Below are 280,189 nucleotides of genomic sequence, written 5' to 3'. Positions count from 1 at the left end.
TCTAAGGCCACACAGCTAAGCAAGGAGTAGAATGCGGATTGATGCTGTTAAATTTTTTTGAGAAATTTGTCCCCACCTGGCTTGGACTCACAGAAGTGGCAAGATTGCACCGATGTGCTGCTGGGTTAAGACCCTCCAGAGGACCTCCTTGTGCCCACTACTCTGTCTGCAGACCTGCTTCATTCATGATGGGCAGACCCAAACCCATACCAGGTACTTAGAGAGCTGGCTTTTAAAGAAGTAGCTTCTGTGAGCTAATGGGCTTTTTCCAAAAGCTAGTTATACTGTGTAATTCTGTTATTTTATAAATCTCATGTTTATTTTATATATATATATATAAAGATTCTTTTTATGTATTTGAGAGAGCGAGTACACTAGTATGGGAGAGAAGCAGGCTCCCTGCTGAGGAGGGAGATGGACGTAGGGCTCAGTCTCAGGACCCTGGGATCATGACCTGATCTGAAGGCAGATGCTTAACCAGCTGAGCCACCCAGGTGCCCCAGTTTATTTCTTGTGACGAGGACTTCCAGGTCTGCTGTCCACAGCTTCCAAATACACAATGCTTTAGTCACCGTGCTGTACATTATCTCACAGGACTTGATGTATAACTGGGAGTTTGTACCTTTTCACCATCTTCACCTATCTCTCCTACTTGCTATCCCATAGCTTTTCTTTGTATTGTGAAAATTTTGTCTTTTTATTTTTAAGATTTTATTTATTTGTTTGACAGAGATCACAAATAGGCAGAGAGGCAGGCAGAGAGGCAGGCAGAGAGAGAGGAGGAAGCAGGTTCCCTGCTGAGCAGTGAGCCCTATGCTGGCCTCCATCCCAGGACCCCGGGATCATGACCTGAGCTGAAGGCAGAGGCTTTAACCCACTGAGCCACCCAGGTGCCCTTGTCTTTCTTTTTAATCGCTACACCCAACTTGGGGCTCAAACTCCGCAACCCTGAGATCAAGAGCTGTGTGTTCTGCCTGAGCCAGCCAGGTGCCTCTGCTCCAATTTTGTCTTTTAAAATACATACAAGGACTTACTGATTATTGTAGAGAGGGTGATACAAGTCCTTCCGTGTTGAATCAGTTAGAAGTGTTGTGTAAATTTATTTGCATGGAGAGTTAGGCTCCCTAGAAAAATCTGGGGCCAGAAGAGGGAAATAGAAAATGAGAAGATGTGCCAACTAAGGGATTTTTAAAGTTTTTATTAGCTTTGTTTCTACACTTTTTTTTTTTTAAAGATTTAATTTATTTGACAGATCACAAGTAGGCAGAGAGGCAGAGAGAGAGGGTGAAGCAGGCTCCCCACTGAGCAGAGAGCATGATGTGGGGCTCAATCCTAGGACCCTCAGGGGCTCTTGGGTAGCTCAGTGGGTTAAAGCCTCTGCCTTCGGCTCAGGTCATGAACCTGGGGTCTGGCATCGGGCCCTGTGTTGGGCTCTCTGCTCAGCGGGGAGCCTGCTTCCTCCTCTCTCTCTGCCTGTCTCTCTGCCTACTTGTGATCTCTCTCTCTCTCAAATAAATAAATAAAATCTTTAAAAAAAAAAAAAATCCTAGGATCCTCAGATCATGACCTGAGCCAAAGGCAGAGGTTTTCACCCGCCGAGCACCCAGGTGTCCCCCAACTAAGGGATTTTCAAGACATCTAAGGAGACGGATGAAATGTAAGGTTAGTAGGCCAGCCTGGGACATATGAGTGCTACAGTGACTAAAGGGGAAGGCAAGGGATAAATACCAAAAAGAGTAGTAAGCCCAGAAACTATTCTACATTCACATGGGAACCTTTTAAAGGAGATGGGGTTGGGACATACGTGTCACTACAGGTGTTAAAGTTAATTTTCTTTTCTTTTTTTTTTTTAAAGGTTGGTTGATTTATTTGAGAGTGCACCCCAGTGAGAGCTAGATCTCAGGAGTAGGGGGAGGAGCAGAGGAAGAGGGAGAAGCAGTCGACTCATGGAGCAGGGTCAGGAGCAGGGACCCTCACCCCTGGGGATGCAGACGCTTGACTGACAGAGCCACCCAGGGGCCGCAGGTGTTTGGCTTTCTTCATAGGGAAATATACTACCATATATAAGTAATTTTATTTAAAAGATTTATTCATTTATTAGAGCATGAGCAGGGTGAGAGGCAGAGGGCAGAGGTAGACTCCCCACTGAGTGAGGAGCCTTATGCCAGACTTGTTCTCAGGACCCTGGGCTTAACGGACTGAGCCACCCAGGTGCCACTATAAGTAACTTCAGAGTGACAGAACTTAAATGGCTGTTTTCAAAGGAAGAAATATTTCTAGGACAGCATCTGACTGTAAAAGTAACCGTTCACTCATAAGCTACCTTTCTGAGAGCCCTGACTTTTTAACAGTTCCAGAAAGAAACGCTGGGGGAACATGGCTTAATGCATATGTTAACATTAACAACTGAGATTGTGTTACTGTCCAGACTTCACTTGGCATAGCTTCATCTCCTAGTTGGTACCTCGTGACATTGTCTCTGACTAGCAGCGCGGTACAGCTGTATGGGATTTAGCCGGTTGCCTTTGCTGGTGCTGTGTTTGCAGATTTTGCCATGATAAATAGGACCGCGGTGACCATCCTTGCACATAGGTCTTGGTGAGAGCTTTGGGCTGGGTCGATGGCTAGCAGTAGCAGCCTATGTGACAGGATACGGACATGTGGCATTTTGGATCCTATTGTCTGTTTGCCATCTTAAAGGCTGCATCTCTGTCCCCACTGCCTCTGGGTGCAGACAGTTGAGATTTAAGGCGTTGGCTGTGACAACAGGAGTAGCCTACTGTGAGGGGCAGCACCAAGGCGGGGACTTTACAGAATACTGGTCTTGTCTTCCCTTAACCCCCTAAGGGAGAGGGCACAGGGCTCTGGCTCCAGCCTTCTAAGGGACACATGGCCACGGGGGTGGGTATGGTATCTCTGAATCCTCAGCTCCTTATGCTGCCCCACCCATGATTGAGTCAGCGGTGGTTTCCTCTGCACATTTGCACATCACTCCCAAGTTTCCCGGAGAACCATAGGGGAAGGGGGCTGAGTGCATTAGTTTATAGGGCAAAAAGCTTGATTGTAAACTTGCTGTGTCTTGTCAGATCTTTAATGTATATTCCTAGTTTTTTCTGTTAAGATTTTATTTTTCAGGAATCTGTGCCTAAAATAGGGCTCAACCCTGAGATCAAGAGTTGCAGCTGAGCCAGCCAGGCACCTCGGTTTTTCTCTCTGAATTAGCTAAAGGATGCTTTTATCCAGTCCACTGCAGAACATGTAGGTGTTCTGTTAGCTTAATGGTAATAGGAGCAATGCTATAAGGATCAGGTTCCTATGGCTAGTATTTTATGCGTGTCTGATTTGACCCCTGAGAGGATCAGTTGTTTTGGTAATTTCTGATCATTATACCAAAGCCCAGTTTCTACTGTACAGCGACAGTGGTGCAAGCAGCCATGGCCTGGAGGCACTGAGCAATCCACATTCCCTTTTGAATCACCCACGATGAAGGGATGCTTCCCTTGGTGAGGCAGAGCTGGGAAATCTGGCAAGATGGCACACGAAAATGTGGACGCCCCAGCTTCTCAGGGTTGTGTCCTCTCCTGTGGGATTCCTAACGCCAGCCACCCAGGGAATTAGGTGGGGTCATTTCATTTCACAAATGGTTAAGACTGGGTTTTGAGAAAGGCATTGAAGGCATTTTCATTCCAGCTTGTCTGTAAATCTGGCTATTCCCAGAATTGAGCAAAGATTCCTAAAGATGAGGCAAAGGCCCCGAACTCTGGGAACCTCTGCCCTGCCACCAGCTAGGTGGGCAGCCTCTCTCCAGCCCCCTTAACCTTTTGTGTTTACTGTTTTCCACTTCCTGGGTTACCCTCCTTTCTCTCTTTACCTGGGTGAAGTGTCCCTCCCCAGGCTTTACTATAATACTGTACTTAGCATATTAGTTTTGAAATGTCTTTAAGGTCTGGCTCATGGGTTAGGCCTAAATCTCCATGACTTAGTCGTCCTGCAAGCCTGGGCAAGGAGCTGCCCATTTGCTTTCTCAGGCTTCACTTTACTTACCTGCAAAATGGGGAATCCTGAGCGTAAGCTCTGGCCTTGCATGAGATGCATAGTAATTGCTCAATCACAACTATTTCAGAATCTTGGACAATGGAACAGACCTGAGTGGTTGGGGTGGGGAGGATTCAGTAGCCTAGGTATCCCTCCCACAGGCTGTAGAGAAGGACTTTCTTGTTTTTTATTTTTTTAAGTTTTTATTTATTTATTTGACAGACACAGCAAGAGAGGGAACACAAACTGGGGGAGTGGTAGAGGGAGAAAACCGGTTTCCTGCTGAGCAAGGAGCCTGATGTGGGGCTCGAACCCTGGACCCTGGAATCCTGACCTGAGCCACCCAGGTGCCCCTAGGAGGACTTTTTAAAATAAGGGTGGTGGGAATATCTTTCAACCTCTTGTTCTACTGCACTAAACCTCTATGCCCTGGGGGACTCAGGGTGGGGCTGGGATGACCATGTGGCCCCCTTTACCCACTTTCCCATCATGCCAACCATTCCCCCTTCCTGTATTGTGCATTTAATTAATGCAATTACCATTTACAAGGTGCTGCTGGTGCCCTCCTGGAGGAAATGAATGACCTCAATTCTCCGCTTTATAGCTGCATTGGGGTGAGGGGGTCGAGTCCCTGGGCCTCCTCCCTGAGTCTAATTGGGGGTGCCACCCATCCTTCTGTCTGCCACATTGCATTTGGACACGTCTGACCTGGTTCAGTTGGGACACAGGCACCCTGCACTAATGAGGCAGTGCCTTGCAGGGAGAACCTCACGGGTGAGCCCACCCCACACTGCTGCATTCCCCTAAATCCTGTGCTTGACCCTGGCCTCTGGGAAAGGGTCAGAGTTCACCTCGCATCACAAGGTTAGACCATAACCTCTGGGGAAGGTAAACACCCAGCTGTTTGGTCCTGTCCCTCAGTCCTGAAGTTCTTGTAGCCCCTGGGATGGGTGATGCATTGTTCTTTTTTTTTTTTTTTTTTAAAAGATTTTATTTATTTATTTGACAGATCACAAATAGGCAAAGAAGCAGGCAGAGAGAGAGGAGGAAGCAGGCTCCCCACTGAGCAGAGAGCCTGATGTGGGGCTCGATCCCAGGACCCTGGGATTACGACCTGAGCCAAAGGCAGAGGCTTTAACCCACTGAGCCACCCAGGCGCCCCTGCATTGTTCTTAACTAGAAATCGCGGCTGCCTTGTCTCCGGTACAGCGGTTACACCACGTGCCCTGGACTGCCTAGGCATGAGTCTTGGCACTGCCACCCTATTGGGCAGCTTCATTAATTCATCTGAGCCTGTTGAAAGCAGATTGATAACAGGACCTGCTTCAGGATCGGGCGGGGGTTAAGAGTGGTTTGTACTGTGTGGAGTGAATGGTAGGGACCTGGGAACTATTAATGGCCATGGGTTGGGGAGGCACAGTTCTTAAGCTAGCACAGCGATGACCACTCTGGAAAAATCCCTCTGGAAGGTGCCGCCTCTTTCCAGGGAGGTAACCAAGGCTGCTTAGCCTCCAGCGCTGAAAGATCACACTAGAGAAAGCAGTTGGCCTGTCTTGGGGTCTGTGTTATCCAGGGAGTGATGGGAAGAGGTGAGGGTGATTGCTGTCCACCATCACATACAGATTTCTGGTGCTAATTTTCTCCTGTTGCCAGGAGTATGTAAGTTGATGTGTTCTTAGCTTTTTCGGGATTTGAACACTTGAGGAAGCCACATTGTTCCAGTGTGTATTGTGCCGTTAATTTCTCTGCCTCAGTTTGTGCATCTGTAAAACAGGGACCACATGTTCTGCATTTCAAGATAAGTAAGTTAATACAGGTAAAGCACAGAAGTGTTGCATATAGAATAGTAAACACTGAAAAAGATTACTGTATCATTAGGCAAGAGGGTTTGTGTAACTATGTGGTTATTTATTTTTTTTTTTAAAAGATTTTGTTTGTTTATTTGACAGAGATCCAAGTAGAGAGAGAGAGGTGGAAGCAGGCTCCAAGGGGAGCCTGATGTGGGGCTCGATCCCAGGACTCCAGGATCATGACCTGAGCCGAAAGCAGAGGCTTTTACCCACTGAGCCACCCAGGCACCCTTAACTGTGGTTCTTAATTTTAGAGGAGTGTTTTGGGAGGAGCCTTCCTGACTTTGACCATGTGGTTTTAAAGTCTGAGTAACCAGGAGGTGTATGGCAGGGGTGGGGAGGGCTTCCAGGCAGAGGAGGGCAGCAGCAGCCCATGCTAGGAGGCGGCTTTATTCATCCTCTGTGTAGAGAGTGGTCGAGGTAGAAGGGTCAGGTTGGGAGAGGAACTGCACTGCGTATCAGTGGGCACAGGCTCCAGACAGAGGTGTTGCAGGAAGGCTGCAAGGGAAGGTACTGTCTGTGCAAACCCCAGGGGATGAAGGCTACAGAGAAGGAATTTGTGTGAACTCCACGATCAAATTATACAATTTGAAGGTGGTTATTTTTGCTGCCCAGGTAGCCCAGGACACTTAGAGTTGGCTGGTTTCCTTGCCTGAATCTTCCTCCAGTGCCCATGGGTGCAGTTCCTAGAGGTAGGAGATTTTTCGTGAATGTTGACCTCTGGCTTTGAGAAGGAGCTCTGCTCACAGGTCTGTCTGGTAGACCGCGGAGGGGCTGGCACTGCTGAGGCCCTAGGGTAAGGCCTGAGGTGGTTAATCATTGTCTACTCTGGGCTGCAGGCTCCTCCTGGGCCTGTCTAGGAGGGAGGCTCCTGACTGACAAAGTTAAGGGCTGTCTGAGAGAATCCTGGGCCCTGGAGGAGTGGGAAGTAATGGCCCTCCATTTCAGCCTCTGACCTGCTTGCTATCAGCTTCTGAGGAGAAACCCTGGCTTGCCTGTTCTACCCTTAAGCTTTTGGGGGGATCCTTGGAATCCTGCACAGTGACCCACCCTCCCACCCTGTGTTAGGCCAGCAGGGTTACTTAGTTCACTGATTTGCCCTGGGGCAGGACACTGGGAATTAATTATTACTTTGAAGCAGTTTTCCTGGGATTTTGGCTGCTTGGCCTCACAGGATCTGGTCATAGGTCAGCCAGTCTGTTCTTCTGGGTCAGGGCTTGGCCAGTGAAAGGGGCTGAGATGCAGCCGATTGGGCTAGGTCAGGTATTCCTCTTTTCCCTGGGGCTGGTGAGATTCCTTTACATGTATTGAGAGAGAACAGACCAGGAAGTGTGAGCCTGCACACCCTGGGCCATGTGAGGGAAAAGACCACACTGGGCTATGGATAAGAATGCATTTAGAACCAGCACAGTGCTCTTTCAACTTGAATATAATCACACAGGGATCTTTGGAAATGTTGGTGTTGACATAGGTCTAGGGCCATGCCTGCGGTTTTGTAGCTCTTACCATCTCCCAGGTTGGTCCCTGGGTCTTCTGGGAAATAGGGCAGAAGTCTAGCAGCCCCACTAGCAGGCCTGGGTGAGGGACAGGTGCAGAGGAAGGAATTGGGACCCCAGGTGACATCGCATATCCACTTGGGGGCGCAGCACTGAAATTCAGACAGAGCCCCACATCGCCCCCTGGTGGACGTGGTGCTATATCACCTGGCAGTCGGCCACCCTGTAGCCTTGACGATTATTCTAGAAGGTACCCTGGGTCGCTAGTGCGGGTCATCTGGTACTGTGTGGTGAGTCCCAAGATGGGGTGTAGGGCTGGGAGTGCTCAGTGCTGATAAGCAGCTCTTCACTGGGAGAGCTTTTTGTCCGGAACAGTAGGGTGCGGTGCCAAGTAGCTCTGGAGCAGTTTGGGGGAAACTAAGGGGTGAGAATCTGGGGGCCTTACCCTGTACCTAGGCTCCTTTTTTACCTTGGCCTCACCACTGGATGTGAATTCTTGACCTGGGAGACTAACCTGGTATGTCTGTCAGTTTTCTTTTTCTATAAAACGTGCCTACGATCACATTTTGAGGAGGAATAAATGAAAGGTGCAGGTTCTTGCAGCCAACATATGTTGCAGGCCAGGTCAAAGGTCACAGGGCCCTTGAACCCATCAGTGAAGACCTGGCCTGACCTGGTGGTCTTAGCCGAATAGCCTGGAGATGATGCAGTTACCAGGAGGGGCAGCAGTGGGGAGATGACAGCCCAGAGGTGGGGCGAGGCTGGAGCAGGTAGGGAGCATTCCCCTTGTTAACTGCCCCAGTCTTTTGCCTGTGTTCCTCCATCCTTTCCCTTCTTGGGAACTTGGGACTCTGAGCCCCAGCTGGTGAGGGAGGAGGGGAGTGAGCGACAGGCCAGCAGACCAATGGGCCCCTGAGGTTGGGGTGGGGCGGGGCTTGTGCTGCCATGGAGAGGAGAGAAGCTGTTCTGTGGGGGAGGAGGGGGCGGGTGGGAAGAGGACCTGGAGATTGAGGGGAAAGGAGAGAGCAAACAAAGGGGTCAGGAGGGAAAATAATGCACTGGCTTCCTGAGGCCCTGCGGAGGCTGGGCAGGGAGAGGGGGCCAGGGGTAAAGGGGACCAAGGCTGGCGGCAGGCAGGCAGGGGCAGGCGGGTCCTAAATGGCATTGTTTGAAGTGGCCGGCTAATTGCACAGAAAAGCATAAGCCTCAGACCACAGCCCAGCCCCCTCCTCTGTCCTGGGTGCTGGTATCTGAGCCTTCGGGCCGCCTGGCCACATGGAACCAAGTCCTGAGCCTCCGAGTTTGGTGAGGGGGGCAGGTTCTGGGGGGCAGTCTGGGTGGGGTCCTTGGGCAGGAGTATCACCCGGAGAAGATGTCAAGGGGCCTCTGTTGGCCTGAAGACATAGAGCCACTGGCGGGAGGTTTGGGGTGTGCTGCCCCCTTGTGCCCTTGCTTCCCTGCTACCCTGCCCATTCTGGCCCTCCTGCAGGAAACAATGAAGGGAGACACCAGACAACTCAACAGAGAGGAGGACGCCAGCGGGAGGGAAGACTCCATCATCACTAATGGGGGCTGCAGCGACCAGTCTTCTGACTCCAAGGATGCGCCCTCACCCCCCATCCTGGAGGCTATCAGCACCCCGGAGATCAGAGGTGGCCGGGCCAGTGGGGAGGAGGGGTGTGGGACAGGCACTGCAGAGAGCGGCTGGGACGTGAGAGTCTCAGTGGGCTCAGGGCAGGTTGTGGGGAGAGGGTCTGGTCTCTGAGATGCTCCACCACCTCCTGGGGAAGGAAGCCCACTTCTCGTCCCTGCCCTTGGGTCCTTCCCTGCCCCCCCCACCTGTCCATACTTCAGCTGGGTCACTGGGGAGGTAACCCCAAGGTGATGACCCCCGTCTTTTCCCAGCCGTGGCTGGGGTGCTCGCAGCATAGGCTGGGATCTTTGGTCCTTTTGCAATGGGACCCTTCTCCCCTGTAGCTAAGATTGTGATTATGTGGGTAGATGACACTCGGGAGGGTCTGAGACTTGTTTCCTTTCCCCTCCTTCCCTTCCCCACCCCTCCCCTGCATAGTTCAGGATCACATCACCTGGGGTCCTCCACACTGAGATTTTCTGACCCAGCTGTTTTCAGAAAACCCTGTATTGTCCCATCTGCTGTTGAAATCCCCTGGAGCTGTGCTGTCCAATAGAAGTTTCTGTGTGAGGGTGAAAGTGTTCTGTTTTCTGCATTGTTCGCTATAATAGCCGCTAACCACATGTGAGCTCTTGAAATGTGACTGATACGCCAGGCACTCGATTGTTCATTAATTGTAGTTTGGTGGCCACAAATCTGGAAGGAATTTGATGCCTTCCCTCACGAGTACCTCCAGTATTGTTTTCGATCATATTATGTGCCTGGCTCTGTGCCCTGTTGCTTTATGAATACATTTGACTGGTCCCCAGATCCTGAGGGGCTAGGAGTTAACCCCTGAGGATGCCAGTGGGTTTAAGAGAGGAGACACCAGGGACAGCACTGCAGGTCAGCAAGACGTTGCCTGTTCCCCAGCTTGGGAGCCTGCCCCTTTCTCCAAACAGACTCTGGTTCTTTATTTCAGGTCGCAGATCAAGCTCTCGGCTGTCAAAGAGGGAGGTCTCCAGTCTGCTAAGTTATACTCAGGTATACGTTTTACTTGTTCTTTCTTCAGGGTTCCAGGGGAATTCCTCTTGAGCTTGCATTAAATGGGAACTTGGAGGCTCCTCCAAACTTGAACCCAATATATTTGTTAAATGGTGAAATTCCAGCACTCCAGAGCACACAGAGGCCTTCGAACAACCTCATGAATGATGGCAATTTTTGTTAAGTGCCAAGTCTTTTTTAAAATCATAAATATTTATTTTACTGAATTACAAATTTTTTTCAATAACTGCTTATTGAGCATATTTTTTGAAATTCTCTTCTCAGTGGATGATTAGTTATATTGATAAATTTCTAATGTAGTAAACCATTCTTTTTTTCCTGGAGTGAGCCCAACTTGGTTGTGGTGTTTTGTTAATTTTTTTAAAGATTTTGCTTATTTATTTGAGGGAGAGACCGTGAGAGCATGAGAGGGGAGAAGGTCAGAGAGAGAAACTCCCCATGGAGCTCCATCCCAGGACTCCATCCCAGGACTCTGGGATCATGACTTGAGTGATGAAGGTAGTCACTTAACCCACTGAGCTACCCAGACTCCCGGTTATGGTGTGCTTTGAATTTGATTTACTTCAGCATCTTCATGAATAAAATGGGTGTATGATTTTATCAGAATATATTTGTGTCTGGTTTTGATAATCAGGGTTATGTGGCCTCATGGAAGTTTGTGTTTTTTCCCAAGATGGAAAGAACTTGCCAGGCATCTTGTAGGGGATTTTAAACAATCGTTGCAAGATCTTTGAATACTTGCCGCAGAGCTTCTAGTGTTGAGTTTTTTTCCAAGTTGTGGTTTTTCATAATTTTTTTTTTTTCACCCTCACACAGAAAAAGATTTCATTTATTTGACAGAGACAGTGAGAGAGGGGGAATACAAGCAGGGGCAGTGGGAGAGAGAGAAGCAGGCTCCCCGCCAAGCAGGGAGCCTGACAGACTTGATCCCAGGACCCTGGGACTGTGACCTGAGCTGAAGGTAGAGGCTTAATGACTGAGCCACCCAGGTGCCCCATCATGTTCTTTTATTCCTGACGTCATTTCTGCCTCCTGTGTTCTTTTTAATCATAGTAGAGTTTTTTCACTTGGGTTATTGGTTTTTTTTTTTTTTTTTGAAGAACCAGTGTCACGCGCTGGGGACAGAGTTACAGACAAATAAAAATTCACATTTGCACAGCTTCTGTTTTGCTGGAGAGCAATCAGTGGGGACACAGATGGGTAGGGGAAGAGCTGTGGATATTTGGGACCATGTGGTCCAGACAGCCATCTGAGTTCGGGTGGACTGTTACCAGTAGTGGGAATGGAACCTCCCGTCTGAGCATCCTCTGAGCCTGGCCTTGGGCGAGGCTTGCATCTTCCATTCTCATTATCACTCTGTTGTGCTAAAAGGGAATTACTGTTCGAGTTTTAAAGAGGAATGAATGGACTCAGTCAAGGCCACAAGATGGGCAAGTGAGAAATCCAGTTCTTAACTCAGGATCTGGGCCCGGGGCTGTTCACAAGCTGTCCGGTTTTTGTGCCCAGGTTTGGGTTTTGCTCTGGGGATGGGACACGCATTAGGGGTTCTTCATGACTTGACACAGAATTGGTGCCCCTTCTTCTTGGTCGCGGTATCAGGAAACCTCTTTCTTGAACCTCCGATTTCTTTTTAATTTTTTTTTTTTAAAGATTTTATTTATTTATTTGACAGAGATTACAAGTAGGCAGAGAGGTAGTCAGAGAGAGGAGGTAGCAGGCTCCCCGCTGAGTAGAGAGCCCGATGTGGGGCTCGATCCCAGGATCCTGGGATCATGACCTGAGCAGAAGGCAGAGGCTTTAACCCACTGAGCCACCCAGATGCCCCGAATCTCCGATTTCTTGAAGATACTTAGTTGTGCAGGCTGACCTGCTCTCCCTGCGGGGCGCAGCAGAATCTCTCCTGGGGGGAGGGGTGGGGTACGGACAGGAGTCCTGACGACGCATATTGCTTTCATACCCTATCTTGGGATTTTACTGGGATTTTATTTTTCTGTCATGTCTTGAGTTAGCGATCCCCATGGCAAGCCCTTGTAAAGTATTTTTTGAACAAAATGTGATAGTCAAATACTTTGAGGTCACTTGGGTCAAAATGATGGACTCTTCATTCTCACACTGTTTCAGTTATGTGACCTTTTAATGACCTTTACAATTCCTAATGCTTCATTTCTAAAGGATCTGACAGGTGACGGAGATGGCGAGGGGGAAGATGGAGATGGCTCTGACACCCCGGTGATGCCCAAACTCTTCCGAGAAACCAGGACGCGGTCTGAGAGCCCAGCTGTAAGTCGCCTGCCCCTCCGCCCTTCTGACCACATGTAGGCCTGCATGGAAGAAAACTGTCTTGATCCTCCTTTCTCCATGGAGGTTTAGAGAGCGAGGTGAACAAATGGTTAGAAATTGGAAAATGACCGCAAGGTTTGCGAACTATCTTTGTAAAGGCTTGCTTTCACAGGGCAGGTTTTCAGCTCTTTGGGCACTTTTGGCTTTAAGTGCCCGAGAAAGTTTGTAGCTGGATGGCTCAACCAGTGATTGCCTTTGGGAGTTCTTTCTGCAAGTAGATTCTGTGACTTACAGTGTGAGGCCTAGAAAGGCAGTCCTTGCTAATGACACCCATCCTGTTGGAGAGTGGGAGTGGGGGGTTCACTTGGTGAGCACTATAGGTCTAGTTTATAATCTCACCCAACATGCGATGTATGTCATGCTCTTCTTATAGACTAGAAGATTCCAGTAACTTACCAAAGTTAAACAGTAATTCTTTTTAAGAATCTTTGAAATTTTATTTTGGGATTGGTTGATTGGTTTTAGAGAGAGAATGAGCAAACAGGGTGGGGGACAGGGGGTGACAGAATCCTGAAGCAGACTGACTCCCTGTTGAATGTGGAGCCCAGTGTGGGGCTTAATCCCAGGACCCTAAGATCATGACCTGAGTGGAAAAATGAGAGTCAGCCGTTAACCGCCTGAGCCCAGGTGCCTCATGAACAGTCATCGTCACGTGTAGGATTTGAATAGAGACGTTGCAGGTTCATGTTCAAGGGCTTTCCTCTTGATGTTCCAGGACCTTCCTGAAGAAGGCAACAAATTATTCCAACGCTTTTGGGGGAAAGTGTTTGGTTTGCATTTTAGTCTTCATTCAGTCTGCAGTTGCCTGCTGTCTTGGTTGGGCAGCCTGGGATCTGCCGCGAGCTGCTGGCAGGCCTGGGGACACCCGACCCCCCTCTCCCACTAACGGGAGTTTCAGGGAAGGGGGGAACGTGGCCAGTCCAAAACTCTTCCCTAACTTAACCACCTTGTTGCACTTCTGTTGATGTGAGGTGACCTTTCCAGTCGGGTCCTCTTGGCCCCCTGTCCGGAACTCCATGCCTTTAGTCATCAGCAGCCTCGTGCTTATCCTCTCTTGCTTCCAGGTCCGAACTCGAAATAACACCAGTGCCTCCAGCCGGGAGCGGCCCCGGCCCTCCCCACGTTCCACCCGAGGCCGGCAGGGCCGCAATCACGTGGATGAGTCCCCCGTGGAGTTTTCAGCTACCAGGGTTGGTTCCCCCAGATAACCCCCGTCTCTTTAAGGGGAAGATCTGCCTCTCACTGGGCCACCCAGAGTGGCTGGTGTGTAACCTACATCCGTTCTCCATTCTTACAACCTTTTCAGGGTCTTACCTTTCCTTTCTTTCCTGGTTGCTGGGTAAGCTTCTCTTAAGCCCGATGACTTCTCTCCTGGCCTGATCTGGATGGAACTCGGGTGGCAATGTGCAAATTCCCCTACTGACCGGGTTCTTGCTCCTCCTCCGGAATGAGCTTGAAACTCCTTACTCCAGAACTGTTTTGTCTCCCTGGTATCATCTTTGACTGTCTTGAGGCAACCCCAGTGGTTACTGCAATTCTCCACTCCTGGTTCAAGGCTGAGGAAACCAGCGGCCCTCTCTCAGCTTGGCTCCCAGAGGCTCTCGGCATCCCTCATAATCATTCTGCCTTTGTCCTTGATTCTGTCTCTCTCCTGAAGGAGGTTTTTTCCCACCACTTGAGGAGTAATGGTTCCTGGGAAACTGTCCTTGGTGGTCTTTGTTCCCTTCAGCTTACATCCTACCTTCACTGTTTCTGCTCATTTGGGAAGCAACTGGGGTTCCACTGATCTCTGGTCACCTACCTGGTTTGCTGTGGCCCAAGTTTCATGTCCTTCTGTCCACAGTCCCTGAGGAGGCGGACAGTATCCTTGGCAGGCACACCGTGGCCGTCCCCAGCCAGCCCCTACCTCACCATTGACCTCACGGATGATGACGTCGTGCCCCAGAGCAGCAGTACCCCCTACGCCCGCCTGGCCCAGGACAGTCAGCAGGATGGCCCTGAGTCCCCACAGGTGGACCTGGAGGCTAGAGATGCTGACAGCGCTGAGTATCAGGTACCACAAGGATGGGCTAAATAATAGGAAAGAATACGCTTACCCATAGGCGTTATTCCTACCTTTTTTGTGGGGGAGGGCTCACATCTGTTGTAATACTTGAATTTGTTTAGCCTACAGATTTTCCATATGCAATGTCTACTTTATCCTGCTGTTCTGCCAGTAGTAATTCAAGCACCTGATGAATGAATTTGATTGTCCCATATTTGTACCATCAAATACATGTGCCTTGTTTGTATATGTAACATGTGGTGTGATTCTGTTCATGTTTTATGTACAGTTGTAGCCTAGTTACTTTGTTAGGAGCTGGAGTCGCCTCTCTCAGGTCTGTGGTCCCCTGTATTCTGTAATCCGTCTTGTGTATTGTCCATGATTAGCTGGTGGGCGGGGTTCATTCCACGGCCGGGTTCATACCGTGTGTGGACATCTGTTGCAGAGAAGTCTTGTTTCTTATGTTTATCAGATTGTAGTTCTGTTTGAGTAACTTTTTTCTCATGGGCATTTCACATTTCATGGTGAAATGTGTGCAAGTGTCTACACTTGTGTAAGTGTGCAAGTGTCTACAATTTGCTTTTTTTTTTTTTTTTTAAAGATTTTATTTATTTATTTGACAGACAGAGATCAGAAGTAGGCAGAGAGGCAGGCAGAGAGAGAGGAGGAAGCAGGCTCCCAGCTGATCAGAGAGCCCGATGCGGGGCTCGATCCCAGGACCCTGGGATCATGACCTGGGCTGAAGGCAGAGACTTTAACCCACTGAGCTACCCAGGTGCCCCTACAATTTGCTTTTTAATGGCTTTGGGATAGCCTGTTAGAACCTCGGTGGAAAAACCCAGGTGATTGTCATGACTTAACTCTAGTCTTACTTTCCTGTGTTTTGAGTTGACATCTTTGATTCCCAAATATGATAAAGTTGACATCTTTAATTCCCAAATTAAAGGTGAAATTTCACAAATTTTAATAAATCCCACATTCCTGTCAAAAAACCAAACTGACCCCTTACATATATATTCAAGGCGTTCTCGCTCATATTTCTTACTTTTTCAAAGTAATGCTCCAAGTTGGCCCAAGGGGCAGTGGCCTTTGGGGTTAGTGAGGTGGGAAAGATTTTTTCCTTGGCCCAGGTGATCTGTCTCATTGGGATTCCTTCATGTGTTTTTTTTTTTCCAGGATGGGAAGGAGTTCGGGATAGGGGATCTAGTGTGGGGAAAGATCAAGGGCTTCTCCTGGTGGCCTGCCATGGTGGTGTCCTGGAAGGCCACTTCCAAGCGCCAGGCCATGTCCGGCATGCGGTGGGTCCAGTGGTTTGGTGATGGCAAGTTCTCTGAGGTGAGTCGGGCCAGGCAGGCTCTCATGGGCCACAGACCCATTTCCTTAGTTTCCTTTATTTCCTTGTATACTTGACTTTAAGATGCGTGGCTTGTGACTGTTTCTTCAGATGGGTGAGACTCTTTGACTCTTTGTGTCTAGGAAGGACAAAAATTTCCTGTTAACTGACATAAAGGACACATAGGGTCTCTCACACCCAGAGCTTAGTCTGTCTACACTTAACAGGAGATGAAGAGCTGGAAAGTATTCTGAAGCCACTTGTGCTCTGTTGGTTTTTATTTATTTCTCAGGGCAGAGTCACCAGGATAGATTCCTGGGCAGACACTCAAAGATTCCTTTTGGGAAAAGCCTGGAAGAGACAGGAAGGTGGTCTGTTCTGAGAGGTGCTGGGAGGGGCATGGGAGGAGAGGCGGGCCTAGGGGCATGGAAGACAACTGATTTTAGGGTTTATTGATTATTGGTATTAAGCTTTTTTCTTCTTTAAAGATTTATTTGGGAGGGAATGTGGGGGTTGGGGGGACAAGAGCGGAGCACAAAACGGGACCATGGCTTGATCTCATGACTCTTGAGATCATGATCTGAGCCGAAACCAAGAGTCAGATGTGTAACCGACCACACCACTTAGGTGTCCTAAACTTTGTAGTTTTTTTGTTTGTTTTTGTTAAACATTTTAAGTTCCTTCTTGATGAAAGTCTGTGGGGTAAGAGCTTTGTTTGTTGGACATGAATCTGGCAGTTCCTTATACCTTGTCAAAGGCACATTCTGAGATCTTGGGTTGTGATGAGAACAGCGCAGGCAATGCTTAGCCTGTGATGATGGTCTCTCTTCGAAATGTTAGTCCTACCTTCATATCCGAAGGTTTGAGCAAGCTGGGTTAGGATGGAGGCAGATGTGGAAATAGAGAACCATCCCAGTACATCTGTGGGATTCAGGAACCTCAAATTGAGGTTCTTTTTCCACCATGATTTGGATTTGCTGTAAACACACTGACACTCCCAGAGGGCATGGAGTCTTCGCTGGCAGGTAGAATGCATGTGGATACTTTGCCTGGCCAGCAGAGGGAGCAGGATGACATGTCTTGGGCCTTTGCTCTCCCTGAAGCATCTAACTGCAGAGATGTGGGCCATGAGTTCTGTGAAATGGAGAGAGACATGGATTGTTCGTAATTGCTTTGGCCCAATGAGACCTATAATGAGCTTTGCAAGACAGGGTCTGATGCTAATAGGATGACTTGTGTGGCTGCTAGCATAATAGTACAGGATTGCCACACAGGTCCTGGTGCTTGGGCTACTGTCCTAGAGTAGTTTAGCGCTTGGAACAGCACCTGCATTCTGATTCTTAGGTTCTTTTCCTTTTTTTTAATGGTTTTATTTATTTATTTGACAGAGATCACAAGCAGGCAGAGAGGCAGGCGTGTAGAGGGGGAGAAGCAGACTCCCTGCTGAGCAGAGAGCCCAATGCAGGGCTTGATCCCAGGACTCTTGAGATCGTGACCTGAGCCGAAGGCAGCGGCTTAACCCACTGAGCCACCCAGGCACCCCTGATCCCTAGGTTCTTATAAATGGTGGCAATAGCCCCTTGTGGGAGGTCAAGGTGAGAGATGTAAAAAAAAAAATCAGAGGTTGGCATGAGAATAAGCAAGCCCTCAGGGGATTGGTAGGTCACATGGCTTTCAGGGCTGATCAGTGTCCCTGAACACCAGTTTTGTCTTGTCCCATCTGCAACCTAACGTGTTTGTGCAGTCGGGTATGAGCCTTGTGGACTAGGGATATTTAGCCCCAGTGGAAGGCACATAGCAACAAATCATAGTAACTAAAAGCTGCTCACTCTGTGCCAGCAGTGTTCTCAAAATATGTGTATTAAATAAATTCTGTTAATAAAAGCCTACATCACAGCTGTTTATCGTGCTCTGGAAGGAAGGAAGAACACGTGCAAAGGCACCAATGTCGGGGCATCCATGGTTAATGTCAAGACTGAGAGGGGCCTATATCAACAACCCTGTGGGTCCGTGGATCTTAGAATATATACAAATAAAGGGCACGTTTGATCGTATCCCTTGGGAGAATCCTACTTTCTCCCACTTGGAGTGTCATGTTCGCCATGCTTCTGGCTATAGGGTATGTTAAAGGCTGTGCTCCTGTTTGTTTTCTGCTTTTCTTTCTAGTCTATAGCTTGATCTGCAGGAATAAAGCTGCGAGAGACACAGGACGCTTCAGACCCAGGCTGTACATGGATATTGATGATGGCTTTCTTTTCTAGGTGTCTGCAGATAAGCTAGTGGCCCTGGGGCTGTTCAGCCAGCACTTCAACCTGGCGACCTTCAATAAGCTGGTCTCTTACAGGAAGGCCATGTACCATGCATTGGAGGTAACATGGTAGTGGGTGATGAGAGCCTGACCCTGAGAACAGAGGTAAAGTGAGAGACTTCAGAAAGCCACCTCAGGCCCCAGTGTGCCCAGTGGTAGTGGGGGGGCAGAGCCACCAAGGAGAAAGTGTATGACAGGAGCTCATTGACTAAGAAGGAAAGGAAGGGATTTGAGACTTACCGTGAGTTCCCAGCACTACCCCCAGCTTCCGTGCTTGCTGACGGAGGGAAGAGGAACCCTCTGGGGCAGGAGACAATATTCCTATCTCTGAATAAGCTTTTCCAGGGCCTCAAAGCCTCCTTCCTTTGAGTGGTGTGGTTCGAGGTCAAGACTAGAGAGCAGCTGAGGCCAGCTGCTTCCTCTCCTTGACCTCAGGCCTGTCATTCACTCCCTCTGCCTCGATTTGGAAATGTAATGGTCCGTGGCCTTGGTCCAGCATTCATGAGCTCTCTATGGTTAATTAGACATGTAAAACTTTGGTGTCTCTGAAATAGGACTTAATACTTGAGGCCTCCCCAGCTTCATTAGTTGGGGAAATAAAACCAGAAATCTGAAACTTCTCAGAGATGGTGAGACATGCTGGCTGGTACTTCTCCTATTGCTGACCTTCTGCCCTTGAGAGGGAACTGAGCACTCACAGCCCTATGGGGAAGAGATCATGTTTGGTATCTACATGGAGAGACTTAATTCCCCCTCCATGGCCTCCTGCCTGTCTCCCTAAACAGGACCCTCCTCCCTGTCACATACCACAGCTCAGGACAGCTGCTGGGCTATGAAAGGGACCAGTGTGAAGAGGAATGCAGGCCTCCGTTGGGGGAGTCCCTGGGTTTGGCCTGGCTAGGACCCACCCCCCTGTTCATCAGATCCTCTTTATCTCCGCAGAAAGCCAGGGTGCGGGCTGGCAAAACTTTCCCCAGCAATCCTGGAGACTCCTTGGATGATCAGCTGAAGCCCATGTTAGAGTGGGCCCATGGGGGCTTTAAACCCACTGGGATCGAGGGCCTCAAACCAAACAACAAGCAACCAGGTGGGACTGGGTCCCTGGGCAGCACCCACTGTCTGCTGCTGGTGGGGACCCTCCTGGGAGATGCAGGCATCCCCTGCTGCCACCTACCCTCCTGTCAGCCCTAGGCGTCTGTCACTCTGAACCCCCAGGGAAGCTGGGAAAGCAAATAGCCCAGCCTTTTTCAGCTTCCCTAGTCACTTTTTTCCTGCTGAAGGTCAAGTACACGTAATTAGGTTGAATCTGCTCTGAAAACTTGAGTAAACAGAAGGCCAAAATGGAACCTTCATTGGTGCTTTTTAAAAAAATTTTAAGATTTTATTTATTTACCCAACAGAGATCATAAGTAGGCAGAGAGGCAGGCAGAGAGAGAGAAGCAGGCTCCCTGCCAAGCATAGAGCCCGATGTGGGGCCTGATCCCAGGACCCTGAGACCATGACCTGAGCTGAAGGCAGAGGCCCAACCTACTGAGCCACCCAGGCACCCTGATGTATTTTTTTTTTTTTTTAAAGGAAAAGTTAGTAAGCTGTGCTCACTGGAGAAAACATGGAAGTGTTAACCCGTTCCCCCCCCCCCAACCCCGTAAGCCATCTCCATTCAGAAAGAGGTATCTCCCATCCTAAGGGTTTGACCAGTACCATATTTCCTCTAATGAAAGAAGTCGCTCCAGATATCCCAGATGCCTGAAATCCAGAATTTGTCTTAAAAATCCATACATTTAACATAGTATTTTCTGTTTTGTTTTGTTTCCCTCCCCCCAACATATAAGTGGTTAATAAGTCGAAGGTGCGTCGTGCAGGCAGTGGGAACTTAGAATCAAGGAAATACGGTATTCCCTTCCCATATTTTGACTATGCACTGTTTTCTCTGTACTTTCTTTCGATTTCTTGGATATACAGTGGTCACTGGGAAAGAATCCAATCTGTTAAGTCAATCTGAGCCCTCACCCATCCCTTCACTCCCAACCCTCCTCACAACTGCCCTCCAGGTTAACGTTGGGTGTGCACACCTTCCAGCTTTTTCTGTACACTAGTTGGATTCCTGCTTTCCCTTTGTTTTGCAATTCTAATAGTGAATGCACTGTCAAATGTAATTTTGTCACTGAAGTGTCTTTATGATCTCTAATGTCTACATGATTTCCTTTAACCATGTTCCTCATAGGTGGCATTTATAGACTGAATGAAAATGTAATGGGAACTTAAAGAAATACATACACCTTGGCCACATAATAGTCTTTTGTCTAGTAACAACATTGCAAAAAGTACCAAAAAAGGGTGAAATTAATATAAATCCAGTATTTCCAGCATTTTATTATTTCTAACAATCTGTACAAAAGTTAGAATTGGAAGTTAAAATTTATAGAGCTGTTTTCAAAATCTATTATTTTGAGGCCTTAGGGATCGCTTAGTTTTTACGCTGTTTTCATTAGAAATACTAGATGATCTATTTTTATGGATGACCCAAGTTACCGATGAACCAGTTGATGGGCTCCGCTTCTGGTTTTTTAGCGTATTTCCAGATTAAAGGTGAAGTGGAGTCACTCAGGTACACAAGTCATATCTAGTGCTGAGTCAGTACCTGTGGCTGTTACTCTTTTGGCATCAGAGACGAAGCTGGGTCTCATTTTCCTTGTGTTGGATCTGGCGCCCATTTCTGTTTTTCTGGCACCCATTGCTGTTTAAACCCCTATAAAAACGTAGCGAGGAATTCTGAATTCTGTTCTCATCCGAGTTGCCCACAAAGGGGCTGTAGGACACGCAGTGTGGACCCATGTCATGGCCCAGATGCCGGTGGGCACCCAGGCATGGCGTGGTTCTATCCCAGTCCCCTGATTCCCGGTCCCCCTCCCCCCGCCCCGTACTGCACCGCTGCCCTGGCTGCCATCTCTTTACCTTTCACAGAGAATAAGACCAGAAGACGCACAGCTGATGACTCTGCTGCCTCTGACTACTGCCCCCCACCCAAACGCCTAAAGACCAACTGCTACAACAATGGCAAAGACCGAGGAGACGAGGACCAGAGTCGAGGTAACCATGGACCAGTGAGGAGGCTGGCGGGGTCGATCTCCCTTCCAGTCAGGGTGGACGTCAGGAAGGGCCATTCAGCATGGGGGTGTGCCTGGGTGATGGAGAAAGCAGCTCCCTGACTCCGGGCCACATCTGCTCTTTTCTCAACAGAACAAATGGCTTTGGATGTTAGCAACAACAAGAGTAACCTGGAAGGTAAGGGGCTCTCCCCTTGGTGATCTCTCCTTCACGCCCTGGGTAGTGCCCAGGGTTGATCTTAGCCTTAGCCTGCTTGCCTGTCCTGCTGGAGTCTAAGCCAGAGCTGTGCCTTGGCCTCAGGTTGGGGTGGGTTCATCTTTGTTGCTGCATTTAATGGAATGCGTTGCCTGATTCTGCCCCTGTGAGTGAGCAAGGCAGTGGGGTTGGGGTAGTTTGGCCCAGAGAACCCCAAACCTGAAACCAGTATCTGTGGCATCTTGGGTCTTCCCAAACAAGAACTGGAGCAGGCTTTGAGGCTCAAGGTAGACACATTTCACCATGGTCAGTTTCTCAAGCCAACTCCGGTCTGTTTGTCCTAGCTGGGAGTTAGCCACTGGAATTGAAACACTGCCCAGAATGTATCAAACTGAATTCAGAATGTGTGAGAACACATGGACTCTCCCTTGCTTCCGTAGACTGATGTCCTTTCGTTAAGGAATATTTATTGAGTGGTTATCTCAACTCTGGGTAGGAAGACAACACAGCTACTGATCCAGAATACCCTGGGGAAAGCTCGCATTTGGAGCAGTTCCTGTTGATTCTGGAAACCTTGACACATAATCCTTCCATTCCTCAAGACTCATCACCTATTTGTGCTGACTGGCTGGGGGTGCTTGGTTTCAGGCATTTTTTTTTTTTTTTTAAAGATTGATTTATTTTAGAGAGCCAGAGTGTAGGTAGGAGGAATCTCAAGAAGACTCTGCTGAGAGCGGAACCCAGGGCATGGCTCAGTCCCCTAACTAAAGAGATGACTGCCTGAGCCAAAACCAAGAGTCCATGCTTAACCCGACTCTACCACCCAGGCACCCAGGTCTCAGGCATTATAATGGCCCTGCCCACATGACCAGTGATGTCAGTCAATCCTGGCCTGCTGGTGTGAGGGCAGGCTCGATGTCCCAATAGGAAGGGGAACCCTTGTTCTGAGTTACACCCGTGGCTGTGTATGGAGCTCGTTCTAGGCAATTAAAGACAAAAGCAAATTGGCCTTACCGTAAATTTCCCAGATTTGTCTTTAAAGAATCTCAAAAGAGTTTCATACCAGGTCCTCCCAAGCAAGTCTCTGTGCTATCATGGCCTTGGCTCTGAGTCCTGCCCCAGGTCTTCCAACATGCCCAGCCCTCTGCCTGTGTTTGGGACCTCCTGCTTGGGGCTCCTGTTTCCTGTTTCGGCCTCTTCCCATCTCTGGAAGGAGGCTGGCAGCTTTGAAGCAGTGCTGAAGGGAGCAGAGCATGAGGAACCCTTGTGAGTTTGCTCGCTTGGAGTAACTGTTCAGAGTTAGACTCCAGGCTTCAGCCCTGGTGTTGGGGCTGTAAGTGCTGCCAGCTGCATCCCTGTCTTTCCTGCAGATAGCTGTCTCTCCTGTGGTCGGAAAAACCCCGTGTCCTTCCATCCTCTCTTTGAGGGGGGGCTCTGCCAGACGTGCCGGGTAAGTGTAGCCTGATTCTGGGCTTTCCGGCTCCTTCCCTCAGCTCTGCTGTACTTTCCCAGGAAAAAGGACTTGTGTGTCGCTGTAGGGAAGGCCCTAAGGAAGCTGTCCCCTCCCAAGGGCTGGCTGCTGCAGCAGCGAAGCCGTCCTGCAGGGCTTGCAGACCCCAGCTGTTGGCCCTGGAAAAGGGTGCCAGAGCCACCCTGTGATTTGTTCCGCGGCTGCGTGCTAGGGCCTCAGCCAATGAACAAGTGGGGCCTGGAGGTCCTTGGCCCCCACTCTCACAGGCGCTTCTCTCTGGCTGCCAGGACCGCTTCCTCGAGCTCTTCTACATGTACGACGACGACGGCTACCAGTCCTATTGCACGGTGTGCTGTGAGGGCCGCGAGCTGCTGCTCTGTAGCAACACGAGCTGCTGCCGGTGAGTAGGGCGGGGCGGGGCCTGCAGCCCCGAGGGATCCCTGATAAGATGGCTGGGCCCTGACGAGGGGTCCTCAAGGCCATGCTCTTTGTGTCCTTGACAGAATTGGGGAGCACGGCTGGGCTAAGAGTGGTGGTCCCTGAGGGTGGGGAAGGCTTAATGGAGGTAGGCCGACTCATGGGTGTGCCGGGGAGCTTTTCTGTGCACCAGCCTGTGGGTTGTGTATTCACGCATTGGTCCTCAAGGGACAGGTTGATGGAGACTGATTCCCGACTCTGTGCCTTCCAGCCCATGGAGAAGAGCACAAGGGGCCCAAGAAGGTTCCAGGCTGCCTGTTGCCATCTTCAGGGGGACTGTGGGGGGGCAGCAGATGATCTGCCTACTGACGGGGGTGTCCTCCTCCCTTGCTGGCGGGCGCAGGTGCTTCTGCGTGGAGTGCCTGGAGGTGCTGGTGGGCACAGGCACCGCGGAGGACGCCAAGCTGCAGGAGCCGTGGAGCTGCTTCATGTGCCTCCCGCAGCGCTGTCACGGTGTCCTGCGCCGCCGCAAGGACTGGAACGTGCGCCTACAGGCCTTCTTCACCAGCGACCCGGGCCTTGAATACGTAAGCCACATGGAACCCCTGCACCACCCCACGCCCAGAGCTTCAGGGGTCTGGAGCACTCTGCAAGTCTGTTGGCAAGAGTTAATGGGAAAGATCCCTTGTACAGACGAGCATCCGAGAGCCGCAGACCTGGTCCCCTGTCTAGCTGTCAGACTTCTGCAGTGTTCCTCCTCTCTTCGTTCACGCCCTCTCACTATGTGGATGTTCCCAGGCCTGCTGAAGAAGTGATTACAGAACTAACCAAGCCTTAGTCTTAGCGGAGCTGAAGAGGGAAGGGGAGCCTGAGACATAACACTGAAATCATGGTGGGAGTGGATTTTCCTGGGCTCCTGCCTGCAGTTCTCGGAGGGAGGCTCCAGGTCATTTCTGTGTAGGGCATCGTGTTTTTGTGTGTGTGCATCTGTATCAAAGTCGCAGTCTATGTCCATGTCTGAGGGAAGGATGGCCATTCAGGCCCAGAGCTCTCTAGGGGATCCCAGCTAGGAAGTTGCAGAGCCACAGGGTTTGTGACTCAGAGGAAGGTCAGCCCTGCCCTCCCAGAGGCTGAGTCTCACCCCCTCTACCGTGACTTCCATGACCTCCTTCTTTAACCTGGCAGGAAGCCCCCAAGTTATACCCTGCGATTCCCGCAGCCCGAAGGCGGCCCATTCGAGTCTTGTCCCTGTTTGATGGAATTGCAACAGGTGAGTTTGGAGTTTATCTAGGGACGCTCACCTGCTCCAGGTGTCCTGTCATCAGTGCCAAGAAAGACCCCTGGGATGACCTGTTGGTCACTTCGAGAAAACCACGGGCTCCTTGTTTCTCTCCTCAAACCTCTCTACCATTTCACCTACTGGGCCTCCGTTGGGCCTTTTTAAGGGCAGGTATATCTTAGCCGTGTTGGCATTATCTATTATGTGCAGGTATCTTAGAAAATGATTTTCCTGTTCCATAAGGTTAACATCTGATGGAGCTGAATTGGGCAGATCCTCATACCTCCTCTCTTGGTTCTCTCCCATTTCTCTCAGCTTGCCCAGGGCCCGAGGAAGCATGGCAGGCCAGCACATCCGCTGCCTCTGGGGGACGTGTCTGATCAAATTCCATGAATCCAAAAAGCTGCCCTATGATGTATTGTCAGTAACATCTCTATGCCCATAGCAGGGAGCGGTAGAAATGAGCTGTTCGCATCATTTGTACTTAATGTGTGTACTTTGGTGTCCAGAATCTGAAATCATTGACAGCTTTTAATGATTCCCTTAGGTCATTACTTTGTGGTCCCCAACTCTTCTTGGGTCTTCAAGACTATCTGTATTGGTGCAGATCATGCCTAGTGGAACTGGGCCTGGCCTCTGCCACCAGGCCTTGAGGTGTTTTCTAAACATGGTTTTGGTGCAGATTCCTGTCTGTGTGTCTGTGTTTGACTGTGCTAGGTGGTAGATTCTGGGGCCCCGGTTATGTGCCTGTCCATTTCAGTAGGTCCTATGGTGGGCTGTGCCACTTACCTAAGTATTTCATATTCATGAAAGTCACCATCCAGGGAGATTGGTATAGCCAGCGTGCGGTCTCTGTGGCATCCGCGTGGGTTCCCTCAAGGACCATCGTGTCCTTGCTGGAGATGGTTTAGAATCCCTGGAAGGAGGGTGCCCGGGCAGGAAAACCCTGATGCACTTCCTGTCCCCTGACACCCTATAGGGTACTTGGTCCTCAAAGAACTGGGCATCAAAGTGGAGAAGTACGTCGCCTCTGAGGTGTGCGAAGAATCCATTGCTGTTGGAACTGTGAAGCATGAGGGGAACATCAAATATGTGAATGACGTCAGGAACATCACGAAGAGAAATGTGAGGACAGCCTGCACCCCTGTTGGGCTCTGCCCTACCCACCCCTTCTTCCTCCTTCATGCCGTCAGCCTCACACATCCTCATGCCCATGTGGCCCCCTTCCCAGGGCCCAGGGCCCAGGGTCCTGGTAGAAGAGCGAACCAGGGATTGCATCGAATTGTGGTGCCAAGACCCATAAGTTGGCAAATCATGCAAAATGATTTAGGTCTTTGGAAATCTGGGGCATTGGGTTGTCTTGGGTGAGAAGTGGATTTGGGAAACTTAACTGACGAAGTGAGGTTCTAGAAGTGTTCCTTTTTTCTTTGCAGTAGGGTTCATACCAGACATGGATATTGAACCCATAACCCTGAGATTTAAAGTTGTGTGCTCAACCAACTGAACCAGCCACGCAACCTAGAAAACCCTAGGGTTTTCTCATCCCCACCTACCACTGAGAGTGACTATTTTTCTCTCACAGATTGAAGAATGGGGACCCTTTGACTTGGTGATTGGTGGAAGCCCATGCAATGATCTCTCCAATGTGAACCCTGCCAGGAAAGGCCTGTATGGTGAGCATCCCTAAAAGACGTCCCTCTGTCACCTCAATGCTGACTGAGAAGGACTGGTCTCAGGAGGAACTATTGTCTGGCCAACCTTATGTACGTTGTATGTCCTCTCCTCAGAGATAGTATAGTAATGAATTACTGCCCTGCTGATGCCTGTGTCTTTAGTCCTTCCAGAGGAGTGCAGGTAGAAGGGGGCTGTATGGTGTTGGCTGTAGTCAGGCAATCACTGGGAACCCACTGGTGTCCATATGGATGGGTGGGCTGAGGAATTTGAACCTCCCTCTGCCATCTTCTTTTGTGGCTTAGAGGGCACAGGCCGCCTCTTCTTTGAGTTCTACCACCTGCTGAACTACACACGTCCCAAGGAGGGGGACGACCGGCCCTTCTTCTGGATGTTTGAGAACGTGGTAGCCATGAAGGTTGGCGACAAGAGGGACATCTCTCGTTTCCTGGAGGTGAGGGCATCTTGGGTCTGGATTGTTGAGACAACATGGAGGGAACACCCTGTTGGCATTGGGGATTGGTTGGGTGTTTCTGCTCTTGGGAGCAATCGTGGGTTCCTAGTAGAGGAAACAGCGAAATCCAAAACTAAGGGAGTCTTGTGGATGATTTTTTTTTTTAGTGCATGGAAAATATTTGATCTCTAACCTCACCTAGAACCCCTGAAGTCAGATGATGACATCATCTACTTTGGGGGCTTCAGGAGATTTGACTGAACTGTTTACTCCAGGGAGTTTTTTCTCATCCCTGTTCTGAGAACTGCTACTTTAGGGCTACAGTCGCTTCATTATGAAACATTATCATCAAGCATTCTAGTAAATGCTTTTTATTTATCAGAGAGAGAGAGGGGGAGAGAGCGAGCACAGGCAGACAGAATGACAGGCAGAGGCAGAGGGAGAAGCAGGCTCCCCGCCGAGCAAGGAGCCTGATGTGGGACTCGATCCCAGCACGCTGGGATCATGACCTGAGCCGAAGGCAGCTGCTTAACCAACTGAGCCACCCAGGCGTCCCTAGTAAATGCTTTTTATACACTTCATTTTATTCAAAACTCTGCCGCCTACATTCTGTAGGAGAGGTTATAGAACTGGCCAGTTTCCTCATGCTTTGTGAACCTGGCAGAATGGTGACAAAAGTTGTGTTTTGGTAGCTCTGCATTCCTGCAGCCAGGAACCCCCAGCTTGGCAGATGCCAATTTTGAGCTGCCTTTCCTGCCAGAGTTCTTGTTGGGGAATTGGTCTGTCTGCTGGCTGGCAGGAACCATGCTCCTTCTATAGCTGGGGTGGTGGTGGTGAGGGGCCTGTCACCTACCCAGGTCAGATCCCACTCCAGCTGGCTTCCACTTGAGTTGTGATATGGGCTCCGAGCGGCTGTCCCCCCTCTCTCTGCAGTGTAACCCAGTGATGATTGATGCCATCAAAGTGTCTGCTGCTCACAGGGCCCGCTACTTTTGGGGCAACCTGCCTGGAATGAACAGGTAACAAGGGGCTCAAGGTGGGACAGGTAACAGCCAAGTTAAGTATAACTAATGAGTGAGACCGAACTGTGAACTCTTGTGATTCAGAGACCCATTTAAACCTTTTGGAAAGCACTGGCTCTGCTGAGAAGTGCCCCCACCTGGGATTCAGACCAATCCCTGGTGCCATGTTTGAAGCCTTTTTGGGAAGCGTGGCACCGACCTAGAAATCTGAGGCTGGGATTAGTCTCCTGACTTATTTCCACTCTGCTTGTGGCACAGGTTCTTAAAAAGGGCCTGGTGCTGAAACAGTGCAGACAGAGTGCTGATGCTTTTGTATCCTACCTCTTCAGTTACTATCGTGTTGGGAGATGCAATTCCGTGTGGTTAGACCATGTGAGCCCTGGTGATGAGCCCCATGGGGACCAAACCAATGGCAGAGCTGAGATAACCTGTCCCCCTTGGATTTCCTTAACCGGGAGCTTTTCCCAACTTTATTAGTCTTTTCATGTTGAAAGCCACAGAGTAAGTGGCTTTGCTGAAGATTCATTATCTCCTCCATGTGGTTTCCAGGGGAACAACCTGCTAATTAAGATAGAAAATATGATGGTAACATGACATCCAAGACTTGCAAATTGCGAGTTAAGCTTAAAAAATTTTTTTTTCTTTAGAAGAAAGTGCTGGAAGCATAATAACTTTCAGGCATTTAGCAAAGTGTGAACAGAGGGGAGAAGTTGCTAGAATAGATAGTAGGATTTCTGTTGGGTATGTTGCATTTTTATTTGGCTAATTAGCCAGTGAAATGGAAAATGTTCATGTCAGGATGAAGAGGGCTCTTCGCTCAGCAGTCGAGCTCTCCCACTGTGCCAGGCATTGCTGTATGTGCTGCCAGTTTAGTGCTGAACACATTAGATGTCAGTCTTGGCTCTGGAGTTGACGTGCTAATGGGGGATGGGTAGCAAAGACGGTACACTTCATGGTCCTGGCTGGAGGTGGGGGCATTGCATTGGAGGAATTGATGGGGAACTTGCTTATTCTGGCAGGGCCTTTAAGGGAAGGAATGGAGCCATGCAGTTGACTGAGGGAAGAATGAACATTCCAGCAGAAGGAATAGGGAAAGGGTCGATGGTGAACAGTGAATTGGAAGAGCAGCTCAGAGAATGGTGTTGCAGAGTGGCCCAGAGTGGCAGGGACAATAAGGCAGAGGCCTTGAGTATGGGCCAAATTGTGTGGCACTTGAGAGTCATTGCATGGGAATGCATGAGATACATCTCAGGTTCGTGTTAATTGTTCATAGGAGGATAGACAACAGCAGGATGAGGGCAGCAGTGGGGAGACCAGCGAGGGTGGGTTTTCAGAGGAGGACCCCAGAAGGCACCATACATAACATTCATACTCAGCACAATGCAAGCGTGGTTCCCTAGGGGCTTGGTAGCTAATGAATTCTGTGGAACTTAGCAGGAGGGATCAGATTGTAGGTAATGTCAGGGTAGGAGTAACAGGATTTGCTGAGGTCTTGAATGTAGAGTATCTGATGAAAGTCATCAGCATCGCCTCCAGAGCATTCTGCCTGAGTTATTAGGAGCTATATAGCTGGGTGCTGCAGGCTCGAGGATGGGGACCCAACCATCACGGGGTCACAGACCTAAATACGGCTGTCTGACCCAGTGCCTAGGTTGTGTATATCTCAGTCCTACAGTCAGCACACTTAGGGCTGTGCTCGGTCCCCCAGCTCCTTTGGGTTCATGGAAGAGTCAAGATTGGGGATAGGTAGGCATTTAGTCTGGAAGGTAAGGTCAGGAAAATCTCATAGAATCTAGGGAAATGGTTTGGGTGATTCAGTGGCCTCTCTTTTGGGCATCATTAGTTCTTAATCTAATTTCCCTTTGGCCTTGAAGTTCTTACACAGGGGTTTCTGTGGTGGTCATCATCTCAATACATTCAGACTTTTTGCTGACTTTTCTCCTCTGGAACGCTTAACCACTCAAGTTCTAGCCCTTTGCCTTCTCAGGCATCTGTCTGCTTCTCTGCATTTGCAGGTTTCAATAGTGAAAGTGATAAGGATTATTGTTATCATCAACCATCTCCTGTCCTTACCTGTACCTCTGGTCAACCCTTAAACTGCCCAGAGGCTGCCTCACCAGCCATATGCCACCAGATCATGGATTTCATGTGCTGGTAGCAGCAGGTAGATCGCAAAGACCTAATCCAAGCTCCTGAGGCCCAGAGAGGCAGCCTGGCATGCTTGGGTCACTCAGCCAGTGAGCAGTGGGGCCAGACTGGTAGGGACTCCGGACTAGGAGTGTGCTTTCCTTCACCCTATTCTCTTTGCAAGAAGGTTCTGAGTAATTGTAAAATTTGAGAAGGGGGAGCTTTTCCTCCTGGACATTGGGCTGCCCCCTCAAGGGGCTAGTCTGTCCCTGGCTTTGGTACATAGTCTTGTGTTCTTGCCAGGCTCATTTCTTACCAGGTAATTCTAACAAGATCACTGCCAGAACACATTTTGCAGTCTTTGTCCCTCACTCGTTCCCACCTTGGGAAGTGCTTAGCCGAGGCCTCTTTATAGTTGGTAGAAGAAAGTAACGGGTTTTGGATGTCCCCAGGCCCGTGATAGCATCAAAGAATGATAAACTCGAGCTACAGGACTGCTTGGAATTCAATAGGACAGCAAAGGTAAGATGTGCTAACAAATGGTCTCTGGATATGCACTTGGTGACCTCCAAGCAAGGACTTGACCTTGGTGTCCAGTTTGTTCCTACCCCACCTCCCCACAATTCCCTGGTGTTGGGCCTCTTTCCCCACTTAATTGTTCTGTCCCATCTTAAAGCAAAGGCACAGAGTAGGAGAGGTTCTTGTTACACAAATAAGCACTATGAGAAAAGGTGACTAGACTTTCCAGTTGCAGATGCAGAACTTCATAGAGACACAGATAACTGCAACTCCTCTTCCCAGTAACAAATGAGTAATTTTACTTCGGCCACAAAAGTTATGTACTATTAAAATTATATGAAGACCTCCATAAACTTACGTTTATATCAGGCTAGGTTCCATTCATTCAAAATCCAGGGGCCATCCTCACAGTCTGGGTGGATTTTTAACTTTTGTTTAATCCTGCCCGATGAATAACTTGTGTATTCTTGGCCCCATGTGATTCATTTATGGTCACTTTTTTATCTGTTGTTCTCTGTGAGGCTGGTCCTTTCCTGTTCATGAACTTCTTGGTGTTCGTGGGAAGCACAAAATGTTCTCGCTTCCAGCTCTCCTTTTCTCATTACCTCTGTGAGCCTGCCTCCCTTTCTTCCCCCGCCTGCCCTCCCTCCTCCATCTTCCCTAGGTGCTTAAGAGCTTTGACTTGACCTAGACCCTCCAACCCGTGCTCACTCCATGATGTCGTTTTGTTCTCCAGTTAAAGAAAGTACAGACAATAACCACCAAGTCGAACTCGATCAGACAGGGGAAAAATCAACTTTTCCCTGTTGTCATGAATGGCAAAGAAGATGTTTTGTGGTGCACTGAGCTAGAAAGGTGAGCAGGGCTGCACGTGAAGAGGGAAATCTCACAGGCAGAGAGAAAGGGGAAGAACTTGCGGTGAAGGCACACAGCATAAATGGGCAGGTGTTAGCCTTAATTCTGCATGGTCTCACTGACCTATGTTAGTGGGGCTGGGAGTAATACTTTTTCAGACTTAGTGCTGAGTTTCCTGATAGAAATGGCAGAAGGGTGGTGGTGGTGAGCTGTCTGAAACATGAGGTCATTAGACCACACCATCTCTGTTTCTGCTGTGCTGCCCTGGCATTTTATGTGCCCTAGCCTGCTGGGCCTCCAGGGCATATGAGGAACCAGGTAAAGAAAACCCCACTGACTTTCCCATTGGCCTTTTCTCAGGAGATTCCCTCTGCCACGTTGCTGGTATAAAGCTGGTTCCTACTTAGCCAAAAAGCCTGTTGTCTTCTTCCATTTATTGGCTAAGTTGGTAGTTAATTGTTTTGCCTCAGAACCAGCTGTTGGATTTCAGTTCTTTTTTCCTTACTGTTTTCTTATTGTTAGAAATGAAGAGAGGGCTATGAATATTCCGCTTTACATTTTTGGCTGCGTCTGAAAGGATTTGATAGAGTACTTTCATTCCAGATACTTCAGTCCTGCAACTGGTTTTATATCTTTAACAATAGTTATCTTAGTCTGAAAATTAACTTCTGACCCATTGAAAGAAGCTGTTGGATAACCTTGCACATTCATCTTATGGGTTATTCTGTATATTGAGACCTAAGCCTTACATGCTGGGCTGGCCCTGTGATACTAGGTGAGTGCCTAGTGGAGTGGGTGCCCACTTAGAGGCACTGTATAGGCCCAAGTTGTTCCATCTTTGGCACGTTTCTTAGCACCCATTCAGCCATTGGCCCATTGGTGTACTTTTTAGTATTAGATTGTAACCCCAGGAAAGACTGAGGTTTTCCCTCAGACTGGTATATCTTAACAGGCCTGGTAGAATCCCATAGAGGAAGCTTTTGGTATATTTAGTTGCCATCTGCCATTAAGTCCAGCTTGGCCCTTGATCTAACAACTGGCTTTTAAGAGGGAAAGAAAACGCAAGACATTTCGGTGTTCCTAGGTTAATTATCTGAGCATCTGATGATCCATTTCTGCCAGTGTCCTTATTTCTCAAGGAAATTCCCTTTCCTCCTCTTGCGGTTTGAAGGCAGGTACATGTCTGTCTGCTTGCTGTCTGGCTTCCTTGGCATTCATTCATTCACTCACTTAGTCACATGGGCAAGGTCCACTGAGCACCAGCTATGTGTCAGGAGCGCAATGCTAGTGCTTGGGGATGCACGCAGCAGACGTCCTCCTAGAGGAACCGTGCCGTCTGTGAGGGCACCGTTATTCGTGTTCTGAAGAACCGGTTGATCTGACCTTGAGGGTGGACGAGGGCTCATGTGAAGGCCTGGTTGGCCTGATGGAAAGTATGGGACACAGGGCAGAAAGAGCAGTGCCATGCTGTTCATGTGAGACTCTCCCTGAGGCAGTAAGCATGCTGGAAGGGGTGCTTCTGACTTCCTATCTTTTTATTGTGCCCATCCCCCACCCACCCACCAGGATCTTCGGCTTTCCTGTACACTACACGGATGTGTCCAACATGGGCCGTGGTGCCCGCCAGAAGCTGCTTGGGAGGTCCTGGAGTGTGCCTGTCATCCGACACCTCTTCGCCCCCCTGAAGGACTACTTTGCCTGTGAATAGCCCTCCCAGGCACCCTGAGCCCAGGAGCACTGGGGCTTGTGGGGTAGAGCCAGCACCCAGTAGGTACAGCCCACGCTCTACCCTTCCCCTGCTCAGCATTGTGGGGTCACGCCACACAACCTTGGCAGGAGCAGAGCCACGTGACCCCCTCCTGGCAAGGGGAGCCTGAGGTGCTGCCACCTCCTTCTGCACAATTCAGATCCAGCCGCTAGGAGCGGCCAAACACGGTGCTCATTTTGTCTTCTCTGAAAACTTTTTTAAAACTTGAAGTGTAGGTAGTAAGATGGCTTTTTTTTCCCTCCTGGGTTTACTGCTCAGAGAAACAATGGCTAAAGTACCAAAACCACAGTGCCGACAGCTCTCCAATACTCAGGTTAATGCTGAAAAATCACCCGAGACAGTTACTGGTAAGGCTTTGATACATTTTTTTTTTTTTTTAAATCATATGTAGCTCCTTATTTCCAGGAGCACGCAGTGGTAGACATGTAGCTGAGGGACATTTTAAGGGCCCTGGGTGTGTTTTTTCTCTAGGGCTAGCAGAAGAGGAAAGGATGCCTGTCTGTCTTGAATTTTACCCAGCACATTCCCTTGGCCTCAGTGTAAAGGGCTGGGACCATGTAGGGTCAGGGTCCATGTAGAGTATTTTCCACAATGATGATGATGTCAGCAGGGATGACCTCATCATCACATTCAGGGCTATTCCCTGCCCACCCCCCCACCCCCCAACAACAAACCCAAGGGGACAGCCACCCTTCACTAAATCCCCTCCAGGTGACTGCAATAGAACCCTCCAGGTTGCTCAGGAAGGGGTGGGCTGGGTTATCTGCTGCTGTGTACCATGCAGACAGGTATGGCTTTGTTCCTCTCCCTCTGTCTGCCCCGTGTGAAGGGAGCAGAGGAGGCTTAGGGAAGGCATCCCCTTACCCCCAGAATGCACCCTCCGGACTACTCTGCAGGCACAGGTTCCCAAATGAGAAGTAGAATGCCCCGAAACCTCAGCCTTTTCCTAAACTGAGCAGCGGTGACAGCTGGGGCAGAAGCACATTCCCCATCCTTTCCCCTCATCTCAGAGATTGCAGGGGGAAAACTGCAATAAAAAAGCTCAATCTTCCCTCCAGAGATTTTAAAGTCCTTTTGTATCCCATGAGAAGTTTTTAGTGGGGGACGGGAGGTCGGGCAAACTGCATTTCAGAAATGCTGTCGTAATGGTTTTTAACAACTTTTACTCTTCTTACTGGTGCTATTTTGTAGAATCAGGAACAACATTGACAGGTTTTGGTGGGAATTTTTTATACACTTTTTTTTAAAAATCACAGACTTATATTTTTATGTTTTTAACATTTTCATAAATTTTTTTTTTTGTAACTGGAGCCACATAACAAGTATGGGGGAAAATTGTGCCTTGTTTCAACAGTTTTGCTAATTTTTAGGCTGAAAGATGACAGATGCCTAGAGTTTACCTTATGTTGAATTAAAATCAGTATTTCTCTAACAGTCTGGTGTCCCTTCTTTCCGGGTCAGATGGTTGGGATGTTGGGGAGGGCCTGGTGAAGTGGAAAGGTGGGAGTTCAAGTTGCTCATTGGTTCATGCAGCAAGCACACAGTGCAGGAAATATCGGTGTGATTCGTGGAGTGGTCTAGAACACTGGTCCCCAAACTCCGGTGTACCAGCTTCCTCTGTGAGGCTCATTAAAGTGGAGGTTTCTGGACCCCAACTTGAGTTTCTGATTGATTCATTACCTCGTGTAAAACCCAAGATTTCTGTGCTGCTGGGCTAGTGAGTCGGTTTCTAAACCTTGGTTCTCAAGACAAGGGACTGGAGCTTTTCAGTTCATATAAAGGTGTAAGGTTTGGGACAGCCACCTGACAATGCTCTTGGGGAGCTCATCCAGATCGTTGATGACTCAAGAATCCCAGGGCTGTTTTCCCCAGTTCTTCATGCCTGTGGATGCCCTTGCATCTGGTTGCCTTGCTCCCAAGTTGTCCTGTCTCTGTCCAGCAACTGGACTGGCTGGGGTGGGCCCCATGATTCCAGCCTAGCTGCTTGTGGCCACAGCTCTTTGGAGTGTGTACCCATTGCTCTGCAGTTTACCTGGTCCGTTTAGCCTTGTGTCCCAATCCCCCCCAGCCCATCCTGCCATAGTCCCATCACTGGATCTAGCTTTTGGTCAGGGACCAGGAGCCAGTGACGATTCCCATGTGTCTCCCCTCATTTTGGTCACCTGGAGCCTCTCAGTCCCTTTAAATGAAAGAAAGGCTCTCATCCTGGCCACTGCCACGGCACTAGTTATGTGGCTTACTAAGGTAAATGTTGGAGAGGTGGATGAGAAGTGTTGCGTGTGAGTCACCATGGTGAGACCTTCAGCAATTATCAAGTGGCCTGACACTTCTCTGAGGTGTTGGGGCCCCAGGGGCCTCTGCTGCCCTATTAAGCCACCTTGTATACAGTGCTGCACAGAATACCAGCACAGGATGAGACAAAATAAACAGCCCCGACCTCGAAACCCCAAGGGCGCAGGTGGACTGCCCCTGCAGGTGAGGGGCTCTTGGGTTGGCCCAGTCTGTCTAGACAGCCTGCCTGTGGCAGGGTGGGGGCGGGCTTTGGAGGGGCAGCTGTTTATGCAAGATGGGGGTTCTGTTTGCATCTGCATGATCTCAGGCACAATGGCAAGAACGTTCTGATTTTGGGTTTGGAGTTAGACCTTGTGTCGGTCATGTGTTGGCCCTTTTTGAAGCAGTCTTCAGTTGCCTGGGGCTCTAGCCAGGAAGATTGCATCTCTAACAGGTAAGGACCATAAATCTTATTTTCCCCCTAGGGCTGCTGTGAAGGTTCAAGGGCATGATGTGCGAATGCGGTAAGCCCTTACAGGACCTGGATGGCATTGTGATAACAAAAGTCATTATTAGTCAATACAGTGTTAATGCCTGGGTGTTGGTAGTGGTGGTGACATCCAATAATTATTTGTATTTAATAAAACCTTAAACCTTATTTGTATTTAATAAAACCTAACCTCCCAGGTGTTTCCCAGAAGCTAGGCTGATGACGCTAGCTGTAGTGACAATAGTATTTGGTGTGTTCCTCACTGCCTGCCCACAACATCGTCTTGTGGTCCCCTGGTCCTTGTTAGGGAGAGAAGATGGGGGTGGTTTTGGCATCTGCCATCCCAAAGACCTGCTGAAGGATCTTGCAGGGACTGGTTCACAGCTGTTTGGTGGCGGGGTAAGTGCCCACTAGACAGGATCCCTTACCTGACCTCAGTCCCTTGGGTTTTCCAGGCAACTGCTGCTTGAATGAGAACTGTTCAATCCCTGCACGTGGTCCTTGATGACTGCAGTGTGACCAGGTGTCTACCCTGTCTTCGTGCACTCCTAACTTGTGACCTTGGGGTTGCTCCGTGTACTCCCGAGTGCCTTAGTTTGACAAAGTGTGAAATGGGTGATGATAACCTTGCAGGGTTGATTGTGGATCGAATGATCAAGGCATGTGAGGCATATGGGAGAGTGCTTGTGGGTAGGAAGCATTGGGTAAAGGGCAGCTGCTTTGTTACGGTTGGAGAAGCTTCCTAGCAACCTCAAAGTGAGGCCTTGATTGCTCTGATTACCCGGAAGGGAACTAAGACTCAGAGAGGTCCCATAACTGACCCAAGGCCACACAACCAGAGGCGATGGAGTTGGAGTCTGTTCTGTGAAGCCACAGTGGCCTGCTATTTCTTCTTGGTCCCACCGGCACCTGTTTATTTTTGGTGTGTGTGTTTTGTTTGTTTTGCTGGAGTTCGAAATTATCTGCTATGCTTGGCAGCCCGGAGTACAATTTGCCCACCTTCCTTGCTTCTTTCCCTGATTACCTTCTTCCAGCCTACCTCCTCTAACCCTTTCTTCCCTCCTATCTGCTTTTGCTCCTGTCTTCCTTCTTTCTGTTTAACTGTACTGATCCCTTTAAATTTTGCGTAAAATTTCAGATATACAGAAAAGTTGCAAGAAAAGTACAAAGAATTCCTAAATACCTATCATCCAGATTCCTCAAATGCTGTTTTGCCACGTGTGTTTTGTCATCCTCTCTACATTGTTTTTGTCTGAATCATTCAAGAGTAAGTTGCAGAGATGATATCTCTTTACCCTTAAATCCTTCAGTGTGTATTTCCTAAAAAAACAGAACATTTTCTTACATAATCACAGAGCATTTTTTCAGTATCCGGAAATGAACAGTCACTTACTTCCTTACCTAATCTATAGGCCTTATTTAGATTTTGCCAGTTGCTGCAAAACTCTGGTCTGGTATCCATTCCAGAACCACACACTTCACTTGTTATTTTTTATTTTTAAAACTTAGTTGTGGGGGGTGCCTGGGTGGCTCAGAGGGTTAAGCCTCTGCTTTCAGCGCAGGTCGTGATCTCAGGGTCCTGGGATTGAGCCCCGCATCGGGCTCTCTGCTCGGTGAGAGTCTGCTTCCTCCTCTCTCTCTCTCTGCCTACTTGTGATCTCTATCAAATAAATAAAATCTTAAAAAAAAATAAAACTTAGTTGTGAAACATACAAACAGAGCTGTGCATAGATCTTGGTATTTCAGACCTTATAAGCACCTGTGCTCTGTGAGCTTGGGTTCATCCTGCGGTCTCAGCATTGCAGAAAGGAAACAGAAGCTGGTATTACTGGAGCTGGTGATTGCTTACTCTGAGTCTTTGCCCATGCTCTTCTCTGCCTGGAACAGCCTCCTCGCCAGACTTCAGTTCTCGCCTCTTCCAGGAAAGCCTTCTTTGCCTCTAGGCAGGATTAGGAGCCATTCCCTAATCTGAGTCCCCCTTCCCTGTGCATATTTGAGTACAAAACACTCTGTATTAAAATTTATTTTTATAGTTCTCTTCCCCTTAAGCTTGTGAGGTCCCTAAGGCACCTGAGACCTCCCAATACCATTTTTTCGTTCAGTAAACTTGTCATGCATTTGCAAAACCTAGGCCTGGAAGTCCTAGTATTTGTTTTGTTTTTGGAGAGGGGATTCACAATGTCTACCTATGTTAATGATACCACGTCCATGTTAACACAGTTGGTTAAAAGACACTATTGAAGTCCCCATAGCTCTTTGTCTTTCTGGGTAGATACTTTTTTTTTCTTATCACTCTCTGGCCTTTTGCAGTCAAGGCTGAATCTGACCCAGATAATCTTGACTACTCCCCTCCTGAGGGAGGAAAGTAGACTTTAAGCAGGTCACATGCCCCTTTCTTATCTCTTTGGGAGCAGATCCTGAGAGGGAAATGAGTTTTCTTTTGGAGGTGGTTGCTCAGAATACTTTGGTAATGACCTGTGTTCCCAGAATCGGGTCCAAACTCGAGCCTGTCAGTTGAGGCCCTTCTTGACTTGTCTCATCCTCCACATTAATGCCCTCCACCAACCAAAGTCGCCTTTAGGTAATTAAATTCATGAAATACTAACAATCAGAAGAGACTCAGGAACCACTGACATTTACTGAGAGCATCTACAGTGTGCTAGAAGTCATCTAAGATGATTATACACATCTCGTGATTCTCTTAGCAGGGTCAGAATTTGAACCCAGACCTGCTGGCTTTGTTACTTATGAAATTCACTTAGCCTGCCAGAAACTTCATGTCTTTGTGCTTAAAATGGAGGTAATTCACGTTGCTCCACAGCACTTGTGAATGTTTTTACTCAATTACCCATGCTTCCTGTCAGTACCCTATGATGCCAGCATTACCATTATTAGGCTACTGGACTCTTTGCTGTATCCTCTGGTTTGCCCTTTCCTATTCCAAACCTTTTTTTTTTTTTTTTTTTTTTTAAGATTTTATTTGTCAGGACACAACTGGGGGGCAGTGGCAGGCAGAGGGAGAAGCATGCTCCCCACTGAGCAAGGAGTCCCATGCAAACTTGATCCCAGTACCCTAGGAGCATGATCTGAGCCAAAGGCAGACAGTTAACTGACTCAGTCACCCAGGCGTCCCTCCTACTTCCAATCTTTTGCTAGGTTAACATTTCATCTTTAGAGCAAGTATCACCTCTAGGAGCCTTCCCAAACTGCTTGGGTAAGGTCAGTGTCCTTGTGATGTACTCTTGGAGTGCTGAATTTCGGGAAGACAACTGGTAGTTCTGGTGGTTAAAAAATTGAAATGCCTTCAGACCAGTCGATAAAACAGCTCTTGCCCCAGCTCCCTGCAGGTTTTGGCGATTAATTGGTAAGACTTGACCCAGAAGGAGGTTTCCAGGACCCTACTTCATTCAGTGTTAGGTGCTGTCACCTTTGCCACACATAGCTCCTGACTAGCACCAAGTCTGGTTTGTGATTAAACAGTGATTTGAGCCATTGGTCTTGTCCTCTGCCTCCCCTCCCAGATAGGAAACTTATTTATTTTTAATTATTATTATTATTATCTTAAAGAATTTTTTATTTAATTTTCATGAATAAATGATATCTAGACAAAAACCCAGCTCAAAACAATCGGTCATCTTCTGTGATGCTGTCAACTGACCTCTTTGAGCCTCAGCTTCCTTTTCTGTAAAGTAGGTTTAATTCATTCTTTCAGCAAGTCAGGCACTGGGACACTGGACTTCGAAGATCCTTGCTTCTGTGGAACTTAAGGAAAGGCAGACAGTAAAGGCATAAATGAACAAACAAGATTTCACAAGTACTAAGGAAAATAAACGGATGACGCGATTACAGGGTCAGTACAGACTGGTCACAGAATATATCTCTGAGGTGACTTTTAAGCCGTTCCTCAGAGTGCCTATCAATTATCTTTATTATCAGATAACCTACTTTAAAAAAAATTTATTTATTTATTTATTTGACACAGAGAGAGAGATCATAAGTAGGCAGAAAGGCAGGCAGAGAGAGAGGGGGAAGCAGGCTCCCCGCTGAGCAGAGAGCCCGATGTGGGGCTCGATCCCACGACCCCGAGACCATGACCTGAGCCCAAGTTAGAGGCTTAACCCTCTGAGCTACCCAGGCGCCCCAGATAACCCACTTTTGTAGAAATTCATTGGAAAACCAATTCTTGAAGCTCCTGAGGTGGAAGATCCAAACTGGATCCCGCCATCTAGGCGGAGTCACACCCGGTCTGGGGCGGGATCTCATTGGCTTTGTCAGACCACGTGGTTGGGTGCTTTGGCGGCCGGCGCCCCGCCCCTTGGGCGCCTTAGCCGTCGATCACTGACCGGGCCCCGCCCCCGGCGCGCGCCTGAGTCCCTCTCTATAAAAGGAGCCGGCGCGCAATGACGAGACTGTACGTCGGTGCGTAACGGGGGGGTGCGTGTGAGGTCATCGCGCGGGCGGGCGGGCGGGGTCGGGCGGTTTGAACGAGACGAAGACGGAACCGAAGCCGGGCACGGGCAGTGGACGCGGTCCTGCCGAGAGCCGGTGAGCCAGCTAGCGGGCACGGGGCGGCGGCCGGGGGACTATCGGGTGGGCCTCGGGACCGGCAGGCGCCGGCGGGCCCTGCGAGCGGTGCCTGGACGGCTCTCCACAGCAGTGCATATCGGGCCGGGTGGGGGGAAGGGCGGGGCCGTGACCCGACGCGCGGGCTGGGCTGGGGGCGCGCGCTCAGCTCTGCCAGGGGCGGGGCCTCGGGCCGGAAGTGGGGGCTTCCCCTCGAGGGCGTGGGGGCTTCTGGGCCGCGGCCTAGGTGTGGGACTCGGACAGCGGTGGTGAGAGGTTCCGGGTTAGTTGGGCCGGGGTAGGGTGTGTGTGTGGTTCTAGTGAGTCCTTTTGGGAGCTCTGGCGACCCCCACTGTAGGAGGCGGTGTCGCCTGATGGTCAAGAGTTCGGTTTGGAATTCAGACCGTGGTTCCATTCCCTGCTGTGCGACCTTGGGCAGGTGCTGAACCTCTCAGCCTCAGTTTCCTCATCTGTAAGACGGGGACAACGATAAGACTGCGGAAAGCTCTTGTCACAGCACGTGGCAAAAAGTAAGAGCTCAATGGTCTCCTTCCTTTCTTCACTGGGCATCTGTTGGGCGCTGTGCTGAGCAAAGGCCTGTTCTCCAGGCGTCTGCATTGTGGTGGGGAGACAGATAGGAACTAAGGAAATGAATACATGAACAGGATAATTTCGTATAATTACTATGAAGAGAGTGTAACAGGGTGATATGAACAGTGCTTTTTCAGTCCCTGCTTCACAGCTGCCCTGAGGTGCTTAAACAGTTTGGCCTCTCCCCCATTTTGAGGATGAGCATCCTGAGGCCTGTTGAAGGGAAGGTACACCAGGCCTAGCACTCACTTACCTGTTGGGGTGTTGTAAGATAATAATAGCAGCTCTTGGCTAATTGGGCACTTGCAATGTGCCAAGCATTGTGTTAAGTGCTTGATGTGGCATTGTATCATTTAATACCACACTATCTCAGATTCTATCTTCATTTTACAATTAAGGGATTGAGACTTGGAAAATTCAAGTGATTTACTTCATGCTGTCCAGCAGTTGGCTGAAGCCACATCTGTGATCATGAGTCCAGGCTTTCATCCTCTATATTATGCTGTCTCCCAGAGAGCTAGTGTGTTTCCTACCAGTGTGCCATTGGTGGTGCTGTGTCAGAGTGCCCAGCATGGTTTCTGGCACAAAGAGAAGCTTAAGACTTGATGTGCTTTTCACTGAAGTGTTTTCGCTTAAATTCTCATTTAATTCTCACCACCCCTTTGTGCAGAATATGTTGTTCATCTTTTACAGGTGAGCCATTTGTGATCCAGAAAGGTGAGGTGTTTACTCAGGGTCACGTGGTTGTCTTCTGGCAGTACCTACCTCCTTCCCTCCCTCCCTCTCTTTCCATAGGGCTCAGTAGGATGCCTTGAACGTAATAGGGTGTCCCTCAGCCAGCATCCAGTCAGAATGGGTTTGAGAACATGGTAGGAGAACTGCTGAAGGAGGAGAAATACCTGGGGAGGAGGTAAGAGAGCTTTTTCAAGGCAGTTGAACCCTGGATCATGGAGCCTTTTAAAGGTGAGGCTTGAACAGTGGTTGTGGGGTTTCCATTGAGGCCAAGCAATGAAATCCTTAAGGAGGAAGAGTAAGCTGTAGCTAGCTGTAGCCATAGCTCTGAGGACTAGACTGTTTTGACTGCCTGGAAGAGCCAATTAATTGGTTGAGTCGGTAGATGTTTATTGCATATCCACAGGGTGCCTAACCTCATGTATTTAGTGGCTGCAGAGTTTGTGGAGCACATGGGACCAGGTATTAAGGTACTGCAAATGAAAGAGTTTTAAATTATATGATGATGAAAGGCCATTAACATTTTCTGAGCTGGGGTGTGGTCAGGAGACACACGTGGCTGAACCAGCTGCTTAATTTTATGGTAGCATGACTTATACAATAGTCAGTGTATGTATGAATGTCACCAAAATAGTTTACAAGTACTTAGCCTGGGACAATTTTTTGTTTGGATGTGTCTCTCCTTGGTTCTTGATAATAGTATTTTGCATACAGTATGCATTTCATTTATCCATTCATTTTGGATTTTCAGTCGGGGAGACACTTGATCTGATTTGTGATTCAGGAAATTTGCTGTGGTTGCTGTGTAGGGACAGATTAAAGTGGTGAGACTAACATGAATGCTGCTGCAGTGGATCTGGATGAGAGATGGTGGCAGGTCTTGGGCACTGTTTTTGGCACTGGAGGCAGGAGGATGAGTGGGACTAGGTCCCTTCCTACCCTGGATCTTGTTTGTTTCATACCTATTGTGTGTCACATACCATGCCAAGTATTTTATGTACCTTATCTCATTTAAACCTCACCTCGTAGTTTTTAGATAGGTGGCATTAACTCATAAGATAACTAAGGTGTACTGAAGTTGAGTAACTTGCCCAGAGTCATACAGCAAAAGAGTGACAGCTTCACACTCAAACCGAGGTCTTCTTGGCTTGAAATCCTCAGGTCTTTCCATAGAGCAGATTGCCTCCTGGCTCAAATCTAGTCTGGGAATGATTCAGAAATGAGAGATAATGACAGTCCAGTGTGATAATGCCAATTGTAGAGGTTTGTATGAAGTGCTGTGGGAACTGGAATTAATTTCCCAGTGGAGTCAGAAACGAAATTGTGTTGGGTTTCTTGTATAAAATGGTTTTATCGGGGCACCTGGGTGGCTCAGTGGGTTAAGCCTCTGCCTTCGGCTCAGGTCATGATCTCAGGGTCCTGGGATCGAGCTCCACATAGGGCTCTCTGCTCAGTTGGGAGCCTGCTTCCCCCTCCCCCTCTCTCTGCCTCTCTGCCTACTTGTGACTTCTCTGTCAAATAAATAAATAAAATCTTTAAAGAAAAATGGTTTTATCATTGGAGTTTAAAAATATAAGAGTGTTGATGGTTTACTTTCTGAAAAAAGCTTATATAGATACAGTTTTCTGTCTTTGATAGTGTCCTGCCAACCTGAAAACAAATAGCATTTACTGAGTGCTCACTGTGCGAGGAACTGTGCCAAGTGATGGGCAAATATGGGATGTGAGGGCACAGACCTGGTAAGTTATTTATCTTGCCAGCTCTCAGTCACCCCGCTTATAAAAAGGGGATTGGTTGGGTAGATCTCTGTCTCTTCCAGCCCTCACATTCTTTAACTATATGACTCAATGAGACATGCAGGAGACTGGTATGGGAAGATCAGTTCATACTCTAGGCACTAGGTGGATGGAAAGAAGTGCCACAGGAGAGCATGGGCTCTCATGATGGCTCCAAGTTTGCTCTTGAGTTTCTTTTTTTTTTTTAATTTTTATTTATTTATTTATTTTTAAGATTTTATTTAATTATTTGACAGGCAGAGATTACAAGTAGGCAGAGAGACAGGCAGAAAGAGAGAGGAGGAAGCAAGCTCGCCACTGAGCAGAGAGCCCGACGTGGGGCTCGATCCCAGGACCATGGGATCATGACCTGAGCCGAAGGCAGAGGCTTTAACCCACTGAGCCACCCAGGTGCCCCTGCTCTTGAGTTTTTACCTCCCGCCTCCACTGGTAATATTGGTGTCTCAGGAAATGAGGGAAATTGTTAAGTGTCAAGGTCACTATGAAATCTGGTGTTTTTATAGTTAGTTGTTTGTCCTCATGGTAACTGACCAGGGATTTCATTAAGTCTGAATCAACCTGCCCCTCCGTCATTGCTTGAGTTTTCCTTTCCCACTGTGCTCTACCAGCAGTTGGGGTGCTTTTTCAAATATATTTGAGCAAGAATTCCCATCTGCTCCAAGGTTCTTCTAGCTGCACTGAGAATCGAATTGACATGAGACAGATTGACAGGAGAAAATAAAACTTAATAGGTGTATGTACAGAGAATGCCAAAGACAGGCAAAATGAGGTCTGTATGTTACTCTCAGAAGAAGCAGGTAGGGGTCTGGAATTTCAGAGGAAAGGAAAGCATTTCACAGTGATAAGAGTAGGTGTTTGGCAGTTAGATGTTTGCCCTCCCATACGATGGATCACTTAGATAAAATTTAACTGGGAAAGACCCCCAGTTGATTCTTCTATGTGGTTACCAGAGGGACAAAAATTTTTTGGCTAAACAGGGTCTCCAGTGCCTTCAGCTCAAAATAATCCACTTGCCAAAGTGGCATGTTCGGGTGTGGGGGCTGGGTGTCCTGCACTCCTTCATAGACTTAAAGGAGAGTGAATTCTCCCCTCTTTAAATCCCCACAATGGGTTTCTTAACAATTACAGAATAAAATTGAAACTCCTTACAATGGCTGGCCAAGTCCTAACATGATCTGGCTTTTTCTTTTCCCACTTCTGTTCCTCCTTCTGTGCCTCCCTCTTGCTTATTGGGTTACAACCACCTTTCACATCTCCATGTGGCTGCTTCCTTCTGATTGTTAAGCTCAAACGTCAATTCAGAGAGACTTTTCCCTGACCACATTACCCACCACCCCCATTTTCTAAATGGTCGATAGGAAATGACATTTGTTGGTGTATTTGGTCCGTGTCAGACTTTAGTACTAGAACATGAACTACCTGTGGACAGGCAACTTAACTTGTCCCTCTTGCTTATGTGTTTCCTTGGCTCTTGAACAGTGCTTTGTAAACGTTTGTTGACTGAATGAGGATGATGGTGGCATAAACATTTAATAGCATTTTAAGTTATTATGTTTCTGTGTGTTTGTTGTTTTGAATTTGAAAGCCTGTGGGGCGCCTGGGTGGCTCAGTGTTAGGTGTCTGCCTTCAGCTCAGGTCATGATCCCAGGGTCCTGGGATCCAGCGTGCTCCCCGGTGGGAGGCCTGTTCTCCCTCTTCCACTCCCCCGCTTGTGTTTCCTCTCTCGCTGTGTCTCTCTCTGTCAAATAAATAAATAAAATCTTTAAAAAAAAAAAAAAACAAGCCTAGCAGAACAGTGAGGGGCAGCATTTGCTAGTGGCAGGGAAAGAATGTGTCTTGCAGGGCTGGGCAGGTTTGGCTGCCAGTTCCCAGGGCTTCTAGGTTGAGCCTCTCTTTCCTCATATGTAAAGTGAGGAGAACGAGATGAGCCTTGTGGGGAGTTGGCAGAGTAAATGACAAGTATCTGTGAAGCTCCTCAGGCATCTTGTCCCCAGGTGGTTCAGGAGAGTGTTGGGACCAAGGAGCCTTCACTGTAAGGTCATTTCCCACCACGTTTGTAGTACACAGGTTTTTGAAAAGTTTATTTACTGTTTTGCTTATGAAAAGTGGATATTTAAAGTCTTTAAAGAAAAGTTGGAACATAACGAAAAGTATGAAGAGGAATTAATAAAGGCCCACCATCTGAAGGAAACTGCTGTGAATATTTTGATACTAATCGATAAGTTTTCTGAACAGAGAGCGTTGTTTGTGCATCAGCTTCCTTCATAGGGCATTTTTTTTTTAAGGTTTTTTTTATGAGTGCAAGAGAGAGTGTGCATGAGAGAGTGAGAGAGAGCATGAGCTGGGGGGAGGGTCAGAGGGAGAATCAGGATCTCTGCTAAGCAAGGAGCCCTATATGGGGCTCCATTCATCCCAGGGTGACCTGAGCCGAAGACAGGTGCCTAACCAGCTGAGCCACCCAGCACCCCCTTCACTGAGCATTCAGTCAGTCATCTCTTTACTTAGTGTTTCTGGTTCCTTAAAATTTAATACTAATGATATTAGAATGGGGCCTAACTTTTAGGTTGGTAGGGGTTGGGCAGTTCATTTAGGGTTATGCCTGTGTGTGGCAGTCCAAGTTCATGGCTGGAATCCTAGTGTCTGATTTGGTCTCTTGGGGAAGAATGCGAGGCTTAAAAATTTGAGTCTACTACAGGTCTGCTCTGGGTGACTGACTCTTCAGGAAATGCTTGCTCTCCCTTGTGTACCTAATAACGTAAGCCCTCCTCTTTTCCTCTCGTGCTGTAGAAGATGGCAGTGAACGTATATTCAACATCAGTCACCAGTGATAACCTAAGTCGACATGACATGCTGGCCTGGATCAATGAGTCTCTGCAGCTGAATCTGACGAAGATCGAACAGTTGTGCTCAGGTAAGAGAAATCCACTAGACTATTTCTCCAGGAAAGCCTGCAGGTCCTTCAGGAATGTACAGGCCTGTATCTGACCTCAGAGGCCACAGGTTCAGGTTCTGTGTCCGGGCTGCCCTGTTTCTTCCTTTTAGCCCTGCCCCAGTTCCACTTCTAGAAGGAGCTGTGCTGAGGGAGAGTGTGCTTCTTTGCCACCATTTTGACATTCTGAGGCCTGTCGCTTAGCCCAGCTTCTCCATCTGCACTCTTGGGCATCCAGATTTGAAATGTTTCCTTCAAAGATGACATTTGTAACTGTTCTAGTTTATATTAGTTTTATCAGTAGCATGTCTTATTCCCAAGTAGTACAACACAAAGTCAGGCAAATGCCATTTCAGCCACAATTTTATTAAACTGTTGCTTAACGAGGATATTACAGAGAGGTAATGATTTAAGACAAGAGTAGAAACTTTTTTTCCTCCCCCGTGTATACTTTTTTTTAAAAGAATTTATTTATTTATTTGACAGAGACACAGCGAGAGAGGGAACACAAGCCCGGGGAGTGGGAGAGGGAGAAGCAGGCTTCTGGCTGAGCAGGGAGCCCTACACGGGCTCTATCCCAGGACCGTGGGATCATGACATGAGCTGACGGTAGAGGCTTAACGACTGAGCCACCCAGGCACCCCTCCTGTGTATGCTAATTGACATTGAAAAAACTAGAAGAAAATAAAAAATGCCGTTAGTTCCATTATTCAGAGACAACTGCTGTTGGGCTGTTTTCTTTAACTTTTCTATGCACGTTTATATATTTGTGTATTTTCCAGGTTTTTTCACTTGACTCTATTGTGGATATTCTCTAGTGTTATTCACTATCATAAAAATAAGTTGTTTTTAATGACCTTGTGCTATTTCTATGGTATTCTGGAATTAATATGTTTCTGATTTGGGAACATTTAGGTGACTTCTAATTTTACCATAGTGATTTCTAGAAATAGAATTACTAGATCAGAGGGTATGAACTCTAGGCTCTTGGTAATTATTTTTCGTGAAGATGTTATTGGTTTCTACTTCCTCTAAAGACTTCCTGTCTCATCTTTGGGGGTTCTTCTGACTGCCCTGGACTGTCTCACATGATAAGGATTGTGTTGGAATTACCCAAACTGGGTCTACCAGATAGAGGTGGGGTTAAGAGTATGCCAGAAGGATGAGATGTATATGTTGCTGCTACTTCAATTCTTACCGTATTTGTGGGAGAGAATTAGAATTATTATTGGGTGTAACAGTAGTCATTTGATTGAACACTTATGTGCCAGGGTCATGTAAATGCTTTCCCAATATCTCTTCATGCAGTTTTCACTATATCTCCCATGAGGTGGAGATGTTTATTAACCCCAGTTTACAGATGAGGCACTGGGCTTAGAAAACTGAGTAACAAGTCCTGAGTTATAGAACCGAGAACAGAATTGAGACTCGAACCTTTGTTCAAATCAGGAGCCGGGGTTCTTCAATCCCCATGCCCTGCTCGGCAGGGGCTCAGACTTTTCCTTTACTGGTGCCATTTGGATTTATGTATGTATTTATGAATGATTTTATTTATGATTTTATTTTTAATTAATCTCTGTATCCATCGTGGGGCTTGAACTTTCAATCCCATGATCACGAGTGCATCCTCCACCAACTGAGCCAACCGGGTGCCCCCATTGCTTTTAGGGTGTCTGGGTGGCTCAGTTGTTGCGTGTCTGACTCATAATTTCATCTCAGGTCATGATCTCAGGGTCATGGGAGGTGCCGAGGGGGGAGTCTGCTTGAGAGTGTCTCTCTCTCTCCTGCCCTTCCCCTGCTCGTGTGTGCTTGCTTGCTCTCAAATTAATAAATACAGTTAACTGCTTTCATTTATATTAAATAAAATGAATTCAGTTCTGTTCTTCCTTATTTTATAGCTGGATCCTAGTCTTGCTCTTAGTTTCATTTGCTCATCTTGTTCCATCCTCTGTGAAGGTTAATCTCCATTTTGCAGATGGTTGGGGAGAGGCTCTTTAGGAAGTTGTGTAGTGAAAAGATGGTGTGCATGAGTCATGCTAGTCTCTTACTCGTTACTTTAGTTGTGGCAGGCACAGGTTAGCGTAGGCCCAGGTTGTTAGCCTTAGACCCGTGCTGTCTTCCCCCCCAGTTTCTGTTTCCTCAGTCCCATCACCACATCCTCATTTGTTTGAGGCTCTTAAAGCACTTGCTTGTCCCGTGTTTTCTGACTAATGTGGGGATGAGGTCATCCCAGTTTTCATCAGGGCCAACTTTTTCACCAGGAATTTCTCCCTAAAATTTACCTGTTTCCTTAAATATACTTTGAAATATATTTTTCTTAATTTAGATTTCTTCTTTTAAAGATTTATTTATTCTCAGAGAGAGAAAGGGAGAGAGCATGTAGGTGTGGGTGGGGGAGGGGCAGAAGGGGAGAGAGAATCTTGATCAGATTCCTTGCGGGGCTCGATCTCACAGTACTGAGATCGTGACCTAAGTGGAAATCAGGAGTTGGATGCTACCGACTGAGCCACCTAGGTGCCGCTAGATGTCTTTTCATGTGTAGGTAAGTGGAACACATATGCTCTGGCTCCAGATTTAACCTCATTCAGAGAGGGAGCTGTTGTGGGTAGTTAGAACTGTGTGTGAAGAGGCTTCAGTGTGCTCTGAGCTGTGTGATTTTGGACAACTCCTTTAATGTTCTAGTTCCTCATTTTAAACTGGGGTAGTTGAACCAGGCCCACCTGTAAAAATAGCTCTCAGATACGGAGTCTGTGCCAGACCCTGGATGTGAGTGTAGATCTCTCAAGGGAGTGTGCATATGCTCATCTTACATACAAGGAGACTGCCTGTGGGGCACAGCTTATGCATTGCAGAGCCTGGTTTTGAACCCAGATCTTTCTCACCACAGAATATACACTCTTTTGGCTGCATACATATCTTTTTTTTTCAAGTTGTATCTTTTTAAAAGAAGCATTTGGAAGAGAGTTAGACAAATGGCAATTACATATAATTATTGCAATGATATTGTCTCATTGAAAATCCCTGTGAAGAATTTCAGCTTTGCAACCTACCTGCCATTTTTCTTACCCTGGATAAAGTGCTTTTCCATAGCAGAGAGCGCTAAGTGCAGGACACTTAACTATGATTTGTAAGCAAACTTTATTCATTCATAGCTAGTTTTCCTCTGAGAGGTATATACGACTTCTCTCCAAGTATGTAGATGGTTGCATGGTGTTTCACTTTGATATTTAGAAAACGAGGACTCAGTTTTCAGTGTGAGGCCAAACAGGATGAGCTGCAGACACGATGTCCCTGTGGAAGGCCTGCCTGCCGCTGGGGCATCGGAGTTCTGGAGTAAGTGAGGTTCCTGAGACCCTTGTGTTTTCTGAGGCCTAAGCAGAATCCCAGTAGCCTTTAACGCTGCTGGTCCCTCCTAGTCTTATCTCTGATGAGCCGAGGATAGAGCTGACTAGAATTTTCTACGAAACCCAAGCCTTGAAGGGTAGGAATAAGTTTTTCTCTTGGGAGCACAAAGCTCTGAGGTCCTACACCATTAATGTGCTGGTTGCCTCTGAAATGGCTGAGGTTTGTCAGCATTGTGACCCCACCCTGCCCCGCCCCACCTGCCCCAACAGTGAAACAAGTCTTTGCTTGGCTCTTGTTAGGTAAGGTGAGGATAACTTTCTGTCATAGTTGGTAGGTTGTTTAGAGATTCATTTCTACTCCATAGTCTGGATAACTTTCTGTCATAGTTGGTAGGTTGTTTAGAGATTCATTTCCACTCCATAGTCTCCTTGTGTTTGCGAGCTAGTCATCAAGTATTTTGGAAAGATAGTCATCAAGGAAAGAATGATTTGGATGAGGGATTACTTGTATCAGAAAGGGGGGATGCTGGTTGTTTTTTGTCAGCCAGTCCTCTGTTCCCTCACTTCCATTCCATGTTCAGGACCTTTGCATGTTTCCAAGGGCCCAGCACAGTTCTTTGAACCTGTAGAGTGACCCTCACTGAGTGTTTTCGACTCCCCCTTCTCTTGTCTTCTCTGCTCTAGCCTGGCCTCCATAGTTCCTATGCTGCATGGATTAGGAGACATGCATGGTGTGCAGACACTCCGTGGCATATGCTAGATTTCCTTATTTCTCAGGCAGCTGGTGTGCTGATTGATCGCTTCTACTATTGGATATAAAGGTTGTTTCTGTTTCTTACTCCTGTGAATAAAGTTAGCATAGCCAGTTTCATAAGTGAATCCTTGCCCTATTCTTTTTAAATTACTTTCTTAGACTGAATCCCCCTGCCCATGTGTTTATCGGCCATTTATACTTCTTTTGTGAATTGTCCCACTTGCTTTGTCCATTTTTAATGAGGTCTTAGTTTTTCCTTCGGTATCATCTGTTTCAGCAAGTTGCAACGTGGCATTTATTTTCCCCCATCAAGGAGATGCTTCTTTATTCAGCTGGAGGGTATTGTAAGAGGATGTCGTGACACTGTGGAAAAGAGCAGTAGATAGGGAGGGCAGGATACCTGGGATCTGGTCCTAAGCTTTAGTCTCTGGCCCTGTGATCTTGGGCCACAGTTTTTTGTCCTCCATTTTTAAATTATAATGGCTCTAAGGATTCTTCCAGCTCTAAAATAAAGAACTATGATAGTTCTTCAAGCAAATTTTTTTCTTTTTAAAATATTTTATTTATTTGATAGAGAGGGAGGAAGAGCAGGGGGAAGAGGGAGAAGCAGACTCCTGACTGAGCAGGGAGCCCATCAAGGGACTTGATCCCAGGACTACAGGATTGTGACCCAAGCGAAAGGCAGACATCCAACCAGCTGAGCCACCCAGGCGCCCCAAGGAGGTTTTTTGTGAGAAGCAGATGACCATTGCTTTCAAGTGGTTTGGTTGACTTTAGTGGGAAGTCAGTGGCTGGCCTGAAAATAGTGTGTATTTAGTAAATGCATATTACTTTGCTGTTTCAGAAAAATACCTTTCACGTATAACACAGTGCTGTGGATATAGATGCCTAGTAGATTATTGTGTGTGCATGCATGCGTGTGTTTTGAGTTGATTTGTATGCATCAGGATCCAAACAAGATCTGTATATTGCAGTTGGTAAATTATGACTTTAAAATCTCTTTTAAAATATAACAGGGGCACCTGTGTGGTTCAGGTGGTTAAGTGGCCAACTCTTGATCTCAGCTCAAGTTTTTGATCTCAGGGTCGTGAGTTCAAGCCCTGTGTTGGGCCCTATGCCAGGAGTAGGGCCTACTTAAAAAAAAAAAAAAAAAAAAAAAAAAAGTAACATATTACCCTTCTTTATACTATTAGTTTGTTAAACTGGGTCATTGTCCTCTAGCATTTAGGAAGCTATTTGTGTCCCTATTTTAAAAATATAAATATTGCTAATTCAGTGCCTGGTATATAGAATTCCTTCAGTATATTTTTATTAGATCCGGAAGTAAATTTGGCACCTCGAAAACCAGGCTTTCACTTTTTTTTTTTTTTTTTTTTAAGATTTTGTTTATTTATTTATTTGACAGACAGAGATCACAAGTAGGCAGAGAGGCAGGCAGAGAGAGAGGAGGAAGCAGGCTCTCTGCCGAGCAGAGAGCCCGATGTGGGGCTCGATCCCAGGACTCCGGGATCATGACCTGAGCCGAAGGCAGAGGCTTTAACCCACTGAGCCACCCAGGCGCCCCAGGCTTTCACTTTTTGATGCTTTTTTTCTACTCAGAATGTCACTTTGGTCATGGAGGTGCTTCTGCTCTTTGCATCTTCTTTTCAAAAATAATGATGGTGGCACTGTTTATGCCAGAACTGGCAGGGAACCAGATTGATCTGATTTAAAGTAAGTTGAATATGCATATGATGGTAGTCTCATTCTGCAGAACACGTTTTGCTTAGTCACCGGATTTTTTGCCTCTTTCCCTGGCTGTTTCCTTTGGCACATCAGCCCTGCAAGGGCACTAAGTGCACAGTGAAGCCTGCACTATCTTAGGAGAGTGCAGTTCGGTAGGCATTAGAGAAATTACATTCATGGGAATTCTAAGCCCCAAGAAAATACTTTTGGGGAGGCTGATGGGAAAAAATGAGCAAGTGGGGGAAGGAATGGAATTGGAAAGAAATGGGATGAAATATATGTAGTTGTTTTCTATAGTTGCTTTTAAAATAAAAAAAATTAACTTTGTTTATAAACTGACAGGCTAAGTTTATTTAGAGATGTAAAACCTCAGGGAGACAGACATCTTAGAAAAACATTTATTTAACCTAGGTCAGGGGATGACTCTTTGAAATACTTGGGAAATCCCTCCTCCTGGCGGTCGGGAGGAGGGTGTATCCTTGCAAAACAGCAGACAGAATCACCTCTTTTTCCCTTCGTTCTCTTCTAGGGGTTCATTTTTCCTTGTAGTAGTCATTTTATTGTCGTATTTGTTTCTTTTTTTTTTTTTAAAGATTTTATTTATTTATTTGACAGAGTTCACAAGTAGGCAGAGAGGCAGGCAGAGAGAGGAAGAAGCAGGCTCCCTGCTGAGCAGAGAGCCTGATGTGGGACTTGATCCCAGGACCCTGAGATCATGACCTGAGCCAAAGGCAGAGGCTTAACCCACTGAGCCACCCAGGTGCCCCTGTCGTATTTGTTTCTTACAAAGTTTTAACATTTCATAGGAACATTTCTTCTCTCCTTATCACAGGCTTCCGGATTGCAAGTATGTTAGAACTTAGGTGAAACCAGTCTTGTTATAGATTTTGAGAAATTGACTCTGACGTCAAGTGGTATTGAAGTTTTTGGGTTTTGTGGTTCACTTTTTTTTTTCTTTTAAGTTGTTGTAAGTAAACTGCCCACAACATGGCTTGAACTCTCAACACCAAGATCAAGAGTCACATGCTTTACCGATTGAGCCAGCCAGGCACCCTATTATAGGTCTACTTTACAACTTTTTAAATTGTATGTGGGTTAAGTAGGTTTGGGTAAAAGTTCATGCTGCTTCTTTGTTTATTTATTTTAAATATTTATTTATTTATTCTAGGGAGCACATGGGGTGGGGTTGGGGGAAGCGGGAAAGCCTCAGAGGGAGAGAGAGAACTCCCCACTGAGTCTGGAGCCCAACCTGGGGTTGGGAGGGGGGTGCTCAATCTCACGACACTGAGATCCTGACCTGAGCTGAAATCAAGAGTCAGATGCTCAACCAACTGAACCACCCAGGCACCCCAGTTCATCCTGCTGCTGTTTTTTTTGTTTGTTTTGTTTTTTAAGATTTTATTTGTTAGAGAGTGAGAAAGCACAAGCAGGGGGAGGGACAGAGGGAGAGGGAGAAGCAGGCTCCCCACTGAGCAGGGAGCCTGATGTGGGGCTCAGTCCCAGGACCCTGAGATCATGACCCCAGCTAAAGGCAGACTCTTAACCGATTAAGCCCCAAGGCACCCGATCCTGCTTCTTTAATCGTAGTATTTAATGACCTAAGTGTGTATATTAATCTTCTGTTTTTCGTTCAGGTGCTGCCTATTGTCAATTTATGGACATGCTGTTCCCTGGCTCGATTGCCTTGAAGAAAGTAAAATTCCAGGCTAAGTTAGAACATGAATACATCCAGAACTTCAAAATACTACAAGCAGGTTTTAAGAGAATGGGTGTTGACAAAGTAAGTAAATTTTACTTTCATTTGGGTGTTTCTTAATTAGAAACTGTTACTAAGGATGTAGATGTTGGCCTGTAACTTTGGACATTTTCTACCCGCCTCCCTCAGTTTATATAATTAAATTTTCTCCAGCTAAAATAGGATTTATTGGGAGCAGCATTTCTTTGTACCCTTCTACCCCAGTTCCCTGTTGTCCTCTCCTTTATTTTGAAGTTACTGGTGTCTGGAGGAATCTGCCTGTAAATCTGTATTCACGGTTTTTAAAAAAATAATACTGTTTAATCTTTATTAGTCTGAGATTTAATCCTTTTATCTCTGGATTTACTTCTATAAAGCATACCATATGATAGAATAAGTAGTTCTAAGAGAAGAATCTAGAATTATTGCTTTTTATAGTAGGGTACAAGGAAGATCTTTTATGTGTGCTGACAACTTCCCTTTTGCCCCTAAGGATATTTGAAAGTAACAGAAACATAGTCTACCAGGCTTCATTAGGACAAATATTATCTCTGTTTTAGTAGATAATGTATTACACAAAATTAAGTAACCTCTCCCCCCCACCATTTTTCTTTCTTTTTTTTTAAGATTTTATTTATTAGAATGTGAAAGGAGGGAGGAGCAGAGGGGGAGAGACAGAATCTCAGACTCCATACCAACCATAGAGCCTGATGGGACTCAGTCTCATGGCCCCGAGATCATGGCCTGAGCTGAAATCAAGAGTTGATACTTAACTGACTGAGCCACCCAGGTGCCCCAGAATAGTTTATTCTTTTAAGCCATTTTATGAGGAAATGTTTTTTTTTTTTTTTTTTTTAAAGATTTTATTTATTTATTTGTCAGAGAGAGAGCGAGCGAGAGCGAGCACAGGCAGACAGAGTGGCAGGCAGAGTCAGAGGGAGAAGCAGGCTCCCTGCGGAGCAAGGAGCCCGATGTGGGACTCGATCCCAGGACGCTGGGATCATGACCTGAGCCGAAGGCAGCTGCTTAACCAACTGAGCCACCCAGGCGTCCCGAGGAAATGTTTTTTAATAAAGTTTGTAGTCATACCTTAATTATCTTGCTGGTGTATCTGGTCTGTATTTACTTAAAAATCAGTCTTTCTATAATATATGAAATATGTATTTGTATTGAATGAATATCATTTAGCTACCCGGCATAGTTTGGTGTAGCTTATATGCAGTAATTTTTCTTTTTATAGAATCGCTACTTTATTTTTTTGAACAAGGAAACATTTTTTTTTCCTCTCAAGGATTTTATGTATTTATTTGAGAGAGAGAGAGAGAGAGGGAGAGAGACAGCAAGAGACGGAACACAAGCAGAGAGAGTGGGAGAGGGAGAAGCAGGTTTCCCGCTGTGCAGGGAGCCCAATGTGGGCCTTGATCCCAGGACCCTGGGATCATGACCTGAGCCCAAGGCAACCGCTTAACGACTGAGCCATCCAGGCGCCCCATGCATGAACAAGGAAAATTTCTAAAGCATACAAAAGTAGAGGGAATAGTGTGATGATCTCTCATGTATGTCACCAGTTATCAAATGATGGCCAGTTTGTTTCAGATATCCCTTTACCCCACCTGCTGTACTCACAGATTATTGAGAATGAGTTCCAGATAACACTTCGTTTATAAATGTTTCAGTATCATACAGAGTAATTTCTTAAAATTCTATTTATTTGCTCAGAGAGGTGGATATAGTTCAAAATATTACGTACATTCATTTTTTTGTTTGTTTGTTTTATTTATTTATTTGATAGAGAGAGGGGGAACACAAGCAGGGGGAGTGGGAGAGGGAGAAGCAGGCCTCCCGCCGAGCAGGGAGCCCGATGTGGGCCTCGATCCCACCTTGACCGAACCACGGAGGTGCCCACATACATTCATTTTTATAAAAGTATCATTGCAACTGGAATCCTTGATGAGTTAAAAGATAGTTAAACTCTGGCCGACAGTCCAATAATTTGAAGTAATACCTGATAACAGGTATTTTGTACAATAAAAATGTTTACAGGATTATATTTTAATAGGTTTGGAATTACTTGAAAAACATACCAGGGCACCTGGGTGGCTCAGTCAGTTAAGCGTCTGCCTTTGGCTCAGGTCATGATTCCAAGGTCTGGGATCAAGCCCCCACATTGGACTTCCTGCTCAGCGGGGAGCCTGCCCCTCTCGCTCCCTCTGCTGCTCCTGCTGCCTGTGCTTATGTGCACTCGCTGCCTTTCTCTCTGTCAAACAAATAAAATCTTAAAAAAAAAAAAATAGAAAAACACACCATTTTGTAGAAATCTGATCTGGGACAGATTATTACCTTCACCTATTTTTTTAAAGATTTTATTTATTTATTTGACAGAGACAGCGAGAGAAGGAATACAAGCAGGGGGAGTGGGAGAGGGAGAAGCAGGCATCCTGTGGAGCAGGGAACCTGATGCGGGACTTGATCCTAGGACCCTAGGATTATGACCTGAGCCACCTTGGCGCCCCACCTTCACCTGTTTTTAAGACAGAAATTTACCCCCCCTGCCCATCTTTTTTCTTGATGAAAATTTTTTCCAGCTTTTTTGAGATATGATTGACAAGACAGAATTTTCTTTAACACAGTTCACTGTAGGTACCTGTGGTTGGTTTGTGCTCTGGGTTTCCTACTTGGTGATGGGCACTGTGGCCATGCAAGTTGCCTGGGAGATTTACTCTTCAGTGGAATGAATGTCTTATGATGTGCTTGGAATGTGTGTATGTGATTAATGTATAATATGTGTTCTTTTGCATTTCTGATTCCTTTTGATGGGGGGGTTGGCAGGTCTAAGTACTTTGTGGAAGGCAAACTGTTTGAAACTTGCTCTATAAACTTTCAGGGGCTTACTTAGCACCAAGTTCTTGCCTCTAAACATTTTTTTTTTCTCCTTTTGGTAGAGCTTTATACTGATTTGATGCATGGACACGTTTGATGCTTGCCAAAGACCTCTTGCTTTGGGCTAAATAGTCTTGGTATTTTTCTGCAGATAATTCCTGTGGACAAATTAGTAAAAGGAAAGTTTCAGGACAATTTTGAATTTGTTCAGTGGTTCAAGAAGTTTTTTGATGCTAACTATGATGGAAAAGACTATGACCCTGTAGCTGCCAGACAAGGTCAAGAAACTGCAGTGGCTCCCTCCCTTGTTGCTCCAGCTCTGAACAAACCGAAGAAACCTCTCAGCTCTAGCAGTGCAGGTAAAACTACAAAACAAAAACACCATTTCCGCACAAGAGTATTCCAAGTATTCGTTAATCATCTGTTCATTCAGCCTTCAGCCAGAGGGTTTTGAGCCCCATAAACTTAGGGAGATTAAGGAGCATAATCCCAGCCTTGTGGCAGGATTATGATTGTGGCATCAGGCAGACCTCTGTTTGTTCCTAGGTCTCTCTAGCCCTGTTTAAGCCACTTTATCTCTTACCCACAGTTTCTTCCTCTGTAAAATGGGAATTTTGGTATTTGCCCCAGAGGGTTGTTCTTGAGGTTTTGAATGAATTACTTTATGTAATGTTGCCAGTAGTCTTTAGTTGTATGGGCTAGAAATTCCTCAGGTTAGCTCACAAAAGGGAGCCTTAGTTTGGACACAAGGCCTTTTCACAGGGCCCTGAGATGGGAAGTTACAACCAGACTGCAATACCCAGGAACTGACGGAGATTTCTAGGTCTCTTAGGAACTGTGCTTGGCTCTCTGCATCATCATTCTGTCTGCAGACCAGCTTCCTGTGCTTATTGTGGGCTTCCCTGGCCTCTCTAGAATTTGAGCTGCTAAGTGGCTTTGGCTTGCTATGATGCCAGCAGAATCTGGGAGGCAGTTTTTAGAGACCTTCTCTAAAAGGTTTTGGCTTGGTAGGTTTCCCAAAACCTCTTTGCAGTTGCGTATTCGTGGAACATTTGTATACCTAGGGACAGGGCAGATGTTCTTCAGATGCTAACTTCTCCTTTTCCAGAAGAGGAAAGAATATTACTTAATGAGAGAGAGTCTGAACTATCTGATAAGTAGAGAGGGGCATTGTGTACTTTCTAATTTTTATAGCTTTATTGAGATATAACTCACTTGCCATACAGTTCACTCATTTAAAATGTACATTTGCATTCTTTTTAGTGTATTCGCAGATATGTTCAGCTATCGCCACAACCAATTTTAGTACGTTTTTGTTACTCCCTAAAAGAAACCTTGTTTGTGTCCCATAGCAGTCACTTCCCATTTTCCCTTAGCTCTTCCCTCCCCCACTCAACCCCAGGCAACCACTAATCCACTTTGTGGATTTACCTGTTCTGAATGTTTCACACAAATGGGGTCATACAATATTGGTCTTTGTGTCTGGCTTTTTAAATTTAGCATTATGTTTTCAAGGTTCATCCGTGTCATAGCACCTGTCAGTACTTCATTATTTTTAGTGGTTGAACGATACTGCATTGTATGACTATATCACATTTTACCTTTTTATTTTAATTTTTTTTGGGAAACAGAGGGAGAGAGAAAGAATCTTCAGCAGACTCCATGCCCAGTGCGGAGCCTGATGTGGGGCTTGTTCTCATAAGAGAACGAGAGAACACTGAGATCATGACCTGAGCTGAAATCAAGAGTCAGACGCTTAACTGGCTGAGCCGCCCGGGGGCCCCCACATTTTATTTATTCTTTAGCTGCTGATCATTTGGGTTGTTCCCCCCCCTTGAACTGTTAGGAATAGTGCTGCTTTGAACATTCCTATACAAGTTTCTGTGTGGGCCTATGTTTTCATTTCTCTTGGGTATAAATCTGAAGATATCTACTTATGGAGCACAATTTTTTGGTCATATGGTTCCTCTGTTTAACCTTTTACAGAACTACCTGAGTCTTTTCCAAAGTGGCTGCACTGATTTATATTCCCATCAGTAGAGTGTGAGGGTTCTGATTTCTCCAGATACTTAGTGCTTAGCTTGCTAGAATGGGGATCTGCATAGATGCTGGGAACAGGCAAGTGGAGATTTGCAGTAAGCATTTAATCTTGGGGATAAAGATATACTAGAGATCACCCAGAGGAAGTGCCTGTATCTGCAGGTGAAAGCCTTACAGTTATTGAACATTTTGGGGTGTCAGGAAGATCAGATATTTCTAAGCCTGGCATCATGTACAGCTTTACAGAATAATTGCTAAAGAAATGATTAAAATCACGAACCATAAATTTACCTCAAGGTATCCTGTTCTTGATTATTCTTGATTGTTTTAACCACACTACTCTTTCCTTACTTTGTCAGCTTTTGGTTCTATTCACAGAGAAGTCTGTAAGTCCTAGTCAGGGCACTGCTTTCCTCTCCTAACCCTCCCAACCTCCTTTTACAAGGTGAGCAAGATGCAGGTTTTGAGGTAACAAGTGATAAGATCAGTCTGCCACCCTTCTCTTCCCAAGCCAAGGAGTTTGAGGTTCTAAGATGGGGGACATCTTATTTTCCAGATGGGAGACGTTGGGCACCTGGCAGCAGCTGGGACTGTGAGCCCACTCCTGGCATGAAGTTTGTCTTTGCTCCACGAAGTTACCCTCTGTGTGGATTTGGTTGGAGCTAGGTTAAGGTAGATTGTTGGTGTGTGCCAGAAGGACTGTGTTGCTTTCAGATGATAGTGCTCTTTACCCCAGCAGAAAAAAAAAGACCTCACAGAGGGACTCCTTCCCAGCACAAAAGATGGTGGCTAAAATTGGTACTTAACTCTGCTGCCATAGAAACCGTTCTGGGCAAACACGGGAGTGTGGTCTTGCATGCTGGGCTCTCTACATTGGGTCCCTGCACAGCACAGCTGTGGAGGGCCGTTGGTCACAGGCTCCTCTTGTCTGGTGGGTTTTTTATCTTGAAGTTTCTCTTCTTAAAAAAAGCTCTGCTGCTCTCTCAGCTCCACAGAGGCCCATTGCAACACACAGAACTACTGCAACCCCTAAGACTGGCCCGGGTGTGGTGCGAAAGAACCCTGGTGTGGGCAACGGGGATGACGAAGCAGCCGAACTGATGCAGCAGGTAGGCACCGCCTCTGTCCGAGACAGGAGTCGCTTCAGGAGAAAAGGTGCTGGGCAGCCCTGACCAGGGGGAGGCGTGTCTGTGTTCTTGGAGGAAGGCCTGCCTTGTCCCCCTGCTGAAGCAGTCCTCGGCGTGAGTTGTGAGCACTTTGGGTGCTGTGTGGGAACTGGGAGTGTGGGGGTGTGGGTGGAAGAGTGGGATTGGGCGTGTCTAAGATGTGTTAGTGTGACAGAAGCCGGTGTCTTTGGAAACCCGCCTGTACAGTAGAACCGTGTCGAAGATCTCCGGAACACCTCTCAGCGTTCTGTGGGATACACAGAGTGTCTCTTGAATTTTGGCTCTGACAGAAGATAAAGGAGAGTTTCTTTCTAAATAGTAAAAAAGATTCTGCGGTGTCTGTGCTGAAATCCTGGGTCACTAGAGATCTAAGTTAGAGTAGAACTGGTGTGGAAAACTCTTCTGTTCTTATTTGTTCTGTGATTTGGAATGTATGCTTCAGGATTAAATATCCTGAAGGTACTTAGCAGAGGTCTCTGGATCTGAACAAAATTTAGACATTTTTTCACCAACCCTTATAGTTTTGTTTGTTTGCTTTTGGGTGATTTTCTTCATTAATTCCAGTTTTAAAATCAAGGTTGCTCTATGATTCCTGTGTGTTTGGAATTGAATCCTTTCACTTTCCTGAAAGCCAAGTCTTAAAACCTAGGGGCAGTGGCCTCACTTGAACCTGGAACCTCTCATGACCCTAGCCCTGCTCCTAGGAGATCAGGACCTAAGAGCCTGCCCAGAGATGATATTTGTTTGTTTCTTTTTTGTTGTAGTTGTTGTTTCTTTGTTTGTTTTAAAGATTTATTTATTTGACAGACAGAGACCATAAGCGGGGGGCGGGGGTAGCGGGGGGAGCTGGATCCCTGCTGAGCAGAGAGCCCGATGCAGGATTCCATCCCAGAACCCTGAGACCATGACCTGAGCTGAAGGCAGAGGCTTAACCCACTGAACCATCCAGGCGCCCCTGTGTTTTTTTTGTTTTTTTCAGTCTTTTTTTTTTTTTTTTTTTTAAAGATTTTTTATTTCTTTATTTGACAGACAAAGATCACAAGTAGGCAGAGAGGCAGGCAGAAAGAGAGGAGGAAGCAGGCTCCCCGCCAAGCAGAGAGCCCGACGGCGGGGCTCGATCCCAGGACCCTGGGATCATGACCCGAGCTGAAGGCAGAAGCCCTAACCCACCGAGCCACCCAGGCGCCCCTTTTTTCAGTCTTTTGATTTGTGTGTGCCCTGTGCTTCTAGGTGCTGATGTTAAGGTACCTTATCTGGGCCACCATCCCCATTAGTGTGGCTGCCTTGAGTACCCTCTGGGGACTGTCACTGTGAAGTACAGAAATCCTGGAGAGTAAGGAGACTGCACTGTAACTGTCGGTTTCTAGGCAAGGATGTGCACAGGAAGCATAGGGAAGAACAATGCCAAGGCTGGGTGGCCAGCCCGGGCTTCTTGTACTCTCTAGGAGAAGATGCAGCGGATTCTGTGGGACTGCTGCTCTTGGCACAGCTAATGTCCTGTGTGGTGGGGCACAGGTTTTGGGTTGTATAGATTTGGGGATTTTTCTGGCTCTGTTGCTTCTACTTGGGGCAAGTCAGTTAACCTCTCTGAACTTACTGTGTTGTGTTGCGACTTACTTTTCTCATAGTAGTTGAGCTGATGTTATGTCAGGTCCCTGGAATGGCATCTGGGATAAAAGAGGAAAATGGCTGTGGATAAAAAAACAGTTGTGATTATTATGGTTCTTGTCCATGGTCTTGATAGAGCAGAATAGATTCTGGAGTGTCTTTTTTAAAAAGTTCACGTGAGTCAGATTGTCTTCACAAATGTTAATAATAAAAACAAAAATAATGGACATTTTTAGAGTGGTTTGCCCTTGTTCTAGTGAGTATTTCACTTCTGCATTAGCCCTGTGAGGTCTCACAGATAGGGACAATGTGCCTGGGGAGGTTAAAATGACTTACCCGGAGGGTGGAGTCAGCTGCCCAAGCCCTGTCTCCAGAGTACTGAGGCTTGTGTTTTTTTGTTTTTTGTTTTTTGTTAATATGAAGGTTTTTTTTTTTTTTTTTTTTTTTTTTTAGGTTTTCTCCAGGCTGCCGGGGTCCTTATCTGTAACACCCTGTTACTAACTCCCTTGGCTCTTTTACCTGGTCTGTCTGGCCTCTTGGAAGTATTTGAATTTGTGGCCTTTGACAGAGGTGTGGAGGTCTGGGAGACGTAAATGATGTGGGAAATAGAGCCAGACCAGCTTCTTAGGGCAAGAGGACAGCGGTGTATTCTACATGGATTACCTCATGCAGCAGCTCTGCATTCTTAAGGCATCCTGGAGTTTACTTTGAGTTGATTTGAGTCCAGAGCAGTACTGTTCAAGAGAAATAGAATGCAAACCAGAAATGTGAGGCTCATACGTAATTTTAAAATTTCTAGTAGCCACGTTTAAAAAAAGGGAAAAGAAAAACATGAAATTTCTTCTAATAACCCATTACCCAATGTATCCAAAGTATTACCATTTTAACATGTAACCAATACAAGTAATCGTCAGTGAGATACTTTATGCTTGAAGACCGTACTAGGTTTTTGAAATCCAGTGTGTATTTGTGTGTATTTAATATTTGCCGCCTGTCTCAGTTGCATTGGCCACATTTCAAGTACCCAGATAGCCACTTGAGGCTCCTAGCTACTCTGTTGGCCTGTGCAGGTCCAAAGCATTCTCCTTAGGTTTTCTAGGTTATAGCTATTACTTTACTACAAGAGAAGGTTTAAGAGTGGCATTGATTACTAGCCACAGAGTTTTAACAATCTCCTAGGTAAGCATTTAAAGGAATGGGCAGCGAAAGCCAGTGACTTTCAGTGTATACTCTCTGTTTCTTGTGGAGATATATATATATATATATTTTTTTTTTTAGATTTTTATTTATTTATTTGACAGAGATCACAAGTAGGCAGAGAGGCAGGCAGAGAGAGAGGAGGGGAAGCAGGCTCCCTGCTGAGCAGAGAGCCCGATGCGGGGCCTCGATCCCAGGACCCTGAGATCATGACCTGAGCTGAAGGCAGAGGCTTAACCCACTGAGCCACCCAGGTGCCCCTCTTGTGGATATATCTAATTGAATGATATCATGGAGGAAGCCTGCTTTGGCCCCTCAGTGGAGCCCAGAAGGCTGAGTTCTGGTGCCCTTGATGATGTGTAGGCCAAGGAAATTGGAGTGGGTTTGTGAGGAAGGCACTAGTGAACCTTGAGTGATGGACTCCAAAGTGTAGCATACCTTTTGACTTCCCTTTACTCCCAAGTCACTAATGTGATTAGTAGGCCTCTTCCCTGGCTCTTGGTTCTTAGATCTCAAGATTTAAGGCAGATTCCTATTGCTGGGGTTGGTCAGCTCTCTCCCTCCTCCCCCTTTTTAAAAGATTAATTTATTTTAGGGTGAGCTCGGGGAGGGGCAGAGGGAGAAAGAGGATCTGAAGTGGTTTCCTCGCAGAGCCTGATGCAGGGCTCGATCTCACCCTGAGACCATGACCTGAGCTGAAATCAAGAGTCTGACTCTTAAACTGACTGAGCCACCCAGGTGCTCCAGTCTTGCCCTTCTATCTTTTATCCTGTCTCATACTCCACTTTGTGGCTGATAGTTTATTTCTATACATGGTTGTTTAATTATTTATATTATATTAATTTCATTGAAATTCTCAGGTTTTTTCTTTTTTAAAGATTTTATCCATTCATTTGACAGAGAGAGCGAGAGAGGGAACACAAGCAGGGGGGGAGTGGGAGAGGGAGAAGCACACTTACTGCCGAGCAGGGAGCCCGATGGGGGGCTTGATCCCGGGACCCCAGGACCCGAACTGAAGGCAGACGCTTAATGACTGAGCCACCCAGGTGCCCCTGAAAGTCTGTTCAGAACCTTGATTCTGGTTTGGTCTCTTCAGGCCTTTGATGATGAACATTGAAATTAAGTAATTGACAGAATGGTCCTGGTGGTTCTGAACACCATCTCTGGATACTTCTTGACTGCAGCTTATGAAGAGGAGTTTTCTTCCACCCTCCGATGGGACTTGATCCCTTTGGCTATCTCTGGCTTCCTTGTGAGGCCATGGAGGAGCTAAAGCAGCTGTTCGCTTCAGTTTTTGCAGCTGGTTCAGAAGGTTGGACTAGATGATGATGTCTGTGGTGCCCTTCTGGCTCTCAAAATTCCCTGCTGCCTGAATTGCGCTCAGTATCTGCACCTTCGTTTTCCTAGCTCGGCCTTCCCTGTGGCCCCAACCTGTACTTGAGCAGTACTGTTCAAGAGGAATAGAACGTAAACCAGAAATGTGAGGCACATACTTAATTTAAAATTTTCTAGTAGCCACGTTTAAAAAAAGGGAAAAGAAAACCATGAAATTTCTTCTAATAACCTGTTACCCAATGTATCCAAATTGATACTAAACCGAAGTGGGTTTTGATCCATGTTAGTGTGATGGAAGACCACGTCTTCGTTTGGCTTAGTGGTTTGTCTGATATGTTATTGGTATGTAAATGCTGAGTATCTCACCCTTTCCAATGTCTTATGCAGGTCAACGTATTGAAACTTACTGTCGAAGACTTGGAGAAAGAAAGAGATTTCTACTTTGGAAAGCTAAGGAACATTGAATTGATTTGCCAGGAGAACGAGGGGGAGAACAACCCTGTATTGCAGAGGATCGTGGACATTCTCTATGCCACAGATGTACGTGTTGACACCAGGATTTTTTCTTGCCATTTTTCCAGACAAAGTTAATTTTATCTGGTTGTTTTCAGCAAACTCAGTGCTAGTGCTTGTCCTGTTTCAGGATAGCAATTCATCAAAAGACTTTGACCTCTCAGAGTCATTCAGAGGTCATCTCTGCTCAGCCTCAGCCTCTGCTTTGAGGTCTGTGAGCCTTTGAGGCAGGAATAGGACAAGGAGATGGCTGGCTTGCCCAGATTCTGTGGTTTATGGCCGCTGATTGGTGATGAGTGCCACAAAATGCTCTTAACCCCACCATCCCCACTCCACCCCCTGCAACTTAGACCTCTCAGCTCCATTTTATCAGGCCCCCTGGCATGACCTGGGAACCACGCTCATGGCCTTTTTTGATGTCCCCTGCCCTTAGTTGTCGGATTGTGTCTTTGTTCCTCCTGCCCTGGAGTGTGCTGGTTCCCATTTCCTCTCAGTACTTTATGGTCTTGGGATCCATGTGTATTATTACACAGCTGAATCTGCTGATATTAATCATGACATGCTAGCTGATCAGGGAAGACTGATTTTTCCCTACATTTAGGATTTGGTATCTTGCTATGCCCATTGTTTAGTGGCTTTGCTTATTTATAAATCTGCACACCTAGTAAGGTCTATAGGATCAAGTTACAGTGTATAAGTGTTTTATAGTATGCTTGACAGTATGCAAATATAAGGAAATATTGATATTGTCATTAACACTGTTCTCTAAATATGCCAATGAATTTCGGGGGATGAAGACAGATGACTGAAAAGATGGTACTTTGTTCAGTAAATCCTTATTCTGGGCTTGCTCTTTGCCAGCTTCAGTGAAACAAAGATGATGAAGATATAGGGGTCCTTGGTCTAGTCTGAGTATTATTTTAGTGGCGTTCTATCTTAAGTAAATTCAGCTGTAGAGATTTAGTTGAAGAAAAAAACCGTGGTGGTCAAAGGGGAATTCTGATTTTTATGATGCTGTAGCCGTTATCACATGCCAGAATGCCCTAGAGTGTGTGTGAGGTGGAAGCTGCAAATCGGCTGTGTCCTGTACCATTAATGTTGGATCAGTGTTGGCAACTACTGTGGGATTATGAGTGTTTTGGGTAAACCCACAATACCCACAGTGGCATGCATGGTCCTTAAGTGCCATCAGAGGAAGGTGTAAAGAAAAGTTGGCTCTGTAGACAGCTTATTGCAAGGAGATTGTGTGGTACGAAACTTTTGTGATGACTTCAGGGGTTTTTGAAGGTTTATTTTCTTTTTTAAAACAACCTTATTGATTGACATAATGATGTAATGAACTGTACCTATTTAAGTACAACTTGATGTGTGAAATCATCACCATAATCGACATAATTAAGAAATCCACTTTTGAAGATAAGTTTATGCTTAGTTTTTGCCTTTTGTGAGATGTGTTTCCACTGTCTAATAAAGTGGTGGTCACGTGGCCTTGTGCTAGTAAATGTCAAATGTGCGGTAGAGATAGGAAGAGCAGTTGACTTTGAGAGGCTGTAAATACGAGGAAAGTGGCCCTACGGTAGAAACTGATCCTTCATTTGGTACTGAGTAATAGCTTTTCCCTCTCATTTTCCCATTTTAGGAAGGCTTTGTGATACCTGATGAAGGGGGCCCACAGGAGGAACAAGAAGAGTACTAACAGCCTGGACCAGCAGAGCAACATCCGAATTCTTCACTCCAAATCATGTGCTTAACTGTAAAATACCCCCTTTTATTATTCTTAGAGGACTCACTGGTTTCTTTTCATGAGCAAACAGTACCTCTTCTTAAAGTGCACTTTGCAGAAGTTTCACCCCATTTCCAATGAGTTTGAGTTAGGAGCTTTTACCCTGTAGCAGAGCAGTATTAACATCTAGTTGGGTCACCTGGGGAACAAAGAGGCTGACCATGGGGCTCACCGAGTGGACGCTGGTAACACTGATTGCTGGAGAAGGTGTTTTTATGTGATACACTGAGGTGGAGACCTCAGAGAAATGTAAAGACTGATTTGAATTTTAAGCTAATGTGAAATCTTGGCAGAGAACGTTTTAATAAATAAATGCCTTAAGAGTATTTAAAATATGCTTCCATATTTCAAAATAGAAAATGTAACATGACAGGACATTTTCGTGTTTGACATTGTGTCTGGGAAGGAAGGGCCAGACCTCTGGACCTTTGGAATCTGCTGTTCATAGGCCTTGCAGGGTTGCTTGAATCCTCAAAGGCCTAGACCTTGGCCCAAAAGGAGAGTTTAAAAAGTTGCTCTGTAAAGCCATTTGGTGTCCTTGACCAGTAGTATCCCTGCTCTAAGAAGCAAGAGGCATTGTTGCCTGGATGAATAGAGGGTGTGTTTCAGCCCTGAGATGTTTGAGTCGAAGAGCTTGAATTTCATTGAACATTTCTCTGACGATTTTTCCAGTTACCCCTGAAATTTCTATGTATTGTGTTTTTTGGGAGATGAGGTGTGTCCAGTTTTTAAATCTAACAACTACTTTTGGGGACTTGCCCACATCTCTGGGATTTGAATGCGGGTCGTGTCCCATTTTACTGTCTTTTAAGTTTACATTGAACATGTTTCTCTTCTCTGCTCCCCTTGCCCACTGGGGACTCCTCTTTGGCTCCTTAAAGTTTGCTGCTTAGAGTGTAAGTTCAGCAGGCAAGTGGTCACACTGCAAGTTCTTTCTGGACCTCTGGCAAAGGGAGTGACCAGTGAAGGCCATCGCTACCTTGGGATCTGCAAGGCTGGGTGTTCTCGGTACCTGCTGTCCACCGCCCTCCACTGTTATCGGAATACTTTGCCAGTGCACTAATCTCTTTGGAGATAAAATTCGTTAGTGTGTTACTAAATGTTAATTTTCTTTTGCAGAAGATACAGTACCGTGTCTGAATTAATTATTAATATTTAAAATATTTCATTCCTTAACTCTTCCTCATTTGCTTTGCCCCTGGCCTATTCAGTTCCTTTGTTTGGCAGAATTCTGCAAAATGTGTGTCACCCACTACTGAGATTGTTCAGCCCCTGATGTATTTGTATTGATTTGTTCCTGGTGGTAGCTTGTCCTAAAATGTGTGTAGAAAGCAGATATTTTATGATAAAATTGTTGTGTAGTGCATGCTCTGTGTGGAATTCAGAGGAAAACCCAGATTCAGTGATTAACAATGCCAAAAAAATGCAAGTAACTAGCCATTGTTCAAATAACAGTGGTGCTATTTCTCTTTTGTGGCCTTTTAGACTTTTGTTGCCCTAAAATTCCATTTTATTGGGAACCCATTTTCCACCTGGTCTTTCTTGACAGGGTTTTTTTCTACTTTAAACAGTTTCTAAATAAAATTCTGTATTTCAAGAGTGTCATGTCTTCTGAAATTTGTCTTGCCCTGAGTATATTCTTTTAGGTTCAAATGGTAAGATACCGATTCTTCTTTCTTAAATTCAGAGTGATCTTTTCAATCTTTCACTGTTTTTTCAAATGTACTTATTTCTAAGCGTGTTCCTTTTTTCTCCGTTCTTCACATTACATTTCTCAGCCTCCTGCAGTTAGACATTTTTATGCTACTGTGAGAGGTCTTTGAGAAGTCCAAGGCTTGGCCCTGAAGCCTTGAAGCCTTTTCAGGTGGATTCCTCCTGAGAACTACAGCAGGACAGTGCTTGCTGGATGCCATGGGGAGATACTTTCTTCCCCCCAGAAAGTATGTTTCAAAGGCAGTGAACACAGTCTGAATCCATGAAATAACCTGAAATTGTCATTTTCCCCTCCCTTTTAAAATTCTATGCCATAAGAAATGAGTTCAAAAGGAGACTTGCTGCCATTTTCAGTATGAAATAAAGATAAGGGGTAGGAGGTAGTTTCTCTATGATTTTTAGGGTTCTTGCCACAATTATGGATGCTCTGTAAACCCAACTTTATGATTTTGCCTAGGGTTAAATCCATATTACTTCCTCTAGAAATTAATGGCACGATACCTTCCTTGAAATGTTGTGTACTTTCAAAAGGAATTTGACACCCCATGTGTTGGCAGTCTATGAGAAGATGCCTCCAGGTGTGCGTGAAGTTGGTGAAGATACTATGGGGTGATGCCAATTGAGAAGTTACTTTGGAAGGAGTGAAGCTGATCTGTATGTACCTGACCTAAGTCTGACGACCTTGTTCTTTAGGCTGATACCTATAAAATCTTGGTAGGAATAGTTCAGGTTAGGTCATTGGTGCAGTTAACTTGAATAAGCTGTTTGGTTTGCTTGGCGAGTTCTCTGTTGCTTGAGGAGAGGTAAACGCATGGGTCCTCTGGCTGGATTGGGATTTAAGATTCACTCAGGCTGGTAGTCCTCAAACTAATGGGCTTCAGAATCACCTGGGGAACTTGACTCTGACAAAATTCTAAAGTCCCATCTCCAGAAATTCTAAGAAGATTAAAAACCTGCATTTTACTGTGTCCCTTACTGTGTCCCAGGCAACCGGGGCTTGACGTAGCCCTCAGATTTGTACTTTGGCCTGCAAGTTCAAGTGTGAATCTGACAGGGGAACATCAGATTTGAGTCCTTGCAGGTCTCTCCTAACTTTGTGATTTCTGAGCTAATTGATCTCTCTCGTCTGACCGCAAAATGGGGATGATGATGTTGGCTGAAGTGCCTTGCTCACTGGGTGCTGCTAGTTGGGATCAGAATGAGCTGCTAGAAAAAGCAGCCGCAACGTTAGATGGCCCCGTATGGGTGCTTCAGGTCAGCTGACTTTCTCTAGAAGTTCTAGATCTTTGAAAAGTTCAGGACAGAATTTTTGTATCCTGAAAATTCAGGAGGGCACTGCTTAAGATAGGCTTCAGGTACTTTGTGAAATAAGTAACACGTTCCTTTATTGTTTCCTCTTCAGCTAGGTGGTGGTCTAGAGGAGTCCAGCTCCTTTAGGTTTTCACACTATGATTTTCATCCTGTTTTTCCTGAGGGAAATTGAAGTCTAACCACACATTTCACCATTTTCCTTGAAATGAAGGTTCTGTTTTGATTCAGTAATTCAGATTCATTGATTTAAAAACTTGTTTTTATTTCAAGGTGTACTCTGTAGAATGTAATGTGGTAGACAGGAAGCAGTTTTGCTATAACCGAAGTGACTCCAGAGAAGTTTTTCTTTAAGGAATATTTTACAAGGTTTGGCATAAGGAACTCCTTTTGTGGTGTTTACCACAGTTCACCACGGTCCACAAACACAACCCAGGCTTTAAGTCTGATGAACCTAATGAGGTTAGTGCAGGTGACCTACATCTGGCTGGTGTCAACAGAGAGTGTGGCAGTAGAAATAATCATCCTGAACCACATGGAACCCGAGCCTGTGGTCAGTGCTGATGTAAAATTTAGGACGATGTCCTACTTTTGAGTTCACACGATGCAGGTCAGCTACCAAAGCCTAGAACTTTGTAGATGGTATCGAGAGAGATTTATAGTTGCAGAGTGATCTGTCAGCAGTTGGCAGTTCCATCACATCTTACCTTAAAAATTAAAAAGAAAAAAAGGCTCCTTTTTCCTGGTTTATTTGGAGTGTTTTCCCCAGTCTGCAGGCATTGTTGGTGGGGAGAAGCTGGGTGCAGGCATGAGGAAGAGGAGGAAGAGGAATTCATTCTTTTTACTGAGGTCTTCCAACTTTCAGTTCTGGTTGTAGAATGAGATTTGGGAAGTTGGTAGGTGTGATTCAGCCCATCTGGGTAAGTCTTAACAGAGCTGGCTTTATGGGTTCTTCCTAGTTTTCCAGTGGGAGCAGTTGAGTTTCTAAGATTCAGCCTTAATGTGTGACTCAAAAAATTGCAATGTAGACTCTTAAATTAAGTCCAGGGTTAAACTATATAAGTGTGCAGACTGAATATATAAAAGGAGCGTGTGGCTAGAGTCCTCTGATCTTTACCAAAATGAATGAGGGAGTCAGTGCTGTGGTTGGGAGGCCAGGGACCAGCGATTGAGACCGTGGTCCTCCAGGCCTGTATCCCGGGTCTCCAGAGCACAGCTTTTCATTGGCTCAGTGGGGCTCAGTGGCTCAAGGGTGGTTTCGCTCAAGATCTTTTTTGGACCAGAGAGAATTACTTAGGTTTATAAAAAGCTGATAGGATACTGGAGCAGAAAAGAATGGAGGAGTGCCTAGTTCTGGCAAATGATGCCCCAGGGCTTAGTTTTCATCAGGAGAGGGACAGCTTTGGCTCAGAGAAAAGCACAATGTTGTTGCTGTTGTTGTTTTTGCACAATGTTTCTCAGCATCAGCTACATACACTTTGAAAGTTTGAGAAAATTCTCACAATGAAATTGTGAAGTACAACTTCTGTGTGTGTGTGTGTGTGTGTGTAAAGATTTTATTTATTTGACAGGGAACACAAGCAGGGGGCATTGAAGAGGGAGAAGCAGGCTCCTCGTGGAGCAGGGAGCCCCGATATGGGGCTTGATCCCAGGACCCTGAGATCATGACCTGAGTGGAAGGCAGACACTTAATGACTGAGCCACCCAGACGCCCAACTTCTGTGTTTTAATTAATGTTTTGGCTCTAGGGTTGCCTGGGTAGTTCATTTGGTTAAGCATCTGACTCCTGATTTCAGCTCAGGTCGTTTTTTTGTTTGTTTGTTTAAGAGAGGGAGAGAAAGGTAGGAAGGGGCAGAGGGAGAGGGAGAGAATCCCAAGCAGGCTCCATGCCCAGTGTAGAGCCTGATACGGAGCCCAACGCGGAGGCTCCATCTCTCCCAACCCTGAGATCATGACCTGAACTGAGACTAAGAATTGGTCACCTAACCGACTGGGCCACCCAGGTGCCCCTCAGTTCAGGTCTTGATCTCAAGAGTTCTGAGTTCAAACTCTGCATCGAGCTCCATGCTGGGCATGGAGCCTCCATTAAAAAACAAAACAAAAAAGTTTGACTCTGAAAGAAGCAACTTTGATAGAAGTCACAAATGGTTCAACGTGTGTTTGGCTGCAGGCTGCGGGGAGAGCTTTGCTCATACAGCAGTCCCACCTTATCTGCAGGAGACACATTTCCAGGACCCCCAGTGGATGCCTGCAACTGCAGCTTGTACTGATCCCTTCATACACTACCTTTTTTTCCCTATACGGACCTATTTATGATAAAATAATTTATAAATTAGGCACAGTAAGAGATTAGCAACAACAGAGCAAGTGGAACACTGTTCTGTTCCGTGAATGTGGTCTCAGGATGTCAGCATCCCATCCTCCCCCCTTCTTGTGATGATTTGAGATGATGCAACCCCTGCATGTAGATGCGAAGTCAGATGAATGACACAGGCACTCTGACATAGTTAGGCTACTGTATGCTTAGGTCAGGAGGAGGAGCATCTGCTTCCTGCTCAGTGGGCTACGGGTGTCAGAGACTGCAGAGAGTGAATCCATGGGGCAAGGGGCCTATCCTGCGCCCATCCCCGAATCGCTGTGCAGTACAAGACTCTACACGAGCTGCGCTGGGATCTGTCATGGGTTATCCTAATCAGGCTTGAGTGCCCTGCAGGTTCCTTTCCTCCCTTGCTTGCTCACCAGTAGTTTTATTACATTTGTATTAATAGTTCTCATAATGGGGCCCTGTTGATATATTTTGAAGTAGTTCCAGTGATTTTAAGGTCATACCTCATGGTCATCCGGATTTTAGCATTCCAGAGATTTCTAACCCAGTACCACTTTTTTTTCCTTGATATATGTTTTTCTATAAAATGATGCAAGAGTTAAACGTATAATTACATATGATTGCTGTTTTTAGTTTAAAATTTAAATTCTGCATGATTGAATGGAATAAATTATTTGTGTTTTTTACAGGTAGCTGTAGGCTATCCCAGCTTGCCTCTGTGTGCACCACCCTCCCTATTAATTATTTAAAGGCTGAGAGAAGAAATAATTCAATGTTGAATGAAATAAAAATAATTAAAAACATTTCCTAAGAATTTCTAATTCTGTGATTTAATATTTTCCCCCCAGTCTTTAAGAAGAGTTTTTCTTTTGGGGGGAGGAGGTGGGTAAGTAGTTACCGAACCACACTGAGAAGCTGTCTTTTTTCTTGAATCATGGTATTTTGAAATCTTTGGCATTTGAACCTGCGTTAAAGATTTATTTTATAGAATGTGGGGTGGGGGGAGCAGCAGGACAGAATCCCAAGCAGACTCCCTACTGAGCATGGGGCTCAACATGGGGGCTCTACCCCATGGCCCATGAGATCATGACCTGAGCTGAAATCAACAGTCAGATGCTTAACTGATCAAGCCACCCATGTGCCCAGGAAGAACATTGTTCTAAGCGTCATGTGGGTTGGTGGAGTAGTTGACATCAACTAAAGGTGTGATCTTGATCTTGATATTAATCTTCAGGGTCCTCTCCAGTTCCATAGTCACTGACTTACCTCTTCTTTCTTCATGTTTGAAAAGGAAATGCCTCTTTTCTTGGCAGTCAAGTTGCATCTGAAAATTGTTGACAAAATTACATTAATCTGAGAAGGATACAAGTTTTGATGTTTTAAAGCCCACCGTGGTAGAGCTGGAGAGGACACTGTTGACCTCTCTGCTGAGAGGAGTGGAGATGCCATCCTGGAGCACTTTCTTGATCTGTCACTGCAGCCCTGGCTCCTGGCAGCAGCCCTGGCATCTCTGCTGTTAGGGACCAGTATCTCCTTGGGCTTGGCAGGGGATGCTCGAACTGGTCTCAGGTAGGACTTTGAGCTTTTTTCCAGAATTACTTTTGTGCAGAGGTGCAGAGGTTGATCTAGGAGATGTTACTTACTTAATTTTTTCTTTTTTAAGATTTTAGGAGGAGAGAACATGAGTGGAGGGGGAGGGGCTGCGGGAGAGGGAAAAGCAGGCTCAGCAGGGAGCCTGACTCGGGGCTGGATCCCAGGACCCAGAGATCATGACCTGAGACCAAGGTGGATGCTTAACTGACTGAGCCACCCAGGCGCCCTTAGGATATTTGACTTCTGAACATCTTCCTTCCCACTTCTATTTTTAGTTTTTTGGGTTTTGTTTTGTTTTGCTTTGTGTTTTGGTCTTTTAACCTGAGTTATTGAGGGTCGCATTTTTATTCTTTTTAGGTGAGAGTTTTCTGAACTTCTTTACCTAAAGAGTGGAATGCATCTTACTATTTCCCTTTTTTTCTCATGTTTCTTCTCAGGGAAGGATAAATATATTCATTATGACAATTTAATATATTTTAGGCTCATATTGAAATATTGACAAGCGCAGGAACTCTCGTATGTAGAAATAGTAACATTGGCCTGGAAAACGAAAAAAAGAGCGGGAAACAGTCAAATGTGGAGCCATCAGCCTTTTTTTTTTTCAGCATATCCTTCTAGTGTTAATACCTAGTTTAATAAAACTAATTTAAGTACTTGTACCTTTTATGACATTTCATTGGACTACTCTTAATCTACAGTGTGACAAAATTATATCTCCATTATTGACGAAATGGGAGCAGACTTTTTTTTTTTTTTTTTTTGTATGTTGGTGTTGTCTTCGTGGTATAGATCTGGGGAGAATGTCTTGTTTAACAAAATTAACATTTTGGTTAACAGCTAGGTCACAAAATATGATTTAACCTGGGTATCTTTAACCTGGAATCCACATCCCTGGTTGAAATCCTCCCAACAGATTTACCTTTGACCAGGTCACCCTCTTGTGTTGTGCCATGGGCCAAGGTTGAACAATGCTGCGTCTGGTCCAGGCCTCTCTGAGATTAGATTGAAGGACTCCCATCCACTATGCTCTTGTAGCCTTCCTCTTTTCAAAGAACTGGAGCTCATGAAGAGGACAGTGTAGAGAGCTGCTGTGCCTTCCATGTCACAACTGTGGGGGCCAGTTGGCCTTCTGATTTTGGCCAATCCTGCTTTATCATAAGGCCCCCTGGCCTTTTCCACAGTTTCTGTGAGAGGTGGACACTGTGCTGTATACCCGTCATGGGCTGTGTCGTACTCCTACTGTCCTGTCTGAGCGTGCTGTAGCTCCTGTCGTTGCTGTAAGTTCGACTTTACCAATAAAGAGAATGTCTCACAATGGATGAAAGATGGCTGTGTGGTACGGTTTGTGGGATGGGTTCTGATGTTCCATTTGGTGTTCTGCACGTGGAAATGTCTCATTTTCCCAGTTCTTAACGTGGCCAGCTGACTCTGTGGTCTGGCGGAAGCCCTCGGAGTTCCGAAGTGACTTCATAGAGGAGCTCCTTGGGACCCAGGGACAGCGCCGAGATGTCTCAGTTGAGATGGAAGTCAAAAACCGATTTACCTCTGTCAAACAAAGCCAGCAAGGTTACCTGGGAAGAACCTGGTTCAGGGTGAGTGAGGGTTTGGGGTTAAAGTGGTCTCCCAAAGATTGGACACGTGGGTCCTAATATGCATTTGCCTGCAACCAGAGGCTGAATAGGAGGGCATCTCGTAGCTGTTTCCAGGACAGCCGTAACTACCTTTGGCTTTAAGTCATCTGCCGCTATGAATTCTTACACACTAATTCCACAAACCAATGATTCTCTTCCCATCCTAGCATGCTCCCCTACTGGCCGTTTCTAGGTTTGTGGTGTGCCCCACTCTGCTGCGCCCCTAGAGCCGGGAAGTGTGAGGGAGTAGATGGAGGCCAGTGGGGATGGTTTCTCCTGATTTTAAAGTGTTCTCTAATTCTAGACAGACATTTAATTATTTTTTCTAAGATTTTATTTATTCATGAGAGAGCACAAGCAAGGGGAGTGGGAGAGGGAGAAGCAGGCTCCCCACTGAGCAGGGAGCCCAAAGCAGGGCTTGATCCCAGGATGCTGGGATCATGACCCGAGCCAAAGGCAGACACAACCATCTGAGCCACCCAGGTGCCCCTAGACTTCTCAGTAGAGGACTGGTGGTTCTCTCTGCTTCTTATTCTTAACTCTTACCTTTTCTCTTGGGTGTCTCTTGCCCTCAACCAATACTTTTCCACTTGTTTTGGTCCATGAACATACACAGGTGTGTTTTGGTGAGACACATCACTCGTGAAAATTTTAGTAATTTGAAATAAAAATATTTAAATAGTTTTAAGAGTGGTATAAAGAACTCCCATTTGTCCAGGTTGACTAATTGTGAAAATTTTGCTTTATCATTATATTTGTTGAATATTTGAGAATAAGTTACATTGCACCCTTTTTGGCCTTAAATACTTGTGTGTATTTCCTAAAGACAAAGATTTTTTAAAGAGATTCTATTTATTTATTTGAGAGAGAGCACAAGTAGAGTGGAGGGGCAGAGGGAGAGGGAGAAGCAGACTCCCCACCAAGCAGGGAGCCTAGTGCAGGCCTTGATCCTAGGACCCTGGGCTATACTCTGAGCCAAAGGCAGACACTTAATGGACTGAGCCACTCAGGCGCCCCAAGGACATTCTCTCTTATAACCACAGGAAACAACATTAATTTGATTGTTATGTAAGTGTCCATGTTCAAATTTCACCAGTCGTCCTACTAAGGCCCTTAGAGGCACCCTCCCCCGACCCCCACAACTCTAAATACTGGAGTCCCTGCCCAAAGTGCCTTGAATCTGATTCTTTGTGGGCCTGTTGTCCAGTACATCATTTTTGAGGGCAGCCCCCTAGGTGTAAGGTGGCCGGGGAGCAGTGAAGGTGAGGTGTGGCCTGCATGTGGGCTGAGTTGTCACTGACCTGCCCCCATCCACAAGCCCCTTAACCAGGACAGGTAGAGTGTGGTGGGTTGAACAGAGGACTTAGAGGCTGGTTCTGTCCCCGGACAGCCAAATTCTGGCACTTAGCTGAAGAGTTCTAGAATTGTAAATTTGAATCTGGTTTTCCAGGTTAGTGGAAAGTATTTGTCAAGGTAGGAGAATAGAATGTTTTATTTCATAGTATCTTAACTTGATTTCTAAGTACTTAAAACGACTCACTTTGTGGACCTATATTTGTTCTCTTGTTCTTGGCCCCGTAATTTTTAAGGGTAGTCCTGTTTATAAATTTGTGTATGTATGTGTGTATGTACACTCATGTTCTTATATGTATAAATCATACCTGTTTGTCATTCTTGTATAAAAATTGGCATCATCTCTGCATTCTTTTTTGGATCTTTTCTTACTTATTAGGACCTCATGAAAATCCCTGATGGTCACCTGCTATAGGCCACATTCATCCTTTTGCAGGCTGGGGGGCATGTTTTGAGTGCAGGTGCATTGGTTCACCCTGCTGCTCCTCTTCTACAGCCACTTGCCTTAGTTGTTACCTCTGCGAACGATGCTGTAGCGACCACTCCCAGCCAGTGGTCCTTCATAGAAGAATCATGTAGATCGCTACCCACCACCCAACCTGTGACACTGGAAGAAGTCCTAAAGATGGGGCACCTGGGTGGCTCAGTGGGTTAAGCATCTGCCTTCGGCTCAGGTCATGATCCCGGGGGTCCTGGGATCAAGCCCCATGTCGGGCTCCCTGCTCTTCAGGGACCCTGCTTCTCCCTCTCCCCTCTGCAAATAAATAAAATAAATAAATAAAATATTTAAAAAGAAAAAAAAAATCCTAAAGATTGCCATGAATGTTTTTTGACTTAAAAATGAAGAACAGCATGATTTAGGCTATAGACATCCTCCATAATATCACCTGGCAGAGATAACCACCATTAAATATGGAGTATATTTTTCCTGGCTCTGTTTCTGTGCATGTGCCAACATATCCATACATAATATTCTTTTTTTCTTTAACAATTTCATCTATTCACCTGACAGCACAAGCAGGGGGGGTGGCAGGCAGAGAAGCAGGGTCCCTGCTGAACAGAGAGCCCAACATGGGGCTTGACCCCAGATCTGGGGATCATGACCTGAGCCAAAGGCAGATGTTCCACCGACTGAACCACTCAGGTGCCCCCATACATGATACTCTTAACAGAAGTGAACCTATTAATCTGGTCCCGTAGCTTTTTTTCCTCAGTGACCTTTAATGGCTGTGTTCAGTGGTTGTGTCTTTTTTCTTCTCTCTTGGTCTACTCTGAGGCTCCCTTCCTCCTGTCTTTTGTGTGTCTCCCTTACTCTTTCTTTCCCTGAAAGGTACCCAGTCATCAGTTTCAGGCCCATATTTCCAGGTATTTGTTTTGCATTTCTAGTTGGACAGCCCAGCATCACATGCATGAAGCCACTTTCTTTCCTTACTGCCTTTTCCTGGAAACTTTCCTGGCATTTCCCTCAGTTACCCTGGTTCTTGGCTTCCAAATCTCCTTTCCTTTGGCTCTTTTCTCTCCTTTTGTTTTTACGTCTGAGCTGCTGCCAAGACAGTTTGGGTTGGGACACTGTTGGCCAGTCTTCAATCTTCCCTCCACTTATGCTGATGAGTTTCCATAATTGCCCTTCATCCTGCTCAGACTCCCTGGCAAAATACTGGAGCTTCTACATTCTGCTTCTGTTTCTCTCTCGTCTCTTCTCTCCTATGATTCCTCCCCTCCCCGCACCCACAGGAGCCCTTTGTCAAGCCAGGCTGGCTCATTAACTCTGTCCCTTGAGCCTATCTGGGGCTTGACTCCTGGCCATTCCCCTGCCCTCCTAAAAAGCTCTTTGGATTCTTTCTGGTGAGACAGACTGACACTCCCAATAATCCTAATAAAGTGCGGTCTTTCATCTTCATGGAGAAGCCACTGACACAGTAGAAACAAGTCCTTTCTATTCTCTGAGTAGAACTCTGTGGACCCGGCCTCTCCCATACTCACATGATCCCATGTTGCAGTGAGGAGGATTCTGTCCTCCTTCCAAAGAAGTCCTGCCTCTAGGCACATTGGAGGGCAGGGGGAGGAAGTAGAAAGCAGGGCCATCCTACCCCACCTCCGGACCATGTGTTTGACCCTTTGGACATGTGCCCGCCACTGGACATTATTTTCCTGGTGTGTGAATTATATACTTGTTCTCCTAACTGCATGGCCTCCTAAGCCCTTTCTAATTCTATAGAAAGTGTGGCCCGCTTTAGGAAGCCTCTAGCATTCACTTGAGAAGCCCCAGGACTTCAGTAGAACAACTCATTCCCACTGGGGGAAAGAAGGCTCACAGGGATAGGCTTGAAAAAAGCTTCCTGCTGGAGGAGCTCCTAGGGGAAAAGGGATACTCATTACATGTGTGCTGGAGTTGTCTGGGTACAGGGATGCACCCCTCCACCCCTTGCTCTGACTTCTTTTCCAGTCTCTTGTGACCTAGCTAGGCTAGCCTCCCACACAGTCTTAGAAAGTTAGAGTAAAGTGACCATGATTCCCTATTCTAGGTCAAGACCAGTGTCTTCCGAGGACTTAAGAGAGAACCCTGAGTCTCAAAAGGTAAGAAAATCATTAGAGGTTGGTACAGGGGAGGGGCGTTCCTGAGCTACCCCGATGTCGCTCATCAGCTCAGAAGTCCGTCTTTTATCCATCTCTGCGCCAGGGTGGCAAACCCAGATACTCACAAGGCCAGGTAGGTAAGCTACCTGTGCATGGCAGCAGGCTGGTTTTCCCTTTGAAAGCACAATATTGGCCCAATGCAACGAATCAGAGGCTACCAATTTGCAGTCTGTACAGGGTCCCTCCTTAATTTTGTCCAGCCATGTTGCGGCTGTGGTGGGAAAGGCTATACAAATTACCCTCAAGCCCAAGTATTTTGTGTCTGTTGTATGCTTGGGGCTGGGGACTAGAGAGATCATTAGTATAAGTCAAATGAAGATCAAATTAAGATAAACTAAATATGCCCTTGCCTTCAGAGAGCTCACTAGGAGACAGGAGTAATGACAGGATCTATCATTCATTGTGTAACTAGTCTGCTGAGCCTGCCAGCATGTCCGGGGGCCAGGTAGGTACTACTACAACCCTGCAAGGTGGATAAATTAGCTTGGAAGTAAGGAGCCAGGCAGAATTCTAGCCAAGAGCTCTGGGACTCCACAGCTGTGTGTTTCCCATCACGCCTCGCTATCCACACGTATGGACATGCACAGTATTCTGCATGCATGGCAGATAGGAACAGAGTCTGGGAGCGTGGATTTGGCAGGGATGACTGTCATCTGAAAGTCATAGAAAAGCTCCTGGGAGGAGGTGTCATTTGAGCCAGGCTTTAAAGAGGGGGTAGGAGTTTGCGTCTAGGGCAGATGGTCTGTGCTGCATAGAGGGAATATGTGGTGAAAGTGGAATGCTTGCTGTGTTTGGAGATGGTGGAGAGCCATTGGTGTGCCCAGACTGTGGCATGGGCATTGAAACTAGAAAGACAGGTCCGGGCTACAGGGTCAAGGGCTTTGAATGCCGCACTCAGGAGTGGGCCGGGGGGTGGTAGTAGTAGTGGTAAGTAGCCTAGGAAATATCTGAGCTGAGGTAAAGTTATCATTAGATTTGTCTTCCAGAAAGGTGACTGATCCCAATGTGGAGAGCTGGAGGGGAAAGGAAAGCTAAAACTCTGGTCCCAGTGCGGGGACATCCTTGTACTTGTCCCCGCACAAGGCCAGTGTTTGGGGTGGACCAGGGATGCAGGGGAGCAGGGGTTAGGTGTAGGAGAAGGATCACAGGAAGAATGAGCAGGAGGTATGGTAAGAATACATAGGTATGGTAAGAATACATCTTTGGCGTAGATGTATGGTGCTGAGATGTCTGATCCGGGGCCCGCGTGGCTGTGGGAGTAGTAGCTAGCTCATCTGTTGGGCTCCAGGAAGGCTCCACTTCACTGTGCTCACTCGTGTACCCACAGTGCCTGGTGCTCAACAAATGTATATAGACCATGAGGGAATGAACAAAAGTTCACAGGAGGATGAGCACGTCTACTCATTTGATGGGGTTGGGGTGGGGAGAGTGAGCCATCCAACTTCCACCTTGGTCTTCTGGCTTTTTGAACCAAAATCTTGAATGCCCAAGACCCAAGGGCAGTGCATTTCAGTTAGCAACAAGCACTTGGTAGTTATCTCATGGTTCATTCCTGGCATCCTTTGAGGGAAGCAGCCTTTGATGACCTGAGCCTTTTGTGACCCGAAGCATTGGGCTAAGTGTGTGTAGTGGCTACAGAGAGGAGGTGTTCATTGTTGAGGGCCGGATAGGCAGGATAGGCTGTGTGGGGGCGTGGGGAGACAATGGGAGGAGGAAGCGGGAAGCCCCTGTCAGGGGTGCGGGAGCTTTGGTGTGTGTGACGATCTGATCTGACCCTGACCCAGGCGGGGGTCTGGGAGGTTCCTTCAGGGAAGATGGAGCTGGATTCCTTGGGGTCTCGAATTCTGAGCACCGAAGATTGAAACTGAACGGAAGCTCCTCATAAACTGGGGTCCGGGTTTGTGGGAGGTGAGACCTTGGCTGTGTCCGCCAACCTTGTTGAGCCTCAGTCACGGCATCTGCAAATGGAGAACAGTTGTGAACTCCCCAAAGTCAGGAGAGATGGTCTAGATCTTTCTTGGTCTCTCTAAGTCCAAAAGTGGTTAAGATTTATTCATTTGCCTCATTGTAACCCTCCATACCCTGTCCTCCCCTCAAAGAGTCTTTATTTCAGTAAGATGTGCTTAGAAATGTTGAGCTCAGGAAATCGACCCTCTCACTGCCCGGTTCTTACAGTCTTCTTCGTCTTAGATCACCATCCCAGGTGGATTCCACAAGAACGAGGAGCTTCTTAGCTCCCCAGCATCATCCGTCACCCTCAGCCAACATGAGTCTCAACTGTTTACCCCGCTACGCATGGCCAAGGTGAAGAAGATGTTTGAGGATGACGTTGCCTCGGCGGGAGGTAAAGCCTCCTTGTGGCTGCGTTTTTCCGGTTGCCGCACAGGGTGGGAGCCATCCCTGGGTGTGTGCAGGGTTTAAGATTTGACAAGCAGTTTTTCATCTTTAAACTTTCAAAACTTTTTCTGTCATTATATAAATCTTATAAGCCTATCGGAGGCTCTTTCATATCAGAAAAACAATACTAATCCTAATCCAAGCCCCCAGATGTAACCTCTGTCAGCATTTCGGTATATCTTCTTCCAAACATTGTCCTGCATGTGGTATGACAATATTCTTGCACACTAAGTGGCTTAAACCACACCTTCATTGTCTCACGGTTTCCGTGGGCCTGGCGTTGGGCATGGCTTAGGTGGCTTCTCTGCTCAGGGTCTTGCTAGGCCGGGGCTGCGGTATCTCCTAGGGCTTGCCAGGGAAAGGGTCCATTTCCAAGTCCACTCAAGGTTGTTGGCAGGACTCAGTTCCTTGCCCCTGCAGGACTGAAGCCTTCCGTTTCCTCCTGGCTGTTGGCAGGTGACTGCTTTCAGCTCCTTCAGCTGCCCACGGTTCCTGGCCACGTGGGACTCCCCAACACGGTGGATTTCAAGGCTCAGGGTAGCTGGGGAGATCGCCACTCCAGCGCGATGTGTGCTGCAATCTTGTCAGCAGGCAGTCATGTCCACATGACTCCATTTCCTGTCTCCTCTGCCATATTCTCTCGGTTAGAAGCAAGTCATGGGTTCTGTCCCACTCACGAGGAGGGATAGTGGGAGGGCATGCACACGGGAGGCGGGCATCCTGGGGCCACAGTCAGCTATGTGTGTTTTCATGAGTCTGTAATTGTATTACATATGTGATTTCAGACCCTTCTTTTCCTCTGGATGTATAACAACTTAAGGACTTACATATCATGTGTAGTCTTCCAAACCATTGTTACTCACGAATACAAGTGTTCTACTGGTGGACTATGCCATTCCCCCATAGCTGGATATTTAGTTTTAGTTTGTTTTTTATTTTTTAAAGATTTTATTTATTTATGTGACAGATAGAGATCACAAGTAGGCAGAGAGGCAGGCAGAGAGAGGAAGAAGCAGGCTCCATGCTGAGCAGAGAGCCTGATGTGGGGCTCAATCCCAGGACCCTGGGATCATGACCTGAGCCATAGGCAGAGGCTTTAACTCACTGAGCCACCCAGGCGCCCCTGGATATTTGGGTTTTATTGAGTTTAAAGAACATTGTGAAGGACAGCCTTTGTACATCAAACTTTTTTTTTTTTAAGATTTTATTTATTTATTTGACAGACAGAGATCATAAGTAGGGAGAGAGGCAGGCAGAGAGGGGGGATGCAGGCTCCCCGCTGAGCAGAGAGATCCCAGGACCCTGAGATCATGACCTGAGCCGAAGGCAGAGGCTTAATCCACTGAGGTGCCCCTTTTTCTGTCTTTAGAGCTAAATTTTTCTCCTGGGGTGGGTGATATACATAAAGGCAAGTAATAGGAATACTTAAAGACCTCTTTGTTTATGTTCCCTAAACTCTGAATACCAGCTCTGGGGAAATAGCTCCTGGGCCCATTAATATGAGTTTTACAGCCATGCTGTGATGTGGGCAGGAAAGGATACGAAATCCCCAGCTCACGGATGGAAGAAGTGAGGGCAGGGATGCTTGGCGTGTGTCTGACCCAGAGACGAGATGGCTCCTAACTGGAGTGATTTGGTGCCAGTGTTTGGCTGCTGGGAGTCGCCACCACTGTGTCTTGAAGGCCAACCTTGACCACAGTTTTATCGTGTCTGTGTTTGTTTTGAGTAAGCAGTGTATTCAGGCAGTTCAAAAGTCAAAAGGTACTTTCTCCATGATAACCTTTTTGGCATGCAGAGAAAACATCTCCGTCAGCCCAGACTGGAGCTGCCCAGTTCCGCTCCTTCAGGCCATGACTGCTTTCAGTCTCCTGTGACCTGGAGAAGCTCAGGAGTGACATGGTCACGTCCGCCTTTTGTATGCGGTGGCAGCCTGTCATCCATGCTGTTCTATGCCTTGCTTTCTTTCCTTCAGCTTTACCGAGCTATAACTGACAAACTCGTAGCGTATTTGAAGTGTACACCATGCTGATTTCATATCCATAGACATCGAGAAAGGATCCCCACAATCGTCTACTCCTGCCTTTTTTTAATAAAGATTTTATTTATTTGACAGACAGAGTTCACAACTAGGCAGAGAGGCAGGCAGAGAGAGAGGGGGAAGAGGGCTCCCCGCTGAGCAGAGAGCCCGATGCAGGGCTCTATTCCAGGACACTGGGATCATGACCTGAGCTGAAGGCAGAGGCTTTAACCCACTGAGCCACCCAGGCACCCCTCAGAAGGTCTTTTAAAGAGGTAGATCATGGGGGCACATGCGTGGTGGAGTTGGTTAAACATGCAGCTCCTGATTTTGGCTCAGGTCATGATCTCAGGGTCATGGGATCGGGCTCTGCATCAGGCTCCGTGCTCAGCCTGACATCCGCTTGAGATTCTCCCTCTCTGTCTGATCCCCCTTCTTGTGCTCTTTCTCGCTCTCTCTGTCTAAAATCCATCAATCAATAATGAATCTGGGCTCCATAACATTTCTTGAAAACCCTGACCTGACCATCACTGCCTGTCTCAGAGGAAGAAAGGGAGATGCCTGGGTTCTCCTGTCTATTCTGCAAGTTCCCTTTCAGGGCCTTAGTTTCTTTATTTGTTGATTGGAGGTCTTTAAGGAGGGTCCATGGTTCTTTGTTGTTTTTGTTTTTTTTTAAGATTTAATTTTTAAGTGATCTCCACACCCACCGCGGGGCTCCTACAACCCTGAAATCAAGCATGCTCCATTGGCTGAGCCAGCCAGGGGCCCTGAGGGTCGGTCTCTCTCTTTTAAAGATTATTTGTTTATTTATTTATTTGCATGAGAGTAAGAGAGTGTGGGGGCAGGGGCAGATGGAGAGGGAGATTGAGTCCTAAGCAGACTCTGTGCCAAGTGTGGAGTTGGACATTGGGCTTGATCTCCCAACACTGAGATCACTACCTGAGTTGAAACCAAGAGTTGGAAGTTCAATCAGCTATGTCATCCAGGTGCCCCTGGTCTGTGGTTCTTTTTGTTGTTGTTGTTGTTGTTATTATTATTTTTTAAAGATTGGTTGATTCATACAGAGAGAGAGAGAGCACTGTCAGGGGAGCAGCAGGCAGAGGGAGAAGTGGGCTCCCCACCAAGTAAGGAGCCTGATTCGGAACTCAATCCTAGGATGCTGGGATCATGACCTGAGCCAAAGGCAGACGCTTAACCGACTGAGCCACTGAGGCGCCTGGGTCTGTGGTTCTTAGTAGGGGGGTGCCCATGTATCTCCTAGGAGGTCTTAAAAATATCCACGTGCCCTTGGCCCCTGCCTTTGGGGCCTGCCTGGGAGCACTTGCAGGCTGCTGGGGTGGAGATCAAGGGAGAAGCAGTAATCTGGAGGACCTGCAGCCCCAAGCCTGCAAGCCAGTGTAGCACTGACCTTCTGCACAGGAGCTCCTGAGGGGATATGGGGGCGCACGCACCGAGTTTGCCCCCAGTTTTGCCAGCTGACATTTCATCAAGCACTGCCAGGCATGATAAGAATCAGCGTAGGTATGGAGCTTCCTGGGTTACCAAGCCCTCTTTCAGATTTGATTCAGCTGTCACGGAACCCTGTGGCTTTGTCACCTTATGTAGGAGGGGCCAGGCACTAACTAACAACAGGCCCAAATGTAGTGGCCTGGGTGCCCTGACATGGACACCTGTGGGCACCCCACACTGAGTGTAGCACTTCCGATCCAAAGTAAATGAAAAGAAGGCCCCTTCTGGGAGAGCCAAGGGCATAACCATGCAGTGCTCGTACTTGGTGACTGTGCCCTAGGAAGGCAAGCACTGTGGGGCACACACATACCCCTCCACCCCTCCCCCCACCAATGGCAGAGGGAAGGCTAGGAAACATTTTCTTCTTCTTCTTTTTTTTTTTTTAAAGATTTTATTTATTTATTTGAGAGAGAGTAAGAACAAGAGAGATCAGAGAGAGAGAGAGGAGTAGAGGGAGAAGCAGACTCCCCACTGAGCAGGGAGTCTGATGCAGGGCTCGATCCAGGACCCTGGGATCATGACCTGAGCCAAAGATAGACACTTAACCGACTGAGCCACCCTGGTGTCCTGGAAAACATTTTCTTCTTATATATTTTAAATATTGCATTAATTTAAAAAAGTTTATAAGTATCTAAAAAAATAGAGGTAAATACTCCATAATCCTACATCTTAGCTTTACAAAGAAAGAGAAAGGTGAAGTGGGAGTTTCCCAGGAGAAGGTGGGGAGGGCAGAGAATGGCAGAGGAGAGGTGCAGGGGTGTTGCTGTGCTGGGGCAGGGCTGGGAGGGAGGCAACCACAGAGGATGTGGGTGCACCTGAGCCCTGGCAGCAGGTCTGACAGGGAGGAGACTCTCTAGAGCTGCTGGAGAAAGTGTCTTGGCCAGAAGGGGATTGGCTTCTCACGTGACCACTTACAGCAAGCGTGGTAGACATTATAATGGAGACAAGGGAAAGCTTCTGGTTTCAAATCCTCCTGGTGCCATTTTGTGTTCTTGGGCAAACTCCGAACCTCCCTGTGCCTCTGAGTCCTCATCTGTAGAATGGAGAGAATAACAGTACCTATCTTCTAGGTACTGTTTTTTTTTTTTTTTTTAAAGATTTTATTTATTTATTTATTTATTTATTTATTTATTTATTTATTTATTTGATACAGAGCATGCACAAGCAGGGGGAGTGTCAGGCAGAGGCAGAGGGAGAAGCAGGTTCCCCACTGAGCAGGGAGCTGGACATGGGGCTCGATCCCAGGACCCTGATATGACCTGAGCTGAAGGCAGATACTTAACTGCTTAACTGAATGAACCACCCAGGTGCCCCTGGACCACAGGATTCTTGTGAGGTTTCAGGAGGGAGGTCACTGGAAAGCCCTCTCAGGTCTTCAGCTGTGGAGGTAACACCATTAGGAGAGATGCTGGACACAGGAAAGGCCAGTGTCTAGTGGAATAAAGATAATAAACTGGATTTTAAGGATGCTGAGTTGAAAGGGCAAGGGGAACACTTGGGAACAGTCAGAGATATGGGAGACACATTCTCTCCTGAGATGCAGAGATGGGTGAATAGGTGAGACCACTAAGGAGAGTGTCAGAAAAGCAAGGGACAGTGATGAGAAGAGCTGAGGCACATGCCTGCTGAATGACAGGGCAGGGCAGGGCAGGCAGCAGAAGCTGGAGGAGACCAGAGGGACCAGTGGGGTCACTGCTTGAAGGCAGGAGACCCCAAAGGCAAGGAAGGGCACCATTGGGTGTGGTCTGAGGTCTCTGGTGGCTGAGGTGAGAGGTGTCAGGGAGTGGTGGGCAGAAGGATGTCCAGTGCTGGGGGGCAGAGGGAACGTGCCAGCAGGGTGCAGGCAGAAGAGAGGAGGGTGGCCATTAGGGCGGGCCTTCGTCCCCTGAGGAAAGGGCCCAGGACTACCCAGGCTGGGGAGGAGACGGCTGTCAGAACACCCCTCTAGTCTTCTGAGCTGGAGGGGGCGACAGTCAAGGTTCGTGAGATCGGGCCCCCCATTGAGCTCTGCGCTGGGTGTGGAGCCTGCTTAAGAACCTCTCTGCACACGCCCCTCTCCCACTCCTGTTTGCCCTCTCTTAAAAAAAAAAAAAAAGAAAAAAAGAGGTAGAACAGCTGGCTGAGCTCAGAGGCAGGGAAAGGCGGTTAGAGAGTTAATCCTGAGAGCAATTCAGATGTAAAATAATATGCATCTTTACACCAAGACATCATTTACCTCCCACAAAATGCATGGGTTTTGGGGTCCTGCTCGAGGAATCTATCACATGCGTGCATTCATGTAACTGCCGCCCAGATCAAGTTATAGAACCCTTCTTGCTCCCCAGAAGGTGTCCCCCTGCCTGATCCTGGTGGTGACCCCCTCCCTAAGGAAGTGATATTTCCACATGCAAGGTTTTTTTTTTTTTGAAGATTTTATGTATTTATTTGACAGAGATCACAAGTAGGCAGAGAGGCAGGCAGAGAGAGAGGACGAAGCAGGCTCCCTGCTGAGCAGACAGCCCGACTGGGGGCTCGATCCCAGGACCCTGAGATCATGACCAAAGGCAGAGGCTTTAACCCACCGAGCCACCCAGGTACCCCACATGCAAGTTTTTGAGTGATCAATTAACCATTTGGCTTGAGGCGGGTGAGAGCTGCTTTTCTGAGGGGCAAGGGGCCCTGCCTGGATGCCACAGTGTATCTTTCCTTTCCCAAATACCTTTGTGTCTATTCTCTTGTTATTTCCAGAGAAGTGTTTGGCAAACTGTTGGTAAGAAGTGTATTGACACAGCATGCTGGTGAACAGTTTCTACGGCTTCTTAGACACCTGTGCAAAGAGCGAGGTGTTCGCTGTAGTGCTCTAGAGAGGGATTTGTTAACTCCTCTCATACATGGGAGGGCCAGATTGCCAGGGTCAGTCTCGGGTGCCACCCTGTGACCTTGGGCGCATGACCTCACCTCTGTGCCCTGCAGTTTCCTCATAAGTCCCTTTCATTAAATGGCCAGTGTGAATAAACACGGAGAAGCACCCGATATCATCACGCCTACATCCTAGTGCCAACAGTAGCACTCGGGGAACAAGCATGTGCCGTGTGCCAAGGACCCAGTGATGGAGGGCACGGGCTCACCCTGCACTCGCAGAGCTCACTGGCTAGAGCGGTGACGAGGAAGGTCAGGGGCAGCAATGGAGCCGGCTGGTGTGGGTAGAGGGCCTCCCTAGATAGTCCTCGGGAAGGCTTCCCTGCGGAAGGGACCAGATGGTGCAAAGGTCTTGAGGAGGGAGTGTGCTTGGTGGTGTGAGAAACAGCGTGGGGACATTATGGCTGGAGCTGGGAAAGAGGGGGATGGCGGTGGGAGGTGAGGTCTGAGAAGAGCCAGAAAACGCACAGCCTTTAGATTGTGCAAACGATTCCAGATATGTGGAGGGGACTTTAGAAGCACTTTTTATAGACTGGGATCATAAAAAAAAAAAATCTAGGTGGGGATATTGGCCCATTGGCAGACAGATTCCCTCATAGTCACGAGCCCAGCTTGGGGAAAGTATTTTCTCCCGACCTCTGCTCTTCTCCCCTCCCAACATTCCTTCCAGCCAATGCTGGCCTTTTAATTGCCTTTATTTTTTAATTTTTAAAAATATTTTATTTATTTATTTGAGAGGGAGAGTGAGAGCAAGAGAGTGAGAGCAAGAGAGTGAGCAAGAGAGGGAAAGGGAGAAGCAGACTTTCCCTGAACAGGGGACCTAACGCGAGGCTCGATCCCAGGACTCCAGGATCGTGACCCGACTGAAGGCAGATGCTTAACTGACCGAACCACCCAAACCCTTCGCTGCCTTTAAAAGCCACAAGTCACCTCTCTCTCTGTGTATTTGAACTAATCTGTCTCTCTGTTAAAATTATTAGCCTTCCCTTTCGTTTTCCCTCTTTCCCTACCTGCCTTCCTTTTTTTTTGAGTTTTCATTGTCTCAGTGCCTGTTTTATTTGTTCAGAAATGGGCTCTGATCTTCCTCAGTATCCCCGCACCGAGCAGTGCTGTGGGGCCACCGCAGTGCTCCAGGCGTGGAAGGTGTGCGGCAAGTACCTGTGGGCTGACTGAACGCCACACAGAGAGAGGGGATTCAAGGGACAACCCAGCCAACACGGTTCTCTGGGTGCCCTCCCTCAGCACTGAGACACCCAAGAATACCGTGGCTGCTGATAGGACCCAGTGACTTCCCATGACGTGGATGATGTTCTTTCTTCTCTTTTGAAGCCATGGACATGAAGGCGTTCGTGAAGGCCATGAAGAAGATTCTGAGCAATATGTCAGATGAGATCCTAGAGGTGCTGTTTCTGAAGGTGGACACAGACTGTAATGGCTCCATCACCTGGGTGAGGAGGGTGCCCTGCTGCCTCAGGAAGCTGGAGGGAGGCTGAGGGGTCCAGGTGTGGCTGATCCATAGAGTGTGGAAGGTTGAAGATGGGGAAGTAGTCAGGGCATCAGACAGCTTCTTGTGGATTCTGGGATACTTAGTGGGTAGAGGGAACCCTCCTGAGACTTCAGTAAGCAAGCTCATTGGAGCTCATTCTTCTCCTGGGGGATAGGAGAGTATATGACAAATGTCATATATGAGACCTCCCAGGGTGCAGCCATGAGCCGTAAGGGCACCGCCCACCTGTCAGCTGACTCTCCTGCACACCAGGCCTCCCATTCAGTCCCAGCAGGTGCCACGACCATCTCATGGCCCTTTCTGGTCGCTCAGCCAACAGACAGACCAGTGGTTATTCAATCCAAAAATGCCGGGGTTTTAGAGCAGATTATTTTTCCTGATTCTGTATGTTTTACAATGAGCAGACTTACCATTTAAGAATATAGAATACAGAAGGACACAGAAAAGTACAAAACAATAGTCTGATGTGTTGACGTAGCAATGCCAACAATGATAATAACTAGCCTTTAACCAGGCATTGTGTTCTAAGCACTTTATGTACCATTTTACTTAAACGTCACAGGAATCCTACGGAGTAGGTGTTCTTACTTACTTTAATTTTACAGATTGGGAAACTGAGGCATGGAGAAGTTAAGAAACTTGCCCAGACTTACAGAGCTTGTTAGCAGCTGAGCCAGTCTTCAGACCTGGGGAGTTTGCCCCAGGAGCCTGTGTGTTAAAAGTACTCTGTCATTCCTCCCCTCGGCTTAGGCATATATTCTGTTTTGTTTTTTCTTTCATTTCTCCTAATATTCTACAATAAACATATTTCCAGAATGCTCTGCTCTCTACACAGTGAGCTTTTTTTTTTTTTTTTTTAAAGATTTTATTTATTTGACAGACAGAGATCACAGGCAGGCAGAGAGGGGAGGGGGGAAGCAGGCTCCCCACCGAGCAGAGAGCCTGATGCGGGGCTTGATCCAAGACCCTGGGATCATGACCTGAGCTAAAGTCAGAGGCTTTAACCCATTGAGCTACCCAGGAACCCCTCTACGCAGTGATCTTAATAACTCCCTCTATCTTTATAGGTTCATAGGGTGGCCTGTTTTGGCCTTCATGAGGCGTCAGTAGACTCTAGAGTTGCCCTCTGGCCTGGCTTCTGGGTCTTCCCTTGCTGTTAACTTGCTAGATGAGCTGGAACAACTCATCTCTACTTTTATGGTCCTCAGTCTTATTATCCATAAAGTAGGGTGGATAAAGAGATTTGAACAAGATGTGGTGGTGATTCAGAGAGGTACTTAGCATTACAGAACGGCATGAAAGAGGGGGTGTTGCTATCTACTGCTGGTAGGCCCTTTTCACATCCCAGATGTGTAAAGGGGCTTGGCTGCTCCCCTGGGCTGGCCCCAGGACACAGCTTCCAGAGAGTCCCTTGGAAGGGGCTGGGAAAGATGGGGGAGGGCCTGGAAGCCAGGCGTGGGTTCCCCAAGCCCAGGGCTCTGACAGCTTGGCCAATGCTGACCTGCCTGGCGTTTCTTCCCGAGGCAGCAGAAGTATGTGGATTACATGATGCGGGAGTTCCAGAGAAAGGAAAAGATGCAAGCAAGCCAGTACCGCCTGCGCTTCCACCTTCCCATGAGGATCATCCCCCTGTAAGGAGCCTCACCCCGGCCGGCCGGAAGGGGGAGGTGTGTGAGCATGGTGGGGCTGACCCTGGAGCGAGTGCCCCTCCTTAAGTCACTCCTTGTGGGGCCACCAGGACTGTAGGCAAGCCTGAGCATTAATGGGGGGTGATGTGTCTCCACTCTATAGAAAAGGAAGCAGAGGTTCAGAGAAGTCAAATGAGAGCGGTCGGGTTGCCCTGTTTTGACCCTCCCTGCCGCATGCGCTGCTCCTCCTGCTTCTTCCCACTGTGGGTGCTGAGTGGGCCTGGGGCATAGATCACCGGGCACAGATGGCTCACATGGTGGGGAGTAACAGCCATTATGGGGAGCTGCTCCTGGAGGCCCCACCAGGCCTCAGTCGCACATGGCTGCCAGTCATTCCTGGAGCATGTGGCTCTGTCCCTGCCTTGACTCCCTCCCGACTCTGCCTGTTTGCTCCTCCTCATGGCTCCTCCCCACCGTGCCCTCTGGACCTTCACCTCATCTTTCTGTGCGGTGCTCTGCGTGCTCCCGCCCCTCTGAGCTCCCTAAAAACCAGAAACCCTCCAGGGGGTCCAGCCAATGGCCCAGGCCTCTTCCTGGAGTCCCTTTCCCGGAGGCCATGTGGGGGTTTGTGCACCTCTTGCCCAGAGCAGAGAGCTCGTCCTGTCATCCAGCGCTTGATGGCTGGCATTTGTGGCGTGGTTAGGAGCGGCTATGGCTGGGTCTGTCCTCGGACCACCCCCAGAGCAGGCTATGAGGAAGACCATGAACCAGAAGTGGTCTCTGCCTTGGAGCATCTGGAGATTCAGAGAGATGGTGTAATGAAAACCAGGAAAGGGCTGGTCTAAAAGAATTTTGGTCAAGATTCAATTGAGGGATAGCCAGTAAATATGGACGGTGAAGGATTTTATAACATACATTATGATCTGAAAATTCTGCTTGATGTGGCCAAGCCTTCGCGGGTCTTTATTTCCTTAGGACATTCAGATTTCCAAGGCTGTTTCAAGGACCAGAACCAAAAATGTCAAGAAGCCTGTCTCTATTTTCCCCTATTTGTTTGCTCAGCCTTCAAGTCCAGAGAGCATTTCCAGCTTGGCAGAGAAAATAACCATGTACTATTTAATTACCTTCATGAAAGCATCATCTTTTAAGTTGGCCCCCCTTTCCTGAACCTGGGCCAGGATCACTGAACTCCCCCTCCGGGGTACTGCTGCGGTCTTGGCAGGTGGAGGTGCTGTCCCAGTCCCTGTAGGGTAACACCTCCAGAGGGCTCCTCTCACTTCCCCTGGCTCTCACCTGTCATGTAGACCCCTCAGGGTCACATGGCCCTGATGTGACAGGTGGCCCTGGGAGTGATGCTTGAGGGCAGACCAGGCAGCACTGTGGGCTGCAGGGGTGAGGGGCGGGGATGGTAGTGGTGGTGGGTGAGAAAGGAGCTGTGTCCAGACACACCTTCACTCTCTCGAACTGCTTTGGTGGTGGAATTTCACAGCAGTGTGGGGTAGCCTTCAGCCGCACGTCACATGGTGTCCACAAGGACATTTGGAAAGGGCTCTGGCTAGAGTAGGGATGGAGGTGCCTAGGTTCTAGTTTGAATTCTGCACAGAGTCAGGACAAAACTCCAGGCAAAATCTTATTCCCTGGGTCCCTTTGAGGTGAGTAGCATTATCTGCCTGCTGGGGCTTGGAGATGTGGGAACACCAGGTGGGTGAGTGCATGCTGTGCTGTGTCCGGGGGTCAAAATGAAGCTCCTGTCAGTGTCCAGCTAAGCCTGCCAGCTTAGCCAGCCTGGGGCAGGAAAGACGACATCCCTGTAGCCTGCTGGAGGGCTGGGTGGTGGCATCCCGTGAGGCCAGGCCTGCCATGGGAGCCCTTTGCTGGGCTCGGGTCCTGGCCTTGGAGAGGAGGAGTCAGGTACACAGGGTTCTGTGGGATACATTGTCCCTTGTCCACTTTTATCTCGTGCTTGGGCTATACTCCCTTCTCTACCCCGAGTTGCCAGAACCTGTTATGAAAGTTTCAGGGGCAAGATCCCCTCCACTCGCCTCCTGTAGACCATTTTTCTCAAAAAAGAAGGTTTGCAGAAGACCTCCATTCTTTGCCTCCCCTGATCCTGTCGCATCACGAGGAAGCTGACTGGCTGTGTGACAGGAGAAGCCCGCCACTGGTGCAACCCTATCTCGTATCAGCAGCCTCCTCGGGTCTCCTTGCCTTCCGGCCACCGCTGATAATGGCAAACGCCCGCCTGGCAGAGTCACGGGTTGGGTGTGCGCGCCCGTGAGGGGAGCCCCCCCTTGTTTGCTTTCTCCTTCCTCCTCTTCCTTCTGTTTTTGTTTGAGTCCTTCTCTCTCCCGGTCACCTTCCACAGGAACCATGGATGTGAGATTGTGAAGGTGCAATTTTTAATGCAGCGGTTCAAGAGGACAGGGCATCTTCTGACTGTCACCAAGGATGGGATCTTGCAGATCTGGTCTGAGGGCTACTCGCTGCTTAACTCCTTTAGGGTGAGGAGGGCCCACCCGTGGAGCACACAGGAGGTGGTTGGAGAGCCTTTGCCTTTGTACCCCGATAGGGAAGGTGACCCCGACTCAGAGTGCGTTCAGGCATGGGGTTCATGGTATAAGTGACTGCATTCACTGCTCCGGGGGCCAAGTTCTGGCTTCACTGTGGGACTGGGACCCTCAGTGAACAGAAGACCCTTTGTCTTCTGTAAGCAGGACGACATCTGGGTGTCCATTCTACTTGGATACCCAACAGAAAACTTATACCCAATTTGTCCGAACAGAATGTCGCTCTAGCCCTCCCTGGTCACCAGGGAGGTGACTTCTGGGCCCCATCTCGCGGAGTGGTGTCATCACCCACTAAGGTTCCTGTGTTAGAGATCAGCCCTCTCTCCTCTCCCTGTCACAACCACTCCATCACCAGGTGCTGCTGATTCGAATCCTTCACCTGGACCAGGCAGAAAATCACAATGGTTGGGAGTCTGGGCTCTGGAGTTCTTGTTAGAACCCGACACTGCCACCTTTTAGCTCTGTGACCTTGGACAGTTAGTATATATCCCTCTGTGCCTCAGTTTCTAAGTCTGTCAAATGGGGTCATCATGACCCCCTCAGGCTGCTGGGAGGATTTAATGACATAATACCCGGATGGTACTCAGAGTAGGGCAAGGATCACAGTGAGTATCAGACAAATATAAGCTGACATCATCATTGCCTGTGCTATCAGCTCCTGGCCAAGTGCAGTAAAGTGAGACAATACTCAGGAAAACGGGCTGTGCACTTCATGTCGCCAGGCCAGGCCAGAATCGTCCAGCAAATGAGGGAGGTGCAGCTCCCCAGGGAAGGAAGGCTTACTGAGAAGGCTGTCAGCAGCAGGAAGGCTTTCATAAGCCTGTGAAACAGCAGTGTTTCACAGATGCATCAGGGGGTGTCCTGTGGGGCTGGAGGGTTCTGTCTGGTCCCTTCTCAGTTGCCTAGGGAGGCAGCACAGGTCTGTGGAGGTCCGGTGACTCTCTCGGGTGTATTTGGTAGCCCAGAACCAAGGTGGACTAGCACCCAAGTTCCCGAGGCTAGGGTTTCTGGCACCTTTCGCTCTCTTTTTCTCATTGTGTTTGTTTTGGTGTGTGTGTTAGGGGGGCACATTACAGCCTGAGCTACATACTGTTGGTTATGGCTGCTACTTGGTCACTACAGCACCCCTCAGAGGCCACGTCTGGGAGGGTTGAGAGGGGCAGAGGGAGGCTCCCCAGAAGGCCTGGCATTCCTCCTTGAGGGGCTGCTTGGGCAAGAAGATGTTGGCACGGGTGATCCAGTATCGGCCTTCCATGACCACCCACTGCATGCCACGGTCATGTGGATGGAAAACCCTGCAGTTTGCAAGGAGGGGAGCTGGGCTTCACTTCCCAACTGTGCAGCCTTGAACATATCACCGAAGCTCCCTAGGGCCCGAGGCTTCAGGAGGTGATGGGCATTCCCATCCCCTCTGCTGTGTGTCGGTGGCCGGGGGTCCTGGCCCATTGTCCTCACTGCCCAGCCACCAGCACCGGCTTCTGTGTTCTCAGTATGTCTGAGTTTTGAAGCAACGGTCCCCTCCCTGCCCCTGCCTTTGCTGGCCCTTCAGCATACCCACCCAGAGAAGTGGCCTGAAGCCCCGCCTCCCTTCTGTTTCACATGGTGCTCCCCCTGCTTTCCTCAGTTCCCAGTCTATGGCCTCATTCAGGGAGTAATATACAAGCTCCTTAGCTGGTCACCCCGAACTCCTCTCCCATCCTCTCTGCCCCTGGGCCTGTTGGGCTGGCCACCTCTTTTCTCTGCTGACATGCCTTTGTCTGTGGGGTCTCCCACCTGGGATGCCCACTCAGATTCCATCTGCAGGGCTGTCACGCAGTGCTGGCAGAGGAGCACGGAAGGGCACCTCACGACCTGGCAGGATGACTTCTTGTTCATAAACCCCTTGAACCAGGTGACATCCGCAGATGGTAAACAAGATTCAGACAAAATAAGCAAAGAATAATATAATGTTCTATGTCCATTATATCTCAGTAAAACCAGCATGAGGGAGAGAGAGAGGCAGAGTCAGTATCCCTCTCCCAGACCTGGATTCTCTCATGGGAGGCAACTCAACTGCTATGACCAGTTTTGGGGTGGTCTTCTATGGTTAGACTGTATGCACGTCCCCCACCCCTTTCTATTTAAATACGCATGTGGTTGCACATGATGGTGCTGCTTTCCTCCTTGCTTTTCCATTTCATAATCGATTCCAGGTGCACACTTCCCTCGTTTGTAGTTTCGGGGGGGTGTCCTGTGCTGTGGATTTGTATCCACTGTCCTTTGCAAGCAGTCATGGCCTGTTGCTGTCACGGGGCCTGACCTCGTACACACTTCTCCATGAGCACGTGGGAACACATCCATGGCTGTGGGGTGGAAACAGATCTTGGGATTACAAACTATGCACATTTAAAACTTTGACCTGTGGGGCACCTGGGTGGCTCAGTCAGTTTAGTGTCTGACTTTAGTTCAAGTCATGATCTCAGGGCCCCCATGTGGGGAGCCTGCTTCTCTCTCTGCAACCCCTCTCCTATTAGTGCTCTCTTTCAAGTAAATAAATAAAATCTTAAAAAAATACTTAAAACTTTGATGAGTGTGTCAAATGGATCTAAAAAGAGGAGGTGAGGACGGGTGTTCTTTAAGCCCACTTTATAGATGTGGAAACTGAGACTCAAAATCAGGAAATTTCAAGGTCCCATTAGTAGTTGGTGGGAGCACTGGGCTCCATACCAGGTTTACAGCTGGGGCTTGGGGTGGCAGAAGAGGGTTCACAGGATACCGTGTATCTAGTCTGCCCTGCTGGGCAAGCCTCCCCAGCTCGGATCTCCTCTGCCCTTCCTCTGGCCAGCTTAACCAGATCCAGCAGCTCTATAACCTGGAGATGTGGGTCATCGACATGGTGTGTCTCTACAACTTGAACCTGATCGCGGTTGCATCTACTGATCAGAAGATAGGTGAGTCCCTGATGGCTCCCCAGGTCTGCTCTCAGCCATTGGAGGGGCCATGCATTTACACTTGGAGAGGCCTGTCACCGAGCTGACTGTGGGTATGGGGTGCTGCAGCTGGTAAGCCGATGCTGCATGTTGTCACTAGAGACCCCCAAGGCTGGGGACTGGGGCTTGGGTTCCACGCATGCCTCCCCTTCTGTCTCTTCCCCAGAGTTCTTTGATATTAGCAACCATAGCTGTGTCCGGGCCTTCACCTTCGTTGATCTGGACAGCTGTGTCCTGGCCATGGACTACTGGTGAGTCTCAGGGGAGGCTGGTGCACTGTCCTGGTGGCCGCATCACTCAGGAGGGTTGGGACTCCCAGAAAGCCTCTCTCAAAGCAGGCCTGGAAGGATTCCCACTCTGTGTGCCTGTGTACTTTTCATCAAGCTGTCCCTCCTGAGGGGTCACTCAGTCATCCGCCCTCTTCCTCCCATTCCCTGAACAAGTCAGCCATCGAATCCTAGCAGAGGTGTGTCCTGCCAAGGTCGAGGACTCTGGGAATGTCAAGGTCCATCGGTAGGGGTGGGTGGATGATGAGCATCTGGAGGACCAGGGACTCATTCTTTTGGGTTTTAAAAGAAAATTATGACTCCTTTTGGACCTGGTTCACCGATGCTCTGGGTCTGGGCTGCTGGGCCCTTGTATGTCAGCTGTTGAGGGCAAGGCTGGAAAGTTGTGTGGGAACTGCTTTTGCTCCCAAGTGGAGGAAGGTCACTGGGAGGGTGGAGGGTCGCAGCTGGTGGGCCCAACCCAGCCTCTTCTGTCTCCACCTCCCCTCAGGTCTGACTATCACAGAGGTGTGTTCTGCTACGGGGACACCAAAGGCAACATCATCATCTTCACCTCTGACAATGTGACCCACGGATTGTTCAATCCCCGAATCCTCCCCAGGACCTCCAAATGGGGTAGCTGAGCCGCTGGGGAATTGGACGACAGGAGGTTGTGGGGGGAGATGGCCCGGCCCTGCCCTGAGGAGCTCTTCTCTCTCCTGCCTCCCAGCTCAGGAGCCCCTGGCTTCTCTGAAGCTCAGGCCATGTGCTCAGCTCAAGGTGGCCTGTGGGACAGGGGTGATGAGGGGACAGCAGGAGCCAGAGGGGGCTGAGGGAGGAGAAGGGTAGTCTCTGAGAAGGCGGGAGCTTGCACAGGGGAGGGCAAGGGGGGTGGCTGCAGGACCGGGCTCATCCCAGTGAGACTGAGCCTGTACCAATAGCGTGACGCTGGGGAGGCCACTCACCCCCTCTGGGTCTTGGGGTGACAGTGCAACCTTTCTCTGTGGTGGGGAGGAGGGTTCTGCTCTCCTTGGCTGGGAGCAGCCTTTGTTTGGGGGGGTGGGGGGGACAGAAAGTCCTGCTGGCTCCAGGTGGCTGTGAGCTGCCTGCTCTGGGTGCGTGGCCGCCTATGGTCCCCCTGCCCACTGCCAGCAGGGAGCGCTGCTGTTAGTCTGTTAAGGGAGGAGGAGGTGTGCTTTTGGGGCGAAGCACTTGCACAGGCTCACAGGATGAGTGGCCTGAAGCAGGCAGTCTGCCCCAGCATCTGAACCTTAACCTCTGGCTGGGCTGTACCCCAAAATGACCACTGCAGGGTGCTGTTCGGGGCTGCCCTGCCAAGGGCACTATATCCCCGCTCTGGGCCTGAGGCCATAGGGGACTCGGCTGAGCGGGACTCTGTCTGGGTTAGAGCTTTTGGTGCACAGTGTCAGGCCTCCAGCTTGCTTCACATCCATCTAGAGGAGGCCCTGAGCCATCAGAGGCTCCAGCCCACGGGGACACCTACTCCCCTTCCATCTAGGAAGCCCCTTGGGCTTCCAGGCAGAGTTTCAGAGCAGGATGCTCTCCAAGGGCTCCCAGGCCCTGGTGACACCTCCTGCCCAGCTCCACAGAGCAACTCCTGCCCGCACTGGTCAGATAGGAAATGGACCTTGCCTGGCATACAGCAGGGGGCTGGGCCAGCCCCACTCCTACCTCATCAGCAGCCGCCCCCCCCCCCCGCCCTGTCCCGTGCCCGCCCTGCCCTGCCCTAGCCAAATGGGGGCAGGCTGTGCCACCCTGGGGACTGGCGTGGCAGGTTGCGGTGGTCTCTGAGCTGCGTGTTGGGAGATCAGAGCAGGTACAGATGAAGCTGGAGTGTGGGAAGCTGGAGTGTGGGAAGAAGTCCCTCCCTACCCCATGCTGCCTGAAGGCTCGTCACACACGATGGTGGGCCCCCTGGTGTGTTGACTTGGGAGGAGTTGGACAGCCCAGCTCTGTGGGACCTGGAGCCAGTTGCTTAAGCCCTCTGTTATTAAACAGGATGAGCAGATCAGTTCATGGCTTTTCGGTAAGGTGGAAGGAGAGCAGGCAGTGTGAGGCCGCAGTAAGGGCCCGGTGACTTCCTCCCCTGACCTCTCGGGGCCCTCCCAGCCTCACGGGCGAGGCAGACCGACAGACACGCTTGCACTGCAGCGGGTGGCTAAGCTTCCTCCCTCCCACGCCCTCGCAGCCCCCCCCCTCCACGTTCAGCATCACTCCACCCCTGGGGACTCCCTTGCCAGACGGGGCTGGGGACTTTGCAGGAGTAAAATGCGTGGTGTAAGCCCCTAGGTCCCCCTCCCTTTCCTCCATTTTACCTGGGAGTTTCTCTCAGACTTGAGCCCAGATTGTCCCAGTCCTTCTGACCCACCTCCTTAAACCCTGCTCTGCAGGTAGACCCAGGCTTGCCCCTGTCACCGCCGGCTCCATCTCTCTGTGTCCGGCCTTCCTGCTTGTGCCAGGGGGCTTTCCCTGGAGGCTTCTAGCCTGGCCTTTGGCCATGGGAGGTTTCAGAGGCCGGGAGACTTTTAATGCCTCGAGGGCCAGGCTGTGCTTAGGGCGGTCGCTCTGGCACACTTGCTGGCGCTTCTCCTTGGAACTTGTGTTTGCTGGACAAGGTGGAGCATGTCGTTTGAAGCATGATGGTAAACTTCCAAATGATCCTCTCTAGAAAGAGTAGAGCCTGTGGTCCCAAATGGTTCTCCAGTCCAGCAGAGCTGGAGCTCCCTGAATGAGAATCACCTTGTGTAGATAGCAGTGTGGAGAGGGAAGAGCCCGAGATGTGGGGCTGGCTCTGGGCAGCCCTGTTTATCTGCCTGGGTCTGTGTTCTGGGGGCTGACTTCACCCCCCACCAAACGCACCAGAATACGGGAAAGCTTGAACGAGCATTTGGATGGAAAAGCCTCTGGAGATATACAGGAATTGCAGAACAGCTCAAGGTGTCCTCTGGGGTTTTGCTGGTCTGGTGGAGGCAGGAGGCTGGTGACGTGGATCTTGGTGTTTCTCTCCTATCAGATCAATGGACCAAAGTTTCAGCACGGAAGCTACTAAATGAAAAGTCCCCCTTGTACAGGAGTTACCAGCTGAAGGTATGTTGTATCTTTCCTTGGCCCATTACCATGGTAATTATTTGTACACATGCACCACTCAAAAATCAATACAGAAAGTAGATTTTCCGCCTCGGTTCAGTCTTGGGCCTTGGGGCTTGGTCACCGGGAGCAGGTGGAGACAGCTATTGGATCCTGTGGCTCGTGGGTGGGACTTGTCCCTCTCATCACCTCTGTTGCTCAAGCCTGGCCCTGGCAGACAACATCTCTCTGTTGCCTGGGTGGCTGCAGTGGCTTCTAGATTGTCTGTGCTTCCTTACTTCATGCACTGCTTTATGCCATTTGGCAGCCAGAGGAATTCGGAGCTAAAATAGCCATGTCATTCCCTTGTTCAAAATCCCTCCATAGTTTCTGCCGCAGAAACACAGGCAACCTTGCTGTTCTCTGAACACCCCAAGCCTTTTCCCATTTCAGGGTCTTGTCACACTCTGTCCTCTTCCCTAGGTTCCTATATACCCCTTTCTCTGCTTCCTTTGGGGCCCTCACCAGCCAACCTGGACCAGCCCCATGCCTGCCCCTGCCTGTATCCCTTCACACCGCAACACTTACAGGATTCTGACACCAGTGACAATGTGTTTTTCCCACACTGCCATGCAATTCTTGGACCTCAGCTGAGTGACCTACTGTTCAACCCAGTTCTGACACTATCTATCGGGAGATAGCATCAGATCCTAGGCTAAAATCCACTGTGGGCTAGTGGAACCTGGAATAAAAGAAAGAAATTTAGAACCATCTCCAAAGACTAAGTGCTGCCAATTATCGACCACAGAGGCTCAGTCCCAAAAGATTGCCCCCCAACCCTCAGAGTCCAGTCACAAGGACAGGTTGTCCCCTGTTCTTCTGATCAGTTATAAATCTGAACTTCCCATGACCCTGTCTTTGGGTTCGATTTATTTGCTAGAGTCGCTTGCAAAACTCAGAGAAACATTTTACTTACTAGATCACTGGTTTATTATAAAAGGATACAACTCAGAAATAGCCAGAGGGAAGAGATGTGTAGAGAAAGGTATGGGCAAGGGGGAACAGAGTTTCCCTGCCCTCTCTGGGCAAGGCTCACCCCCTACCTTCACAAGCTCACCAGCCCAGAGGCTCTCTGAACCCTGTCCTTTTGGGTTTTTATGGAGTTTCCTTACATAGATATGATTGATTACATCGTTGGCCATTGGCAGTCAATTCAACCTGTATGCCTGTCCTCTCCCCAGGGACCCGGGGTGGGGGAGGAGGTGGTGGGACTGAAAGTTCCAGTCCTCCAATCTCATGGTTGGTTCCCCTGGCCACGAGTCCCCATCCTTAGGGGCTTTCCAAAGTCACCCCATTAATGTAAACTCAGGCATGGCTGAAAGAAGTTTGTTACAAATATTAAGACACCTCAGTCTCATCACTTAGGAAATTCCAGGGGTTTTAGGAGCTTTGTGTCAGAAATAGGCAGGAAGCCCAAATATACATTCTTACTTCCAATCCCACTGTCCCAGGGTACCACCTCCCAACTTTGTGTTGTCCGCTCATTGCTTTCTAGTCCTGTCACTCTCATGGGATTGGCAGCTCCTAAGGATAGGCACTTAGGGTCTCCCAGGGATCCTCTCGGGGAGAGTCACTCACGAATACCTTCTTCTCCATCTTCTGTGGGATCTCATCTTGGGCTTGGTTTTCCACCCCAGTTGCTGAGTGTCCCGTGTTCTGTCCTGTGCCTTCCCTGTGAGACACACTCGGCGAGGCAGTGCCTGCAGAACCTCGCTCAGGGCCCGACAACCCTCTCCTCCTTGTCCTGAAGAGGAGAATCCCCGGATTAGGAGACCAAGCACGGGGCCAAACCATGGAACCGGAGCTCGAGAATTCGGGGCCTGTGCAGTCAGGCCACCCCCGGGACTCCTGGGTCTCAGCTTCTTGTTGCTCAGATAACATTTGCACACACTCCGAGTCATGTCCTGAAACACGGAGGGCTGTGGTGGGTCAGGGCTCCCTGTGGAGAAGAGGGACTACGGGGTGGGCCGCCTCCAATCCATGCTTTCTTCTGTGTGGGATGGGGTGACAGACTGTGCTGTCACATGGACCTGACCTCACTTTGTCCTCTAGGTTATAATCAAGAGTTCCCATGGTAGCAGACGTGGGAGCTTTTCACCTGTCTCACTGACAGGGGATGGCCCAGGACTAGGTTAGGAGGGACGATGGGTCGGGGGGACGAGGGAGCCCTGTCACCATGTCAGAGCTGCCATCATTAGAGAGCATTAGAGATCCTGATCTCCTGGCCCTGCCAGCCCCTCCTGCTGTCATTCTCTTCCCAGGCTCTCCATCCCAACTGGTGCCAACAGATCAAGTTCATCCCCCAGCTGAACATGGTGGCCTCTTGCTCGGCCATTGAGAAGTCCTCTCTGGTGCTGACTGTGTTGCCATCCAAAGCCCAAGAGAACCCCAAGTAAGGAGCACCTCTCCTCAGGCTGGAGTGGGGGTGGCCAGATGGGGGAGGATGTGACAGTGTGTGGGAAGGTCTGGCTTCACCTCAGCTGCCCGTGGCCCTCCCTGCTGAGAGTGGGCCTGCCCCCAGGACAGGAGCATCTGGTGGATCTCACTGGGTTATAAGAACTTTTATGGAGTGTGGTTTTAATCATACAACAAGCTTCTTTTATCCATCGATTTATATGTAAAACTCACAGAAGCTGGCACATAGTGTAAGCAGTCAGAAGAGTTTTTTCTGAATGGAGGAATGAATGTGAGCTGCTTTACCTCTGTGCCCCTCACTCAGGGTCCTCGTCTGTAGAAGGCAGTGGCCGTGGAGCTTCTCTCCCTCATCCCAGGGCTGACTGCTCTTCGTGCTGTGTGGTCGTTAACTGGCAGCACTTAGTCGTTGGAGATGGTTCTAATCTCTTTCCTTTATTCCAGGTTCCACTAGCTCAGAGTGGATTTTAGATTTCTCGCTTCCCCCCTCCCTTCCTTCCTGATCAGTGATTACTCACACTAGTAAGTCTACATACATAGCTTGACCCTGTAAAAAAGTAAAACATTATAAATAAAGCCTCAATCCTTCCCTCGCCCAATCCCCACTGTCTCACTCCGTTCTCAAATGTCTCACTTCTATTGCTTTCTCTGTACCTTTTTAAAAATTATTTTTAAATTTTTATTTATTTAATTTTTTAGAGAGAGGGAGGGTAGGGAAGGGAGAGGGTGTGGGAGACTCTTAAGCAGCCTCCGCGCCAGACGCGGGGCTTGATCTCATGACCCCGAGATCATGACCTGAGCCCAAATCGAGAGTCTGATGCTCAGCCAGCTGAGCCCCCCAGGCGCCCCTCATGTGTATCTTTCACTGTGCATTTTACAGTAGGTATTTGCTCCGGAGGGATTTTTTTCCCTCTTGCCTCTGCTGTTTTCCTCCTGCCGCAGGTCTTTATCCCGTGGACCCTTCAGGTCTGTGATATTTTGTTCCTGGGTAGGTTGAACCATGAGTCACATCTTGGGGGAGCAGCAGGAGATTGAAGGCCTGTGTTGGGGGAGCAGCTGGGTGAGGCACAGCGGGAAGGCTGAGGACCACTTAGGCCCCATCTCTGCCTGTCCCTTCCTGTCCTGGTTGTTTTCCAGAAGGAAATTTGATCCTGGGATGGTAGGGCTAATTTGGTCCAGCTCCTCATTTTACAGATTGGAAACCTGAGACGTTTGAGCAGGGGACTTGCCTCAGGCCTCACTGTACCTCCAGTGTTTTGTAAGCCAGAGCCCCCTACGTACATCCCCACCCCAGCCCTGGGACCAGCTGCTGGGTGGAGGAGGGGCCCCGGAGAAGGCCAGATACTGTGGGGAAGCTTCAGTTGTGACTTCTGGGCCTTGAGTGAGGTGCTATGGTGGGATTTTGCTTGGAGCCGATTTGTAACAGAGGCTCATCGCTCTGCTTTGGTAGTAGTATTACCTTGTGTCTGTGATACGTGTTTTATTCAGCTTCTTTTATTTGCTTATTGGTTCTCAGTGGCAGGTGGACATCACAGGGTCACCCCATCCTGGCGATGAGCATTTCTGTGGTCTGTCCCTGCTGCCTGGCTACTCCAGCCCCCTTGTGGCCCCCTTGTGGTTCAGGCATGTTTCTGCCCCAGGGCCTTTGAATCATTCCTTTCTGCCTGGTATGCCCTTTTTTCTTCTTTGTTTTTATTTTTTAAAACATTTTCGTCACTGAAAATTTTAAACACACAGAAGATACTATAACATTTTAATATCACTAGTACCTAGTCCAAGTTAATCTCCCTCCGATCATCTCTAACATATCTTTTTACAGTTATCTGGTAAGAGATATAAACAAGTGCTTAGGTTTTGAGCACAGGAACAGTGTGGTCTGATGTGTGGGAATATTCTTCTGGCTGCTCTGTGGCAAACAGTGGGCAGCTGTGGAGATGGAGACTCCAGGGATGGCACCATTGTAATAATTCAGGCCTGAAATCGGCCAGTGGAGATGAAGTAGAGGGATTTGAGATGGACTTTGGGGCAGGTTGGAGACTATTCACACACATGAGAGCGCCCAGACCCTTCAGGCTTGCTAGCAGGTGGCACCATTGCCTGCTTGCTGGTCTTCAGTTCCCTGCAAGGACCTCTTAGGGCATGGCCTCCACAGGTGGGGTCTGGCGTTGTCACCCCCAAACTCTGCCTCCAGAGTCAGCCTCAGCCTTCGAGGCGCTGTGGGCCTGAGAGCTGGGCTCCCTGGCAGCCTGCCCGAGCTGGATTCTTCAGGGGCTTGCCGCCAGCAGTGCATCTGGGCGGAGGACCCTCATGGAGTTGGAAGGAGCCTGTGCTGGGTGTGTGGACTGACCCACAGTGTCTCCCCTGCCTTCCCCCTCTTCTCTCACTTCTGCTCCCACCACCGAGTCGAAGCCATCTGAACTACTGCCATGGCCTTCTTCCCTGTGTCCCCTCTGAAATTCTGGTCCCTTCTCTGCACAGCGGCCTTCTGCAGACGGGTCTCCTTCAGCTACCCTGTCAAAGCCACCTGTTTATTTCCCTGCGGGACCTGTCACAGTGTGCAAATGCCCCTCTCCTTTGTCCCTCTGTTCATTTACCTGCTCCTGCTATTTCCCTCTGGAAGGAAAACTCCATGGAGGCGGAGGGCAGGGGGCGTCTGAGGTATGCCCCTGCTAATCCCGGAAGGTAGAGATGCCAATAAATCTTTGTTGCATGAGTGAATCAGCCTGAAATAATTTCTAGTGACATTTTGGTGACTATCCTTCCAGAAGATTTCTCTGTGCATATATGCACGGAGGGAGATATATCTGGTTTGACAATAAATGAAATACATGTATTTGATATGCTCTTCTTGAAGTTTCAGTTTTTTGAGGAATCCTTCTGGCTGTGGAAGGGAGAGTAAATTCAGTGGAGGACGTGCTGCATTAGAGGGCCGGGGTACCTGGCAATGGGGACCTCTGAGTAGAGTTGGGAAGGCGGAGTTTGAGTAGAAGGATCTGGCAAGGCAGGATGTATGGATAAAGAGAGAACAGCACATCCGAGGCATGGAAGTTCCAGTACTCTCAGGCCTGACCTTCCTGAGACCCCTGCCCGGGTCACCCTGGCCGACAGGGCCCCCATTCACCTGGCCGCACCTGTTCCTTTCCTGGAGCACTGGTCACTGAGCCTCCTGCCTCTTCTTGCCATGCCCACCCAGGGTCTGAATCCTGACGCCCCCATCCTGCCAGCCTTGTGGCCTTGAGCCAACTCCTTAGTTTCTGCTTTCTATGTCCTCCCTGTGGCACTGGGCTGATGATACTCTCTAGGGTTATGTAGGGCATCTCGTTGATGCACAAGATAGCCCCCAGCCCAGGAAATAGCACAGAGCAGGCAGGGGCACAGCACCTGGGAGCTCCCCTTCCCCTGGCCCTTGGAATCCCCTTCTTTTTAAATATTTGTATCATGAGTGGGGGGACGCCTGTCTCAGTATGGTTGAAGCGAAGGTCAGGTTAAGTTAACTGGATCCAGGCTGTAAGGAGTTGCTCCTGCTTTGGTGGGTGGGGTGCCTCCTCCCTGAGCTGCTGGTTTGGGGCTGAGACCCACGGCAGCTGCCCTGCCTGTGGGGCTTGGCCCCAACTTGGCTGCAGGGTGAGCCCCAGACAGGGTTGCTGGGGCTGCCTCTCTCCTTGGGTGGAGAGTGATGGCTTCTCCCTGGCCGCCTGTAGCTGTCGCTGCCACCCTGCCGCCTTCCCCCTTTGCTGTTGTAGGTTTTCGGTGCTGAGCTTGAGAAAAGGGATTCTTTGCTTTGATTACTGCCCAGACAAGAACTTAATGGGTAAATCATCTTCGTGTGCCCCCCAGAAGCCCCAGGCCTGGTGGAACTGGGGTGAAGGTTGCTGGGGACATAGGGATTATCAAAGCTGTGGGGGAGGACTGCAGGGTCCGGCCTCCATCCGGGCTCCTCTCCTGGCACTCTGGTCCCTGCCGGTGGGCACCTGGGTGGTGACATGCTCTGCTTGGCATGATGGAGGAGGAGGGGGGGAAGGGGCGGCAAAGGGGCAGATGAGAACCGCAGTCCCCCATCTGCTGCGCCTGCTGGGTGGGGGGGTCAAGACCTGGTCTCAGGAGCGGTCCCCTCGTAGGCCCCCCGTGGCTGACACCCATTCTTCCAACCCCAGTGACCGGTGGCTATGACCCCCTCATCCGCCTGTGGAACCCCTTCTTCTTAAAAAAGCCTGTGTGGCTGATGAGGGGACATCAGACTTCCGTGACGCACATCCTCGTGAACAGCAAGAACAGCAACATCCTCCTCAGCGTCTCCAAGGACAAGGTGCTGGCCTCGGGGAGCATAGCTCTTACGCTCACACCAGTGCCCGTCCCCCCGCAGAGACACTGGCCCTGGGAAAACGATCTAGCTTGGCCAGGTGGGGCGCCAGCAGTTGGCGGCAGCCCGACGCCCAGGGAGACAGTGTGGCCGGCCTGCCTGTGGTTCCACACTTGGTCTAGGACACAGACAGGGCTGTCCCAGGTGGAGTCACCATGAGGGGCCCAGGGGTCTCTGTCAGCCCCTGGTAGAGGCCCACACCCCACTCTGAGCCATCCATCAGAGCTGGGTTCCCATGCAGCCCAGCCTGGCTTCTTACTCTGCAGTCCTGGGCAAGGCCCTTTCCTTTTCTGAGCCTCAGTCCCCTCATCCACAGGGTTAGAGGGTTGAGAGGGTTAGAGTAGGGTGGGCAGTGAAGCAGCCATGGGACGGCTGGCATGTAGTGGGTGTACAACACTTGTGAGCCATTCCCCTGCCCTCCCCTTTCCCCCAGGACCCAAACTTGCTCCTCAGCTCTCCTAGGGACATCTTCTCAGCTGCGCTGGCTCTCAGGGCCTGACTGGAGCTTCTCCAGCACCTGGGACTCCCTGGTTCCAGGCCTGTCACTTTGCATCTCTGCATGGATCGCGTTCAGGGCCCCGCCCCACCTGCTTGGCAGTGGCTGTTTGGCTGATGTAGGGCAGCGGCCAATGGCTCCAGGTGTCCTTCAGGGCACACGTTTGTGTCTTCTGGGAATCAGTAGATTGAGAGTTGGCAGGACCCTTGGGTTACCCAGGCCAATTTCCCCAACGCAGCCCACACAGGCTATTACCTGGAATTCTCCCAGTGGCCCCAACATTTGGGTGTCACGGCCTCTGCTGAAGGATCTGAGGCTGGAGGGTCGGGGGACCGGGACAGGCTGGCACAAATCCTCATGGCGGTGACGGGCAGAGGCAAGGTATGGATTGGAGTCATGCTCTTTCCTGCTTACCGCTGGTGGCTCCAAGCAGTGGGCATCCAGAGGGACTTCTGTGGGGCCTCACCTTGGGATGAGCTTGAGGAGGCTGCTGTGGGGACAGGTGGGCTTTTTTGGCAACCGTGTGGGTAGCCTGGCTTTAGCTGAGGGAGGCTGATGGGGGAGTTTCTGGGGGTCTGCAGGGGCTTGTGCTGTCTTGCTCAGTCCTCATCCTCACCACTGAGGGGCAGCCGCTCCAGCAAGGTGGAGGCCCTGGGGGAAGGCTCTGGGTCGTGGGGGGCGGGGTGAGCCTCAGTTTCCTCATCTGAGCATAAGATGGCATCTCGGTGGTACCATTGGCGTCTGCGCAGTAGGTGGTGTAGGAAGTGCTTGCACCATGAGCTGCAGGCCCTCCTCATGCCCCAAGGCCTCAGGTACCCGCTGTCTCCCCAAGGGCCCCCTGCAGCGTCTCTCTCCCCCTCCAGAACATCCGTGTGTGGGACATGCTGGAATACATATGCCTCCAGTCCTTCTGCGGGAAGCTTTTTGCCCTGGGGCACTGTCCCATCACCAGCATCTACTTCCACAAGAATGAAGACAGTCTCATCTGTAGCACCTATTCGGTGAGTGCAGGAGGGAGTGAGCCCCCGCTGCTGGGCAGGTGCTGGGAATACACTCCTTAGACCAGCCCCAACCCTCAGCAAACTGAGGAGGTAGAAGGAGAACAGAGAATGTCAGAAAATGCTCAGTGTTGGCATGGAGATGGATGCCAGGTGCTCCTTGGAGCACAGAGATAGGATCCTTAGCCTGGGGTGGTCAGGGAAGGCTCCCTGGAGGAGGGGACAGCAGATGGAGGTTTTAAGCTTCCCAGGAGTTATGAGGGACATTGGACTCCGGAGAAGATGTGAGAAAGATATCAGCCAGTGGGCTGAGGAGCCAAGGGACCTCGCTGGGCTCAGGTCTGTGTGCAGTCAGGACGTTTGGTGCAGCGATTGATTTATTGGAAGGTTCTGGCTGGGGCCAGTCACTGAGGCAGAGCCCTTCTGATGGCCCAGCTGCCTGCCCCCTCCTTACCTACAGATTGGGATCCTCAAAGGGTACTTGGAGACTGAGAGGCCTGGGAAAGCAGGGGAGAAGAGCACGACCTACAGCTTACCCCTGTGCGCTGTCCTCTACAGCAAGATTTTTAAGCAGGTGAGTGGGCTAGAGCCAGGCATTGCTTGGGCTGGCAGGAGTGCCAGGGGCCCTCAGGTAGGACCCAGACACCCCCTGATGTGTCCAGGGCTGTATCCAAGGAGCAGTCAGCACAGCGGCTGGTGGCATGTGGCTCATGGATGGGAAGCAGCCCTGCGCGGGGGGCCGGCGGCCTGAGGTGGGGATGGGAGGCCCACTGCTTGGTGGGAGGATCGCCTCACTCCTCTGTGCAGAGGAAGGCCCTGGATACCCATCTTTGCCGGGCCTCTCGGGATGCTGCGGGGCTGCGCCAGCCCCAACCATGATAGGCAGGGGCCACCCCCAGGAGTGGAGGCGCTGTCCTATCCAGGAGCCCCAGCTCTGTGTTCGCCTGCAGGTAGTGAGCGGCTGCCTGAGCAGCCTGGTGAGTGTGTGGGAGGTGGCGACAGGCCGGCGGACCATGCAGTTCTCCGCGACAGGCGACCAGCAGATGGAGATGACCACCATGTGCCTGGACGAGTCTGAGCGCTGCCTGCTCACAGGTTTGCGTGACGGAACCATAAAGATGTGGAACTACACCATTGGTGAATGCCTGCTGGTCTTCCCCAACCCGGACCATCTGGAGGTCAGTCTGCTCTTTCAATCAGGGCCAGGGGTGCTACAGGAGCCACGAAGCACAGCGTTCCCGACCCTGGGGTGCCCTGGGTTTAAGCCTCCCTTTAAGGTTATGCCTATTGATGGCCCGCCTTCATGCCTCCCAGAGCCTGTGGGTCCTGGCCTGCCAAGTGAAGCTGGGTAAGACTGCCTGTCCTTACTGAACACTCTGCAAGTGCCAGCTACTCTCGTTGGATTTGTGAGCGCGCCTTACCTGAGTCTGGGTCCGGGAACTCCTCACGGCACTTCTAGCAAGAGGGCTGGTGAGCCCCAGGCTCACTCCGGCTCTGGAAATATCTGCCGGCATTCTAGAGACAGCGTGTGGGTGTGGCACGGAGCAAAGCCGGCAGTCCCACTCAGGGACCTGAACCCATGACTCACTCTTAGGAAAGTCCTAGAACCAGCTCAGCGGGAGCCCTTGGCCGAGTAGCCATGGATCTGGTCCAGAGCCTATCACTCCGTTATGTGACCCTACCAAGTATCCCTCTGTTGAGTGGACGTGGATCCCTACCCTCTCTACCTGTTCCAAGTCTATCAAATGGGCGAATGTGATGTAAGAGCGTTCTGAAAAATATACAGTCGTACTGCCTCTAGGGGACGCTTATCGTCATGGAGAGCTTTGTCTCCTTCCTTGGCCCAGGGCCACTCTCTCCGAGGCGCCTTAGAGCTCGTTTACTTTCCTCTTCCACAGATTAGTGGGATTGTCCACATGAACAGAGCGTTCTACGTGACCGGGTGGAGTAAGAGAATCACTTGTTTCATGTGAGTAGCAAGGGTGTGTGGGAGCTGCTAAGGGCCGCTGACTGTTCTCTCTACTTCAGCTGGGTTCCCCCCTTCCTAGCTCCACTAGTGGTTGGAAGACCAGCCAGAAATTCGTGGTGGGTAATGTCCAGTGCTTCCTCTGCTTATCCGCCCGTTTGTGCTACGAGCTTGCCATAGGTATAACCAAGAATGATGGTGTCTCCGTCCTCCTAGCGGGAGGCGGATGCTAATCAAAGAACTTCATGTGTAATGATAAAGTCTGTTGAGTGCTGTGAGGAAGAAAAGTAGAGGTTTCTGTGGAGAGGGGATTGCACTCTGATTTAGTCTCAGGGGCGGTCAGGAAAGGCTCACGTGAGGATGTTGTGAGTGGAGTGGGATCTACTCAGTGAAGACGCAAAGGGCTTGGGGTAGGAGGAACATTCCAGGCAGAGGGAACAGAATGTGCAAGGCCTCTTCCTTTCCAGAGGGTCTTTCTAGGGCCATGGCTTCCCTTCTTTAATCCTCACTCAGATGTCCCAAGGGGGTAGTTTGTCAGCTGCATTTCTGTAAAGCCCCGAGGACAGGGCCTTGGTAGTAGGTGCTTGGTAAATGAGGTCGGTGGGGCAGAGCTTCAACCTGAGTGCCCTCTTCCGAGTTGCCTCCCAGACTCTCAAGGCCCTGGTGTTTCCCACCCACGTGGAGCAGTAAGGCCAAGCCGTCTGCCCTCCCGCCTCCGGCCCTGTGCGCAGGCCCCACAAGACCAAGCGGGCGCTCACGTGCTACCACTGGCAGAACTTCCACAAGGAGGACGTTCTGAGCATGGCCAAGTACCAGAACCAGTTCCTGGGGACCTCTTCCTACAACGGGGACATCCTCTTCTGGAACGTCAACCTGTTCAAGCCCATTCTCAATTTCAACGCCTCTCTGAGCCCCTTGCCTCTGCTGCCCAAGAAGGTATTGTTGACAGGAGCAACCCCCATTTCCCCCGCCTCTCTCTTGGTGGTGGGTTAGAATCAGCTGGAGTGCTGGGGCTGGGGGTGGGGTAAGAAGCACCCCTGGGAAGGACAGGGCATGTGACAACTTCTTTTGGAGGAGGTTGGGAGCTAGGAAGGTGGGTGCTAGTTTCTAGAATTTTTCTCATTTGACAGACAAGGAAACTGAGGCACAGGGAGGTTAAGCAACTTGCCTGAGGTTGCACAGCCCAGAAGTGATCCGTGCAGACCCAAGTGGTCTGACTGCAGAGCCTGTGGCTCTGGTCCTTTTCCATCTAGTGGATGACTCTCCCCTGGAAAGCATCTCCCATCTCACTCCTCACCGTTATGTGTTCCCACTCCGGGCTCACCGGGCTCGTGGGACGGACCTCCGAGACCCACCCCATCTCTGAATTAACACTATCTTTGCAGACGGAAGCTGGAAGGGGTCTTCGGGATCACCTCACCCAGTCATTTCCTAAACATGTTGGGGAGAGAAGCTCAGAGGCTATTGCAGTGGCTTCTCCTAGGGCAGTTTTTATCTGTTTTATACTCTGGAATTTCCCTTAAGATTAAAACTAACCTCACAAATATTTGGAAAACACCGTCCATTTCATGGATAGGGAGACTGAGTCCCTCACGGGAGCAGCGCCCCGCCTGCAGGAGCTCAGGGCATTCCTGGTTGGCCCCAGGAGGGTTATGAACTCTGGTTTGATGTTTCTAAGGGTACTCAGTTTCTATGGAGTAAGGCCTGGGGCACCTGGAGGGCCCTTGGGTATTGGCCTCGGGCCAAGGAGGCCCTGCATGTCCCTCTGGGGCACTGCAGTGTCAGCGGGGTGGGTGTCTCTCCGGCACAGGTGCAAGAGGTGGACAACTTCCTGGCCGAGGGCCTCCGGTCCAGCAAGTCCTGCACGGAGCACCAGCAGTGGGCATATAAGCCGCCAGCATGGCCCCCAGGCCCCAGAGCCAAGGCCGCAACCAGTACCAACCTGCAGCGGAACCTCATGTCAGCCCCCCCAGTGATGAAGCGCCCCAGAGACAAGCAGCCAGAGAGGCCCATGCCCCCACAGGTGGGAGCAGGAGCTGAGCCCCTAGTGGCTGCCCTCACTCCCTGGCCCCCCAGGGGCCTGTCGTCCGTTTGCATTCTCATGTGAGCCCCTTTTTCCAGAGCACCTTTACATACATCAGCTCCCCTCCCTGGTTAGATTCACCTGATTCCAGCCCCACCCCCCCCAAGACTCTGCTTCCTCCAGTCTGGGCAGGCCCTTCTTACAGTCTACAAACTTGGGGCGGGGGGCGGGGTGGACCCAGAGGGAAAACAACCCAGAGAACCTAGACGCCCAGGCTAGTTCCCTGGGCTACTTTCTCAGTCTTCCAGTGAGTGTAACCTGGCAGAGATGAGCCACTGGGGCTCATCTCCTCACCTCCCTAGAGATCAGGCTAGTTCCCTGCTCCCCTGAGCCCCAGGATTAACCCTTCCAGCCTGGACTGATGGTCTCATGTTGAGGGGAGGAGGGAGCTGGAGTGGGGGGCTTGGCCTTCTACTTCCCGCAGTGAAGACAATGTCTTGTGTGGGGCCGGGGGAGTCCAGCAGATGGCTTCAGCAATTGAAGCCTGATTCCTGTTCCTGGGAATTGAGGCTTGAAAGAGAAACCCCACCTTGTGCAAACACATGACACTTTTTGGGCACAGGCAATGCAGACTGGGTCTCTCATGGCTGCTCGGACGGGTTCAGGTGTAAGATACGCACACTACGCCTTATTACAGGACACTCAGACCACCTCTGGGGTAGCTGGCAGCATCACTGCGTTCTCATCTTCTGGAGCAATGGCTGTACACGCCTAGTCCTCACCTTTGGTCCAGGGTCTCTTCCAGGACAAAGTGGGGGGGGGTGGTTTCCCCAAAGGCAAACTCAAGTCTCTGTCCTGAGAGCAGAAACTGGTGGTTTAAAATAGAGACTTCCATGGGGCGCCTGGGTGGCTCAGTGGGTTAAGCCGCTGCCTTCGGCTCAGGTCATGATCTCAGGGTCCTGGGATCGAGCCCCGCATTGGGCTCTCTGCTCAGCAGGGAGCCTACTTCCTTCTCTCTCTCTCTGCCTGCCTCTCTGCCTACTTGTGATCTCTGTCTGTCAAATAAATAAATAAAATCTTTAAAAAAAAAATAAAAATAAAATAGAGACTCCCCAGCGCTGAAATGCCTTTACTGCAGGATCCCTCCAACACCCGCCTGCCCCTTTCACAGGGCTGTGGATTGACAGAGGGGGAGTAGGTAGGTTATACTTTCGGCATCTGCCTCTGGTCTCTGTTTCCCCATGGGTAGGGTGACCCTCCCATGATGAGCTGGGGGGCCCATTGTTCTTTCCAGAAACCTGTCCACTCTGGAAGCCCCAAGATGTTAAGAACACCACACGGCAAACAGTCAATCATCAGAGATGCTCAAAGAGGGGAATTCCAGAAGAAGATACTGCTGCAGTCCAATGCATCGGTGGAGAAGGTGGGCCACGCTCGGGCAGGGTCTGGGCTGTGAGCTGGTGTGAACAGTGGGGATGGCCTGGAAAGGACACGGCCCACGAGCCTAGGGGGCCAGCCTGGCTCTCCCCAGTACCCGGAGAGGCGTGGTGCAGGTGAAGTTACCACTCAGGATTCTGGCTTCAGGGCTACTGAAGGAGGGAAGCTCCTTGGGTGTGCATGGGGTGTTGTTGGGGGGCCCCTTCTGGTTGATGGGCTGGACTGGGAGGTAGGAGAAGCAGCATTGCCAGAATCTACTGTTAAAATGCCCTTCTGTGCTCTGGTAGGGTATTTTGTACAACAGGGGAGTAGGGGTTGGGTCATCTCTGTTACTCTCCCTTCCTTTTGCACCTCTCCCCTTTCTGACCCTGGATGCCCTTCACTGCATTGTCACCACTAGACGAGGTGGCTCTCAGGCCCCTTCTAGTTTCGATCTGCAAAGATAGGGTAATTCAGAGACTGGGTTCCCTAAGTCCCTACCAGGGGCGCAGTGAATCCACACCGCAGTTGTGTGAGGGTGTGGTGGGACTGGCCCCTTCCCCAGCTCCAGGGCACCAGGGATTTAGGAATTGGGGAACAGCGTCCTGCGGAGCTGGGTCCAACCTGGAGGTGGGGGAGTCGTGGAGAGCTTCGAGCGTCTCTCCTCCAGGTTCTGAATGTGTTTTCCTCTCTTTTAGAAAAATGGCTTAGGGGCTCCTGTCTGGATCAGTAGGTAGAGCATGTAACTCTTGATCTTGGGTTGTTAGTTCAAGTCCCATGTTGGGTGTAGAGATTACTTTAAAGAAAAAAGCCTTTAAAAAACTTTTAAAAGTCGTCATGCTAGCTGGTTAAAAAAAGGAAAAAGGGAAGTGTGTGTAAAGCAAAATATAAAGGTCTCTTGTGTTTTACTCCCTCCACCCCACCCAGTAGTGGAAGCCACAGGCACTGCTAGAGAATTGGTGGACTGGGTTAGCTTTTATCTTTCTTATTTTTAGATCAGTGGTGTTAAATCATAGCTATGTCCTACCATTTACTTTTTAAAAATTTAACTATATGGCATGGGTATGTTTTCATATCAGTAATTTAGAGAAATCTTATTCTTTTGTTAACTCATCCGATTCTTTGGAATAATTGCATAGCACCCCATAGTTTGGAGGGATCACAAACAATTAAGCCCATCTTCTCTTAATAGACATGCGTTGAACGTCTCTGTACCTGTGCTTCTGGGCGCCTGTGTAAGTTCACTGAAAGGATGGATTCCTGGAAGCAGTTGCCCCAGAGAGCCCATTTCTTTCAGCCTCTGAGTCTGACCCAAGTAGATGACTCAAAGCCTGACCTTTGACTATGACCGAAATCATGAGAGGCTGCTTGACCAACTGAGCCTTGAATGTCTTCTTCAACACACATTCACTGATCATGTACCATGTGTCAGGCACCATTGTAGTTGCCAAGGATAAAACAGTGGAAAAAAAAAAAAGACCCAAACGCACTGCGCACACGGGTCTCACAGGGCACTGAAGTGTTCCTCGTTACCAGTTAGGCAGCAGTGGAAGATGGTCACCATTCTGGCTGGGCATCTGGGAAACTGGGTGGGGCGGAGTGGGGGTAGAGACTTGCCCAGGCCCCTCAGCTCCACGTGACTGTGGCTGGGGTGAGTCCCAGCACCGCTGAGCGGGCCCGCCTGTCTCGCACAGATCATCTTCCTGCAGACGAGGCCTCGGCAGCCCCACATAGCCGCCCTGCTGAGCAGCTGCATCGATGGCCTCATCTATGCCTGGTCCACGCATGGGGCCGGCGGCCTGCTGGGGAAGTTCCCTGTGGACTGCCTGAGTGAGGGGGATGTGGTTGTGGGTGCCATGGCCACGGACGAGAAGGACTGGATCCTTGTCACAGGGGACTGCACAGGATACATCAAGGTGAGGAAGGGCTGGCTGAGCAAACTCCAGCCACCTCTTTGCCGTGTGTGGTGCTCGCCTAGTCTCTCCTCCCTCTGGGTACTGGTTTCGTTTGTAAAACAGTGGGCAGGAGAAGTCCCCTTCTGCTCTGGTGCACCCAGGAAGTGAGTGAGGACGTGGCTCCAATGGGCCCTCCACGAAGCCTCCCCCAGTGGGTCCCTTCTGTCCCCACATTGGTCCTTCCTGCCACTCCCTCACCCTCAGCTGTGCAGCTGTCTGTGATCCCCTGTCTCAGGAGCTGATTTCATGCTTTGTGGTGAGACGTGAGGCCAGAGTGGCTTGTCCTGGGGCCCGTCATACCCTCTCTGCATGCCAGCTAAGGGGAGATCCCTAGAAGATCCCTAGGGCCCCTTCTGACCCTGAGGGTCCGGGTATCTCAGAGGGGTAAGTGCTCACACCTCAGAGGGAAGAGAAGAAGTCTGGGAGGGCTTCACAGGGTAAGTTGGTGTTGGTGTCAAGGGGTGCTGGGCTGCTAACCCACATTTTGTGCCTAGATCTGGGACATCAAGGATTATTGCATGTTCGCTGATAAGTGGTCACCTCAACCCAGCAGAACAAACAAGTTCCAGTTCTTAATTCCTGAACAGGTCCAGGTCAACCTCCCACACCACATCCTCTTGGAGGAGAAGGAGGTAGGAAGATTACTGGGGGAATTTGAACCACACTAATGAGCTGGGGCCATGGTTCTCTTACTGAGATTCTGAGTCTTTCATGTTTCTTGTTCAAGGTAGTCTGGTTGATGTAGAAAACATTTGTTAGCTAGAAATCACCATTACCCAGTAAAACCCAAGTCTACACACACCAGATATACCCACAGGCACACACAGGCACATGAGCGCACATGTGCGCACATGCACACGCGCGCACACACACACACACGCACACCCCTTCCATGGGCTTTAATCTTTGCAATGAGGGCCCTGGGGTCATGAATTCTTTTTAAAATAATGAAAATACTTGGGGGCAGCTGGCTGGCTCAGTCAGGAGAACATGTAACTCTTGATCTCAGGGTTGTAAGTTTGAGCCCAATATTAGGCCCGGAGATTACTTAAAAAATAAAATCTTTAAAAAAATAATGAAAATATCTATGTATTTTCTTGAGTAGGTAATATATTTACATAGTTCAAAAATCACTTGATATTAGCTTAATGACTAATGAAGTTGAGCACCTTTTCCTTAGTTATCGGGAAAATGCAAATTAAAACCACCATGTGATCCCACTACACATCCACCAGAATGACTAAAATGAAATGTTTAGCAATACCAAATGTTGGCAAGGATGTAGGTCAACTAAATTTTCTATTGCTCGCAGGAATGTAGATTGGTATAATCAGTTTGGGGAACCATTTGGCAGTAATTACTAGAACTGAATATATGTCTACACTATAATCTAGCAATTCCACTCCTAGGTTTATACCCAAGAGAAGCCTATGCTGTAAAAGATAATGAATAAAAACATGGATAGAATTACCATTTGTATTAACTCTACATATGAAACAAACCAAATGTCAATCAACCTAGACCGGAAAAATAAATTGCACTATACACACCGTACAGAATAATATCGGGCATTAGAAATGAATGGTTTTCAACTATTTATGACAAAGTGGGTAATTGTTTGAACAACATAAGTGAAAGAAGTTAGACACTAAGAGAGGATATATATTATAAGTATTATAGTTCCATCTGTAAAAGTATAAAAACAGACAAAGCAAAGGTATCCTATTATAAGTGATTATCTTTGTACGGGGCATGGAGTGGCTGGAAGGAGTCATGAGGGGGCTTTGGAGGCTGCTGTGTTTCATGATTTGGGTCTGGCCATACAGTTGTGGTCAACTTGTAAAAATGGATACAGTGGCACATTTATGACATGTACAGTTTTCTACATGTACGTTATACATCAACGAAGATTTAAAAACTCAGGGAGAGGTAAAGGCTTATAGTGAGGATTCTTAGTCCTACTCTTGTTCTCCCCCCACCAAAACCAGTACTTCTTGTTTCACTTTTATTGATTTTTGGTGATTCTTCCAGGATTTATTTATTCAAACACAAAAGTGTAAAGTTCTTTCCTCATTATTTTTATGTGAAGGTAGCATGCCATACACACTGATATTCACCTTGCTTTTTCTTTTTCTTTTTCTTTTTTTTTTTTAAGAGATTTTATTTATTTATTTGGCAGAGAAAGACACAGTGAGAGAGGGAACACAAGCAGGGGGAGTGGGAAAGGGAGAAGCAGGCTTTGTGCTAAGCAGGGAGCCTGATATGGGGCTCAATCCCAGAATCCCAGGTTCCTGACTTGAGCCGAAGGCAGATGCTAATGACTGAGCCACCCAGGCACCCCTCACCTTGCTTTTCTTATTCCATTATATATCTTGGAGATGTTGTATATGAATACATTATTCTTTATAGCTGAGCAGTAAGCTATAGGATATATTAATGACATAATTCCCTTTGAAGGGAAATTGAGGTTGTCTTCAATCTTTTGTTCTTAAGCAAAAGTGAATAGTGAATGTTGTTTCATAATGTGTCTGAAGGGTAAATTCCTGGAAGTGGGATTTCTAGGTCAAGGGGTTGTATGCATTTGCGGTTCTGATAACCATCTTGCAGTCATAGGTACCTTTTGCATCTCTGCACAAAAATATTAGGTCTAGTCTAGTTTTAGTAAGAAGACAATTTCACTGCATTCAAATCTGTTGAGAATCAGCCACCCATGGGTTCAACAGATGAGGAATATGTAATGTTAATGCAATCATTATAATAACAACAATAAATGCCATTAAAAAAAGATTTTATTTTTTTTGACAGAGAACACAAGAAGGGGGAGTGGCAGGCAGAGGGAAAGGGAGAAACAGGCTCCCCATGGAGCAAGAACCCCGATATGAGGCTCAATTCCAGGACCCTGGGATCATAACCTGAGCTGAAGGCAGATGCTTAACTGACTGAGCCACCCAGGTGCCCCAAGTCTCATTAATTTTTTAGAAAAGATTTTATTTATTTTAGAGAGAAAGAGGATGAGCAGAGGGGAAGGAAAGGGCAGAGGAAGAAGGAGAAGCAAACTTGCCACTAAGCAGGGAGGCCAACACGGGGCTTGATCCCAGGACCCTGAGATCATGACCTGAGCCAAAGGCAGCCACTTAACTGACTGAGCCACCCAGGTGCCCCAATAAGTATCATTTATTTACTGCTTACCTTGTTTCAAGAATTGTGATAGGTGCTTTTATGCATTCTCTCGTTGACTCTCTATGATAGCTCTGTGAGGGAGATGTTATTTTTAGATGAGGAAGATAAAACTGAAGATCTGGAGGGACCTGTCTTTTAAGTTCACACAACTGCCAATGTTGGATCTGGCAGTAAACCCAAGTCTGTCTAACTCCAGAACTTGTGCTCCTGACCATGTTATAATCATATATTTTAAACAAATTGGGATTATATTGCATGTAACTAGAATTTCCTATATTATCAAACATTCTTAAAGATGAGACTTTCTAATGATTAAGTCATATTTGCTTTGTAGAGGTACAATCATTTATTTAACTTATTGTCAGACAGTAGATAGGTTTTTAATTTTTCAGTATCAAAAAAGTGAAAGAAAATGGATAAATTCTTAGATATGAGCTACCAGAGTGGATTAAAAAAGAGATAGGAAATCTAAAGAAATAGAAAACTTGAATATCACAAGTAAGGAGATTGAATTAGCAGTAAAACTTCCCACAAAGAAAAGCCCAGGTACAGATGACTTTACTGGTGAATTCTACTAAATAATTAAAGAGGAATTAATGTCAGTTCTTCAAGAATTCTTGCCAAAGAGTTTTCTATGCAGCCAATATTACCTTGATATACTATAAGAACATCCTAAGAAAATACAAGTACATCTCTTGTGAATATAGATGGAAATATCATCAGTAAAATATAATATTGAATCCAGAAACTTATGAAAAGGATTACATATCATGACCAAGTGAGATTTCCCAAGAATGCAAGGTTGGTTTAATATCCAAAATCAATTAATGTAATATACTGTATTACATGAATAAGAATAGGCACATAATCATCTCAATAGATGCAGAAACAGCATTTGAGAAAATCCAACACCCTTTCCTGATAAATATGCCAATCAACAAGGAGTAGAAGGGAACTTCCTCAACATGATAAAGTCCATCTGCAAAAAGCAGGTACTATCATATTTAATGGTGAAAGATTAAACTTTTTCCTCCTAAGATCAGGAAGAAGATGAGGATGTCTGCTCTTACCTCTTTTACTAATGTTGTACCAGAAGAGCAAGTAGGCAAGAAAATGAAATAAAAGGCATCCAGCTTATAATAGCATCAAAAAGAATAAAGTATTTAAGAATGAATTTATAAAAGTAGTGTAAAACTTGTATTATGAAAACCTCAAAACACTGTTGAAAAAAATTGAAGACAACCTAAATAAATGGAAAAAATCTCCCATGTTCATGGATTGAAAAATTTAATCTTATTAATATAACAGTATTTGCCAAATTAATTCAATGTAATCTATCAAAATCCAAGCTTTTTATTTTACAGAAATTGACAAACTGACTCTAAAATGGAGGGTGCCTGGATGGCTCAGTGGGTTAAGCCTCTGCCTTTGGCTCAGGTCATGATCTCAGGGTCCTGGGATCAAGCCCTGCATTGGGCTCTCTGCTCAACAGGGAGCCTCCCCCCCCCCACCCCCCCACCTCTCTGCCTACTTGTGATGTCTCTTTTTGTCAAATAAATAAAATCTTTAAAAATGAATGAATGACTCTTCAAAGTGTAGGGATAGAGGGCACATACCTCAATATTATCAAAGCCATCTATGAAAAGCCCACCGCAAATATCATTCTCAATGGAGAAAAACTGAAAGCTTTTCCGCTAAGGTCAGGAACACGGCAGGGATGTCCATTATCACCACTGCTATTCAACATAGTACTAGAAGTCCTAGCCTCAGCAATCAGACAACAAAAGAAAATTAAAGGCATCCAAATTGGCAAAGAAGAAGTCAAACTATCACTCTTCGCAGATGATATGATACTATATGTGGAAAACCCAAAAGACTCCACTCCAAAACTGCTAGAACTTATATAGGAATTCAGTAAAGTGTCAGGATATAAAATCAATGCACAGAAATCAGTTGCATTTCTCTACACCAACAACAAGGCAGAAGATAGAGAAATTAAGGAGTCAATCCCATTTACAATTGCACCCAAAACTATAAGATACCTAGGAATAAACCTACCAAAGAGGCTAAGAATCTATACTCAGAAAACTATAAAGTACTCATGAAAGAAATTGAGGAAGACACAAAGAAATGGAAAAATGTTCCATGTTCCTGGATTGGAAGAACAAATATTGTGAAAATGTCTATGCTACCTAAAGCAATCTACATATTTAACACATTCCTATCAAAATGCCATCCATTTTTTTTTCAAAGAAATGGGACAAATAACCCTAAAATTTATATGGAACCAGAAAAGACCTTGAATAGCCAAAGGAATATTGAAAAAGAAAGCCAAAGTTGGTGGCATCACAATTCCGGACTTCAAGCTCTATTACAAAGCTGTTGTAATCAAGACAGCATGGTACTGGTACAAAAACAGACACATAGGTCAATGGAACAGAATAGAGAGCCCAGAAATAGACCCTCAACTCTATGGTCAACTAATCTTCAACAAAGCAGGAAAGAATGTCCAATGGAAAAAAGACAGCCTCTTCAATAAAGGTGTTGGGAAAATTGGACAGCCACATGCAGAAAAATGAAATTGGACCATTTCCTTACACCACACACAAAAATAGACTCAAAATGGATAAAGGACCTCAATGTGAGAAAGAAATCCATCAAAATCCTTGAGGAGAACACAGGCAGCAACCTCTTCAACCTCAGCCGCAGCAACAACTTCCTAGGAACATTGCCAAAGGCAAGGGAAGCAAGGACAAAAATGAACTATTGGGATTTCATCAAGATCAAAAGCTTTTGCACAGCAAAGGAAACAGTTAACAAAACCAAAAGACAACTGACAGAATGGGAGAAGATATTTGCAAACGACATATCAGATAAAGGGCTAGTGTCCAAAATCTATAATGAACTCAGCAAACTCAACACCCAAAGAACAAGTAATCCAACCAAGAAATGGGCAGAAGACATGAACAGACATTTCTGCAAAGAAGACATCCAGGTGGCCAACAGACACATGAAAAAGTGCACCACATCACTCAGCATCAGGGAAATACAAATCAAAACCACAATGAGATACCACCTCACACCAGTCAGAATGGCTAAAATTAACAAGTCAGGAAATGACAGATGCTGGTGAGGATGTGGAGAAAGGGGAACCCTCCTACACTGCTGGTGGGAATGCAAGCTGGTGCAACCACTCTGGAAACAGCATGGAGGTTCCTCAAAAAGTTGAAAATAGAGCTACCTTATGACCGAGCAATTGCACTACTGGGTATTTACCCTAAAGATACAAATGTAGTGATCCGAAGGGGCACGTGCACCCGAATGTTTATAGCAGCAATGTCTACAATAGCCAAACTATGGAAAGAACCTAGATGTCCATCAACAGATGAATGGATAAAGAAGATGTAGTATATATACACAATGGAATACTATGCAGCCATCAAAAGAAATGAAATCTTGCCATTTGTGACGACGTGGATGGAACTAGAGGGTATCAAGCTTAGCGAAATAAGTCAATTGGAGAAAGACAACTATCATATGATCTCCCTGATATGAGGAAGTGGAGATGCAACATGGGGGGTTAAGGGGGTAGGAGAAGAAGGAATGAAACAAGATGGGATTGGGAGGGAGACAAACCAGAAGTGACTCTTAATCTCACAAAACAAACTGAGGGTTGCTGGGGGGAGAGGGTGTGGGAGAGGGGGGTGTGGTTATGGACATTGGGGAGGGTATGTGCTATGGTGAGTTCTGTGAAGTGTGTAAACCTGGCGATTCACAGACCTGTAAAATACATTATATGTTTATTAAAAAATTAAAAAAATAAAAAATTTAAAATAAAAAAAATGAATGAATGAATGAATGAATGAATGAATAAAATTCAGATGGAAATACAAGTGACCTAGAATAGTTCAAAAATCTTGAGGATGAACTGAGTTGGAAAAGTCACACTTTGCAACTTCAAAACTTACTCTGAAGCTGCAGTGAAAATAGTGTGGTACTAGCATTAGGGTAGACATATATGCCAATGAAATAGAATTAAAAGGGAAAAATAAACTCATAGTCAATTGATTTTTGGCAAAAGTGCCAAAATGGTCAAATGGAGGGAAGAATAGTGTTTTTAAACAAATGGTGCTGGGAAGACTGGATATCCACATCAGAAGAATAAACATCTAACAGAGAAGAACATACTTCACAACATATGGAAAAATTAACTTCAGTGGTCATGGACCTAAATGGAAGAGTTAAAATTATAAGACTCTTAGAAGAAAGCATAGAGAGAAATCCGCATGACTCTGGGTTAGACAATATTTCTTAAATATGACACAGAATCACTAGCAACAAAAGGAACAAATAAAGTGAATTTTGTCAAATTTAAAAACTTTCAGCCTGCAAAAGACACCGTTAAGAAAGGGAAAAGGTGACATATAGAATAGAAGAAAAATATTTGCAAATCATCTATATGATAAGAAACTAGTATCCAGACTATTCAAAGAATTCCTTCACATTGACAATAAAAATGCCAATTAAAAATGGGCAAAGGACCTACTAGACATTTCTTCAAGGAGATACAAATCACCAATAAGTATATGAAATGATGCTGAGCATCATTAGGAAGTGGGGAAATTCCTAGCAAAACAATAATGCGATCCCACTTCCCACTCATTAGGATGGCTGTGGATAAGAAGAGTTGGGTGTAGATAATAATATAGATAATGAAAGGTAAATTGGAACTCCCAAACATTGCTGGTAAGAACATAAGGTGGTATAGCCACTTTGGAAAACAGTTTAACAGTTTCTCAGAAAGTTAAACATGGAGTTACCATAGGACCCAGTAATACACCCAAGAGAAATGAAGTCATTTCTGCACAAAATCTTATATATGGGTGTTTATAGCAGCATTAGTTGTAATAGCCAAGAAGTGAAAACAGCCCACATGTTCGCAATGGATGAATGCGTAAGTAAAGTAATGAAGTACTGATACACACTAAAATACCACGTGACTTGAAAACATGCTAAGTGAAAGAAGCTAGTCACAAAAGACCACATACTGTCTGATTCTACTTACATCAAGTGTGGGACGATGAAATGACCTAAAATTTATCGTAACGGTGGTTGCAAACTCTGTGAATATACTAAAAACCTCCAAAGCAAGCCCTTTAAATGGGTAAATTGTGTGTTAATTATATTTCAATAAGACTGTATTTAAAAGCTATAAAAATGATTGAGCAATTTTTCTTTTTCACAAATCTTTTTGTTGTTCGTAGTTGTTTACCTGCACATCTGGTAGTTTATCTCATGGAGATAGTATCTAAAACAACATAAATCTTTCCAAAGCCTTTACTATGTACTGCAAACTGCACTCCAGAAAGTTTATAATAGAGTTTTGTACTTCTAATATTTTGCTTTATCCTTGCCAGCAAGAAGTATTTATTATTAGCGGTATTCATCTGAGTGAGGGTTCCTTGGGTTGATAGAGTGCCTTGCTTATAGAAGGCATTAAATAAATAAATGTTTGAAGTGAAAAAAAAAACTTTTGGCTGATTTTTAGATGTAAATGGTTTCCTTTGATTTTATTTATTTATTATTTTTATTTATTTTTTAAAAAGATTTTGTTTATTTATTTGACAGAGAGATACACAGAGAGAGAAAGCACAAGTAGGCAGAGCAGCAGGCAGAGGAAGAGGGAGAAGCAGGCTCTCCACTGAGCAGGGAGCTGGATTTGGGACTTGATCCCAGGACCATGGGATTGTGACCTGAGCCAAAGGCAGCCGCTTAATTGACTGAGCCACCCAAGCACCCATTTCCTTTGATTTTAATGAAGATATCTTTGCTTATTAGTGATGTTGACATATTATTTTATTGACCATGTATAGTTTTGTGAATTGTCTCTTCATGCCCTCTGTCCATTCTTTTATTGTGGTAACCATCTTTTGTAAATGATCCATAATCATTTTTTTCTATAATAATTTTTAAACTTACTAAAATATTAACTTATTATCTGTCATATATATTGCCAGTATTTTCCCCCAATTGGTCATTTACCTTTTAATTTTATTTATGACAATTTTAAAATGACAATTTCTGGAGGCTCAAGTCAGTTTTTCTTCCCAATGTGGTATTTCCCATTGTCAATCACTGTCTTAATCAGAGATAAGCTAAATACTCATGTTTTCTTTTAGATATTTTGCAGTTTCATTAAAAAGAATTCTTTGACCCTTTTAGTGTTTCTTTAGTTGTTTTTTTAAATTTCAAAAAAATGTTTATTCAAGTAGGCTCCAGGCCCAACATGGGGCTCAAACTCCCAACCCTGAGATCAAGAGTTGCAAGGTCCGCCAGCTAAACCAGCCAGGCGCTCAGGGGTTTCTTTAGTCATAAGAAACACAACAGTGATTGAAGTTTCTCTTGATAGTTTACCCGGTATTCCATCACTGTTTATGGGTCCTGCTCTCTATTACCACAAATTTTCCTGGCACTCTCACATATAGATATTTTATATTAATGTATGTTGGTTTCTGAGCTTTCTAACATCTCTCATTGTTCTGTTTCAAGTTTTTATGTTGTGACTTAACATATTCAAACATGGTAAAAAATATATCCCCCTTCAATATTGTTTTGTTTAGGACAGCCTTGGTTATTTTTACTTATTTCCCAGTTAAGTAGAGTTCATTCTTTCATAGTGTAATGTGATCCAACACTCCCTTGATCACCCTGTTCTATTCCCAGTGCCCCACTGAATAATTTTAGAAGAAGACTGGGTTTTTGTCCGAGGCTCACCACTTTCTAGCTATGTGGCTGTGGGCTCATTTCTCTCCTCTGTGAAATGGTGAGACTCACACATCCTGTAAGGTTGTTATAATGTTCAAATGGAATGATCTGTAGATGCAGCTGGTAAGCAACCTAGTAATATGCAAATGCCTTTTTATGATATTTACCAAAGGGACCAGTGAGGCCCAGAGAAGTGCCAGGACTTACCTAAGTTAATGTGGGAACATGTCTAGAACTAGAACCTTGGGACATGGGCCAGGGGACTGTGTCCTAGGATCCTTCCAGAGTGCTCTACTAACTCCAGTATAAGTAGTTCTCCTGTACTGTCCCCTGTAGGTTGTGGCTGGCCAGACCATTTCCCTGGTTCCCCCCAAGCTTCTGAATGCCTGGAAGGGCCATTTGGATAGTGTGGCCGACATCCTGTATGTGGATAGCTTCCAGCTGGTTGTCAGTGGTGGCCAGGACGGTGACGTCAAGGCTTGGAAACTCTCCGGTGACACCATTGGTATGGGTCCTACTGAAGCTCAGCCATGCCACATGGCCCATCATGGCCCTGTCCCTGTTAGAACCTGAGCTAGCATAAACCTTATATCCTGTGGGGTGGGGTTTCAAACTACAGCAGCTAGCTCTGCCCAGACAGTATCACAGGATGTGAGACTTTCCAGTTGTCCATTCAGCAGTTTGTCCATCCACCCATCAACTGTCCATCCACACACTCACCCACCCCAAATTATTTGCCCGTGTATATTTTTGCAAAGCATATATCTGAGAAGGCACATTCCTTTCTCTTTTTAAAAATAAACTTACTTGTTAAGATATAACATACATAAAGAAAAGCACAAACCAAAAGGGTTCAGCTTGTGAATTTTCAGAAAGTAAATATATACCCACATAAAGAGCATCTTATGCTTTCTTTTTTTTAAAAAATTATTTATTTGACAGACAGAGTTCACAAGTAGGCAGAGAGAAAGAGGGGTAAGCAGGCTCCCTGCTGATCAGAAAGCCCGATGCAGGGCCCGATCACAGGACACTAAGATCATCAACCAAGCCAAAGGTGGAAGACCAACCTACTGAGCCACCCAAGCGCCCCGCATCTTATGCTTCTTAAGCTTTCTACATGCATGGTCTGTCTCTCAGCTCTTCTGCCCAGCCCCCAGCTTTCATTGTATGGCCATCATATAACCTGCAAAGGCCTGAGGGAAATAGTTGGTGGGTAGCTGCATACTTGCCCTGTAGCCAAAACATCCTGGGTTATAATCTCTTATGTCGTGCGAGGCTGGTAAAATTTCACAAGGACTCATCTGGTTTCTCCTCCTCCACGGCGGGCTCATCTTCCTGTCATTACTCTGCCAGGATTGAAAGCAGCTTTGGTCTCTTGTCTCTTATCAAAGGTTTATTCCTTTTAGAATTAGTTTACTTCAGTTTCCTTGCCTTTTCAGCTCTCATATGTGTAAAAACTTTTTGACTATTTTAAATTTATTGCCGCTCTATGATGAAATTCCTCATCTTCTTCTCTATATTCTTGAACATTTTGATCGAAGTTATTTTAAAGTCTGATTAATTCCAGTATATCTTTCACTTCTGGGTCTGTTTCTATTGCCTATCATTGCTGTTGGTTCCAAACATGACAGAATAACAGGGACTGGATTTACAGTCCCACTTTAAATGACTAAAAGCATGAACAAAATACATATATAACAGTTTCCAGGCATTAGACAGCAGGCAGCAAAGAATAATAATTCCTGAGGTATAATTTATAATAAATAAATATACAAGATAATAAATATTATACATAATAAAATACAAAGGTAGTATAAATTATATATAACATATACAAGTACATTTGTAATATTATAAATTATATATAATATAGTATACATAGATGTAATATAATATATAATGTATATAAATATTATGAATATATTTCACATGTTACAAAAGATAGAAGAAAACAGCATATTAAAGAGAAACTGGAATATGTAAAAAGATGCAAATTGAATTTAAAAATTAAAAATGACAATGTCTGAGATAAAAATACAGTGGATAGGATTAAGAGCAGATTAGATACTACAGAAGAAAAGATTAGTGACTATGAAGACATAACAATAGAAACCAAAAAAAAAAAAAAAAGACTGAATAAGCTGACATTTTAAGTGTACAACATGATGATTTGGTATATGGGAACATTATGAAATGATTACCACAATCAAGATAATTAATACATCTACACCTCACATAGTTACTATTTTTTTTTTTTGGTGGTGAGAACACTTAATATCTACTCTCTTAGCAAATTTCAAGTGTGCAATATAGTATTATTAACTGTAGTTACCACCGGGTTAACCTTAACCTCAGCATTTAATTCATCTTATAATTGTATTGCAATTACCCCTTGCCTGCATGACTTTTCATTTTATATCTGTCCTTATACTTAAATATGCCTCTTTTGGGGCACCTGGGTGGCTCAGTTGGTTAAGCAACTGCCTTTGGCTCAGGTCATGATCCTGGAGTCCCAGGATCAAGTCCTACATCAGGCTTCCTGCTCAGCATGGAGTCTGCTTCTCCTGCTGTCCTCTCTCTTCTCATCCTCTCTCTCTCTCTTTCTCAATAAATAAATAAAATCCTTTAAAAATGTACCTCTTTTGAAGAGCATTATATTAAGACCTATTTTTTTCATCCTGACAATATTTGCCTTTTAATTGGATATTTAGTCCATTCAAATATTAAAGAAATTAGTTATATGGTTTAAGTCTATTGTCTTGATACTTGTTTTCTGTTCTTTATTCCTTTATTATTCCTTTTCTGCCTTCTCTTGGATTAGTCAAGTATTTAAAACAATTTTCTTGTTTTATTCCTTTATTAGCTTTTTAATTGTATATTTTTATAATATTCATTATCAGTTACTCTAGAGATTATAATATGCACTCTTGACCTCATACCACTTCTTTTTGTTTTTTCAAGACTTATTTATTTGACAGAGAGAGAAAAAAGAGAAAGTACAAGCAGGGAGAGCAGGCAGACAGAGAGGCAGAACAGGGAACCCTATGTGGGGCTTGAACCCAGGACCCTGGGATCATGACTTGAGCTGAAGTAGACAGTAACCTACTGAGCCACTCAGGCGCCCCGAACTGATACCACTTCTTGTGCAAGAATCTTACATTCTTCCTCCCACTGCTCCTTCTCTCACTCATGCTCTCTCTCTCTCAAATAAATAAATAAAATCTTAAAAAAAAGAAAAAAAAAGTTGGTCCCTTAACCAGCTACCCAGGCATCCCTGCTAGTGATTAGTTCTTTAAGATTTATCTGAAAACATCTTTATTTTGCCTTAAAATGTTAAAACTATTTTACTGGGCATAGAATTCTCAGTGGAGTTTTATTTCCTTTCAGTACTTTTTTTTTTTTTTTTGATGCAAGTAACTTCTACAACTTTATAATAAACAATCTTTACATAAAATGCAGTTCTTAAAACCCTCAAACTTCATCCTTTCAGTACTTTTAAGAAAGTTTTTTTTCTATCATCTATGGTTTCTATATTTTCTTTTGAAAAGTCAGTTGTAAGTTGATTCTTTCTTTTTTTGAGAGAGAGAGTATGTGAATTGGGTTGGGTGGAGAGGGGCAGAGGGAGAGGGAGAGAATCTTAAGCAGAATCCACTTAGGCAGACTCCAACATGGGGCTTGATCTCTTGACCTTGAGATCATGACCTGAGTTAAAACAGAGTCTGTTGTTTGACCAACTGAGCCACTCAGATGCCCCATAAGTTGATACTTTGAAGGTAATTTTTCTTTTTTCTCTGACTACTTTTGGCTTTCAGCAGTTTGACTATGATGTGCCTAAGTGTGGCTTTATTAGTGTTCATCCTGCTCAGAGTTCACGGATCTTTTTCAACCTGTGGGTTGCTATTTTTAATCAGTTTTAAAAAATTGTTAAATATTATCTCTTCAGCACTTCTTTGCCTATCCTCCCTTCTCCTATTGTGGGGTTCCAGTTACATGTATATTAGAACATTTGACTGTGCCCCATTTATCTCTCATACTCTGTTCTGTTCTCTCTGTTTTTCTTTTTTTGTTTGTTTTATTTTTTTTCAGTCTCTGCATTCTAGTTATTTTTTGTATATTTTCTGCTGACCTGCCTTCCAATTCATTAATTCTGTTTTCTGTATGCAGCCTGCTATTAAGTCCATTCAGTTATTTCTTCATTTTGTATGTTTTTTAGTTCTCAAATATACATTTGTTTCTTTCCTATAGAATCCAATTCTTTATAGAAATTCTCCTTCTTTTCCTTCACTTTGTTCATATTTTCTGTTATTTTATTTAATTATTTACGATCGTTATTTTAAAGTTTTATCTGATAGCTCCAACGTCAGAATTATCTGTGGGTCTGATTCTAATGCCTATTTCTTCCTTTTATTATTGATTATACTTTTACTGTCTTTTTACATGTTATATGCATTAAAAAATCCACCCTTCCAAAACCTCCAAAACAAAAACAACACCTCCCACCACCAAAAACCAAAACCAAAACTAAAACCAAATCCAAAATGAAACCCAATACTCTTCTGGACTTTGTATAAAAGCACCACAGAGACTGAAATTGGTATGCTTTTCCTCCAGTGCGTGTGCTAGTTCCTCTCTATAGGGCTGTTCCTTTCACTACAATCAGGAGCCGAATGGGCTGGGTCTGGGCTGCAGCTTTCATTAGACTGTTTGCTTCTGTCTTCCGTTGTGAAGTTTGTCTCATGAGTAAAGTCTGTTTGTGTTTGTTAAAGGCTTCTTCTACTAGTGAGACTTTTGTCTCCCAACAACCTCATTCTGTCTAGCCCAACTTCCAGGCCCTCAGCTCCCCCAGGGCTCAGCAAATATCCTGTGGAAGACGCAGCAATGCATGTGGAATTCCACTAGACTTGATCCATCCTGCTCAGAAGCCCGGATGGTTTCTTTTCCTTCCAGAAACTTCCTTTGTTGAAGCAGACCCTGATTCTCCCTCAACCTATGCCCAGACTCAGAAAATACTCCCAGGGAAGAAGCAGCCTGCAATTTCAGTTCTTCTTGGAAGGACTCTTCCCTTTCTGTACTTTAGTTCATCTACTCTTTTTCACTTCTACTGATCTGTGATAACTTCTTAAAATAGGATTTCTGACTATATATATTTTTTAATTTTTAAAAAATTCTGCAGCAGGAGAATGACTTACTACTAGCTATGCCCTGCCCCAAAGTGGGACTGATGTTTTTCTGTTCTTACTACCTTCTTTCTCCTCCAGCCCTGTTCCTCCCCAGTTCCACCCCCACCTCACATCTGACGGATGCCTGGTCATTCTGTGCCATTGTTACTTGATACATGAACCACGTAAGCCCAACTGAGGGTCATGGTCATTGCCATAGTGCTCTTTCCATCTCAGCCCACATGTGGGGCTGGATGCTTTGGCCTATGCGCCAAGTATTTTCTAGGGCTAGTGTCTCATTCCTTCGGGTATTTTTTGAGTAGCCAGCATAATGCCTGGTTGTGGTAAGCACGATGAAGTGCAGGGCAGGGGTAAGGGTTTGCTAGATGACTCTTGAAGGTGGAGGGTAAAGGGCAGAAGGATCAGAGGAGAGGGAGGTAGACTAGTTCTTGTTATTGAGCCACATCTGGTTAAATCACAGGGACGTTTGGCCTGAGTGTTTGGAAAAGGCTGCAGGATATTCAGATGGTTGGTGATCTTGAAGTGAGAAAAAGCTTGGAGGAGGAGGCTGGCTCTGCAGATGCTGCCCAGAAGGCCTTCCGTCCAGAGCTGGAGTGAGTTATCACAGCCCACCTGGTCCTGCTGGCCCAATGAGGAGGATGCTGGGAGCCTTCCCAGGTCCTGGGCAGCCTCGTCTGGGTCTGGTAGTGTGGGCACCTTTGGGGAGGGCCAGAGACTTGGGACCCGCAGGCAATCTGACTGTACAGGTGGCAGCTGTGACCTAGGAGCCCATCTCAGCTGAAAGTTTAGTACAAACCAGCAGAAAATATAAAAAGGCAAGCTCTTCGATGGGCCCCGGCCCCGGAGTCAGGTCCTGATTAGTCGGGGCTGGCTTCCTTGCTGAGGCCATCTCTACGTGGCTAGAGGCCCTGATTCGTGGTGGGGGGTCAGGCTGCTGCTTGCTGCTGCTTTCCTCTCCAGGTTCCTCCTGCATCCATGTTCCACTCTTAATCCCGACCAAGTCTCAGATAATTTGGGGTCATTCAAAAAAATATTTATTGTGGTCCTGCTGAGTGCCAGACTCTGTGCTAGCTTCTAGAAATCCAAAGCAATCCAGACACAGGTTCTGCCTCAGAGAACTCCTAGTTCTCTGGGGAGATGGACATGCAAATTCATGGCTGCTATTTTATGTGGTAAGTGAGGGGACTGTTAAGAACAGGAATGGCTCAGAGGACAGTCACCTCATGGGCTGGATCAAGCAAAAAATCTTCCTAGGAGAAGAGATTCTTGGAGTTGGGTTTTGTTACGTAAGTAGATTTCCAGGCACCCATATGTCTTTGTGGCTCCTCCCCTCTCGTCGAGGCATACGTCCCATGTGGGGTCAGCAAACAAGGCAGGGGCAGGGTTTTCCTGGGAGGGGGAGGGTGTTTAACTATTTCACAAGGGGAGGTCCAGGTAAAGTCAAGATGGGGTATCAGGCCTCCATGGGGGACAGCACAGGGTGGTAGGAAAGGTCGCAGGACTTGTCGGGGGTTGGTTTAATCTGGGCTTTGCTAACGTTGCCTGGACACTGTTTAATGATGGACCTGAGCGGTACGGCCTTGGGGGAGGGATAAGAAGGTTGGGAGAGGATCGGGCCCAGGAGGGAGAAATTCTCTTGGGCTCCGAGGGAAGCCTGGCCCGCCTTGTGGCATGAGGGTGTCTTATGAAGGAAAATCCTTTCCATCAGGGAGGAGCGGGCTCTGGCCGAGGCCCTAGTGTACCAGCGGCGGGAACAGGTGGCTCTCATGGCTCTCTTGAATGGGAAGGCCACCAGAGAGGCTGAGGCGTGGGCTAAGCTGCAGAAGATCACCCAGACGTCCCCATGGGCCGGAGAGCGCTCCCTGGAAGACATCGAGCGCAGCTGGCTCAAGTGGGAGTCCAAGGGCAAGCAGGTGAGGCTGCGTGGGGGACCCAGGGGCACAGAGGGGCCTGCCACGGCCAGCCCCGAGGCTTCACTCTTGTCCATGGCTTCCGCAGATGAGCAAAGTTGTGGGAGCAGCGTACAAGCCCAAGGCCCGGTCCCGGAGCCCGCGACTCCTGTCCACTGAAGTGCAGTACGGCTGGATGAAGCACCAGGTGACACAGGGCAGGGCTCGCTCCCTGAGATGCTGGTGCTGGCGGCCTCCGCCAGCAGCAGCAGCCACCTTCCACCCTCCTGTCCACCGGGCCCTCAAGGCCAGGGCAGGGCCACGGGCAGCTCTGGGGTGAGGCTGGTCTGGCTGCAGAGGCCCTGGGTGAGGCCACGGACACTGATTTTGTCTCTGAGGACACAGCTCATCAGGCCTAGGGGAGGAGGTTCTCCTCGGGCCTGGTACTTTTGCTAAACTTCCAAGAATTTCCCAGAGTCTGGCTATTCCTTTGGTTACTTGTCTACCGCCACACCATGGGCCACCCTAGAGCAGACATGGGGGAGGGTCTCTCCGTGCTGGGTAAAGGATGGAGGGAATGGCAGGGTGCTCCGCTTGCGGAAAGGAAAAGGAGGCTGGGGGTTTTGCAGGGCAGCTCTGAACCCCATCCTCCCCCTCTCTCGGGCAGACTGCAGCCTCTCCCAGAGGCGTCTGCCCTGCAGCTTCCCCACTTTGTGGTGGGCACTTGAAGGGAGAGAAGCCCTCTGGCCTGGGCGGGGAGAGGGCAGTGCCGAGGGAGGCTGTTCAGCATTCCTGCCTTCTAGAGATGGGCCTCCAAGCGCAGCCTGGGGTGTGCTGACAGGAGAGGTGAGGGCCTCACTCAAGTCCACCTTGAGTCCAGAGGTCTCATTCTGAGATGAGGATCGTCCTGAGCTGAGACGAAGCGTGGTTGCCGGCCCCAGGAGAAGGACCAGGTGCCAGGCCTGGCCCATGGTGGGCTTGCAGTGCCAGCAGGGTGTGGTTCTCCATGAAAACCACGGTACTCTGGAAACTTCTTTTGTCCAAGAAGACCCCAGGGCCCATCCTTCCTGGGAGCCTGTTCTTGGTCCTGGGTGAGTTCCCCAAACTCCCCTGCTCTCTTCCCCCCTCAGATTTCACCTCAGATCTACCAGAGCCTGCACTTCAACAACCTGTCGCCCACCCACACACCCGACCTCGGGCTGCATGACATTCTCGAGCACCAGGGCCCGCACATGCACCTGGCGGCCCCCTGCAGCCACCAGGACCCGGATCCTGATAAGAACACCAGCTCTTCTGCCACCTCCCTCTCCCCCAGCGACACCCTCTCCGTGACGGCCTCAGGCTCTGGCTTCCTGGAGTTGGCCTTGTCCGGCTCCCCCTACCTCCTGTCCTCTCCCTCGGTCCTGTCCCAGGCAAACAGGTACGTCGTGCAGAGGTCGGCGACTCCCATGCCTGTTGCCTCATCCATCGAACTGCTCTCAAGACCTCTGAAGGCCACCCTTCATTCCTCCATGAAGAAGAGGTACCACATCCAGTTCTAAGGTGGCCCACCCTTTCTCCAGCCCCGCAGCACAAGGCTCAGGCCCACGGGCATCCTGTCTGTCCCTGGCTTATCACCCCTGCCAGACCCAGAGGTAGAGACCTTTTCCTTTTGACCTCCTCCTTCACCAGAGTCCTGGAGAAGAAAATAAATATTTGCAGATATTGGAGTCCCATAGGTCAGGAGGCTGGGCTGTGTGTCTCTTGCCCCCTTAGTGTGTCTGTGTTCCGCCTGACGAGGCCCTGGATGGATACAGAGGAGAGTTCCCTTGCCCAGGACACCTGGCGCAGCCTTCTGGCAGGCAAAGCATAGGGCTGGGGCCTCAGAGGCTCCCTGGTAGTGCTGCGGGTAGGTCACCCTGCTGGGGTAAGCTGTCTGCTTCTGATACTTGGTTCGGCCTCATGGCTAGAGTGAGGCCCAGCAGCCCTTGGGAGGCCGTGGCAGCTGTGTGTCTGTCCTCCTCAGCCGTCAGGCACTCGCCATAGGGAACTCCACATTTACAAACGGTTCTGCCTCTCCTGCAAGGGGGTCCCCAAAGCATGGTGGAGTGCACCTCGGCCTGGCGCTCACTGCTGCTTTGGATCCAGATTTTTCTGAGCCCCTTTTCTGAGCCCCAAAGCCCCTTGATCCTTCTCTTGTGTGCTGCTCTGGGCAGTGTCTGGGGTGGAGAACTCAGCGTGGATTGTGCGGTGGTAAAAGCAGTGACATGGCCAAGGCCTCTGCCCGGGGGTGTGGGAAAGCCCGTGGGGAGGTGAGGGTAGCAGTGGGGAAGGGATGTAGTGATTACCAGGCCTCAGGGGATTTTCATTTCATTTTCTTTTCTTTTCTTTCTTTCTTTTTTAAAAGATTTTATTTATTTATTTAACAGAGAGCACACAAGTAGGGGGAGCAGCAGGCAGAGGGAGAATCAGGCTCCCCACTGAGCAGAGAGCCAGATGTGGGCCTCGATCCCAGGACCTTGGGATCATGACCTGAGCCAAAGACAGTTGCTTAACAGACTAAGCCACCCAGGCGCCCCCTCAAGGGGATTTTCTTAAAGGCCTCTGTAGAGCCCTCACCTGAAGGGAGAGTCAGGGTCCTTTAGGAGCTGAGAGCCTGACTTAGGGGCCATCTGGATGGATGCTAGGGCTCAGGACAGGTTAACCTCAGGGGAATCTTCCATCTGACTCTGCCTTTTGGTGAACCCTCCCCTCAGTAGGCCCCAGCCCCCTCACAGCAGCATTTTACTGCCTCTGCCCACGTGTTTTGGTGCAGGCACACTGCAGAAAGTGAAGAAAACTGCCATCGGAATCTCACCTCCTCCTCGGGCAGCAGCTAACTGTCGACATTTGTCCCCAGCCGTGGGAGTTCCCTGGCGGCCCCTCCAGCGGGCAGGTTCCCCTGACACAGAGTCCCAGGCCCAGAGTTACCACCTCCAGGGACAGGTCTTTCCTGCTGCTCACAACCAGCCCCTCCTGGCCTGAGCCCTAGATAGGATGGGGGACAGATCATTCTGGAGCATCAGGGTCAGAAGAAGCTTAGAACCCAGATGGGGACTGGAGGTCAGTATCCCAGTTGGTGAGGGAGGAAGCTGGACTGGTGGCCCAATGTTCTGTCTCCTGGTCACCTGTGCTCCCTGAGCCCCTCCTCACCTCCCCAAGCCCGGGTGTCTGCCCAGCGGCACCAGCCTCTTCTCTGCCTGCTCTCTGCCTCTACATCAATGGCCTTAAAAAAAAAAACAAACCAAAAAAACTACTTATATTTAGCTTCCTTCTGATTCTAAAAGTAGCGCAGGCTGAGTGTAGAAAAATCAAGAAAATACTGAAAAGCATAAAAGCCAACAAAAACCATCTGGATCCCATCTCCCAGAGATCAGCCCGGGGCATTTCCCTCTACATGTTTTCCTGTCTTTGCACACACGTGTGTAGACCTCATACACACACACATCCACACCCTCAGTTCCCAAACACTCATTTGCTCCTCCTATCTCACACAGCGCATGACCTTGGCATCCAAGCTTTGAATGCAGCCTTCCTCACTCCATGAGCAAGTGACCATTGCTGCTTTTCCCTGTGCCCCTCCTCAGTGACGGCTGCATCCAGGCCCTCCCTGGGTTGCCATCTTCGGGACCAAGGGCCGCTGCCAAGCCACCCTTGTAAGGAGCAGGAGGGCACATGCCTCCCGTTTGCACCTAATGACGTACGGCCAACAATCTGACATAGGAACAGACATGCATCTCTAGTGGAACAGAAATGTTTTCCTGGGCCTGGTGGGGCAGAGGAGTCATGACCCCATTGGCCGACTGACGGAGAGAGAGGCAGGCCCAGAGAAAGGCAGGCAGAGCTCGGCGGCAGTGTGCAGATGTCGTGAGCCTCAGGGAGCCATCTGAGGTTGCTTCCTGGAGGAGGGGGCCTTTAGCCCAGAGCCAGCCAGGACCTTTGTGTTCGCTGTCTGCTCCCCTGAGAAGGGCCTCTATTGGATCAAATGGCCTCGCCTTCATGCGCTCCTCAAATATCCCTGCCGTGCCTGATATCCCCGCACACTCTACCCCCGCCTGCTTTATTCTCACCGCAGTCTTTCCCTGTGTGTCTGTTTACCACCGTGCCTCCTCCCTCCACCCCCAGAGCAGAACCGTGTCCATCTTGTTCACAGTTCCCATGCCTGGCGTAGAACTTGGCATATAGCAGGTGCTGGATAACTATTTGTCCAGTAAATACCCAAGACCATCAGGTCAAAGTCTCCCTCCCCCAGGAGGTCCTCTGAGATTGATCTCACCCTGGTTTTCCCTCTGTGCCTCTGTGTTCTCTATTTGCCAGCCCTGGATGGACTGTGGAGTGTCCCTCCCCAGTGGGAGACTGCAGATCCTGTCTGTGAGCCCCAAGGGGCTTCTGGGAAGGGGCAGAGGGCAGGCAGCCTTGAGGATCCAGCAGGTTCTGGTATCGGGGCTTCTTTCAGGACTCGGTGCTGAGTGGATTCTCACCGGCATTGGGAAGGGTAGGCTAGTCTTGGACTGGCTGATGGTGGTGTCAGTCAAGGGCAACCGCCCAGGCTAGGAGTCTGATTGTTCTGGAGCCTGACCAGGGCTGGGTCTTCTGTGGGCTGAGCTCTCTGTGGGCTCACTGTGTCCTGCGCTTGGGAAACGGGGTGCAGATCCAGAATGAGGTGTCTGGCCTCTCCCCGGACACGTACCATACCCCACACGAGTCTGGCACTGTGGCGGGGAGCCTGGGGCCCAGGGAGGGTAGCTGACTGGACCAGGGTCACTGGGGGCTTTCAGACTGAACAGCGGTGTCTGGCTTTTGTGACCTGTTTCCAGACCAGTGCCAGTGGGGACGGTGGTGGGGGGGGTGTCTTCCAGCAGAGAGAACAGCAGGGAAGAAGGCCCCAGGTGGGAATGAATCTGCATTTTTGTAAGCCAGTGTGGCTCAGGAGAGTGAAGAGAGGAGGCAGGAGCTTTGGGGAGAGACTGAGGAGCTGGTCACATAGGGGGTTTTTTCTCTTGGGAATCCTGAGGGCATTTCAGTGAAAGGTGCAATCCAGTCTCACCAGTGTCCTGAAAAGCTCCCGCTGGCTGCCACGTGGAGATGGACTGAAGGGGCAGGAGTGGTTTGGGAGATCAGGACAGCGGGAAGGGGGGCAGGCACCATGAGTGGACTGGACCAGAGGCCAGCAGACCCCGATGGCCAGGAGCTGGCTGGGGGAGCCTCTGAGGAGCTTTGGGCAGCTCGTGGCTGCTTTTCCTTCAAAACGTTTTTTTCCCCTCTTTACTTCAATAGTTTTTAAAAACCACCAGATTTCCCCCATTCGCAGACATAATTTTTAAATTGTATTAAACAATTTTAAAAAGGTTTCAGCGATTGGGATGTGTCTCATAATTCCATGATTTTTCTCCCCGTGGCAAGCTGGTGTTCCATTGATAGGCACAAGGCGCTGAGAGCGCGCCTGCTTGGGAGGGAGCGCCCCCTGGTGGAGCAAGACCTGGTCACAGCGCCCAGCCGCGTTCTGGAAGTGCGGGGGAGGGGATGCCTTCCTCCGGAGAGGAGATGGGCTTGTGGGGGGCGGGGTGAACGAGGGTGGTTGGAGAACCTCTGGTTCTTCTTGGAGTCCGTTGAGGGGATGTGACAAGGGGGCGAGAAACTTTCTAATTGACCAGATGTTTTACGCACATTTTCTTACAAAGTTCCAAGGCAGTAGGTCATCTCTCCCCGTGTTACAGACAAGAAAACAGAGACTCCTACAGGATGATGATGAGTTACCCAGGGTCGCCCAGCCAGGAAATGTCAGCTAGGCTTCCAGATAGAGGTTTCGGGGGTTCCTGTCCCTTCTGGGCCAAGACACTCAGGATTTGGGGGTGCTGCATTTGGGTGGGCATCCCTTGAACCCTGGAGACAGAAAAGATTCCTTGAGGCAGGCAAGGTCAAAAGTCGGGAAAGGGAGCGTTCCATCGAGCCTCGCCAGCCATGCTGTTCAAAATTTCCAGCTCACGGGGTGAGCAAGTCGCTCACTTTCTCAGAGAGAAAGCATTTTTTGGTCCTCCTGACCTCTAGGCTGGGGCAGGTACCTTGGAGTGGTGGGGCTTGTGGGGAGCGGGCTGAGAGGAAGTCTTGGTAGATGGAGACATAGTCTCATGAGTCATTTCCCTTTGCAAAAGGGGCAGCAGGGTTCTGAGCCCCAATGCCTGGCTTCTGATTTGAGGAGTTGAAGAAGGACCCCCCCCCCGCTTCTGTCCTCAGTGTTCTCCTTTCGCACTCAGTCACAGGAGCTTGTGGAACTGGACAGAAACGCCTTCTTCTCCCAACTTCTCTCAGTTTTGACTACTATTTTTTTTTTTTTAAAGATTTTATTTATTTGACAGAGCACAAGCAGGGGGAGTGGCTGGCAGAGGGACAGAGAGAAGCAGGATCCTCGCTGGACAGGTCTGGATCCCAGGACCCTGGGATCAGGACCTGAACCAAAGGCAGGCACTTAACCCCCTGAGCCACCCAGGCACCCTCAGCTGCTGCTACTTGACATGCAGAATTATCTAAGTCCACTGGGCCCTTTAAATTTTATTTGTTCCTTGGGGGGGAAGGGTGGGCAAGCAGGTGGCACATGTGGACCCCCTTCCTCCTGCCTCTTGCTCTTGGAGGAGGACAGTACTGGGTCAGGCACCTGTTTGCTGAACCTGCAGGAGTCCAAAATCCTTTCCCACGCAGTATCCCCACCCCTGATCCATCCCAGTTGGCACTTGAGGTTCAACTCTGTTATCCTGACTACCCCCCCATCCCAAGGCCAACTGTAGTCTGAAGTCAGTTTGTGGGGCCACTGTTTAGAGAGACAGGGAGCCACAAAATAGAGGTTCAGCACTATGGCACTGGAATGCAGTTCCCACAGGTACAGGATACAATGTGCCTCTATTGTGGGAATTCAGTGACATTATCACAGGCCTGGCATGGCCACTTTTTATTGAGTAGTAGTTTTGCCCCAGGCACGACCACATTTAACTTTTACAGCTATGGGACTCAGAGAGGTTGGGTAATTGGCTAAGATCACACAGCCAGGAAGTAGCCATACTCCTAAGCAGCCCACCAGCCCACCTCTGCAGTAGTAACAATGCCTGACATTTATTGAGCACTTACTGTGTGCCAGGCACTGTTCAAAGGCTTTGCGTTCTGAAGTCTTTGCTTTTCATCCTCACAATGATTCACACTACTGGCTACTGACACTATCCCAATCCGCTAGATGAGGAAGCTGAGGCACAGAGAAGTGTCTTGCTGGTTGGTGGTAGGGTTAGGACTTGATCTGGGGAAGAAGCCTGGCTGCAGAGCCTGTTGATTTTTTTTGTTTTTTGTTTTTTCCTTTTCTCTTTAAGTAGCCTCTGTTTTTCATCAGCACATCATCTCAGGTGTTTCTGAAAGAGCCCCATGCCCAAGCATTGTGAGCTCTAGTGACCATTACTGTCACAGCAGGCACAAGCAGGAGGCTGGGGAGAGGGGCGCACACTGGAAGCAGAATCCTGTCCGAAGGTGGGGGATGGTCCCACAGCTCAGGGTGGAAGGGCTTAACCGCTCCTCCACATGCCCCAGGAGCCACATCCTTTTTGGAAAGAATTCCATCAAGATAGGGAGAATAAACAGGGACATGGCGCTGGACCCACACCAGAGCTGGACCCACAAGGGCGGGAAATTGACGTGGGGGACGCCACCATGACACGGTGTCTGCCAACGTCCCTCTGCTGTTTGTTGAGGACACTGTACCTCTTAACACAGCCCCATGGCTGCAGTCACCTCTGAGCCTCCAAACAGCGCTTTCCAGGCAAAATGGCGGCTCCATTTTACGGATTAGGAAACTGAGGCTCAGAGAGGAGTTTGACTTGTCCAACGCCCCTCTGGCTCTCTGCACTGATGTCCAGCCCCAGGCTAGAATGCTTGCCCATCCACTGTGGGGCATAGCTACTCCGGTTCATAGGCCTCGGCCACTGGCTCTGTTAGTACTGAGGCCCAGACAGGCTTTGACTAACAGGGCCTGGCATGTTCAGTTTCCAGACTTCTTGAATCTTTAACCCAGTAGGAGCATCACAGGAAGAAAGGGCCCAAGAAGGTCTGGCTTCATGTCCACTTCCACCAGACGTGCTGGGTGTCCTTGGACAAGCTCTGTGCCTTTCTCCTAGCTTCAGTTTACCACATGGGGCTTGCATTGGATTCTCGTATCTCAAACTGAGGACCTTGAACCATCTATGGTATATAAGATGATTTTAGGTGGACGTGGGGCTAAATTCCAGTGGAGGTACACTTAGAACAAATATTTTGTTTCTTGTGTTCTCATTTAAAAGACTTGCATAGAATTGGTTTTTCTTTTCTTTTTTTAAAATTAAGTTTAAAATTTTAATTCCACTACAGTTAACATATAGCATTCTGTTTCTGGTGTACAATATAGTGATTCTATACTTGCATGCATTTCTCAGGGCTCATTATCATAAGTGTGCTCTTAATCCCCTTCACCTGGTTCACCCATCCCCCCCCCCCCCCCCCCCCCCCGGCCACCTCCCTCTGGTGACCATCAGTCTGTTCTCCATAGTTAAGAGTCTGTTTCTTGGTTTGTCTCTCTGCGTCCTCCCCCGCCCCCCACCTTTGCCCACATTCTTTCTTGAACTTCACATAGGAGTGAAATAAAACAGTATTTATCTTTCTCTGACTTATTTCACTTAGCATTACATTCTCTAGTTCCGTCTATGTTGTTGCAAATGGAAAGATTTCTTTCTTATTATGGCTGAATAATATTTCATTTCTACAGATACCACATCTTTTTAAAAATTCATCTTTTTTTGAAGTTTACTGATTTATTTTTAGTAATCTCTATACCCAAGATAGGGCTTGGACTCACGACCCCAAGTTCAAGAGTTACATGCTTTTCCAAAATGAGCCATCCAGGAGCCCCAAGACCACATCTTCTTTATTCATTCATCTAGCGATGGACACTTGGGCTGCTTCCATGATCTGGCTATTGTAAATGATGCTGCAACAAATATAGGGGTGCATGTATCCCTTTGAATTAGTGCAGTTTCTTTTTTGGGGGGAGTAAGTACCTAGTAGTGCAATTACTGGATGGTTCTACTTTTAACTTTTTAACCCTCCATACTATCCTGCACAGTGGCTGTGTCCGTTTGCCTTCCCACCAACAGCACCCGAGGGTCCCCTTTCTCTACATCCTCACCAACACTTGCCATTTCTCATGTTTTCGATTTTAGCCACTATGATACGTGTGAAGTAATATAGTTGTATTCTGATTTTCACTTCCCTGATAATGAATGATGCTGAGCAATTTTTTTTAATGTGTCTGTTGGCCATCTTCTTCTTTGGAGAAATGTCTGTTCATGTCTTCTGCCGATTTTTTCATTGGGTTATTTGTTTTGGGGGGTGTTGCGTTGTATAAATTCTTTATATCTCTTGAATACGAACCCTTTATCGGATATGTTGTTTGCAAACATCTTTTCCCATTTATCTTTTTAGTTTTGTTGATTGTTTCCTTTGCTCTACAGAAGCTTTTATTCTGATGTAGTCCCCACAGTTTAGCTTTGCTTCTGTTTCCCTGGCCTCAGGAGACATATCTAGAAAGATGCTGCAACGGCCAGTGTCAGAGAAGGTACTGCCTGTGCTCTCTTCCTGGATTTTTATGGTTTCAGATCTCACGGTTAGGTTTTTTTTTTTTTTTAAAGATTTTTATTTATTTATTTGACAGACAGAGATCACAAGTAGGCAGAGAGGCAGGCAGAGAGAGAGAGAGAGGAGGAAGCAGGCTCCCTGCTGAGCAGAGAGCCCGATGCGGGACTCGATCCCAGGATCCTGGGATCATGACCTGAGCGGAAGGCAGAGGCTTCAACCCACTGAGCCACCCAGGCGCCCCTCACGGTTAGGTTTTTTAATCTGTTTTGAGTTATCTTTGTGTCTGGAGTAAGAAAGTGGTCCAGTTTCATTCTTTTGCATGTCGCTGCCCAGTTTTCCCAACATCATTTGCTGAAGAGACTTTTTCTCATTGCATAGTCTTGCCTCCTTTGTCAAAGATTAATTAACCATATAAGTGTGACTTTATTTCTAAACTTTCTATTCTGTTCCATTGATCTATGTCTCTATTTTTAGGCCAGCACTGTACTGATTTTATGCCAGTACTGTTTGGATGATTATAGCTTAGTAATAGAACTGACAGTTCCAGAAGTCTGAAATTCCAATACCTCTAGTATCTGATACCTCCCTGGCAGTGGGTAGGGCACTTGGCTGCACTGACCCTGGCATAGTGAAAGGGCAAGACATGGGTTTGAACCAGGAGATCGTGGGCCCTGAAGACAGTGACATTGGCTTGTCCCCAACAGCACCCTGACAGTGACTCACTTAAATTTATCTTCAGGATGTGGGTCCTGGGGCTCTGCCTAGGGGTTTGGGAAGAGGTAAAAGGTTTGTGGGTGAGCCAGTGGTGGAAGAGGTAGTCCCAAGTGTGGGGGAGTCCCAGGGAGGGACATCATTAGGGGCGAGAAAACCACCTGTTTTTCTTGACTGAGCGTATTACTTGGACTCTGTCTTCATGGGTATTTTTATGCTCCCTATTTTTCAGATGAGGAAACTGAGGCTCTGAGGAGTTATGTAGGTTTTATCTGGTTCTCTAGGGCACTAGAGGTGCTGGGGGCGAGGGGGAGGAAGGCAGCGTCTCGGGATCAAGTTGGCGTTCCGCAGAATGTGGGCTGCAGAATGGGACCAGCCAGGATTCAGAGCTTAGCTTCGCTGCTTATTCTTGGTGTGACTCTGGGCAAGTGTCTAAACCTCTCAGAGCCTGTTTCCTTCTTTATGAAATGGGGATAAATGATGGGTGGTTGAATTCCCTGGAGGGAAGGGGACATGGCCTGGCAACAGAAGCTCTGGATTCTCATAGAACTTGAAGTTGGTAGTGGATCGCCCTCAGCGCCCTCTGTTCCTGTGGTTGGGGACCTTGGTGCTAAAGCAGGGACTCTAGGAGGAGAGCTGGTTGATGATGAAGATACGCGCCGTCAGAAGCCACTGCTGAGTGGTCAGTGGCTCGTCATTCCTGCTCCTCGGACTCCTGGTGGTGGTGAAGGTTGCCAAAGGTGCCCTGTCTTCCCGCTCCTTCCCTCCCCATCCCTGCCTCAGTGGCCCTTAGGAAAGGCGCGGCTGGGCTCTTCTCCACTGCGGTGTGAGGGACCGAGAGCAGCACAGAGCAGGCATAGGGAGCTGCTATGGATCGCAGGAGATCCCACAGAAAGCTGGGGCTAGGGGGTGGGTTCTGGGGGTGGGGGGTGCATTGCCTCAGAGCCTCTCTTTGCCTTGCCCCACCCTCTCTTGAGGGACCTGGTCCTCCAAGTCTGGTGTATGGTTTATGGGTGCAAACTCATGGTCCGCAGGGACATGCCGGTTTCCAGATCTAACTCCTGCCTGCCCTTTCCTTTCCTGAGTCCCAGGAAGCTGGGGCCACGTGTCCTTCCAAACCTGCTGAGAAGGGGATCCCACTGCAAGGTATCGACAGCTTGGGAATGCAGGGGCCCATCCTGATGCCATGCACAGGGTTTTGTATGGTGTGTGTGGTGGGGGGGAGGGAGGGATGGGCTTTGTGTCCTTCTGTGGCTTAAGAACACAGGCTTTGGTGCCTGACGGCTCTGGGTCCAGATCCCAAGTTGCTGTGTGTCGTAGACAGGGTATTACTCTCTGTGGGGCTCAGTGACCCCATCTGTCAAGGTGGGTTGGAGGGGAGCAGAAGCACCTACCTCCTAGAGTGGGTGCTAAGGCAGGTGACAGGCTTGGAACGTCACACTGACAGCATCTCATCATTGCCAAGAGCTGTGCAGGGTAGTGGGGTCCCGCCAGCACCAACACCCCACCTCTGCAGACTGCCTGGTGCTGGGGCTCCTTCTGGGTATGGAGCTGGTGATGTCACCATAGCGATTATCCAAGTAAGTCCAGGCACGGGCGCCCGACTCCCTGTGTGCTTGAGTGCAGGAGCTTGGGGCCGACCTAGGACCCTGGCCTGCGGCAGCTCGGTGGTCCTGGGTGAGAAGTGGCAGCACTCTGCATCTGCAAAGGCCCTTCCTACCTCTCATTAGAGGAGGCCAGAGGGCAGGAAGTGGCATGCCCGTCCGTAGGTATAGTGACTGAGGCCCAGAGGTACGTGGCTGGACCCCAGGCTTCCTACTCTCCAGACCTTGTCTCCCCCTTGTCCATTTGTATTGAGTGCTCCTGTTCTCCAGACCCTGACCCTAGACTTGGTGATGACCCTCAAGGGAGTCCCCTTGAGACTTGGGGGAGGCAAGGCTGCGCCAATCCTGCCCATCCTTCACGGGCCTCATGCGAGACCAGTGCCCCTGTTACAAGGAAATGTGCAGTTTGTTTCCTGAGTCCCAGAATCGGAAGCTGGAGGAACTGTCCCCAGTTCAGGGTGTTAGCACCCCTCCCACGGGAGGCTCACTCCTCCCACTGGGGTTCCGGAACCCCTAACTGGGTAAAGGTTGGGTGCTGGGATCCTGAGACATGGCAAAGAGAAGCCCAACAGGTACCCCCCCAGGCAGCAAACAAGGGAGAAGAGTAAAAATGATCAAATAATATGGAAGCCAATAATGCAGGGGCTGGGCGAGACATGCAGTGGGAGGGGACGGAGAGTTCCTCTGGCACGTGATGGAGCGAGGCCTCTCGGAGCAGCCCAGCAGAAGCTGCTGGAGTCCTGGGGAAGAGCCCTCCAGGCCCGGCGCAGTGGAGACATTGCTGTGCAGTGGGCATGAGGCCAGGGTCTGCCAGCCCCAGCCCGCAGTGGGGCCGTGCAGTGAATGTGTGTAGGGAGAGGGGTGGGCGGGGAAGGGGGGGCAGCCCGGATCAGGAAAAGGAGATTACTCCAAGTCAGAGGGGTTTGGTTGGATTGGAGCAGAGCCAGGGAGGAGGCTACCAGAAGCAGCCAAGTTGGAGCCACTATGCGGAGGGGCGGGGAGTGGGGGTACTCACAGGCTGGAGGCCAGCAGTACCCATGCGGGAGCGAAGGATGGGGAAGGGCAGCATCTCACTCACATCCTGCTGTTTGTCGCGAGACCCTGTGCACTGCCAGCCCCCACTGAACTCTCAGATAGGTAGGCCGGCTCTCTCCCATTTTAGAGAAGAGAGTAGAGGCTCAGAGAGGGAAAGTGTCTTGCTGAGGACACCCAGCACACAAGCCAGATTGGGATTTGCACCCAGGCCCGGCCGACCCATACTCCCAGGACACTCCTGGGTGCCTTCCTGGTTCTGCTGGCCAGGTGACCAGGGTCCAGCAGTTAAATCTCTTTGAACCTCAACTGGAAAGTGAGGCAGCCCTCCTGGTGATTCAAATAAGAAATGCCAACATCCCAATGGGTAGCACTTAACAGACAGTCGAGGGCTGAGGGCCCTCAGGGAAGAAAAGGAAGGAGCCCCCTCTGAATCCAGGTGTGAGAATCTGCAGAGTTCTGGGCTCCCGAGTAAACTCACCTCGCCTGGGCTTGTACACCTCCTGGGACAAGGGGCTCAGTCCCTCAGAGTTGGACTGTTAGAAAGTCCTTCCTTGGGGCATCCACTTCTACCTCCTGCTCTGGCCCAGGTCTGCCCAGGAGGATGATACGGGGTGGGGGTACTCCCCTAGTTTCACACAGAGGTGATAGGAGAGACCTCGCCATGCCAGCTTTTGGGAGCCCTGGCACAGCCTGTCTCACCCTCCCTGTGGACCCACAGCCGTGGATCCCCCTACCAGCTCTTCTTTTCCAGACACGCCACCAGCAAGGACTCCAAAGCCAGACAGCCAGCCTCGAACTTGAACTCCAGCTCTGCAGCACACAACTGACCACCTGAGGGCCACTTCCCCCTCAATCCCTCCCATTGTACCTCCCTCATGTGGCTGGTGGGAGAAGTGGGTGTGGGAGTATACAGCAAGTGCTCAGCTCCAGGCCCCGCAGAGCCAGCCCTCCATGAAGGGGGCTTGTTACTTGTCATCTGTATTTCTCACCCACCCTTGCAAAGGGCAGGGTCTCAGAGCCTCCTGGGATGACAGCAGGCTTATCGGTGCAAATTGGAAAGGGCCATCTGGAAACTTCTGTCCTGTCCCAGGAGGCCTTCTGGAGGTCAGGCCATCACTTGGGCTAATGGCTGGCTGATGACATTGATGGTGGATAAGTTGGCAAGGAAAGAAAGGAGAGATCACTGGGGAGCTTTGCTGTTCTGAGCCCTTGGGATGGACCAGGCCTCCCCTTCTTCCCCCTTCCCACTTCAGACCCACTGTAAGAGCTGAGGACTCAGCAGACTCAAGGCTATGTGTTGTGGGGCAGAAGCTCCCTGGCTCTGGGGCAGGAAGCTGGTCTAGCCCCTCTTTCCTCTGACCAGACCCCTCCTGGAAACCAGCCCCAGGGAACCGCCACCATTGAGGAACAAGCAGCTTCTGTATGTCCAAAGACCAGAACGGTGAAAGGTTTTTGGGGACCCCAGAGTCTAGGCCAGCCTTCCAGGCCACCCAGAGCTTCCCATAAGCCCTTGGTCCCCTGTTGGGGGAAGAAGGGCGGTAGATGGGGGTGCTTCCTCCGGTCTCCTCGCCTGTGACCATGATGCATGGTGACCAGCAGCATCAGCTTCTCCCTTCTCAGGCTAAGTCACCCCCACCCCCGAGCCCTGGGTGGGTGACCATGACCTGAGAGATGACCATCATGGGATTCCCCCGCCCCGCCTGGCCTGCCTGCATCAGGGCTGGGAGCTAGATTTGACTCAAGGAAAGAATGTGGTCCTTCCTTCCGTCTGTCGGTGAGGGGCTCACACCCATCACCACAGTCAACAAGGACCTTTCACTCCAGCAGTTTGGGGGCCTTGGTCCACCACTGCCCAGGAGGAAGTGAGGACTAGCATATCGTAGCATATGGGGACACGGAGGTGACTTCCTCGAGGTCACACAATGAAGGAACGGCAGGCAAGGGTGGGGTCCAGGGTCCAGGGGTCTCTGAGGCTCAGGGAGGCTGAGGCCCTCCCATCTGCCCTACCTAGCCTGGGTTCCAGGGATTAGTGGGATTAGCTCAAATCCTGGAGCTTGAGCTAGGTTTATCGGAGGCGCCGTGCCGGGGGCCTTAAGGGGTGGTTTGGCACTCGCTACCTCCGGTCTGTCTTGGTCGCCGCCTAGAGCTAACTCCCGCCTTGGCCGGCCGCCCACTCCTCTGCTCCAGTCCTGTGGGTGGGCCAAGGGACAGGCAGGCAGCCAGCCTTGTTCATTGTGTACTGGGAGGGTTGGGGGACTGAGGCCTAGAGGTGGCCCTTGTTCCCCTGAAAGATGTTGCCACAGCAGGGAGCCCTCCCAGGGGTGGAACAACCCCTTGCCCCCTGCTGGGTTGAAGAGGTTTCCGTGGTGGGTCTGGGATGAGACTGGGTCCCTCTTGGGCGGGGCCTGTCTCCTTACTTGTAGAGGACCTTCAAGATCGCTGCAGGCCTCTACCACCCAACTCAGGGCTTACTGACCTTGGAGGAGGGACTATGGGGGCAGGTGAAGGGGAGGCCCACGGCAAAGGAAGGGGAGCCTGGTCATCCAGGCCGGGGCTGAGCTGAAGCAGCGGGTGCCCCTCATGAGGAACAAGACGTCCCAGGGATTGAACGCTCTGTCTGTGCCGTCTGTGCGATTGTCGTCAAGGTTCTGGGGGAGTTGAGGGGGTCGGCTGCTCGCAGGGCCCAGCTGGGACAAAGCCCAGGATTCCTGCCCTCTACTCATGGGTCCGCAGTCAGTCCACCTAAACCTTCTGGAATTTGAAATGACTGTGGGAAGTGTTGAAGGGAGAGTGAGCCCCAGGGGCCTGTGGATTGGGCTGACGTTACTGTTACACCAAAACTCACTGTGTGAGCTCAGGAAGTCTCTCTGCCACTCGATGCCCGTCTCATCTGTGGCAATGCCGTGGGGATGAGATGAGCTGGTGGGGGTGAACACACTTGGGCATTATGGAATGCTTGTGGGTTACAGGCATGTGCCTCTAGAGCACTGGGGAGAATTTGAGTCCTCCAGAGTGGGGGAACCATGGAGTGCCACACGGGTGTCACATAGCAGGAGTTTCCTCCCCAGCTGCTGTAACCACAAAAAATGTCACTGAGGGTGAAGATCCCATTTACAATTGTCCTACCACTGGTAAAAGATCTAAAATTAAATCTGACCCAAAAATGCAGAATTCATTTGAGGAAACCAATGACACTTTACTAAAGCTATTGAAGGAGAACTTGAAGACGCAGAGAGAGGACTCCATGTTCCGGGAAGTGAAGAACCGACATGGCCAAGAGATTTATTCTTCACATGTGAATCTGTAAAATCGCTGCAAGGCCAGCAGTTAAAAAATACAGCTTTGTTGACACAAGAGGATGGGTAAGTTTGCCTGGTAGAGAACGTGTATGAGAAGCAGAAATAGAGAACAGGGTGCTCACCATGGCACACATCAACACATTTTTCAAAGCTAACTCGAAGGGTATGGTGCTGGTGCAGGACGAGGAGGAGGGCTGCATGAAGTGAGAGAGAGACCAGAAGCCATGCATTGACTCTGTTTCCAAGGTGCAGAGGAAAGATGGTCTATTCAATAATGGATTCAATAATGGTACCGCACTGTGGCCTTGGGTAGTCACTTAACAAAAATTAAACCAGATCCCTACCTCACACCATGCACAAAAATAAATTCCAGTTGCACTAAAGGGCTTTTATCATTCTGAATCTTGTGTGTGTGCACAATATCTATCACCTATCACATATCTATTCTATATGTCATATACAGAGAGAGACATAGACATAAAATCAGTAGAAATGTAGGAGCATATTGCTATCATCTTGGAACTGGACAGGTTCTTCATGAAATGCATACAACTTAGAATCTATAAAGGAAAAGACTTAACTACATGAAGTTTTCAAAAATAACTGCTGAACAAAATACGCATTCAACAAAGAAGACAAATGACTGGAAGAAAACATGTAGAATGCCTGAGTGAGGCTGGGAAGGGCATTTGTGGAGGAAGCGGGGTGTCTATGGCTCTGCTTTTCATCAAATCTCAGTATGGTGTGGTTTTTAAATCCCAAGAATGGGTCTAAACAAAATCTATGGAAACAATGCCAGGTTGTCTACCAGGTCCATAAATTGCTGATAACGGCCCTGGGTGGCAGGAGTAAGAGGGGACCCCTTGGAGCCCATCCCACTGTGGAGACCATGGGAGGCCAGGTCCTGGGGCCAGGTGCTGGTGAGAAGCCTGGCGGATAGCCAGAGGGATGGATTCTCCACCAGGACAGGTGCCAGTCCAGGGTGCCCTCCCAGGAGACCAACATATTTCTGATTTATCCATCCTTCTAATGCCCAGCTGGACCCTTGCCAGCATCTGTACTTGCCTGCCCCTTCCTGGATGAATTCCCTCCCTTGTAGGCTCCATTCCCTGGGCCCTTTCCAGCTTTGTCAGCCTGTCTGCCACTCTGGGGCCCTGCTTAGGGGCACTGTCACCACACTATTCCCCAGAGGACTGGGCCTCTTATCGCCTGCCTGGGGATGGAGGTTGACAATCACCTTGGTGATCATTTACTCAGCGCCCACTGTGTGCCATGCTCTGTGCTGAGAGCTCTGTGGTTGGAGCCACAGTAGGTAATGACCCTGGATACTGTTTTCAGCACTTCCATAAGCTCTTGAGTAAATAGTAAACAGGTGGGACTCAGCTAAGGCAAAGATCATGCATGCAAAATGAGTGCCTGCTTTGGGGAAGAGAAACTTCAAAAAATTTACACCTGCACTTCTCACAGTATACAGTGATGATAGAATGTGCTATCTGAATTTATAGGATTTTCTTAAGTTTCTGAAGTATCCCAAATTTTCTCCATTAATGGATTTAAGGTATTTTTAATAGCTGTGTGTGTGTGAGAGAGAATTTTTATTGTGGTAAAATACATATAGCAAAATTTACCATTTTAACTATTTTAAAGGTTACAGCTCAGTGGTATTAACTATATTCTTAATCAGGGGCCCCCATCACCACCCACCATTGCCATAGCTCGTTCCATTTTCCAGAACTGAAACTCTCTGCAGTTAAACCATTAGCTCCCCACTCTCCCCGGCCCATGGCCCCTGGGCCCTGACAACTAATCTACCTCTTGTCTCTATGAATTGGACCACCCTCAGCAGCTTATGTATGCAGAATCATACCGTCTGTCTTTCTGGAACTTCGTTTAGCATAATGTCCTCCAGGTTCATCAGTGTTGTAGCTTATTACAGAATTTCCTTCCTCTTCCAAGCTGAATAATATTCCATGGTGTGTACATGTCATATTTTGTCTGTTCACTGGCTGTCGGACACATGGGCTTCTTCCACGTTCTAGCTGTTGCAAACGGTGCCGCCATGAGCATGGGTGTTCAGATGCCTCTTGCAGAGCCTGCTTTCGGTTCTTATGGGTGCGCACCCAGCAGTGGGATTGCTGGATCCAACGGCAATGCTAGTTTTAATATATTTTTAAAAAAAGATTTTATTTATTTGACAGAGATCACAAGTAGGCAGAGAGGCAGGCAGAGGGAGAGGAGGAAACAGGCTCCCTGCAGAGCAGAGAGCCCGATGCGGGGCACGATCCCAGGGACCCTGCGATCATGACCTGAGCCAAAGGCAGAGGCTTTAACCCACTGAGCCACCCAGGCGCCCCTAGTTTTAATATTTTGAGGAACCACCCTGCTGTCTTCTGCTGTGGCTGTGTCATTTTGTCATTTTGCGTCCCCACCAACAGCGCACAGAGTTCTAATTTCTCCGCCTCCTCACCAACACTTTTTTTGTAGTAACCATCCTAATGGATGTGAGATGGTATCTCATTGGAGGTTTGATTTGGATTTCTCTAATGATTAGTGACCTTCAGTGTGCTTATTTGCCATTTGTATATTTTTAAAAAATGTATTTGGCAGCCAGTTTGTCTGTCTGTTTTTTTTTTTTTAAAGATTTTATATTATTTGACAGAGACAGACAGAGAGAGGGAACACAAGCAGGGGGAGTGGGGGAGGGAGAAGCAGGCTTCCTGCTGAGCAGAGAGCCCGATGTGGTACTGGATCCCAGGACCTGGGATCATTGAATTGAAGGCAGCTGCTTAGTCGACTGAGCAACCCAGGTAGCCCCATTCGTATATTTCTAAAGAGAAATGTCTATTCAAGTCTTTCACCCATTATTTATTTATCTATTTATTTGGTTCTTCTTGTTGTGGTTATATTAGGAGTCTCACTATATTCTGGATATATATTTTTTTTAATTTTACTTTTTTATTATGCACTCTGTTAATACACTGCATAACCTTTAGAAGGGTTAGATGAGCATGACTGAGTTATTTCTCATCCATCAGGAAAATGCTTCCTTAATCGATATTCTCCAAACCCTTTGACACATAGTAACAATCAACTCCAGAGATGCGCCTATCTCTTTGCATCAAACTCCACTGATATGGATAATAGGCAACCCTTTTTTTCTTGCCCCCATTGGTGAACCTGTGGATGTGCGCCGTGGCTATGCTGGGGATGACCAAGCACACGGCCATGACACCAGTCCTGGGCAGGATCTCGAACCACATCGCACCGCGGCGGCCAACGCCAAAACCCTCCTTCCCGGCCCGGTTAAAGGTCTGGATATTCATTCTTTATCAGCTATATCATTTACAAATATTTTCTCCCGTTCTGTGGGTTCTTTTTACTATGTTTACTTATCATCTCTGGAGGCCCAACATGGAATAGATATGTGATACCTGGGAAAAAGGAGGTCCAGAGAGGGTGTGTGTCCTGTGCCTAATGTCACACAGTAGATGGTCTGTGTGATGGAACACTCTGTGGTGGGCAAGGGTGGGACATCTAATCCCCCACCTCATTTGACACAACAGCCACAATCTTGTTCTGTTGTACAGATGGGTACACTGAGGCCCTGGGAGGGCCAGGTCTTACCCAAGGTCACAGCTGAGTCAGGGGCAGAGCCAGGGGATGTGAAGACAGGGAGATGGCTTAGGTACAGAGGGGAGGCTGCCTAGCTTTAAATCCTGGTGCTGCATTTGTGAGTGGCGACCTCTGGCAAGTTTTTGCTCGGAGTCTTCACCGTCTGCATCTGTGAAATGGGGCCTCATGAAGCTCCTGTAAGGGGGCCAGGACACTCTGAACCATGGCCTCAGATACCACGTGGTAGCCCACCATCCCTCTGGCGCCAAAAAACACTCAGACTTGGGCTGGGCTGTGAAGAATAAACTTTAATCTCTCTGGGGATAGGGGTTCTGGTTCGGGTGCTCTCTAGGGCATTCTAGGTGGGGTCACGGAGCCGTGCACACGCACTCGGTACAGGCAGGTGAAGCGTGGGTTTCCCCAGTTGCTCGATATCTTCACCTTGACAGCCCCAAAAGCTCGGGCAGGCTGGTTCTGGAAGAGACTCACAGACATGGAGCCACTGGCTTCTACTCTGTCTGTCCAGAGGGATGTTTAGGGGTGGAAGAGAACTCTCCCATTTCACAGGTGGGAAAACTGAGGCTCAGAGAGAACAATGGACTATCCTGAAGCCACACAGGAAATTGATACTCAGGGACTGGGATGGAAGTTGCTGAGGCCAGAAGGACCGATATACTGTGACTGAGAAAGCATCCCAGCCGTCGGGCCCTGGCACATAGGGCTGTGGGACCCAAGGGCAAATCGCTGCCCCCTGTGGGGCCTCTGTTTCCCCTCTCTGTAGGATGGAAGGAGTAATATCTGCTTCCTAGGTTTGTTGTGGGCATGAAACAAGGTCCTGGAGCTAACTGGCTTGCCACCTGGCAGACATTCGCTCAGTGAGAGCTGCCTCCTCCTCTTTTTGCAACCCCCCCGCCCCCCGCCCAGGGGTGAAGTCCAGCACAAAAGCTGGGGTCTTGGCCTTTGAGATCTCACTGGATGTTTTGAACCTTCTAGGGAATTACAAAGGGGAACCTGAGGCCCAGAAAGGAAGGAAATGGCCCAGATCACGCAGATTTGTGGGGTCGGGGTTTGGGTCAGTGTCAGCCTGAGTCTCCGCGCCATTCTACCATCCATCCCTCATAGTCCGGCTGCTGTTCCCAGCTTCCGCCCCTTCAGGCCTCTGTTAGATCAGGACCTGATGACGGGGCCTCCCAGCGTGGAGATGTTAATTTGGAAGCCAGCAGCAGTCTGTTCCACATCTGCTGTCCCTGGAGGAACGGCAGCAGGCAGGCTGGGGGAAATGATGTAATCCTAGAAGCTGGATGGATCTCCTCAGGATCCCACTTTTTGCCCTGGGCAGTGGCTCCATACTCTTGAGTCTCAGTTTCCTCGCTTGTCACGTGGGCCGGTGACCGTTGTGCACACCCGGGGGTGAGAAGGGGTTCCCTGGAGAAAGCCCTGCACATGTGTACATTCAATATGTGCTCAACATGGGCTGCTTTTCTCAGTTACCTGGAGCTGGAACATCTGAATGATGTTTTCTGGCTGAAACTGAAATGCCCCCAGGAACACCTCCTCCTTGGGAGAGCCTTCCATGCCCTGTAGAATCAGAACCAAGGAGAAAGTATCAGGTACGGGCAGGGTCTTCAGAGGATGCTGCCCCTCTGTAGCCAAGACCTGCATACCTCCCAGGATGGGGAACTCCCTACCTCGTTGGGCATCATTCCATTGCAGGACAGAATATTGGTTAGGAAAGAGCACTCTACTGGGAATCAAAAGCCCAAGGGTCCTCTCCTAACTTGTAGGATTTGGGTGCTTCCCTGACCCTTTTTGGACCTCAGTTTCCTTGTTAATGGCATCTGAAGACCAAACTGGCTCTGAAAAGCTTGGCTTGAAATAAGGTAGTTACTTGTCTTCCAACCTCGAAGGCTGTGATCAACTCAGAACCTGGTCACCCTCAGCCTCAACAGAGCCCCAACCGGCCCCCCTAGCACATTGGATTGTGCAGACGGAGTGCCTAGAGTCCCATCATAAGAGGCTGTCCCCTTAGCCAAGCCTCGCTCCCTGCTGGGGCATGCTCACGTAAATGACAAAGTCCTTGGGAGCGGTGTCCAGGCTGCCTGACAGCGAGATGGTCTTGGGGATGTGCTGCAGTGTCAGGTTGGACAGGTAGACCTTCTGGGCAAGTCGGATGGTCACCTGGCCTCGGTCCCCCGAGAAAGCCCAGCAGTTGCCAGGCGTCATGTTGGGCTGGAAGGGGCAGGTGCAGTGGGGGCTATGCTGGGTGGGTGGGTGAAGGTGAATTCCTCGTCCCATCCTGGCTCCCTAGACCTCCTTTGCCCTTTGCCTCCTGGATGAGCCAGATCCTTCCATCGACAAAGCTTAGCTCAACCACCACCAACTCCAGGAAGCTCTCCTGAGAGCTGGCAGCCAGAATTAGCTTTCCCTCAGCCCAGCACAGGGAGGGCAGGGGCCTGCTTGGGGCTGTGAGGGTTCCTTGACCCTCAAGTCTTGAGGGGTAGGTGCGGGGGCTCCTTCCAGTGCCAAAGCAGGCCGCCCTTCCCTGCCCCTGCCTCTTGTCTCCTGTTCCTACCTCTCCCCCAACCCTGGGGCCCCACCCCCTTTGTGCGCACCCCCAATGTCCGCTTCCAGGTCCTGTTCCCAGAACCCTGACCACACCCCTGCCACTCTCTCCTCGTCCCCCCAATCCCCCCTGCCTCGAGGATCACGTCTGGGGGCTGCGCGTAGTTCCACAGCCTGATCCAGTTCCAGTAGGAGCGAGCCTTGTCGTGGTTGTACGTGGTTGACGTTTGCTCAAAGTCGATGGAGGCCCCTGTATGGGAGGGAGGGTCAGATTGGGCTCAGACCAGGAGCCAGGTGAGCACTTTGGGTGAGTCACTGGCCCTCTCTGGACTTCAGTTTTCTCTGGGAAATGGGAGTAAGAAGAATAGCACCAATAGGAATACTAACGTCCACCCCACAGGACTGATGTGAGGAGATGAGTTAGCCCACCAAAGCCCTTCCCTCCGCATTGATGTCAACCTCATTATTTCCACGGCTATTGTTAGGACTATTCCACAGAGGAGGGCACTCCTGCCCTAAGAGTCTAAGCCAATGCCCTCTGACCCCGCATGCCCTTGGGTCTGGGTTAGCCCAGCCAGCCAGTCCACCCTGCCCGCCCCACCTTGCCTTCTTCCTTATGCCCCTCCTGTGCTCCTGCTGTGTCCACATGGGGGTAACATCACAGGCGCTCCCCTGGGTCTGAAATACTTCTCCCTCCTGGCCAGGTCTCAACCCAAAGGTCCTCCCATACACCCCTCTGCCCGGGGCCCCTCTCCCCCCACCATCTGCTCTGGTTTTCCACAGCACTGATTCCCACTTGCAATCAGCGCCTGTTGGTTTTTATGTGGCCGGACTCCCCGATGTGGGGCAGGTGTGGCTCTGCTGACCTCTGAGTCTGGAGGATGGTGAATGGGTAGACGGGTTATGGGGACCTCTTCTCCCTGCCTTAGCTCCCCTTTTGAGACAACAGAAAATTGTAGCAAGAAAATCATCTGGGGGACAGAGGCTAGCTCTGACTGTGAACTTTCCAGTAGCAGAGAGTGCATCAGACCCGAACAGAAATCTATCATCTGAAGAGCTTCTGGGGAAACTTGAGGAAGGCAGATTAGTGGGGGAGAGGGGGTGAGGGGGGACTCACTTACCTATAGACTTTAGGGCAAAGTCTGGCTTTTCAATAAAATCTCCTTGTATCATCTTCATTATTTTCTGGGCAATTTTTTGCTGAGGAGGTAGAAAACACAAGCTGTGTGCTGACATCCGCAGATCACGTCCCTGTGTGTGTTCACACCAGGTGACAGGCGGCTGCAGGAACTCCCTTGTCCTTAACTGTTTCCCTCTGCCTGTGGAGATGGTAGCTGGTCCTGGCACAAGATTCCCCCAGTTGCTATGCTGTGAGGAGACCCAGGTGACATAGAGCCATCCCTACCCCACCTCCACACTGGTTTTCCTCAGTGCTTCCACATGCCCCATGCCCCATGACAGGGTGTCCCACGTGGGACAGAACTCTGGGTGAAGTGAAGCGGTAGGGGGTCTGGAGTCAGACAGACTTTCATTGCTGAGGGGTTTGGGGCTAGTCACGCCCCCTCTGAATCCGGGCCTTCTTGTCTGGAACACGGGAACGATACTCATGTCCCCCTCCTGCTACTGTGGGGATGACAGCCAGGACTTACAAGGCTGCTCCTGTGTGCCAGGACCGTCCTCCGTGTCCCATGTGTTCACTCTCAGCCCCTCATAACAACCCTCGGAGGTATGCGCAATGATCACCCCTATTTTTAAAGATAAAAATACTAGGGTACAAAAGGGAGCGTGGAGGGGAGCACCTGAGTGGCTCAGTCAGTTAAGCATCTGCCTTTGGCTCAGATTGTGATCCCAGGGTCCTGGGATCGAGTTCCGCATCGAGCTCCCTGTTCAGCAGGAAGCCTGCTTCTCCCTCTGCCTCTATCTCTGTCTCTGTCTCTCATGAATAAATAAATAAAATCTTTAAAAAACAACAACAGAGTAGCGCGTGTGAAGTCCTATAGCTGGTAAGAGGCAGACCCAGGCACTTCGGTTCCAGCATTTGGGCTCTTAAGTTACTAGCTCTCCTGCCAGATACAACCTGCAAGCACTTAACCTAGTTGGTGCTCAGGAAAGGCTGGCTATTATTTGTATCAGACTCTTGAAAACTGTGGCATATTGTATTTCCCCAAAATGGCCGCAGCAAAGTCTCCTGCGACATACTTTTCTTTCAATACGACTTTGATACTAAACTAAAGTTCCCTCCCATCAGTCTGGGTGGGCCTGTGGCTATAGCAGAGGTGAGGCCATGTGACTTCTGGGCTAAGCCTAAAAGGGGCTACAGCTCTACTTGGTCCTCTGGGGACACTCACTCTTAGAAGCCAGCTACCATGCTGTGAGGAAGACCACACAGCACTGAGAGCTCAAGTATGGGTGCTTTCATCAACAGCCTTGAGTTCCCAGCTGATAATCAATATCAACTTCTAGACATGTGAGTGAAAAAACTTCCAGATGGGTCCAGATAGAGTTGCCAAGTCACCCCAGCCTTCAGGTCTTCCTAGGTGAGGCCTCAGACACTGTGGAACAGTGGCAAACAAAATAGCATTCTGCTTGAATCCCTGACCCACAGAATCTCTGAGAGTGATCAAATGATTGTTTTGCATCACCAAGTTTTGGAGTAGTTTGCTGTGTGACAAGAGTAACCAGACTAGCCACGGTGTTACAGGACAGTTATTATGATTTGTTTTGTTGATGTGGAAACTTGGAAAGTTTGATGACCTGCTTAACCTCTAAAAGGTAAGAAAAGGGGACACCTCAGTGGCTCACTTGGTTAAAGTGGCTGCCTTTGGCTCGGGTCATGATCCCAGGGTCCTGGAATGGAGCCCCGCATCAGCCTCCTTGCTCAGTAGGGATATCCTGCTTCTCCCCTGCTTGCTACTCCCCTTGCTTGTGCTTGCTCCCCCTCCCTCTCTGTCAAATAAATAAAATCTTCAAACAAACAAACAAACCCCCAAAAGGTAAGAAAATATATTTCATCCAGAATAGAATAGAAATCTATGAAAAGGAACACCCAGAAAACAAAAAAGAAAATTCTTGGGAATTCATAATATATTAACAGAAACAAAAAAAACCCAGTAGAAGTTTTAGTAGGTAAAGTTGAGATCATGTTCTCAATTTCAGAACAAAGAGAAGAAAAAAGGGAGAATTGGAAGAAAACAGAAGATGAGTTCAGAAATTTAACATCCAAACAATAGGAGTTTAAAAAATGAGAATAAAACAGATATGGCTGTGGGGAAAATACCCATTTAATCACATGAGTAAAGAAGACTTTTTAGGGCTAAAAGACGTGAATATCCACATTGTAATGGCCCCAAGGGTAGCCAGCCCATAAGCACACTATCATGACATTTAAGATGTAAGGTGATATGTAGGGCTTCCTGGTAAGATTTAGTAAATTAAAGAGGATCAATTCTTCCACTATAAAAACAACTAGGAAAAGCCATATAGTCTATAAATAATATTTTAAAGCTACCACTGAGCTATGAGTAATGAGGACAAGAAGGATTAAAATTCTATAGAGGAGAGAACCATTCTGAAATTTCCTGACAATATTTTAATCCCTGAGGGCATTTGCTAATTCTGGGCATGGGCTGAAGACATGAGCTTAGGCTGAATAAGGGCTGCTACTGGTGAAAGATAAAGCAGCAAAGATTTTAATAGTCACAAAGGACTAAAAGGACGAAAGTGGAAACTTGATGAGCCTCAAACCTGAATAGTTTCCCCATAAGATGTTAATTGCAACCCAGAACTATGGAAGAGGTTAAAGAGCTACTTGAAAACTTCTGAAAGAGTAAAACTTCCCAGTTTCACAACGTTTGGGAAACTAAGCCCCATTTAGTGAGGGGACCTCAAATAAACCTAAGCAAGAGATTAAAGCCTTACAAACATCTTCCTAGTATATATAAGAATCATTTGGAGGGCTTGTTGAAACACAGATGGTTGGTTCCCATCCTTAGTAGGTTGGAGGGGGGCCCATTAACTCAAATTTCTAGTATTTCCCCAGGTAATGCTGATGTTGCTGGTATGGGGGTCATACTCTGAGAACCACTGCCTTAGGAGGAGTGGTGAATCAATACTGAGAAGCTGTAGCTGCACCTAAGGACTAAACCAATCATGGGCACAATTAAAGACTAAGAATCCAAGCTTGTTCCTGGCAGAGAAGGTTACCCCTGGGGTCAGAGATTTTGCATTGATGCAAGGCTGGAAGACAAAATTGGAGACTTGGGAAGCCTCAGACATGTGGTCAGTCTTTCCCAATAAGATATCTACCAAAAGTTTGAAGTTGCATGGGCAGGATATTGAAGGGTTACCCTTAACCTCTGACTAAATCTTTCACAAATTACAATCCAGGTCTGAATCAGCTGAATGAAGGTCTACATAGAAGTGATCAGAGTACTCATCTTCCTTACAAAGAAAAGGGAGAACGCTCTCTAGCTGAAGTTATAATTTATATCTGGAGCATATAGTTCCTTCATATACAATGTCCAGAAAAACACACAAAAAATCTAGACATGAAGAGACAAGACCATATGATTGAAACTCCAAAGAAAAACAGACAATAGAAAAAGACCATAGATGATCCAAATATTGGATTTAAAATAACAAGACAAGGATTTAAAATAACCATGATAATATGTTAAAAAAAGAAAATAAAATTTATTGGAGAATTATGTTGGAGAATTTCACCACAGAATTAAAATTTATGAAAAAGAATCAAAAGTATATTCCAGAACTAAACAATGCAACATATGAAATTAAGAACTTACTGGAGAAAAATTAATAGTAGATTGGACAGAACAGAATACGAGATCATTAGTGAACCTGAAGAAATGTGAATAGAAAACATCAAAAACTGAAGCATATAGAGAAAAAGAATGAAAATCAAACACACCAGGTAATAGCATAGGAATTACATGGAACACACTCTAAAAATCTAGCATAGATGTAACTGAGTCCTGGGAGTGGAGATGGATAATGGGGAAGAAACAGTATTTTAAGAAACAATAGGTGGGGTGTTTTGGAGGCTCAGTAATTAAGCATCGGCCTTCAGCTCAGGTCATGATCCCACAGTCCTGGGATTAAGCCCTGCCTTGGGCTCCTTGTTCAGCAGGAGGCCTGCTTCTCCCTTTCCCATTCCCCCTGCTTGTGTTCCCTCTCTCGGTCTCTCTCTGTCAAATAAATAAATAAGATTTTTTGAAAGAAATAATAGCTAAGAAAATTTTAAAAACTATTGAAAAACATCAACTCATAGATCCAATAAGCTCAGCAACCCCACCCCAAACAGGTTAAATATAGAACACTGGAAATAAGAAGAACATCCTACAAACTCCCAGAGATAGGAAAAAAATAACAGACCATACTCAAAGGACCAATACTAGCACTATTACACTTCTCAACAGCAACAGTATAACTAGAACACAGTAGTGGAATTCCTTCAAAATTTTCAGGGGAAACTTTCATAGCAAGGCTTTTATACCCAGCCAAACTATCAATCAAAGGCAAGAATAAAATAAAGATATTTTCAAATGTGCAAATTCTAAGCAAATTAATAAGTCTCCTATTTCACTTTCTTCCAGGAAGTTATTGGGGGATGTGTTCCACCAAAACTTGAGAAATGAAACAAGGCATTAAACAAAGAGAGAAGTCAAATGTTTGGGAGGAGAATGGCCAGTATCTCACCTCGTCTGACATGGCTTCCATCAACTGGAGCTTAGCAATGAGCTGGGTCATGTTACCTCGGAGGTCCTGGATTTCCCCAGTGTGATGCCGTACCTTCTCCTGGTACATTCTTAAGAGGAAGGAGTTAAAACATGGACCAACTGGTTTGTGATGCTGCTCTTGTCACTCTCAGCTTCTACTTTTGTCAGTCAGCCCACAGAGAATTAGCATCACATTTTCTCACTCTCCTGGCATATCCATCAGGTTCTTATCTTTGAAATACTACTCATACTCCTCTTCCTACTTGGAATATTTTAAAATTCAACTTACTCCTTCCAAATATTCCTGAGTATTTATTTGCAATTAAGGATGCTGCCACCAGGTGGTATCTTGTTGGTTAAAATTTCTACTCAGCTACCATTTGCTAAGCACTAATCTTGGGCTGGGAATTATTCAGAACAATTTGCATCTTCTTTAATATTCATAATTAACCAGAGCAAGGTGAGTGTTAGCCTCATCTCATAAATGAGAAGTCAAAGGCCAAGAGAAGTGAAGTAACTTGCAAAAGTTTAGCCAGGTAGGAAGTATGGGAGCTGGGATTTAAATCTAGGTTGGTCTGAAGGCAGAGCCCACAATCTTAGGCAATACATCACAGGCCCTAGATATAGTTCTGGTTTTTAGGTGATAATAGGACTATTTAGCAGATTCTTCTTACCTCAAGCTTTGCAGTGGACTATTTATGCTGTCATCCTGGTAGGGTATTGAGGAAAGCAAGGGATCTTTTTCAGATGGCCTAATCTGGGCCCAATTGAACTTTATCCATCCATTCTCCCACAACCATAAATTTATCTATTCACCCACCTACCATCTATCCAAAACCCAATATAACCTCCATTTTAAATCCATCCATCCACATCCATCCCCACTTCCACCCATCCACTATTCCATCCAAACACATTTCCCACTCATCTACTCTTCCATTTATCCAAATTTCCTTATTCACCCACCCTCCTGTCCATATAACTTACCTTATATATTGACCCTTTCACCAAACCATTCACTTTCCCATCTATCCAACCTCTCATCCATCCATCCATCCATCCAACCATCCATCCATCCATTTATCCACCTGTATATCACATCTGCCCTTCCATCTGTCCATTTTCTCATCCATTCAATCTCCCATTCATCCATCCATCTATCCCCACAGCCATTTCCCCACTTCCCTGAATTCATCACTTCCACTCTCCCATCCATTCTCTCTCCATTCCACATTTCCATCTGATCATCAGTCAACCAACATTGACAGCAATAGCACTGTGCCCCAGCCCATTCACTGGAATGAATAAGACCTGGCTCTGTCTTCAAGAGAGCTCCCAATACAGTTGGGAAAACAGTCATGATTACAAAATATTGCATTCATGATTACAGAAAATTGTGGGAGGAAAGGGAAATATCATCACCTCCACCTGTAATTTCTGAGGGAAGTGACATTTTAGCTGAATCCTGAAGTATATAAAGGAGTCTAAAAGGGGAGAAGAGGAGAAAGAGGGACAAACTCCTCAGATCCCTTTTCTCTTTAGGCTTTCTGAGGCTATTTACTGTCCTCTGACAAGGATCTCTGGCCACTGATTTCCTCCTCTTCCCTCCCCAGGAACTACAAAGCAAATGGTCTCATTTCATTTGAGCAGAACAAACTGCCTTGTGTAGAGAGAGAATTGTGTTCCATCCTCACTTTCCCACTTTAGGAGGGAGACTTGGCAAAGGAAAGATAGGTCACCTCTGGGAGTGAGTGACAGGAGAGTCCTTCTGTAAGAAGAAGAACTATTGTATCTGACCTTTTAAAGTCACATTTTGGTGGGAGAGATGGGTTCCAGGTAGGTGTCATGGCAGGGGCAGAGATTTGGGGCTGGGATGAGTCAGGAACTGACTAGGGCCCAGATATGGTGAGAGAGAGAGAAGCTGATGGAGGCAACATTGTCTGGTTGAAGTGAGGTTAGTCAGTGGTGGGACCTGAAGAGAGGCACACTCACCTGCCAGACTTCCATTTTGGATGGTAAGTGCATAGAAAACATCCAGAATCCTGTGGGGACAGAAGAATGAGAGGAAGCCATTTAAGATGAAAGTTTGAAAGCTTGGGCTTTGGCATTAAGGTATCTGGATTCAAATTCCAGCCTTGGCACTAACATTGCACAACTTTGGAAGAACTTACTCTCTCTATACCTAAATTTCCTCCTCTGTAAAATGGGAATAACAGTAATATCCACTTCATGATCAAACAACATCATCTATGCAAACTGTCTCACATAAACCAAATAATCCATGTCCCATCTCCTTCCCCCGTCCCAATTCTACTGGGGATAATTGATGAAGAGAAGAAAATAAGATGGTCTTCCCTGCATTTTATGATCTCTGTGCTACCTGAAATCCTACCATTCAAGCCATTATTAAAAGTCTTTAAAACTTATTTGTTATTCATGATGAAACAACCAACAAACCAGGAATAGAATGGAACTCTCTCAATCTGGTAAAACCCATGTATGAAAAACCCGCAGCTAATAACATGCTTAATGGTAAAAGACTGGATGCTTTCTTCCAAAGATAAGTAACAAGACTAGTATGTCTACTCTTGCTATTCTTTTTCTTTAAGATTTTGTTTATTTATTTGAGAGAGAGTAAGAGAGAGCACAGCAAGGGAGAGGGGGAAGCGGGTTCCCTGCTTGGGGAAGGAGCTCAATGTAGGGCTTTATCCCAGGACCCTGGGATCATGACTTGAGCAGAAGGCAGATGCTTAACCTACTTGAACCACTCAGGTGCCCCTACTCTTGTTATTTCTATTTAACATTGTCCTGAAGGTTCTAGCCAGGTCAGTTAGTCAAGAAAAATAAATAAAAGGCAGATGACAATACCTTGCATAAAGAATCCTAAAGTATCTAAGACTGGGTGTCTTGCCCAGTGTCAGAACAGCAAGGATACAAGATCAGTATATGAAAATCAATTCTATTTCTAAACACACGCGATATACAATCTGAAAATGAAATTAAGAAAACAATTTCATTTGCAATAGCATCTCAAAAAAGAAAATACTTGGAATAAATTAAACAGAAGTGCAAACCTTGCACTCTGAAAGAAACAAAACATAATTGGAGGAAGTTAAAGACATGGAGATATATATGTATCAATAATAGAAAGATAACCCATGTTCATGTATTGGAAAACTTAATATTGTTAAGGTAACACTACTCCCCAAATTCATCTATGAATAAATGCAATTGCTCTCAAAATTCCAGTAGACTTTTTTTAAGAAATGGAAAATTTGACCCTAAAACTCATATGGAAATGTAAAGGAGTATAACTGCCAAAATAATTTAAGAAGAATGAAGTTGGAGAACTCAAACTTCTGGATTTCAAAACTTACTATAAAGTTACAGCAATCAATCCAGGGTAGTACTGGCAAATAGACATATAGATGAGGGGAATAAAATTAACAGTCCAGAAATAAACCCTCACATTTATAATCAATTAATTTTCAATAAAGGTGCCAGACAATTCAATAAGGAAAAAATAGTCTTTTCAATAAATCGAACAACTGGATATCTACATTCAAAAGAATGGAGTTGGATCCTTACCTCACACCATATGCAAAAATTAGCTCAAAAATGGATCATAGATCTAAAAGTAAGGGCTAAAACTATACAAATCTTGGAAGAAAAAGTGGTAGTAATTCTTTATAACTTTAAGTTAGGTGATAGTTTCTTGCATCTGACATTAAAGCACATATATAACAAAAGAAAATATAGATAAATTGGACTTCATCAACATTTTAAAATTTGGGGTGCCTGGGTGGCTCAGTCAGTTAGGCATCTGCCTTCGGCTCACATCATGATCCCTGGGTGCTGGGATTGAACCCCTCAACAGGCTCCTTGCTCAGCAGGGATTCTGATTCTCTCTCTTTCTCTGCCTCTTCCTCAGTTTGTGCACGCTTTCTCTCTCTCTTGCTCACTCTCTCTCTCAAATAAATAAATAAAATCTTTTTTAAAAATTAAAAAATTTGTGGGGCACCTGGGTGGCTCAGTGGGTTGGACCACTGCCTTCTGCTCAGGTCATGATCTCAGGGTCCTGGGATCGAGTCCCGCATCAGGCTCTCTGCTCAGCGGGGAGCCTGCTTCCCTCTCTCTCTCTGCCTGCCTCTCTGTCTACTTGTGATCTCTCTCTGTCAAATAAATAAATAAAATCTTTAAAAAAAAAATTAAAAAATTTGTGTCACAAAGGACACTCATCAAGAAAGTGAAAAGACAATCCACAGAATGGGAGAAAATACTTGCAAATTGTATATCTGATAAGGGACTTGTATCCAGACTATATAAGAAACTCTTACAAGTCAATAATAAAAAGACAAACCAATTTAAAAATGGGCCAAGATCTGAATAGACATTTCTCCAAAGAAGATCTACAAATGACCAATATGCACGTGAAAAGATGCTCAACATCGTTAGTCATTAGGGAAATGAACTAAAAACGACAATGAGATACCCACTGCCACCCTCAGATGGCTAAACTAAAAGACAGATAATAACCAGTATTGGTGAGGATGTGAAGAAATTGGACCCTTATACATGCTGGTGGGAATGTAAAATGGTGCAGCTACTTTGGAAAAAAATTTGGCAATTCCTCAGATAGTTAAGTAGAGACTTGCTGCATAACTCAGCAATTCTGCTTCTAAATATATATCCAAGAGAATTTAAAACACATATCCACACAAACATTTTACTGGAACACTCACGGGAACATTATTAATGGTGGTCAAAAAGCGGAAAGAATTGCAATATATATCAAACAGTAGATGGGCAAACAAAATGTGGCATATCCATACATGGAATATTTTCAGTCATAAAGAAGGGTCAAATGCTGAGCCATGCTACACCATGGATGAACCTTGAGAACACAACGACAAGTGAAAGAAACCACCAAGACCCCATAGTATCGTATGATTCTATTTATATGAAATGCCCAGAATAGGCAAATCCATAGAGACAGAAAGTAGATTAGCGATTGGTTGTCTAGGTCTGGGGTGAGGGGGAATGGGAAATGATGGATAGGGACTGAGGAATAAGTCTTCTTGGAGGTAGTGAAAATATTGGAATTTGATAGTGGTGATGGCTGTAGGACTTTGTGAATATACTAAAAACCAGTGAATTAGACACATGAAAAATGGTGATCTTTATGGTATGCAAATTATATCTCAATAAAGCTGTTATTTTAAAAAATGTTATTTGTTAGGTTAAGTTTCCTAGGAATTTCTAATTTCCTAGGAAATCCACACCCCTCCCCCAACCCCGAGGCCCTGGGCCAATATGGTTGAGTGGAGAGAGGAGAGCCCTTTGCTTGGGAAAGTAAAGCCATGATGTGGGAGGTGATAGCAGTGGCTGGAAGGAGCCACAGAAAACTCAGAAGTAGGTAATAATTATCATGTCATGGTTGGGGGAGAACTTTACAGTTTTCAAGGCTTTTCTTAGCTTTCCAAAAATTTCCTTGGTCATCAGTTAATTTACTCCTCACAGCAACACTCATTAGACAGATGGGGAAACTGAGGCTCCTAGAGGGTCACTGTCTTGCCCAGGATGACATAGTCAGTGTCAGAGCCTTCACTCTTTCCCTCCCCAGGTTGGGCAAGAGCTCAGGGATACCTCCACCTGGGGCAGGGCCCTGGAAACGTACCAAAAGCACAGAGGACCAGAACACCTGTCTTTTCCATGAGCTTCTGGAAGAACAGCTTGCATCTGGAAGACAGAATCAGCAGTCAATGTGAAGAAGGGCTTTGCACAGGCTAGCAAGTCTTGGCCTGGCCTTTGCCCTTTTCCTACCTGGCAGGGCAGGACCCACCCTGGGCAGTTAGACACCCCCCCTCCAAGACGCTGGCTGAGTCCTGGGGCTACGCAGCATCACAGGGGAAAGAAAGCTCTTACCCAGTATTTGGGGCCATCAGAGATCCACTGACAGTGGTCACCCACATCCTCTTCACACCCTTTCTCTATCGGCGAACTGTCTGTCCCTTTCTTTCTGTCCTGGTGACCACGTCCTTCAGAGTTCAGCACAAATGAACATCCCCTCCTTCTGTGACCTCCAGAGTCAACACTGACCTCCTCCTCTTACCACTGAATTTGGTTTCTGTCTGCCTTCCTCTGATTGGGAGCTCAGGAGTGGTGAGAGTCAAGGCTGGGTTCAGAATAGACATTAAGATGTTTGGAATGCAAACTCTAAGTGAATGAATGATGTGGAAAGCTCTACAGGAATTTGGAGGAGTTTGCATGGACCAGAAAGGTGAAGGGAAAGGATGGGACCTGCATTCCAAGCAGGAAAAACAGCATGTGTCAAGGTACTGGGGCAGAAACAGGAATAGCAGGTTCAGGGGTAAGAACCCTAACCTTGGGCCCAGCAAGATGCATAATGAGGCAGCTCAAAAAGGAAGCATGGGGAAGGATTCTGGAAGGCTGTAGGCAAAGGAGGGAGTCACATTCTGAAGAGAGGGGATATAATAAAAGCCAGGTTTGGGATGTCTTCTGTGGTCTGGTGATCAAGAGGAGGTTCAAACCAGTGAGGGGGCTGCCATGGTAGCCAGCTGCATGTTCCCAGCCCCATCAGCTTCCCCCTCTCTAGCCTCCCCCTGCCAACCTCCCCCTGCCAGCTCCCCACTCCCCAACCTCCCCTGCCAGCCTCCCCTCGCCTGCCCGTGCCCACCTGCAGGTATTAAACAGAATCTGGTGAGCCTGAGTCCTCAGGAAGCAGGCCAGACAGGTGATCCAGGCTGCGGAGGAGGCAGGAGAGCCGTGAGCAGCTGCACCCTTGTTCTTACTCTACGAAGCCTTGCAGGGGGCGAGGCCCTCTTGCTGGGAGACCCTCCCAATTTTCTAATTGAGCCCAGGGTAACCCTGCTCTGCTTATGGGTCAGCACCAGCTCTGAGTGAGGACAGGTCCTAGAGGTGAGCCCGGCTTGTGACTGGCAGTTAATGGCTACCTCACAGTGACTCTGGAGCACAAGAAGTCTGGGGTGTGCCTCTGCCCATTCCCAGACACTGGGAGCTTCTCAAGGGCAAGGTCCCTGTCTGGTTTATCCCTGGGGGCCCTGCGTTGCCCAGCATGGAACTGGATAGAAAGTTGGGGTTCAGAATAGATAAGTAGGTGGGAAGACGCATGAACGGACAGAAGAATGGTGAGACAACAGCTTGGAATTGGCCGAGTAGGAAGACAGATGAGTTGTGGAAGGCTAGCTAGAAGGATGGACAGGTGTACGACTGGGTGGGTATGAATATTAGCAGATAAAGGTTGGGGAGGACCTGATGGTTGACTCATTGAATGGCTGGCTGGCTGAGCTAACGGGGTGCACGGCTATTACAACAGATGTTCCGAGAAACGACTGGGTGATGAGTAAGTGGAGGGGCAGGTGGCCGAACTTTGGGGTGTGCTCAGACCATGTTCCAGAAGTGAGGGTGCAACACATCAGACCATTCCCATGACGTCACCCATGGCCTCCTGGTCCAGGGCCCGGGCAGGTGGTCAAGTAGGGGAGCGTCTGACAGCTCTACCTCTAAACGGCGTGTCTCCCTCCGACACCCTCTCTCCAGCCACCAAAGAGATCCTGGCTGGAATGACACCCCTGACACTTTCAGAGTTCCCTCCCTCCCCGGCAGCCAAGCGGAGGCCTTACTTCCCCAGGTCAGCCAACCTGTGGCTGGACCCTTTTCTCTGGCCCACGCTGAAGGTCAGGGCAGTTCTCAGTATATACGTACACACACAGGCCAACAGGCACTGGGTCAGGCCTGGGGCTGGGGCATTGAGGCGGATGGGCAACACGAAGGCATCACCTGCAGAGAGCACAGGGGCTGTCATATCAGGGCCAGCCTCGGGGACCCTGTGCCTTGCAGACACCAGAGGAGCACCCTGAGCTGGGGGCAGACATCCCTGCTCCCCACCCTGCCCCTCGCTGGGTGACCCCGGGGTGCCCATCTGGACGTCTCTGAGCCTCGGCTCCTTGCTCCTCACAAAGACCCCGGGGCTCCTCCTCCCCTCCCTGCTCACTCTGGTTCAGGTTCGACAAATTGTCCTCTGTTACCCGGCAGGTGTTCCGGCCTCTTGGGGCGACCCTGGGGAAGACAAGATTCACAATCGCATTTTATAATTTTAAAGAAACGTGGTGCCCCCCTGTTCCAGATTGAGAGAATGAGGTGCAGAGAAGTTTGCCCGAGACCCCCAAACTGTGAATCAGGAACACAGCCAAGTCTGACCGACCCCAAACCCAAGTCTCTTTTGAGACTTTTGAGACCTGCTCGGTCTCCCAGCAGGAGGACTCTGCTGTGGTAGTCACCAGTGGTTATCACCCAAAAGCCAATCCCTCCCCTCGCTGGCAGGAGGCTGATTTTGGCCCCTTGTCCCCCTCCTACCCTGTGTGAGTTTCGATAATCCTAATTGCTCTAAGCCTGCTCTAAACCTACCCCCAGCGCCTTGCTGCTTATTGGGTCGGGGGGAGGTCTGCAGGGGTGAGGGGTGGGGTGGGCTTGGGTATAGGGGTCTGACACTTGCGGAAAAGGCTTTCTCGTTGCTAAAATGAGACCCACGCAAAGCAAATCCCGTTCTCTTTGTACCTAGACAGCCAGGCTTCTCTGGGCCGCTGGAGCTGCACTAGCCAGCTGTCACAGTGGGGAGGCCAACAGGGAGAGCGAAATGATAGTGGGGACCTGGGTCTCGGGGACACTGCAGACACGTGGAGTTGACGTGCTCTGGAGCGACCCACCTCTTGGGAACTTTTGGTGTGTGAGATAACACATTTTTTAAATTTCTTAAGACAATGGTCTCTGAACATTTATTATTATACCCTCTTCCAATGTATTTATGTTTATTTCTTAAGAAATGATATATACACAGGCACCTGGGTGGCTCAGTGGGTTAAGCCTCGCCCTTTGGCTCAGGTCATGATCTCAGGGTTCTGGGATTGAGCCCCGCATCAGGCTCTCTGCTCATCGGGGATCCTGCTTCCCCCTCTCTCTCTGCCTGCCTCTCTGCCTACTTGTGATCTCAATCTCTCTCTGTCAAATAAATAAATAAGTAAAAGAAATTATATATATATATTACCACATAAATATGATTTACTCTTTCAAAAGTGCAAATCTGTTCATATATTCCCAAGTAATAGAAATCAAAAGAGGATGCGCTGAAAATATACACACTGAAGTTCTAGTAAGTTCTCCCTTTCACGCAGGGGATTGTTTTCCATACCCTTTGGAATATACACGCCCCCTTCTGGGGGCCCCAGCGATAGGCACAGGTGAACATTTCACCACCTACCGGCCGTCTCCCTCACTAACCTGGGACCTCTGTGGGGGTTGGTGCAGCCCCTGTCCCCGGCACCCTGCCCAGTGCCCGCATACAATAGGTGCTCAATAAGCACGTGTTGAAGGGATGACTGCCCCTCCACTCCCTTGGCGGGGAGATTTTAGGAAAGCAACCTTTCTGACCTTGGCTGCTGCCTCTGTGAAGGCCGTCAGTCATGCCTGCTCATCTCCGGGGAGAGGGCCGAGGGCCAGCATTTGGTAAACTGCAAAGAACCGAGCAGGGAGGGGGCTGCCGTCCTCACCTCCTGGGCCGGACAACATCCTCTGGCGGGTCACACAGGTCCACGGGGCTCCTTGAGGACCGTGGCATCGATTTTCTTCTCTAGGAAATCGAGGGGGAATGGTACTGGGGCTCTGGGGGAGTTGGCAAGGGAGAAGTGGCTGCCGCTGCCACCAGCTCCTAGCGTTCCCTGGCAGGGGCCGCACGGGGTCCCGCTGGGTCAGGTGGAGCTGTGGGCACTGTGACCTCATAGAGCAGGGGGCAGGGGATGGGGGAGAGAGCTCTGTCGAGTCTCTTAGCTTGGTTCCGGAACTCCTCCTTGGCCAAACCCATTCTGACCCACTTTCCACCTTTTAAGATGAGGCCCCAGGCCAGGAAGGGTCATGCCAGGATCTCAGCGGCTGGGCAGGAGCAGAGCGGAGGCTCCAATAGCCAGACCAGGCTTTCTTTGTGCCCCTCACCCCCCAGCTCCTTCCCTGCTCCAAGCTTCCCAGACTTGCCACCTGCTTAGGCTACGCTTCAAGGCATCTTATATGTGGGTCTGCTCACTGCTGAACATTTCGCAGAACACAGAATATTGCATATGCTGTTATTTTAATAAAATTCTGCATTTCCTGGAGACAAATAAAAGCATAACAGAGTGGAAATGTCTGGCTATGTTTTTTTCCGTCAGCCCTGCCGATGGAGAGTTTATTTGGATTGTGAAGCTAAAAGGAACTCCTTTTGCCCCTGGGTGGCAGTTGCTGAAATTGTAGGCTAAGTTGCTGTGGGCCAACTTAGCCTACAAGGCAAAGATTTGCCCCTCAGGAAGGCCTGCATACTAGAACCTGAACGTGGGACTGTGTTAGGTTACAGAACAAAGATGATCTGGGGCTTGCAGATGGGATTAGGGTCGCTAATCAGCTGATCTTGAGATAGAAGAATATTCTGGCTTATCCCAGAAGGGTCTGTAAATGGAAGAGGGAGGCAGAAGGGACATGGGTGGAAGCATGAGGAACCCTCAGCCCCAACTTGCTGGTTTGAAGGTGATGAGGCCTTAAGGCAGCCCGTGAAAGCAGCCTCCGGCAGCTGGAAAAGGCAGGGAAGTGAATCCTCCCCTAGAGTTTGTAGAAAGGAACAAAGTCCTGCCAATACCTTGATTTCCGCAAAGCCACATCCATGCTGGACTTCTGACTTCCAGAAATATAAGATAATAAGTTTGTGTTTTAAGTCACTGCGTTTGTAGCAATTTGTTATAGCAGCAATAGGAAACTCATATGGTACCTCTGAGAATCTTCAGTGAAGGGGAAGCCCTGAAATGCTGCCCCCAGAATTGGTACAAGGGCCTTTCAGTTGTTCATTCATTCATTCATTCATTCATCCATTCATTCAACAGATACTCACTGAGCATCTGGTGTGTTCCAGGCACTGGCTCTAGAGGTGAACAGAACCACTCCTGTCCTGGGGAAAGAGGACAAAAGCGGCTGGTGGAGAGCCTTGCATGTCTTAGGTGCTCACCCAACCATGCTGGCCACTGCTGTAGGGAGAAGGGCCTGAGAATCTCCCTCCTTTGTGTCCGCGGGCTGTCAGTCACTGTGCCCCACACTGGATATGTCGAGGAAGAGGAAGTATTCATGCCAAGAGCAAACACCAAGAGTGGCTTTGGTCAATATTTGTGCTCCTTCCCACCGAGCCTGCTGTTTGCCCCGGCCACGGGGAGGGCCAGGAGGCCAGGAGTAGGGTGTGAGGGAGCACTGGGCAGGGGGGCTCCGTGCTCTGAGGGGAGGGCTTGCTGGTGTCTGTGGTCCCTGGCAGTTCTGTGGACCCTAGTGGGGATCCAACACAGGGTGGGCGTGGCCTCTGGGCCTGGCGTAGGGGCTATATGGAGTCGATGGGAGCCATAAAGTGCTCTGGAGGGGGGGGAGGGCTCCAAGTCCCTTTGTGCCTATACTCTAGCTGAGCCATGCAGAGGGACAGACGGGCTCTCCCTGCCATTACGCTATTGCTTTCTGTGCACAGTAAATGCACAAACACATAGACAACCCTCTCGTCTGTTGCCCTTTGAGTCAGGGTTCGGTGTGTGACCAGGGGCAGGGCTCAGTCAGTGGCTGGGACTAGGGCTCAGTTAGCCTCCTGTTGCTCCTAAAAGGGTCACGTTTCTGAGAGCTTAGAGGCACCAGGCTGGAGAGGTTAGTGAGTTAGCCCCCTGGCCTGGGGCAGCCATGTCCTCTGGAGCCAGGCCAGGCCTGGTTGGGATGATGAGGGGGACCCCTGAAGAGCAGGCCTCTTTCCGCAGATCTCCTGGCCTAGGAGGCCCCAGAGTGGCCCATCCCCAGGGTCTTGTAGCCGTTGGCAGCAGTCTGGTTACGTGGCAGGCCCATCACACATATAAGGATGAAACATTTTGACAAAGGCCATGTTTGCAGGGAAAACACTCGCAACCACAAGCAAACCCGCCCCTCCCTGGGTCCCTTCGAAGCGGGTCCTGCACACCCAGGAGCTTCATAAAGCAGCTTCCGCACCTGCCAGGGGGCTCAGGAGGCCTTGGCTGAGGCTGAGAATCCACCTGTCCCAGGAAACCACCTGAGGTAGGAATGGGGATGTGGCTGGCACTCCTCCAGGAAGGAGCCTCGACTTCCCCATCTGTTCAATGGGAATACTACTTCCAACCGCCTTCTACAGAAGGGTCCATTCCTGGTCTTATTTGGGGACTTTGGGCAAGTGCCACTTTGCTGGGCCTCCACTAGCCCATCTCAGCACTGGGCCCTCACCTCTGAGTCAGACGCAGATCTGCTCACCAGGCTGGGCTGGGTTGGAAGGGTTGGGGGGAGGGGGAAGGCAGAGGTCCACTTTTAGGACATTCCTCACCTGGTACAGGATGAAACGAGGATCAGAGCTCCCCTGGGTCCTCCTCTGGGTGGGTTTGAACAGCGGGGACACTAGGAGGGGCTGTCACATGGGCTGTCACATGGGCTGGACCCCCCGGCATCAGGAAACATAGCCCCAGGCCTTGGGGTGGTGGGCCTGGGCTCTCTCCTCAGGGCAGGAAGCGGCTCTCAGCCTACCTCCCCAGGAACCTCATCCTACAGCCAGCTCTAGTTTGCTGTGTGGCCTCAGGCAAGGTCCCATCTTCTCTGAGTCTTGGGTCTCACTCCCAGACTGAATCTCCCTGGGGTTCCTGAGGAAGCAGGCAGGGTAGGTGATCTTTCTTGATGCAGAGACGTGGCACTGACGTGGGGGTTCTCAGACAGGGCTGGTATCACCATGCAGGCCTTGCGACCTCCAAGTGGGGGTGGGGTTCAAGCAGCCTGGAGTGGGGGCACGTCGTGGACAAGCTCTCTGATATTGTCCCCACCCCAGCCCACAGATCTCGGGGGACAGTAGCCAGGACAGCCATGGCTCGGGCGCACGGGCTGGGTCTGCTGCTAGCGCTGCTGCTGCCGGTGGTTGGCACTTCCCTGCCGGGCACTGTGATCAGACTCAACAAGGCCGTGCTGGGCTACGGTAAGAGACATGCCACTCGCCTGTGCCCTGGGTGTCTGAGCGAGGGCATGGGCATGGCGCTAAGGGTGTGTGTATGTGTGTGTGTGTCTGTGACCCCAAAAGCCCCATGAGCACCTGGATTTTATCTCATGCGCTGCTGTGTCCCTGGCCCCCAGACAAGATCTGACAAAGGGCCACTCGGCAAACACGAAGTGAATGCCCGCGTGGGAGCATGGTCACGTCCCCTGTGCTGGCGTGCATAAGTGGTTGTGCTCACGTGTCTCTGTGGTGTGGGCATGGCTTGGTGACTGACTACTCTTGCTCGTGTTGTCTGGGTACAAGTGCAAATTTGTGGGGATGTGCCCATGTGTGTCCTTGAGTGTCGGGGAGGGTGTCTAACCGTGTCCACCATGCCATGGTATATGTCTGGGTGTGTGTATACGGGTGTGGCCACATTCCCTGGGGGTGTCCACACGTGTGTGTCCGGCAGGGTTGGTGTGTGCACATGCATGATGGGGGAAGGGTCTAGCACAGGCCAGGAGGGAGTGCCCCGGAGCTAGATCTCTGTCGGGTCACAGGGAGAAGACCAGCCCTTCTCTGGGCCCCCTCGGGCAAGGTCTCTATCCTATGACACTGCCCCATCCTTCCTTCTAAGACCTGCCCAGTCCCCGGAGGAAGGCACGATGAGAAAACCTAGATCCAGGGAGGGACAAAATCTTCCCCCGGTTGCCACCAGGATCCCACCAAAGTTGGGTCAGGGGTGAGAAATCAGAAGCCACTTCCCCCAAGACCGGATCAAACTCAGATTACAGGGTGAGGCACTCAAGTCAGCCCGCAGAAGAGGCTTTTGGTGGCCCAGGCCACGGAGCATCGAGGCAGCAGCATCCCTGTGGTGCCCACACAGCCTCCAGGACCTTGTATCCGGGCAGAGAGGCAGGCAGTGAAGGGGGGTCAGTGACCCGTGTTAGTGACCCATGTTAGTCCATGTCTGGCACATGGTGCCATTCACGGAAGCGACAGGCAGGGACACAAGGCCTTCTGCCTTCCGCTGGCCAGCCTCCCTCTGCCCGTCCTCTGTGAGGCTCCTTTGTCTCCAGCGAGCCATCCCAGGTGCACCTGCCTATGTTCTTGGTGGAAATCCAGCGGGAGGCCCAGGCCGCACACACCTCTTTCTAAGGTGGGGCTGGGTGGCTTCTTCAACAGCGTTTTTCCAATCCCATCTCGCAAGTCCTAGACTTGAAGCCCTGTGTTAGGGGAGCACTGTCAGTGGAGTCCAGGGACCTGGGTGTGAGTCTTGGTTTAGCCACAGAAGCCCAGGCTGGGGAGGGCTATCGACAACATAGAGACCACGGGCTCCCTGCTCCAGGTTCTAAGCAAACTAAGGCCCAGAGAGGTGCAGTGACTCGCCGGTTCCCATAGTGAGTCTGAGCGAAGTTCAGGGCTCTGGACTCTTCATTTGGTGCTTCCTTCCCACCCCGTCACCCCTTGTCTTCGTTCCACTCGTGTTAAATTGCTTAGTTAGCACCTCCCTCGCCTAGAAGCACAGGTGTGTGAGGAAGTCCAGGGCTCGAGCGCCGGGCGCCTCCGCCTATCCAACTTCGCCTTTGCCGGGTGTCTTCACCTCTCGGTAAACCAGGCACAGGGTCGCAGCTACATCTCTCAGAACAGTGCTTAGCCCAAAGGGGGAGCTAGAGAAGAGACAGTCGTTATTATTACACGGTAAATAGGGACAGTAACAGCCAGCATCCACTGTGCCCTGAGGCTTTAAGGAGACACTATGGGATGGGCACCATCAAAAATCACTGGAAGTTTACAGAAGGGGAAACTGAGGCACAGAGCAGCCACATCAGTAGTGAGTAGCAGAGCTGGGATTGGTACCCAGGATCTGAAGGACTCCAGAGTCCTCAAACTCTGGCCTTCAGAATAGCACCCCCATCTTCTGCCCCCCTCTACTGGGAAATGCTCCTTCTGCTTGGGGACTTGGGGAAGGCTCCTGAAGAGATGGGATTGGATCAGAGTCTCACAAAAGAGCAAAGGATGCTCTTGTGTTTGAGGAGCGGGGCAGACAAGTAAGATTTGGAAAGGCAGAAGCCAAGTGGGAGTGATGTCCCTGTGATGGCCTCCCGGGAACCCTGCTGTTACTCCCGCCCCGTCCCCGTCCGAGGGCCAGGGTGACCCTTCCAGCCTCTGCATCCTCCCCGCCCAAGATGAGGGGCAGATGGTGGAGGGTCATGTGGCTTTGCTTGGTGGCCCTGGCGGGCAGCCTGACCTTATCCTGCTCTGGCCCCACAGTGTCAGAAATCGGCAGAGCCCCTCTCCAGCAGGCCCTGAAGGTCACGGTCCCGTATTTCTTGGACTGGAATGGAGAGGTGCACCAGCCCACCAGGTGAGTGCTCCCACCTAGGGGGGAAAATGCTTCAACCTGCTGCCCACCTCCCCATGATGAGTACCCCACATAGGAGTACCCCAATCCCTCCACCATCTGCCCCTCATCTTGGGCGGGGAGGATGCAGTGTTTCCCAACAGCTGGATGAGGCCTTCCCTCCCACCCCTTACATGAGTGGTCACAGATGATCAAGGAGGTGAGACGGAGATGGAGACTTGGGGGCAGGGGGAGCCTGGTGCCTTTGAATTAATCTTGCCTCCAGGGCACAAGACTGTAGCTCTTGGGTTCCCAGGGCTGGCAGGACCCTTGGCTACTTTTTCCAAAAATGAGACACTAAATTTAGACACAAATTGGAGCCTAAGCAACCCCCACAGAGACTCAAAGGCCAAGGGAGATGGGGGCCATCTCGAACTCAGATCCAAGGGCCGAGGGTGTTGTCCCCAGCCACGTGAGAACAGACTCACTATTGTTGGGTCTCTGGGTTCCCAAGAGAAGTCATATATATATTTAAAATCTACCAAGTTCTGAATGATGACAACTAATTTAAAAACCTTTAAAACGTTCAGACACTGGGTGGACCAACCAATAGCTAGGGTGGAGACCCCCAGGGGTGGGGACCCGAGGGTAGGAATGGAGCACAGCTCTTGCGGATGGTGAGCCAGGATGACAACAGACACACCCGACAGTCAAGGATTACTCAGTGTTTCAGCCTTGGTCCCACGTGACTGTTGACCCACAGCACCGAGTGTGCTTGCTAGCAAAAGTGGGACTCTATCCAAAGGGGTCTGTCGAGCAAACAGAAGCAGGATCTAGGTCAGCCTGTGTCCCAGAGAGAGTCCCAGAAAGATGTCCACCAAGTGCCAACAGTGAGAGCGTTTGAAGGTGGATAATTTTTTTTTTAAGATTTTATTTATTTATTTGACACACAGAGAGAAAGATCACAAGCAGGCAGTGAAGTAGGCAGGGGTGGGGGAAGCAGTCTCCCTGTTGAGCAGAGAGCCCGATGTGGGCCTCGATCCCAGGACCCTGAGATCATGACCTGAGCCGAAGGCAGAGGCTTAACCCACTGAGCCATCCAGGCGCCTGGAGGGTGGAGTTCTGATGTGACTTTTCAAATTTATATCATTTTGTCATGTCAGTTCCCACCCCCACCTACGGTGTAGGGGAAAAGATGACTCATTTAGGAAAAAAAGGAAAAGTTACTTAGAAAGTACTTAGCAATCAGGATAGGCAGCTTTGAAGGGAATGAGTTTCCCGTCCCTGGAGGGCTGCTAGCTGAATCTGTTGACGAGAATGCTACAGAGGGGATTTCTGCCTTCCATGGATCCCACCTTCCAAGCTTTCCCAAACTCTGTCAGAAACTAAAATCCCTCCAAGACTCATCTCCCACCATTCCTGTATCAGGGTCGGAATCTTCTCTGCACCCTTTCCCTGCCAACTGGTTGTCCAACAACCACGGGACTTACATGCCCCCTACGGTGGAGAACTCACTACCTCTTCCTTATCCCCCGGTTCCAATAGTCAGAGTTCCTCCTCACAACCTCAACAGTGGGGATATGGCTTGTAACAGCCGCCTTGGAGTTGATTTCAAGGTTTAATGGGAGCCACGTGTCCACCCTGTAGGATCCAGATTTCGAATGTCCGTGTGTCCCAATTTGACCTGAAATTCATTGCCAATTTTGGGGTACGCATGTTGGTGGCAGCCAATTTTACTTTCAAGGTCTTCCGGTGAGTGAATCTCCTGGTGGGGTGGGCAGAGGGATTTTCAGGGAAGCTCCAAGGGACAGAGTGAGGGGAGAGGGACGAGCAACTCCCAGGTCCTACGCTCAAGCCTTCCACTCCCTGTCTGGTGCTCTGTGCCCCCCTCCCGTGGAGGCATGAGACAGTGAGAATTCAAGATCCTAGGCCCTGCTCTGCAGCCGTGCTGGGCAGCGTGTTCACCCCTGCGGACATCAGTCTCCCGCTCCGTGAAGTGGGAGGGAACCGCAGCACAGCGCTGGGGAACACAGGGAATGGCTCCATGCTGTAGTTAAAATCACACCCCCCCTTCCACAGTGCGAGCCACAGAGTCTGTGCTCAGTAAATGTCGTTATTAGAATTATTCCTGTGTCCCAGTCACTTTGTATGTGTCTGATTTCCAAAAGATCGCCTGGGCCTCCAAAGGGATCTCTTCGATTTGAACCCGTCTGTGCTGACACGGCCATTGTGTGAGCGCTGGCTGGGGGCCAGGCTCCACTCACGAGGCTACCTCATAGCAAGCTCAGCACAGCTGAGAGAGAGGGGCTGTCACTCTCATGTCCATTTGACAGAAGAGGAAACTGAGACTCAGGATGGGAAGTGGCCGGCCCAGGGTGTCACAGGGAGAGGGTTTTGGGAGCCAGAGTTCACACCCATCTGCTGCAATGTCCTTCACCTTGAGTGAAGTTTGGAGGTCCCTGAGCCTGCCCCCGGGGGGGCCATGTCATGCTGAGTGGGGGTCTTGTCTGTGTCAAGTGGAGGGCAGGCCCAGACCAGGGGAGGGGACTGGGGGACGGAGTTTTCAGGGTGGGCTGTGCTGGGTGATGCCTCTGGGGCTCAGGAATGGGTGTCCCGCAGAGTCCCCGAGCCCCTGGAAATGACGCTGCCTGTGGTACTGCTGGCTGATGCCCGTGTAGCCCAAGGCTCCATCGGGACCCCCGTGGTCAGCATCTCTGCCTGCTTCCCACTCTTCAACGCCGCCCCTGTGTTTGAGGGCAGCGCCGGGTGAGTGCCTGGTGGGGCTGGGCTGCAGGGTCCATCCCCAAGGCTGTGGTGCCATTTCTTGAGCTTCCTACTCCAGCCTTCACCCAGGTGCCACGAGGGGCCTGAGAGACCCCCAGGATCACACTTGTTTTATGGCTGAGGACACTGAGGCTCAGGGAAGGAGAGGGACTTGTCCCCTCTCCCGCACCCCCAGTGCCCCGCCCCCACCCAGCAGCCCGTGGCACACCAGCCATTGCCGTAGTACTCAGGGAGGATGCTGGCCTGATGCGGCCACTGCGGGCCTCAGGGGCAGTCCCTCCCTGCAGGGATGGGGATTGTGAGGTCCAGGGGGCTGGGACCTGTCAACCCGTCAATTTCACTGTGAGTCAAATCCGTGGCTCCCACCTCTGGAGCCCCTGTTTGTTGTGTGCAGAGCAGGTTCTAAGCCCTTTGCTACACCACAGTAGCCCAGCCAGGAAGACGTAAGGATTCCCTCCATTTTACGAATGGAGGCACAGAATAGGTAAGTGACTTGCCTAAGTTTATACCACTGGCGAACGGTGGAGTGCGTTCGAGCCCCGGTAGCCTGACTTGCCTCCTTTCACACGTCAGCTAGGTGGGCATTTGGAGCTGGCCTTTCCCCCAGAGGGGGCTGGGCATCAATCCCCCCGTGCTCGTGTCCTGTGGCCCTCTCCATCCTCATGGGCAGCGGCTGCTCATGGAAAGGGAAGCCCAGAAGTTAACGGCATTAAAAACTCAGCTGCTGTCTCCCCCACCTCCTCTGAGGCACAGTCAGGGAGCTTGGGCTGCAGCTTGGATCAACACTTATGAATGGATAATTCAATGGTGATACACACACTCACAAACACACACACACACACACACACATACACACACACACAATGGAAATTTACTCAGCCATAAAAAAGGATGAAATCTTATCATTTGCAATGACACGAGAGTATAATGCTGAAAGAGATAAATCAGTCAGAGAAAGACGAATAGTATATGATTTCACTCATATGTCGAATTTAAAAAACAAAACAGAGGCACAAAGGGGAAAAAAGAGAGAGAGAGAGAGAGACAAACCAAGAAACAGATGCTTAATTAACTGAAATTTAAATAAAAACTTCAAGGAACCCCAAGGAACCGTGGTTTGCTATGGATCCCTGCTGAGAAACCACTCACATGCATCTCCCATTGTTCAGAGGGGAAACTGAGGTGCAGAATCAGGAAGGGGCTTTACTGGGTGTGTCACAGAGAACTGGAGCCCAAGCAGGAAGCACCCGCAGCTTACCGGGCTCAGAGCGGCCATGAAGCCCGCCGGCCAGAAATGTGGCTGAGTCTGGCCTTTGCAACATTTTCTGTCTCTCCTAAGCCTGGCCTCATCATCACTTTTGGCCACTTCCAAATCCCAAAACCAGTGACCTCTTCTTTGAGACTCGGCTTCCTCATCTGTGGGGACAGTGGTGCTGGTACTGTGTCCGGCACTTGGCAAGGTGTGGAATGGGGCTCCTGGTCCCCTGGCTTGGGGGAGAAGACACTCTGTCTCCGACGGTGGCTCTGCCAAGAGAAATGGGCCCGAATGCGTGACCCAGAGCTTAGGAACACCTCCTCTCTCTCTCTCTCTCTCTCTCTCTCTCAGTATGGCGCCTGGGCTGCTGGTGCCGGTGCAGAAGCACATCACAGCTGTGCTGCGGAATAAGGTAAAGGACCAGCTCTCCCGGGACGGAGGACCTTCTAACCTCAAAAGATGTGGTGGATGAACGGGGGATTGTAGCCATGGGAGAGGTTGCAATTCTTACTGCTTTTTAAATTTTTTTAAGAAAGATTTAATTTATTTATGTGAGAAAGAGACAACAGAAGCAAGGGGAGGGGCAGAAAGAAAGGGACAAGAAGAGCCCCCCCTCCCCCGCCCACTGAGCAGGGAACCCAATGATGCGGGGCTTCATCCCAGGACCCTCAGAATGCGACCTGAGCTGAAGTCAGATGCTTAGCCGACTGAGCCACCCAGGTGCCCTGTTTCTCCGTTGTCCCATGAGGGTAGAGAAAAGGCTGGGGCGAGGGTCCAGGGCAATGATGAAGAGGCCCAAATAAGGTCAGGTTCGGGTGGGGGGGAGCACTGCAGTGGAGGGAGGCTCAGGCTCTTGGGCCAGCCCCAGTCTCATGCTGGAGGCTGGGGTGGAGGCAGTGCTTTCAGGGGCCCCATGGCCCCTGAAAGAGACAAAATGAAAGTGGACAAGAGCATGGGCACTGGAGACGGGGGTGGCTTGGTTTTGAATCCTGCTCCCCACCTTCCCAGCTGGGACATTTGGATGAGTCACCGAACCTCTCTCCACCCCCAGTTCCACACCTGTCCTGCAGAGAGTAAACCTCCCTTCCTGGGCACGCCCCCCTCCCCCCCCCCAACCTGGAGTGGTTGAGAGGTGGGGCACATTAACATCTGGGAGGAGTTTAGAACAGTTTGGCAAAGTGAGAGATGGCGCCCCTAGGGCTAGGGTCCCACTGCTGGGGGAAGGCGGAGAGCCACTTGTCCGTCTCTGCCCCTTCCCACCCAACCCCAGCTGCTGATTCGGTCCCTACAGCCTCAGATCCACCCACCTGATGCTGTCCCATACCCATCGGGGGTGGGCCCCAGCATTCCCATCCTGCAGATGAGAAGACTGAGGCCCGAGGGTTAGAGGCAGCTCAGCCCGACCTGGCCCTCTCCTCTGCTGCCTGGCCTCCCCTGGCCCAGCCTCCTCAGTTCTGCCTACACCGGGCTGTGACCACCCTTGGCCGTGTAGTCGCTCCTCTTGAAGTCCCACCTTCTATCATAGTGACCCCAGCTTAATATTCTTCTCAGGCTGCCCACCGTACCCGGGAGAACTCCAGTCTTGCTCACTGACCACTGCCTGCCTTCCCTGCCTGTAGCACTTCCCCTCCCCTGGCCCTCTGGGTCCCAGTGCAGCAGGCTCCCTGCCTCAGTTGTCCTGGCCCAGCTGTGGCCCCCTTGGGTGTGGCCCCCTGCTCCTGTTCTTTTCTGCGTGCCCACGGGCCCTAGATTCTCTGAATTCTCAGGGCCCAGGAGAGGTGCTGGAAGATGCTGGCTAGATGGTGGAGGAAGGGAAGGATGCCAGGCCCAGGACTAAGACCCTAGACTCTCCCGGCCTCACCCCGCCAGCCCCAGAGCCTTCCTCACCAGCCTCCCCTTCTGTCTTGCCGCAGCTGTGCCTGAGCGTCTCTAACCTGGTGCAAGGCCTTAACGTCCACCTGGGAACTTTAATTGGTAAGACCTGGGAGCCGGAGGGGAGGGGAGCCTGGGACCCCTGAGCCCTGCTGGGACCCCCAAGACTCTTCAAAGAACCCCCCTAGTCAGGGTTGACCTCTGGGAGAGCAATCATAAGATGACTGAACAATTCTTGATGAACTCAAGGAATTTCCGAATTCTAGAATCGAGTCTTCCAATGTTTAGTGTGTGCGTGCAAGTGTGCAAGCGTGTGTGTGTGTCTGTGTGTCTGTGTGTGTGTAGTTCATTCCATTTGCAGCTCTCTCCTCCCCTGCCTGGAGACTCAGAGACCCCATCCTCCCCTGACTTTGCTCCCACATCTCCCACAGTGTCTGGCAGGCTCTCCCCCTGCACTCTGGGGCTCAGGCTCTCACATTCCATTTCCTGCTGCACCCCTTCTCCTGGAGGTCTCATGGGATCCTCTGACTCAGTGTGTGCTCAGCAGAACTCAGGCTCATCTACTTGCAAGTGTCCCCGCCCCCACTCCCCTTCTCAGGGGCCACGCCCCCCACCCAGAGGCAAGCCTCTCCCTCCTCTCCACCTGCTGTCAGGCTAGTAGTCGGCCTCTGGTCTTCCCGGGGATCTTCCTATCCAAGGCGGGAGGGATGAGGCATATACTAGGAGAAAGCCCTGTAGGCTAATCCCCCCTCAAGTAGACCCCGAGACAAAATGTGGACGTAAGAGGTTCGGATGCGGCGGGTCCTCGGGATAGGGGTGGGGAAGGCACCCAGCAGCACAGAGAAGGAGGGTGTGCTTGGGGGCAGGCACTGCGGTGTGCAACTGGGGCCCACTCCCCCCGAGGGGCTCTTGGAAACTAAGGGGTCTGCGCCTGTGTCCTCCCTGATGGGCAGGAGCCAGGCTATACTTCGGCCAACCCGCACTACTCATCAGTCGCCTCCCTACCACCGCCCATGCCTTCCTCCCCGGCTGCAGGCTGGGTCCCCAGGTTCATAGCTACCTCGCACGGTCCACACAGAAGCGTGGCCTTGGTGGTGGCCTAAACAAGGCTCGATCAGGACTTCATCTCACAATATGAAGCTAAAAGCTACGAAAGCAGGCCAGCCTCATCTTCTTCTTTTTATTTTTTATGTATTTGTATTAACATATAGTGTATTATTTGCCCCAGAGGTACAGGTCTGTGAATCATCAGGCTTACACGCTTCACAGCACTCACCGTAGCACATAACCTTCCCCAATGTCCATAACCCAACCACCCTCTCCCTGTCCCCCTCCCCTCAGCAACCTTCAGTTTGTTTTATGAGATTAAGAGTCTCTTATGGTTTGTCTCCCTCCCGATCCCATCTTGTTTCATTTTTTCTTTCCCTACCCCCATGACCCACCACCCTACCTCTCAAATTCCTCATATCAGAGAGATCGTATGACAATTGTCTTTCTCAGATTGACTTATGTCACTTAGCATAATACCCTAATGAAATGGCAGGATTTCATTTCTTTTGATGGCTGCATAGTATTCCATTGTATACATATACCACAGCCTTGTCTTCTTTTCAGTAGTACTCATCAACATTAACAACGACACTGGTGACCCCCTGCCTGTCCCCAAACCAGCCAAAAATGCTTTCTTTGTTGATTTGGGAGGTAACATGTGCTCGGGGAGCTCTGAGTAGAATCCAGGCTTTCCTGTTTCCCCACACACCTATCTGAAGATGCTCCTGTTTGAACCACACTTTCTTCTATCTGACGGCTTTGCCTGGGATTCTAGCACTTTCCCTGGGTCACCATCACTGATTCTGGAAACTCCAGAGCTATCGACTGCTGTGAGCTGCACTTGGCAATTGGTCAGTTTTCCTTTGTGCCAGGGATTTACATCTGACGGTGATACAGCGTGGGACAGGTGCATGGGAATGGGTGTGTGGGGACAGGAGGCAGGGGCCATGCTGCTCTTCAGCTGGGAGGGACGGCCGGCAGCGTCCACGTTTATCTGCGTTGGGTTCTGTAGTGAATCTTTCCATATCAAGCTAGCTTTGGCTTTCTTGTGCCAACTTCTAACAACAGTCCCATGAGATGGCATCAGTATCCCTGATTAATAGATGGGGAATTGCAGGCTCTGAGCCTAAAATCCTCAGTGTGGTGTGAGAGTCACCCACTGACAGACTTGCGCTGGTTTTCTCCTGCTCTCATGTCCAGCCACTGCCCTGCCCACACTTCATGGCCCACCTCACAGTCCCCTCAGGGAACATTCCTTCATGATACCCACTCCCCTCAGTGCCACAACCTGTCTATTACCTTAACAGGAGACACCAAGAGGGCAAGGAGAAAGGATCTGGAATCGGAGGATATAAAGTTAAATTCTGGCCTTGTGGCTCCATTGCTGTGTGATCTTAGTGAAGTCACTCCATCTCTCTGAGCCTATTTCAATCCAAAAAAAATGGGCTCAGAATTCCCATTTCTCCCATGTGCTGCTACCAGACAGCCAGGTGAAGGGCCTGGAGGACAACAGGCTCAATAAACATTCGTCCCTCCCTTCTTCCTCAGTGTGGCCATCTCCATCAGGACGTCTTGTAATTGGGTTCCCAGCAAAGACCGGCTCTTACTCTTTTCTTTGAGGAACTGAAAACAATCTAGTAAAGGAAATCTAGGCTTTCAGGCCTCAGGGGTTGTATATATGAGTCATGGGTACCTAGAGTGTGGGCTGGCAGGAGTCACTAAAAACCACAACTTAAAAGGCCATTTAATCACCTAGCAACATGCCTGGCAAAATACAGTATAATGAGCGCCAGTATTTCCTTTAGCGTCATTAGCGCCATTTTACAGATGAAGAAACTGAGGCAGTCCGCCTTGAGAGCTGTGCCCTTAACTAAGCTATAATGGCACTCTGTAAAGAAAACAGAGAAGGACCCGAAGCGACACCCAGCTTCATTGCAGCTTTACTGAGGGAGGGACAGACGGGAGGCCCTTTGTCTCTGCGGAAGAAAATACTGAAAAAAATAAATTTGAGATTTTGGGCTATATTTTTTTTCCATCCTTCAAAAAATGTCTATATGTTCACAGTGAATATGTATTATTTTTAAATTTTTCATGTTTTTATTCATTTTAAAAACACGGAATCCTGTATTCTTTTTCATGTCCTGTCCTCTGAGTCACAGTTATGGGACCACCACCAAACTCGAGATACAGAACATCTCACCAGCCCCTCGAGTCCCTCTGAGCTGTCCCCTGCTGCCACCACCCCAATCTTTGACAGCCTAGATTCATGTAGAAATGAATCATAGTGTATTGTTTTTATCACAAGAAATTACCAAAACATTAGAGGAGATAAAATTAAATCCAGAAGAGACATAGAAAATTCAGCAGAAATCTGATGTGTGTGTGCATGCATGCGCACGCACACACACACACACACACACACACACACACACACACACCCTTGGAGCCTTTGAGGACCTATTGCTAAAAGCCGGGCTTTCCTGACCATGGGGCTGAGCCTTCATCTGCCACGCTGGCTAGCCTCACTGCATCCAGAGATATGGTTCCCACAAGGCACTTGCCCTTTGCAACCTTCCCAATCAGAATATGTTGAGCGAGGCACCTGGGTGGCTCAGTGGGTTAAGCCTCTGCCTTCGGCTCAGGTCATGAGGGGTCCTGGGATAGAGCCCCGCATCCGGCTCTCTGTTCAGTGGGGAGCCTGCTTCCACCTTTCTCTCTCTGCCTGCCTCCTGCCTACTTGTGATCTCTGTCTGTCAAATGGATAAATAAAATCTTAAAAAAAAAAAAAAAAGAATATGCTGAGCTTCGGGGGAAACTTGCCCTATAGGAACTGGACTCTCCTCTGTGCCTCCCTGAAGGGCTCCCTGAGGGTGTCTTGGGGAGCCCCTGCTCCGTGCTTCTGCACTGCATGGCCCCAGGGGTGCGTGACTTCGGGTTTCTGTAGGAGGGCTGTGTGATTAGGTGGAGAGAGAACGTGGTTTTACAGCCAAGGAGACCAGATACACGACCCTGGGCACAACTGAACTCATCACAGTGTGCGTGCACCCGTGTGTGTGTGTGTGTGTGTGTGTGTGTGTGTGTGTGTGTGTGTGTAAAATGGGCTCCTAATCTTACAGGATCCCGGTGATGACTGAATGGGACAGTGTTGGTCAAATGTCCAGGCCTGCATACGTGTGAGCGCCATTCTTTTTCTGTGGATCCTTCTTGCGTTTTTCCTTCCTTCTAATTCCGTGTCTCTCATCTTCCACTGATTAGGAAAACAAAAACCCTAACTGTTAGTACTGTCTTAAAAAGAGTCCGTAGGCCATGAGTGGCTGATTCCTGGGTGTGTGAGTTTTGCAACTGAAGGTCCCTTACTCAGAGGCTTTTTTTCTTCCCTTTTCTGTTCCTTGGCCTGGGTCTGGCTAACCAAAGTTGTCCGATAATGGAGTTTTCTGGATCAGTGAGGCTTTGGTGGAGAAGGCTAAGTGTACCATCTTTTCTTTTTATCCTGCTCTTATTGAGGCCTCACCCCTGTGGGTCCGGAGTCCCAGATCCGCTACTCCATGATCAACGCACCCACCGTCACTGAGGACTACATTTCCTTGGACGTCTGTGTAAGTGCTGCCTTGTCTGCCCAGAGCTGGGGGGGCTTGTTGCCTCTGGAGTCCTTGGGGTCCTGGGACATTCCTAGAGGAGCAGGGGTGTTGAAGGGACAGGAGATGGTATGGCATTTAGAGGCGGACATGGGTGTGAGGCCAGTCGGGTGGGGGGCATCTGAGAGCCCAGGGTTGGGGACGGAGCGGTCACCCTACTGAGGCGACCGCTTCTCTCCCTTTCGCCGCTCACCCGCCCCACAGGCCATTCTCTTCCTCCTGGGTAAGCCCATCGTCCTGCCCGTGGAAGCCACCCACTTTGTGCTGCCCACTCATGTGGGGGCCGCTGGTGCCATGGCAACCGTGGGCCTCTCCCAGGACCTCTTCGACTCTGCCCTCCTGCTGCTGCAGAAGGCTGGTGCCCTCAACCTGGACATCACGGGGCAGCTGGTGAGGGTCGGACCCACTGCCCCGAGCGCGGGGGACAGGCGTGCCCTGTGGCCCAGCCCAGGGAGACCCCACAGGGGCCAATCTGTGGGTGGGGCCGCCCGAGTTCTGGGGACACAGGGTGGCTGTTGAAAAGGTGGAAAGGGGGCCGAGGGGAGGCAAGAGGTGTTTGAGCTTGAGGAGTGGCTGCCCTAAACCCTGTCGGGACGTGGGGGCTGATTTCAGAAGTCGGAGGACAATCTGCTGAACACGTCTGTGCTGGGCCAGCTCATCCCTGAGGTTGGTGACACTTTTAGTCATTTCAGGGACTGAGACCCGGGACTGGGGTGGGAGGTTCTCTGACTGGGGGCCTGCGCTGGCTGGGATCTGTCCCCCGTGGGCTTCAGCTTCTGTCCTTACCTCTGCGCCTTCCCCACCCCAGGGATGCTCCCCCTCACCCCTGCCATTCCCCTCTTTCTGTGCCTTTGTCCAAGCGCTGCCGTCTGCCTGAAGGGCCCTTTCTGCTTCCCTTTCTCTTTCTCCATCTTCAAGACCAAGCCCACGGGTGGCTTCCTAGGGGAGGACCCAACCCCCAGTCTGGTCCAGGAGCCTCTTTGAGCTCCCACAGCCCCTGAACTACTGTCCCTCCTGGCACAGATCACACAGGCTGTGCCCGTCTTCATGGCTGCTACCCCGTTCAGGCTGGGTACCCCTGAGGGCAGGGGCCTGAGGGGGACACACCTCTGTGGCCCAGTCACGTATGATCGGTGGCTTGATCAGCGTCTGAGGCACGATGCACAGAGAGCCACCCAGACTTTGCCCCCAGGTGCATTCCTCCCTCTCTCCTCCTCCATTCCCCCAGGTGGCCCGCCAGTTCCCTGAGCCCATGCCCGTGGCACTCAAGGTGCGGCTGGGTGCCACACCCGTGGCCACACTTCATACCACCAATGCCACAGTTCAGCTGCAGCCCTTCGTGGAGGTCCAGGCTGTGGCCTCCAACTCGGCTTTCCGGTCCCTCTTCTCCTTCAATGTGGTGAGTGAGGTGGGCTGGTGGGGCTGGCTGGGAGGGTTGTGACTCCCAAGATCTCACTTCCTGCCCCACTTTCCTCACTTGCTCTGCTCTATCCACAGTGGTGTCCTTGCTGTTCCTTCTCTCTGCCATGACATTCCTGCCACAGACCCTTTGCGCGTGCTGTTGGACCCTGCGCCTAGGACACTCTTCCCCTAGCCCTTGGCATGGCTAGCTTCTCTTCATCTTTCCATCTCAGCTTAAATGTTGCAGCCTTTTTCAGGGCAGTCTTCTTGGACCACCCTGAGAAAGATGGTCCCCATTAGCCCCCCACCCCCTGGAAGTGCTACCACTTCCAGGCACCTGCTCCTAAGGACCCTTTCTGGTTACTTTGGTCACTGTTCACCTCCTCCCCTGGCCTGGGAGCGTTCCCAAGGGCAGAGGCCTGGTCTGTCTCGTTCACATTGTGCTGTGTGCAGGGACTGGCACATACGGATGCTCGTTGAACACCTGAATCGGTCAGGGAATGGGTGAGAGCCGGTGGCCTCCTGAGGGCTCCTCTTGGCTCTGTGTTCTCTGACCTTGCTCTCCCTTCATGCCCAGGTTGTGAACTTGAGCCTCCAGCTCTCCATGTCCAATGTGAAGCTTCAGGGGACCACATCTGTGCTGGGGTAAGCAAGGCCTCCTGGGTCCGGCAACCTTAGTGTGTTCCTCTGTGCAGTGGGCCTGCAGCCACTCATCATAGTGTCACCTGTCACAGCGTCAGTCAGAAGAGCCTGGGAGGCAGCACGTGTGGTGTGGTGAAAAGGGAGATCTAGGGCCCAGCCCTGACCCTCCTGTTTCGTTTTCAGGGATATCCAGCTCACCGTGGCCTCCTCCAATGTGGGCTTCATTGATGTGAGTGTGGGGCTGGGATCTCCGGAGACCCCTCCCTGTGTAGGACAGGCCTTGAACCCATGTGCTAGCACACCATGATCAAGCTTCCTCCCAGGGTGCTCGGGAACAGTGGTCAGTCGAGGGTTCACCCATCAGATGGGCTGTCAGCCGTCAGTCGGCCGGTCAGCCTTGGTTCCTCAGTGGGGTCGGTCAGTCGGCCAACCTGTTCCTGCCAGGTGGGTGACAACTGGTCAGTCCAAGAATCTCGGAGTGTATTGGTAAATCTGACAAGCCGGGCTGGCTGCTCCTTCGGCCACGTGATGCAGCTGGGTTCTTAGCCACCAAGCAGTCCTTCACTGGCCGGCCTCTCAGTCCCTAAGGCCACCCACCATCAGTCCATCATCCATTGGTCAGCACCAGCAAGGTGGCTGGCATTGGGCAGTCCGCCAGCCACCTGTCGGCCGTGTGGCATCTGTCAGGCCAGTGCTGGCCCCTGTCTCCTCCCAGAAGGGGTAGCTGGACTCTGCTTGAAGGCAGGACAGGGGTGACCTGCCCTCCTCCCCCGACCTGTGTCTCTGCTTTTTGTGTGTCTGTCTGTGTGATCACGTGTCGCCCATCTGTCCATCTCTCCCGGCCCCTCACTGGAGCGGGCCAATGGCCCCCCCATCTCCCTGATGACATGGCTACAGACAAACCAAGTGCGCCCGCTCATGGACACCCTGTTCCAGAAGCCCCTGCTCAATCACCTCAATGGTGAGCCCTGCCCCCCATGCCGGTGGTTCCCCGGGGTCCCCTCCTGACACACTATGGCCCCACGTTCCCTTCCGGGCACCTTCCCACCTCCCGGGCTCAGAGGTGAAGAGGGTGGGAGTTTTTCAGTTTTTTCTCCTCCCTAAACCTCAGGTTTCCCTTCTGTAGAGTGAGTATAATAATGATGGCCCCCCTCCCTGGCCACATGGGGGGCTCTGTGTCACAGTGCACACGAGGACCTCACACGGAGCTGGCTCCCAGCGGGGCTCCCGGTGGGCTGAGCTCAGTTTCTCTTTCCCCTCCTGCAGCTCTCCTGGGCATGGGGATCGCCCTCCCCAAGGTCGTCAACCTTCGCTATGTCAACTCTGAGATCTTCATCTACGAGGTGCGTCTTTGGGTTTTCTCCACCCTCAGGGGAAGGCTGGGCTCAGGGAGGCAGGACTACTTCTTGTCCTCCCTCCCCGCCAGTACCAGCAGTGGGGTCACCGGCTTAGCCAGGCCTGGGAGTGTCCGCTCTTCCTGCTGAGACCGTGCCATGAATCGTTAGCCGTTATGAGATGGAAAATTTAGGAAGTCCAGAGACACTGGGGCAAAGGGCTCGCCCACCCTTTAGTCCTCATCAGATATCATGCCAGGCCACATTCGGCAGCTTCAGTCAACCTGTGATCTGTGCCCTAGGGTGGGCACAGCCCTTTGGTGTCTGGCGAAGATGACAGAGAAACTTCTTCCAGCTTTGTACACAGCCCCCTGCAGGCTGGATAGGGGATGGGGGATGGGGACCTTCCCGACCCTTCTGAAATCACTATCCGTGGTGAGAAGTTGTGGGCCCAGGGGAAGTTCAGTCACCACTGAAGTTGGACCTTACAACTTCTTTCTGTTTCACCTGGGATCAAAAAAAAGATAATATTCTTTTCTATTCACTCAACAAGACACGCTTAGGACAGAAAGATTAGCCAAGGTCCCACATGCCCAACATCTGCATGTTATTCAGATCCTCCAAGAGGGGCCCACTGATGTTTTTGTAATGCCCTGCTTACTTAAGAACTATGGTCCCAAGTCCCTTGAGGTACCTGCCCTCCACCCTGTAAAAAAGCAACAGTAGGCATATGTTGGAGCCTGGGCTGTTAGTGGGAATTCCCCAAGACTCTCGCAAACAGACACGGTTGGGGGCTGACCCAGCCTGGTACTCAGAAGTCCAGCCAACTGAGTCCAAACTCAAAGGTCCCTAGACCAGCACTGTCCAAAACAATGTTCTGTGAAGATGGAAGTCTGCACAGTCCAGTGCAGTAGCCATGGTCAGCCACTGGGCCCAGGGGGCTGTTGGGCACTTGAAATGTGGCTAGTGCAGCTATGAAGCTGAATTGTAAATTTTATTTAATTTTAATTGGTTCTAACTTAATAACGGTTACGGTATTGGACCATGAGCTACGCATGGGCAGGGACTGGGTCTGCCTTGTTCCCAGCAGATGGCACAGGGCTTAATTTAGGTCAGAGGCTTGGCTTAGAGCAGAGGTTCAATGAAGATTTGTTGAATGAATGAATGAATGGATGGATGAATGGATGAATGGATGATCAGCAGGCCCTGAGCACGTTTCTGCAGTGCTATGTAGAGAGCAGAGGACATGTGGGAGGTTCCTGGCTCTGCTGGGGAGACTTGCACCCAGAGAAGACGCTCAGTGTTCAGACTCCCAGTCCTAACACAGCGCTGGTCCCCGCCACGCCCACCAGATTGTGTCACTGGGGGATCTGCCCCTGTGCTCTGGCTGCGTCCCTATTGTGGGCTTGCAGGGACAGCAGGAAACTGAGGCCGGAAGAGGCAAAGGACTGTCCTCAGGACATACCCAGCAAGAGTGGCAGAGCGTGAGCTCAAAGCCAGGCTGATAGGGCAGCTGGGGGTCCTATTAGGCCTCAGGTGGCCTCCAGCCTGGCCCACGGTTTTCTTTGCCCTCCAGGGCTACGTTGTGGTATCCAGCGGACTCCTATACCAGCGCTGAGGGGGGACCACCAGGAGGAAACCGAGGCAAAGCCACGCTGAGCCATCACCAGAGAGCTGGATGACCTAGCCAGGCTGCTCAATCTTCTCTGAATGCCTGAGCACCCCTCCCTGCCCTCCCACCCTTTCCCTCCCCACTTCGCTCCCCTGCCCTCCTTCTGCCCCTCCCTTCCCTCCCCCTCCTGGGATGTGAGCAGTAGGTCGCTCTGCTCCTCCAGGCTGTACCGACCTGCCCCCTCTCGCATTAAACATTTCCTCTTGAGGCACAACTTCCAGCCAGGCCTGGTGAACTTGGCACAAACCTGAGGCTAGCCGCCTCCATCCGGTTCTTGGGTCCTGTTTGTCCCTGGAGCCACCAAAGCCACCCGCAGAAGAAGAGCGTGTTACCAGGTCTCTGCGGACCAGATCTGTTGCCTCCCTCTCCTGCTTGCCCAGGGAAGCTTGGATTTTGAAAGGGGGCCCTTGGAGAGCGGCAGAATGGCTGGAAGTTACCAATACCATGGTGACCTTTGACACGTCTTGTCCTCAACTGGGGGCGTCCCCCTTCTACAGTGTCACACCCCGTCTTGTTTCTAGAACCTCAGAGGAGCCTTACAAGGCAGGCAGGCTTGTGGGGTTCCATGTGGCAGAGGTGAAGACTGAGGCCCAGCCAGGAGAGCCACATGGCGGGTCTCAGAGCGGGATGTGACAGCAGATGCCTAAGCCCAAGCCTTCCTGAGCTCCAAGAATAAGATGTCCAGTCCCACTCCCCACCCTCCACCCCCACATCTGGGGCTTGCCCTTGGGTCACAAGCCTCAGGTGACAGGGAGTGCACTGCCTTCTTGGACAGCCTCTCTGTCTTGGCCTTACTTGGGCCACAGGCAAGTGTCTGTAGGAAGGAGGGGGCCTGCTTCCTGGGGCTGTGGCCCCACAAGCCAGTCTCACTCCTTTACCTCTACAAGCTCTCCGAACCCCGCGGGTCAGCACGACAAGATGGCCTAGGGAGAACAAGGGACGCAAACCTTGACAGGCAAAAACCATGTGATTTTTTCCCCTTGATAACCTAAGCTCTTAGCCAGACAGAGTGTTCCTTCCTGCCTAGATATACAGGCTTCACGTTCTGTTTATGTTTCTCGGGGGGTGAAAGGTGCCTGAATTCCAACCCTCAGTGAGCAAGGGCTTTGGGACAGTGGGACACTAGCCTGTCTCCCTCTAAGGCTTACGGGTTTACCCTGAAGTCTTGGTGTGGCAGGCTGAGGGGCCTGGACAAACCCAGAGTCTGGATGGCGGGTGGCAGGTGTGAGCAGTGCTGAGAGGGGGGAGAGGCACGGCCGTAACATCCAACCTCGTGACTGTCTTCGGGAGAGCACAATTTTTCTTTCATTAGGTTGCTTAGTTAATTCATTCATTAATCCTACTTTTATTGGGACTTAATACAGGCTGAGCCCAAGGCTGGGTGATTTAGAGTAGGAGAAAGATAAAATTCTAAGATACAGATCCAGCCAGGAGAGGAAGGTAATAACTTAGGAACAGATTGTGGGGTCGGGATCCAGGGTCCATGCAGGAAGTGGTCAGTGCAGGGATCCGACCACCCGCCGCTGAGAAAAGTCAGCATCACCCTCACTCTGACGGGGATGCGTTGAATTCCCTCATTTATCATAGGAGAGTGTAGGTGTGTTCAGAAGGTCAATGACCCGCTCAGGTCTGGCCCCTCCACAGATCCATCCCCACCTTGCACACACACCTTGCACACTTGCCCTCTAAGCCTTTGCCTTGGCTCTTTCTCTCCCAGGACATCTTAGCCAGGGGGTTTCTCCAGCCTCCCCACCATGTCCTTCCTTGCTTCCTGGCTCTCCCCACAGTACCCAGGACAGCCCTGGGGAGAGACAGGGAGGGCCGGCTGACGGGAGGCACACGGTGTGTGTGAGGGGGAGATTTGCCCCCGGGAGGAGGAGGTGAGGTTTGTGTGTCCATCTGCCCATCAGGGGCGGATCAGCAGGGATAAAACGATGCTATCTGCGGACTGGCTCCTCCAGCTCAGGGCTCAGATCAGGATGGAGCCTGACTGGGCCGACCTAGGACCTTCTCTCCTCCTGTCCCAACCTGGCTTCCGTCCCGCTGAATCAGGCAGGCTTTCACCCCCTCCGGCCTCAGGAACCCCAGTGCACACTGAGCACAGTAGCCTCCTCCGTCTTCCAGAGCTCCGGGCTCCCTGCGGGGCGGATGAAGAAAACCTCCGTCCTCCAGCAGCACCCCGGGACTCTCCATCACTCTCAAGGGGTCCCCCTTGAGACCATGATGGCATCATGGAAAGCACACGAGAGGCTGGACAGCCAAGCCCGGGTTCCAGCCCCAGCTCTGTGGCCGGTGTGGGTGCGGCCTGGGATCCCCCTGCCCTCATTGTCCTGGGTTTGGACCCGGAGAGAAGCTCAGTGGCTCTTCACCAACTCCCGGCATTCCCTCCAGGAAGGTCCCTCTGAGGATCCCCCGTGGGGCCATTAGCTCCTTGTGTCTCCTGTGCATCTCCGGCGGGTCCGGCAATGTCTGCCAGGCCTTTGCACTTGCCGACACCAGCCTGGAACACCTTGAGCAGGGGCTCTGCTCGCTCCTCGGGCATCCACTGTAATACCCTCTGCTCCACGAGCCTTCGGCACTAACGTCAACTCCTTGTTTCCCTTCCCGTCTCATCCCCCTGGGTCAGCGGGGGACCTGGCTTACCACACTTACCACCCCAGGAACGACCTGGCTCTGTGATTTGTCAATTTGTGGCATGTCTATCTCCCGCTGTAGGCTCTAGGAGGACCCCAACAGCTTTGTTCAATGCAGCACCTGCACAGGCCTGGCACACAGTAGGTTCTCAATAAACGTTTGTGGAAAAAACAGACGAGTGCCAGCTATGTGTCCAGCCTGGTGGGAAGTGCTGAATGCAGGGAAGGGGGGGGGCAGTGTGAGCCCTGACACCGGCTAAGGCGACCGCATCCTCCCCTTCCCAGTGCCCACCCTCGTGCAGCACCCAGGCTCCCCAGCCACTCTCCTCCTCTGTGTTATTGACATTGGAACAGACTGAAGCATCACGTGAGCTTTGGGGCTCCTGTTCTTTGGGCCGCTAGATAATTATCTGGGCCTTATTAAACCCTTAATTACCCAAACAGCTAATCAGGTTCCTGAATATAAGGACTTTCTCGTCCCAGGGTTGGGAGGCAGAGGTCTGTCATCTGCAGGCTATCCCTGGGCTCAGCAAGGTAAGGACAGGCCCCATCCGTGGAACTCTCCCCAGACGGTGTCATCTCCAGCTCTGTCATTTTACAGATGAGAAGAGGCCCAGAGAGAAGGGACTTGCCTGAGATCACAGCAAGTGGGTGGAAGGTCAGGGCTTGGATCAATGTCCCAACCTCTGCCTGGATCCCCCCCCCGCCAACAGGAAGCCACTGAAATTTTCAGATGCTGCAGGACTTAGGCAAGATGGAGACAGAAGATCCAAGGGGCCTCGCTGGGCTCTGAGGCTGAGGGAAGACCGTGGAGATCCTGCTTTGCAGGAGCTCAGAGCTGAGCTGGGGCAACAGGGGCAGAGAGAGGGAGGAAGGGACTTCAGTTGGAGGAAAACATGTGAGCAGAGCATGGGGTGGGGACAGCTGGAGACACTCATCTTCAGTAGGATGGATTAAGACAGTCAATTTCAAGCTGTGATCTTTGAGACTGGGGGTGTTTGTCTCCTCCTCCTGGTGGAGGAGATGAAGGCTGAAATTAGGACTTGAGGATGAGCAGGCTGTGGATTGGGGCAGGGAAGGGCATTCTAAAGGAAGAACAGCCTAGGCAAAGGACAAACAAAGCCAGAAACAAAACCTTAGCATCGACTGTCCCAGAAACACTCACACAACCCTGTTACCCCAAGCTGCTTATCCCCCAAGTAGGCTTTTTGTTTTTTAAAAAAGATTTTATTGATTTATTTGAGAGGGAGAGAGCATGCACCACAGAGAGCACAAGTAGAAGGGAAGGACAGAGGGAGAGGGAAAGGCAGACGCCCCACCGAACAGAGACCCTGATGCGGGACTCGATGCGAAACTCAATCCCAGGACCCTGGGATCATAACCTGAGCTGAAGGTAGACGCTTAACCCCCTGAGCCACCCAGGCGTTCCCTACCGAGTGGCCTTAATACCTGGCAATACTGCTGGCCTGGGCATGAGAGACTGAGGTGGGCTGTCTTGGGGCTGGGAGGTGGGGTTGGGGCCGGAGGAGACCTTCACCAAGCCCCTTCCTGCTAGGTCACCCTGACATTGAACTTCACAATAACTCTGGGGATTTTCAAAGAGGCTCGGCCTTGGGCATGCAGGTACCCCACCATGCCCGTGGCACATGAGTGTGTGTGTTTACAGACGTTGAGGAAACACTAAGACTGATTTTGTTTAAGCCCAGAGAGAGCTTTAAAAATTGAATGAGAGACTATGGTTAGTGCTGTGAAGTGTGTAAACCTGGTAATTCACAGACCTGTACCCCTGGGGCTAATAATACATTATATGTTAATAAAAAAATTTTTTTAAATGTTTAAAAATTGAATGAGAGAGAAAGAGATTACATTCTGATTTAGCAAATGTTGATTGTAGGCCTGAATGGTCTTCCTGGTGTTTTAAAAGCTGGCTGCTTCTCATCATTCAGGTCTCAGTCTCAATATCTCCATCTCAGCAGGGGGGTCTTCCCTGACCACCCCCAGCCCTCATGCCCCGAGTGAGCATACACACGCACACGCACAAGCAGATGCACACACATGCACACACACACACACGCACGCACCCCCCCCCCCACGCACATGCATGTACGCATGCACGCACTCTATTCCATTCTATTGCTTCTCTTTAAGATTCAGGAGGAGTAGGACTATCTCTGCCATGTGTACCTTGTGGCCTGGTCTGCCTGGCACATAATAGACACTCAGTAAATGTGAGGTGAATGAATGAATCCAGGTATGGGCTCTGGCCGGGGAAGGCAGCTCCAGTAGGCGCCCACCTCTGTGGGTTCGTGGAGCCCCCAGTGGTAGAGCCTGATGTTAGCAGGAGTCCAGCTGGAACTCCCCCTCTCTGGGTGACTCAAGCCAGGCGCCACGGTCCCTTTTTAAATCTGCTCATCCACAGCTCAAACCTGAAATAAACACTTGCCTCTGCTTGGGAGAATTTCAGGTCTCGGTAAGTAAGAGGGTGGGATTTCTGGGGGTCCAGGGTTGGGGTGAAGCTTTTCTGGAAACCTTGAAGGGCCCGGGGAGGTCCTTATTCAGTTCTCTACTCACTGCCTATCAGACCTGTGTGTTTACCTCAGTTTCCTTTCTGGTGTGGTAATATCTCAAGGGACCTTAAGGAGCTGTGAGTTGAGATTTCTGGAAGTGAGATTGAGCCAAAGGAAGTGGGGGATGCCATTGACTGTAGTATCAGGATTGGGGGAGCAGAGGGTTCCCCCATTCCCATACTATGGTGGGAGTTCCCCATCCCCTCATTGCCTGGCACTGAGCTGCCCTTGAACCTACGAAAAACAGCAGCTGAACCCCCCCACCAACCCCATAATGCAGGCTGGTCAGAATATATCATGCCCACAGATGGGGAAACTGAGGCCTAGAAAAGGGAAGTGACCTTCCTGGGGTGCCCCTGAGGCTCTGTGTTTAATCTGGACACTTTTGGACCCCTCTGGAAGTCAGCAATGAGGTTTGTGGAACTGGCTGGAGTTCAAAGGCTCCTGGACCCCCAAGACCATCCAGGGGGCCTGTTCTCTTTTGGAACATGGGAGGCCCCCAGGGAAAGTGGGGCCTGGGGGGCTGCACCCAACTGCGGACCTGTGGCACAGGTGGAGCCATGATGCGGATCTTGTTTCTGGCCCTCTGCGGCCTGCTGACCCACACCCAAGCAGACCCTGGGGCACGGCTGCGGCTGGGCATGGACATCATGAACCGCGGTGAGCTGGCGAGTGGGGCTCAGGGCTGGGGGCAGGTGGGGCGTGGTGACCGCTCCTGTTTGCACGGCCTTGAGCATCCCACGATCCTCAAAATAAAAGTTAACGGCAATGATATTATTCCTCCATTTGGCTGAGGAAGAAACTGAGACCCAGAGAAAATAGGGTGACTTGTCCAGGGTCCCTCCACAAGTTGGAGGCAGAGCTGGAAACCCTGCTTCCCCAGAGCCTCTCCAGACCCTGACAGCAGGCCTGGGGCCATAAGAGGATTGTGGGGAAGACAGACCGGAGCCAAAGCCCAGCTCTGCCAACAATTTGCTGTGTGACCTCAGGCAAGGTGTTACTGCTCTGTGTTAGGGTCTACTCCTCCATAAACTTAAAATGTAAAGAAATGTGAAATCGGGTGACCAGTCCTTACAATGAAGTGTGAGTTTACACTCTCCTGGGGTACCTTTAGTAAAAGTTACTTGCCACCTCCTAGCTCCACGATGTCAGGGGAAATGAAGTCACGCGCTGCCGCAAAGAGCTGATGACAATTCCTCCGGCTCTGTCTTCGTCCCCTTTCTGGGAATCAGTCTCTGACTGGGGGCTGGGACCCCCAGTGGGGAACCAGATGCTCCCTCGTCACACAGCTTTGAGGGTGGCTGGGCCACAGGATAAAGTCAATACTCTAGCTTGGGGTTCGGACCTCCATGATATGCCCCCTGCAGACTGCTTCCTCCCTGTCATGTCTGGCTCCGCCCTCCAGCCTTGCTGAATTTCTCACTCTTAACTCTCTATGCTACCTTCTTCCTCGCTTCTCCACTTATGCATTTTTCATGGACTAGCCTTCAAAGTCTCTGCCTCCTAGTGAAAATTCCTATCCCTCCTTCAAGAACCAGCTGATGGGGCACCTCCTCTTGGAAGCCTTCCCCAGCTCTTCTCCTCCTGGAACAAACCCCTCCTGCAGTTCCTCCAACTGTCTGCATACTATGGATGGCTCTTGTCACTTGTTACTGTCATTGCTGGTGACTGCTGCATGGGGCTGAGGAGGACAGGGGCCAGGTGTGGCTCTTCTCTGAGTCTCCCCATCACCCAGCCCAGAGTGGGGCACAGGGACTGTGGGCACAGAGTTGTGCCACTTGTGAGTGGCCTATGCCTGGGATGTCTGAGAGGTTGGCTCCAGACAGGAAAGCAGTGGGGAGCCCCGCTAAGCATCTCTCTGTGACACCCCCCCACCACCCTGTCCCATCCAGAGGTGCAGAGCGCCATGGATGAGAGCCACATCCTGGAACAGATGGCAGCTGAGGCAGGCAAGAAGCCCATCAAGGGCATCACCAAGTGAGCAGGGGATGGGCTTTGGGGGTGGCAGGGCAGAGGGCGGTGGGGAATGCTGTGTCCAGGACCTGAGAGGGCAGAAGGGAGAGGAGCCTGCCTGGGATGTGCTGGGGAAGATGGACTCTGAGCACTCTGCACTGAGCTGGAAATAGACGGTGACCAATTAGCAGCGTCTGCTGAGAGGTTGGGTCAGCAATGCTGGTGATGGAAGGTGTTAGATGAGCCACATCTTTGTTATCCTGGATCTCGACTGGTGGTTCTCAACCATGGGGGATTTTGCCTCCAAGGGACATTTGGCAATGTCGGGAAACAGCGATGCTGCTAAACGTCCTATGAGACACAGGACAGCCCCCCACAACAAAGAATTATTCTGCCCAAAATGCCAACAGTGATGCCATTGGCAAACCTCCCCATCTTGCCAGTGGGGAAGCTGAAGCCCCCAAAGAGGAAGGGTACAGCCCAAGGTCACACAGCCAAGTGTCCTGATTCACACATGGCAAGTACTGTGTACAAACAGTTTCCAGGCTTTGCATCTCACGATGGCCCCATGACGCAGGCTTATCCCTGTGACAGGACGGGGTGGGGGGGGGGTTACCCAAGAGTTCCCAACATGGTGGTGGGGGAACGGGGTTCAGGGCCTGGGTTTCAACGGTCGGGTTCTCATTGCTGTGGATGTCTGACCACTCCCAGTGTGAAAGTGAAGGATGTGCAGCTGCCTGTCATCACCTTGAACTTCATCCCTGGAGTGGGTATCTTCCAGTGTGTGTCCACCGGCATGACCATCACTGGCAAGAGGTGAGGATGGCAGAGGAGGGGAGGGGGAGAGGAGCATGCCCTTGTCTTACTCTTCTGTGTACATTTATTGAGTACCTACTGTGGACCGCCTGGGCGCTGTGCTCTGAGAGGGGCATATCTGGTTCCTGCGTTGGGTGGGAACCAGACCTGAGCCTAGACGATCACAGACTGAGCGCTTAGCCTAGGACAGAGGGAGCACTAGCAGTGTGAGGGCAATCAAAAAAGGCTTCGGGGAGATAATGATAGCTGAGGAGGGTTTTAAAGGTTGTGTAGCAATTCCCCAAAGCAAGAGGGAAGAGGAAGACTGGTTTTGTGACCTTGGGCAGGTCCCGTCCTCTTTTCTGTCCTGTGGGGGTGGTGCCTCTGACCCTTTCCCCCTCCCAGAGTTGCTGAGACTGAGAGCAAAGATGAGACAAGGATAGTGGCCGCAGTGGCATAGCTGTCCCTGATGCCTGCTTGCCCGCCCCTCCAGCTTCATGGGCGGGAACTTGGAGATCATCGTGGCTCTGAACATCACAGCCACCGACCGGCTTCTGCAGGATGAGGAAACGGGCCTCCCCGTGTTTAAGAGCGAGGGCTGTGAGATCATCCTGATCAGCGTGAAGACCAACATGCCTAGCAAGTGAGGGACTCCGTGGCTGGGGAGGTGGGTGGGGTCCACGTTGCCGCCCCTGCCCTCTGTCCCGCTCCCGGAGTCACTCCCTTTGTCGTGTCCCTGTATGTCTCCTGTACCTAACTGCCTACCGTCTATGCCCTGTCCCCATCCTCTGTGTCCAGCATGCTGCCTAAGGTTGTCAACAAGTTCCTGGACAGCACGCTACACAAAGTTCTTCCGAGCCTGGTGAGTGCCTGGAGCAAGCCTCCACCCGCACCCACATCCAGGGCAGTGCTCGGACCAGGGCTGGAAAATGCCTTTTCTCTCGAGTGCCACTCTGACTGACTGAGGAGGACTCTGAGGCTATGGCTGCCTCAGGGGGAAAAAGTGCTTTGATCATCTAGCGATGTCTGCCTTGAGCACAGAAGGAGGAATGCTTACCATTTGCTGGGGGACCAGTCCTTGCTGATTCTGCAGACTGTGGTGCGGAGCTTGGGACTCTAGGCCAGGCTCTGCCACTGACTTTCTGTGTGACTTGGGGCCTCGGTTTCCCCTCCAGTCCCTGTCCCTCCAGGACCCTTGGGTCTCCCCATGGAGTCCCATTCAGCTGTGAGGAATGAGGTCCTCCATGCCGGGGCCCCCTCAGCCCAGCGCCTTTCTGCTTCCAGATGTGTCCAGCCATCGACGCGGTCCTGGTGTACGTGAACAAGAAGTGGGCCAGCCTGAATGGTGAGTGGCCCCAGCCATGCCTTGCTCCCACATGGGGACATCTGGATGGCTGGATTTGGCAGCCTTCATTCCCCATTCAAGCGCCTTTTCCAAGCCCAGCCTTGGGACAGAAGAGGTCTAAGGTCTCGGTGACTGTCCACCCCCCTACTGTCCAGATGGGAAACCTGAGGGCCTGAGGGACTCTGGGATTTTTGTCTCAGCCTTCCATCCAATGTTCTATCCATGACCCCCAATACTCCAAGGATAGCAGTCATGGTGGGCTCTTCCACAAAACTCGCACCCTGCATAGTAATCCTATAGTGATGATACCTGACTCTTTCCTCTGCCCCTGGGGATCTATGGCATCTGCTATCTCAGGGTTCATGGGGTTCGTTAGTGGGGTGAGAGGAAAACCCAATGGCTGGGAATGAAGAAAACTGGCCCATGTGCTCAGCAGCATGGCCTGGGACACTTTACTCCTCTGAGCCTCAGTCTACACATCTATAAAACAGGGCCAAGAATCCTGATCACACCAGTCTGTTGTGGGAACTGAGCCACAACAGCCCTCAGGAAACTCTCAAGTTCTGTGGCCACAGAGTGATGCAAGGGAGCGGGATTTCCAGGCCAGCCACCACTGGCTCCATTCTACAGATGAAGTTACTGAGGCCCAGAGATGCTAAGCAACTTGCCTTGGGTCACACAGAGGGCCAAGGCCTCTAGTACCTGGGCCAGCTCAGGTAGCAGCTGGCTGATGCCAGCATCTATGACCTGCCCCTAGTTGGACCCTCTCTGAGTAGAACCCCTCTTGCACAGCCCCGATGCCTGTGGGCCAGATGGGCACGATCAAATATGTCCTGACGTCCATGCCGACCACCACGGCCAGCTCCGTCCAAGTAGACTTCAGCGTAAGTGCCAGGGGACCCCCCAGGGTCTGGGATCTCACCAGCCTGCTTCTGCTGGGGAGGTGGCTGGACTGGGCTGTGGAGGGTGGGAGGGTCCTTCCGGCCCTGGCAGACCAAGCCCACCAGGAGAGTGTTCCCTGACACCGAAGCTTTCTCCCTCTTTCTGCTCTCAACATGAATACTGAGTCCTGAGCTGACTCCCAGGACTGCTGACCCCACACTCACACCTTCTGAAGGCTGTCTGCTTCTTGCAAAGAGTGGCTTACCCAGTTGTACGCATGGGAACACGGGGGCAAGGTGGTGGGGGAGACAGGACTTGGGTCTCACTGGGAGTTGGTGGCAGAGGTGGGTCCTCAGCCAGGTCTCCAGAACTCCAGGTGCCTCTTCCTGGATTGGGAAGAAAAACCCCGCAACATCATCTTCTCGTGAAGCCTTCCTCTGGTGCGGTGCTCCCAGGCCCTGCGTTGTTTGCCACTCACTTCCTTCTGAGTATAAGCAGAAAGCATGTCTACATCAACGAGAGCTCCAACCCAGTCAGATTAACTGGGGTTATTTAAGCAATCCCATGAGTGACCACCTGTGGCTTAGTGACTGATCCTTTATCCTCAAGGCCTCAGTTTACCCATCTGTACCCTAAGAGAATAGCCTGCTCTTGGCCCTACCATCTAGTGACTTGCTGACTTGAGGGCTGGTTTGAGCACCACTTAGTTTGTAGGACAGAGTCTTTTTTCTTTTTTTTTAGATTTATTTATTTATTTGACAGATCACAAGTAGGCGGAGAGGGAGGTAGAGAGAGAGAGAGGAAGGGAAGCAGGCTCCCCACTGAGCAGAGAGCCTGATGCAGGGCTCGATCCCAGCACCCTGGGATCAGGACCAGAGCTGAAGGCAGAGGCTTTAACCCACTGAGCCACCCAGGCGCACCAAGGAGGACAGTCTTTTTCCCAGCCACAGTCCTTCATGGCCAAGGCCAAGCATCTCTCTCCCCGCTGTCCCACAGCCTACAGCGCAACAGCAAGGGGGCAACACCATCCAGCCTGCCAACGCTGGGGAGGCCTTTGAGTTCCCTGAAGGCTATGCTGAAGGCTCCTCACAGCTGCTGCTCTCGGCCACCTTCCTCACCGCAGAGCTGGCCCTTCTGCAGAAGTCATTCGATGTGAATGTCCATGATATGAAGGTGAGCTGCCCCGTAATGACAGTCCCTGCTTGGCGTGTCTGTTCTGAGAATTATCCTGGGGCTGGGGAAAGCACCAAGACTGGAGTTGCCGGGACTGATTTGGGTCTCTATCATCAGTGTGCCCCAGCACCGACCATCTCTCTGTCCACGTAACCACATCTACTCATCCATCCGTCCAACTGTCCATGCAACCAAGCATTTATAGATCAACCTACAGGTCTCATGCTCTGGCCATCCATCCACATTTTCTTATCCAGTCATCAGCCCCTTGTCCATCCATCTCACCATCATGTATTCATGCCCTAGACTCTATCCATCCAGCCACCATCCAACCACAGGGTCTGATACTACCAAAGAAGTGAGTCTATATCTGTCCTTCGCCACCCAAACACCCATCTACCTACCCAACTCTCCATTATCCAGCCTCCTACTCATCTGGACATTCATCCATCTTTCCATCCATCACCACTGATCTGTCAATTCATCCTCTCATCCATACACCCTCCATCCATCCATGTACCTTCTCATCCATCCTACCACCTATCAATCTATTCCTTATCCACTCTACCTTCCATTTATCAGACCACCCCACATCTTCTTACCTACCCATCTTCCTATCATTCCTTTCATCCCTCCACCCACCCCATCCACCTGCTCATTTATTATTCATTCTCTTGCATAAGGGCTCATCCGTCCATCCACGAATCCATTCAGCACTCATTTGTTGATCCATTTCCCCATTCATCCACGCACCCACAAGTCCGTCCACCCACCCTCTTCTCATGCATCACATCCATCCATTCTCCCATCTGTCTGCCAGTTTTTCATCCAACATTTTCTCAGCATCTGACCTTATGTGAAGAGAGCACAATCTGGGCTACCCAGGAGCTCCTTATCTGCTTAATCACAGGGTGATAAAATGCAGGAGGGAACCACAGAGGGCTTACCTTATAGACTCAGAGGAGGTGTCTGTTCAGAAGGACAGGGGAAGACTTCAGTAATCTTAAGCTTGATTTATTTTGTAGGTTGGTCAACTGCCCCCACAAACCACGAAGACCCTGGCTGGCTTCATCCCTAAAGTAAGTGCCCTGACTGCCCATGATCTCCATATCTCCCTGCCCTGTTCTCCAGTTGAAGGGAACATGGGATTTGGGAGGCAGACTTTCAAGGTCACATTTCTCTTGTCTGATATAGAATCACCCTGACTTCTCCATAAAGTACTCTTTGGGTCTAGCATAGAAACAGCTCAGGTTTTGTGGGTTATACTTTCTATGTCTAATAAGAAAGAGCCAGACTTCTTGTTTTGTTTCTTTTATTTCCCGGTAGACATGCATGTCATGTTTTCTGTGCATGCATGCCCTTGCATGTCATGTTTTCTGTGTCCAGGGTACTAATCACCTACTTCATGATGGACTCCTGGTTTCAGCTGAAGCCACCCATCTGAGGGTGGGCCCTGAGGGGAGTGTCCTGGTTTCTGTAGGTAACTAAGGCTTATCCCAAGCCGAAGCCCTTGGTGACCCAGATCAGGATAAACAAGCCCCCCAAGATCACCATGGAGACAGGCAATAGCCTACTGCACCTCCACGGCACCCTGGAGATGTTTGCTGTTCGGCGGCGGGGCAAGGCTCCCGTATCCCTCTTTCTCCTGGAAAGTGTGAGTACAATCTCTTTCCCACTTAAGCCCCACTTTATGGATATTCAAGGCTGCAGTGTAGGATTTTAGTTGATAGCCAAGTAATATATTGAAATATCCTTAATTAATCCCAATTATGTGATCCTAACCTCCTGGGAGCTGTCACCTGGTATCTGATCCTTGGCTCTGCCACTGAACCTTTGAATGAACAGAAAGATCAACAAACTGAGGGTCAACAGTTGGGTCCTTCCTTTCTCTCTCCTCCCTCCATGCCTATCTTCTTCCCCCCTTCCCTACCTCCTTTCCTTCCTCCAACATTCATTAGCATATACAAGGGCTGAAAAGGGCTCACCTAGGGAAATATAGGAGCCTAGGAAGCTCTCAAATCTAGTTGAGGAAATCATGGAGGACTTCCCAGAGGAGGTGATGCCTACACTATGTTTTCAAGGTTGAGCAGGAGCTGGCCACAGAAAGGGTTAATGCTGGTGATAGAAGGTACCCCACGTAGATATAACAGGATGTGCAAAGGCTGGAGCAATAACGTGGTGTGTGCAAGGACCTACAAGGTGTCAGATGTATTTATTTTATTTTATATAATTATTCAAGAGAGAGACAGACAGAGATAATGAGAAGAGAGCATGGGTAAGGAGGAGAGGGAGAAGCAGGCTCCCACTGAGCAGGGAACCCGACATGGGGCTCGATCTCAGGATCCTGGGATCATGACGTGAGCCAAAGGCAGATGCCCAACCAACTGAGCCACTCAAGTGCCCTGGTGTCAGATATTTTTAAGAGTCTAGTCCTGGGGCAGGTACAGAGATGTTGAGGAACCTGGGCTGCGGGCAGGGGGAGACTACTAGATTCAGTTCCTGAAGGTGGGATGGGCAGAGAGGAAGACCCCTGCTTTGTCATGGCAATGATGCAGGGAAGGTGGTGGAGCCCCTGGGTTTTACCAGCCCTTATGGGGCACCCACTGCCTTCTCCCTGCTTTTGTCCCCTTCTGCCACCTGCCAGCACTTCAACCTGAAAATCCAGTACTCTGTTCGTGAGAACCGTCTGCAGATGGTCACCTCTCTGAACAGGTAGGATTCTGCTGCCTGTGCTGGTGTCCTTGTTCCCTTGCACGGGCATTACCACAAGTGCTTGGTTTTTCTGCTCCAGGGTCTCCCTCTGATCCATCCAGCATGACCCACACTGCCGGGCTGCTCTGGTCACCATCTCTCTTCTAGAATCCTCAATAGTTCCCCATTATTTGCATGATCTTCTCCCAAATCTTAGCCTGGCACTCAAGGCCCCTCTCAAATTCTCCCACCACTGCTTCTGCTCTTCTAGGCTCTTGCACAGTGAGTCTGATCGTGGGTCCATGTCCCCTTTTCCATTAATAAGCTTTTGCCCATGTCACCCAAATGCCACCTGCCTCCTGGCACCCACCATAAATGCCACCTCCTCCTGGAAGCCTGTCCTTCTACTACTAATAGCTAACATTAATAGAGCTCTGTCTCTATGTGAAGCACTGGCTCCATACGTTATATTCATTATCCTACTTCAACACCATAGTCTTCCTCCTTACTTTTTACATTTGTCTTAATCTTGGATCTGACTTGTATCAGGCCAGGATTCTTTCGGTGCCAGAGACAATTCCAACTTAACTGGCTTAAGCCCAAAAGAGAATCTTCGGGCTCACATAATTGAAAACTCTAGGGGTAGATCTTAATTTCTTACTTTCAGGCACGGCTGGATCTTAGGTACACAAAGTCCTCAGGATCTCCCTCCTCCCTTGATCTTCACTGTCCACTCTGTTGGCTGAATTCGCAGGCAGCCTGTCCCTAGGTGGTGGCAAAGTGACCCCAACACCAAGAGAGGCCTCTTGTCCAATGGGGGCTCAGTTCCAAGTCCAAGGCTGCTTCTCATTGGTTTAGCATGGATCACATCACCAGTCGGAAACTAGCCACTGATGCCAGAGATGAAATGTTCTGATTGGTCAGGTCCGGGTCGTGCTCACCCTGGGACTCTGAATGCCTTGGAATGAGAGTGGGAAATGGGAGGGCTGCTACTGAATAGAGAATAGAACTTGGGAAGACAAAATCAGATGACTGTCACGGGTGCCATCATGTATTAGTGCTTATTGGAGGCTGTGCAGGGAGGGGGTCATGTGAAGGGTCTTAATCCTATGCCCTGCAGGGATGTGGGACTGATTTATTGGGCAACAAACCGTTGCATGCCTAGCATTGGGCAGGAGCATAGACATGGCTGGGAGTCCCAGAGGGAAGAGTCAGGACCCATGAGATGAAGGAGTGGTTTGAGCTGTAGGAAACAAAATAGGCTGTAACGAAAGGAGAGGACAGCTCCTTCGTAGGTAGTATCCAAGTAGGGACTTACGAGCACCTGGTCTGAAGGCTGTATAGGGACTTCTGCATCAGGGAGGGTCTGTAGGTGTTGGAGATCCCCTTTATCCGTGGCCAGGAGCAGTAGCTCTGACTGCCCTGCCCACTCCTTGTCCCCTGCCCCTGCAACCCCATGCAGATTACTGAGCCTGTCACGGGAGTCCTCATCGATTGGTGCTTTCAATGTAAGTATCTCAAGTGCTTCTTTCTGGTCTGGTTTGAGGGCAAGACTGTGCTTGTTCTCCCTTGGCACTGCAGGGATGGCCCCTGAAATGGAGGCAGAAGGAATAGAGCAGCTCACGCTGGGGCTTGGGGAAGCTGGCTTGCTGTGTGACCTTGGGAAATTCACGTAGCCTCTCTGAGTCCCTCTCCTCTTCTGGATAGAATTTAGACATCTCCGTGGATTGATTTTAATTACACTGTTGTGCATAGCAGCAGCCTGGGCTGGGTTGGTTGGCCCAGCTGTCATTCTTATTAGTCTCTGTAGCCTTAGGTCCTAGGACAGAACCTGACCAGTAGGCACCAATAATAATAATAACAACAATAGCACTTCCTAAACACTTACTCTGTGCTCTGTGCTCTACCCAAACTCACTGATCCCCTGGGCATAGGCACTATTATATTCCATTTTCACAGATGGGGAAACTGAGGTACAGAGAGGTAGTGAATGAATGACTGATCAAAACTACTGAGTTTTCTGTAGGAGCAACATGAGACCCACAGGTCACCCTCTGTGTCCTCAATTCCTCCGTGCCTGCACCATGACCCAAGGCCCATCATGTCACTCAACAGGGGCTAACTGTATGCATTAGCATACAGTCAAACAGGGTCCTTCCAGTTTTGATGCTTGGTGAACAATTTGATGTCTCTAATATGCATTCCTGTGGCCCCCAGACCTGGCTGAAGTGAGGGCTGCAAAAATCTGTTGAACTGAGTTGAAACAAATGATGGGATGTGGGTGTTCTCTCTTTCTCTCTTACCCCCAGGAGAAGAAGTTGACTGGCTTCATTACTGATTATCTCCGAGAAGCGTACGTCCCAGTAGTCAATGGTGAGGGCTCCAGGGGGCTTTGAGTTTACTGGTGTCAAGAAACACTGTAAGGAGGGGATGCCCCCTTGGTGGTCTCAAATCCCCTTCACTGGCCCCAGATAAGGGAGGCAAAGAGGGAGTGGATCGTCACTGCCGGGTCTTTGAAGTTAATGGAGTCTGAATGTCACCTGTCTGGGGACAAAGGCCCCTTCCACAGTTTGGGATCCTCGGCTCTAAACCCCACACCATGAGTCAGATCTTGCCCCAGACCTGGGATGTGAGTACGCGGTGACCAGGCTTACATTCTCTACGCCATGCTGGCTGGCAAAGATCGTGAATCCGTCCCTGTGCTATTTCCCGCTACTCTGCTCCCAGTGGCCAAGGAGTGGCTTTAAGGAGTAATCAATTGACTGCAGAGTCATCAGCTCAAATGACTTTCACTGTGTTTCTCAGATGTGCTCCAAGTTGGGTTCCCACTTCCAGACCTTCTGGACATGGATTACAACCTGGCAGAGCTGAGCATAGTAGAGGTGAGGAAAGGAGCTAAGAAAAGCCGGGTCAGTCAGTACTTTTGGCCAGTGAATGATGAGCAAAAGCCTGCTTCTGTCAGCCTGGAGGGAGGAGGCCTGAGGAGGGCAGCGGCCATCAGTACAATCCTGCTGCTTTCCTCAGACCTAGGGCGACCCTTGGCCAGGGGCTCCCCAGAAGGAAACTTGAGTCCTGCTACTTCCCTTCTCTAATACCTCTGGCAAATGACTTCACCTTTTTCTGTGGCTTAAAATAGGGCTGATAATATGGGTGTATCTACCTCAGAAAGAACTATTGAGATAATTCACCTAAAGGCATACAGTAAGTGCTTAATAAATATTAACTTTACACTGCATGCCAAGTATTTAATAGCAAGCATAAATGTACGTGTTTCTCATTTGACCTCTCCACTCTGGGAGGTAGGGATGCTGTCGCCACTCGATCACTGAGAAAACGGACACTTAGAGGTGCAAAGGGCCACAGGCAGGTCTAGGATATCCTCTGCTCCTACACACCACCCTGGCTTCCATTTCCTGGCCCCCGGCCCGAGCCGTCCTGTGCGATGGTTCCCCGGCCCCACCTGGCCCTTTGCTCCCTTTCAGAATGCCCTGGTGCTGAACTTGAAGCTGAACTGACCAGGGCAGGATTCGCCTGCTGGTTGCCCCCACGGACCCACCCTGCTGCGCCCCCTGGAGGAGCCCCCGAGTGGAGCCGGTGGGCCAGGGCCCCTTACTGCGAGTGGCCACCCTCTTTGACAAGGAGTGAGTGGGGCCGGCCTGGGCTGGGCCTTGGCAATAAACAGGAGAAAGCTCCTCACGAACGTCTGATGGTTTGATCTCTTTATTTGTAGTAAAGTGACGCCTGCCTCTTCTTCCGCTTCAGTGGGTTTTGGAGTGTAAGACTGGCTTGGAGTCTACAGGAACACTGGTCACAGCCTTCAGGGGCAGATGTGGGCATATATGGAGCGCCTGCTGAATGCCATGCTCCAGACTTTACTTGTACTATCTCATTTCATCCACCCAATAACCCATGCAACTATGGCCATCTCCATTTTACAGATGGGGAAGCTGAGGCACAGGGCCAACTCCCTTCATGAGGTCACACATCTTAGCAAATGGCAAAGCCCCTCTCGGTCCATCTCAGCTGCTTACCCCAGATCTTGTGTTGAGGATGGCCCCATCCACAGGGAGCCTGCAGAAGCTCTCCCATGTCAGCCTCTGCAACCCTCACAACACCCGACGGACACGAGAACTGTACCCATTTCACAGATGAGGAGAATGAGGCTCAGAGAAGTTGAACAACTGGCCCCAGGCACCTGACAAATCAGGAGACAGGGCTGGGATTGGAAATTGGGCTCTTGGGCCAGTCTCCCTGGATTCAGATCCTGGCTTTGTCTCCTTGCCATATGCCCTGGGCAAGTCATTTCACCTCTGTTTTCTCACCTATAAAATGCGAATGATGGCAGTACCAACTTCTGCAGTGTTTTCCTGAACTTTAAGTCAATCAAATGATGAAAAGTCCTTATGAGCACGGTGCCTGGAACACAGTAAGTGCTCAATAAGTGTCAGCCACAGATGAGTTTTTGAGGCTGGGAGAGATGTGAACAGGTTGGCGTTGGTGGGTGGGGGGGTGCTAAGTGTATAAGACCAAGGACCAGCTTGTGTGTTTGTGAGCACATGCCAGTCAATAAATAGCCTGTGAGTCAGGGCAGTCTGGGGCGTGTGTGCGGATGGGAGGGTCCACTGTAGCTGTTTGAATGGGGTAGGAGCTCTGGTGTCCATCCTTGTCTGGGCGTCCGTGTGTTCCCGTGTACAGAGTCTGTGTGGGGGCGTTTCTATGTCTCACAGACAACACTCACATGAGGATCGGCTCCCAGGATTTGCCGTATCTGCCCCGTCACCTCTTCCAAGACTGGCACGGCTACTGTTCTCTGCATGGTCTCCATTCACAAGTAAATGCTGTACACGTTCAATTTACACAAGGGTGTATGTCAAGAATATTTCAATTAAAAATAAATATAAAATAGAAAGTAAATGTATGTTTTTACATAACAAAGTGAACAACGCATTTTAAAAAAGTCTGCTCTATATGCACCTTAAAAATCAGTGTCATTTGCTAGAATGTAAAAAAAAAAAAAAAATCATGACTTTGGGGGAAAAAAAATGTACATCAGGGGTGATCAGTTGGTGCTCCAGCCCCGAAAATTCCTGGGTTGGTAGCCATGGAGCTGTGTGTCTGGGCCTCAGTGCGTGTGTCTGTTAGGCTTTCTTTGTCTCCCAAGGGGTGAGTCTTTGTACGTGGGGCTCTGGGTGGGTCTGTGAGGGTGGGGGGCTCCATGTCTGTGGGTGGCATGGTGTGGCCAGAGGTCTGGTCGGGAGGCCAGCACTCCCAGAGCCTATGGGGCCCTGGCAGGTTCGCCCTGGCCCAGCCTGGCCTGGACTGACGCCACAGAGGAGGGACAGCCCTCCCTTGCCACAGTCCGGATGCCAGGGCTGTCTCCTCATCTCCCGTCCCAGGCCTAATCCCATTACCCATCATTTCCCCAAAGCCGGGACAATGGCAGCATTGAGGGAGGTCTGGCAGATCCAGAGGCCTGGGTGACCCAGCGCTGGCTGATACCCTACCCTGGGCATGCTAGAGACGCCCCTCCACTCCCCCAGACCGCCCTTGGATGTTCTGACAGGCCCCCTGAAGCCTCGCCGTCACCTTCCCCAGGCCAGTGCTCTGATGGAGAAATCAAGGCACATATCTGTGAGAGTCAGGAGGTCTGGTCTCCCCCCATGGTATGACTGGGGGCATATTCTTTGGCCTTGGACAAGCCACAGCTCCTCTCTGGACTTCAGTCTTTCCATCTGGGAAATGAGAGAGAGGTCGGATGCTCTGACCTTAATCTGATTTCAACATTCTTTGAGTGGCCAGTTACCCCGGATTTCCCCCGGGCAGAAATGGGGTCTAAGCTGGCCAGGGGAGCCCTGTGATATAACCCCACCTCCTTGGAAGGTAACGCTGGAGGTTCTCAGCCCATGGGCCCTACTTACCTTCCACTCTCTCCCAGCCCTACATGAACAAGTGGAAGCTCAGAGGGGTGACGTGACAAGCCCAAGGGTACATGTGTGTGCAGCTGGGACGTGAACCCTGCCTGCCTGCGTCTAAACCTCTTCCTTTCCCTGTCACGCCACACTCAGCAGTGGGACCCATCATTCTCCTGTAAGGAAATCCAGAGAAGGTGTGTGACTGGCTCGAGGTCACAGAGCGAGAAAGATGCAAGTCTTTGACTCAGGGCCCACAGCTGACCCTGGGCCCACAGCTCTCAACTCAACTTGGCCTGCCAAGGAGCCCAGCCCTGGGAAAAGAAACACCACACAATGCTCCCCCAAATTTGCATCCACCCCAATCACCACCCATTCTGCCTTCTCCTGTCCCAGCCCACTTTCAACTCTGTGAAGACTCTGTGAAGACTTCCCAGGGATCTCGCCATCCCCGGGATTTCTCAGGCAGTCTGGGCACCCTTTCTTAATGCCCTAAAGTCCATTTCCAGGGTATTTGTCCTCACAGCCAGACCGCTTAGGGGAGGGTGGGCACCTAATTTGCAGACGGGGAACTCACAGCTCTGCAAGAGAAGTCACTGGACAGTCAGAGTCAGGTTTTGAATTCTGGCTTCAGAGTCTTCACTCTAGGAGCTAATGCCTGGGGGTAGTTGACCTCCTCAAGTCCACCCCCCCACTGCCACCTCCCTCCCCACTCTAATCCCTTCCTTGGCTCCCCATCACCCTCCCTGGTGCTCTCAACATGGCTACCCATCTTTTTGCCCTCAGAGGCTTGTTAGATCTGCCAGTTCCCAGGTCCCCCAGCCCTGCCCTGCTGGGTCATGGTGGCCAGGTAGGGCCTGGAGATATGTATTTTAATTCCCCCAAGGCAGACACAATCTCTGACTTGGCTTGGGGGCCTGAGGTAGCTTACAGGTGTCTGGGATGTGGATAGTGTTTGGAAGGAGTTAGGAGAAGACAAGGCAGGCCAGAAACTAGGTGGCCCTTTCCTGCCTTCCAAGGGACCAAGCTGGGCAGTAGTTGTAATGGTGAGCGTTAGTCCCCTCGCCTGGCTGGACTTGCGTTGCAGGGCCCCAGGGGATGTCTGGGGAAGTCCAGGCGCCTCTCACAGGAGAAGGGAGAAACAAACTGTGGTTTGTTCACAGAACAGAGTGGTAGAGAGCAAAGGGGAGCACATCACTGCGTCACACAACATGAATGAGTTTCAGAGACACGGAGCAGGAAACCGCGCCCACCCACAACTCCACGCAGGGACCCTCTAGAGCACATGGAGCTCATCCCTTCTGTTGGACGTCAGGACTGTGGTCGCCCTCAATAGGCAACGACTTGGAGGGGACACAAGGGGCTGCTGGAGTCCTCAGTCAGTAATTATGCATCGAGCTGTAACTTAGGATCTGGGCCCTTCTCTGTATGTGCTTTCTAGTTGAATAAAAAGTTAATTTTAGAAAAGTGGTGTGATTGTGTCACTGGGCTCAGCGTCTGAAGTCATCAGGATGAATACTGTAAGGAGGGGTTCTGAGGCTATGGGGTGGGTGCGGCAAACACCCTCCTCTCCATCTCCCCAGGTAGTGGTTCTAGGCCCTGGGCAGGAGACAGACCCACAAACACCCAGAAACAAGGAAACAGATCTACGTGTCGCAGACTCTGACAGAGGGAATCCCAGGCGGCTGTGGATCACAGCAGGTTTGGGGGTCAGGAAGGCTTCCTGGAGGAGGGGATGCCTGAGCCAGTACCTATAGAAGGATGACAAAACAATAGCCAAAGTCTCCTAAATCCATATAGTAACCTGTAGGCTCCCATCGCCTCCTTGGCCATCTGTTTCCCACTGCCCTGCCCTTGGCCTTATGGGCTCTTCCCCAGATATCCCCCCGGCCCACCCCCTCTCCTCCTGGAGGTCAAAGGGGCACACCTGCGCCAATCGGAGGCCTCCTCTGACTACCATATTGAAAGCTGCACCCATCCCTGCTTTATTCTTGTTATCAGCCTGTGCCTTTCTGGGTCATGGGTTTATCTGGTCCTTCCCCCAGAGCTACGCTGTCCAATAGGACAGGTGAGCGCTTGAAATGTGATGAGTCTAAATTTGGTGTGAGGTCAGTAGATTTTGCAGACATAATATGAGAAAAAGAGTATATGTCATCTCATTAATAATTGTGTATTAAATGTTGAATGACAATATTTTGGATATATTGGGTTAAATAAACTGTGCTGTTAAAATGAATTCACTTGTTTCTTTTGACCTTTATAAAAACGTGGTGACTAGAACACGTGTATTCGTGTTGTGGTTATAGCGGTCACCTCCTTTGGGGTTGGGGTTTGCTCCTTCCGCTCATTTCTGGATCCCTGGTGCCCAACAAACAGTAGGTACTCTGCAAATGCCTGCTGAAGGGGGTACGAATGAAGGAAGGGATGGATAGAAGGACGAATGGATGGATGGATGAATTTCTCTCCACCATCACCGGCACCAGCCTCAGGAAGGAGGAAAAGCTCCTGTTCTGGAGCCTGGGGACACTGGGGGTTGGGAGGTGGGGGTGGAGTTGGTGCCCATCCCCCAAGTTAGCGCAGAGTTCCTCTCTCCAGGCCCCACCGCTATTTCCAAGCCAGGCTTGGGGTCGGTGGGAGGCGGAATAGATTCTGTGCCATCCGGGTGGCCCTCGGGGAACCCTGGAGAGAGACTCCACAGGTGAATGCCCTGCCCTGCCCCCAGCTCTGGGAGGACCGGGCTGCTTCCAAAACCCCACACCTTCACTCCCGCCCCTGGGCACTAACCCCAGCCCCCACCCCCTCCCCCTTCTCTCTCCCCCCAGAAGGAAGGCTTAGCTCAGGCCCGCAGGAAAAACCGCAATTGCTTCTGACATAACCCATTGATGGATTTCTGGCGGCTGTGTCCCCTTTGTGTCCCCAGAGCTGTTGTGGGCATATAAGGGCTGCCCCCAGGCCCAAGAGGGTGGAGGAGCTGGCAAGAGGCTGGGAACCTCCACCCACCCCTCGTGGAGCTGCAGGTGTGGGTAAGGCAGCCTGTGGCAGCCCCAGCCTCATCCAAATCCCCAACCATTGACCCTGCGACCATCCTGCTGTCCCATCTGAATAACGGGCATGGAAAGAATTCACCCTAGGAGGGCACTGGGGTTACCTGGAGGGTGATGGGACAAAAATCCCATTTTACCGATGGGAAAACTGGGGCTCAGCAGGGGCAAAGACAGGGATGGGTGCGACAGAAGACAGAGGACCGAACCGCACTACAGACAGGGCTCGAGCAGGGGGGGCATTTTTCTTTAAGCCGTAGAAACCAGCTGGTTTCCCCTAGTGGGAATATTTCCTTCTGTACGGGACACTGAGGTTATAGGGAGCTGCTCTGGGACGATTCTTAGAGAAAGAAGATAGGCACTGCCAAGATTGATACCGGTGCTTACGGCATCCATTTGTACATTCGTGCAAGTAAGGGAAGGTGCCCTCCTGGGCAGACACACCCTGTGCCAGGGCAAATGGTAGGTTAGTAAGGCATGGCTGGGTTTCCCTCTGCTCTTGCCCCCTCAGCAAGTACCCAGCCAGCACACAATCATGCACAGAAGCCCTAGACACAGTCCCTGACCTCGTGGAGCTTACACAGATGGCAAACAAGGACACAAACACATAATGCATAGTGGCAAATTATGATAGCACCTTAAAATAAATATTTTGAGTGATGTCTAGTGACAAACAGACTTCTTTAGACAAAGGAAAGGAGGGAAGCCTTTCCAAGCTGGTCATATTTGTTCAGAACCTGAGACGAAGAGTCAGTCATGCAAAGAACCAGGGGAAGAGCCTTCCTAACAGCAGGAAGAGCATATGCAAAGGCCCTGAGGTGGAAAAGGGCTTGGCATGTTTAAGACCACGGAGGTTGAAGAGGCAGGCAGGGACCTAGTGGGTCATGGCAAGAAGCCTGGGCTCTATCTCAAAGGCAGTCAGAAGCAGGGTTTAAGCAGAGGTTACACAAGGGGTTAGATGGGTATGTAACTCTGTTCTCAATTGCTCCATAAAGATAAGTCTCATCCTATGAAACTAGTAAGTCAGCCATGCTCTCACCTTTTGTCTCATTCCTTTCAACATGGAAGGACAGAAAGTGGGGAGGAGAGAAATGGGACATGTTACGTAGCGTGTCCCCAGGCAGCCACACCTTCTGAAATGGCCTCATGAGCCAATGAGAAAGCAGGGCCAGGAAACGAAGCTCCTATCCTGCTGTCTTGGAAAGGAAGGCCCTTCTGTCACTCTCCCTCAGAGACCTGCAGGTCAACGTTCACCGGGGATTCAAAGGACTAAGACTTCTAAGTCAGGCACATTAGCCGCTACTCTCCTGGGAGTGAGGCTGGACGGAGCTGGGCCGGGTGGGCAGGGGGGCCCCCACGCTGGTGATGGGGCCCAGGGGCCAGGCAAAGACTTGGGCACAAGGGATGCCTCAGTTCCCGGTTCTGCCCCTGCTAGGTGTGCCATCCAAGATGTTGGGTATGTGGTCCTTGCTTCTCCTCTTGGGGCTGGCGACTCCATGCCAGGGGCTGCTAGAGAAGGTGGGCACGCTCGCTCGGATTGACAAGGATGAACTTGGCAAAGGTGAGCCTGAGGCGGATAGTGTGGACGTCGCACTGATATGCTAGGGTGGCTGCTTTAAGGAAGAGCAGCGACTCTCATCTACTCAGAAAGCTCGGGGACTAAAGGTTTGCTTGTGGGTTCCCGTGGGTGATCAGCTCACCTTCTCCTGAGAGGTGGGCTGGGTGAGGCGGTCTCCGGCCCTGTGGAGCTGCGTCTGCCTCAGGGATGGGGCCAGGTGGGCTGGGGGAGGTGACGAGGAGGGGGCTGGCTGGGCCAGCGTCTTTGCCCCATGTTTCCAGGATGGGGGAACTCAACTAGGCATGGGAGCTCCGTGGCCCAACGGCCCAGGGTCACAGTCTCAGCGGTAGTGTATGGCAGCAGTGAATAGGAAATGCTTCAGGGAATTGACCCGGTCTGCCCCAGCCTCCCCAAGGAGGTCCCTGTGCTGCCTTTCTTATAATCTACAGAGTCAGGCTAGGGGTACCCAGGAAGAGCAGAGGTCACCTCTTCCATCTTGGTCAAGCTCTGGTGGCTGTGGGCTTCCTCCTTTGCTCTCCCCTTTCTTTTGGTGCTACAGAGTGGCCCAGAGTCAAGGAGCCCTAGTCATACTTTTGGTCCCAAATCCGATTTGTGGTGCAACTTTGGGCAAGTCTCTGTCCTTCTCTGGGCCATACTTCCCCCTTCTGAAAAAGGAACTTCCTCCCTCAACCCTCCTTGCAGCCATCCAGAACTCGCTGGTTGGGGGGCCCATTCTGCAGAACGTCCTGGGGACGGTCACATCTGTGAACCAGGGCCTCCTGGGCTCTGGGGGACTGCTCGGAGGAGGCGGCCTGTTGAGCTATGGAGGGGTTTTTGGCGTTGTGGAAGAGATTTCTGGGTGAGTCCGTACCCTGTGGCATCGCAACTCTCCACCTACCATGAGCCCTATAGGAATCCTTTCTTTGCTTCAGGGAAAGAAAGGAGATGGTCTTCAGTTTGTTGACAGGCAGTGGGGGTAATGTGGGAAGCCCTGGATAGGGGAGTCCCAGGGCCTGAGTCAGGAAATAATGAGTTCACTGCCTATCAGGAAACATGGGAATAGTAATACATCCCTGTGGCTGAGGGCTCTAGTTTTGGGGCTGACTTCAGTTACTCACTGTGTGAGCTAAGGCAAGTTGCTCAGTCTCTCTGGACTAATCCAGGTATCTGCCTGGCTCCCTCCTTCACATCCTTTGGGTGTCTACTCCAAGAAGCCCTGCTCTGAAAAACCCATTTTTTCTCCCTTGCCTGCTTTCAAGTTCTCCAGAAGATGAATCCCTCCTCCACCCTATATATGCTTTACTGGTTTGTTTCTTGCCTCCCCTGCTAGGTTATAAACCTAAGGGTGGGTAGGGCTTCTGTTTGGCTGGTTTATTGTCATATCCCCAGTGTCATTAATAGTGCTTGATATATAATGGATGTTTGAAAAGTATTTTTGAATGAATGAATGAAATCACATAATGGCTAATATTTATAACTTAATTACCACCTAGCCAGGTTTTCTGTGTAACTAGCACTGTGTTGAATGTTGTAAATTAAGTATCCCATGGAATCTAGAGGTAAGACTGTTATCAATAGCATTTAACAGGTGAGATTGAGGCCCTCAGCAGCCAAGGTACCTGTTCAAGCTCATCCAGCCAGATTGGTGGTGGGGGGTGTGGGTATAAATCAAAGGCCTTACCTGCCTGCCCCAGGGGGGTGGTTAGTGGTGATCAGGGCAAGGTCAGCCTGGATAGCCAGGAGGAGTCAGCTGGCTGAAGGTGGATGCAGAATGGAAGGAAAGTCAATGGAAAAGTGTTCCAGACTGAGGGAACAGCCTGGGCAAAGGCCCAGAGGATAGAGAAAGCAATGAGCTGTGGGGAGCTGTGTTTGAGAACCCGGATGAGTTGCACATGCATGAGTCTGAGGGGTGCGAGTAGGGAGACAATGATCCAGGTCAGAGACTGAACCAGGACGGAGGCCATGGGGATGGGGTAAGAACACTTTAATTCACTGAGCCTCCAATGAGGGCGATATTACATTTACTGAACACACATGGTACCAGCTTGAGCACACACATTTATCTCACTTGCCTTTGCAACGTTTGAGACAGCTACTAGTATTGGCCCACTTTACAGCTGAAAAGACTGAGGCCCAGTGGACAAAGTAATTGGGCCCACAGTTGGCTTTATGGGTTACAGATAGGATGTGGGACATAGGCCAGAGAGGCTCTAGGCACCACTGGTCTGAGAAGATCAAAGCACTAAGGGACTGACACTAGGGGGTGCGGGCGTTTGGAGGTGAGTGGCCCTCCCCTTGACCCCCATCCCAGGCTGAAGATCGAGGAAATCACACTGCCCAAGGTGTCACTGAAGCTGCTGCCTGGTTTTGGGGTGCAGCTGAGCCTGCACACCAAGGTGGGCCTGCATGGCTCTGGGTGAGTGTGTCCCTCTACCCTCCTGCTCCCCACCCCAGCCCACTGCTCCACTGGGGACCCCTACTCTGCTGCCCCTCACCCCCAGCTCACTGACCACTGTACTTCCACCCTCTGTACTTCCTCTCCACACTGGTCCCTTCCTGGATCCCAACCCACTACCCTCCCCAGGGACCTCCATCCCACTGCCCCCCAGCGACTTCTCTCTCTCCCTCCCTCCCTCCCCCTGGAAAGCTCTTGGACGGGGTGGGAAGAGGATACAGGAACATGCAAAATGGGGCAGGGACGCAGTGGGTGACAGGAAGGCATGGCAGCTAGCCCACTCGCAGGACTACCCCCCCACAACTCAGGGCTCCCTCAGCCCCCGGGGGCGTGGCCGAGGCGGGCCCTGTTGGGTGGGGCCTGGAAGCCTGGCCACGCCCCCAGCATTCGGTCTCGCAGCCCCCTGGGGGGCCTCCTGCAGCTGGAGGCAGAGGTGAACGTGTCGTCGAAGGTGGCGCTGGGCGTGAGCTCACGGGGCACGCCCATCCTCGTCCTCAAGCGCTGCAGCACGCTCCTGGGCCACATCAGCCTGCTCTCCGGGTGAGTCCGCCCCCTCCGGCCAGCGCCCTAACCCGAGGGTGGGCTTCCTGGGAGCCGCCGGGTGGGCGGGGCCTGACGTCACCCAGCTTCCGGTCGGTCCTGCCTGTTCAACTTGCTGCGTAGACTCGAGACCCGGGACCCGCAGACTGAGACCCATCACGGACTGGGACTTCGGCCCAGCCCCCAGCTACCTCACCCACTCCTGGGCGCTCCCCTTCTCCGCCCCGGCCACCCCCCGACCTGAGATCCTGCAGTCTCCTCTCCCAGAGGGGCAGACCCTGGCCATCTCAGTTCCCCATCTCAGCACGTCAGAGACCCAGCTCTGCCCCTGACTCTCTGTGCGACCCCAGAGGAACCTCCTCCTCTGCCTGGGCTCCAGTGTCCCCAGCTGTATAATGGGGACCTAAATTTGATGACCCAGAAGGCTCTTGGCACCTTTACATCCGTGTTTTTGCTGAACTGCTCAGGACACAGTGACCTTCCCTACACTTGTGTTGAACCATCACTTCTGTGGGACAACTGCGGTCTAAAGGGGCAAGAAACTTGCCGAAGGTCACACACAGATTGTGGCAAGGATGAAGATGGGCCGGTCTCTGGACTCAGACCCCGGCCTTTTCCCCAGGGCTGGGCACCTGCCGCTCCTCTGTCTCTTTGCGGCTCCACATTGGTTTCTACATTTCAGGCCAAACCCCATGCCCCCAGCCCATCTTTGCTGGGTGGCTCTGAGCAGGGAGGGATAATCAGACAGCTCTGTGGTCACTCCCAGGAATAGGGTGAACGAAGGTTCTCTCCTCTAGTTCTATCCACGTCGAGCAACATTTTTTTTTAAGATTTTATTTATTTATTTGATAGAGAGAGATCACAAGTAGGCATAGAGGCAGGCAGAGAGAGAGAGGAGGAAGCGGGCTCCCTGCTGAGTGGAGAGCCTGATTCGGGGCCTGATCCCAGGACCCCGGGATCATGACCCCAGCCGAAGGCAGAGGCTTTAACCCACTGAGCCACTCAGGTGCCCCAAGCAACATTTCTTTTAAGGTGGGCCTTTTACAGATAGGGAAATGGAAGTCATCCCCTGGTTTCCACGGCAAGGTGGAGTCAAGCTTGAAACCCAGGTTTTCAGAGCCTGAGTCATTCCCACCCCTTCCGCCAGAGAGAAGACAGAGATAGCCAGAGCCCCCAGTGCCCACTCCTCCCTGTCACCCCAGTTGGAGCTGTCCCTGTATGGTGGCCCCACCCTCACCCTTCTCTCCTGGCACAGGCTGCTGCCCGCACCTCTCTTCGGGGTCGTGGAACAGATACTCTTCAAGGTGCTGCCGGGACTGGTGAGTGTGTGGGCCCCGGGCCAGACATGTCCCTTCCCTTGACTGCGCCTCTCCCTCCCCAACTTTGAGTAAATCTGGGCGCCAGGCAGGATTAGGCTGTCCTTCCCTTGCACGCCCACTGAGTAATCCCATCCTGGCCTGCCCCTGAGCCTCCCAGGTGCCGCCAGCCAGTCTCTCGGGGGCCTGACACCATCCATCCCAAGACTTCCGGATCCCGAGTTGACAGCTCCAGATGACCTTAACCCCCATTCCCAAATCCAAGCCCCTTTCTTGCCCCCTGCTCTGTCTTTGCCTCCTATATAATTATTGATTTTATACTTTTCTTTAAGACTAGCTTTGAATTGAAATTGAGTCACTCAGTTTCAAAACTGAGTTAAAACTGAGCCCTGGAAAAAAACAAAAAACAAAAAACAAAACACAAAACTGAGCCCTGGGCTTGGCAGACATGTCCTGAAAAGCACACATATATCAATTAATACAACCTAAGTCAAACACGTCGTGATTAAGCTGCTCCAGAATGCCCAGGCATGGCCTGCCCCAGCTGACCCGGTGTCCTCCAGGGGACGTGATGCACCCCTGAGAACAGCTGGTCTGCCCAAAGCAGCCTTTCACTGGGACCAGTGAGGGGACAGTCTTTGCTGGGGTCACAGAGCCAAGGGCAGCCAGGTCTCCTGCCCCCCAGTCCTGGTAGAACCTCTCTTGTGAGTCCTTGCGAAGAATACCTGTGGGAGCCCATGGTTAGCAAAACTGCCCCGGGCTTGAAGAAGCCAATTGGAAATGAAGCTCAGGGGAGAAGGGAAGGTCCCAGCAGCAACAACCCCAGCCCAGGCCCATCTCAGGCGGATTTCAGCACTGTGGAGTGGGTGCATTTTTTTTTTTTAAGATTTTATGCATTTATTTGACAGACAGAGATTACAAGTAGGTAGAGAGGCAGGCAGAGAAAGAGGAGGAAGCAGGCTCCCCATTAAGCAGAGAGCTGATGTGGGGCTTGATCCCAGGACCCTGGGATCATGGCCTGAGCTGAAAGCAGAGGCTTTAACGAGTGAGTGCATTTTAATCTCAGCCCCTAGCTGGGGTCCCTAGGACAACTGGGTGCAAGGCAGGATTTGTGTAACTCAAAGAAGTTTTAAAAGTGAGGGTTGGTTACTAGCATTTTGAGATTGGAGGTTTCTCCTAACAGGCTCTGGTGCAGTCAGCCAGCCCAGCTGCCGTCCCTCCTTCCTGCAGGTTATATACGCTGGGGCCAAGGAGGGGTTCCTTCTGCCCAGCAGAGCCCCTCTGGTCTCCTCTCATTTCTGTGACATGCCTGACCCCAGAAGTCCTGGAGTTAGGGCTCCCTGAGTGTCAAAGAAAAGGCAGCCCTCTCTTGTCTGAGAACAGCTGTGACCTTGGGCAGTTTGCCTTTCTTCCACTCCAGCGGTGGCGTGAAGGGACTGGACTGGGTCACCTCTGGGCTTCCTGCTTTGGGGGACTCAGACTCTATGACTCCCAGACCCAGGGTTCTGAGAGCCAAATGACCTGCTGTCTGTCTTCCTCTCCCAGGCGCTATCAGCACACACACGGTGGTGTAGCATGCACATTAGATGGGCCCAGGCCTGACTCTCTGGGTGGGGGAGAGGGGTTCCCCTCTTTGGTGTCTGAATTTTAGGTTGTCCAGAGCCCACCTGGAGAGCAGGAGGAGCCTGAGACCTTGGACGGGGCAGCTACCTTTGTCTCCTCAGAGGAGGGCACACCCCAGCTGGCCTCTGAAACGTGCTTCCCCTGTTCCTCCAGCATCCTTCGAGGTTTTGGGAGGGGGCCCCTGTAACTGGCCCTTTAGGCCATCTGCTCTGCCCTCTAAAACCAAGGTCCAGCCCCTTCCCTGCCTCTCTCCTGTGTGTCCGCCAGTCCGTCTGCACATTCTGACTTGCCTTGGAACCCAGAACCACAGAGCAAATGATTTAGAGAAAAGGCAGCTGTCCCCTATGCTGGGCTGGGGCCATTATCTTCCTGTAACACCAGTTTCCTCTGGACACAGCTGTGCCCCATGGTGGACAGTGTGCTGGGCGTGGTGAATGAGCTCCTGGGGACTGCGCTGAGTAAGCTGGGGCCCATCCCACCTCTCCCTGCCCCTTCTCCCTCCCCCACCCCATTAGCCCAAGGAGGGGCGGGTACCAAGGACAGAGGAAGGGGCAGAATTCTGGGGCTTTCACTTCCTCCTCAGACTTGATGAGGCCGGCACACGGAGGAGGTGTAATGGTGGGGTTCTGGGTTGAGGCCGGTTCTGCGGGGCCTGGAGGCAGGTCTCCCCCTGCCAGGGGCTGAGGGCCACTTGTCCAGCACTGGCCACGTGTCTGGCGCTATCAAAAGCACGAGGCAGATATTATTATTACCTGGACAGACTAGACGACTGAGGCCCGGAGCTTAAGTCAGGAACCCAAAGCCCGACAGCCATGGTGGCCTCCAGTCTCTTTGAGCCTTGTGGAGACACAGGTGCCTTTGAAAAATATAAAAAGACATACCCAGGATAAGGATAGAGAACTTAGAGGCACACCTGTCTCTCTATGTGGTGTTATGGAGAGAGGCAAGACATGGCTGGCCAATTAGCTCTGGAAAACCGAAATCCTGGCTTTGCTATTCTGTGGCTTGTGTGATTTGGGGCTGGTGACTTCCTCTGTGTGAGCCTCAGTTCCCTTATCTATAAAATGTGGATGACTGTAGTGCCCAGTTGAGCACTTAGTGGAATGCTAGGCACTCAATATGTAGAAGGTGGGCTTGTTATTATTGGGGGCTGGGCTCATGGGGTCTTTTTCCCTCCCCCTGCAGGCCTGGTGCCCCTTGGGGCTCTTGGATCCGTGGAATTTACTCTGGCCACGCTGCCTCTTATCTCTAACCAGTACATAGAGTTGGACATTAACGTGAGTGCCTACCCAGGCCCTGCCCACAGCTGGGGGTGGGGTGGGGTATGGGCTGCTGGCAGAGGCTGGGTAGGGGATGCTGGGTCCAAGAGAGGTGGACAAGCCATGGTGTCTCCTTCCCTACAGCCTATTGTGAAAAGCGTAGCTGGTGACGTCATTGACTTCCCCAAGCCCCCCAAACCCATTAAGGTGCCCCCCAAGGAGGACCACACATCCCAGGTGGTTGTGCCTCTGTACCTCTTCAGCACCGTATTTGGGCTCCTGCAGACCAATGGTGCCCTTGACATAGACATCACCCCGGAACTGGTAAGTGCGGCACCCTGCCCCACCATGGCTAGACAGTGCTAGTCCTATCACCACCAGCCAGCCTTGACTAGCCCTCTTCTCTATAACTAGAGAAGGTTGGACAAGTTTACAGCAAAGAGAGGCCTACTCTTGTTGCTAGTCAATAAAGGCCCTCTACTTGGCTAAGTCTGAATGGGACCTCTGAATCCTTCTCTACATGGCCCTCCAGGAAGTTACTTTCAACTGGTCAAAACTGGCAGATGAAATGTAGCTAGTTTTTGACCCCATTCCATGTGAGACCTTCTGGAGTCAAAGCCCAATTTTATACTAAAGTGTGAATGGTTGACATTTCCATTGCTTTCTCAAGGGCAGATTTGCATTGGAGAGAAGAAAACTAGGGTTGGACATCTGTTCTAAAGCTTCTCAGACTTCTCTGCTTCCATTCTGGCCCTTCTCCTACCCTCACAGATGTCTGGGAGCCCCCCAGGAACTTCATCCAGAGACATTTTTCTTAGTTTCACCCTTTCCAAAGGCAGTGAGTCTGAGCCATCTGAGGCCTCTACCTGCAGTTCAGGCCCAAGGCGGCAAGGGTTGATCATTCACTTCCTGATGGTGGGGTCCAGAGAGTACATGAAGGCCTATGGGAGGTGGGAATAGGGCCCTGAGCTGGGAGGCATGTATCTTCTAGCTGGAGGGAAGAGACTGGGAAGGCTAGGCAGAGACTATGAGCGTGAGAATGTGTGTGTCTGAGCAGCTTTGTGTGTGTGTGCACGCGTGTGTGTGTGGGCAGGAGGAAGGGACCTCAGTGGCCATGCATGATAGCTGTGTGTTGAGTGAGTGTCTGGGAATCCTCTGACCAGGAGAGAATGTGTTTGTATGTTTATCCTGTGTGAACAGTTATGTTCTGAAAAGTAGACATGTAGTTCAAAGACCTCAGATGTCAGGGCTGTGTGGCTGGGCCATTATCGGTGAAAACAGGTCTGATAGGGCTGTAGTGAGCTAGGGACCTTGTGCCGCATGTCTCTGGCAGCTGCCACTCAGTTTCCACAAGGGGATGGGGTGCAGGCCCAGTGTGATCAGGCTTTCCAAATTCTTAGCCAGAGCCTGGCAAATTGACATGAAATTTCTTGATTTGTAAATGCTAGAAAGAAATTCTCAGTTTTTGAAAATACCATTTGGATAAAGGGCAGAAATGTCTGGGTTCAGATCCCTGGGCCTTCAGATCATAAGCTCTGGCAGAGTAGTGTAAGAGCTCTGGAGTCAGCTTCCCCGGTCAGATCCCACAGCACAACTTACCAGGGGTGACCTTGGGCAAGAGCATCAGGTTTCCTGCCCGCAGTGTAATGTAACGCTGACAGGAGCAAAGGCACACAAAGCCCTTAGCGTGTGCCTGGCAAGTGATAAACACTCATCACTGGCCAAGAGAAAAAACCCAAGTGTGTGTAGGGATGTGTGTTTGTATAATGGGCAGGGGTGGGTGGGCTGTGGGCAGAACCCTTCATGTATGCTGAAGAACTCCTGTCCTGTCTGTTCACCCCACACCCCATTTGGGCTTGGGTCCAGGTCCCCAGCAATGTGCCACTGACAACTACAGACCTGGCGGCTTTGGTCCCTGAGGTGAGTGACCCTCTCATGGGCTTTGATCCTTGTCACTCTTTCCCGATAAGCCTGAGTGAACTCCTGAATCTTTCTCAACACAGCTCTCATTGAGTCCAAATTCACACTAAAATTTCAATGACTGCCGCTTAAACTTTCCTGACAGCAGACTTTGCTCAGGGAGGAAAAGATCTGTTTAACTGCCCAAAAGTCAACCGCGCATTTGTCCTGTCGCTCCGTCAGGCAGAGGACAGGAGAGTCTTCCTCTCCTTCTGCCAGCCCAACTTCATCTTGGTCTCGGTCTTCTCCACTCACAGGGAGAAGATTCCTGGTGCTGGCCCTGAGGAGGGAAGGGGAAGTAGGATTCAGGGAGAGTTGACTAGTGGGCATCCCTCTGTGCGTGACTGCAGGGCCTGGGCCCAGCTTTCCTGACTGTTCAGCTGGGGCTGGACCAGCTACTTTCCAGCTGTGGGAATCTGAATTCATACTAAAGTTGAAATGACTACTACAAGGTCCTTACATAATAGCAGATTCTGATAGAGGTTGGAATGAGGTCCAGAAGGTCTGGGTTTCTACTGGGGAAGATGGAGGGGGCAGCTGAGTTTAGGGGTGTAGAGAACAAACTGAGTCCTTGAAAGGTGGTGATTTATATCCACCTTAGTGGGCATGGTTGGGGCCGCTGCTTCTTGGAGTCCTTGGCCAAAGCGCATACAGGTCTTAGGCAAAGGAGGGGATGGGGCTAGATAAGCAGAGGAACCTCCCAAGAGCAGGAGTCGGAAGATGGAGAGGGACCTGGGGGAGCCAGGGGTGGCATGGGGTGGGGGGAACCTGTGCCTGCAGCAAGCTGGGCCTTGTCCCTCCAGTGTGGGGAGGCTGGGCCTGTTTGGAGGCAGAAGCATTTGTAATTGTGGGATCAGAGCCCTGTGGCCCCAGCTCTGAGGCTGGTTCTGTGGCTTCAGAATCTGAACACATAAGAATGGAATCTGGCGATTCTGTCTTTATGACCCTGTGACTCTGGCAGTCGGGGCTGGATGGGTTACCAGGCTCCAGCATTCAGGTGGTCTTAAGCCTTGGTGACTCCCTGGCTTCCAGCATTTCCATGATGTTGTGATTGGGAAGCTTGGAATTTCCTGACTGTGAGATTCAGTCAGTCAGTCAGCAGCACTCACCGAGCACCTGCTGTGTCCCAGGCCCTGTGCTAGGCACTGGGCGTGCAGAAGGAGCCAAAGGGGAAAAGCAGACCAACGTCTGTCTGCTTCAGGAGCGGCCATCCTGGTAGGGGTGACAGACACTGGACACATGAATAAGGAGACTATTTGCAGCATCAGAAGGCAGAAGAGGACGGGGCGGTGAAGGTCGAGGAAGAGGTGGGAGTAGTGATTTTAAGGAGGTGCTTTGCGAAGGCCTAAACTAAGGAGGTGACGTTTGAACAGTAGGCCGAAGGAGCAGAGGGAGGGCAGCACGCGAGTATCTGGAGGAGGGAACAGCAAGGGCCAAGGCCCTGAGGTAGGAGTGTGCTGGCAGGCAGGAGGGACAGCAGAGGGGCCAGTGAGGCTGGACAGAATGAGGGGCCAGTGGTTGGAGGGGAGATGGAGAGGGGGGCCGAAGACGGGTCGCGCAGGGCCTGTGGGTCTGGCGGGGGATTTTGACTTCGAGACGGAAGGCTGATTCAGTTCCATGGGTTGATGTCTCCCCACTTGAATGTCGGGCTCGGGAGGGGGGGGGTTGGGGTGGGGCATGGGCAGGTCCATCTGGGTCAGGCTGTTACCTTAGACCCCAACATGGTGCCCAGTGCCCATCGGGTGCTCAGGGAGTGTTTGCTGACTGACTGGTTGCATTATTGGGGCACTGAAGCTGCCCTCATGCCCCCTGCCCTGCCCCTGCCTCTCCCCAGGCCCTGGGAAAGTTGCCCCCGGACCAGCAGCTCCTGCTGTCCATGCGGGTGAAGGAAGCGCCCTCGGTCACGCTCCAGAAGGGCAAGGCCATCATCTCTATCCCAGCTAACATCCATGTGCTCTCCTACCACCCGAAAGGGACCCCTGAAGCCCTCTTCGAGCTGAATGCGGTGAGTGGCCCAGGGATAGGAGCCTGGCACTGGGGTTCTACACCGTCCAGGACCCTGATTTCGGGGAGGAGGGCCAGCATGACGCAGCCCAGGAAGTCCCCGTCTCCATGGCCGTCATCTGAGCCAAGGCCTGGGTACCCGCTCCATCATGCATCTGTCTGGTCCTGTGTGCTCTGTCTTCCCCAGATCCCAGGAATGACTCCCCAACTCCTCAGACTTTCTGTGCTCAGATAGCTCTCGGGGGACCCTCTCACTTCCTCCTGGCCCTCCACCTCTGCTGGTTTCCCCAAATGCACAGCTGGGAGAGGCAGGGCCTTCCCTGCTCACCCTCCATCCTGGGCCCCCAGGACCAAGCAGCTTTGCCCAGCATTCAGTGCCCTCCCGCCATCCTCTGCCTCAGTGACTCAGGGCTCGCGGGTCCCACCTCCCCGCCTTTGTTGGGCAGGGCCCACCACCTGCAGTGCCCTCTCCCCCTGCCCTTGGCTAACTCTTCCTCTTTCAAGATTCAGCTCTGGTGTCACCTCAACAGGGGGTGCCTTTCCTTGCCCCCCTGTAGGCTGGAGTCTGGGTCTCTCCAAGCTCCTGGAGCCTCAGAGCTTACTCTTGTGTAACACCAGGTACCCTCAGTGCTCTGCGTCCTGGACACCAGAACCTTCAAGTCACTTCCTCATAGCCCAACAGGGACGCTAGCACACAGTAGGGCCACAGTAGGGATTCATGGAGGGAACGGATGTTGGAAATTCACCTGTTGGCCAAAGCGGACCTGTCCTCAAGCTCCTCCTGCCACATTCATGGTTGAACTCCGCTTGCTTTTTCCATGCAGGTTTTGACTTTAAATGCCCAGCTGGCTCCCTCGGCTACCAAGCTGCACCTTTCACTGTCCCTGGAACGGTAACATGGGGTCCTGGGCCTTGTCTTTAGGAACAAGAATTAGGGGCCAACTAGAACCACCATCCATTCGTGGAGCATCAGTTAAGCCGCCGGTGTTCTACCAGTGTTCTTAACCTGCAGGACCTGCCAGGGAGGGGTCGGTATTAGCCCATTTTACAGATGGGACAACCGGGGCTCAGGGAAGCAGGATCCATAGCAGTCCTCTTCCTTCACATCTGCTCCAAACCTGGCCTGGGAGATAAACTGGCCTCCAGGTCATGGAGCCCCAGTATCTGAGTTACCAACCCCAGAGACTAGTCACAGAGATAACTGCAAAATGCTTTGTTTTTCCCGTGAACTAGTTACTTCTCTAATCTCTCCACTGCCCATGGTAACTAGGCCCCAAGATAAAAACCGAGATGGTGATGTTGGTGACAGTCCTTCCTGACACATGCATGGCACTTTACAGCCAGCAAAGCCCGGGCTCACACAGCAGTCTTTCTCCAGAAGCCAGGCTGCGGTCTGGGCCTCCACTGTCCAGGCCCAGTGCTGTTACCATGGCCTGAGGCCTGGGGACCTGCCTGTCCCTCCCCTAGATGTGGGGAGCTTTCCTAGGGGTCTCTGGGATCTGCCTGTCCTGAACTGTAGGCACCCAGAGCTCACCTGACCCCACCACATTTGTGTTCTCTGCAGGCCCCCCTGCAAGGTTCCATTATCACCCTAACTCTAACCTTGTCTCCCTGCCTGGGTTTGCTTCTCCTCCCTGGGGGTAGTTCATAACATCAGCCCTTCAGGAAATAGAGGTGTGTTTCCAGGCTCTGGCGCTGCACCTGTATTTGGACCAACTGGGATCTGTCAGTGCGTTGCTTAGTGTGCACCTGCTGGATGCAGGGAACCCTGTGTCTAGTGCTTAGTCTGTGGGAGGGCCACTCCTTTGGGAGGTTCAGCCACTTGCTCAGGGTCGAACAGCTGGGAGGGAGATCAAGACAACAGGACCACAGAGTTAGAGGTGGCGGTCATGATCCCTCAGAAGGTTAGATATGTTCAGGTCCATTTTACAGGTGGGAAAACTGAGTCCCTGAGTCAAGGCTGAACAGAGGCAGAACTGGGGCTGTAACCCTGTCTCCTGATGCTGGAGAGCTAGGGGTGGGGCAGGCTGGGAGTGGGGTGGGCAGAGTGGGGCAGTGGGTGCTGTGGCCCCTCAGTGGCTCTCTTCTTTCCACCAGGCTCAGTGCCAAGCTGGCCTCCTCCTTCTCCCACGCCTTTGATGTAAGTTCCTGGGAGGGGGAGCAGCTTCCCAATGGTGAGGGTCTTCAAGTGGGGGGTGGAGAGGGGCAGGATGAGTCATGGCTCATATGCCTGAGCTGACTCCAGTCTGGGCTCTGCCCCGGCAAGCCAAAGTGGACAAACATCAGACCAAGTATGCATGTGTGTGTCATCGTCTTAGGAAAGGGAATCTTGTGATCTTCAAAAGTCTTGGAACCTCACAAAGTTGTAAAAATCCAGAATCTCACAAGGGCTCAAAATTCTGGAATTTCACACAAGTAATTATGTTCCTGAACTTGGAAAGTTCTAACATTTCAGAGGCCCACAGATCCCTGGTGTCTCAGAGTTCTAAAGTTCTGGAGTCCCACAACTGTCTTAGGTTCTAGAACATTCTAAGGGTCCCTAAATGGATAGGAATCTAAGAGCAGACCACTCAAAGTTCTATTGGAGCTGGGCATGTTTTCTGCACTTTCTCAGGCATTCCCCCTCCCAGCCCCACAGACCCTTCCTCTAGGTAGACAGCTCTTCAAACTCATGGGGCCTGCATAAAACTGTTCTAAATCAGAGTCCCATTTGGGGTTGTTGATGGACAGCCACCCCAGTGGGCCCTGTGCCCACCAGGAATGTGTCCTCAGGCTTGGAGAAGGCTCAGCATCTGAACTTCTGGATTCCCTGCCCAGGAACGGAGGTGCTGCTCCTGGCGAAGCCACACCTCCCAGGCTTCCCTGTTCTCTGTTGCAGGCTACCCGATTAGAAGAATGGCTCAGTGATGTGGTCCGGGTGGCCTATGTGCCGAAGCTCAACGGTATGGGTGGGCTTTGCTCTCTTCTTGGAAACATGGAATGCCTAAAATCAGATTGCTCATTGTTCTGATAGAGACACTGAGGCTGGAGGGGTTGATCCCTTTTTCTAAGGTGTAGAAACTGAGGCACTGATGTTTCCATTCAAACTGCATTGATGAGCACCTCCGTCACGCCAGACCCTGGGCCCTGAAATCTGTCTGACCAATGTTGACTTAAGCTCGCAGTCCAGAGGGAAATAGTCATATAAACAAATGATTAAAATACAGATGACTCAGAGTGTGCAAGGGACTGATAGAACCTGAAGGCAGCCACTGATGACAATTCAGAATAGGAGCATTTTTGTTTGGGTTTAGTAGGATGAGTAGGAGTCTGCCCATCAGGACAACTAAGTCCCCAAGAACAGAAATGGCTGGCTCAAGGAAACTGGTCCCAGTCCCCCACATATTTTTGTTTTCAACCATTTCCTCCTCACAGTGGACCTGGGTGTTGGAATTCCCCTGCCCAAGGTTCTCAATGTCAATTTTGCCAATGCAGCCTTGGAGATCATCGAGGTAAGCTTCTCACGCAGGTATGGCTTTGAGCTGAGGGGAATGCCCTGCCTCACCGTCTGGTCTGTCCCTGCACCGTTCTCTAAGTTGCTCAGGGCATTACAAGTTACTTCGCCTGGGAATGTCAAACATAGGATGGGTGCTACAACTCCTTCCTCACTTGCCCACGGCAGGCATTGTCAGTCAATCACAGAGTCCTCTTCTGTTGAATGCAGACACGCCTCTGCCCTATAGAATGGGATCTCAGACTCACTCGCAGAGTCCCAGCTCCCCTGGCCCAGGGGGAACAAATCTATGTCCCGTCTCTCCTTTATCCTCTGCCTGTGGTGGGCATTGACAGGCATGGCTAATAGATCATGACACTTTTTCTTGCCGAATATCAACATGGCCTCACTATCCTTTTCAATCCAGCACCACTCTGAGTCTTGGAGCTCTGGGAGGTGAACAGAGCAGGGAATTGTGGATCCATTTCTCAGATGAGGATCGGGAATGAAGGAGGTCAAATTTCTGGCCCAAGGCCACTCAGTAAATTAGCAGGAGAAATGGCACTTGAACTTGTGTCTCTTGACTTAAGTCCCGAAGTCAGTGACCTCTCCCACACTAGATGTCATTCATTCACCATCCACTCACTTGCTTGTTCATTTAGTTAATGAGTGCTTGCTGGGTTCCAGGTTCAGTGCTAACCCCAGGGCAGGACTTGGGGCTGGTGTGTGGGGGAGGAGGAGGGTCAACATGGAGACCCCGGGGGCAGAGGGCATGGCAGATGGGCTAACTGAAAACCTTGCTCCTTGCAGAATGCCGTTGTGCTGACTGTGGCCTCCTGAAGCTGAGAATGGCCACCTGCCCTCCCCGTTGACTTCCAGAGTCCATGTACCTGCCCACTTGGCCTCAGTTTCCCTCCTGGTCTCTAGCCTGTGTCGGTGACAGGGTTAGTGTCCCTTATCCACCCAGGACCACCCAGGTGCTCTGGCCCCACTGCTCTGCCCCCAGTCTGGGGTGGGGACTGCAGGGCTGGCCACAGGACACTGCTTTGAAGAGCACTCTGGCCTCAGTGGAGAGCTTTGAGCTTTCAATAAACCGTTTCTCTTTCTCTTGGCACCTCCTGGCTCGTTATTCCTTGGCATGGAGAGGGGCTGCCTCGGCCTCTTTGTGGAACCCTCCTTGCCAGCTCCAGGCCGGGGCCCCTGGAGGGTGAGGGACTTGGGGCCTAGCCCTTGTAGCTTTGCCTCCCAAATTTACCTCGTTGGCCTGGGAAGCCTCTGTGTCTTGTCCTGCCTTCCTTCACCTCTGCCTCGGGCTCTTCATGCGCCCCTTGCCTGACCCCTGCTCCCCTTCCATCTCTAGTTTTCTAAGTACCTGGATCTTCCACTCTGAGTCTCTGATTCTGTATCTGTCTGTCTGTCTCTGCCTCTCTGACTTGGGGACCCTTCTCAGAAGCGATCTGTGAGCAGAAGGGTGAATAGGAGTTTTTCAGGGAGAAAAGGAGCCAATATTCTTGGAAGGAAGGAAGACCTGGTTCTGCCCTGGAGGGATCCCTATGGGCTGCACATCAGTGGTGGACTTGCCGCAGGACAGGCCTCAGAACAAACTACACCAAATGCTCATAGAGAGGATGGGGAGGCGCAGAGAAGGTCCTGGCTGGCCCAAGACCGCACCACAGTAGAGCTGCATTGGGAAACTGGGGGTCCTGCCTCAGTGCTGGGCTCCTCTCCACTGTTCAGGATTGGCCCCCCGGGTTCTGGGGAATGGCCCCAAGTTGGTACTTACATGTGGGCTTGAGGGAAGACGTGCCAATGAAGTCTTGGTGGGGGGTGGCTCAGGATTTGGGAAGACAGCATTTGTGCATTAATAGGTTGAAGGGTTTTGCATTAACAGGAATGACCCTGTGACCACCCACCCGTCCAGCTAATCTCCCTGCCTCCTTCCTTCCCTTCCCCCTCCTGCCTCATCCCATCCACTCACCCCACAGTCACCGGCCCCCATTGGCATGTATGCCAAGCCTGGGGCTAACTGACATGTTGGGGTTTATCTTTGCCTCTTTTCTTACTTCCTTTGTCTCTTGACTCCCACCCAGAACAGGGCATTGATTCAGTGAGTGGCCCAGGTTAGCTGTCTGTGTTCAAACCCCATCCCAAGTGCCCACGAGCCACGTGGCTTTGGGCAAGTCATTCAATCCCTCTGACTCTCGATCTCTTCCTTGGTAACTTGCGGATGATAGTAGTGAGGTTTTGCGGGTACCCAGCGCTCCGAACGGTGAGCTCCTGTTACTGCTACGTGGCTCTGCCTTCCCAGCGCGCTTCGTCCGCTCCCTCCCGCCGCCCATCCTCCTCCAGCCCTTCCTTGACCACTTCTGACCATCTCACCACCGTGGGCAGCACTCCATTGTCGGGATTCTCATGGCCAGCAGGAAATCATCCAAAATCCCAGCTCGGCGGTCAAGGCTGCCCATGACGTGGCCTCCGCCAATTCCTCTGAGAGCATGAAGAAGGAGCAGAGTGGTCCCTGGGCCTCGAGCTCCTCATCTATGAAATGGGAACACTCTAGGACTCCCTCATAGGTCGTTGGAGGATTAAATGAGAAAATCATCCTCAAGTATAGAGAAGCGTGTCTGGCATGCGGTAGGCCTGCCTGCTGTGTGGCCAGGCCCTCACGTGGGGCTCCCCCTATTCCTGGAGCAGCACCCCTCACCCAGGTATGCCTGGCAGACTCTTGCCGGCCCTCCACATGCAGGGCTCCTACAGTCTTCAGCCTCACCGTGCTATAGGCAGGGTCCATTACTGTCCCCGCCACACTGGGTTGTCACTCCTTGATCCCATTTTCCCCCTCGACCAAGAGTGCTGCCAAATTAGGGACGGTACCTGCTGCACCACAGTGAGCCCTGTGGCTTCGTAGAGTAGCTGAGAGCAGCTGATCTCCACTGAGCACCTACTGTTTATCAGCTGATCTCCACTGAGCACTTACTGTTTATCAGGGGTGTTAGGCATTTCCTGCCTAACACCCCTTACCTTAGTGAATTTTCACAGCGACCAGAATCAGTGGATGTGATGGCTCTGTTTTACAGAGGAGGAAATGGAGCCTCTGAGAAGTAGAACTGTCCAGCCCCGGAGTGATAGAGCCAGAATTTGAACCAGATCCTTCTGACGGTTTTTCTAACACCTGGGTGTTTCCCCTGTCATGCTATAAAGTATTTGCTGTATTTATTATGTTTCCTGTTCCAAGGGCTTTAGGTATGTTGTGTTTTTGACTACTTGAACCAACCCTGCTTTCTAGGAACTGTGTTTACCCTCAATCCATAGTTGAGGACCCTGAGACACAGAGAGGTTAAGTGACTGGCCCCCGGCTCAACACAGCTTAGGAAGAGACAAGGTCAGGATTTGATCCCGGCTCCCTGACTCCAGACCTCAAGCTCTGAACCTTTGCACTTCGAGTAGGGGGATGAAATCAGATATGGAGAGAGCCCCTCGATGGGCAGCCCCTTTGCAGCCCTCATAACTGACAGCTCATGAGACCCGGCGGAAGGAAGGGCAAGTAATGGGACTGGTTCTGTTTCCTGATCCCTCAGCCCCTTGCCTGAGCCCCCCACGTGGCCCCCTGCACAACTGAGTCACCTCTGGGTGAGTTGGTCACCTCCCAGGGCCTGGTTGCTTCAGCCCCAGACAAAGGTGCCTTTTGGACACTAATCCCAGGTGAGCTCCCTGGCGCCAGAGTTGTGCTAATCCTCTTGGGGCTCCAGGGGACAGGCCAGCCTCATGGCCACCGGGGTCTGGCGGGTCGCAGGACTGGGAAGGGCACGGAGCCTCAGGTGACAGGCGCTAGCCAACCATCTTCCCGTGTGTGCTGCCCTCTGGTTTCCAGTGCGCACTGTTCCCTGTGGGGGCAGGGGGGAGGCCACAGAGCACCACTGCCTTCTTGCATTGTATTTCCATTTTTAAAGGTAAAATATTTGTTTAAGAAGCATTTATATCACACTAAATGCCAGACAATGGGGAACCAACAAGGGGGCTGCTGTTTGCTGAGCCCCCACGAGGCTCTAGGCACATTCTAGGCATCTCCTGTGTAACCTTCCAAACCCAGCTAGGGCAGGGAAGTTATGCCAGACTGAGGGCCTGGAGCGGAGCTTGTGTGGGGTGGAGAGAGCAAATGGGACATCGGAGGAGTGCAGGTATGCGTGGTTCTCAGGGCCCCTGCCCTAGAGCCCTTCCAGCCCCCACAAGTGATCAGGGAGCCCAGGGCTGGGGCTAAAGCCCACTCCCCCCACAACATTCACGGCTCGCTCAGATTTGCCGCCATGTGGAACCAGCAGGGACCCGGATGATGAGGACAAGAAGGCCACCTACTAAGCACCCGCTGTGTGTCTAGCCCTGTTCTCAAGGCCACGTGTGATTAAGTCCCTCCATCCTCACAACACTCTTGAGGCAGACCCATCCTGGTCACCATCTCAAAACCGAAGAATCAGAGGCTTAGAGAGACATGGCGGCAGAACTCAAATCCAGCATCCAGCTCCAAAGTCTGTTCACTGATGCACCCACTGCAGATGGGGAAACGGAGTCCCAGAGTGGGGCAGACCCAGGGGCCAGTGACGACAGTGAGCTTGGCGGGACTTGATGCCTCTGCTGCCCCCAGGAAGGGAGGAGGAAGCCATCTCCTTGCAGAATTCAGGGAAACACATTTCTTCTCAGCCCGATTTGAGACCAGGCCTTGATGGGGAGAAAGAAGTGCCCCCCACAGCCAACCCCCCCAAGGAGTTCCCAGGAGAACCTAGTGGGGTCAGGGAGGAGGTGGTATCAATGAAACATGGAGGCAGGACCCTGATGGGGGTCCGAGAACTCCAAGCCCAGCGGAGAGTGAGCGCTCACTCTGGCAGCTATGTCCGTGCTCGCTGGGTTTTTGGGGACAGGTCTGGTTTGTCCAGAGCAACACCATCTCTTATGGGCTGTAGAGGGCCTGGGGTGGCCCAGGGGAAGGATCAGGGTTGGGGTTGTCACAGAAGGTTCTCCAGAGCAGCTGACATTTCTGTACAATGATCACCAACGGAGTCTGGAGAAGGGAATCCTGTGGCAAATATTGCACGTGCAAAGACCCAGAGACAGGGAATGGGGTGGGGGGTGGAGTGGAATGGGCAGCACACTGTACGGAGAAGAGCGGGATGGAGTATGGGAAGTGGATGCCCCTTGGATGCCAAGGAAGGGACCCCGGGCTCTGTCCCGGCAGGTCTTGGAGGGGAAGTGGCTGCCTCTGAGGCACTGACTGGGAAGGGGCAGGAGGCAACATTCTGAGGTGATGGAAATGTTCTATACGGAGATGGGTGTGGGCTACATGATTGTACTGAATTGTCAAACTTCAACAAATAAACACTTCATGCATTTCACTGTTTATACTTTGCATCCACAGAAAAGAGTCACGATGACATGCGTATTGAGGCGTTTAGAAGGAAATGTACTGTTCCCTGCAGTTTACTTTGAAATACATTTTTTAAAAAGAAGGATTGTCAGATACATGGGTGGATAGGAGATGGAGTAAGAGGAGCAGCGTTAACGGCCGGAGTAGCTGGGCGGGGGCGGGGGGGCGGAAGGTGACAAGTGTGTGGGTCTTCAGGGTACGATTACTTCAACTTCGCTGTGTGTGTGAACATTTCAGAATAAAGGACTGGGAGAAAATCTTCTACAGAAAAAAAGAAGTCCATCTACTTGTTCTCTTCACACCAGCCCCAAGTTTGAAGAGTCAGACCTATATGCATCTCCCTGAATCTTCCAATCTGTCCCGGGAGGCAGGCATTATACCCATCTAACAGATGGAAATGATGAGAGACCCAGAGAAGGGGAACGGCTGGCCCAAGGTCATGCAGTGAGTTGGGGGTTGAACCTGAGTTTGAACCTGAGTCAGCCTGAGGCTGAGTCCAGTCCTTGAGTCCAGTCCCGGGGCTCTTCCTGGCTGCCCAGGCCAGGGCCTGACTCACAGCTGAAACCAGATGCATCTTAGGTGTTTCTAGTTCTCCCATCTGGGGCCTGCCTCTACAGAGAACCCAGTAATGTGCACAGAGGCTGATAAACCCCAGCTCTTGTGACACCATCCGGGGCTGAACATAGCTCTCAGAATTAGCCGCAAACCGCAAACCTTTGTGGTTTTGGGGCTCAATGCCCGATTTGCAGAGCACATCTGGATTCCAATCTCTCGTAATTACATGGTGTTTCCCTCTCTAGGTCTGGGCTCCGACCCAGCTGCTATATAAGCTTGGCCTGTAACTAGACTCAGCCAAAAGCAGAGGGCTGGGTGGACAGGACCTCTCAAACCGGAACTTCAGGGACATTTCAGGGGTAAGGAGGAGTCCCTTCCCCATTCAGTATCTGGGTCGGGGGGAGGCTGAGGAGAAGAGTCTCAGACAGGAGACCTGTGAGGGTGACCCCTCTCTGAGCCTCTGTTGTCTTGCCTATAACATAGACACAGACAGGAGAGCCTCTCAGGGATCAACAAAAGGGCCTGAACCACACCAGTGACCATGGGTTAGCAGAGCTGCACTTACATTTCCAGGGATTTGGGGTACCCGGCACCTTTGCTACTTCTCTGAGACTCCTCAGCTGCTTGCCAGAAATCCCTCCATTGGTGCCCATCTTTCTAACTGGAGATGGTGATCCCTCTTTGTACACAGAACTTTCTAGGTAGTAGGTAAAGATGAAGTGAAGAAGCCAGGACAAAAAATTTTTTGCATCTATTAGTCCTTCATATTCTAGTATAAGTGAGTGCTTCCAATATTCTGCAAGTAGATGGGAGTGGGGAAGAAACATGGGGGCTTTGTGACCTTTAAGAGAAGTGGAGGCCGGGAGAAGGGAAGAGGTTATGTAAGTGGAGGGGGCTGAAGCTAGTGATTTTACAATTTGGCCCAGAGGGGAGTCAATGATCCTCTAAAGCTGACGACTGGGTAGACTGAATTAAGAGTGAGAGAAGTGGGTGAGGGCATGGTGGCAGCAACATTAAGTCTCTTAGAGGCTAAGCAGCTCATCCCAAAACGCATGCTTTCCTCCTCTCCAATCCCATAACAAGCCACACCCACTCTTTAGGGCTCTGTAATAAGAGTACCAAGACATCAGCAACAGCTGCTGTTTATTGAATGTCTACCTCATACCAGAAACAATGTGTCAGTAATTAGGAGGCAGAGGTTCAGAAAAGGAAAGTCTCTTGTCTAAGGATTAAAACCCAGACAGCTCTGATCCAGAGTCCTTAATCTTAACTATATGGTGTAGGACTGTCTCCTCCAAAGAGGCAGAAATGTTTTCTGGCTGGCTGGGTGCACTGAAAGGATGGTTAGATTAATGTGTTAATAGGTGGATGAACTGATAGAAAGATGGATGGATGGATGGATGGATGGATGGATGGATGGCTTGGTGGGTGAACAGAGGGGTAGATACTGAAGAGATTTCCTCTAGAGCCTGTCTGCTATTAGTCTGCTACTTTGGTTGGAATCAATATGACCCCCCTTCCTGATACTCCATTTGGAAATTTCATCTTGAGGGATAATCAGACGTCCATGGCTCTAGGACAGTTTGGTTCATGAGTCTGCTTAATATCTCCAGACTCATTTCATTTTGAAAAACTTAGAAGATGGTCTTGGGAATTCTGGACCTGCCCCATGTGTGACCTCGGTACATCCCCTCTCCCTCAGTCTCTGGGCCTCAGGGTGCTAGTAGGACCCTAGGGAGGGGCTGCCTAGCTCCACCTGCTGGCCAGGGTGGTGACTCCGGGCCACAGCCATCCCATGCACTGTCTCCTCAGCAGAGAAGCCGCACCAGCATGTGGACGGCCTGGTGCGTGGCTGCTCTGTCCGTGGCAGCTGTCTGTGGCATCCGCCAAGAGACAAACACTGTCCTCAGGGTCACCAAAGATGTGCTGAGCAATGGTGAGTCCAGGACTGCAGGGGGTGAGGGATGACACGGGGTGGGTGGGGCTGTACAGCCGCCTCTGAGGTGCCCTGGGACACCCTTCATCATTGGCAGGTTCTGCGTCAGGTGGATGGGCGAATTATTGCACCTTTTGCCTTTTTTTTTTTTAAGATTTTATTTATTTATTTGACAGACAGAGATCACAAGTAGGCAGAGAAGCAGGCAGAGAGAGAGGAGGAAGCAGCCTTCCTGCTGAGCAGAGAGCCTATTGCGGGGCTCAATTCCAGGACCCTGGGATCATGACCTGAGCCGAAGGCAGAGGCTTAACCCACTGAGCCACCCAGGCACCCCATCGCGCCTTTTGCTTTTGGGTACCATTTCCTGAGCACTCACTGTGTGCATGATAGCGTGTTGAGGACTTTAGAGCTGAGGCAGCAGAGGCCGCTAACTAAGAGCCTGAAGTCCTGGAATCGGCCTTCCTGGGGCTCAAATACGGACAATGAGGCCTTAAGTCCACTACTTGCATTCTCCGAGCCTCAGTTTCCTTATCTGCAAAATCTATGTGAATTTGGCCGAATCACAGAGGACAGATACGAGGACGAATGAGAAAGCCTCTTGAAAACTTAGCATGGTTCCTGGTGCATAGGAGGCCCTCAAATGCAGGAGCTGTTACCAGTCCTGCCTTTAATTCTTGGGACCTCATTTTTGTCATCTGGCAAACAAAGACACTCCCTGCCCTGATTCCTGTCTGAGCAGGTTTATAAGCTCTAAAGTCTGGAGCACTCGGAACAGGGGATGAAGAAGAAAATCTTTCCAGGTTTGGTGAATGGTGTGAATCTAGTTCAAGTGAGAGCAGGTCAAGGTCAGCAGCTAGTGAGAATGCGGGACGTCAGGGCTGGATTGGTCTGGAGGCATTTTCCCATTTAACCCTGACGTTTTGCCACAAGGAAAAGTAGGGCCCAACGAGGTGAGCAGTTCCAGGGGCGGCACCCAGGAGCTGTGGGAGAAAGCCCTGACTGGTACCTTTGCTTCCCGGCAGCCATTTCGGGCACCCTACAGCAGAGTGATGCTCTCCGCTCAGCCCTGAGAGAGGTGCCCATGGGTAAAGCCGGTGGTGATGGTGGCGGACCGCTCCTGGGGGGTCTGCTTGGTGGAAGTGGAGGTGGAGGTGGTGGGGGCGGTGGTCTTCTGGGGGGCCTGCTTGGTGGTGGGGGTGGAGGGGGTGGTGGTGACCTGCTGGGTGGAGTTGGGGGAGGCTTATTAGGTGGTGGAGGCAGCAGCGGTGGGGGGCTTCTGGGTGGTAGTGGTGGGGGGCTTCTGGGTGGTAGTGGTGGGGGGCTGCTGGGTGGTGGAGGCAGCAGGGATGAGGATTTGTGGGGTGGTGGAGGCAGCAGTAGTGGGGGGCTTCTGGGTGGTAGTGGTGGGGGGCTGCTAGGTGGTGGAGGCAGCAGTGGTCGGGGGCTCCTGGGAGGTAGTGGTGGGGGGCTGCTAGGTGGTGGAGGCAGCGGTGGTCGGGGACTCCTGGGAGGTAGCGGTGGGGGGCTGCTGGGTGGCGGAGGCAGCGGTGGTCGGGGACTCCTGGGTGGTAGTGGTGGGGGGCTGCTGGGTGGCGGAGGCAGCAGGGATGAGGAGCTATTGGGTGGCGGAGGACACAAGGGTGGGTCGCTGCTGGCTGGTGGTGGTGGTGGTAAGGGTGGTGGTCTTCTGGGGGGCCTGCTTGGTGGTAGGGGTGGAGGGGGTGAAGACAACCTGTTGGGTGGAGGCGGGGGAGGTTTATTGGGTGGTGGTGGCAGCAGTGGTGGTGGTCTCTTGGGTGGCAGTGGTGGTGGTCTTTTGGGTGGTGGCCGACACCATTACAATGACTACAGACGCGTTGAATTCTCCCGAGGTGTCGGTGGCGTTCCCTACAACGATTTCCATGTCCGAGAGCACCCCCCAAAATATACAAATGGCAACCAGCTTGGCGGTAATTACAAGTATGGTCACATCAAGACCAATGACAACACCGCTCAGCTGGGGGGCAAATACAGATACGGTGAGATCTTTGATTCAGATGGAAACAACAGGGACCTCCGAAGCAGCAACTACCGCCATGCCGAGAATGCATATGGCTACAACAGGGGCCATGGGCGGTACAGGTCAGCCGAAGGTGCACCAGCCGTGGGCAGGCTTCACCGGAGAGAGCTGCGGCCTGGAGAGATCCCACCCGGTGTAGCCACCGGGGCGCTGGGCCCAGGTGGTTTGCTGGGCACTGGAGGCATGCTGGCAAGTGAAGGCATCCTGGCGGGCCAAGGTGGCCTGCTCGGTGGAGGTGGTCTCCTTGGTGATGGAGGGCTTCTCGGAGGAGGCGGAGTCCTGGGCGTGCTCGGCGAGGGCGGCATCATCAGCACTGTACAGGGCATCACCGGGTAAGGAGGGGCTGGGCTTTTCGTATCAAAGTCAGATGATGAACCTACAAATTGGTTGATGACCCCCAAGGGACTGGAGTTGGAGGGGTGACAGTCTTCAGAGCCCCATGCACTTCGAGGCTTGGCCTCAGGACTGGAGGTCTTGGGAGTCCCCAGTTGTATGGCTTGGGGTCTTGTCCTTAAGCAGTCTTGAATTTGAGTCTCAACTCACATTTTTGTATATGTGTGTGACTCTGGGCCACACTTTACATCACTCTGAGTCTTGATTTCCTCATCTGGAGACTGGTCCTAGTCACAGTTCAAGTGGAAAACACCCAAGGATTTAAAATTACACATATATAGGAATTTCAACTGTGCTCAGTCTCCTCCTCACATTCACTATCTAATTCATCAAATACTTAGTGCTCCTCCTATGTGCAGGCCGCTGTATTGGCACTGAGCACACAGTCACATGGTCAGCCAAAAACGTGTCTCTTGTCCTCATGGAGCTTACAGGCTGATGGGGCATATGGGCTTTCATAAAAACCCCTGAAAATAATCATACAGTTATAGCAATGGTAAGCAGTTTATGGGGAAATGAAGATGTGTAATGGGGGAGGTCAGGGAAGGCTTCCTGGAGGGAGAGGGTCTTAAGCTGTAATCTGAGAATATGTAGGAAGGAACCAGGCAAAGAAGGGGCAGGGACAAGCAGAGGGAATGGCATCATTACGAAAAAAAAAAAAAAAAATCCAAAGGAAATGTAAACAGTGCGTCTCCAAGCAGTAGGGCTATGGGCCATGCATTCTTCCCCTTTCATTTCTTCAGGTCTCTTTAGAGGCAGGAGGGATGAATGCAGCACAGAGAAGGGGGTGGTGTGAGACTCCTAGTGGAGGGTGGCAGGCGGGGAGCGGATGACCCCCATCTTACCACCCTGTCCTATGCAGGCTGCGCATCGTGGAGTTGACCCTCCCCCGGGTATCCGTGCGGCTCCTGCCCGGTGTGGGTGTCTACCTGAGCCTGTACACCCGTGTGGCCATCAACGGGAAAAGGTGTGTACCCTCAGCCCCAGAGGGGTCCCCGTCACCCTGTGTCCTGGCTTGGGCAGCTCATTTCCCTTCTCTGGCCCTCAGCCTCTTTGTCCACAATGTGGGGAATAGTAAGACCTAATGCGTTACCAGTGCATGACTTATACTTTTGAGCTGAGGTCATCCTGTGGTCCCTGTCAGCAGTGAAGGAAGGTGTGACATCCTGAGTTTGAATCCTGACTCTCTTTAAAGCTGTGTGACCTCAGGTCAGCCCCGTCATGTCACTGAGCCTTTGTGTCTTCACCTACAATGGGCGTAATGACATCTCCTTTTCCAGGTGGCTGTGGCCACAGGTGAGGGAAGGCAAGCAAAAGCCTCCCTGCAGAGGGCCTGCCACAAAGTAGGTGCTTATCCAAGGACCTCAGACAGTGGACTTTTGCGCTGAATTCTCCCTGTGGGATGAGGTCATGTCTGTATTGCTAGGTCAATGGGTAGTCACCTTGGAAACCAGATTTTATGTATAGAGCTCATTTATTGACCGATCTCATGGACTAAGGGGGAGATAGATTTGTGCAGAGATGTAGAGGGAGCAGGGAAGCCTTCTGGTTTGGGACCCCTCGAGATGAGTAAGGGGCTTAATAGATGCCCAAAAGCAAGAGGCGGGGAGAGCAAGGCTCAAGGCCAAGGTGCAAGGTTCTATGTAGAACTGTATGAAGCTGAGCTGCCTGGCAGTCGAGGTTGACTCACTATCTCACCGGCCCCATGATCTCCTCTAGTCTCATTGGCTTCCTGGACATCGCTGTGGAAGTGAACATCACTGCCAAGGTCCGGCTGACCATGGACCGCACGGGCTACCCTAGGCTAGTTATTGAGCGATGTGACACCCTGTTGGGGGGTATCAAAGTCAAGCTGCTTCGGGGGTGAGTACCAGTGGGCAGTGGAGTGCCTTGGGAGATGGTGGAGTGATCTGTCTTTGACAAAACATATGGCTCCGGGTAAAGGCTCTAGAAGCAGCCTGGAGTTCAAACTTCAGCTACACTATTCCTTGCTGTGTGACTTTGAGCAACTCTGTTGCCCTCTCTGTGCTCCAGTTTCTTTGTCTATGGGATGGAGGTGATTTTTTTCCCTTTGAAATTAAGATAATGAGTTCAAAACACTTAGTACAGAATCTGGTACGTTTTAAGGGTTTTCTAAATATATGTCTAGTGGGAGTTTTGTGTCCCTTGGAGCCCCTACTCATGGGGAAATTTCCCAGCTGGTTCTGTCCAAGGCAGTGTTGGTTAGGGGTTGAGTTTTTTCTGTTATGCTCTCCCCACAAAATGGCCAAGTCCCCATACTCTGTTTGGAGAGGTTTCAAGTGTCTGTGTATTGAGGGGTACACTGCCCCCAAGTGATGGTCTTGGATGAGGGCACATCAGGGCAGCTCAGAGCTGAGTCCTTTCTTTTCACTGCCTGGTCCTCATCATGGGAGATGCTTCTTTGGCTTCTCTCTTTGAGGCCTCCACCCCCTACTCCTTCCCCTCCTGTGTTATCAATCTTTTCTCCCTATCACTCCTGTGCTCATCCTACCTAGATTTGGGGAGTAGAAAAACTCATTGTGCCATTTGGACTCAAGAATTTCTGATTGACATGAGCTCCTCTGAGTCTTTGTGTCTGCTCTAGGGTAGTTAAGGACATAGAAAACTGGCCCCTGATATTTTGGTGAGGAGAGGAGGCAGAGAGAAACACCTAGAAACCTCACAGATTTTTACATTCACATTTTCACTAGGAAATATGTTTGGTAACACATGGCTCAAAATATTAAAAAAAAATATATAGGGATGCCTGAGTGGCTCAGTTGGCTGAGTGTCTGACTCCTCATTTTGGCTCAGGTCATGATCGCAGGGTCATGAGATAAAGCCCCGCACTGGGCTCTACAAGCAAGGAGTCTGCTTGAGATTCTCTCTCTCTCTCCCTTTGCCCCTCTCCTGCTCTCTCTCTCTCCAATAGATAAATTAATCTTTAAAAATATATATGTATATACATAACTAAAAATGCACAGACTGAAGAGCTCCTTTCCCACCTGGACTCCCATCTGCCCCTCCCCAGCAAGCTCACTGTGCTTCTCTCCTGCTTCTCCTTCCAATTCCTTTCTATCAATGAAGCAAACATGAACTTAAATTCTCATTCCCAACCCTCCTTTGAACACAAATAAGTACACCTTACACACCCCATTTTGCACTTTGTCTTTTTCTTTTACTCTGTTCGGAGATTTTTCTGTGTTTGAACATTGAGAGTCTCGTCCTTGTTTTAACGGCCGTGTAGTATTCCATTGTCTGGACGAACCACCATGTGTTTGTCTAGTCGCCTGGTGTGGGGACATGATAATTTGTCTGAACTTCTGCTTTGACAAACAGGTTACAATGAATAACCATTTACACACATTTTAAACACGGGCCAATGTGTCTGCCAGAAAATTTCCCAGAAAAAGAAAACAGTCTGTGCCCTGAGTGTACACAGATGAAATCCCGAGGCTCCCTCACCCACACATGCGGGCACACACACGCACCGATGTGTGGGTAAACAGGCAGGTGAGTTCTCAAGGGCTTTATCCTCCAAGGAGAACTGGAACCAAGACAAAGCCCCCTGAGGTACTCATCCCCTTAAAAAGGAGGTCAAAATGCATCGTGAAACATTCTAATTAGGACACGATCTCAAGAAGTTCTTGGCTCTGTCTAACCGGCAAGTGCTGGATGGTCAGCTATGATGTGGGCAGACACAGGCAGGTAGTGGTTGCTGGGGGCAGAGATGGCTAGATTTTAAGGGGACGAACTGTTTGTTTGTTACTCTTTGTGATAAGAAAGCCATGTTTCCACTCACCTTCCCATCACACTGCAAAGCCTCAGAACACGCTTGCTTTACAAGTCTGTCTGTCTATCTGTCCATCTGTGTGTTTTGTCCTTACATCAACACTGTGATTCCCCCCCCCACACACACACTTAACTAACTGGTTAGAACAGTTAGTTTACAGTTGGTAGTGGACTTAGAACTCACTCTGGACCCCTTCTCTGGACCTGTTTCTTTGTAGGACTGATCATATGTCCCAGGCATTTCAACATCAACAACTCATTTCTGCTTGTGGACCACAAGATCATGTTTTACTGGCCAGTGTTTCTCCTCCCCTGCCTTCCACAAACATTAACTGAGCATCTACTATGCCCCAGAAACTGTGCTAGGTGCTTGGATCAAGTGATATGTTCATTTGGCTTTGGGAAGACTGCACAAAGCTGCACCAAGCAGCTCACTAGAGGGCCAGATGAGCAGGAAGGAATGACTTTTGCACTCATGAAGGGGGCCTGGCCCATTGCAGAGTTCAAGGAGCATTTGTTTGTTGGTTGAATGTATGGATAGATGGATGGATGGATGAATGGATGGATGGATGAATGAACAGATGGGCAGACAGGCAGACGAGTGAATGAATTGAATGAAAAGCCAAGTGATTGCCGGGATCGCCTGTCCAGTCAGGCCCAGCCACTGTCCTTCTAACTTCCTGAACAATTTTCCAGTTCTTGGTGGTCAGGGCCTGGCTAGGGAGCCTGAGTGTGGGCAAGCTTGGTGAGCTCCCTCCTCCCCTCCACTCCTCTCTCCTCAGGCTTCTCCCCAACCTCGTGGACAACTTAGTGAACAGAGTCCTGGCCAACGTCCTCCCTGACCTGGTAAGAACCCACCCTGGATCGGGAGGCTGGAAGCACAGACTTTCCCCAGACTGAGGGACCACAGGCCGGCTCCATCCCTGTGGGCATACAGGTGACCCAAAGGGATGGTGGGAGCCAGAGGGCTGGGATATATTCTTGGGGTCTGGGGAGGACCCGGAGGACCATGGATGGACAGATTAGTGAAAGCATAAGGAAGTGGAGCATATTGGTCACCCTGTTCTGGTTTGAATCCCAGCTCGGGTCCTTCCAAGCTGCATGATGATCCTCTCCCCTCTCTGAGTCTTGGTTTTCGTAGCTATAAAATGGGGATTATGAGAGAGCCTTCCCCATAGGGCTGTGGGGTGGACCGTGCCAGGCACAGAGCGAGCAGGCAGGAAATGCTGGCTATTGTCAGTATCCGGGCACCCTTCCCCTCCCCAGCCCTGGAGCCTCATACCCTCTCCCCCTACAGCTCTGCCCCATCGTGGACGTGGCTCTGGGTCTTGTCAACGACCAGCTGGGTCTCGTGGACTGTAAGTCCTTCCTGCTTTGCTTCATTCAGCCAACATCTGCCAGCCCTGATCTGGGCCCAGCCATGGGGACATAGTGTGTCTAGGAGGGGGGTCCAGTGTGGTGGGGACACACCTGCTGAGGCCCTCATAGTGTGGTGTGGCTGGTGCCATTAGAGAGAGGTTACCTGGCCAGGCATGCCCCTGGAGGGAGGAGCTTCCCACCTGGCCTGGAGTCTCAGGCTCTAGACTGTGATGGGGTGGGGGGGGGTGGGGGTAGTGCTGGGTTTGAGTCCTGACTCTGCCCTGAAAACAGTGTGGACTTGGAAAGACTTTCCAGTTTCCTCATCTCTGCAATGGGGGGCTGGCTTCAGCCTGGGGAGGGACTAGAGAATGAAGAGCAGGAGACATGGTGGCGACTGTCCGGGTCCTCAGAACCAGGCTCCAACACCACCCCATGATCCAAGATTTCTTAGTGAACATTCCTGAAGGCAAACCTGCCCCATATAGTTGTGCAGTTCATGCACAGCTTGTTCCAGGGATCTCCTTTCATATAGACCACAACATCACAGAGGCTCCTGACTTATGAGGGCCTATAGGTCCTAACGGCCATAAAGCGCACCCCTGTGGGGTAGCTGTCACATCTCTCGGGACCCCAGGCAGTTTGAGGATGACTTACCCAGACAGATAAAATTCTCTTCCTTTGTAGCCAGGAACAAGGGAGGAAGAGCCCAGATGATGGGGCTGTTGGATACAAGCAGTCAGGGACATCCCAGCTTCAACTCAGCACCACATTGTGGAACCTTAAAACTTCCTCCCTGGTCACAGTACTTCACAGTTTACAAAGTTTATCAATATCCAGAATCTCATGGACCCCCCAGGATAGTCCAAGGGGTTCTGTTAAGCCCATTTTACAGAGGAGGAAACAAGTTCCGAGAGGTGCAGTGTCTTGCCAGAGGTCACACAGCAAGGAAGAGGCAGAGCTGGAATTTGAAACCAGAGCTCTTGGTCTTTTCATGCTGTCTGGATCTGGAGCCTTGACGCTTTGCCTGCTTTGGGGAACAGGAGGGAAGGCATCTCGGAGGGTCAAGGGGACTTCCCGTGACCCCTACCTTTGCTGGCAGCTCTGGTTCCTCTGGGGATATTGGGAAGTGTCCAGTATACCTTCTCCAGCCTTCCGCTTGTGACTGGGGAATTCCTGGAGCTGGACCTCAATGTGAGTGCCGGGGCTTGGGGGCCGGGGGAGGCGGGCAGGGGGTGATTGCCAGACCCATGGGCTTCTACTCAATGTCTGGGAAACAACGTTTGAACAGGACCCTCTTCTGATGACTTGAGGACCTTCTAGGAGCCACATCAGAAACATAATCACAACCAACACTTACCAAGGGCTTACTACTTTTCAGGCACATTCCAAGTGTCCTATGTCGATGAACACAGGCTATCTTCACAACCATACGACATAATAAGATGAACCCTTAGTGAGGAAACTGAGGCACAGATATCAAGCCACTTGCCCACGGTCACACAGCGAGTAAATGTGAGCCTTGGATCCAAACCCAGGCAGTCCACCTTCTGCTGCTACAAGCTTGGGTCTGCTGGAGGAATGAATCTGGCCAGTAGGGGGTTGATGAGCGCTAACAGCCAGCTCTTTATGATGTTTAAAAAAAAAAAAAAAAGTCCTGATTTGTAGTATTTGCGGATTTCCATGGTCTAAATACTGCCTCTGTGGCCCATTTCAAGCTACCAACTTGATATCACTAAAGAGCTGGGAAGACAAGTACAGAATATCACAAGAGTGCTATGAGCCAGTATGAGCTGGTTCTAGCCCACAGCGGCATCTGGACCCTGACTGCATGGGGCACACGCATGCGTGCTTCTCCTGGGCTGTTCCAACATGGGTGCATCCCCCCACTTTGCTCCATTAGAGACAGAGCTGCAGGTGAACACCCACGCAGCCCCAGACACAGCCTGCTTATGCACACATACACAGGCACACCTCGTCTATTCGTAAACAATAGCCATTCAGGAGGTATTTGTTGGTTACCTGCTGTTTGCCAGACTCTGGGCCAGGGATGGAGGTGCATGGTTGAACAAGGTGAGTTCTCTGTCCTCATGGAGCTTATAGTCCATTGGAGGGGATAGGCCATCCAAGAGTCACTCAGAAGAATACACAACTAAGGCTCATGAGTACTGTGAATGAGGGTCCCACGATATCAGAGCCTAAAGCAAGGAGAAACGATGTAACCAGGGAGGTCATGGAGCGCTTCTTGGAGGAAGTGACACTTAAACTAAGACCTGCCAGATAAGTTGGCCATTATAAGAGAAGAGTGCAGGGGAGGTTTGGAACAGTGTGGGGGAAGGTGATGTGGTGGGAGTCATGAGATGGTGGGTGGCAGGGCCTGGCTGGGGCAGTAGGGACAGAGTGACTCTCCAGGAGGTGGAGAAGTCCCCAAGGGCAGACCATGCACATTTGTAAACCATGGAGACATGTCTGGTCTCTAGAGAGTAGATACGCCACAGCATTTGGCAGATCCATAACATGCTAACTCGTTTTGGCAAGACTGAAAGGGGAAGAATCTATGTCATACGTGTATTGAAAGCAAAAGAGGGCTAGAACTGGTCATAAAGTGAGAACTCTTAAGAAGTTCCATTCCATCACAAATGAAGAAGAGCTGGGGCCATGAAAGAAAAGGTAACCCAGACCCAGTGGGTCTAATCAAGGAAGGTTGCTTGGCGGCAGATTCAGAACTTCACCCCAATCTCAGCCTCCTCCTCCACTCATCTCCCCTTACCCCTCCCTGTGACCCCTTTTCTCTCTGCTTCCCCAGACTCTGGTTGGGGAGGCTGGAGGAGAGCTCGTTGACTATCCACTGGGGCGGCCAGCCGTGTCTCCCAGACAAAGGATGCCAGACTTGCCCCCCATGGGTGAAAACACCAACTCACAATTGGCCATTTCTGCCAACTTCCTGGGCTCAGTGTTGGCGCTCCTGCAGAAGCAGGGAGCACTGGATATCGACATCACCAATGGCATGGTGAGTCACGGCCCCATGGAGAGGTGGCCTGGGCTGGGCAGCAAAGAGCTCCCCTCTGATCCTGTCTAGTCCCCACAACCTCGGGGAAATTGCTTTAAAGCAAGAACTGTAGTAGATAGTCCAACCCCCACTCATTTCCCACTCACAGACATGTACTGATTACATTAGTGTTTACCAAAGCATGGTGCCTGGGATGATTTTAGGCAATTCACAGTCATGGAATGAAATAACATCAAGTCATATGATGAGAAAGTTGCTCCTAGTCAGTTCTACTTAATTTTATGCAATCCTTCTTTAAAGGCTTATAATATATTCCCATATATGTGTCGCAATATAAATGCTTAGAGCCCTTTCACTTGGTAAATATTGATAATAAAAAACTAAGGGATACATAAGAATAAGGTATGATCCAGAATAATTTTCTTTCCAAACCTTTTCTCGTGAAAATTTCAAACCTTCAGAAAAGTTACAAAATAACACCATTAATGCCCAAGCATCCTTCACCTAGATTCACCAGTTAATATTTTGCCATATTTGTTTCATGTCTACCAATCCATCCATCCATCTGCTTATTCACCCATCTACCCACCGACTTATCTATATATCTATCATTCTAGTCATCTGTCCACCCACCCATCCTTCCATCTCTCCATCTTCTCATCCACCCATCCTTCCATTCATCCACCTATCTAATCTATCATCTAGTTAGCTAGCTAGTTATTGTTGAACAATTTAAGTTTTTGGAAACATGACATTTCACTCCAGAAACTTGTGTCTGTCTACTAAGAATAAGACTTTCTAAAAAAAAAACAAAAAACAAAAAACAAAAAACAAAAACCACCATATGATTAGTGTCCATCTTGGTTCCATCAAAAGGAAAGTCTCCATTTAGTGCTAGTATGTAGTTAACCCTCTCTTGAACTTTTAAGTGTCTTCTTTTTAACTCAGAGAGAACAGAACTCACACCTGTAGCCCTCCACAGACAATGATATCCAAGCAGAATGTAATGGCATTATTTTGTTTTTATTGCATTTATTTTTCCAGTTGCCATGTCTTTCTGTCAAATGGTACTGGCTTTCCAGTGTTTGAGGTCTTTAAAAGCAAGTCAGTTGGAAGAATACATTAAGTAAATAATAGTACGGGTTGTTCAGAGATATGGCAGAATTATGCCTTTACTGGACACTGGGTTATGCACATGGACTCACTGATGCTGAATTGTTTTAATCAAGAATTACACTTAGAGGAGAAAGAGTCAGGTCGGCGGTGAGCTTATGTGGCTGGCCCTGTCCACTTAACCACAAAACAGCTACCATGATCAGTATGGTGGTTGCTGTTGGGCAGGCAGGGCCCCTGAAGGGCTCTTTGAGGAGAAGAAGGTGTCCCCCCACCGGTTGTCTGAGGGTGTGTGGAAGTTTAATCAGTGTTAGCAACTTCGTCTGTCCCCATAACCTCAGAGACTCACATGACCCTTTCTCTTGTCCTGCAGTTTGAAGAGCTTCCTCCTCTCACCACATCCACACTGGGAGCTCTGATTCCCAAGGTAGGTAAGGCAGATGTGTCCCCTGGTCTTCACCCCTACCCTCCTTCTAACTGTCCCAGGAACTGGATCAGAAGGGAGACACTCACCACCAGGGTGGGGAGATCTGACACTCTCCTTAGGGGTATAGTGATGAAGGTGTGGTATCCAAATTTTTATGGGCAGGGGCAGCATGGAGGGTTGAGGTGGAAAGACCCTGAGCTCTTCAATAGACTGACCTGCCTAGCTCTAATCTTGCCCTGGCTACTTTGTTGTTGTGTGTCTTCAGGTAAGAGTCTTAACATCTCTGAGCCTTAGCTTCCTCATTTGTCAAAAAAGGGTGCTAACTCCCACTCTACAGCTTCACCTAGGAGAGTAAGGGGATAAAGGTGATAATTCATATAAAGATGCTGACACAGAGCACATGCAGGTAGAGGATGGCTTAGATGGGAAGAGTCAGATGTGTGGAACAGAGAAACATGATTTTGAATTCTAGCTCAGTGTGTTTCAACCACACTACCATAGGCAAGTGACTTCTCACTGGGCCTCGGTTTTCTCATCTGGAAAATAGGGATAGCAACACCCACTTTGTTGTGTGGCTGTGAACCTGGGATCTGAACATAGGCACAGTAGGCATTTGATAAATGTTCACTGTTATTGTTCTTTATAGTAACAAAATCTTCTTTAAAAGGGGTGGGGTAAGTGAGCTCTTATCAGATTAGTAGCTAGGTACAGTGGGAACAAAGGCCTTTCTGATCCCAGTTCTTGTCCCAGTGTGGGTCCCAAGCCTGTTACTTTGCCCCTGCTGCAAAGAGCTTCTTACGTAGTAAGTGTCATTGCTGTAACCTACAACCATTTTAGACACTTCCCTGTTCTACCTGTTCTGTTTCCGGTTGTAATTCCGAGGCAGGAAGGGAGACTCAACTCAACAAATGGTCACTATCGCCCTCGTGTGGCTGGAAGCTGAATGGCAAAGCACCATTATCTAACATCGTAAATAGCGGCAGCTCTGAGAGGCAGGGAGAGCCCTCAGTCAACCCGACCTTTGATTTACTGGGTCCCTTCTTACGTTAACTGTACCTTACAGCTTGTGAACAAAAATTAAGAAGACGCTCTTTTATTTGGTTTTAATCACCCCTCTCCCCCGCATTAATGGGGCCAGAAGAGAGGAGCAATCCATTTTACGGACAGGGAAAAAAGGCTAAGAGGAGCCACACAATGCAGCAGTAGCAGGGCTGGGTCTGCAGCAGGGGGAGGATTCAGGCTGGACACAGAGGAGTGTATCCCGGAGACCCAGGTCGGGGTGGAGTCACCACAGAGGCTTCATCAGAGCTGGGAGGAGCATCCTGGATCTCCTGCTGCTGTGGGGAGAGTTTGAGGGGGACTCTCCACATCCCTGCGAAGGAAGGTATTGCTAGTTGTTAGAGACTGTGTATGTTGGGGTAGGCCCCTCCAGCTATCCTGAAAATCCCTTTAGGAAAAACCAGTCCACCAAGTCCCTGATTTGTTGAAAGCAGTTTGCCGAAGGGTGAGTTCACTAAGTGGTCATTTGGCTGAATTTACTAGATTTGCCAATAAACCCAGTTTGTTCAAAAGAATTTCCCTTTAAGGCACCTGGGTAGCTCAGTCAGTTAGGCATCTGCCTTCGGCTCAGGTCATGATCCTGGAGTCCTGGGATCGAGTCCCATGTCTGGCTCCCTCCTCAGTGGGGAACCTGCTTTTCCCTCTCCCACTGCTTGTGTTCCCTCTCTCATTGTCTCTCTCTGTTAAATAAATAAATAAAATCTTAAAAAAAGAAGAAGAAAGAAAAGTGTTCTTTCAAATAAAATTTTTTGAGATCTTATTTATTTGACAGACAGAGATCACAAGTAGGCAGAGAGGCAGGCAGAGAGAGAGGGGGAAGCAGGCTCCCCACTGAGCAGAGAGCCCAATGCAGGGCTTGATCCCAGGACCCCGAGACCACAACCCGAGCCAATGGCAGAGGCCCCAACCCACTGAGCTACAGTCAGCCCCCTTCAAATAATTTTTTTGATGAAACATTTATTTAGCAAATATGGGAATGGATTGCTTGATGAATTCTCCTTTTAGCTAATTAGCATTTAGGGAATCCATTTGCAGCAAACAGGCTCCGATTTCTACCACCATGGGTCTCTAGAGACCCCAGCCAATCCAGGTAGTCTGTGTCCTGCTCTGGGACTTCCCTTCAAGGCACCCTGAACTGTGGCTTTCCCATTCCAGGTGGGGCATCCAGAAGAGCAAGAGGGGAGGGAGACCCTGGACTTCTGAGAGGCATAGACCTTGGCTGGAGCCTCAGATCTCCTGCTGACCTTAGACCATTTGCTTGAGCCTCAGTTTTGTTTCGTTTTTTAAATCTATAACATGGAGAAAAAAATACCCCATGGAGTTGTTACAATGACTCGATTCAATCGTGAATGTCCTAGTGAACCCAGCTTGCTCAACAGCAGGTTCTGAGCATTTCCGGGCATTAGGCATTGAGCTCGAAGACTTGCTGCCACCCCCCCACACACACACTTTTTAATTCTCCCATTAACCCTATGCAAAAGGCACAGACAGAGCAGCCCCCTCCCCAAACCCAGCAGCAGGTCAGAGCCCCCGCATGTGGTTTGTAGGGCTTGAGCAATCCTGTTGGATTGGAAGATGCCCAGTCTGAGACCCTGGGCCATATGTTCAGAGGTTGGTTGATGGTCCACTGGAACCACAACTCTCTAGGGCTCCACTGACTCTGGCCTGGTGTCCACCCCCAGGTGTTCCAGCAGTACCCTGAGTCCTTCCCACTCACCATCAGGATCCAGGTGCCAAACCCACCTTCAGTGACATTGCAGAAGGACGAGGCACTGGTGAAGGTGTTCGCCACCTCTGAGGTCATGGTCTCCCAGCCCAATGATGTCGAGACCACTATCTGCCTCATCGATGTGGTAAGTATCGGTGATGCGGTGGGGACACCATGGTCTTCTGAAGTCCCTAGACCCCTTCAAATCCCCACGGACCAACTACAGTGACTACAAGCCCCACGTGGGGCCAGATGAGCTGATTCAAATCCAGTCTTTAGTATTTGCAGCTATAACCTTAGTTGGATCACTCCCTCTGTCGGAGCTTCATTTTCTCCTCTACTTTGTGGGGGTGGCAGCAGGTATTAGTAAGATGCTCAGAGTGGTACCTGGAAAACTGTAAGTGTTCCTTCCCAGGTGGCAATTCATGCATTCAGCAATTTGTGTTGAGCACCTACTCTGGGTTACGCTTTCTACTAGATGATGAAGAAAGAGGAACCAAGGCAGATGGTGCTGGTTCTCATGTCCCTGGGACCCACATACAAATACAGTAATTTCCAGTTATCTCATAGAGGGGAATCCTCTTAAACCATATGGCTCCTTTTGGCAAAACTTTTCCTTTCAATCCTGAAACAAAAGCCCATCCCCTAACAATGACCCACAGAGTTCTTCTAGATCATCCCCTGGTTACCCTTCAGCTCCTCCCTCTTTCCCTCTTTCACCAACATGCCAGGTAGAGTTCCACCCCAGGGCCTTTGCATATGCTGTTTTATCTGCTGCTTGCAATGCTCTTGCCCCAGGTGTTTGCATGACTCACTTCCTCACTTCCTTTAGGTCTCTACTCAAATGTCACCTTCCCAGAGAGGTCTTCCCAAGACAAGGTCTTCCCCATTGTCTAAAATGTCCCCACCCCTGGCTTCCCTCTCTCTCTCTCTGCCTTCCTTGTTTTATGTGGTTCATGGACTTAACCTGACACCATATAATGTGTTTGTTAGTTTACTGCTGGGCAGAGATGTGCATTGTCTTCTTCACTACAGGATCCTCAGAGCCTCGCACAGGGTCCCGCACATAGAAGGTGCTCAGTAAATATTTGTTGAAGCAATGTGCTGTGTTAAGTACCACTTCCCCCTTGATGGCTAAAGCTTAAGATTCAGACACTTAGGCTTCTGTCCCATTTTCTGTGTCTTCTCAGGCTTATCTACCAGGGCTCAAGACCGAATGGGCCACCTCTAATCCAGGAAATGGGCATTTTCAGCAAGAGTATGCCAAGCCAGGGCGTGCTGAGGGTCATTTCTGGGCATCAACAGATGCCAGATTAAAAGGGCTGGTTCTCACCCAGGGAGTGGAGATGGCTGCCCCTTGTTGCTTAGTCCCTGCTGTGTGGAAATATTTCCAAATCCCAAATGTCATATGATCCAGTTCAGAGCCCTGCCATGACTCCCCAGTAGCCCCGGGATGCAGCCATGACTTCTTTCCAGCCTGCTAACCCTGCCTGGTCTGGCCCCTTCTCACTCCAGTCTCCTGCAGTCTTCTTACCTCCTTGCTCTCTAGCCTTCTCTCTTCCCTCTAATGCCAACCTCTTTCTTGCCCCGGGGCTTTTGCACATACTTTTCCCAGTGCCCGGATCACCCTCACGCCTTCTTTTTCACGTGATCAAATTCTTCAGGCCTCAGTTCATGTATGGATGGGATGATTTTGCACGCCCATGCGGGTCCCTGCCATACACACCCAGAGCATCCAGTCCTCCATCATCCTAATTTTTGTTACTCTCGTTGCTAGCAATAGTGTTACCGGGGTGTGTTAGAGCTTCCTTTTTCCCACAAGACCAATTTATTTTATTTTATTATTTGGTGGGGGAAGCAGGGAAGTAAGGAGGAACATTCCTATGACCCAGACTCTGCCAGAGAGGGGTTGAGTCTGGACCTTTCATGCCCTCTGCTGGGAATGGGGGTGGGGCCCTTGTGCTTGACATTGATGATGCCCAATCCCCTACAGTGGCTCATCTGGAGCAGGGTTCATAGGCTACAGTCCCCCAACCCTGAGACAGCTCAGACATCCCCACCAGCCAAGGGATCGCTGCTCCCTGCGAGTCTGGTCTTTCTGCCCAACGTTCACTCGGCCCTACTGACTTACTTGCAAGCAGCACACTTGTTGGTGAACGTAGACAATTTATTATTCCCAACCCCTTCCCTCCAGAGTGGGGATATCCATCCTACAGGGAGCGTAACTGGGGTCTTGGCTAGTAAAGGGAGGTTTGACCAAGACCTTGGGGGAGAGATACCTTGTGTAATGCAGCACCTAGTGGTCACCCCGCACACACAGCCCCCGCTGCCAGCAGCGCCTCATTGTCACCCCCTTTCTTCCAGGACACAGAACTCTTGGCCATGTTTTCCGTGGAGGGAGATAAGCTCATGATTGACACCAAGCTGGACAAGTAAGAGGGTTTGTGGACTCGGGCTCCTGCTGCTCAGAAAGGCCTCTTTGGTGCTGCCCTGCCTGGAGCCAGCTCCTGAAGGGACCCCTGGGAGGACATTGGAGGTCCCCTCGGCATGGCTGTCAGGGCTGGGTCCATCCCAGAGGCTGCAGGGTTGAAACTGGGCTATGACTGCCAAGGCCACTGGTGCGAGCTGGGCAGGGCAGGTGATGCCGTGAGCTTCATAGAGAGGACCCACGGCCAACAACAACTACAATGTCAATAATAATAACAGTGATGGGCGTGAGGATGATGTTCCAGGCTTTGCACGAGGTATTAATATGCATGACCTTGTTTAGCCTTGCAATGGCCTTGTAGAGTCGAGGCTCCTATTCTCCCATTTTAAAGAGAAGACAGACAACTAGGCTTAGAGAGGACGGTTTACTGACTCGGGGTCTCACCGTGGGTACAGAGAAGGGCTCTGGGCCAGCCCAGGTCTGTCTTGAGCCGCCCCGCTCCGTTACAAGCGCGCACTTTGGAGCCAAGCAGTATGAGTTCCAATCCTAATGTGACCACTGACTGGCTGTGTGACATGGGCCAAGTGACTCTCCCTCTCTGGAATTCAGTTTGTTCACCTGAAAATGGGGATAATAGTCCCTACCTCGTAGCACTCATGAGAACAGCCGCTACCTGTTGGTTGCTCTCTCTGGGCCAGGCATTGAGTTAAGCCCTAAGTGGGTCCCAATTCATTTCATCCCTGACCTCAGCCTACTGCAGTAAGTACTATTATGATTCCTACTTCAAGACAGATGAGAGTGTGTGTACAATTGTCTCCAGCCAGTAGGAGTGTGTGTGTACACGTGCCTAGTTCATTATAAGTTGTTCTCCTTACAACAAATACTTATCAAGCCCATTAGTGGGAATTTCTCGGAATATGACACGAATCCAGAAGCATCCAAGTGTCTCTAAGGAGGTGAGGCTGACCTGAGGCCTGGATGGGGAGAAGGGGCCAGCGGGGGGCCTCAGGCAGTGAGAGCAGGGCAGGCAAACTTGGAAGGTCAGGGAAAAGTTCAGGTCCTGTGGATGGAGTGACCAAGGGGGAAGGAGGAACGGGAGTGGAAGTCAGCCCTGGTTTCTGTGCTGAAAATGTGCAAGGGCTCCAGTGACTCTGGCCCAGGCAAGTCTGGTCTGGCCTCCCTCAGGTGGGGCTGTCACTTTGCAGGTGAGATTCAAGTGCAGCGAGACAGAGACCCTTATGGTGCAGAGAGAGACCTCGAACCCCGGCCTCGGGCCCCCTCCTCAGAATGGTGCAGCGGCCAAGAACACATCTCGGGGCATGAGTCCCCATCTTTGGGCTTTGCCTCCCGAGCTCTGTAGACACGGCAGGGTCCCCTGGAGCCTCAGGTTCCTCCCCCAGGGGCTGGCAGAAAGGATCAAGACAGGTGGGGACAATCACGCCTGGGTGCATGGCCTGCGCCGTGTACCAGGCACGGGCTCTACCTGGATTGTTCATTCAGTCCTGGCAGCCCCTCTCTTTGCAGAGGGGGACACACAGCCGATAGGTGTCACAGGACAGGGACACACAGCCAGTAGGAGTCACAGCTATGATTTGAGCCGGACGTACAGCCGTCCCTTCTGATCCATGGGAGATAAGCTCCAAGACCCCCAGTGGCTGCCTAAAAGCACAGGGAGTACCACGTCCCAGCTACACGTGAGTGCTAGGCACACATACTTGTGATAACAATTTATAAATTAGGCACAGCAGGAGGATAACAACAATAACCCATAAATAAAACAATTATAATAATATACTGTAGTAAAAGTTTTGTAAATGGCTTCTCTTTCAAAATACTGTACTATACTCACCCTTCTTTTTTTTAAGATTTTATTTATTTATTTGTTTGAGAAAGAGACAGCACAGACTGGGGGAGGAGCAGAGGGAGAGGGACAAGCAGGCTCCAGGCTCAGTGCGGCACCCAGCATGGGGCCCGATCTGAGCCACAATCAAGAGTCAGACACTTAACTGACTGAGCCACCCAGGGGACCCTATACTCACCCTTCTTCTTGGGATGATGTGAGATGATAAAATGCCCACGCGATGAGATGAAGGCAGGTGAATGACGTAGGACCTTCCGATAATAAGTCAGAAGGGGGATCATCTCCTCCAGACCACAGCTGAGCACAGACCACTGAGCCCGTGGACAAGGAGACCTCGGGGAAGGGGGCTACCGTGTATGGTAGAAAAGCCCAGGAACCATGTCTGGCATACAGTTGGTGCTCACTCCCTGGACCTCAACACTGTTCTTATTTATGTCTCCCGGGGATCCCGGGACACCTTTGTGAGGATGCTGGTGGGGGGGCTTCTTAGAGTTTATTGAAATACAGCCTCTTAAGACTCTCAGGCAATTGCTCCTTCTAACGGGCTGTGTGCTTTCTTGGCAGGACTCACCTCAACCTCAGAACCTCAAACGTAGGCAACTTTGATGTAAGTACTAAGCTCAGGTCCCAAGTCAAGGTCTTCTGGGAATGGTCCCCCACCCCGTGTGGCTGGCGGGGCCCAGAGAGGTGGTGAATGTGAAAGCATTGGCATCATCTCTGGCGGGCCTTATTTACAGGTGGGGAAATGGAGGCCCACAAAGCCGGGGAGGTGCAGAGTATGAACTCACAGCTCTAGCTCTGCCAGTGAGGCTGTCCCATTGTAACCCACCACTTCCGTGGAGGCCACTTGGCCCCGATCCCTCCACTTCGGGCTGGGGAAGTGGTGTCCTACGGGACCGCCTTGTCCTGTGGGACCCCTGCCTTTCTGGAAGCAGGGGTTGGCTTTGCCACTGACTCCCATGTAATCTCGAGCCACCCAATCCACTCTGAGCCTCAGCAAACAGGTCTGGGTTTATTTCTAGCCACCATTTTACCTCCAAGCTCCGGAGCGCTGCCTTTCTAATCTGAGATGCCCGGATTCCAGGATCTGGTCCTGTTTCCTCATTTCTTTGTTGATTCTTGGGTCCTCCCCACACCACCAAAGTCTCCAGACATGCCTCCCTTTTCTTTTACAAATTGACGACTAAGCAGGTGCCTGCTTATCAGAATGAGCTGGGGTGAGATTTCCACTTGTGCAGAGAAAACTCAAGTACCTGTTGCATTGCCTTCTTCCTGTTTGCAACCCCAGCTGCTCCAACCCGTGGAGTTGGGTGTCACCAGCATCATTTTAAAAGTGGGGGAACTGGGGCCTGGGCCTGGGCAGCAACATGCCTGGCAGCTGGTTGGGACACAGTGGGGACCATAAATGGAATCTCCAGACTCCAGGCAGAAGAAGCAGCTCCCACAGTGTGAAATTAGAGAATAGTTTGGGGACAACAGATGCGGGCACGGGGCACCCAATTAAGCTTTTGTTTTCCGTTTTTTTTTTTTTCTTTGTTCAAACAAACTTCTCTCATTTAACCCTCACGACAAACTTCCGATTTGGGTACAGTTATTATCCCATTTTCCACATAAGGCAGCCAAATGCAGAAAGAAGTTGGGCAGCGTGTCCAAGGTCACCACACTGGGATAAGAGTCCCGTGCGCTTACCACGGTCCTATCGTGTAGTTCTCGCCAAGGCTCATACTTTACATAGAGGAGTTTACATTTGGCTTTTCAGCCTACAGAGGAAGGGCTCGTCACACCCGTTTTCAGCTGTGGAAACCGAAGCTTAGAGACATTGAGATGCACACACACACATGAAAAGTCTCAGGACAGAGCATTTCAGCTGATCTGCCTGTAATCCTGGCTGCCTCCTTAAAGTGGGGCTTGTTGGCCCATTTTACAGCTGAGGAAGCTGAGGGTCTGAGTGGTCAGAAAGGCTTCCCAGAGGCCCACAGAGGTTGAGCTGGATGGGAACCTGGAGTGTTGGTGACCCAGCCCCTGGGGCCCTGCATGACATCACCATAGACTACAGGCCTTGGGCCTCCCCCAGTCCCTGCCTCACCATGAGCCTTGGACCAGCACTGGCCCTGCTCTGGGCCTCTCCTAACCGCACAGACACCAGGCCGACTGATGTGCCTTGTGGCTGTCCAACTCGGTGGTTCTGGAGTCATGGCAGCTCCCAGATTCTCCCAGAGCAACCCTGTGCCTTCTGCTTGGGCCTCAGGGCGGGGCCTCAAGGAGCCCTTGGGGATCCAAGTGAACTGCTGCAAGGGTTGAGTTTTCCTTGTTCCCTGCAGGTTGGCCTCCTGGAGGTGCTGGTGGAGAAGATCTTTGACCTGGCGTTTCTGCCCGCCATGAACGGTGAGAGCTAGAGCTATGGCCGTGCCTCTGTAGGGGGGTGTGGCTCGGGGGCCCAGAAGCTGCTGGTTTGCTGGAAATATTTGACACATAGCCGTTCTGCCTCAACTGTCTTTCTGAGAACAGCATCCTAAGCTTAAGTATTTAACCCTCTGAATGCAAATGTTGCCCCAGGGGGCCAGCAGCTTCCTTATTTGCTGCTTCTGCTCTGCTCTCTTTCTCCTTCTTCTGCTCCTCCTCCTTCTTCCTTATTTGGCTGATTGTTTTGTTTTTCTCATTATCTATGTAAAATTCTGATTACCTACGAAAATGATATGTGCCTACGTTTTCCAAAGTCCGGAACAGTTTAGAAAGTAACACCTCACCTCCCAGAGGCAATTCATCTCAGTATCTGGTTAGAGTTACTTTTAAATTCTTTTTTCTCCATTTAAAAAAAAAAAAAAGTCCAAGATATTTCCTGATTCTTTGTTGTGTGTTTATTTTTAGTTGGGGTAAAATACACATCACATGAAATTTACCTGCTTAAGCCTTGTTAGGTGCAAATTTAGTATTGGTAGGTATATTCACAGCATGATGGCCCTGGTTGATTTTTAATTGTGTATTTAATTTTACTTCTATAGGGACTATGTGAATATGTTATTATTGTAAAGAGTTCAGTCAATACAGATAAAGCTGAAATTGTTCTTACGGGACGGACCCAGAATCTGGGCCCTCGGCAGCCAGGTGATCAGTGATAGGGTTTTCTGCTTCATAGAACAAAAGGAAGGAGCATGATTCCTCCACTCTGTGGTGCCTTGGGGATATTACCAGGAAGTTACTGGAGCTGTGGGGCCCCTGGAGGCCGGGAGAGCTGAACCTGTTGTAACTGGAAACCACGCCCCTAAGGCCTCCGCCAACCTGGCCCCAACTCCCTTCTCCCCTCTTCCCCTTTGTGGAGGATGGAGAAGGGCTGCTCTGCGGGGCTTCATCTGGGGAGGCCTTTATCCTGGAAACTCACCAGAGGAGGCTGAATGTCAGTTCCAGGAAGGCCCTGGTCTCCAAGGCCAGGGATGTCAGGAGCAAGGATGGGCCGGACTGACCCTTGAGGCAAGAAGTGAAGACTCTAGCCCAGGCTTGGTCACCAAGAGGTGGTGTGAACTTGGCAGCAAGTCTCTCGATTTCACTGTCATGCAATTTACCAGTCTCAAAAGTGAGAGACTGGATTAGGACCATGATTCTCAAAGTGGGTTCCATGAAAAATTGGTCCTAAGAGGTGCTCTTAAGAAGAGGGTTCCAGGGCCAAGCAAGTTTGGGAAATTCTGAATACACTGCCCTGGGGTAGGTTTCGCCATGTCCTTAGCTCTCTGAAAAGTCCTGCTGCAGGCAGAAATCTGTTGAACTTCACTTCATCTAGTCCCCTCCCCCCACCACACCCTTCCTTTCCTTCCTTCCCAGAACAGGAATCAGCATGAATCTAAAAGCAAACAGTATGTCCCAGGACGGTCACATGTCAGGACTCCGTGTATATCCTTCCTTGCCTCCATTCAGCAAACATCTGTCCTCTCCTCTGTGCCCAGCCTAGAGCTGGGTGATGCCAGGGACACAGTCCTGGCCTGCAAAAAACTCATAGTCTGGGTAGAGGTGACAGATGGGAAAAGAGAGAATTCATATCCTGTGATTCTGTAATGGTGGGGGGTGGTTCAGGGGAGCGGTAGGAGCCAAATGTTGCTTGGCCTGGGATGGGGAAACCTCACAGAAGAGCTGACTGACGTCCAAGCAGAGTCTCGGGGGAGGCTCAGAACTCAGCAGGCAGGCAGGCAAGGATGAGGGCGTGTGCTCTGGGCAGGAACACCTGCGAAGACAAAGGCCTAGAGATGGAAAAGAAACGGCTCGTCTCCTTGAAAATCCTGGTGCCCTCCTATAAGGCTAATGCCTCTTAGCCACACTGACTATGCCTGACCATTTGGGTGGTGGTGTTTCTTTTCACAGCTGTGCTGGGCTCTGGCGTCCCTCTCCCCAAAATCCTCAACATCGACTTCAGCAATGCAGACATCGACGTCTTGGAGGTAAGGAGAGAACTCTGTTCTGCCCTCTGCTCCATGGCCAGGAGTTGGGAGGAAGAAGAGAAGGGAGGGGAAAGGTGGGGCAACGGAGGCCTCTTCCTTCAAAGGATGGGTCTAAGGGAACAAGAAACAAAGGTGAAGAACCCCTCAGTGAAGCCCTCCCCATCCACCATCTCATTTCATCCCCAGGAGAGATGTCATTGCCCCCATCTTGCAGATGGGAATACTGAGGCTCAGAGCAGGAAGGGGCTTGCCCACAGTAGAAGTGCAATATAGTTCACTGGAAAAATTTTTATTGAGCATCTACTGAGTGCCACACAATGTGCGAGGGGGTGGGAATACAGCAGTGACTAAAACGGACAGTCCTGACCCATGCACAGCTCGCCCAGCGAGTGGGAAGATGGGCTTTTGGACAGATATTCCTGAAATTATTGCCAATTATAATCATGGTAGGTGCCTTGAAATTCAGTTATAGGAGGTCATCTTTTGACACGACAAAAACCACATATGCTCATTATCTGAAACTTGGAAAATACGGAAAAGATTAAACAAACATATTTATCCTCTTAGATACATTTGCAACCTAGAAATGACTACTTAGAGCATTTTGCTGGTGTTCATTCCAATTTTTCTGGAGTTTTATTTTTAAGCATGACTTTGCTCAGTAGGGCCTGGGTTCCAATCCTGATCCAGCTGGGTGACCCCGGGCAAGTCATTTAATGTCTCTGGGGCTCAGTTTCCCTCCTCTGTAAAAGGGGTTAATCACAGTACCTCCATAGGGCTGCTTTTAGGATACAGTGAGATTCTATGTGTAAAATGCCTTATAGTCAGTATATCAGAAAGGGTAGGCCACTTGCCCAAGGTCACCCAGCTAGTGAGAAGTGGATTTTGTGCTGGAATAAGGGACACAACTCCAGCTGGTGGTTCTCGACTGGGGTTGTATTGTCAGCCTCCCCCCAGCCAAAAGGCCTTTTTTTAATTTGTGGGGCTGATTTTTTTCTTTCCTAAATAATCAGGCTTGAGTATTTCACATCAAATACATATTATTGCATATCTCATATATTACCTTTTATTTCTTCTTTATAGTCTTGCAAGGGATATAAGTAGATTATATAGATTATGAATTTCATTTCAGAATAATAAAGAATAATAATAAAGCACAAATACCTGTGATAAAATGTAAACAGGGTTGTTGGATCTGAAAGGTATAGGACCACTGATATAAAGAGAGACCCAGGGGCACCTGGGTGGCTCAGTGGGTTAAAGCCTCTGCCTTCGGCTCAGGTCAGGATCCCAGGGTCCTGGGATTGAGCCCTGAGTTGGGCTGTCTGCTCAGTGGGGAGCCTGCTTCCCCCTCTCTCTCTCTGCCTGCCTCTCTGCCTACTTGTGATCTCTCTCTGTCAAATAAATAAATAAAATCTTTAAAAATAAATAAATAAAGAGAGACCCAGCTTTGGGCTACCTGGCTGGCTCAGTGGGTGGAGCATGTGACTTTTGATCTCGGGGTCGTGAGTTCGAGCCCCACACTAGGTGTAGAGATTACCTAAATAAACTTAAAAAAAAAATAAAGACCCAGCCCAGACTTGGTCTTGTACAACCTTTGTAATTGGTAGCTACTTTCTTCTTTTCCTCCTTCTTCTTCTTTTTAAAGATTTATTTCTTTATTTTAGAGAGAGTATGTGGGTATGGGGGAGGGACAGAGGGAGAGAGAGTCCCAAGCAGACTCCTCGCTGAGCATGGAGCCTGACACAGGGCTCATCTCATGACCCTGAGATCATGACCTGAGCTGAAACCAAGTCAGGTGCTCAACCATCTGAGATACCCAGGCGCCTTCTCCTCCTTCTTCTCCCTCCCCCACTCCTCCTCTTCTCTCGTTATTACTGCTGTAATTGTATGGGTCTAGACCTTGAACTTCTCATTTTAAAACAATTTTAGACTTGCAGAAGAGTTGCAAAAATACCACATAGAGTTTGAGAATACTTTTCACTCAGTTTTCCCTAATGCTAACATCACCTATAACCACAATATAATGATCAAAACCAGGAAGTTCACGTTGATAGAAAACTGTGAACTCACCTACAGACCTTCCTCAATGGTTTTCCCACCACCGTCCTTGGTCTGGTTCAGGATCCAGGATCCCACTTGGCACTTGATTGTCAATCCAAATCTGGGACATTGCCCTCTAACATGGGACAGTTCCTAAATTCTCCTTGTGTTTCATGCCTTGGACATTTCTGATGAGTCTGGCCCATTGTGTGAGATGTCCTCCAACTTGGATTTGACCGATGTTTTCTCACAATGAGATTGAGGTTACATATTTTTGGCAAGAAGAAGGCCACTGGCGTGATGCTGTGTCCTTCTCGGTGCACTGTCTGGGGGGCTTGCAGTGTCAATGTCTTGTTCCTGGGGATACTGACTTTGATCATGTGGTTAAGGTGGTCCCTGCCAGTTTCCTTACTGTTGGCTAAGTTACTATTTTTCCCATTGTAACTAATAAATATCTCACGAGGAGATACTTGGAGACAACCACCCACATATCCTAGTTCTCATCACACCTTCTCCCACTCATTTTGGCATTCCTTAATGGCCCTTGTCTGCAGGAGTTATTGCTGTGGTGTTTCTCTCATGGAGACTTTCCATTTCGATCATTCCTTCTGCATTTATTAGTTGAAATTTTGCTACAAGGAAGAGCCGTCCCTTCTCCTCCATTAATTTATTTACCCAATTATTTATATCAGTACCAAATTATGAGTACATTCTTTGTTCTATGGGTTAAATTTATTATTTACTTTGTTGTATATATGAGTTAGGAAAACTGGATTTTGGAAGAATGTGGACAGAGGCTCAAGCTTGCTTCCCTTATTTGGGGGAAGTAGGAGATGAGGGGCAGGAAGGGAAGTATCTTGCCCAAGGTCCCCTGCACAGGGCAGGCTAATGACATGGCCAGGGTGCTCCTCGGGCCCCTTTAATCCCAGTAACCCCCCACTGTTCGCACTTGCTCCTTCTTGGAAATGTGCCTTGCCTGGTCCACAGGCAGGTGACTGCTGCAGCTGTAAGCAGAAGCCATCACCTCCACTAACTGGGTTCTCTGTTCTGCCCTCCAAGGACATTCTGGTGCTGAGTGCCTGAAAGACAGGGGCAGGGACGCTGCTGCAGCCCCAGAAGAAGCCAGAGCTTGCCCTGGAAGGGCTCTGCTAACACAGTCTCCAGCCCCAAGTCCCTTAAGCCCCCTACCACAGGTTCCCCCCAGCTTCCCATACCTCTTCCCACCTGCCTCCCCCCACACCCCGAGAAAGGAACCAGCCAGAGACTCGTTTGGCAAAAGTCCCATCCACGATCAGTCCTACGGTCCATCCCCGAAGAGGGAAGCAGGTCACCCGGGGGTCTGAGGCCTCTCAGACCCCATGCCAGACTCCACACTGCGCACTTTAAACTTTCAATAAAAGATTCCAGTTTCCCTGCAGTTGGGGTGAGTCTCCACGAAGGACCCTCCCTCAAGGTCTGGGTGGTTCTTCCCTCCGTGGCTGCGCCAGGGGCACCTGGCCGTTGCCTCTGTCACCTACAAGCTGATGGAGGATGGTTCAGCTCATGAACGAAGTATGTCAGACACCACTGAGGACCCTACAGACGGACAGGAGGGGATTTTACTCAGTTCTCACTGCCTTGGTTCTGGGCTCCATTTGGCTGATTCCTCTTGCCTCAGTTTCCCCCACCACTCCTCATCCCGTGAAGGGGATCCAGACTCGGAAGCAACAAGGTCAGAGCCATCAGGCTTCACACTATCAGAGGGATTTCCTTATAGCCCGGCTCCTGGGTGCCATGATGACAAGGGTCTCCTCTCTTTTCTCAGCTTCTAGCCGCCCTCTCCCCATCCCCACCTCTTCTGGGTTCCCAACACGACTTGCCCAGGTCCAGAAGGGGTGGATGGGTGTATCCCAGGTTCCAGAGGAGCCGTGAAAGGGACAAACAAAAACTACCCTTCTGTCCCATCTTTCTGAGAGCACATGTTCATCGAGGGCTTTCTGTCTGCTGAGCCCTGCACTCAGGCTTTGGGATTTAATCTCCTTTAACATCATGAAAGCACCATAAGGTAGGTACCAGGTTGGCCCCTATTTTGCAGATGGGGGAACCGAGACACCGAGACATGAAGGGACTCTCCTGAGATCACACAGCTGCAAAGTGGCAGAGCTGGGATTAGGGCCTGAGGATTTCGCTCCAGAGCCCGTGCCTTAACCACCCACCACATAGCCTCTGATCAAACCTTGCAGGGAGAAGCCCTGGGCTGAATCTGGCCCCAGGGCTCCGAGTCCTCAGCAGAGAGAAAGCGCAGGGAGTCCCACACCAGCACCACTTTGGTGCAGCTACTAGAAAGAGAAGCACATCGCTTTGCTTGGATTTCAGAAGCCACCACAGGTCATGTGACCCTGCCTGACCTCCAGGGATAAGGACATGTGATCCTTTCCTCTAAGGAGGAAGGTAGGAAAACCAGATATACTGGTGAACACAAGAAATGCTTTCCACACTCTCCTGTGTTCTCCTGGGGAGAGGAGGCTGGAGATGAAGCAGGGCCAGGGGCTGAGTGGAACTCCGGCGGCATCAAGATTCTGCAGAATAGTAAGGCCTCAGGCCTTCAGGTCCAAACTGGGGAGCACAATGCAGCAGCAGCCCAGAAAATGAGCAAGGAGCCTCACAAACTGGTTCTTTGCAAGCGTGCCCTTGGTTTCTAGAAATAAAGCCCAGTGACTTCAGGTTCAAGGAAACCTCGGCCCTGACCCTATATTGTCCTCTCAGAGCATCTGTTCCCCTCACCCCCACCCAGAGCCTCCTGGGAAAACTGTCTGCCGGACAGAGAGGGGAAGAGCCAGTGGCTTCAGATAAAAAGCCACCAGGGGCGCCTGGGTGGCTCGGGTCATGATCTCAGGGTCCTGGGATTGAGCCCCGCATCAGACTCTCTGCTCAGCAGGCAGCATGCTTCTTCCTCTCTCTCTCTACCTTCCTCTCTGCCTACTTGTGATCTCTGTCTGTCAAATAAATAAATAAAATCTTAAAAAAAAAAAAAATCAAACTGCATTCTCCAGAGAGACTTCCCGGCCAGTGGGACAGCTCTGAGCATCACCAATCTCAACTCTGGCCTCGGGGGTCATTAAAGAATGAGAATCTTGGAGTCAGGAGGAAGGGCTCAACTTCTGTCTCTGCCACTTGGTTGACTTGGTGAGGCCTTCGGCCTTCTGAGCTTTAGTTCTCCCATCTGTAAAATGGATCCTAATAATTATTATTACACTCCAAGTGTGAAGATATTTAAATGAGATTTGTTTTTCGGAGCCTCTCAGCCCTGAGGCTGGCACACGGTAAGCGCTCAGTCTGTACTTGCTGTGACTTGTGCTAGTTTCTAAAGTGTAGGCCGTGGGGACCCCTTGCTTCTGGCCAGAGCTCAGCTGAGGACCAGGAAGGGTGGTTGACATGCAAGACAGCGCCCCAAGAACCGCTCCCAGAGCAAGGCAGAGGCTGCTCTCCCCAACACCTCTGCCTCTGTTTACAGCCAAAGGGCCCATTTAAAGCAGTTTCAGCTTCTGTCCCTGAGAGGGCACAGAAATACTGGAGTCCCTTTTACATAATCAAGATGGTTTTTCCTCCCAGTGATTTTTTTTTTTTTTTTAGGTTTTATTTATTTATCTGTGTGAGACAGAGGGAGCAGCAGTGTGGGGAAAGGAGGGACGGACAGAGAGGGAGAAGCAGACTCTAGTGCTGAGCAGAGAGCCCGATGCAGGGCTTGATCCCAGGACCCAGAGATCATGACCTGAGCCAAAGGCAGAGGCTTTAACCCGCTCAGCCACCCAGGCGCCCCTCCAGAGGGGTTTTTAAACTGCAGGCATACAATCACTGCCCTTCCCTGCTTCAAGCCTTTCCATGGGCTTTTCATGGCATCCAGAGCAAAATCCAGATCCCCCATCACTGCCCACAAGGCCCTGCTGGCTCTGCCCCCCACGGCCTTCTCCAGCGCCATCTTGGCCCTCCCTGGTCCTCCGCTGTAGGAGGGGCAGTGAAGCCCTCCGTAGTCCCTCACACTCCTTCTTCAGACATTAAAACACGCCCACCTGCTCCAACGTGTCTCATTTCTGCTGCTATTTAATTTTCTAGGGGACTTTAAAACTTTGGGGGAAACTTTTGGATTATAAAGAATTTGTTTCACTTTCCATTGACTAGAGTTTCTCAACATTCAAAGGACGGGCTCAGGCATTCTTGAAAGTAGGAAAATGGAAAGATTTGGAAGAGTGGGGAGAGAGGAACAGACGAGGTTGGATCGGATCAGAACTGGAGCCGAGCAGCATGGGGTTGAGAGGCCCAGTGATAATGCATGACCCAGAATGCTTCAGACTTCGGGGGCGGTGACAGGTACGGACGGAGGAGTGAGACATGGTGGGTTAGTGCAGCTGACAAGAGAGGATCTTCGACGTCTGACATCTGAGAGGACTGCTCTGCCTCAGCCACTTTGCCCTCTCTTCCTTCAGCTCACAACGACGTCCATCAAATCACCACTGCACCCTGAATTGACAATGACAAAGCCAAATGAGCCATTGTTTAGTTATATTTTTTAAGATTTTATTTTGAAGACATCTCTATACCCAACAGAAGGCTCGAACTCACAACCCCAAGATCGAGGGCCACATGCCCCATTAACTGAGGCAGCCAAGCCCCTCTGTCCTGTTGTTTTCTTTCTTTCTTTTTTTTTCCTCTTAAGATTTTATTTATTTATTTGACAGACAGAGATCACAAGTAGGCAGAGAGGCAGGCAGAGAGAGAGAGAGAAGCAGGCTCCCCGCTGAGCAGAGAGCCCGATGTGGGGCTTGATCCCAGGACCTCGGGATCATGACCTGAGCCGAAGGCAGCAGCTTAACCCACTGAGCCACCCAGGCACCTGTCCTGTTGTTTTCGATTTAAAAGTGAGATGAGCCTTTACTAGTCATGTCCACAAGCTTTGAATGATACTGAGGTTTCACTGGTAAACCAAGGATGGCCCTCAGAACGGCAGGAATGCCGACCCTGTGCATGTGAAGGCGGGAGGGAGGGGCCCTTGAACAAATTCACAGCGGGACATGCCCGGAGCCTTCTCCTATGACTTCACTGATGTTCTCCCTCAGCTGTAGCAGGCCAATAGCACACTCTGGAAGCTCCCCCTGCCTCCAACTCCTTTAGTAGTTTCTGCTACTACTCCCGAATAACTAGCCATCTCAAAACTTGGTGGCATAAAACCTGATTTTCATTTCCTCCCAGGGTCTGTGGCCCATGACAGCTTATCTCTGTTCCAGGCTGTCTGGGACCACAGGCTGGGAAGAAGAGCCAGGGGGAAGGCGGGTACTTGAGGGCTGGGGGCTAGACTCATTTAGAGGCTCCTTCACTCACCCATCTGGTGGTGGACGGTGGCTGTCAGCCAGAACACCTACACCAGTCTGTGTGCTTGCGGGGTTCAAAAAGTGAGCATCCCAAGGGCACACAACACGGAAGCTGCATAGTGTTTTATGATCTCGTTCCGGAAGTCACATAGTGTCACTTCTGTGAGACTCATTTAGTCAAAGCATCACAAAGGCCCTTCCAGTTCATCGAAAGGGCTATTTTGTCACAATGTTGTGGAAACCTGTGAGTGACCGTACTGCCTCTGAAGTCCACTCCATTCCCTTCCCCCTTCAGCACCTTGACCTTTGATCCCACATGCACGGTCTCAGCTATAGGTCCTCTACTGGGAAGAGTCCTGTTCTAGTCCGTCTTCCCACTTTTCTGTTGAGTCAATCGAGGCTCAGAAAGGGGAGGGCATCCCCCAGACTCAAGTAGTAGGAACGGCCCAGGGTGCTGGTGTGTTTAATAAAATTGCCTCTGAGGCTGGTGATTCCTAGGAAAGACTCTGTTTCCATTATTTATTACGGCATCAGAGACCACTCCCAAACTTAATGGCTGAAAAAAACCAACAATTCATTATTTATCATGCTTCTGCTGGTTACCTGGGCCCTTCTTCTGCCACATGTGTTAAGTGGGGGCCCAGGGATGGCTGCAAGCTTCAGCGTTGAACCTGAGGCCTTCCGTTCCACTTGCTCGTTTTTTGGGCATCTGTCATGCATCCCAAGAGAAGGTTGGGTCCTGCCAGCAACCTTCGGTAGAGCCTGTTTGTCCCAGACCATCTACACTGGTATTTGCCTGATGCCTTTGCAAGTCCTGCCAGTCTCCACTATAGTCTGGGTCCCATCTGGGGTTGGAGTGCCAAGACCTGATCACCAATCCCTGGGAGGGGCACTCCCCATGTAAGCAGACGGTTCTGACCTAGACACACTGTGAAAGGGCCAGTAGGTCCCCAAGGGCACTAGACCACTCTTTGGTGCCAAGGCTGAGCCCATCTAGTCTGCACTGTGCAGGCTGGGCCTTTCTCTGACAATCTGAGAGAAAGTCAGTCCTTTGATTCAACAAATGGCAACCACCACCATTACCAAGGCCATCACCATAATAACAGCCGCTTACTGAGCACTTACTGTGTGCCGGGTACTGTGCTGAGTACTCACAACTACCTTCATGCAAGCATGGTCACTCATCTTTCCCATTACACAGATGAGGCAACTGAGGCTCTGAGAAGCTAAGTTCCCACTGCCCTGGCAGCGCTGGGGTTCTTCCTAGGCCAGTGACATTCTGAAGTGGGTGCCCTGCTGTCAAGGAAGACCCCTCCCAAACAGACACATGATATCATCGTGAGGTCTACATTCGTATAGCATCTAATCTATTATCCAAACTGGGGAAGTTTTTTTTTTTTTTTAAGATTTTATTTATTTGACAGAGAGAGATCACAAGTAGGCAGAGAGGCAGACAGAGAGAGAGAGGGGAGGAAGCAGGCTCCCTGCGAAGCAGAGAGCCCAAAGTGGGGCTCAATCCCAGGACCCTGGGATCATGACCTGAGCCGAAGGCAGAGGCTTTAACCCACTGAGCCACCCAGGCACCCCTGGGGCAGTTTTTTTTTTTTTTCAAGATTTTATTTGTTTATTTGAGAGAGAGAGAGCTAACATGTGCACGAGTGTGGGGAGGGGCAAAGGGACAGGGAGAGGCACACTCCACCGAGCACGGAGCACCGAGCCTGATGCGGGGCTCGATCCCAGGACTCTGGGATCATGACCTGAGCTAAAGTCCGATGCTTAAGCAACACAGCCATCTAAGCACCCCTCAAACTGGGACAGTTTTGTGAGTGGAAAGGGGCACAGTAATACTTACCTTGGACAACAGGTGTAAGCTGGGACTATTATTTGCAGAAGGAGCGGAAGATCATGCTAGTAAACAAACATCAAATGGATACCAGGTTCTGAGTCAGGTGTAGAGAAGATGTTCATTTAACCTATAGCTTGTCACTCCCCAACATGGCCAGCCTCCCCCATCAGCCAGCCACCTCCTGCCACCCCATCACGAGTCTTGACTTAGGGGAAAATGGTGTCAGCATTGGTTCTAGGTCACTGATCAGGTGTATAATGGGAAGAATTATTCTGAGTTATAAGGACCTTTTGTTAATTGAAATGATTTCTGTATGATCTGCCAAAATTAGAAATGTTGGACACCCCGAAGCAAGATGATATTTGGATTTTATCACAATCAGATGAATTTACAGAACCCTGGGAGACAGAAGCCAACGAGGGAGATTTATGGACTTTATTCCCCATTAAATATGGTGCCAGGAACTCAGGTGTTAGTTACAAGACTGCTGCCTTTTGCCTAAAGCCAGCATCCTCAGATTTTGAGATGTCCAGGCCCCAGAACCGACTCAATGTACCTGGATCTGGGGGAAGATGGGAGCTGCTATCGGCCATTGCACTTGGCCTCAGCCAGCTGGACAGAGGGAGGAGGTGCTCTGATCCCGTCAGCAGAGCTCCTCAGAGCAGAGCCTGTGGCCTGCTCTGTGGTGACAGCCCATCCACCTCTCTAAACTCATTTAGGACACTGAGAGGCACCTCAGGGAGGTTCCTGGTCTTCGTTAGAGACTTTGAAACCTGACAAGCAAAACTCCCGGACAAATGAAGATGTTCTATTGGGCACGTTCTCATTTCTTGTCTTGGACACTGAGAGGTGTTTATCACAACGGGGGGGGTGGGGTGCAGTGTGGCCTAGAGCAAGGCTGCCTGGTCTAATGCTGCCATGCCCCACTGCAGGACCCAGGCAGGCGCCTTAACCTCTCCATGGCATGGTAAGGGTTAAGTGAGTGACTGCAGAGAATGCTGAGTGCCACAAACATACATGAGTTTTGCTGATTTATTATGATCTGGGAGAAGGGGGCCTGGATGATTGCAGGAGTGCCTTAAGGACAAGAAGCAATCGGCTGGATCCACGGCTTCCCAGAGCTTCCAGTATTGGTGCGTGGCTGTGAGGATGAGAGACACTTGGGGTAGCAGTGGTGGTGGTGGTCTTATGAGGGGTGACAAGCAGTTGGCACAGCAACAAAAAGGCTCAAAGGGACCGGGGACGGGAGATTGAGAGAGAGACCTCGTGCGTGCGTTTCTGTGTGTTGGCTTTGCCTGGAGGTGGTGGTCATCTCTGTTGTCCCGCGGTCCATTTGGTGGGACACCCATGTTGGGTCCCCTGGAAGGGCTGCTCACAAGATGATGGCATCATCTGAAAAGTAGCAAACCGTGTGGTGAGCCACACTCCCTGGCCCGTGGCCCGTGGCTCCCATACTCCCCCTGCAGGTGTATGAGTGTGACCCTTCCCTGTGCCGGCACCATCCCCGCTGAGAGAGCCTCTTCCTTTTTTTTTTTTTTTTTTTTTTTAAGATTCGATTTATTTATTTGATAGAGAAATAGAGCACAAGTAGGCAGATGGACAGTCAGAGGGAGAGGGAGAATCAGGCTCTCTGCTGAGCAAGGAGCCTGAGGTGGGGCTGGATCCCAGGACCCTGGGATCATGACTTGAGCCAAAGTCAGCCACTTAACCGACTGAGCCATCCAGGTGCCCCGAGAGCTTCTTCTTTGAATTCAAACTCCCAAGACCCCTTCTGCCCTGTCTATCCCCACACTTCTGGTCCTGGTCTTCTCAAAGCCATTGGGGAATCTTGGAGAAGGCAGCCCCCAGAGCCCCACATTGTTCCTTTTGGTGTTATTGGATTGGTCTTTGGGTTGGTCAAAGCATGGGAGGAGAAATGATACTGTAAGTTTACACCCAGTAAGGCAGGTCAAGTTTAACAAAGAGAGAAGGATGGAATGGAAAGGAGCCACCATTTATTAAATGCCTAGCAAGTTCCAGGAGCAGGGGCAGGCATTTCCTACCCACTATCTCGCAAAAATCCTTGGAGCCATCCTCGGAGAGGAAGGGTATTATCTTCCCTTCACAGATGATAATGTGATACTCAGAGAGGTTAAGTGACTTGCCCAAGTTCACAGAGCAAATGAGCAGAGGAACTAGAACATGGCCCAGGTTTGACTTCAGAACCTGCTCTCTTTTGCTTCACCACACAGAGCAGAGGCACAGAAGGAGGAAAGCCCAGAGAACCTGGGGAATAGAAAAAAGACTGGTCCGATCAGAGCAGATGGGGATGGGGCTGGTGAGTGGGCACCAGATTGCAGAGGCCTGGAAGTTTTGCTGAAGAGTTCAGATTTCCTTCTGTGGGTCGTAGGGAGCTATGGAAGGTTCTTGAGGAGGAGTGGAACCTAATGTTGATGTTGACTAAGCTGAGGTGGACAAGATAGACCATAGCAGGAAAGTTTGGAGTCTCAGTGAGGACCTTGGAGGAAAACAGGAAATCACTGGTCTAGGCCTGGTTAACTGGACATTGGTACTTCATTTTCCGAGGACCTCCTTGTGTGAAAAGGATGCCCACCCAGTCTGAGACCTGGATCCCTAAGGTGTCCCTACTGCCAGGCCCTGAGGTCAAAACTTAGGCACAGTGGCTGTCCCATACCCCCAGCTACAGCTGCCACGCTGAGGCTCTCTGACTGGACACGGGACTCCCACCAATGTCACTAAAGCTTGCTCTCAAATGATTCCACCTTTCACTTTGCACACAATCCTGGGATAGAGACAATGTTTGCAATTCAGTGACAGATCAGCCTAAAAGCCCCAGCGTGGGGTTCTGGGCACCTGGCAGGTGCCTGAGAAATGCAAGCCCCCACCCTCTTGCGGATTGTTAAGTATAGCCTTTTTTACTTTGGAGATGGGGAAACTGAGGCCCAAAGAGGCAAAGAGCCACATGCCAGTAGTATGGCAGGGTCGGGACCAAGTCTCCTGAGTTCACATCAAAGGTCCTCCCATTTCATCACTGCGAAAATCACTGTCTCAGACCCTGGTGAATGTGGGATCCCCAGGGCAGCATGGGAAAATGCGGGTCCCCGAGCCTCCCACTCCTTGGCGCTGCTGACTCAGCAGCTTCAAGATGGGGAACTAGAATCTGAGTTTAATAAGCTTCATGGGAGGAACGGGGGGAAAGACCTGGAAAAACATTGTGTTAGTCGACTCTCTCAATTGTGCAATCAGGGAAACTGAGGCTGGGAGAGAGCAAGGGGCACATATAGCAAGCAGGTGACAGGGTTGATTTCAGGTCCCAGGTATTCATGCCCAGCCCTGAACCCAGCTGGGCCTGATTTATTGGAGGGCGTTTGGAGCCATCTCCCAAACCCCATGAGCCTGCCCCTCTGCGCTGCACGGAGGTGACTGTGACCAAGAGTCTGCTCAGCTGTCCGCTCCTTGCCCCAGTCGCTTTCCAGGCAAGAGGTAACTCGGTAAAGGGCAAATGCAGAAACTGCCATGGCCTGGGCTTAATAAAAACAAGTCAGGCTGTTGCCCTAGGGGCCGCAGGGCTCAGCTCTAAGGAGCCCTTGTTCTCAGGGCTTAGCTGACCTTCCCCGGCCCTGCCACCCATGCCCCATCTCCCCTGTGGGCCAGCGCCATTCACCGCCCCCATGGGGAATTCTGCATCTCCCCCACCCAGTCTGGCAGGCTGCACCCTCAGAGCTCCCTCTGTCCTCTCTGTACGCACCCTCCTCCCTCCTCCCAGACTTGCCACTGTCCCCCTCTCCAAGTTGCCCAGATCATTCAAACGGCTCGTTGTCCCTGTGCTGGTTCAAGACCTCGTTTCCTGGTTTCTGTGCCAGAAAAGTCTCCCAGCTCCTGTCCTTGCCCAGATCTGCCCTAGCGTGGGCCATACATTTGATTCTTCATCTAACGATCATTCATTGAATGACTACTATGTTCCGGGATGCAGGATGAATAAGACAGTCTCCCCTCCCCATTACACTTTGAATTTCTGTACTGTTTTGGGGGGCCATGATTGAACTTGGAAAGCTTTGCCAGGGCTGAGAGTTCTGGAACCTTGGCCCCTACACAGCCTCCAACTGCCGGGGTCCTGTTGTCTCTCCACTACACCACCGAGAGCCGGGTGCCAGCCCCAGTGTCCCTTCCCAGACTTGAGCACACCCTCCCCGACTGGAGGGTTACAAAGCGTGCGGTCATTGTGGTTTTATTTGACCCTCATCCGGGGGCTGTAAGGCAAAGCAGGGGTAGGGATTCCCATTTCACAGATGGGGGACTGAGGCACAGGAATGGTGGGATTTACCAAGGCCCCCTGGAGAGGAAAAGACAGCGCTCGGCGACAGCCCAGGGCTCTTGATGTCGCCTACAAGGCTCCTGCTTGCCCTCATCTTCCCAGAAGCCGTGGCTTGGGCTCACTCGGTGCCTGGCATCACGAGGAGCTCTTGGCAGGCAATTCGCCCAGCCGTCACAATAGCCCTTCACAGCGGGGACATACCGTGACTCCCACTGATAAGGACACAGGGACTCAGTGACGTAGCTGGAGGTTACCCCATGCGTGAAGAGCAGAGCAAAGATTCAACCGCAGCTTCTCCTGATTTCGGAGCACGTGCTTCTAACCTAAGCCACCAGGGATTATGGGGTGACATTTAAACCCAGCCAAACACAGGGTCATGCAGAGTGCCCAGAGGAGGGGGCTGTGAGGCTGGGAGTCAGCAGCTCACATCTTACCAAAGGGTTCAGACTGAGCTCTTTGACCAAATGAGAGCTTCCCGGCAGCTTTTGGGGTGAGGGGATGCTCGGGGGGGCTTCCGAGGCCCTGCCCCTCCAGCCCCTCTCCCTCCCGAGATGGCCTCTAACTGATGAGGATAACGGCATTAACAATAGCGGTCAAGAACTACTATTCTCACAAAAGCAGTGAAGAGTCTATGAGCACCCACCCTTTCCATGGGTTCATCTGTAGGACTCTTTATGGAACTCCGTTTCCTCATTTCCTGATTCCCAGGGTTTCTGTGTTCTCTGTCCCAAGAACTGTCCTCTCAAGTGGCTTCTCTCACTAAGCCTCCCACCTTCCCTTTCCAAACACTCCTTCTCCCTCTTTATGAAAGATATTTCCCTCTTTGTCCCCAGTCCCTACTCAAGGGCATCGGCTGGCCGCGCAAGCCTCGAGCCTCACCACCAGGGCTCTGAACAAAGAGGAACAAAGAGGCTGTGATGGCCCACCAATGTCTGGGAAGCAAGCCAGGTGGTTTTCAGCTTGCTTTCAACAAAAGAGTGTTATTACGGCTACCAGACTTAATCTACTTAGAGTTATTGAGAAACAATCTTTGATCACATACCATATCATGATTTTTGGCATAAATGTTGGAAGCAGTTCCAAGAAGTGAGCAACACTGCCTTATTAAAAACCCCCATGTCCACCCATTTGCCAAACAAATAGATGGCAATTTTTTGTAGCGCTTAGTTCTCCAAAATTAAAAATTAGGGCTCTGCTGGGTTGCTGAATCCTGCCTCCTTCACAGTGACTAAATTAATTCACAGATGAAAAAAACAAATGGAGAAAAAGCTCTGTTTATTGCTTTAAAAAAAATCCATGTCCAAATCAATATTACTTTGTGTGTAATTATTAATAAGTCTATACATGAATGGTAGTTGGAATGATAACAGTGTAAAAGATTATTTTAAATACTTAGCGCTTTATGGTAAAAAAAAAAACTGAAAAACTTTTAATCAAGATACATATTTTTGGGGCGCCTGGGTGGCTCAGTGGGTTAAGCCGCTGCCTTCGGCTCAGGTCATGATCTCAGGGTCCTGGGATCGAGTCCCGCATCGGGCTCTCTGCTCAGCAGGGAGTCTGCTTCCTCCTCTCTCTCTCTCTGCCTGCCTCTCTGCCTACTTGTGATTTCTCTCTGTCAAATAAATAAATAAAATCTTTAAATAAAAAAAAAAAAAAAAAAAAAAAAAAAAAAAAAAAAAAGATACATATTTTTGATGCAGAGAAGTGCACGTCCCTCTTTTCCTAAAACCCCATCCCCTGTTCTTTTCCCACCTATTAGCTTCACGACAGCTTTGCTGACCTCCTAACTATTCCTCCAACACACTAGCACCCCAGGGCCTTTGCATATTCTGTTCCCTCTGCCCAGATTGCTCATCCCCTAGGTATAATTTCGGCCTCCTTTCTCACCTCCTGCTGTCTTTGCTCTCAGTCACCCTCTCAGCAAGGCCTTTTCTGACCTTTGCATCAAAAGTATCTCCCCCTTCCTCTCAACCATTTATCTTGCCTTCCCTTTTCCCCTCTCAGTACCGATCTCCTTATAATGACACCAGTCATATTAGATTAGGGCTGACCCTCATGACCCCATTTTAACTAAGTTACCTCTTTTTAAAAGTTGTCTCTCCAAGTGCAGTCCTGGGAGTTGGGACTTGAACATATTGATTTGGGAGGTAGACACAAGTCAGCCCACAACACATGGGAAGCTTCCCTTTATACTAATTCCTCCAGCTCTAGGCTTATGATTTGTGTGTTTTATGTTTTTATGTACTGCTTCAATAAGGAAGATGTGAGAGCCTCATCGTTTTTTTTAAAAAACTCTATTAGTATGTATAAAATGATTTGGAATCTGCTCAGGGGAGGTTGCTCTGACTAAAAATCATAGTGGGTCTTCCAGGGTTCTAGGGTGACACCCCACATAAATTCCCAGAGAAAGGGACAGCCCACCAGGTTCCACATCCGGACTTTGGAGAAGGGCCACCTGCAGGGGTAGGAGGAGGCTGGTCCTGCTGGTCTGCCCCATCTTCAACAGATAAATCCCCTGCCAACCCTCCCAGATGGAGGTCTCCAGGCCCTTATATGCCCATTTTACAGATGGTACAAACTGAGGCTTCAAAACAAAGGACTTTCCCAAGGGCCACCCTGGCGCTTTGACTCTGAGAGCCCTCAGCCCTGACTGAGCCTGACCATGCAGTGCTGTCCCTCAGGCCTGGCATTGTCCCACCATTATCTTCCTCCTGCTGGGCGAGCTGTGAAAAGGGCAAAGAGCCTGCAGGCAGAGAAGGAGGTCAGCCAGCTCTTGCCCAGCAGCCTGCCCAACCCAGGCATCCTTTGGCCTGGTTACCTTGTGACTGACTCCAGATTCCCACACCAGTGACACCCTAAGGGCACTGGGGCCAGCTTGGGTGCCTCGGAGGGATGAGGAAGTGGATTAAGAGAGGCCTGTGGGGATCAGGGAACCTGGGTCCCTTCTTGTGCAATACTGACTTGCTGTGTGTCCTTGCTGAGCCCCTTTGCCTCCTGGGCCGCGGCTTCCTCTCCTCTGACATTCCTCTCACCCCAGAAGGAGCCCAGGAGAAACACCCCGAGGAAGAGGGAATGGCAAGAGCAAGACCCATGTGTCCTTGTGGCCCAAACAGCGCTTCAATGGCACCACCTTTTAGAGTGTCCAAGTCCCCCTTCCTGACCGTCTGGGAAGCACAGCTAAGGCCAGTGTCTGGGGGACTCTGAGACCCAGGGATGCCCCAGCTTCCACAACTGGCCAATGACAGAGCTGGGACTTGCCCCTAAAGCTGCTGTGGGGACTCTGGGTCCAGCCTGGGGGCTCCGACGCTCCTTTGGTGACCCTGGGAGAAGGGAGAATTCTGGCATGAGTCTTGGCATTTCCAGAGAAACTGTTATACTTCCCTTGGTCAGAAATGCAATTCTCCTAGGAATACCGAGATACTTAGGAATGTTGACGATTCCTTGGAATTCCCACAGGATTTGCACAGCTTTCACAGAGACATCATACCCTGAGAGAGCACTCGTGGTTCTGAGGAAACACTGAGCTGTCATTAGAATTCTCTCACAAATAAATAGGGGAGTCTGGGTGGCTCAGTCAGCTAAGCGTCTGACTCTCGGTTTTGGCTTGGGTCATGATCTCGGGGTCCTGAGATTGAGCCCCATGTTGGGCTCTGTGTTCAGCACGTAGTCTTGTTGGGTCCCCCAATAATGGGCCTATGGTCAAAGGAGCGAGACTGATACAAAGTGAAGATCAAGCAAAGCTTTATTTCAAGTCAAGCATCAAGAATCAAACCGACCGTCAAACAGACCGGTCAGGGCTGCTCCTTACAGAGAGGGCGACCCCTCCCTGCCTTACAGATTAATGTTTATAGAGCAAAGGCCATGTGGTTGGGGCTGGCCACACACAGGTGGCCAATGAGATTGTAACACATAGAGAAAGCTGCACAGTCATGCTAGGTCACACATAAGTGACCAATTGAATTACAATTTACCCTATAGTAGATATTTGAACTAGCCTATCACCTTGGTCAGAATTGGCACCCAAAAGGCGGGGCCCACACTCCTTGGTAGCTAGGGAGATCGTATGCGCGCCCTACTGATTGGATGTCTCCACCTGATCCAACTCATCCACGCATTCAGGCTGTTACCTCCACCTGACCTGACCCA

At 49.9% G+C, this 280,189-nt stretch overlaps 9 protein-coding genes across 29 annotated transcripts in view; 7 read left to right on the top strand and 2 right to left on the bottom strand.

The window, feature by feature from the left end:
* Positions 1 to 33,665, top strand: part of DNMT3B (DNA methyltransferase 3 beta) — a 41,422-nt gene extending 7,757 nt beyond the window's left edge. For 3 of the 13 annotated variants that reach the window (XM_032350985.1, XM_032350979.1, XM_032350980.1), the window contains exons 2-23: positions 8,871 to 9,033; positions 9,976 to 10,037; positions 12,231 to 12,338; positions 13,463 to 13,588; positions 14,242 to 14,451; positions 15,619 to 15,777; positions 18,037 to 18,144; positions 19,026 to 19,170; positions 19,916 to 19,975; positions 21,048 to 21,173; positions 21,324 to 21,368; positions 22,757 to 22,836; positions 23,145 to 23,257; positions 23,678 to 23,861; positions 24,460 to 24,544; positions 25,533 to 25,678; positions 26,136 to 26,226; positions 26,530 to 26,678; positions 27,612 to 27,697; positions 30,280 to 30,349; positions 31,083 to 31,201; positions 32,768 to 33,665. In XM_032350985.1, coding sequence (XP_032206876.1) covers positions 8,877 to 9,033; positions 9,976 to 10,037; positions 12,231 to 12,338; positions 13,463 to 13,588; positions 14,242 to 14,451; positions 15,619 to 15,777; positions 18,037 to 18,144; positions 19,026 to 19,170; positions 19,916 to 19,975; positions 21,048 to 21,173; positions 21,324 to 21,368; positions 22,757 to 22,836; positions 23,145 to 23,257; positions 23,678 to 23,861; positions 24,460 to 24,544; positions 25,533 to 25,678; positions 26,136 to 26,226; positions 26,530 to 26,678; positions 27,612 to 27,697; positions 30,280 to 30,349; positions 31,083 to 31,201; positions 32,768 to 32,909 — 2,571 coding nt within the window. In that variant the 5' untranslated portion in view covers positions 8,871 to 8,876 and the 3' untranslated portion in view covers positions 32,910 to 33,665. Of the gene's footprint in view, positions 1 to 93; positions 214 to 7,189; positions 8,687 to 8,868; positions 9,034 to 9,975; positions 10,038 to 12,230; positions 12,339 to 13,462; positions 13,589 to 14,241; positions 14,452 to 15,618; positions 15,778 to 18,036; positions 18,145 to 19,025; positions 19,171 to 19,915; positions 19,976 to 21,047; positions 21,174 to 21,323; positions 21,369 to 22,756; positions 22,837 to 23,144; positions 23,258 to 23,677; positions 23,862 to 24,459; positions 24,545 to 25,532; positions 25,679 to 26,135; positions 26,227 to 26,529; positions 26,679 to 27,611; positions 27,698 to 30,279; positions 30,350 to 31,082; positions 31,202 to 32,767 lie in introns of those variants that run through there. The other 10 variants (XM_032350976.1, XM_032350975.1, XM_032350977.1 and 7 more) reach the window with 10 other exon arrangements.
* Positions 33,666 to 40,167: 6,502 nt separating this feature from the next.
* MAPRE1 (microtubule associated protein RP/EB family member 1) lies at positions 40,168 to 68,020 on the top strand. Of its 2 annotated transcripts, none has more exons than XM_032350973.1 (7): positions 40,168 to 40,275; positions 46,200 to 46,323; positions 53,799 to 53,944; positions 56,931 to 57,138; positions 59,807 to 59,928; positions 64,513 to 64,665; positions 66,278 to 68,020. In XM_032350973.1, exons 2-7 carry the CDS (start codon positions 46,203 to 46,205, stop codon positions 66,332 to 66,334), a joined length of 807 nt encoding a protein of 268 aa, XP_032206864.1. In that variant the 5' UTR covers positions 40,168 to 40,275; positions 46,200 to 46,202; the 3' UTR covers positions 66,335 to 68,020. The 2 variants fall into 2 exon arrangements, with proteins under 2 accessions (XP_032206864.1, XP_032206865.1); XM_032350974.1 differs by lacking the exon at positions 40,168 to 40,275 and adding an exon at positions 40,514 to 40,823.
* A 6,755-nt stretch (positions 68,021 to 74,775) lies between these two features.
* On the top strand, positions 74,776 to 134,236 carry EFCAB8 (EF-hand calcium binding domain 8). 8 transcript variants are annotated; one of them, XM_032350966.1, is made up of 27 exons: positions 74,776 to 74,953; positions 78,871 to 78,922; positions 81,173 to 81,326; positions 89,133 to 89,251; positions 90,838 to 90,941; positions 93,304 to 93,439; positions 96,330 to 96,435; positions 96,641 to 96,725; positions 97,252 to 97,376; positions 99,775 to 99,848; positions 102,149 to 102,279; positions 106,043 to 106,110; positions 106,454 to 106,605; positions 108,019 to 108,156; positions 108,614 to 108,727; positions 109,104 to 109,331; positions 110,052 to 110,122; positions 110,851 to 111,055; positions 111,930 to 112,142; positions 113,437 to 113,565; positions 115,253 to 115,474; positions 116,008 to 116,145; positions 125,795 to 125,963; positions 131,099 to 131,231; positions 132,347 to 132,551; positions 132,637 to 132,735; positions 133,658 to 134,236. In XM_032350966.1, exons 1-27 carry the CDS (start codon positions 74,868 to 74,870, stop codon positions 134,066 to 134,068), a joined length of 3,867 nt encoding a protein of 1,288 aa, XP_032206857.1. In that variant the 5' UTR covers positions 74,776 to 74,867; the 3' UTR covers positions 134,069 to 134,236. The 8 variants fall into 8 exon arrangements, with proteins under 8 accessions (XP_032206857.1, XP_032206858.1, XP_032206855.1 ...); XM_032350967.1 differs by having other exon boundaries at positions 102,122 to 102,279; positions 116,101 to 116,145; XM_032350964.1 differs by having other exon boundaries at positions 102,122 to 102,279.
* Positions 134,237 to 151,797: 17,561 nt separating this feature from the next.
* On the bottom strand, positions 151,798 to 152,111 carry LOC116595074 (NADH dehydrogenase [ubiquinone] 1 alpha subcomplex subunit 1-like). The gene has a single exon (XM_032350963.1). It carries the CDS (start codon positions 152,094 to 152,096, stop codon positions 151,884 to 151,886), a length of 213 nt encoding a protein of 70 aa, XP_032206854.1. The 5' UTR covers positions 152,097 to 152,111; the 3' UTR covers positions 151,798 to 151,883.
* A 645-nt stretch (positions 152,112 to 152,756) lies between these two features.
* On the bottom strand, positions 152,757 to 170,537 carry SUN5 (Sad1 and UNC84 domain containing 5). The gene is given in 14 exon segments (XM_032350962.1): positions 152,757 to 152,810; positions 152,812 to 152,922; positions 153,940 to 154,026; positions 154,510 to 154,677; positions 155,145 to 155,260; positions 156,132 to 156,210; positions 160,726 to 160,834; positions 161,420 to 161,454; positions 162,738 to 162,787; positions 166,423 to 166,484; positions 167,443 to 167,509; positions 168,492 to 168,566; positions 168,781 to 168,845; positions 170,333 to 170,537. Coding segments are annotated over 14 exon segments (1,146 nt in total). The 5' UTR covers positions 170,401 to 170,537.
* Positions 170,538 to 172,721: 2,184 nt separating this feature from the next.
* On the top strand, positions 172,722 to 191,993 carry BPIFB2 (BPI fold containing family B member 2). Its single transcript, XM_032353741.1, has 16 exons — positions 172,722 to 172,877; positions 173,650 to 173,793; positions 176,065 to 176,158; positions 177,782 to 177,886; positions 178,754 to 178,900; positions 180,525 to 180,585; positions 182,087 to 182,147; positions 186,600 to 186,691; positions 186,935 to 187,120; positions 187,343 to 187,396; positions 187,959 to 188,129; positions 188,709 to 188,776; positions 188,957 to 189,002; positions 189,671 to 189,734; positions 190,040 to 190,116; positions 191,684 to 191,993. Exons 2-16 carry the CDS (start codon positions 173,685 to 173,687, stop codon positions 191,723 to 191,725), a joined length of 1,377 nt encoding a protein of 458 aa, XP_032209632.1. The 5' UTR covers positions 172,722 to 172,877; positions 173,650 to 173,684; the 3' UTR covers positions 191,726 to 191,993.
* Positions 191,994 to 197,539: 5,546 nt separating this feature from the next.
* Positions 197,540 to 209,512, top strand: BPIFB6 (BPI fold containing family B member 6). The gene is made up of 15 exons (XM_032353805.1): positions 197,540 to 197,636; positions 198,872 to 198,956; positions 199,644 to 199,748; positions 200,221 to 200,370; positions 200,526 to 200,589; positions 201,012 to 201,072; positions 201,865 to 201,956; positions 202,951 to 203,127; positions 204,153 to 204,206; positions 204,608 to 204,781; positions 205,772 to 205,839; positions 207,281 to 207,326; positions 208,128 to 208,191; positions 208,624 to 208,700; positions 209,301 to 209,512. The coding sequence occupies exons 1-15, from the start codon at positions 197,540 to 197,542 to the stop codon at positions 209,331 to 209,333; spliced, it is 1,347 nt and encodes a 448-aa protein (XP_032209696.1). The 3' UTR covers positions 209,334 to 209,512.
* A 6,699-nt stretch (positions 209,513 to 216,211) lies between these two features.
* Positions 216,212 to 232,061, top strand: BPIFB3 (BPI fold containing family B member 3). The gene is made up of 15 exons (XM_032350961.1): positions 216,212 to 216,329; positions 217,029 to 217,185; positions 218,638 to 218,742; positions 219,181 to 219,321; positions 220,577 to 220,640; positions 222,658 to 222,718; positions 223,446 to 223,537; positions 223,664 to 223,843; positions 225,386 to 225,439; positions 227,313 to 227,483; positions 228,307 to 228,374; positions 229,580 to 229,622; positions 230,361 to 230,424; positions 230,897 to 230,973; positions 231,765 to 232,061. Exons 1-15 carry the CDS (start codon positions 216,218 to 216,220, stop codon positions 231,792 to 231,794), a joined length of 1,419 nt encoding a protein of 472 aa, XP_032206852.1. The 5' UTR covers positions 216,212 to 216,217; the 3' UTR covers positions 231,795 to 232,061.
* A 5,190-nt stretch (positions 232,062 to 237,251) lies between these two features.
* Positions 237,252 to 265,946, top strand: BPIFB4 (BPI fold containing family B member 4). Its single transcript, XM_032353740.1, has 17 exons — positions 237,252 to 237,284; positions 238,738 to 238,861; positions 239,884 to 239,946; positions 240,733 to 241,252; positions 242,176 to 242,280; positions 243,033 to 243,176; positions 245,888 to 245,951; positions 246,403 to 246,463; positions 247,564 to 247,655; positions 249,268 to 249,471; positions 250,958 to 251,011; positions 253,753 to 253,923; positions 256,143 to 256,210; positions 258,632 to 258,674; positions 260,389 to 260,452; positions 262,418 to 262,494; positions 265,597 to 265,946. Exons 2-17 carry the CDS (start codon positions 238,756 to 238,758, stop codon positions 265,618 to 265,620), a joined length of 1,860 nt encoding a protein of 619 aa, XP_032209631.1. The 5' UTR covers positions 237,252 to 237,284; positions 238,738 to 238,755; the 3' UTR covers positions 265,621 to 265,946.
* Positions 265,947 to 280,189: the final 14,243 nt, after the last annotated feature.

The sequence above is a fragment of the Mustela erminea genome, chromosome 7 (assembly GCF_009829155.1).
Source record: "Mustela erminea isolate mMusErm1 chromosome 7, mMusErm1.Pri, whole genome shotgun sequence".
In the NCBI taxonomy this organism is placed as follows: domain Eukaryota; kingdom Metazoa; phylum Chordata; class Mammalia; order Carnivora; family Mustelidae; genus Mustela; species Mustela erminea.
Note: the sequence above shows the minus strand (reverse complement) of the source record. Positions and strands in the feature narration are given on the sequence as shown.

Coding starts and splice junctions, on each gene's coding strand:
- MAPRE1 (XM_032350973.1), top strand. CDS start 46,203: ATGGCAGTGAACGTATATTCAACATCAGTCACCAGTGATAACCTAAGT. Junction 46,324..53,798: donor GATCGAACAGTTGTGCTCAG/GTAAGAGAAATC, acceptor TTTTTCGTTCAG/GTGCTGCCTATTGTCAATTT. Junction 59,929..64,512: donor CAGCCGAACTGATGCAGCAG/GTAGGCACCGCC, acceptor TGTCTTATGCAG/GTCAACGTATTGAAACTTAC.
- EFCAB8 (XM_032350964.1), top strand. CDS start 74,868: ATGTCTCAGTTGAGATGGAAGTCAAAAACCGATTTACCTCTGTCAAAC. Junction 96,726..97,251: donor GTCCTGGCCATGGACTACTG/GTGAGTCTCAGG, acceptor ACCTCCCCTCAG/GTCTGACTATCACAGAGGTG. Junction 132,736..133,657: donor ACGGCTGGATGAAGCACCAG/GTGACACAGGGC, acceptor TTCCCCCCTCAG/ATTTCACCTCAGATCTACCA.
- LOC116595074 (XM_032350963.1), bottom strand. CDS start 152,096: ATGTGGTTCGAGATCCTGCCCAGGACTGGTGTCATGGCCGTGTGCTTG.
- BPIFB2 (XM_032353741.1), top strand. CDS start 173,685: ATGGCTCGGGCGCACGGGCTGGGTCTGCTGCTAGCGCTGCTGCTGCCG. Junction 182,148..186,599: donor CCACCTGGGAACTTTAATTG/GTAAGACCTGGG, acceptor GCTCTTATTGAG/GCCTCACCCCTGTGGGTCCG. Junction 189,003..189,670: donor CCAATGTGGGCTTCATTGAT/GTGAGTGTGGGG, acceptor ACATGGCTACAG/ACAAACCAAGTGCGCCCGCT.
- BPIFB6 (XM_032353805.1), top strand. CDS start 197,540: ATGATGCGGATCTTGTTTCTGGCCCTCTGCGGCCTGCTGACCCACACC. Junction 207,327..208,127: donor CATCGATTGGTGCTTTCAAT/GTAAGTATCTCA, acceptor TCTTACCCCCAG/GAGAAGAAGTTGACTGGCTT. Junction 208,701..209,300: donor CAGAGCTGAGCATAGTAGAG/GTGAGGAAAGGA, acceptor GCTCCCTTTCAG/AATGCCCTGGTGCTGAACTT.
- BPIFB3 (XM_032350961.1), top strand. CDS start 216,218: ATGTTGGGTATGTGGTCCTTGCTTCTCCTCTTGGGGCTGGCGACTCCA. Junction 218,743..219,180: donor GTGGGCCTGCATGGCTCTGG/GTGAGTGTGTCC, acceptor TCGGTCTCGCAG/CCCCCTGGGGGGCCTCCTGC. Junction 227,484..228,306: donor CCCTCTTCGAGCTGAATGCG/GTGAGTGGCCCA, acceptor TTTTCCATGCAG/GTTTTGACTTTAAATGCCCA.
- BPIFB4 (XM_032353740.1), top strand. CDS start 238,756: ATGTGGACGGCCTGGTGCGTGGCTGCTCTGTCCGTGGCAGCTGTCTGT. Junction 245,952..246,402: donor CCAACGTCCTCCCTGACCTG/GTAAGAACCCAC, acceptor CTCCCCCTACAG/CTCTGCCCCATCGTGGACGT. Junction 251,012..253,752: donor TGGGAGCTCTGATTCCCAAG/GTAGGTAAGGCA, acceptor GTCCACCCCCAG/GTGTTCCAGCAGTACCCTGA.